At 39.4% G+C, this 266,770-nt stretch overlaps 2 protein-coding genes across 3 annotated transcripts; both read right to left on the bottom strand.

The window, feature by feature from the left end:
• Positions 1 to 1,541: 1,541 nt before the first annotated feature.
• RAB32 (RAB32, member RAS oncogene family) lies at positions 1,542 to 20,180 on the bottom strand. The gene is made up of 3 exons (XM_083348743.1): positions 19,752 to 20,180; positions 5,052 to 5,335; positions 1,542 to 2,907 (listed from the first exon to the last, which is right to left on the bottom strand). Exons 1-3 carry the CDS (start codon positions 19,984 to 19,986, stop codon positions 2,758 to 2,760), a joined length of 669 nt encoding a protein of 222 aa, XP_083204869.1. The 5' UTR covers positions 19,987 to 20,180; the 3' UTR covers positions 1,542 to 2,757.
• A 38,057-nt stretch (positions 20,181 to 58,237) lies between these two features.
• GRM1 (glutamate metabotropic receptor 1) lies at positions 58,238 to 248,324 on the bottom strand (the record flags this gene model as incomplete). Of its 2 annotated transcripts, none has more annotated exons than XM_083348727.1 (8): positions 58,238 to 59,129; positions 79,457 to 80,387; positions 83,064 to 83,190; positions 90,776 to 90,944; positions 101,885 to 102,131; positions 118,830 to 119,065; positions 200,214 to 200,463; positions 247,550 to 248,324. In XM_083348727.1, the coding sequence occupies 8 exons, from the start codon at positions 248,322 to 248,324 to the stop codon at positions 58,238 to 58,240; spliced, it is 3,627 nt and encodes a 1,208-aa protein (XP_083204853.1). The 2 variants fall into 2 exon arrangements, with proteins under 2 accessions (XP_083204853.1, XP_083204854.1); XM_083348728.1 differs by lacking the exon at positions 58,238 to 59,129 and adding an exon at positions 62,934 to 62,994 and having other exon boundaries at positions 247,550 to 248,249.
• Positions 248,325 to 266,770: the final 18,446 nt, after the last annotated feature.

Here is a 266,770-nt window from a genome sequence, read left to right as displayed (position 1 = left end):
TTATAATGCTTGTCTGGAAACAGCATGGTTTTCTCATTGAGAACATTTATTTATTCATTTAGGAAAATTTATATTGCTGCCTACTCATGGCAACTCAAGGCAGCTTACAGGAAATAAAAACAATGTGAAAGTAAGCAAAATAAAAAATAAAAATAAAAAATAACCCCCCAAGTGACAACATACACTCATACCAGCCATTTAATGGGCTCCCCATTTGGTGCTTTTCAAATGAATATATTACATTTCGTAGTATAAACATATAAATGATCTGTTCATTGTTTGATAATGTAACATGCTGCCAACTGCATTGGTTTTGTATAAAAGTATTATAATGTTCAGGACCATATGATATAAAATGGGGAAATGATCCCAGTCATCTGAATGTGGGGAAAAAGCATTCTCTCCCCTTCTAAAATTCTTAACGTATTTTATTTCTTCAATCACAGACCTATTAAACTTTATAATGCAAAACTAAATTGTTCAGCACTTCAATAATTCCACAGTTCTCAGAATATGCTTTGTCAATAATTCAGATACATAAGGTAAGGCAAACATGTTGTTAGAGTTTGAAGAAGGGAAATATGAAATTGTAACTGAAAAATAAACAATCTGGTTTTAAAAAATGTGACATTATTCAAGCAAAGCAACTGATTTCTATATTAGGAAAAGGTGTAATACTTTCTCACTGAAGATGATCTAAAGCAGGGGTGTCAAACTTGCAATGTCACATGACGTGTTGCAACGTATCACGACTTTTCCATTGCCGGCAATGGGGTGGGTGCGGTTTCGGTATGACGCATCTGGCCTATGGGCCAGCAGTTTGACACCCCTAGAAAAGTGAAGGACACAAAATTTTATTATCTTAAGTTAAAAGTAAAGGTAAAGGTTCCAGCACTTGTCCGAGGACGTCTCCGTGGTCATATGGCTGGCATGACTAGACGCCAAAGGTGCACAGAACGCTGTTACCTTCCCACCGTAGTGGTCCCTATTTTTCTACTTGCATTTTTACATGCTTTCGAACTGCTAGGTTGGCAGAAATCTTAAGTTAGCAAGCACTATAAATCTCATATTCAGCATTACTTGAATCCATGCAAGTGCAGGTATTTTTTTGTCCTGAGGGTTATACTTAAAAGTAGCATCTTGAAAGCCTGTTGAAAATAATTCTGTATAAAGTTACCGTATTCGCGTTTTAAGAACAAGGGTTGAGATGAATCAACATGTATTTTCCAAATCAGTTGTACTTTTAGAACTTTTTGTCATTTTATGGTCTATTTATTTTTCTTCATAAAGCACATTGATTTTTTGCTTAAAATGATTTGCTCATTTTAGAATTTGAACTTGATATATTCAAGAACATTCAGCATTTAAGTAGAAAACTATAGGAACATAGACATTTTGACAAACCAAGATTTAAAACATAGCTGACTTTATATAAATTTCCACAAAGCTAGCACAGGCCTGGAATATAAGATTTTCAACCTGAGACATGTTCTTTGTATTCTTCTATTTGTACAAGTGACAATGTACCTGACACTATCGTATAAAAATCCAAGTATTTTTATTATATAGCTTGCATTAATATTAAATACAGCATCAGATACACAAAAATATATGACCCAGTCTAAATCTGAAGTGTGTTACTGTAGTCCAAAATACAGTTTGCAGCAGGTGACAGGTTACATTTGACCAGTATAATATACAGAAAACAGAGTTGAACCCACAGAGTTAAATATTACTTGCAATTGGTGAAAGTATCTCTTTGTAGTCTTTTCTCCAAACATTCATAGATATCACAAATAACAATGAATATTTTTAGGACTTGTGTATATTGTACATTTGCAATTTATTCTTGTGCATGAAAGTACGCCCCCCCCTATCAATTCCGTGTTAAATAGTTAATTGGCAAAATATTTATAAAAAATAGCCTGCGTTTAAAATGACTATTTATAAATTAAATCATCTCTGATTTAAAAGATAGTTTTCTGTTAAAGAGTGGTTTCATAAAAGCCCAGACATCACAAAATCTTTTTTTGGGGGAAAAAACTGTCCTTGTACAGTAAGGTATAACTTATTTTTTCATATTTTAGTTAACATGTGAAAATATAAGAGAGAATGCCTCTTCCAAAACAGTCAGAAATGAGCTGTACTCATTTATTTGATGGATTGCACAAATATATTCTTAGTTCTTTCACACTAGCCAACTACCCTTATATTCCAAGCATTAGATTCTTATATACTTTAAGGCACACTATAAATGAGGAATCCCTGCTCAGCCCTGCCTCAGAATTAGTTATAGCTCCCAAGCACTTTATGGCTAGGGAATCTTTTTGTTTCAGAGTCCTAGTGTTAAACAGAAGATAGGCAATATTGGAGAAAGCAGGTACTTGACGTATATTTTTCAAAAATAAGGAACTGTATCGTCCTTCTCAACATGAGTAATTTCAACTGAACTGCCTTTCCTACTCTAGTTCTGCTATTACAACATGTTAACCAGCAATTGAAGCCAAGTCTTTCAGCTAGATCCTGCCTGTTTTTAGAGGGATGTCAGCTTGTGACTATACTAAATAGCTTACCAATAAGAACATAGTATACGTGAAACTCTTAAGTCTTATTTGATTTTTAAAAAATGTAAACACCTTGGATTGTGAAGAACTTAATACCCCACAAGATAGTTGTGTGATTAAGCACCACAGCAGCTGTCCAACATGAGGAAGACAAACATCCTGCTCTCATGATGTATTGATGCGAGACGTATGTCTAGCAGCACTGGGATTTACTTTCTGCTTTTAAGGAATCCAGGTCCAGTTTCAATTTATCAACATCATTCTCTTCATTTGGGAAGGCTTTCAGATTGGCAAGGATATTTTCCACCAAAAACCGAGCAGCTTCATCAATGTTGATGTTATCCTAAGGAGACCAAGAGACAAGTTAATGCCTTACTGCACACAAGAATCAAGGTGGTCCAAAATGCTTCAGTATAAATACGGTATCTACACCTCTCCTTTTAGAGGTAATTTATTAATAAAATATGTTGCTGTCCTTAGAACTTGTCTTATTTTACATTATAGCTGATTTTTGTAGGAGTGCAACAATTTACAGTGGGAGAAAACTGAATGTATGTTTTCAAGATATAATAACTATTTGGTAGCACCTTTATTAGATTTTCTTCACTGCATGAGCCCTGCCAAATGGTATTAAATAATGTATATGTTCAAACATGACAGTGGGATCCATTAGGTTGGTCTATTTGTGACCCCTTTGAACTGAGAGAAAGAATTGAGAGCTGCTGGGTTATCTCTTTCTTGGTTCACCATGGTAAAAGGCCAAGACATTCATCCTGCTCTATATAACTATATGTAAGAAACTGGGGCAGAATAAAATTGCCTATTTGGATCTGAATGCAGAGTGTATTAATAAATCCAAATCTGAATGCATTGTTTTCAATTAAGAAAGCAACATGAGGTTTCAAGCAAACTCTTCTAGTTTGTTAGCAAACTGTGGCTAAATCAGGGGTGCCCAACTTTGGAAACTTTAAGAGTTGTGCCCCAGCCAGTATAGCTGCCTATGGAATTCTGGGAGTTGAAGACCACATAAAGTTGGAGACCGCTGCGGCTAGATGAAGTAAATATATAGTCATTCCAGAGCAGATTACACAAGTTCTCTTCAATTGAAAAACTACAGAGTTTATGGCCATATTCAGTCAATATATAGTCATAATATACATGGTTTATTAAATAATCACAATGGTCTTCATCCATAAAATATATTAATTAATAATCTACAGTTAATAAAACACAAGTGTTACAGTCATACAACCCACTGAATCACAAAGAAATAAACTCTTATTGCTTCCCAATTTGTGAGAACATAGCCCAAAAGAAAACCCTTCATTATGCTAAGAAGTATTTAGCCACTCAACTTTACATGTTTTTTCTCAAGAACAGATCCAAAGAATTTATATAATTTAATCAAATGTCAGATTTTCCATCTCTGAATTTCTACTTTTTACTTGTTTAACATAAGTAACAGAATCACAAGTTGTTATTTAAATCCTTGTTCAGAGCAAGGAATGGTGGCTACCCCCTTTTTTAGACTATATCCATCCAAGCTTTCTGCCAGGAATCACTGTCCCAGGCTGTGTGTTCTTTTATTAAAAGGCCAGCCTGAGTTTGAGTTTTCTTCTGCTTACTTTCTTCCCATGAGTATTAGAAACCCCAAAATTAAGGACAAGGTCATTTATGTACATCATAAAAGAAATAAATGAACGAATGTAAAGATTAAAATATGACTCAAAGGGATTATTATCCTGCTACGTTCAACAGCTGGTAAGAATTTTCTTTGTATGCATGCCAAGCATCATTAAATAAATACAGGCCATAACAAATCATTTGATGTTGGCAACATTTTTAAACCACTTTGATCCAACCACTGTGACAAACTTGAAGAAAAGAAACGGGGATCATATCACGGTTATCAAGCTCTTAATTATTTATTTTCAATGTAGTTATAGGTCTTATGGAGAATTTATTCTTATTTCATGTTTAGCTATCTGGTTACAAAAGGTAGAAGATGGAAAACATAAATTTCTACAAGATTATCACTTTTAAGTTTACATACTGAAACAAGGCTGAAAAAATAGAATTACAATATATGTGCAGGGCAACATAACTTTGCAAACATTGGGGCTTTTATATTATCAGAAAATGCAGATTTTAAAAAGAATGGAGGAAGGGCTGACACCATTCAAAAACAATGTAGCTGTGTAAGATTTTAGGTCTTTTCTTTATACTTTTGCTGGAAAATAAGAGGAAAGATCCTGGCAATATCCAATTACTTATCTCTGCCTACTGATCCATTTGCCCTAACCATTTTAATTTCCTTCATTAAAGCACCTCTTGCTCCTTTGAGATCAATGGAACTAATAATATCTAGAAATCCAGAAAGCAACAAGTACTGGAATTCTGAATTAGCAGGACCAAACTGCAAGGCTGGGTTAGGTCAGCAGTCCAGTTCTGAAGACAGAGAAGTCCTTCTTTTAGGAATAGCCTTACCTTAGCAGAAGTTTCAAACCATCCAGCAAAGCCTCCCTCTTTGCAGAACTGATTCATCTGAGAAGGAGAAGGATTTTGACTACTGTCTTTCTTCTGGTCACATTTATTGGCAAGTAGAATGGTTGGGATTGGGCTGCCGTTGGGGAGCATTACTTTACTGTCCAAGTCATGTTTCCACTTGGAAACTGCCTCAAATGTTGATCCTCTGGTGACATCGAAAACTACAAAAGCTCCCACAGCTTCTTTATAGTATACTCTGGTCATATTTCCAAAGCGTTCTTGACCTGAAAGATAAATGGGCAAGTATTATAGAATACAGTATTAAATATTGCTTCCTTAAAGAGGCTGAGGGAGAACACTTGAATTTGGGCAGAACACTGGAAATAAATTGCAATAATCAAAATACAGTAGTTGGGAGAAGTGGAAGACACTTCATTGGAGTTTTCCTAAATAACTAGCGAAGTACGGCAAAACAAAGGTTAAATTAAGAGTGGATAGTAGGTAAAATATTTAATGTTTATCAGTTTAAAATATAAATGAGATTTTATTCACATTGACTGAGAAAGGAATAGAATATAATTTATTCTGTCTAAACCTGAGTACGTAGTCCTAGACATACGATGTACAGAGTTATGCAAAGGTAGAGAAATACACAGAAAAAACATCGATATACTCTAGGAACCAGCAGTCCGAGAGATCCATGGGTGAAAAGAAACCCATTTTTGTAGGTGACACTGGCAGAGCCCGGGGCAGAAGTTAAAGAAGGCATCAGTTTATAATTGTTACATAGCCACAAAAGAACAAAGTCCAGCCCCCTTTCAATGCCGTTAATGTTTATCTAGTTCTGTCTAGGTGCTAACAGTCTGAGCAGATTCCTGTGCATAGACTGTAGTAATAAACCAATGAAGTAGAACTTTTATGTGTGAATATGATTTTTCATGCCTGACATTTGAGAAATAAATGGAATTTGGAAAGCCCCTGACAGGCCCAAAATTGGTTCCATTTAAGATCTGCCTTCAACTTAATAATGTAACTGTTTATGGAAAAATCAGTTGTGCATAAATTCAGACAAATATAACCATTCATGACAGAAAATTCATAGTTGCATATAATTTTAATTATATAGCCATGACCTTCATGCAATAGCTCATAAAAAAAGAGTTGGAGTGCTTGAGTTAACAGCCAGATATTAACTAAAATGGTTGAACTCAGTAAATGACCAGAGAAATGAATAAACATCAGATACTTGTCTGATACTTGCCCACATTTCAGAAATCAGTGGTATTTTCCCCAAACAGATAAAATCCATTATTTGATGAACAGGTCTGGACACTGTTTCCCTCAAAAACAGGTCTTCACTAATTCTATATTCTCTCTCTTTCTTTAAAATCCATTGAACTAGGACAGGGGTAGGCAACCTTGGCTCTTTTATGACTCGTGAACTTCAACTCCCAGAATTCCTGAGCCAGCATAGTTGGCTCAGGAATTCTGGGAGTTGAAGTCCACGAGTTATAAAAGAGCCAAGGTTGCCTACCCCTGAACTAGGAGAAAAAAAACCCCAGGACTTCCCCTGACTTAAGATGTAATATATTCTGGGTCAACACTATCAATCTCTGCAGTTTGGGGGAATTATTATAATTATTATGATTAAGTATATTTTCTCACAAATGAATGTTTTGGGGAGCTGAAAAAAGCCATTTGTCATTTAATGGACATTTGATTTTTAACAGACAACCTTCTCCCCATTTGTCTGTTTTACTGAGTGTTGCAATACTATAATATATAGGTCTAGCAACTGTGAAGCAAATTCAGTGAATTCTCAAGATCTCAATGCCTAAACAACCACAGTAGAAACCTATGCAAGGCTGAGAAAACAAATGTGGACTATAATTAAGAGACTATTGAGGCAAAAGGCAAATCTAGACTTGTAAAAAGCCTCCAAGCAACTATCTCTTAACCCAGGGATCCCCAACTCCCGGTCCATAACATGCCAGCAACCGGTCCACACAAACAAGTAAAGCCATATCCATGAGATGCAGGCAGCACACAAAACCATGCCCCCTCCCATCCATGGAAAACCTCTCTCCACAGAACCTGTCCCTGGTGCCCAAAAGGTTGGGGACCTCTGTCTTAACCCTAATTCAGTCAAGGGGAAGTATAGATATAAATAGTTACTGCCAACTTATTCCTTCCTAAATACTGGAACATGCTCTTTGTCCTGTTTAAAAAAAAATAACTACAGGAACAAACCCCAAAGAACCCACAGCTTAATCCTCTATTGAATGATTAAATTGCCACCAGATGACGTAAGAATCGTAAATGATTTTTTTCAAAAAAGCTAAGTGACGCTATAGCGATCAGTCAATACATACAACTGGATGGCTTAATGAAAGTTTATAAACTATAGTACATGTTGTTGTTGTTGTTGTTAGTTGCGAAGTTGTGCCCGACCCATCATGACCCCATGGACAACGTTCCTCCAGGCCTTCCTGTCCTCTACCATCTTCTGGAGTCCATTTAAGCTCACGCCTACTGCTTCAGTGACTCCATCCAGCCACCTCATTCTCTGTTGTCCCCTTCTTCTCTTGCCCTCAATCTTCCCCAGCATTAGGCTCTTCTCCAGTCAGTCCTACCTTCTCATTAGGTGGCCAAAGTATTTGGGTTTCAAATAGTACATGTTGTATGAATTTATTTAATGATCCTCATAATTATATTACTCACATACTTACCTTCCTTTCCTGAAAATATGACCAATTCTAAGTTTTTGGCATGAGGCCCTAGCTTGTGTAAATAATTTAACAGCTAGTTTCACCAGCTATCCCTGTAGCAGTATCTTCTATGCATGTACACAGATGGCTGAAACGTCCTGAAGCATATATGCTCAACCTTCGAACAGTTTCTTTGCTCTATATGTATATTAACACTGATATATGAACATTGTTAATTTTGCCTCTTGTACATCTATGCACTGGTATCAACATCAAATTTTGTGTGGCTTCACATCTCCTTTCTACATACACAGGATTTATGTTTGTAGCAACAATAGCAGTAAGTATGCAAGAACCTTTAAAAACACACAAGCATGCTCCTGAAACACAGAAAATGAACTTTCATTTTGTTTTGTTAAACCTAATTAATGAAATAGTAGTATTTCTTTATCACTTGCTCCAGCTGAACAAGTCTGAAAACAGTTTTGTGAGCCTGGAAAAGAACATGCCAGCTTTAACAATTCCAAAAGGAATGTTTTGTACACGTTTCTGTCTGTTCAAAAGCACATTTTTTCCAAACGATTTGCAGAACTCTAATAGCTAATTCCTAAAAGCATAGTTACAACTCCACACTTACAAAGTCTAGGCAATTCTAGTGTCATTTCCTCCCATTATATTCTTTTTCTCTATCTGCTCTTTCAAAATTTACCTTAGTAAAGACTGCAAACTGAAGTCGACATCTCTACACAATAATGTGGGAGATTTTACAACTCATGATGAAAAAATACTCTTGTTACTCTACTTTATTATAAAGTAGGATTTCCATAAAATATCTGGTGCAATAGATTTAAAAATGTAAGCCTCAAAGTGACATATCTGCCACAGCACTTTTTCTTTTTGCTTAATAAAATGTAAAAAGACATTAAAATTCTTAAGCAATAGCGAAAGAGCAGCTAGAACGGTTAGAGAAATGACCCAATTTATACCAGAGGCAGTTGTAACCTCTAGTGTATGCTTCCTCCTAGTTCCTTTAAAGAGATCGAACAACTTTTTACCCCAATCCAAAAGGTATTTGAATGCCTGTCTGTAACAGGAAAAAGGGGGAAAAACCCTAATTTTCTGCTTCAGAAAATTTGGCAAACTCCATTGTTTGCCAAAGCAGTTTACACAAACATTCACTTTTGCATTCAGTCCATCAGGAAATTGCACAATTATGAGGAAAAACCATATTTTGAGATGCCTCTGTATCAGTTGCAACATGTCAAATTTTAAGGCATTAAGTTATCAGAATAGTTTTTAGATAATACACAGCGCCATTATTATAATTCCTAGATTTAACTATGTTTGCTTGTAAATTATCCCAGGATTGTCTGGAATTCTGGTTTATACTTCCAGCAGCTGCAGAATGCTAAAAATGGTTTTAATAAATCATGCAGATTTGCATACTCACGACACATTTGCATTCAAAAACGTTTAGAACTGAATCAAAACAATGAAGAAATTCTATATGCCACTGTCTAGAGTCTTCAATATATTTATATTTATATGCAGTGCTTTTTTTGTAAAAAAAAAAAAAGGGGGGGGGTGCCGGAACTCACACACGTCATACAACCTGCCTTGCCTACCTTAGAAAGTTCCATCCAAAAAAAGATGCCGGAACTCCATTCTGGGCGTTCAATGAGGAAAAAAAGCCCTGTTTATATGTATCACCAGTGTAATTCAAAAGCATTATTTTTAAATTTTGGGATTGCAGCTTCTCAGGTGTTGGCTTCTGCTGTTTAATTTCTTTCCAAGAACTGAATTATTTTCTAAAGAAGAAAGAACAGCAATAGAGGAAAGAAGTAGCCTTTCGTTGATATTGTGCTGATTTTCTTCCAAAAAGTTAATGGTAATGTACACAATTCATTCCATTCCATTTTATATTCACATCTCTTACATCAATAACTTAAATGGCCAGACAGCCATTATAACCAAGTGGGAGATTGCACCTAAGTGTTTTCAAGCCTGCGTCTGTGTACCTTCCAGTCAGTGTTAACTCTTGAGTGAATGCCTCGAACAGTGCAGTTTTTTTGAGAAAATTTGAGAAGTGGTTTTCATTGACTCCTTCCTAAGGTTGAGAGAAAGAGTGACTGGCCCAAAGCAACCCAGCTGGCTTTGTGTCTAAGGAGGAACTACTGTCCCAGTTTCTAGCCTGGTGCCTTAACCACAACACCAACTGGCTTTTAGCTCAAGCCTGTATTTGCTATTATTGCTGAGCATTTGTGTGATAAATCTTATTTTGAGATCCAAGTGATCTTTCTATTTGCCCAGGCTTTGAGTTCCATTGTAGAGAGTGCTCAGACTTTACATTAAGTTATTTTATTTTGCGTGAGTCTGTTTTTTACATTGCACTATTATGTTATTTTTCCTTATTGTGTTATCAAATCACGCAATTGCTTTACAGACCTGAAAACAAGAAACATGCTTTGTTGTACAACTGAGAAAATAATGACAGATGAACAGATAAAAACACTGCATATCAAGAACTCATTTCTATGGCTTCAATTTTTCGGTAACCATCAAATGTATAATCATGTGAAGCTGAAGAAGCAGAAAAATTCTACTGAACAAACAGCTGGTAACGTACACTGATGCATTTGCAAAGCTGATTGTATGATGGTAAAAAAAGGCAGGATTTTTGTAGAACAGAATTTGTTGCCAGATGTACTGCATTAAAATTCCTGCAGTCACGAGTTAAGATGAACTTTAGAAGTCAAGATGGACAAGGCTGTTATAAAACAGCACACAACTTGGGAGACTAGTCTCCCTATCTGTTCTGTTAAAGCTTCAAACTTAGTTTTAAATCACATACACTGCATTCAGAAAAGCCCTTCTACAGGATGAAGATTTTTGTTGTTGTTAGCTGCGAAGTCGTGTCCGACCCATCGCAACCCTATGGACAATGTTCCTCCAGGCCTTCCTGTCCTCTTCCATCTTCTGGAGACCATTTAAGCTCACACCTACTGCTTCAGTGACTCCATCCAGCCACCTCATTCTCTGTCGTCCCCTTCTTCTATTGCCCTCAACCTTTCCCAGCATTAGGCTCTTCTCCAGTGAGTCCTTCCTTCTCATTAGGTGGCCAAAGTATTTGAGTTTTAGCTTCAGGATCTGGCCTTCTAAAGAGCAGTCAGGGTTGATCTCCTCTAGGACTGACCGGTTTGATCGCCTTGCAGTCCAAGGGACTCGCAGCAGTCTTCTCCAGCACCATAGCTCAAAGGCCTCAATTCTTTGGCACTCGGCCTTTCTTATGGTCCAACTTTCACTGCCATACATTGCAACTGGGAAGACCATAGCCTTGACTATACGCACTTTTGTTGACAGCGTGATGTCTCTGCTTTTTAGTGTGCTGTCTAGATTTGTCATGGCTTTCCTCCCGAGGAGCAAGCGTCTTTTAATTTCTTGGCTACAGTCCCCATCTGCAGTGATCTTGGAGCCCAGGAAAATAAAATCTGTCACTACCTCCATTTCTTCCCCATCTATTTGCCAGGAATTGAGAGGGCCGGATGCCATGATCTTAGTTTTCTTAATGTTTAGTTTCAGCCCAACTTTTGCACTCTCCTTCTTCACCCGCAACAAGAGGCTCTTTAGTTCTTCTTCACTTTAGGATGAAGATTACAGGCTTTTATTATTTATAGTTTCTAGGGTTCATTTTTCCACATATATAATTCACTTTTGAAAATTCCTCTCTACTCATGCATTGAAAGTTTTTTTTCCTTTATTTTAAAGGACTCAGATTTGTAGTACATTAATAAAGAGAAAGGGTTTTTTTATTAAAAGTCTTGCTTCCTTAGAAGCAATCTGAAAATGTGCTAAAATTAAGACTAGAGGATTTCCATTCATAAGGGTTTCCTCATGTGATAATGGAACGAACAGTCACTTCCGTATTCTATCATGTCCTTCCACAACATAAAACTAAAACAATAAGGCCCAGGATCTTCTTCATGCGTCAAGCACTTCTTAGCCATGTATTACTGAGGCCTTCAATAGCACTCACCCCCCATAGGGATAGCAGCTAAAATGCAATCTGCTTTTGCGGAATCCATTAATGTAAGTTAAGCAGGCAAATTATTTGGACCAAGATCAAAAAACTGCTTTAGACATAATTGGGCACTGGCACGGCCCCAGAAATAGCTCAACAGCTGACTCTCAAGTCGTATCAAAGCTCCGGGTGCATAGAACCCAACATGATCTGAACCATGATTCCACTTTAGAAAGGCATTTACTGAATCTTTCTGGGTGAAGGAGGGGAAAAAAAGTGCTTTAGCAAGAGATTGATGAAAAGGTGGCGTTGAACACCATTATCAATCTCCTTCCCAAATAATTTTTTCAGTAAACCAAGATGTATTAATTTTCAAGCCACTGTAAATTTGGGAGTCAAGAGACTGGTTATATCTATTAAAAATAGTAAAATGGGGGAAATGTAGGTCTTTGTTAGCAGAGGAAAAGAAAAAAGACCCTATTCACATAAGAATTAGTAAAAGGTAAAGGTAAAGGTTCCCCCGCACATGCATGCTAGTCGTTTCCAACTCTAGGGGCCGGTGCTCATCTCCGTTTCAAAGCCAAAGAGCCAGCGCTTGTCCGAGGACGTCTCCGTGGTCACGTGGCCGGCATGACTAGACGCCAAAGGCGCACGGAATGCTGTTACCTTCCCACCGGAGCGGTCCCTATTTTTCTACTTGCATTTTTTACGTGCTTTCGAACTGCTAGGTTGGCAGAAGCTGGGATGAGTAACAGGCACTCACTCTGTTACGCGGCACTCGGGATTCGACCTGCCAAACTGCCGACCTTCTGATCGACAAGCTCAGCGTCCTAACCCACTTAGCCACCATGTCCCTTTAAGAATGAGTATATGTCCTTAATTTCAGTACTTTTCCATTTGATGCGGTAGTTGTGTTCTTGGAACTGCAGTGTGAAATCAATTTTCTCCAAACAGTATCTTTCAAACTCTATAATCCCCAGTTAGGATGGTCACTGAGTTTACTGGCCGGGGATTACAAGAATTAGAAATCTAACAGATTTAGAAAACACTAGGTTGGGGAAGGCGGACATTTTTCTATAAAGGTAGGGATCTCCCTACTCCCCTCACCTTTAACTTCTATCTAGGGGTTTATTTAAACATTTTTTTTGCAAATATGACTTTCCTCTTTATATTTAAATGTACACCAACATTTTTTTCTCAAGTAGCTTTAAAATGGAAGATATTGGGTTTGATCACATTACCATTGTTTGGCAGTGCTTTCCACAATCATCTAAAAATAAAGCCACTGGCAGAGTCTGTACATTATGCAAACCATAATATTATTTTATTGTTTTACAAAGGCAACTAGACTTTCTTCGGTTTTGTTTGTTTTTTTAAATCATTTTGTTTCTCATCCAAGAAGTTTCTTCAGTTTAACTTATTTATTTATTTATTTATTTATTTATTTGTTTGTTTGTTTGTTTGTTTGTTTTATATACCGCCCTTCTCCCGGAGGACTCAGGGCGGTGTACAGAGCAATAAAGTAAGAATACAATAAAGCAATAAAGTGAGAAAATTTTAAAACCCAAATCCATCAGGCCAGGCCAGCTTGTTGGAATAGATAAGTTTTTAGATCACGCCGGAAGGAGCGAAGGTCAGGGGCCATCCGGATTTCAGCTGGTAAGCGGTTCCAAAGGATTGGCGCACCCACCGAGAATGCTCTCCCCCTGGGGGTCACCAGCCGACATTGTCTGACCGGTGGCACCCTGAGGAGGCCCTCTCTGTGGGAGCGCACAGGACGGAGGGATGTTGACGCTGGCAGCAGGTGCTCCTGTAGGTAATCCGGACCCATGCCATGTAGGGCTTTGTATGTCATCACTAGCACCTTGGGTGAGAAGTGAAATGTTTTTGAAAAAAACACCCAAGAAAGTCCAGTTGACTTTTGGACAAGCATCTTTGAGACAACCATGACCTGGATGATTGACAATCTCCATAGATATAATATGGTTTCCTTGTCTTTGCCTTGTTCTATATGCAAACCAAGACTTAGGGTTTATAAAACTGGCCTAACACTGTACAAACCTTGGCCACTATGGCTTATTCTACACACTACACACACTGACACACTCATGTGTTACAGTGAAAACGTGTTCTTTCCCCACCTTGGAACAAAATACAAGTATTTCAATTAAGAGAGTTTGATTTATATTGAACAGTAATGTATTTACTAAACTGACACCTTTCATTTCTGCTTATATAAGCACTCAAGTTGGCTAACAAGAATACTGCAATAATGCATACAGTACACTTTTTGAGACCACCAGACAGAATACATACACACTGTATATGCCCAACCTCTTAACCAACCTGAATAAAATCTAGCAGATGAATTTGAGCAGTAGGTACTAGGTTGATATGTGTTAAATTTGGTTGAGCTTTGGGGCACTTGTTTTCCATTTTGTGGCAAGATATTGTGTGATCCAGCCTGTTAGGCTAATTTATGGCTCAGCTGTGCAAATCCAGAAAATCACATAATTAATCAGGTAAAATATGTTTCAGGAATGTAGCCATATCGAACAAGCTCTCTCCTCAATTTGCCTGCTTTGCAGACAAGGAATTCCCAGTCCTAGTCTTTCCCCCTTCCACATAAATCTGTTTACCTAGAATGGCCAATAGTTAGGATGGATTTATAATCCATCCCAGCCAAAGGTCACCAGCAAGGGGTAATTAGACAGAAGGCAGAGGTCTCCTAAAGGAGTAGTATTGCTGCTAGGTTTTATTGGCAGATTGCCTGGATGTACCCAACCTGCTAACAATTTAGTTGTGTTGAAGTTTTGAAAAGGTGCCATTGGTGAGGTTTGAAAAAAGAGTGAAAGGCTTTCAGAAAACTGAATATAAAACCTACTAAACCAGAGGTCTTCAAATGTGGCCCTTTTATGACTTGTGGACTTCAACTCCCACAATTTCTCAGCCAGCGTGCCTGGCTGAGGAATTCTGTGAGTTGAAGTCCACAAGTCATAAAAGGGCCACGTTTGAAGACCCCTGTAGTAAACCTATTGTGGATTGGCTACTCTGTAAGAAGCGAGTAAACTAGAAAAAGCAGTATGAAACAAAGCCTCTACTAGCCGCTGACTAATTTCTTAAATCCTTATATATTCCAGGAAAAATTTGTTGTGCTATGTACCACATAATCTCTACTCCCACTGTACATTTATAAATAGGAAGCATCACTCATGAATAGGAGGGCATTTTTATTTTAATTCCATTTATATCCCGCCCTTCTCCGAAGACTCAGGGTGGCTTACAAGCTTAGCAGTAGCCTTCATTCTATGTATATGCCTGCTTATTAGGGCTTTCACACACCCCCCAAGCGGCATTATTACAAAGTCAGCTTATTGCCCCCAACAATCTGGGTCCTCATTTTACCTACCTCGGAAGGATGGAAGGCTGAGTCAACCTTGAGCCTGGTGGGATGCAAACCTGCACTAATTGCAGGCAGCTGGTGTTACTTAAGGAGGCATTAGCCCACTGCTCCACCAAGCATGTCCTTTTCTTTGCCATACTATTATCCCAGCATGTCAATGGAGAACTAATGTAATTTTCTATCCTAGAGGAAGCAATTCTGACTCTGAAGGTTAGGTGTAACCTCATTTTAACAGTACTATAGGTCAGGGCTTTTCAACCAGTGGTACGGGTACCACCTGTTGTACATGGGCACCTGGCAGGTGCTATGCAACCATCCTAGAAAAGTGGTAGCGGGGGAGGGGAATGAGCTGAACGGGTGGCAGCACTGCACAAGCCTGAGCAAGACACGACTGGAGTTGCAGGGCTGTCAGGGCTCAGCGGAAGCATCAGGATCAGCGCCAGGCTCCAGCTGGAGCTCGGTGCTGATCCTGGTGCTTCCGCTGAGCCCAGAAGAAGCACCGATCAGCTGAAATGTTGCAGCATCTCCAGGGTCTTGTGATTTACATTCAGATGCTTGGCAACTGATTCATATTTATGATGGTCAGAGTCACAGGGTCATGTGAAGTGACCAAAACCTGCTGCAACCACCCAGCAGAGGGGGGGGGGAATAAAAACCAAACACCCCACCCCACCCACCCCCGCTGCCAATCTTCAACAGAAATGCTCACAACAATGAAAACCTAAGACAGGAGGAAGAGGTCCGCCAGGCGGGCAGGCAGGTGTCTGGCTGTGGCTTGGGGGGGCACTTTTTTCAGTGCCATTGTAACTTTGAACAGTCACTAAGTCGAGGACTACCTGTACTTCATTACTTTTTTCCTTTTTTTTTTAGTCATCAAATTTTTGACACCTTGCTAGTGACTGGTGGTACTCGGATGTTGCCATATCCTAACAGTGGTACAATGTGTGAAAAGGTTGAAAAGCCCTGCTATAGGTAGTCCCTGATTAATGACCATAATTGAGACTAGAGCAAAGCGCTCATTAAGCCAGATGGCATGGGACCATTTCACTTAATAACCACACTCAGCATTCCTAGTTGTACTTGTAAAACAATCTGGTGGATCATTAAGTGGGAATCCCAAGTAAGGAATGTGGGATATCCCTCAGGGGATTGGAGGAGCCCCAGCACAGGCCGTACGTGTCTCTCAGGAGCTGAAAATCCAAGCAGGGTTTTCAGCCCAAGAAAGAGACACCTGCATTTGCCCTATGCTGGGTCTTTTATCACTCCCACACAGCTTGCTGTTCCTTTATTATGCTGCCACTCCGCTCAGAAGCTGAAAATCCTCCTTGCTGAAATCCAAGCAGGATTTTCAGTCCCTAAGCAGGGAGACATCACATGGGTCTGCCCTGGGGCTCCCATGCCTTGAGGCACCCTGTACTCTTACCTTTCCTTACTTACTCTTACCTTATTCTTTCCTTACCACATTGCCTCTCTGCTCTGTGAGTTGCAAATCTTTTGTGGCTGAAAATCTTTCTTGGATTTTGAGGCATACCTTTTCAGTCCTGTCAGCTGTTGGCATTGGCTTCCACCACAAATTCCCCACTGGCTTTCTGGGGAAGCTGGCAGGAAAGATTGCAAATGGCAATCACGTGATGACAAGGCACTTGGCAATCAGCCATAAATGCGAATGGGTTGTCAGATGCCCAGATTCCAATCATATGACCATGGGGTGCTGCAATTGCCATAACTTTGGGTATGGGTTGGAAATTCCTTTGTTCAGCACCTTCATAATTTTGGCTGTTGATCATTAAGTGAGGACTACCTGGAGCACTGACTTTAAGACGGCCTTTGGGCTGCAGACTTCATGCTAAAATATTTTTTTCCCTTGTAGTGTCTCATCCTATTTTTAACACCTTACCTAAAGAAAAATTCAGCAAATTCACATGGCCTTTTGTGATGTCCTAAAAAAATTATTAACTACAGTAAAAAGATTTCTCATTATTTGTGCAGAATTTTAAGTTCAAAAGATTTATAGTTTAAGACTGTAAATCAAGCAGACTGTAATTACATGTAGACATATGAAGGGACTTTTTTTTCTACTACTTTTCAGTTTTATTTAGTACCTTCTTGTTGAACTTAGGCAGCTTACACGCTATTATGCTCTTTTGAGTTGATTTAATAAATGTATTGGCCTGCTATGGATTAAAGAGGATTTAAATTAACAATCTAATGTTACTTGACTCCTATAATGGGAATTACAGTGTGAACTAGTTGTTTAGTCAGTCTCTTTCACTGGACAATCGTTTTTTAATGTTTAAGAAATCAGATTTAAACAAAACTTAGACATTCTTCAACATTTAACCATACTCTTCTATATACCTCAAAGATTAACATTTTTTCTTTGTATCCATATATTGCAATACTTGTTTGAGATAACAAAGACAGAAGACTGAGCAGTTGTGGAGAATGACTGTCACATGTTGCAACTGGAGTGTCACACCCTTTTACAAAAAGTTGCATTTTGCGGAGAACTCATACATTTGGCTCATGAGAACATTCAATACAGCTAATTAAAATGCCACTTGTAAGTCCTATGCTACAGCTACAGTCCTTCACAAACAATTGTTATTCACATGAATTAAAGCAATAGCTAAACTCTTAAATATCATTATGTGGCAACTGTTAGCATTCTAATTCCCTTGAAACAGAGGGAGCCTAGCTAGATCATGGGGAAGCAATATCTCACTATTCTGATGATTTTGCAAGCAATTTGGAAACAATACCAAATTTTCCACAGCAATACCATAATATCCAAACACATCTTTAACCAAGGATTTCACAATGTAAAAAACAAATAGAAAATAGTGCCATTTTTATATTTGTCAAAAGTTTATTTCCTGCCTTTAGGATACATTACTTAATAGTTTTATTAAATAGATTTTTAAACTTCAAAAATTAAATCTCAATTGAGAAGATGAATTGTAAAGGTTGCAAAAATGTTTGTTGCATGCTGGCTGGGGAATTCTGGGAGTTGAATTCCTCACATCTTAAAATTGTCAGGGTTGAGAAACACTGGTTTAGCCACTCCACCTATATGATCCGTAGTTCACAAAAGCACATGCCTTTTATAAAATACAGTATTCTAAAAAACTACCAACTCTAATATCTAGCTGTAATCCCTTCATTGCCACTCAGATAGAGACCCCAAACAATTTAGTTACACCCAGTTTCAGAGACAAGGTTAGAGTCATATATCTTGCATTTAGCTGCTCTGTAATTTAATCTTTTTTAAACTTGGTTTTTAACTTTTGTATTTTTGGTTTTTAATTACCCTGTAAACCGCCCTGAGTCCTCCGGGAAAGGGCGGTATATAAATGTAATAAAATAAATAAATAAATAAATAATAAAATGGTTTAAAGGGAGAATTTGATAAATATCTAAGAGAAAGGTGATCTGACTTATCCATAAAATTACACAAAACAGAACAATATAAAACTTCATACCGAAGTTTTCTGCAATTTACCACTTCCAGAATTTTAAACAATGAAAAAACCAAGGGGGGAGGGGGAGTACCAGGAGAGCAAATGTCATAAATTTCACAATTGCTTTAAAGATATTTACTATTTTCAAGTGACCACCAATAAAACACACAGAGAAATCTTCTCAAGTTCTTCTTCAGACTATCTGGAAAATTATAAATGCAACCCCCAAAATATGAGTACTCCCCTAACCCATCCCATAGCTGTCAATATCAAACAGGTGAAGCTTTCTCCGTATCAGCATGAGAAAAAAAAGTTTTAATCTTTTGAAATGCTATCAAGCAGCTGCTGAGAAAACACTTGGCCAGAGGAGAGGAGGGTTGTTTAAAGCTGGAAATGTAACAAAAACCTGATATATTTGCCCATCTTTAAAATTTGTGTAGAGGTTTATTAACCTCTGGTATTTTTCCTGAATGAATATCCCTTCTTCACAGAACAAAAAACAAGTGGATAAATTACTTATTCATGTATTCTTCTACTTATTTATGTATTCCAGGGTACATACACGGTGCAAATCTACACAACATCGAAGCTACTAGTGTATCCAAAACAAATAAGATTCTTCCAAGTTGGAGCAAATATACTCCCAGAATCCTCAACAAGACCTCCCCACTCCTCCCAGGAGCTCAGAATGGTACAATACAACCTAGCACGTTTATTCTCACACCTCCTCTTGAGCTGTATAAAGCCTAAAGGAGAAAAGAGGAGGATTTTAGAAATCGAGTGAGGCACCTGAACTCGCGTCTCCCCGGGTCGTTTGCACTCTAACCCAGGGGGTCTTCAAACTTGGCTCTTTTATGACTCGTGGACTTCAACTCCCAGAATTCCTCAGCCAGCGTGCCTGGCTGAGGAATTCTGGGAGTTGAAGTCCACGAGTCATAAAAGGGCCAAGTTTGAAGACCCCTGCGGTCTAACCCATTGCTTTTATCTTATGAAAGCCAGTTGCAACTTGCTCGTATGCAAAGCAAGGGGATTTCCCCCTCCAGCTGAGGAAATCCGCCCCCCCTGGCCGGATCGGCCATTTTCCAGCCCCAACTTCTCGTGCCCTCTCACCTGCGATGTCCCAGAGCTGCAACCTGACCAGAGTCCTGGTATCCCAGTTGAGGACTTTGAGCGCGAAATCCACCCCGATGGTAGCCCGGTAGTGCTGCGAGAAGAGCTGGTGGACGTAGCGCTTGATGATACTTGTTTTGCCGACACCCAGTTCCCCGATGACTAAAACCTTAAAGAGATGTTCCCGACTCTCAGGTACTCCGGAGCCGCCTTCGCCTCTCTCTACTCCAGCCATTCCGGCTTCGCCGCTCGCCGGCCTCCTCCACGCTCCTCGCCTTGCGCTCGTGCGAAAACCCAGCCCCGGCGGGAGCAAAGGCGGGAAGAAAGGCGGGGAGCGCTTCCTCACGTGCTTCCCTCCCGACTCCGGGAGCTTTCTTTCTTTGTCCAATCCGGGTTCTTTGGCGGGAAGAGATACTACGTCCCGACAGTCGGCAGGGCACGGGAGGAAAAAGAAGGCGGGCACCGCCTGACTTGGAGTCACAGGACACGGAAACCCGGCGAGTTATGAAACTTTTGAAAGGGGGCGGAGGCCCAGCGCCGCCGTCGGCTCCCCGTCGGAGGCGCTTCTTCTTCGCTAGGGAGGAAACTTAGGCCAAAAAAAAAAGTGCATTTCGCTCGGCGGCTTTTATTTTGAAAGGAAAGCAGCGCGGAAGAGGGGAGAGCTGCGTTTTCCGCGCGGAGATGCCTCAGCCAAGCTGGGGAGAGGCCTAGCCGGCTCTCGCGGATGCCCTCTGCGGCGCTGCAGCGGGAAGGGTGGCGCAAGAGACGGCTGGAGGAAAAACAAAAGGAGAGCGGTTCTCTCTAGTACAGGGGTAGGCAACCTCGGCTCTTTTATGACTCGTGGACTTCAACTCCCAGAATTCCTGAGTCAGCTAGGCTGACTCAGGAATTCTGGGAGTTGAAGTCCACGAGTCATAAAAGAGCCGAAGTTGCCTACCCCTGGCCCTATCCAAATGTCTTGCAGAGACATAGAGATAGTAAATGAGAGAGAGAAATGAAGGGAAAAGTTATATTTCAAGTACCCAGTTTCAGCCCTTCGACGTTTTAAAAAAATAATAACTAAAAATAATTTGGAATGACAAACAAAGTGGAAGCAGAGATCTTTTTGGATCCTGACCTTGTCTTCTGAGGTGTTGGCTGTTCCTGCCAGCTTAATGTCATCTGCAAATTTGATGAGTTCCCCTTCTATTCACAATTGATAGCAAAGAATTAAAGGGAGAAGACAATGTTGTTTTCTTGGGCTCAAGTGACCAACAAAATAGACCAGTAAAGTTAAAAGACTGGACTTTCTAGTGCAGGGGTAGGCAACCTCGGCTCTTTTATGACTCATGGACTTCGACTCCCAGAATTCCTGAGTCAGCTATGCTGACTCAGGAATTCTGGGAGTCGAAGTCCATGAGTCATAAAAGAGCCGAGGTTGCCTACCCCTGTTCTAGTAGCTCGGTTACTATGATACTACAGAGTCTGATCGGACCGCGTTAAGAAACGCGCTGTTTGCATGGTCCCAGTTTTAATTGTCACATCCTCCCATTTAAACACCACCCCCCCCAAGCCTTTGATGGGCACTGTGCAAAACCACACACCTCTCCCCGTGGTTTAGAAGGAGACGTTGCGCCGCTGCTGCTGGTGCAGAGCAATGAACAGGCAAGGGGGTCAGCGTGTACTCTTCGTCCAGGAAATAACTTAATCCACACTCCCAAACTGTCCACAAGCATCGCAGCCTTTTCATGCTTGCATTTTTGCACCAGGTGGTAAAGCTGCTTCTGTTACGAAGCTGTTAAGGATCTGCAGGAGACGCCTTTCTGAAGATGCTCTTTGCCGAACAAATGAAAGGCCATCTGTTGTTTAGTTGGCATTCCCTCTGCTTGTGGGAGTGACCAAGACGGTCGTTCTAGTGTCATCCATTTAATTGTTAACCAATGCTCTCAATTCTTCCTTCCCCTCCTTTGGGATTAAATTCAAGTGCAAAGTAACTTACCTGGTGCAGTTCCTTTTCCCCCGTGTTCTGATTCTCCCTTTCCCTTCTTGCATTTATGCCAGATGGCATTGTAGTGCTCTCTCTTTCTCTGGGAAATGTGTGCTTGGAATGCATGTATTCTAAGCCTATGCTTGGATCATATGTATAAATGTAGGACTGAATACAGGCTGCCTGAACTTGTCTTTCAAGAAGAGATTGGACAACCATTTATCTGGGATGGTAGGGGGTCTCCTGCTTTAACAGGTGGTTGGACTAGAACAGAGGTCCCCAACCTGTTGGGCACCAGGGCCCGTTTCCGTGAAGAGAGGTTTTTCTGCGGACCGGAGGGTGCATGGTTTTGTATGCTGTCTGCGTCTCCCTGGTGGGGCTTTGCTTGCTTGTGCAGACTGGTTGCTGGCATGCCATGGCCCAGTACTGGTTCACAGAGCGGGGGGTTGGGGACCCCTGGACTAGAAGACCTCCAAGGACCCCTCCAACCATTATTCTGTGTTCTAGGGTGGTTCTGGGTATGGGGCTAGTCTGTTCATGGAATGTTTTGTACATTCCTAAAAAAAAAGATATAAGTACAGGTAGTCCTCAAATTACAACCAGTCACTAACCAACATTTTGAAGTTACGGCAGACCTCCCCAAAAGGTACTTATGACCCAAATACAAAGTTCTTATGGGTGCCTCCCCCTCCAAGATTACGTGACTGCATTTTGGGTGCTTGGCAATTGGCTGAATTTATGGCCATTTGCAGTGTTCTGCGGTCATATGACCACATTTTTTAATTTTTTTTGCTGGAAACAAAAAACAATACTCATAGTGAGCAATGGGTTTAACTTTGGCAAACAATTGTGTTAGTTTTCCAACTGCTGTAAAAAGAACTTTGTCAAATTCAGTGCAGTGACATGACAACCCATTTAATGACTGTCATGACTTTCAACTGTAATTGCAAGCTCAATTACAGTGGTATGTGGAGGAGTATCTTTGAAATCTTTCGGTTTGCGTTGCGGCGGAATGGGGTGCAGGAAAGCAGGGCTCTGCCTTCCCGCGCCCGATTTTGCCCTGCTGGGAGCCCTAAAAAGGGCCTAAAATTGCCTCGAAGAGGCGATGAAGGAGGGGTGTCTCGTCGATCACAGAGAGATGGCAGTCTTTCCATTCGATCTGAGAAAAGCCATTCAAACAGACAGGGGAAAGACCGGCTACATTCCTGTGGCCGGCCATTAGCTGCTGACAACCGAAGGGGGGAAAAGCACCAATTAATACATTGTAAACAGCATGTTTGGAAGTGGGTGAGAATATTGATCCCTTCTTTACTATTTTACAACTGATTTTCCTGGGAAAGGCTCCCAAGAAGCTAAAAACCTCTGAATGTAAATGGAAGTTTTAATTTTATGGGGGATAGAAACATACAATACTGAAGTGGAAGTAACATAAAGCTACAATTTTGATAAATTTGAGAAACTGAGATAACTGTTAAGATTTTCTCTTTGAAAAAAACCCACTGAGGTGAAATATAAAAAATCAATCCTTTCTTTTAAGAGTGGAAAATGGACTTGGAATGACATTTAGTGATGGATTTGTGTATAGCACTATAATTTGTTTCCTGGCTGCTTGGATGATTCCTAGCTTGGGAGAACAGCTGGCAATAAAGGAAAATATTTTGGCATACTTATCATCCTGACCTTCTTGGATTATAAATACCTACTGAGCTTGGGCTTTTAACTTCAAGAGCTAATAGGAGAGAAAGACAAATTCGACCTTGGACTACACCAGGCTGGGAGAAACTTTTCAGCTGTTTTCAGAGAGGTTGAACATTTTGAACAATTCGAACATTGTGGATTACAACCTTGCCAGATTTGACAATTTTTGAATACTTGAGACAAAGAGTCACTATAAAATACTGCTTTCAGGACTGAACCTATACTTTGGAATTTATTGGATTATAAAGGATACATATAAAGACTAGAAAAGTGGAGGAAACTTTGATCTACACTTACTGAGACTGGTGATACTAGAGGATCTCCAGGAATGATGCCTCAAGGAAAAAAACTAAGCTCAACTTTTGATAGTATTACAGAACTGAAAAAGATTTCGTGGTTTTTTCCCCCTTTTGTCAGGAAGTTTGGGTAGATGATTATTGCTGTTCCCTCCAATTGTTCAGCTGCCTTTGCCTTGTGGAGGTTATATTTGTTGAGCAGCCTGATTTTTTTTCTCATGATGCCATGGGAAGCACTGGATAGACTCATCCAAACAATGTAAAAGATGGATTTTTAAATAAAATATTCTGTCTATACCTGTCACCTAACTCTCTCAATGAGTATCATAGGTGGATGAATGGATGGTGAAATTAATGGAGTCAGTGGAGATGGTGAAACTGACTGCTTTGATTGAAGAAAAGAACTTCATGGCCACTCCACTAAGTGCTAGTCTGTCTGTAAAGAGTAGACATAAAGTAATGCTACAGTATAAGCTGTCTTCGGTCTACCTTCACTATCAAGCATGCAGTCATGAAAGTAAAGAAGATGAGATTGATAGGCCAGACCTGTTACCAAAGGATGAGGGGAACAACATGGCTGAAGTCTAAAACAAGTAGGAAATATGTAGAAGTGTCAATTATTTCAAAATTTGGTCTCTCATTTCTCCTCTACGTGAGGCTTCTGGGGAAGATCATCTACTGGTATGGAGTCATGTACGAATAGTATGTGGATGACACCGTGTTGTACATCCTGACTCCTAGCTGACTGACCAATGCAGCCAAGGTCTTCTCCCAGTTCCTGGAGGTTGTTGGGGCCTGGATGAAGAGGAATAGGCTTAGACTCAACTTTAGCAAAACCAAGTGGTTGTGGGTGCTTGGTCCTCCCAGATTTAAGGATTTTCCACCATGGTCCTGAACAGGGTTGCATTGCCTGACTGAGGATTGGTGCAAACTCTGGGGATCCTCCTGGATTTTCCACAGGTTCAATTTGTTTATTACTTGTACTTGTTCTTGGATTGAGAGGCCCTCCTCGTAGTCATTCATTCCTGGGTCACCTTGCAAGAGGTGCCTTTATTGCTGCCCTTGGAGACACTTGTAGCCCTCAGAAGCTGCAGTTGCTCTGGAATGCAGTGGCAGAAGCAGTGATGCACAAACCTTCCTGTTCCCATATAATACCTCTGCACTGTGAATGATCCTGATAGTTAGTTTTAGATAAATTTCAAGCTGCTGAATTGCTAAATCCCTACATGGCCTAGGGCCTGACTATTAGAGGATCCATCTCTCAAAGTGCTTGCCCATCTTATGTGCTCCTCTGCGGAAGTTGGCTTGCTTTGGGTTCCGTCAATTAAGCAGGGTCATCCCTGGAGGTAGGGCCTCTCTGTTGCTATAATTTCCTTTTGGAACAGCGTAGTTTGGAAATTTGCATGGTCCTCATTTTCTAACCTGGCTTGTTCCACGATCTTGGGTTAGGATGGTTGGATGGGCCCTTTTAAATTGTGGTGGGTATGGTGTGGGAGGGTAGTATGTTGCTCCCTTTTAGACAATGGTTTTTATATATAAAATGCTATTTCTTTTAACTTTATGGCCATCTTTAACCTATAGTTAGATGGTCTTGGAACTAAGAAAGACAGATGAAATATTTGGAGGGGTGCTGGAAATATTTTCAAGCTTCCAAGGACTATGTTTATAAAGTAATTCAACATCCTGAGTCAAAAAGCATCACTTGATTTCAAAAATTAAATGCCGAAATACCCCTATTCCTGTCATATGTAGGCCTTTTTATTTGCCTAGAGAAATTACTGTGGTAATTATTACAGCTGTTTATGTTCCACCTGATGCCAATGTCAGCACGGCACTTTCCAAGCTGTATGACGTCATCACCAGGCAGCAGCAAACTCACCCAGAGGGCGCTCTTGTCATGGCTGGGGACTTCAATCAAGCTTGTCTGAAGACAGTTCTCCCCAAGTTTGTACAGTATGTGCAAGTTCCCACCAGAAGGAAGAACACTTTAGACTACGTGTACTCTAATCTGAAACAGGAATACAGAGCATTCCCTCTCCCCCACCTGGGTACATCCGACCATCTTTCACTCCTGTTGTGCCCAAAGTATGTCCCTCTCAGGAAAAGTACTCAGGCAGTCACGAAAAGGGTCAAAGCCTGGCCAGTGGGCGCTCTCAGTCAGTTGAAGGACTGCTTTGAAACCACTGACTGGAGTATATTCGAAGATCAAGACCTGAATGCATACACAGATGCCGTACTCTCTTATATTAGAACATGCACTGATAGTGTAACAACAGAAAAGTGCATTAGAGTTTACAGGAACTGCAAACCCTGGATGACTGCAGAGATACGAACACTCCTGAGAGCCCTGGATTCCGCCTTTAAGGCAGGGGACAGGGACACATACAGAGAGGCCAGGGCAAATCTCAGAAGAGGCATTAGGATGGCGAAACAGTAATACAAACACAACAATCTGAGGCAAGTGTGGCAGGGACTGCAGCACTTAACCAACCACAAGAAGCAGTACGAGGAGCATGGTTAACACCGATGCCTCGTTGGCTGAGGAGCTGAATATCTTCTTCGCTCGCTATGAGGTAAAAAGACCAGACCCCGTAGCCTCTGCTGGCCGGCCTTCTGATTTTCAGCAACTCACCCTATCTGAAGACCAAGTGAGAACTATATTGAAGGCTGTGAATCCCAGCAAAGCCGCAGGCCCAAATGGGGTGCTGGGAATAGTGGTTAAGAACTGTGCCGACCAATTAGCAGGGGTCCTGACAAGGATTTTTAACATCTCCTTGCAAACGGCATGTGTACCATCATGCTTGAAAGCAGCTACCATTGTCCCAGTCCCCAAGAAAACTGCCGTTGAGTGCCTGAATGACTACAGACCTGTTACATTAACGTCTGTAGTCATGAAATGCCTCGAAAGACTGGTTCTCCAACATCTCAGGACATGCCTCCCACTGGATTTCGATAAACATCAATTTGCCTACAGGGGGAACAGGTCGACAGACAATGCCATAGCTACTGCTTTACACTGTGTAGCAAGTCACCTTGAGAAACCTGGAAGCTATGTCAGGATGCTTTTTGTTGATTATAGCTTGGCTTTCAACATCATTTCGCCAAGCACTCTCATCGAGAAGCTGACTGACTTGAAATTTTCCCCCTCCATCTGCAATTGGATTCAAGACTTTCTCAGGGACCAGTTACTAACAGTGAGGGTCGGGTCTGCTTTGTCCACCCCCCTGAAGCTTTGCACCGGCTCGCCACAGGGCTGTGTGCTTAGCCCCTATCTGTACTCTTTGTACACATATGATTGTGTATCATCTGACCCATCTACTGCGATAATTAAGTTTGTAGATGATCCTACCGCGGTGGGTCTTATTACAGGTGGGGATGAGACAGCATACAGGGCAGAGGGACAAAAACTATCCATATGGTTTTGTAACAACAACTTGCACCTAAACATCGGCAAGACGAAAGAGATGGTGCTAGACTTCCAAAGGAAAAAGGAGGAACCTGCCCCACTTTACATCAGGGAGGACTGTGTAGAGAGAGTTTCCTCCTTTAAATTTCTGGGAGTCTACCTCTGTGAAGATCTTACCTGGAAAGTTAATACAACCCAGGGGGCCAGAAAGGCCCAACATTCACTTTCTCAGGGTCTTGCGGAAGAACAGGGTAGAACAACGGCTAATGACCCTCTTTTACTGGTCTACTATAGAGAGCGTCCTCTCGTACACCATTGTGGTTTGGTATGCTGGTCTGACAGCCGCGGATAGGAAAGCATTACAGAGGGTGGTGAGCACAGCACAAGACATTGTGGGCTGTTCCCTGACACCACTGGATGACATCGCCAGGGCTCGTTGCCTTGGAAGAGTGAGGAAGATTCTCAGGGATGACTCACACCCTGGACGGTATCTCTTTACTCTCCCACCATCAGTTAGGAGATATTGGAGTATAGCCAGCCGTACCAACAGGCTGAAGAACAGCTTTTATCCATGGGCTGTCAGGCTTTTGAACTGGATATAATTTTATAAACTTTATGCATGATTGACTTGTGAGGCCGGTGTGTTGTGCAATTAGCTCACATGGTGTAATAAAATGGAGGGTTTGTGTCACTAAGTTGGGGGTGGGGGCACGAAGGGAGGCTCAGCCAATCTCAATGTATACATGGTTGTACTTTGACAGTAAAGGTTCATTCATTCTATACTTCAGAAGAAATTTTTTAAAAAAACACTTGGTATTCTTAATTAGAGCTATTTTCTTGATAATATAAGGTGAGAGGTATTATTCACTATGGAAATTAACATGCTGCACTCCTAATGCTTAAAAGCTTTGAAGTTCTGTCCTGAAAATCAATATCCCAGGCTCTTAGAATTAATTCTGAACTTCAAAAGGTTCTACCAGGCATACATTTTAGTTTCCTACCCAGGAACATGAAAGTGTCATGAAAGAAAAATAAGTATCCTGAGTTTGAATGATACAAATAAGATAGGGGATAAATAAGAATAAGAAAATAAGCACTATGGATGCTTACTAAGAATAAGAAAATAAGCCCCATGGATGTCATTCTCTGTATATCCTACAAAATAACCCTGTGTAATGTCTATGGAGATTCTCAATCATCCAGGTCATGTTGTCCCTAAGGTGCTTTTTTTCTAAAAGGCAACTGTACTTTCTTGGGTTTTTTTTTCTTTGAAAACATTTCACTTGTCGTCTAAGAAGCTTCTTCAGTTCTAACGGACTGGTAGGGAATGGAAGGATTTGTATTCTTTTCAGTCATCTGGTAATTAGCACCCTGAGCATTAGTCAGGGTGGTGGTGGCGCAGTGGTTAGAATGCAGTGCTGCAGGCTAACTCACTGCTCACTCTAGGAGCCTCCCATCCTTCCAAGGTCAGTAAAATGAGGAGGTAGGTCAGTGATGGCGAACCTTTTAGAGACAGAGTGCCCAAACTGCAACCCCAAACCCACTTATTTATCACCGGGTGCCAGGTGGGACGTGGCTCACTGAGTGGGCGTGGCTGTGGTGGTCATGGCAGACTGAGTGGGTGTGGCCAAAGTGGGTGTGGTCACCTCAATGTTGCTCATGAGGAAGGATGCCTGTGGGGGCTGGGCAGGGTTGGGGGAGATCCAGGGGGTCTCTGGCAGGTGGGGAGGTGGGCAGGAGGCTCGTTCTGCGGGGTGAGGCGAGGCAAGGTGGGGGTGCAATTGCCGCATGGCAAGGTGAGGCAGGGGCTAGGGTAGCTGCTGCCTGACACCATCAGCCCCTGCACACAGAGGCCAGCAACCGCACGGGGGCTGACGGTGTCTGTCAGCAGCCACAGCCTGCCGGCTCCTTGACTGGTGCACTCTGGGGCTCCACAGCCCGCCGCCAGCAGTTCAGAGAAGCCGCCTCTGAGCTGGACAGCTGGCCGACAGCTGAGGAGGCATTGCAGTGGGTCGTGCCTGGGAAAAGGAGAACATGCGAGGCCAGGAGGGACGGGACAGGGGTGGAGGGAAACCAGCCATGCCGGGATGCATCCAGCCACGTGGGACCTGGAGCGGCTGGTTGAAGAGGGACGGCTGCTATCTCCGGGGCATAGCACGCGTGCCCACAAAGAGGGCTCTGAATGCCACCTCTGGCACTCGTGCCATAGGTTTCCCACCACTGACCTAGGTTGTTTGGGGCATTGTACTGACTCTGTAAACTGCTTGGAGAGGGCTGTAAAAGCACTATGAAGTGGTATATACATCTCTATTGCTATTGTTATTAACAGCTGGCTCAGAAACTGTGTAGACCAACTGATAGCCAGTGGGATTAATTTAACATAGGCCAATGTGGCTTAATTTAACATAGGCTCTTACTGGAATAGAAGGTACTGTGTCAAGATTTATGTACATCAGACTAGAGAACTGTTTTGGTTTTGCCCGAATGCTGCACTGCCTCTGCTGGGAATAATGCTCCTGCAGTGGATGATGACACAGTCCAAATAAGAGGCTGGATTTAGGATGTATTCGTTTACCTATTTGCATACAGTCATTCAGATCCATCCAATCTGCAGCTGATTGGACAGGTAAAGGATTGTTCTGTCCCTGACTTGCCATTCCAACTAGCTTCCATACTACATATAAAGGAGAGGTCTTCAATTCTTTGGCTTTACAGAAGCCACTGACGCTATTGAAGAATAAATAGAGTACTGATGTCTGTTCAATCTGCCAACTTTTATGTTGGAGAAATCCCATAGGATAGCCAAGAAAACAAATAAATGGATCCTAGAAGAAATCAGTGTTCTCGTGTGAGACATAAAACATCAAGCTCAAATTATTACATGTTGTATACATTAGACACAGCTCTCTTGAGAAGTCTATAACACTGAGAAAGGTGGAAAGAGAAAGAAGGAAAGTACCATTAGGAGTAAGGAAGATGTACCCAATTATAATGGTGATAACGTATCACTGAACACCTGAACAGCCAGGATGGGAATAGATAATTCTGGAGAAGTCTTACTTGTTGCTAAGAATTTACATTGGCTTGATAGCAAATAATGCGGCAGTGGAGAAGGAGGAGGCAGAAAAATATTTTAACCATTCTGGGATTATGCAGAGAGGCAGGATTTTTCCATCTTTCCTATTTTAAAAAGAAATTATGAAGAATTGTTGTTCCTGTTTTCACTGTAAATTTACTTGATTAATTCTTTGAAATGACTTTAAAACATACTGACAAGCTCGGTGATCATTGATAAATTGCAGATTAGATATGAGCAAATTGAAAGCTTACGATATCTACTTTGTGTTTTAACTAAAGCCGTTGAGCGCAAAATATTGCCTGGGGTGGAGCCAGATGCAAAATGTAGGATGGGAAGGAATCCAATTACAAGTCATGTGTATCAGTCCAGCCAAATGGGAAAAATTGAACGTTGATGATTTGGAAAAGTTTGAAACATATCCAAATTGAATCTGAGCACATCTTAAGCAGATTGAATTAAATGTGAACCCTCTCAAAGTTTTGTCAGCGGCTTAAAGATTTTAAGGGATACAGAAAAGTAATCTGCGTGGTTCCAAAAGTCAGTATTGTCTTGCCCTACAGTAGAAGCTGTAGGGCAAGAATGGAGGTGTGAAAATAATTTGTCACATGAATAAAGCTGACAGTTATTAAAACTGTGAGCAGATGGGAGGCTGCTGTCTTTCACATAAAAGTGAGTGTGAGTATGCATGTGTATGAATGCATACGTCCAGTCCTTTCTGTACAAACAACAGACAAAAATGGACTTGAGTTTCACCACCCTAAACTACCCATATACTGCTAGCCCTCTACTTATAACCATTCATTTAGCAACTATTCAAAATTACAACAGCACTGAAAAATATAACTTATGACTGGCCCTTGCACTTATGAACATTGCAGCGTCCTCACTGTTATGTGATCAGTATTTGGGCTCTGGGAAACCAGCATGCATTTATGACAGTTGCAGTATCCTGGGGTCATGTGTTTGCCATTTGCAACCTTTCCAGCTGGCTTCCGACAAGCAAAGTTAATGGAGAGAGCTGGATTTGTTTAATGACCACATGATTCTCTAAACAACTCTGGGGATTCACTTAAAAGCTGTGACATAAAAAAGGTGGTGAATTGGGCCTCATTCACTTAACGACCACTTTGCTTGGAAGCGGAAATTGTGGTCGCAAGTCGAGGACTACCTGAGGATTTTGAATTACTTTTTAAACATGGTCCTCGGAAGCTTGGAAATATTTCCAACCTTCCTCCAGGATTCAATGGAACATTCTTCCTTCCAATAAAAATCCGAATCCTTATAATCTCATTCTTGGAGTAACTTCTTTCCAGTCCCAATTGCAGTGAAAGAATTCTATAAGGAGATAGGAGGAGCAAGTCTAGTTTCTAAGTACACAGTGAATGAATTTATCAAACTTCTCCAACTTTTGTGCTTTTGGGGAGATATAATAAAGTTTTACTTGAGTAGTTTTTCCATCCTAGCCCTTACATGAATACTTCCCTGTAGCGGTTAAAGACACTGAGCTCGTCAGCTGAAAAGCTGATAAGCCAGGGTTCAAAAACTGAGTGTTGGGTGACAGGGTGAGTTCTGTTCTTGCCCCAGCTCCTTTGCACCTAGCAATTTGAAAGCATCAAATGTGAGTAGATAAATAGGTACCACCTTGGTGGGAAGGTAACCGTATTACGTGCACCTCAGTATATAGTCATGCTGGCCACATGACCAAGGAAGTGTCTTCGAACAATGCTGTCTCTCTCAGCTAAGAAATGGAGATGAGCACCACCTGGTAAAGTTGGACACAACTGGACAGGAAAAACGTTTTAACTTTCAATAGCAAAATGGAAGTACTTTCCCATTGCCCTTCTAGAATTTTTATTTTTTAACTTTCTGACCCTTAGAATGGTGGTCTTTCCTGATAGTTCAGGTGTTAACCAGCCTCAACTTTGCTTAGTCAGCTCAGCACTCTATGTATTCCCATTACTTCTACAATGACAAAGTTAGCAAATGTTTGTTTTAGGGACTTGTAGAAAGACATTGCCATGAGAAAATGAACTAGTGATTATGTGTTGTCACTTAGAATTAAAAGTTCATCTGGAAGGCAACCTAAATCCCAGCATTGGGAGGGGAAAGAGCTGTTTCCAAAATGATTGGGAGAAAACTAATAACACAGGGGTGTCAAACTTGCAACGCCACATGACGTGTTGCGACGTATCGTGACTTTTTTTGCCATTGCCGGCAATGGGGTGGGTGCGGTTTCGCTATGATGCATCCGGCCTACGGGCCGGCAGTTTGACACCCCTGTAATAACATATCTGGCACAAACAATGAATGGCTATCATAGAATCTGCATATATTGGTGGGTAATTACACCTTGTAAATACTTATTTAAACAAAAAACTTGGTTTGGGGGACAAGAGCCTTGGTGGAGCAGTGGGCTAATGCCTCCTTAAGTAACACCAGCTGCCTGCAATTAGTGCAGGTTCGCATCCCACCAGGCTCAAGGTTGACTCAGCCTTCCATCCTTCCGAGGTAGGTAAAATGAGGACCCAGATTGTTGGGGGCAATAAGCTGACTTTGTAATAATGCCGCTGGGGTGTGTGTGAAAGCCCTAATAAGCAGGCATATACATAGAATGAAGGCTACTGTTAAGCTTGTAAGCTGCCCTGAGTCTTTGCAGAAGGGCGGGATATAAACGGAATTAAAATTAAAAAAAATACTTAGTATGGTTAACCTATACAGTCCTACTCCAATGTAATGAAATGGCTCCATTCCAGACGTGCCTGATCTGGTGCAGCCTTCCATCATCTCAAGATATCAGATCTTCCTTTGGAGAACAGTAAGTAATATAGTGTCAGTTAAAACTACTTTGCTTCTCATTTAAGTGTGACTTTAATCTTGGGACCTTTGCAACCAAGTGGAGCCTTCTTGTGCAGAATGAAGCATTCTAAATTTTCCTTGTTGTTTAGAAAATAGTAGGGAGCAAGAATCATTCTGTGCAACTGAACATATTTTGCCCCTTGTGCTAGCTAAAATCAACAGAAACTTAATCTCGCCCTTCATAACTGCCCCCAATACATAGGCGATGCTATCAATTTCTTACTCTATGATACTTTCATAAACATTCCCTCCCCCACAAAAACAAAAGCATGGAAAATTGGAATTGGTGAATCACTTCTTTCTCACTTCTGAAATTGTTCAGGCCTTCTTTAGATGCACTTCTGTGACATGCTTTCTTTAGATGTTCTTCGGGATTTCTTTAGGTTCTCTTCTGTGACATATTGTAAGCCGCCCTGAGTCTTCGGAGAAGGGCGGGATATAAATGGAATTAAAATAAAAAATAAAATAAATATTTCACGAACAATGAAATAATAACAAAATGTGTTTCTTCAGGTTCTCTTCTGTAATGTTTTTCATGAACAATGAAATAATAATAGCAAAATGTGTCCTTTTTCAGAAACCTCCAAATTGTAAAAAAGAAACCCTATAGGTTGAAATATGGTAGACTTGACTGATTAAGAATGAACAAACACATGGATGTTTTTCCATTTCTGCCAAAATATAGAGCAGTTATTATCAATTTTGTGGGGAAAAATGGACTCCAAGACTGAAAAAACAACTCAGTTATATAAAATTTGTCAGGCTTCATATTATCCCAAAGAAATTCCTACAGATCCCCTCAATGCAGCAGTTGAATGTAACACGTCATAATACAGGTGAAACTCGAAAAATTAGAATATCGTGCAAAAGTTCATTTATTTCAGTAATGCAACTTAAAAGGGGAAAGTAATATATGAGACAGACTCATTACATGCAAAGCAAAATAGTTCAAGCTGTGATTTGTCATAATTGTGATGATTATGGCTTACAGCTCATGAAAACCCCAAATCCACAATCTCAGTAAATTAGAATATTGTGAAAAGGTGCAATATTCTAGGCTCAAAGTGTCCCACTCTAATCAGCAAATTAAGCCATAACACCTGCAAATGGTTCCTGAGCCTTTAAATGGTCTCTCAGTCTGGTTCAGTAGGAATCACAATCATGGGGAAGACTGCTGACCTGATAGTTGTGCAGAAAACCATCATTGACACCCTCCATAAGGAGGGAAAGCCTCAAAAGGTAATTGCAAAAGAAGTTGGATGTTCCCAAAGTGCTGTATCAAAGCACATTAATAGAAAGTTATATGGAAGGGAAAAGCATGGAAGAAAAAGGTGCACAAGCAGCAGGGATGACCGCAGCCTGGAGAGGATTGTCAGGAAAAGGCCATTCAAAAGTGTTGGGGACTTTCACAAGGAGTGGACTGAGGCTGGAGTCAGTGCATCAAGAGCCACCACTCACAGACGGATCCTGGACATGGGCTTCAAATGTCGTATTCCTCTTGTCAAGCCGCTCCTGAACAACAAACAACGTCAGGAGCATCTTACCTGGGCTAAAGGAAAACAGACCTGGTCTGTTGCTCAGTGGTCCAAAGTCCTCTTTTCTGATGAGAGCAATTTTTGCATCTAATTTGGAAACCAAGGACCCAGAGTCTGGAGGAAGAATGGAGAGGCACACACTGCAAGATGCTTGAAGTCCAGTGTGAAGTTTCCACAGTCTGTGTTGATTTGGGGAACCATGTCATCTGCTGGTGTTGGTCCACTGTGCTTCATTAAGTCCAGGGTCAACGCAGCCATCTACCAGGAGATTTTGGAGCACTTCATGCTTCCTTCCACAGATGAGCTTTATGGGGATGCTGACTTCATTTTCCAGCAGGACTTGGCACCTGCCCACACTGCCAAAAGCACCAAAGCCTGGTTCAGTGACTGTGGGATTACTGTGCTTGATTGGCCAGCAAACTCACCTGACCTGAACCCCATAGAGAATCTATGGAGCATTGCCAAGAGAAAGATGAGAGACATGAGACCAAACAATGCAGAAGAGCTGAAGGCCGCTATTGAAGCATCGTGGTCTTCCATAACACCTCAGCAGTGTTACAGGCTGATAGCTTCCATGCTATGCCGCATTGAGGCAGTAATTGCTGCAAAAGGGGCCCAAACCAAGTACTGAGTACATATGCATGCTTATACTTTTCAGAGGTCCGATATTGTTCTATGTACACTCCTTGTTTTATTGATTGCATGTAATATTCTAATTTACTGAGATTATGGATTTGGGGTTTTCATGAGCTGTAAGCCATAAACATCACAATTATGACAAATCACAGCTTGAACTATCTTCCTTTGCATGTAATGAGTCTATCTCATATATTAGTTTCCCCTTTTAAGTTGCATTACTGAAATAAATGAACTTTTGCACGATATTCTAATTTTTCGAGTTTCACCTGCAGTTATTACCAGAAAAGATCAATGGGAAACATAATGTTTTGTATTTTTGAATTGTCATTTACTGTTGATAAAACTCATTTGCCATTTTCAGTGACCTCCACATTGGGCACAGTTTCCAACTTCTACCGATGTACATTATAAAAATCGTATAAAAAATATCCCTGATGTTCAAGTTTCCTTTCTCTGCAAGTTTTCTAAAGTTTCCTAAAGCTGTTTTTGTTTTTGTTTGGTAAATAGTACAGACTAAAAAGAATGTGGATTTCATAAATTATAATGAAAACTAAAGTTTGGAATGCCCCAAACAATTTATTTGTTCACGAATAGTTTACTTCTCATGAAATTAATTGTCATAAGCATGGCAGTTTGCCCAATTAATGCTTATATGTTTCAGAACTATAGGACATATTAGAAGAATTGTAGCAAAAACAGTTTGATATGGAATTGGCTTTCAGTTACGTTGTGAACCAGTTTCCATATCCAATTGTTATTGCCACATTTCTGTGGTTATCTTTAGAGAGTACTATCCATGACATATAATCTGTGGGTTGAAGTAATATTTTTAAAAGCAGACTTAGTTGTTTAACTTGAAAAGCATTGCACAAATAAAGGGAATCTGTGGCCTTCAGTTGCATCTCAGCCTTTTCAAGGTGTCTGAAGTTGTTGGGAATTAAACTTTATTGAATACTTGCATTTTTTTTTACGTGCAGTTCGAAAGCACGTAAAAAAAAATGCAAGTAGAAAAATAGGGACCACTACGGTGGGAAGGTAACAGCGTTCCGTGCGCCTTTGGCGTCTAGTCATGCCGGCCACATGACCACGGAGACATCCTCGGACAAGCGCTGGCTCTTCGGCTTTGAAACGGAGATGAGCACCGGCCCCTAGAGTTGGAAACGACTAGCACGCATGTGCAGGGGAACCTTTACCTTTACCTTTAATCTGAAAATAAATGCATTAATTAAGCCACAGTGATATTTTCTCCTCAACATGTTTTACATGTGTGTCAAATATTATTTTTAAAAAATAACTCCACACTGTGCATTAATACATTGCTAAACTTAAGGGGACAGAAGAAATTTTGAACATCCGTTTTCAATACTTCTGTCCAACATGGGATTAATCTATGATGCATTATGTTTTTAATATAACCTCCCTGGATTGAGTTAAAATGAAATCAGAGTATTCCTAACTAAGATTCTGGATTGTTTTCTATTTTTTTTGCCAATGTAATCTCTAGGTGCTGTGTTTGATTGCAACAAGATGGTGCTTCTGATCCAAAAATTGGACCCTGCATCTGCAAGAAAAATGTTAGGAGGATGATGATGATGATGAATGCAATTTCCAGTTCTTTTAAATACCACTATTCCAACTAAAGATGTACCTCAGCTAGTTCATAACAAAAATTGAGTTACTTTTTCCAGTGCACCATTTTATACACCTTGGTGGAAAATGATCAATCCAATCACAACAAAATTGTTATATAAGAAAATGTTTCTATTTTCCTCAAAACCTTTCTAACCTTTCAGTTAATTAAACTGATATTTCCCACCAGATATGCCTTGATTTGATCATGCCACTTCAGTGTAATCTAGCTGAAAAGCTAATGTTTTGTAGTTGTTTTTTTTGGTGTGACACTGTCAGTTTTGTTACTGGGTATTTTGGAAAGAAGCATCTAACAGGCTCTTTTCTTTTACATTTTCATTTAAGACAAAAACAAAATGTATATCTATTGAAAATCTACAAAGATGTCTTTCTGGAGATTTCCTGTAACTCAGTACAGGAAGCCTATCTTGAATGTCAGCGTACAGATAATATCCTATTAAGTTGTTCAGCCTTCATGATGAATGTGATAGAAGGAATGTGTCAAGACTGTCTTATTTGATTAATTCTGATGACAAAAAAGGCACAAATGAACACTGCCAAATCATCCAATTATGAACAATTTCCTTTTCTTAATTCCTATAGGACAATAAATGCTGGCAGACTCATAGACAAATTGAGACATTCCATATAAAGGTCCCTTGATCTGTAATTGAAATTATAAGTGTCTCTTCATAAAAATTGATGAAGAAAAGTGCTTATTGATATCTTAGCAGACAATCTGTTTACAATCTGTTTACTGCCAACAGTTACTCATTTTTTTCTGAGGGAATAATGCTTATACAACATTCAAAATTGCATACTGTTGGTAAGAATATAAACCTTTTTGTGATTTTGAAAGTCACTTTTCTGTTTGTAATGTGACTGCATGAACACCAATTAGACAATGAAATCCCAACATTTTCAAATAAGTAGCCTTATTCAGAATTTTAAAGTCATGTTTTGCAAACATTCACGTAGGCATGGAATACTTATGGCATTGATGAAGCTAAAAGGAAGATAAATGGCCCCCAAACCAAAGTGTCCACACACACAAACATTCCAAATGACACTTTTGTGAATGTTTAATACAATGCAAAGCATTATTCTGGGAGTCCACAATTATAGTTTAAATGTCAATAAGTCTTTTATAAAAACTTTGTATAAATTTGGAATAACTACAGACCTGAAAAATTGTACTGGACCACAAAAGATAATTTCTTAAGTCTGAGTGCATGCTAGGGATCATATCTCAACTTTCATCCCATAAGGATTTTGACTGCTTCATCACATTTTGAAGAAAATAGGGATGGCTGTATTCTATACAGAATGCCACTTAAAGGACTGAACATGAAATCTGAGGACAAAATCTAGACTTGCCTTCCTTCAAAGTCAGGTTTGTTGAAATGATTATGACACATATATATTCATATATATATATATTCATCATCCTATTCCCTTTGGTGTTATGCAGAACACAAAAGACGAGTAATACAAATAATTAAAGACATGAGATGAAAAGAAAATAGTTACAATTTGTTTAGACCATCACCAATCATTAGACTTTTCTAGTGCGTGCAAACCATCCTTTAAACTTCTCACTTTTTTCTTATGAGGAACTCATCCATACATCCAACTATCACTTCTTTGGTCTTTCTCATTTGCTTTGCCACAAGGACAACCAAGTCCAATTCTATCCCCATCATGCCCGCCCTATTGTGTGCAAGCTAAGATCTCTAATCTAGAGACTATTTCGCAAGCCACCATACTGTTGTCTGTATTCCAGAACTAGGAATCATTCTTTTGTATCATCAGTAAGGAAGAGAAAGAAGGAGGAGACAACAAACAATGCCATGTTTCGTACGGTGTGAAGAATGAACAATGTGAGGTGATCCCCTTTCTCTGAGGACCTGGTGACCTGGCATCCTGTCCTCACAGAGATGATCAAGACAATGCACTTAGAGCCATGGTGGCGCAGTGCTTAGAATGCAATATTGCAGGCTAATTCTGCTGACTGCCAGGGGTTTGATTTTCACTGGTTCAAGGATGGCCTATCCTTTCATCCTTCCAAGGTCAGTAAAATGAGAACCCAGATTGTTGGGGGCAATATGTGGACTCTGTAAACCACTTAAAGAGGGCTGTAAAGCACTGTGAAGTAGTATATAATAAGTCTAAGTGCTATTGCTATTGTTCATTCACATTTCTTTTGTGTGACTGTGTGATCCTTTTTATTTTCCTTGCTTGTGGAGATAAAGAAAGAAGCTACTTTTTCTCTAATAGAGGAATGGATTATTATTTTACCCTGAGAGCTAATAAACACTGAATACTATGTGCAACCATATGTCAATGGAAGGTATGGAAGACCTAAGCTCTCTGTCTTACGTATCACAATTAATATCTATCTATAAAGCTATCAAAGCCATTAACATCATTATTAGTATATATTCACGTGCACCATCCACGTGCATGGGGGGGGAGTAGATTTACCTCTTGTTGAGTTTAGGACCTGTCATTCTACACAGAAATAGATTACCTATTTCTCTCTGTATGAGAAAGGGACTAGGTAAATGGCAGACAAATGAAAAAATAAACACTTTTGTGGAGAAAAAGGAATTTTGTCTTCTGTTATTGAGAAAATATGCTGGACAGAATTAAATAATATTTGAAAGAGGGTTGCTAAAACTGGCTTAACTGGTTATTTAATCTGAGGCCTCCCATTAACACACCATATCTTAACTGATAAGGGTGTGCAGAAAAAGCTTGTAGAAAAGTGTTTATTTCAAGCCTTTGGGGTTTTGTCCTTCAGTTAGCAGTTAGCAGATATAGATAGGAAGGGGTTCTTTTTGGCATAGCCATTTAAAAACTGCATCAAATTGTAAACAGATGCACTGCCTTAGAGGTAAATATTGCATTCACACAAGAATCTTATCCATATCACAACTTATTTTTTTCCAATGGGAACGATCAAATGTGATTTTAATCGGTTACTGTCCCTTAGAAGAATTAAAGCAGAGCCTCTCAGAATCTTTCCAAGGGCCAATTGTTAGACAAAGAAGCTGCTCAAGCTTGTTGCAGTTTGTTGATTGCAACTCTCCATATGTTGCAATCTTCCTATGCCTATTTTTATAACCTCTTCCCTTTTTCTGAGCCTTAGTTACATGGCTGGGAGGAAACCCACCAAACGGTGAATCAGCGTCTTGGCACGTGACAGACTCCACTTACCAAATTGAACATATTTTCAGTGATGCAACTTTCAAAAAATTGGTAGAGGTAGAGTAAATATACTACTATTGTGGTCTAACAGAAGAGTGAGAGAGGCACAAGCTAAGGTTTTTTTTGTAAATAAGACAATTCAATCCTCTATTTGAATCATGAATTATTCATTTATTTTCTCTGGTGACTCCTGCCTATGTTTTCCCTGCTGAGCTGTGGATGCAGAACAAGTGGTAGAGTATCTGGGAGCAAATATACACGCAGTTCCAAGTATCAGTCTAGTCCTAAACTGAGCGTCTTCAAACTAGCAAATCTGCTTTTTGATAGCAAGTAGCCCAGTAACAATAGTCTGCCTTGAGGGTTTCACAAATGTCACTAGAGATATTTTGAATGAATGAGCTGCTAAGGTTTTCCCCTACAAGGCATAGGGAGCAAGAAACATGAGCCCGAAGTTTGTGTAAAGCTGGATTAAGAAAAGAAATCTTATCTACAGATTTTTCGCTATATACTATCTCCTGTCATCTGCTTTTAGTATGGATAAGATGTCTTTTCTGTATGGATTCTGGGGGAAGATGTGAAGTGTAAGACAATCTAGCTTTCAGGGAAAATAATTTAATCAATTCTATATTGTACTCAATCTTTCTTCTGGCAGGACTTTATTTTTTTAATAGCAGAGCAGAAAGAAATCCAATAGTGTATCTTCTTTAACCAAATGGTGATATATAGAGTATAGGAAAGGATCACTAGGACATTGCTGAACTTTGATCAGGGAGAACTGAATTCCAAAAGAATTTGGATCCAAAAATTAGGCTCACTAGGTGTCTAAGTCTAAAGTGCTAAGTTTCACCACATGTTAGTGCTATTATGGTACCTTCATATGTTCTCTTGAGGGTGATGTTAATAAGATTTGTTGCTCTGATAAGGGTAATCTACATGAGGACCTAGGAGAATCAATTTGGTATTGTGGGGTTAAACCACAGGCTAGAAATTGGGAATCTATGAATTCTAGTCCCGCCGTAGGCACAAAGCCAGCTGGGTGACCCTAAGTTAGAACTTTTTCCTCAGCCCTTTAAGGAGGCAATGGCAATCATTCTGAAACACCTTGCCACGAAAACTGCAGAGACTTTTCCAAGCAGTCTCCAAGAACTGGACATGACTGAAAAGAAGGGGAAACACCCCCCCGCCCCGAAACATTGCATAACTCTCTTACGCTGTGAGAAATTAAAATGGCAGATTGCTGTCTGCTCTTACCAATGCCCCTGGGAGGGGGCGCTAATAAAAAAAAAGAAGCCTGTCAGAAAGTGCTATGTACTTACATCTCCCAAATCTGGAGCTATCTGTGCATTGGAGAATCTTCAGTATTTTGCAAGGCAAATTTGAGACACAGGGAAGCGTCTTATGCAATGATGTTGTAAATGTTAATTATACAGTAGTCAGTGCAGATGACTCAACAGTTTTACTCAGTATGCAGCCTGTCAGGATCCAGCATAAACCCCAACAGATGTACTTCCATTATCAGAGAAGGGGTGTGTGTGTGTGTGTGTGTGTGTGTGTATGTTGGCTGATTTTTTTCCTGAAGTATCCAACTTGAAATAAATAAACTGAAGGACTGGGGGGGAAAACTGTAAAAGGTCAAAGGAGCTGGCCATAATGGTCCTTCACTCTCCTGCTAGATTCTGTAGAATACAGAATTCTGCTAGATTCTGTATTCAATCCACCATCTAGTTTAGGATAGAAATGTCAGGAACTGCAGTTTCCTTAATGCAAACTCTTTCAGTATGTATAAGTAGAAGGGCTGCAACTCAGTGGGAGAGCAACATAGACATTCATGGGTCCAGGTTCTCTGATGCCTAAAGCAAGCTTTCTCTCTAAAAACTCTAAAGAATCATTGCCAGCCACTATAGACCTGCTTTCCATAATCTGATGCCTTTCAGGTATATATATTGGCATTGCAAATCCGGGTTAGAAATTGTGGACGTTGCCTATGCAACACAGCCGGGGGGGGGCACAGAGAACAGCGCTTAAAGAGATAAATTCTTTTCAAAATGATTTCTAATAGATATAAAATAATGACCCATGGGCGCACTCACGTGTTTCACATAGCCTTCTTTGATTTTCTATACATTGCTGTTTTCGCATATGTTTGAATTCTGTTTCCTTAAAACTAGGATTGTATATGCTTAGATATATATACCTCCCCATTTCAGTGCTTCAGTAAATAATGGTGAAAGAAATTATTTATTTGTTCTTCCTCTGAAGTCTAGTCTGTTTTTGGTAGCATTATGATGGTAAATCAAAACTTGCTAAGGACTGTGGGAACGGCCAGAATTTGGCTTCTCAAGAATTTGGTTTCTCACCCTTCTGCTTTTCTGGCCCCCCCTTAGCTTGGCCTTCACTTGAGTTACAGTGAGAGCACACTCTCCTGGCTCATGGGAGGGCTGGCATGTGGGAGGTTTGGGAAACGCTATGATAAAGCCTTCACATACATCTTATGCTACCTTGTTTTTGTGTGATCTCATAGGCACCTGAGTAATCCAATTATTTCTATGTATACTATTTTGGGTGAGACTGATGTAGTTTTTTGGTAATGATGGAGGTGAATAAAAGTTCAGCAGGCAGTGCTCGGGGGAGTTCTTTTTCTGGAGACGAGGCTGCCTGGCTGGTTCAAAGCTCTCTATCGACTCAGGTCTGAATTCTTTTTCCTTCATCTGAATTCCTGTCCCTACATCTGAATTTCTTTCCTCTTCAAAGGACAAAGTTCTCAAGCCTGAAGGCGGCAGGAAAGCGAAGGAAAGAATAGGCCACGTTTGCAGATCTCTTCTGTTCAGTTCATTCTGTTAGTGCCAGAATGAAGGCGTTACTGCTATGTCTGTGTGTAGTGCCCATGTATCAAAGGACTGTGTTGCCCCACTAACTGAAAGGTCTCTCCAAGTGATTTGTAGTACAGATAGTCCTTGACTTATAACAGTTCATTTAGTGACCATTCGAAACTAGAGTGGCCCTGAAAAAAGTGACTTATGACTGTTTTTACACTTGTGACCATTGCAGCTTCTCCATAGTCATATGATCAAAATTCAGATGCTCAGCAACTGATTCATATTTATGACTGTTGCATTGTCCTGGGGTCATGTGATCACCTTTTGCAAACTTCTGACAAGCAAAGTCAATGGGGAAACCAGGGTCACTTAACAACTGCAGAGATTCACTTAACTATGGCAAGAAAGATTGTAAAATGGGGGAAAGATTAGTAACTGTCTCACTTAGCAACAGAAATTCTGGACTCATTGTGGTCATAAGTGGAGAGCCACCTGTGCTTGCTAGCTTAAAAAGTATACTCAATGTCTACTCCAGCTTTCACCTTACGTAAGCACTCAAGGTGGTTTACAAAATACAGAATGTAAAACACAACACAAAGATCAATATGATTAAAATAAAATAAAAAAATCAGAATGATTACAGATAAATTAACAGTTAACAGCTTGTTGAAGAGATGTAGCTTTGCCAAGTTTGTATTTACTGGAAGAATGGGAGCCAAATGCATCTCATTGTGGAAGGCCTACAGGAGCCTGAGAATCAAACAGAAGGAGAATTTCTCCTAAAACCATATGGTCCAGTTTCAGGCAGTGGAAGAAACATATATTTATTCATATTGCTATCTAGGACAAATATATCCCCGTATTTACTCCAAGCGTGCCTCATTAAATTCACTGGGGGTTATCCCTAGGTAAATAATAAAAGAATTGAATTCTGTGACCAGCTGCCATATGCCAAAGTTTAATGCAGTGTTCTTTCTTCCAGATGAGCACAGCAAACACTGAGCTAAACTTTTCCTCTCCGTCGATTTTGGATTAATACAATACCCAAATGTGCAACTGAATTCTTCTCCCAGAAGAACGTGTAATTCCAAAACAGAACCAAAAGTATGCAGGTAATGGAATAATATTTATACACCAACTTGTCCCTTTCTCCCAGTTAAAGATAAACACCCACAAAGACAACTATGTTTCTCTTTGAATCAACTCACAACATATTTGGGTAGATGGATTCACACGCGGTGTTAGATCCATGGGAGGACAGTAGTTTTATTTAGATAAGATCTGCAACGGTATTTGAGAATGATCTCGAGAGAAGAGGGGAAAGAGATGTTGCCTAATGATCAGAGAAGAGGGGAAGTGCCTGCAGTTGCTTAACAGATAGAGAAAGAAATTTAGGAAAGACCTGGCTTAACTCATAAGGCTGTAAAAAGAGATGGTGGGAGATCTGTACTTTCAGACTTGCAAGATTCTGATAACATAGCCTTACAATAAAGTAGAATAGTTCTACTGTGTTTCCTGTCAGAGGTATGTGGGAGGGCTTATATCGATCTTGCAAGTCTGAAAACACAAATCAACTAAGGTGATAAGACTAAGTCTTTGACCATTAAGCAATTGCAGATTCCTCCCCTTCTTGTCTGATGGTTCTCTTGGGTAGCATCTCTTCCCCTTCAAGTAATAAAGGTAAGGTAAAGGTTCCCCCGCACATGTGTGCTAGTTGTTTCCAACTCTAGGGGCCGGTGCTCATCTCCGTTTCAAAGCCGAAGAACCAGCGCTTGTCCGAGGATGTCTCCATGGTCATGTGGCTGGCATGACTAGATGCCAAAGGCGCACTTAACGCTGTTACCTTCCCACCGTAGTGGTCCCTATTTTTCTACTTAAATTTTTACCTGCTTTCGAACTGCTAGGTTGGCAGAAGCTGGGACGAGTAATAGGCGGTCACTCTGTTATGCGGCACTCGGGATTCGACCCGCCAAACTGCCAACCTTCTGATTGACAAGCTCAGCGTCCTAACCCACTGAACCACCACGTCCCTGTCTTCAAGTGATGTTGCAGGGAATATATAGATGCTGGGAGTAGTTAGCTTAAGTTCAAATCAGCTTCACATCTTCCTTTAATAGCAATAGCAATGGCATTTAGGCTTATATATCTCTCCATAGTACTTTACTGCACTCTGTGGGCAGTTTACAACATTGAAGCATTATTTCCACATTGCCTCCAACAATCTGGATCCTTATATTACTTGGAAGGATGAAGGGCTGAGTAAACCTTGAGTCCTGTCAGGATGAAACTTCAGATTTAGGAAGAGTTTACCTGTAATATTTCACTTTAGCCACTGTGGCACCAGGGCTCTGTAGCAATACGGCAGCTGGGGTTATATGAAGTATTAGCCAGTTTTCCTAAATACTGAGCATGATATACAGGAGATAAAGCAGCTTAAATAGATTTACTGCTATTTGTTAATTTGTAAAATATGAAAAGCCGCATTCTTTTTAGTATTTTATTTGTGAATGCACCTAAGCTCTCAAAGTCTCTGGGCTGTGCTCCAGAAGATGATGATGTAATATAAACATAGATCACTTGCCAATATGACATTCTTGGGATTCCCCCCCCCCCCAAGTGTTGGTTAAATACCCCATTAGGAGAGCTTTGTTGTAAATTGGCTGCTGCTTTCTTGGGATGGATTTGTAGGTTCAGTTGTGCCAAGTACCATTTTACTGATCTATTTCTATAAATATATCCTTTGAGAGACTTTAAAGAAGCTGTTAAGTGACAGCTCCTGGCTGACTTTGTTTCCGCTCAGACACTAAGTGGGTTTGATTGGTATTTGGAGACCTGAAGAGATTTATCAAATGTATAAATGTGAGCAAGAAAACTGAAAACCCTTCCCACCCCAAAACTGTCTTTTCCAACTTGACAACTTTAAGACATGTGCACTTCAACTCCCAGAATTCCACAGTCAGCCATGGGAAATTAAAGCTGCCAGGATTGAGAAACACTGTGCCCCCCCCCTGCCCAAAAAAAGATAATGGCCAACCACTTTCATATTGCTTCCAAGAAAACTGCATCAACATGTCTGTTAAGGCAACAGCCTCTCAGAGAATTGCTACCTAGAAGGGTCAGGGAGCTTAGTGGATTCACTGACCATGAGAAGGATCCTGGTGAGAGTGGGATTCCAGTAAGGATGACACAGGAAGTATAAACCTAACCAATAGTGGATTGTGATTGGCTGTGCAGGTATGAGGAAAGCCAACCTACCTAAGAGAAAGAACTCCCCAAATCATGTAAGTCAATGACAAGAAAACCTCTATAAATTATTTAATCATGCAGATGTAGATGATGAGGCCTCCAGGTGATAAGACCTTCCTTCAAGTACTGAAGAAGAGTGTCGAACTTTTTTATATGAATTTAGGGGTGGTGTTATGGCTAGTCTCAGGAAATCTGATGGTGAATGTTTTAAAAAAGACGCTCCTTGTTTTATGAGGACAAATAATGGTTGAAACAAAGAATATGAGAGGCATCTTCAGGAAAATCTGAAATTGTTGTCATAAAAACGTATATTGAATTAGAAGTTTTAGAGGTAAGAGTACTTAAGGAGATGAGAACTGTCCATTTAAAACAGAGATATTGGACTGCCTTATTTGGAGCATAAGATCAAAGGAAGGAATGGAATTGCCGTCATGCTCAATAGGCATGGCTGAGTATGTGTTTAGCTGTAACCTCAGTGACAAGATCATACTATATTGTTGCTGGAGAACCAGTTTACATCAGTTTCATTTGAATGTATGTCCGGATGTATGTATTTGTAAATGTATATCCAGCCTCCCTTCCATGGCTCAAAGCATTGAGATACTGCACCATCCTCCCATTTTTCTCCCTAACAAGCCAGTGAAATAGTTTTGACTAAGAGAGGGAGGGTGCCCCAAAGTTATTCAGTCAGCTTCCAGGGTGAAGATGAATTTAAATATGGATATTCCCCATGTCAGTCAGTAAAGCACTACATCGTCCTGACCAGACCACCACATTATGGTCTCTTGAAATGCACTGAAGAATTTTACAGTATATTCTAAGACACCTTAAATGAGTGATCAATGAGTGATTAGAATGCAGATAGAGAAATAAAAAAACCTGACATTGAAGTATGATGAGGGTATATGCAATAATGTACTGTAAAAGGTGGATAAGTATTGTTTTTTATTCCCACGCGTGCTTCAGGCAGCATTAATTTAGACCAGACATGTCAAACACAAGACCCGGGGGCCAGATCCAGCCCGCAAAGTGGTTTCATGCAGCCCGAGAAGCCATCCTGGAAACAGTGAGGGAACGGCCCCCTCTGCCTTGGCCCTGGCCCAGAGACCCTCCTTCTGCCAGAGACCCTCAGATCTGTCCCACTCCTGCCCAGGCCCCCATAGGCACCCTTGATGCGAACAATGTAGAGCTGGCCATGCCCACCCAGTAGGCCATACGCACTCTAGCCATGCCCACCCAGTAGGCCACGCCCACCCTGGCCATACCCACCCGGCCCCCTGAGGGCAACTGCAATGCTGATGCGGCCCTCAATGAAATTGAGTTTGACACCCCTGATCTAGACTTTGGGGGGATGTTATTGCAAACTGAAGACAGGTCTGCAAAAGTGGAGCTGAAGATTGCAGCAAAAACCAAGGAACTGGGGAGTAGACAGGTTCCAAGGAGCCTCTCTGAATAAAAGAACGGGAGATCAACCACATGTGCTCTAGATGGATGCCTCTCATGAAGAGACCACAGGACAGCAGTTTTCTCAGGGTTTGTTGAATGCAAAATGCCAGAATCAGACATCATGCTTGCAAGCACTTATTTAGGCAGAGCATCTTAAAGGACACGGAGGTTGCAAGTCTTACTTTCTAATCATTTTCAGAAATTGCCTATTGACCATCCTAAGGCTATTGGAGATCTTTGGAATGATAAATTTGAACCGTCTTCACTGGGTGAGTTGTATTAAACTATCAACAAAAGAAAAATTAATTATAAGTTTAAGGAGTTAAAGAACCTTGAAATAAACAAGGGAAAGCTAAATAAGATTTTGAGCTAAAATTTTATAAATGGGTTTTATAAATAGATAAAATTTGAATATTGACTTTGCTATAATATTTTGGAATTAATTATAAGGAATAAACAGCTTGTTATGGGAAATGGATTTGTTTTGGTTATTGCAAGATATAACAAAGATAAGTAATTTTATTATTTTAAAAACTGAACACTAGAGGGGACTAAAGTTCCTAGGCAGAAAGAAAACAATACAACCCTGCTCTTACTTATTGGGACTTACAAAATGGTGTAAAATGGTGTAAAATTGAAAATATTAAGTGAGACTTTTGAAGAAGGGAGTCAGAAGTTAATAGTCACAATATCATGAGTATCAGTAAAGATGTCTGTACTAGAGATAGGCTATGTCCAAAAGATATTATTGAAGAAATGACAGATGTGGAACAAATTTCATCTGACAAGGTAGCTATGATACCGAAAGTAGATTTACAAATGAAAGACCAACAAAATAACTTGAAAAAAGATGCTTTACTGCAGCGACCCCCAACCTTTTGGGCACCAGGGATTAGTTCCATGGAGAAAGATTTTTCTGTGGATGGGAGAAGATGTGGTTTTACGTGCTGACTGCATCCTGCAGATGGGGCTTTGCCTGTTTGCCTGGCCTGATTGCTGGCATGCCACGGACTGGTGCTGGTCCACACACCGGCGGTTGGGGATGCCTGCTTTACCAGCTATGCAAAAGAAACTGGCTGATGTTTTAAAAAATCGAAAGTGAAATAGAAATGACCAAGATAATGACCTGGATTATTCTTCTTATTGGATTTACAAAAGGCTACAGCCTTGAAGAACTTGTGCCAGGGATAAAGAAGAATTCAAGAGAAATCAAATCCTACAACACTACTTGAACAAATTAAAGAATAAAACTATTATTAAACTAATAAAACTATTAGTTTAGTCCCCCCCCCCAAAAAATGGAGATGGAAGCTTTGTGCAGTAAGAAAGATGTAGTAGGGCTGATTGCAGAATGTCAGTGTCAAATAAGGAAGGATAGGGAAAGATATGTCAATCAAAAATGTCAACAGAGGAAAATAGCAAGGAAAATGAGTGATGTTTTAAGAAGCTTGCAGGAAAATGTATAGCTAATGTAGGAAGAGACTTCACAGAGAATGAGACAAAAGAGATTAAAGGAAAGAGTATCCTGAAGTCCTTTACAAATGGAATTATAGAATGTATGAAATATTTGCAGAAACCAATTCCACTTGAAAGCAAGATATGAAAAGCAATAGCTGCCAAAATAAAAAAGCTCCAGGCATAGATAATAATAATAATAATAATAATAATAATAATAATAATAATAATAATAATAATAATAATAATAATGAAATGTACATTGAAGGCTGCAAGAAAAGAGGCAATTAACTCCCTGCCAACAAATATGGAACAAGACTAGAGAGTGAGAAAGATTGCTATATAATACTGAAGAAGAATGATGCAAATTATCAAAACACTGTACGGGAATATTTGAAAAGATATTTCAAAGACAATATTATATGGAGGCAAAAATCTCAAACAAACAAGCAGAAAAGTCAGAGATTTGATAGTTAATACAAATTGATCCAATCTGGGCTGCTCACCAGAAGCAGAGTTTAGTCTTCTGAGCTTTTGGACTTGTGCTGGAGCCCATCCTCAGAGAACTTCTCTCTCACTAGACTGTGTCTCACCACACATTCAGGTGAGAGAGAAGTTCCCTCAGGATGGGCTCCAGCTGTTCTGTACCAGCCTACTACCGGCCCTGCAGATAAGGCAGGGACAACCCCTTTACAAGAAGGCAAGAGGCTGGAACTAAGCCTGCCAAATTTATGGACACAAAAGCAAACAGAGCAAAACAAGACACGAACCATGAAACAGGAGCTATTCAAATGGTTGCCTTCAGCAAACCAGCCCTCCCACGCATTCCCCTTTTAAACAGTTCAGGGCGTGGCTTCTCTCTGCCTCCTTCCGAGGTGCCCCATTGCCTTCCTCTGTTTACTCCTGATTGACTGCCTCCTGCGTCGGGCGTCCTTGAACAGGGCCAGCTGTGGGTCATCTTCATCCACGCTGTCAGGCTCACACAGCTGGGTCTGCGTCGTAACCAGATGGGAGGGGCCTGGCTGAGGGCTCTCATCAACAAGCTCTCCAAACACCCTCAGCAACCTCTCCAACACCCCCCCTCCTCCTCCTCTGAATCGTCCGACCCAAATGCTGAACCCACAGGCTGACCCTGAATCACAACACCAGCACAGGTCTGAAAGCTCAGAAGACTAAACCTCTAGTTCCAGTGGCCGATCCAGATTGGATCTTGCAATATTATCCTGGGACACAATATATATTTGCCTTTATTCATGAATACAAATTGAATAATGGAGAACAGAAGACAATTCAAGGAGGAGATTTACTTTCTTTCATTGACTACAGCAAGTCTTTAATTATGGAGATCATGCCACAAGGTAGAATCTGTGTGCCAAAATATTGGAGTCTTCTGAGGAATCTTTCTGAAGAAGAAGAAGAAGAAGAAGAAGAAGAAGAAGAAGAAGAAGAAGAAGAAGAAGAAGAAGAAGAAGAAGAAGAAGAAGAAGAAGACTCTGTAAGAACTAAGTCAGAACAAAACAAAGTAGTTCAGACAAAGGAGGATGCAGGTTGTTCTATATCTGTTGAACTTATAGCAAAGGTATTTCAGGAATAGTAGGGTTAGGAGAAATAGAGGGTTCAAATAGGAGGTCAAGACATCAGCAGTTGAGATATGCAGATGATATTTTATTAGCTGAAAGTAGAAATAAGAATGCATTATGAGAATAAAACTGGAAAGTAAAAATATGAGTAATGTTAATCGGTATGCAGAGTGAACTCAATAGAATAGAATAGAATAGAATAGAATAGAATAGAATAGAATAGAATAGAATAGAATAGAATAGAATAGAATAGAATAGAATAGAATAGAAGAATAGAATAGAATAGAATAGAATAGAATAGAATAGAATAGAATAGAATAGAATAGAATAGAATAGAATAGAATAGAATAGAATAGAGCTGGAAGGGAACTTCTAGTCCAGCCCCCTGCTCAAGCAGGAGAACCTATCCTATACCATATACCATTTCAGATAAGTGACTGTCTAGTCTCTTCTTAAAAACCTCCAGTGATGGAGCACCCATGATTTCTGGAGGCAAGCTGTTCCACTGGTTAATTGTCTTCACTGTTAGGAAGTTTCTCCTTAATTCCAGGTTGCTTCTCTCTTTGATCAGTTTCCAACCATTGTTTCCTATCCTGCCATCTGGTGTTTTGGAGAATAATTCTTTGTGGCAGCCTCTTAAATAGTGTAATACTGCTATCATGTCACCCCTATTTCTTCTTTTCTTTAGACTAGCCCAGACGTGTCAAACACAAGGCCCGGGGGCCAGATCCGGCCCGTGAAGTGGTTTCATGCGGCCCACGAAGCCATCCTGGAAACAGTGAGGGAACAGTCCCCACTGCCTTGGCCCTGGCCCAGAGACCCTCCTTCTGCCAGAGACCCTCAGATTTGTCCCACTCCTGCCCAGGCCCCCATAGGCACCCTTGATGCGAACGATGTAGAGCTGGCCATGCCCACCCAGTAGGCCATACACACTCTAGCCACGCCCACCCAGTAGGCCACGCCCACCCTGGCCATACCCACCCGGCCCCCTAAGGGCAACTGCAATGCTGATGCGGCCCTCAATGAAATTGAGTTTGACACCCCTGGACTAGCCAAACCCAAGTCCTGCAGCTGTTCTTCATATGTTTTGGTCTCCAGGTCTTTGATCATCTTAGTTGCTCTTCTTTGAACTTTTCTCAAAGTCTAAACATCTTTTTTGTAGTATGGTGACCAAAATTGGATGCAGTATTCCAGGTGTAGTCTTACTAGGACTTTATAAAGCGATATTAATACTTTGTGTGATCTTGAATCTATACCTCTGTTTATACAACCCAGGACTGTATTAGTTTTTTTGGTTGCTGCTGCACACTGCTGGTTCACAGTCAAGTGATCATCCACTAGGACAGAGGTCACCAACCTTTTGGGCACTAGGGACCAGTTCCATGGAGAAAGATTTTTCCACGGACGAGAGAGTATGTAATTTTGTGTGCTGCCTGCCTCCCACAAATGGGGCTTTGCTTCTTTGTGTGGCCCAGTTGCTGGCATGCTGCGGCCCAGTACTAGTCCACGGCCTGGGGGTTGGGGACCCCTGGACTAGGACTCCAAGGTCACTTTCACAGTTACTGTTTTTGAGTCAGGTCTCACCTAATTTGTACTTACACCTTTGCTTTTTCCTGCCTAAATGTAAAACTTTTCTAATGTGGCTTTTCTCCACATTAAAATTCATTTTGTTGGATAGGGCCCATTGTTCAAGTTTGTCAAGATCTTTTTGGATCCTGAGCTTGTCTTCTGAGGTGTTGGCTATTCCTGCCAGTTTAATGTCATCTGCAAATTTGATGAGTTCCCCTTCTATTCACAACTGATAGCAAAGAATTAAAGGGAGAAGACAATGTTGTTTTCTTGGGCTCAAGTGACCAACAAAATAGACCAGTAAAGTTAAAAGACTGGACTTTCTAGTGCAGGGGTAGGCAACGTCGGATCTTTTACGACTCATGGACTTCAACTCCCAGAATTCCTCAGTCAGCTATGCTGACTGAGGAATTTTGGGAGTTGAAGTCCATGAGTCGTAAAAGAGCCGAGGTTGCCTACCCTTGTTCTAGTGGTAAGGTAAACTACATCTGTAAAAGCTGGACAAGGAGAAAGAGCAAAAGGTAGAAGATTGATGTCTGAAATACGGATCTGAAGACATTTACTAAGAGTATCACATACTGCATGACGAGCCATCCGTCGATATTGGACCCAATAAAGAAGGATCACTCCTTAAGACACAGATCAGTAAGCAGAGCTCCTATATTTTAAGCATGTGATATGAACACATGAAGACTTAAAAGAAATCACTATGTTTGAGAGGGCTGAGGTAAATACAAAAGGGAAAGACAAAGGGTAAGGTGGATGGATGGGATTAAGTGGATCACATGATTGTTCTTGGAAGAACTACAGATTATTGGTGAGATGGCAAGCATTTGCTGATGCAGATACTAGCAGCTGAGCCTCACCCAGTTGTACCTTATTAAAAAAATTCCAAAAATGTCAGTCCCAGTCATTACACTAAGTTTGAACATTTATGTTTCCTTGATCCATATTAAAATGTTTCTTTCCCCTTTTGCCAATTATATAAGTATTCAGTGAAATAATTGTAATTTAATTTGAATTACATTTACATTCCAGGAGGCATCTGGGACCCTTTCAGGTGTGTGGAAATGTAGTTTATATCAGTGTAATTAATGCAGTGCTCAAGTTCTCTATGAAGAATGATGTTTAAAATAATCTATTATGGGGATGGTGCTGTTCATTGCCATTCAAATGCAAGTGGAAGGTGTGAATAATAAATTGCAAATAGGCAGTTGCAATCAAGCACCTGTTTAAGTTTTTATGGTAAGTTAAGCACAACTTACATGCTCAGTAAATGTAGCCCTAATGCAGGGGTGTCAATCTCGCAACATTACGTGACATGTTGCAACGTATCACAACTTTTTTTCCATTGCTGGCAATGGGGTGGGTTCAGTTTCGCTATGATGCATAGTCAAGTAATGTTACTGATTTGAAGAAGAGGCACTATATTCATCTGTAGTTAAAGTAGCCTTCTAAGTAATCTTCTGCAAGTGGTCTTCATAGCAATGTAACTGCAGAGAGGTAATTGTTAAAAATGGTTATGTAGGAGGTAAAGATGGTAGGCACAAACTTGCAAGTTGCAACACACAATTTACTAGTAGCCACAACTTGTTAGCATGTTGGATAATAGCAACCCATATAAACACATTAGGATTGTGCAAAGCTAAAACTTTGGGTTGAGTAAATCATGAATTAGTTAACCACTAATAAGTGTATTGTGCTAACATAACTGTTATCTATGTGTGTATGTCCATTACTATATCTCATCTAACTGCTATAATGACCCAGATGTTCAGTACCATATATGCAGTCACCGGTTTTATCCTGAAAGAGTAGCTGCATGGGACATAAAACAGTGACAAGCAAGTTGAGTCAGCATATGAAATGACAACTCTTTGGAAAATGATTGTGATATAAGGATATGGTTGAATCAGACTGTCAGCATAACAGGGACTATATCTCTGAAATGGTATTTTAGGGATATACAAATTATATTTTGAATTTATGATAACTTCATGAAGTTAAATAATTTTCTATCATAAATATAAAATACATTAGACAATGTTATAAAGATATTTTTAATTAATCATACAATAGACAGCAAAGAAAACTTTTACAGATATCTCAGAAATTTGTGCAATGACATATTTTGTGAGATCTTACCCTTCAGAGAGACAGTTGTATCCAGTAGCTAGGTATTCAGTTCCCAGTTGTGTTACAAATTAAAAGCTAATATATGAAGCATTAATTAAATGTTTCTTGCAGTTATTTTTGTAAAATTAGTGCTTATAGATTCACCAGAACAGAATACAAATTGCCATCTCTAACTAGCATAGAAGTTGTATGACATACTGTTTTTTGTGTGTGTGCTTTGTTGATCTTTTTACATTAGAAATGGGAACAAAACGGTATCATCCACTTTTAAATGATGTTCCAGTTCAGATCAACATTGTAGAACCAGCCTGGCTAAAGAAAATCATATTCTACTAACTATTCTATACTGCAGAGAGATATTTTTTGTTGTTTCTCAAGTTCATTTTAGTTCTCAGGCAGTACTGGATGATTCCCTATTCTATTATTTAAAAATCACAGAAATCTTTTGACAGACATCTAGAATGTTCTCTTTTTGACCAAGATTGTTGAACTCTCAGATGAAATTCCAACAATTTTGGTAGCTGATTTGGTTTGCTTCCAGAATAATTATGTATGTATGTATGTATGTATGTATGTATGTATGTATGTATGTATGTATGTATATAGTGGGTACTGAAACTCACATAATTTAGCTAATGTATTTTTTTTTAATTTTAATTCCATTTATATCCCGCCCTTCTCCGAAGACTCAGGGCGGCTTACAAGCTTAGTAGTAGCCTTCATTCTATGTATATGCCTGCTTATTAGGGCTTTCACACACACACCCCAAGCGGCATTATTACAAAGTCAGCTTAATTGCCCCCAACAATCTGGGTCCTCATTTTACCTACCTCGGAAGTATGGAAGGCTGAGTCAACCTTGAGCCTGGTGGGATGCGAACTTGCAATAATTGCAGGCAGCTGGTGTTACTTAAGGAGGCATTAGCCCACTGCTCCACCAAGGCTCTTCAATGTAGCCAATATTAATGGAATGTTCCTCTGTATTCCTAATGCCTTGTACTGTACTTCACTTTTCTAGCACACTGTGCTTCAGAGAATTTGGAGATCTTATAGGATACAATTTAGAAAGATATGGGGCTCCATAGGAGAGGCAGAATTAAAAATTCGATTGCATATTTGCTTGCATAATCTTGGTTCTTTCCCATTGATAATTAGTTGCTAAATTTCAGAATAAAAATTAACTTAGTTCAGTAAATGTGAAAAATGTTGATTAATGTGTGGTCAAAGCTGCCTTGTTGTCTTCACCTATTTGTTGAATGGATTTTTATTGAATTGCATGGCAAAAGACTATATAAATTGCTTCTCTTATTCATAAAGTACCATTGCTGGAATATTGGAGGTATAACTTAAGATATATGATATAAATACAAATAAGGTAAATGTCTTATCTTTGATTATTATGTTTTTTTCATGTACAGCATTATATTTTATGGTCAAGTTTTTACAATAAGCTGTAAAGTATCCCATAGTAGTTGGGCAGTAAATCAAATTCTCACAGTCATTACAAACATGAAAAATCCACTTGCTTTTGATGGAATATATTTTTCCAAGAACCTTTTGCCCTCTCTGAAAAAAGGAACTTGTGTGCAACTTTGGTGTGGAGGGACACAGAAGCTTTAGATAACCCAAAGAGTAAGTTGTGTTTGAGAGACATACACAGCTTGATTCCTGCTAGCGTACCTCTGAGTCAATTTTATATCTACCTCAGATATTTTCCAGGCATAAAGCCATTGCTGCAAAGCTGTCTTTAGATTATAGGAATGATTGCTCCTGAAGTTTAGGGTGCTTCAGAAAGATACATGAGGAACAGTTGATGTTCTGCTACAGGAATGGAGTTAGTCCTAAAAGAGCAAGTCAGAGCAGTATGTGTAGAGACCAAAAAAGATTACTTCGATGAAGCTCCAGGAAATGTTTGGAAATCTCAGATACTTCCTAATTCACTGAACTATCAAAATGAGGATCAAATATAAGACTTAGACCTGCAAGATTGGTGGCAGCCCCACTAGGTAGACCAGATCAAGAATCAATCCTACAGGAAGGCTAAAACTTACTGAGACTGGCTATAATAGTAGAATTTTACAAGTCTGATTATTGCAACACTGGTGTCCAGAGGAATGATTTTTTAGAAAGATATATAACAGAAAAGAGGAAACATTTATCTTGCAATTGTCCTTCTACTCAGGTTCAGCTAAGTGCAACTTTATGGTTTTCCAAATTCTCCCTGTGTCTGGATTCTGATTTTAGTTTAACTCTACTTTTCTTAGATGACAAAAATAAGAAAGAAGATAAGAAAGAAACAGAGTGGGCACAAATCTAATCAAAGCATCATTATTGTTAGAAAATAAATCTGGAGAAGGTGGGGGAATATCCTGAAACTGGAGGAAATCTACAGAGCAGAAGTAGAAAAATAACAATAGAGGATGGTATCAGGTACATGGGTTTTGCTAAAGCAGGAAAGAAATATATATGTATTTACTATGGCAAAATATAAACTTTACTTTTCCGTAAGAAGCTAAACAAGGTTTAAATATTTTTCTGAAGGTTCTGTTTAAGGTTTAATACTGCCATGTGCAAAATTTCCAAAAGAAATGCATTCTTTATTAATCACATTTCCTTAAATCACATGAAATAACAATTTATTGGAGCACTGATTATTTTCAACAGCATAATTCCACATGGCAAATATATCAGCAAAATCAAGCACCCTGTTATAAGGGGCAGCTTAGCTCTTTAAAAATGTTTCAGCACAACATACAAATCTTCAAAGGTTTGTAATATATTTTTAAATAATGCAATATAAAACATGGTTGATACATAAAAATATTCATAATATATTTCTAGGACAATCCTCCAGTGGCAGTTATTAGATGTTACACATCACATGTTGTATACAGTTACATAGATACACACACATACGCACACACACACACACAAAGACAGAAACATTCATTCTCTTGCATCTACTATGAATATAATAAACCGCTATTAAGAACAACTTTTTGCTTTAAGTAGTAATTGTTGCTGAAAATATATAATTATTTTATATGTAGTTGTTTCCATAGTAACACAAACAAACAATGTAATTACATGGCAATCTCATTGGATTATTAAAGTTGAGTCAATAAATATTGTTTTGCTACAGGGAATGTAGTGTTAACAGTACAGTCAAGTGGCTTGCAGTCTTTTACCACAATGGCAAATCAAATATTTCAAAACTGCAGGGATTTTGGACTTGATTGTATCAATACATTTTTCTATAACTTTCTTATGGTTCACTCCAAATCAGTATACAAGGGGAGGGGGGGAGCGCTAAATTAGTTTTTCTAAACGTTCTTCATGAGCTATATGCTAACATGCTAGGTGGCATCCCCAACATAAATTTCAGGAGATTTCTTACTATTTCCACCTAAAAAAGGTTTAGCAAAAGATATTTTCTCCTTCCAGGCAAATGTTGCTGCATTACAGTACAGTCTGCTGCGTTCAATGGTGGTTCTCATCCTGGAGACACAGCATGGATTCTCCTCTAACTTTAGCATGCAGAGTCATATTCAAGTGTTGTCAAGAGAGTATATGATGTGACTGTGTGTTGGAGAACACTGTGTGTTACTGTTACACTTTCTTTTTGCTATAGAAGTTGTACATGGGATTTGTGCTTTGTCAGAATTCCAATGATCTTCTCAGAACGCACTACTCTTGAACACAATAATTTCCTTTTTTAAAAAAACAAAACAAAACCACACACACAACAAGTAAAGAACTGGAGCCCTCTAATGGATTTAGTGCAGGATATAATTTTTTGCCCCACTCTATACACCATGCTCATTGGCCTTCACTTGCCTCAGGGGGCTTGTGCTATTTCTCCCTGTCCAATTAAAGCTCAGAGAGAAGACATAATCTACTTGCTTTCACCAGAGCAGCTTCTGTTCTACAAAGTGGATGAGCTTTGCTTGTAATCCCTCAAAACAACGGAGGTGTAAGTTGCATTGGGAGGTATGCAAAGCACTGATTCGGACACAGGAGAACTGGTTACAGAACTGCCTGAAGCCACTGAATCTCGAAAAGGAGATGGAGGTGTCAGTGCTGGTGAATCTTCTAGAGTCAGTTTGCTGGTGGCCTGCTCCTCTTCTTCCTCTTCCTCCTCCTCTAAATTTCCTGGCCTCTCATACACATAATCTTGGATAAGCTTAAACTTTTCATTTTCTTCTTCTTCTTCCTCCTCCTCCTCTTCTTCTTCCTCCTCCTCTTCTTCCTCTTCAGATGGGAGTGAAACCGGCTCTTTACTGAAAGTGCCCATTTGTAGTGGCAATATCTGTGGCTGCATTGCTGGAGGGTGATATATGGGCCTCAGTCCATTTCCTGCACCAGACACGGGCATTACCGCATTAAAATCAGGGATGCCAGTGGCAAATTTGTTGGCCACACCCTGCAGCTGCTCCATAATGGATCGCGGTGGTGGAGGCGGTGGTGGGGGTGGCAAGACGTTGGGACTTTGTATGTCCTCTGCTGCTGCCTGTAGTGGAGGCATCACCATCACTCTTCTGTGTACAATCATGGAAGGACTACTCATTTGGCTGAAGTGCACTGACTCACTTCCTTCCTCCTCCACAACATTGTACAAAGTCTTACTGCTGATGTCCGAAAAAGTGAGGCTCTTGCTTGGACCTGGATAACTTTTAGTTAGGGGCTTGATCACTGCTGTCTGATTGCATCCTAGCTCCTTATTCTTCACATGCACTGAGAGCCTGTGCCACATATGTTGTCCCTTGGGAATTTCTCTTCCACCTGGTTCAGACCATGACACAGACTTGCCATTAGAACTAGAAATAAAATAAAGATGTGTTTATTTACATTTCCGTAGGCAACCACAACACATTTATCCTAGAAACTCCCTGTGTGTTTTGCAGTACTAGTTCCTCTGAGAAGCAACTACAGTGGGAAACAGCAACTGTTCTTAAAGGTAGATTTATCTAAATGAAGGCAAATTATTCCCTGTTAAGTTTCAGATGTTGGGGACAGAGCAACATCTTGCAGAACACACATGGCTGCCACCAGACACAGAGAGTAGTGGATCTTCATTCCCTCTCCCTGTAATGTTAATAAGGAATAGCAAATAAGTCCTACGGGAATAGGGCGGTATATAAATTTAATAAAATAAAATAAAATAAAATAAAATATAAAATAAAGTAAAATAAAGTAAAATAAACAAAACAAAATAAAATAAAATAAAATAAAATAAAATAAAATAAAATAAAATAAAATAAAATAAAATAAATAAACTGATTCCAAGATTCTCTACCCCCAGGTTATGCACTTCCTGGGAGGAAATGCAGAGAAACATCAACAGCAGTGACCGTAACAAGCATATTGTTTCTTTATTAAAAGTTGTGAGGGTCTAATGGGGTAAAATGTCATTATTATTAATTATAAACAGCAGCTTTCTTCAACTTGTCTTTCAAAAGTAAGCAGCCTCTACATTTAAGGAGGAGAAGGGAGGGTGAATGGGAAAGCGCTATACCCATCTGATCCTGCTCTCTTGTCAGCCTATGATTCTGAACAAACATAAAATAAGTGCATGCACATCAGGCATAGTTTCCACAAATGGTACAGAGACTCAACTTCAATCTTTGAAAAGCACTCAACTTTATAAGATATAATCTTTAGTCGGTAACATTTGATTTGCATCTCACATGCAACAATTTCCACAACACATAAAAAATTTGTCCGGTCTGGTAAAAACAGCAGCACAAAACGTCCTAGCTCCAATCTGTGGATGAGTGGAATTACAGTCAGAAATATTCTCATTCATCTATTGAACTTTCTCCATTAGAGTCATGGAGGTTTGAGGATTACCTTTCTCAGGGTACATACATTTTGCAGTTGTGCTTGTGTACATACTGTGAAAAATCAGTCTCACAACCTCTATGATGACAAATGTTTTAAAACACAAATGCAGACGTAACTAATTCCTACAAGTCTGTTATATATTTATTAAGTACAAATGACCTTAAATACTTGGGGAAAAGAGATTAAAAGGATGAAACACTGTAGACCATATTAACGCCTCTTTGCTCTAGGAGTCTAGGACAACCCCACTATTTAGAAAGAGGTTATGTTCATGATATGGAAGCACCAAGAAAGTACTGTAGTAAGTAAGAATCAAAGCAACAGTGTAGGAACACAAGACTTTAAGCAAGACTGTTACTCCAAGAATTTCTTGGGGTGTGTGTGTGATGATGATGGCTTACCAGCTGTATCAATTACAGTGGCAGCTTTAGATGGTTAGTAGACTTTTTTTGTAGGTATGTTAGACATTGTGGGAGCATGGTCCTGTAAAATAGCTTAAAAAGGCTGGTGTTTCTGGTGATTTGTTCTATGTTACATGGAAGAAAAATATTCTGAACAATATTTACAGCATGTGGAGAGTAGAAGCATTCTGCTGCAGGCTCTGTGATGCTCAGAGTAGATATTGCAATGATCCTATGCTATATGTTAGATTTATGTGGATGTATTTATTTAGTACCTTCTGATGCAAATCACTTGCTTTGCAATGCACTATAGTTTTGAAGTTATCAGTACATTTCTAATAGCTGATGGACATACTGTTTGGCAATGTAAATGCTGCACTAGATGCATTTATATTTTATCCAGTGCTGTAGTTTTATGGATTAAAGCTGAGTTATTTCTCAGTGAAAGCCTATGTGGGCACTCTCAGATAGGAATAAATCAAGGCACAGAATCCATTTTAGATGGAAATTTGACGCTAGCTGCTTTCATGTATAAGGCTGAAGTCTTTTAAATGGGTGTCACTGGGTTATTTAGTTTTGAAAGCTTGTTGGAAAGCCTCATGTACAGGGTTTATAAATTAGAGCTATTGGAAATTTTTCTGTAGGAGAAAGTGAACCAAATTTAGATGGGCAAGGAGTTGGTTCAAACAAAGTATTTGATGTTCAGAAAACAGGCCAAAGATGCTCTGTAAAATCCATGGGAATGGGTTTTATACTTTCATGTAGGTATAAAATAGAATGTAAAACACACTGCAATACAGAATATGTTGAACAGCAATACGGATTAATGCATATAAAAACAACACATTTAAAATACAACTTATGTTAGTATATACCCACGGACATACATACATACATACATACGTACACGCACGCACGCACACACACACATACAAGTTCCTTTCAGGTCAGTGGGGCTGACTCCCAGGCAAGAATTTATAGAATTGCAGACTTTTATTACTCCATTTCTGCTTTCCCCCCCCCCCCACCTCTTGGCATCATCTTCAGAATTTTATTTTAAATCAATATTGACCCAAACTCAGTTCCTGATTTTTTTTTCATATTATTATATCCCAATAAAAGTTTCAGTGACGACTTCAATCTTGTCCATGCTGATGACTAATAATATACCCATTTCATTGGATTCAGTTTTGTGTGTCATATAATTCCCATTGTCGTCTGACATACAAAATAGAATCCAATGAACTGGGTGCATTATTTGACATATAATACTGAGAACGTTTGATAATTATTTTTAAAATTTCGACTGAAATTCCACTTATACTAGATATTTGGCATATAATCTTATTTTTTCAGCAGCACTTTTTTTCCCTCTGTTATCCTGCCTTACTTTCTTCTCTGTGTTCAATTTATTGATCTTTGTCCCCTTAAACCAGGGTTGTCAAACTCATAATATCACGTGACGTGTTGCAATGTATCATGACTTTTTCCCCATTGCCGGCAATGGGGTGGGCGCGGTTTCGCCATCCGACCCGCGGGCTGGCAGTTTGACACCCCTGCCTTAGACTTTCTAGGGAAAGCAGATTCATTCCATCACCATGATTTGAAATTTATCTTTTACGGCATAATCTATGTGGGCTCCCCATGCAACTATTTTTTTAAAGTTTTTCTTGCTATATTATTGTTCTACTTTAATAAACAGGTTTAACCCAACTCCTATCTGTGACCTTTAAAATGTGCTTAGTTGCAAAACATCTAATGTGGTCGGAAAGAAGAACTACATAATAATGATTACTATTGTTCCATTGATTCATTTTTTTTTTCATCTTCCAAAATTCCAATATGGCCAAATACATGAGGTCATGTTCATCAGTGGGTATTTTTTTGTATTTGGCCTATGACTGAGTATTTCTGAAGCCCTCAGTAGGCAGGAAGAACTGGACACAGCCAGAATGCAGCTGAAACTGCTAGAGAAAATGGACAGCCATCATTGATAGAAGACCGTTTCAGCTCCATGCAAAAACCATGAACAAGAAAAACTGTGGGATAAATTGTGGGAAAGATAAAATGAACAGGTAAACTATTTTTTTTTCCTTTTGCAATTCAGCCAGAAGATGTTGAAGTGACAACCATGAAAAACAGAAAAAAAAAGTTCCTCCAAAAATTATTTGACAATGTCCTTGAAAGAATATATATGGACAAGCAGGTCAAGGCAGTGTGAAAAATGGGACACATACACGACTTTTCTGTCATTAATGGCATGCACCATTATTAGAAATGAGAAAGTCATGAGAAAGAGAAAGCAATGGGTTAAAAAAAATACACCACTGTTTGTCATGCAGCTTTTCTTACACATTCACTGCAGTTTGGGGTTTTTCAAAGCTGCACATGTGCCGACGGACATTGGCTGGTGGGCGAGAATTCTGGCTGCCTCTTCCTGAGGATTGAAAAGAAAAAGATACCCAATGAGTGGTTATCCACATCCACATTCAGGGCAGTTGTACCACTCAGTAGGGTGCTGTGTTCTGCCTTCCTTGGACATCTTGCCATTTCTCCACCATGTCTCCATTACTCAGGATACAACTCTAGGTTGCTTACCTGGGAGAAAGCCCTACTAAACTCAAAGGGACTGATTTGTGCAGGAGTTGCACCGTACATGGTTGGACTGCTTCCTTGGTTCCACACTTACTCCGTGGTTCTTTGCACAACATTCCTCTCTTGATCATCACCTTCCTTATGTGCCTAAAAGCCAATGTGGAAGTGCAAATAACCTTTCAATAGGTTGAAATCTGTGCTCTCTTACGACAAGGCCTCCAGTTGCACCCTTGGCATGATCATGTGCACCCTCACTGTGCTAAAATGGGAGAAAAATATCATTTAACCTACTCAAGCTCCTGTGAAAAATCAGAGATTAAATGAAATACAGCTCTAGCAAATGATTATAGTGTGGTGGGTAGATCGGAACACATTACAGGTCCCCTTAAGCAGTTTGTCTGGCTCCCCATGGTGAGGAAGAATTAATTCCAGGCAAATAAATATTACATTTTTTCTTCTACACTGGGGTCAGTGGTTCTCAACCTTTTCTTCACCACAGATTCCCGTTAAATACCATGGCCACGAATCCCCAAGAGTTAACTCAAGACTTAAACCATAACATTTCTTCAAGCCTTTGTGGATCCTTTGTGATGACACTGCAGTTCCCCCCAGAGGTCTGTGGACCACAGGTTGAGAACTGCTGGCTGGGATTATTGATTCAGCAGAAGGAAATAGCTGGATGGCTAATCCAGAGAGATGTAAGTTGGTTAATAACTTTTGTGGATTTATCTGCATGCAATGCGCCAAATTTATTTAGGGATTGGTATAAAGTAGGGATGCTTCCTTGCCTATGGACTGAATATTTCAAAAGAATGTGCTTACAGTATAATGGTTATTTGAAGAGTTGATAGCTTTACATAGTACCCTGGGTCCTCCTTCATCATTTGCTCTTGCCAAAAGTCCTATTTTGACCCACCTTAATGCATATGCTAATCAATGATTTGTTAGAAAATACATAGTTATACCACTGTCAGAAGGGTCATGAAAATGACAAAAACAGATGAAGCAAACAGAAACTGCCACTTACCTGTTGGTTTGTACCTCCCCACCCAGATAACATACTAATTTGTTGGGTGATATTATAAAATGCTCATACATTTTCTGTGCTCCATATATAATGTTTCCAGAGAGAAACCACTATCTTTCTTCAAGTGGTAGTTTGATTACTGTTTCATCAATTACCATACATAGTCCTTTATTTTTACTACTTTGCTGCAATCACAATTTATACTGTAATAGAAGGAAGCATAAGCTGTGATACGAAAGGCAAAGAGGTGGCAAGCAATACACTGGCTGTGTTCACACAATACATAAAACCTGTTCACTGAATTAACACCTTTTCCCCGGTGTAATATACTGACTTATAAATTAACCAATTGAAGCAAAAAACCCAAACCGAGATTCAAACTAGTCAAAGTTGTGGCATGAATGCAGATGCTAGGGAGATGTTCTATTAGTGTAATAACAGGAAAAAGATGCCTTCTCTGCCATCAGACCAGCGATGGCAAACCTATGATACACATGCCAAAGTTGACATGTTACATAGTTTTGGGTACCACACCAGCCTTCACCAGCACCTGACACTATGTAGCAAGCCCAAAAGATTTGCCATCACTCCATTAGACCTTAGACTTACTTCAGTCTGCCTCAGTAGAGGGCTGGTAATGGGTTGGAGGCCATGTTGTGGACACATCTCCTCAAGAAAAGTGGGATGTAGGACATATAGATGAGCTCTGCAGTTTCCCTGTGGGCTGAAAAAGTTTCCCTCCACTGATGAATGACCCAGAGCCCAGTTCTATAGGGCACACATAGGAAAATTCCTGCTTGAATGTGATCAGAGAAAGTTCTCTTCAGTTTGTCTGACAAATTTCTTCTTTAAGGCTCTTTCTTTCTGGGTAATTCTAGCCTCTTCTGTAGCAAATAAAAGATGGTCTCCAACCTACTTGGAAAGAGACAGCTGCCATTTCCCCATGGGCACATGATGAAATATTACAAGTCTTATTGACTACACAAAACTGAAATGTGAAAACCTTACAGTTGCATAAGATGTACTAATTTGTACACTGTTTCAAATCATTCTGCTGCTTAAGCCACCCTAAGGGTCCACCTGCAGGAAAAAACTGGGATAAGATTGGATCTGAGGAAAACATACATCAGAAGTCTAAGCAATTATTCTTGTATTTTGAAGTATTGATAATTCAAGCAAACATATTCTTTTTGTTGTTTACTGCAGCAATCATCCATATTCATGAACTGGGAGACATTTGCCCTTCTGTAGAAAAGACTCCATAAGAATGCTATTTATATCAAGGATTGATAAAGTGATTTCTACAGACATCAGTGTATCCTCTGACACTTCCTTTGCTTCCATCCAGGTCCTCTACTTTATCTGTTTTTGTTTTAAAATAAAAGTGATGTAGAAGACCAACAAATGGAAGGCAAAACTCCAGCCTCCAAGTGTTGTAGTTGCCTGCCGTGGTATCTTTGGACCAGATATTTAGCTTTAAAACTGGGCTCTGGAAAGATGCGGTCAAAAAAGAAATTAGTTCTAATAGGCATGTGTCATTCTAAATTGGATTATAAATTTTAAGTAAAAGTCTCCAGAGAAATAAACTGGATGCTAGATACAAGCGAAAAGAATTCTCTGTGTAACTCATGTTAAAGACATACATTTCTAAATATCTAGCTTTCTTCCTTTTTGCTTGCTTTATAAATATTTACAGGTCTACCATTGCAAGGGAATGTGATATGATATCCAGTCAAGCAAGAAATTAAATTATGTGTGCCTACACACTCATGCAAAAACAAAGTGAACTTTCTATTCTACTTTTCCATAGTAAGGCATTTACATCCTCTATCTTGGGAAGCACAGAAATGTCAGTTAGTTATAAGCATCATTCATGAGTCCTGGAACGTCTTCACTCTCTCCTAAATGCTCAGCTTCATAATACAATTGTCTCTCATGCTTCAGATTTATACAATAAACTAGATGTTTCAGTAACAAATGATTGCTTCAAGGAATAAGGAAGAAAAAGAGGAGCATATAGCTGCATTTAGGCCTAGTGGGTTTACTCTCTCATTCTAGAGCAATATTTTTCAAATACACAATTTCAGGATGCTTGGACTTCAACTTCTAGAATTCCCCAGCCAACAGCGTGTTAGGAAAAACTCTTCTTAAAAGATCAGTTTGATATTGGACCTAATTTGAGGGTGGGTCCCCTTCACTGAAGGCATTCAAAGTGAGGCTAGACGGTCATCTGTCAAAGGTGCCTTACTTACATTCCTCTTTTGGGTAGGGGATTGGACCTGATGGCCTAAATATAACTAGTTATCATGTGAATAGTAAACACTGAAAACTTTGTCCAAGTCAAGAACTGCCTGGAAGGCCATACTCAATGTATGTTATTTATACGTAGATTCTTGATTTAGTTTCTTTTACAGCCCGTACATTTTAAAAATATTTTTTTATTTATTTATTTATTTATTTATTTATTTATTTATTTATTTATTCATTTATTCATTCATTCATTTATTTATTTACTTACCGTATTTACTTATTTATTTATACTCATTCGTTCATTCATTCATTCATTCAATTTCTATAGCCTCCCTATTCAACAAAGTGATTCTGGTTAATAAAAAATAGAAGAAATATTGGATACACTGAGAAGTACAAGGCAGCTTTTATCTGAGTGAGCTTACCACTTCAATTAATGTAGAAATGTGTTTATAGAAACAGGTGTATCCAAGGAATGCATGGATTAGCATGGTCTTTCCTAAGAAAAGCACTCTAATACATTCATGGATTAGACCAAGAATACTTAACCTTTTTGTGCCATGGACCACTCTGAGAGTCTGGTGAAACCTCCAGATGCCTTCTCAGAAAAATGTATTAAAATTTATATGCATAAAATCAAATAAATTCTTTTGCATTGCAAAAGAAAACCGTTTTACTGAAATACAGGTATCAAATTGTTTAAAATGACAAAGCCAGTAATACAGGTGAAAATGAAGCTGTCATTTCTTTTCCTATCCAAGCTCATGGATCCTGTACTAAACAGTCACTTTTACTGTCAGCCATGCTATAGGTCAGAGGTGGCCCCTTTATGACTTCTGGACTTCAAATACCAGAATTCCTGGCTCAGGAGTTGAAGTCCACAAGAAATAAAAGGGCCATTGTTTCCCACCCCTGCTGTAGGTCAGTGGGAGGCAAAGCTGCAAGTCCTGGCTGTTGAATTAGCGCATTAGTCCTTTTGCAGCCAAAAGCTAATGGGACTTGGCTTTTCTGTAAAGAGGGTTGGTTCTTGCCCTTTCCAAGACAAACTCACATGTACGCACTTGCACACATGCACACAAAGTCTCCATTGATTCCTCCTGTTCCAAACAAATGTTTCACCATGTGTAAAATAAATCTTTGTCCCAAAGGAAATATTTTTTGCTTCTCCACGAGACCACCAATATGACTTTTCAAACCTGTTCATATGCAAGTCCCAGGTGCCTAGCCCTTTTCAAACTTGGCACTAGCAGCTCCTACAAACCTCTAGAGGCATTGCATTTCAGAACAATTGTCTACCCACTCGCAAGATGGGCCATAGTTTTCTATACAACTTGAAACGGTGTGTGGCACATTACCATTGTCAAGCCATTTTATCACTGAAATGAACACTAATTCCTAACTATAAACCTAGAAGAAAATTGTGCCATAGAGAATTTCTGAAGTATATAATGAGTTCTGAAGCATATAAGAAAGTCCATATAAAGCAAACATTATTGGAAGATATTGATTACCTTTTAAAGCCTATGTTCAGGTGGGCCACTTCAGGGACAGATTTACCGTACTCATATACTGTATATCCTTATAGATTATTTGTATAAGAAAGAGAACTAGGGGTAGAGAAAGGAAATATAACTTTCTTATGGATTCTGCTAAAATTCTTCTGGCCAATCTCAATAAACTGGAGATTGGAAAAGTATTTTGGAACGACTCTATGTAATTTGTATAGCCAGTTCCAGAGAGTAAGTAGCTCTGAATGTTAGTACTTTCTTAGAGTGTAATTGAATAGAACTTCAACCAAAATGCTATTTAACAAGTATGTGATGGCATTAGAATGTCAATAGAAATCTGAGGCATGATGTCATTGACATGTAAATGATATCTGGCTTTTCTCTAGTCTAGTGCATTTAAATTGGCTACTTCTCTTGATCAGTGCTTGCACATCTTGATGGATTGGATCACAACAAGTTGTTACACACTGAATGATAGTGAGTGTTTATAGAACTTGGGGAATTTACAGGCCCAGAATCAATCAATCAATCAATCAATCAATCAATCAATCAATCAATCAATCAATCTCTAGATTTACTAAAACTTCCATAGCAGGAAAATACACAGTACTATCCCTTTTAATTGGTGCATCTGGCTTGGAGAGAAATATTTTTACCACAGTAATGCATGGATTAATAAATTCCTGCTATGTGACTCTCCATTTGGATCTGTGCTTGAAGTTGGTACAAACCTGATGCAGAATATAGCAGAAAAGTGATGGACGACGTACCATGCACAGGAAACTGTGTAAAATGCCTATTTTCTACCAGATCACCTTCCATATTTTGTTGTTAAGAATCAATTTTTATTAAAGTTCAGGAAATGAAATATCTTTTCCTGTCTAGATTCTGTTGGATTACTATAGTTGCCAAGGGAGATTTTATTGATGATGTTATATTCTGCAGACTGTGATATGGCAGTCACCCAGAACTGAATGTTTTCAGCTACGGCTTCTATCCCCCAATATATTCTCCACTTGCTATGCACAAAGTAATATCTCTGTTCTCCTTGATATTTGATGCTGCATCGATATTAGTAATATTTATTAAAGAGATGCTCTACTGGTTTTTATATATTCAATTTGTTACGTTTTATATTATGTACCACTTAGGGATAATTTTAATGATAGGAATAAATTTCATGATAATAGTAAAATAACAAATAGGCTTTAGATGGTGCCATACCAATCAAGAAAGATAATTGCATTCAGAGGGATTGTGCATTGTTAACAAATAGAGCCAAGAAAGCTATGAGGAAAGTGGACAAATTCCATTGGAAAGTGGACACCTTGCTCAAGTGTGGAGGGAGAAAAAAGAGAATACAGACTTGCTCACAGTCCAAACAAATGGAAAGTAAAGTGCAAATCAGAGGGAGAGGAAGAAAAAGAATGTGCAGAGATATTGTTTTTACAAAATAAGACCAATGATAAAAACAAAACATATAACCACTTAGAGGAGAATTCAATATCAAAATTATTGGTCTTCTAACCAAACCCTAACACCTTTTTATTGTCTAAGATTGGCCTTGGCAGCCAAAGACTGAAAACAAACAAATGCAACATTAACTTTTTAAAAGGATCTAGGGAATTCAGGAATTTATAGGTCAGTTAGCTTAACAACAGTTCCTGTAGATACAGAGAAGCTTTATTGAGGACAGATTACTAAGCATATTAAGGACATTAAGTCTGCAAAGTTTCAGCTGAGTAATTTCAAGTGATTCACTGTGGTGCATGTTTTAAACTCCCCCTTGGCACCTTTTTTTAAGGCAAGAAATAGCAAGGAAGAGGAATTACTCCAGTACTGCAACCTCCAAATTGTTAAGCAAAAAGCATACAGAGTAGTTGTACTGAACCCGTGCAAAATTTGTTCTCATGGCTCATAGGAAAATTTAGCTTTTTCTGCACATGAGGCAAATTCAGCTTCTTCTGGAAATAATGCATTATATACTGCTTGTACAAACTCTGTTTTAAAAAATATATATGAAAAACTTTATCATCATTTTGTTAGTAATAATACATTGTGATATATACAGTAGTTATATTATAGGCAAATGTTTGACAGCCAAGTATATTATTACACTCATGCAATGAATAAATTCACATCTCTCGTTTGCTGTCCATCTCTTTAAGGAAACCTGCCCAACTCAAACAGGAAACAACATGTCTCCGTAATACAGATTTGAAGAGATTGTTTTTTTTCTATATCCCCCCCCTACAATTTACTTTTCAGATGCCATGGGAAATATAAACATCAAAAGTGATCACATCATGTTAATGGATTTGTTAGTCCTGATCTCTTCCCTAATGATTCACAAAATGGAATATTTTTGTCTTTTTAACAGCCACTGTGTCCTAGGTTAACATAGGACAATAGAACATTTTCACTGAATGATCTATTGACAGCAAGAGTAACTTTTCCTGGTCAGGCACTGCTAGTTTGTTCAGAATACATCAGTGAATTATTGTTTCTTGCCCCAGTATGCATTACACTGCATTTAGACAGAATTGCATTTGCCATTTTGTTGTCCCTTCACCAATTTTGAAGGGATCCTTTTGAGTTGTTAAAATCACTCTACTTCTCTCTCTGCTGAGAAACAAACCATTTTGTGTCCTTGCCAGCTTGACTTGCTAACTGTTTGTCTGTAATTCTAGATCTTTTAGGTCAGCTAGATAACATCACATTTTACATCTCCTGCTGTAAAAAACTGTCCATTTATTTTTTGTTCCATTTTCCCAGCCCAGAACAGAACAATTGCCTCTGATTTTTGACAATCTTTTCAGAAGGCTTTTTGAAACCCTTCACATACAAGGACTATCCATCTATCTATGGGGCTGCTGACATTCTCAAACAAAAGGTTTACTTTTGCAGAAGCCTTATTGATTCTTCTTGAGCAAGGTAAAGATAAAGTCACCTTCAACTCAAGGAAGATTACCGGTGACTTCATGGACAGATTCAGATCTTTTCTAGGCACTAAAATAGAAGAGATTTCCCATTTCAGTCTTCCTTATTATTATTTTAAAAAAATAAAAAATCTCAGTCTAGCTTACATATGTGGTCTTCCCTGGTGGTCTCCCATTGGACCATGATGATGGTGCTTTTCAGGATGCTCATAATATAAGCTCTTCCCCCAAAATAAGCCCAAGTTAAGATTGTCAGCCAGATGGAAGCTTTTAGTATCGTATTTCCCTGAAAATAAGACCTAACCGGAAAATAAGCCCTAATGCGTCTTTGGTGCAAAATTAATATAAGACCCGGTCTTATTTCGGGGAAAACATGGGTGGACCTTTTTTCATACTGGCTGTGGTGGTGATGTGATCTCAATGAAGCATATTGGTATCTGTGGGAACAATTATTTATATATTTGTTTAACTCTTTGACATTTTGCAGGAGGGATCATTGCGGTTTTTAAATTATTGTACATCATTTGGAGCTAGAAGACAATATAAAAATTAAAAGCAGATAAGAATTGTAAGTCTCATGAATGGAAAGAAGGGGAACTTAGAATCATAGAGTCAGCAGTGTTCTGAACCATTGTCAAATCGCATCCTCTGTAGGGTTGTATTTGGAATATTTTCTCCATAGCAGCCCCCCCCCCCACCAAACTCTGGATCAATTTTCAACCTGGCTACTTTTACTGACTTTTTTTTCCTACATTAAATCTGGTCCCATTCTGTCTATTCTTGGAAAGCTGTTCTGCTGATAGATGGATGGACAGACAATTTCCTAAACCCCTTTACATTATTCCTTTCCAACATTCCGTTGAGTGAAAAAGTATAAGAAAAGATAGAAAGAAAAAAATCAAACAAAAATATTTGAAAGTTCATTTTTACTGTTATGTATTGGTGTAAATTACTTGAAAACTGTTATTGATAGTAACTGCTGTGTCTGTTTAAACTCCAGACTGCTTGTCTCCAGAATTGTTACTTGGTTTTTGAGTGGGAAGTACTGCTTTAATTCCATTGGCCGCCGCCTAGCAGTGGTCCACATAAATAGAAGTTAAGCGGCAGTTCGTGCTGCTTCTGTGTTAACTTAATAAACATGTTGCTGCTTTTCACAACTGCCTCGTCAATGCCTCACCGATCCCGATACTTAACAGTGGCGACGAAGGTGGGATGTGCTGTGAGGAAGAGAGAGCCAAAATTCACTAGGGGTAAGACCAGGCATCAGCATCCTGTTAGGAACCATGTTCCCCCCTCTGCCTGCTAGCAAGCCATGCTGGAGGCAACCCCCTCCTAAGGAACCCATCCCTAGGATCAACACAGAAGCCCTTAGCAGCACAAGCCATTTAGAGGTTGGCAACAGCTAACCATGGCCAAGGTTGGCAAGCTGTCAGAGTTTGACATGTTGCATCCTGAGAGGTAGAGTTTGTACATGTCACGAGTCAAGAACTATCTGCAGGCTAACCAAGTTAGCGAAGATGGCTTAAAGGCCACAACGCTGCTGTGCATATGTGGCCAGGCGACTTTCGATATAGCTGAAAACCTGAAAACCTACACTAGAGTCAGTCGCCTACTCTGAGCTCAAGAAAAAGCTCAAGGAACATTTTGAGCTGAAGCTCTCCATCATTGCATGTAAACACGTGTTTGAGCAAAGGGAGCAGCAACCAGGAGAGTCTGCTGCTAAATTTATAGCCATGCTATGACAGGCGTCCCGGCTCTGCAATTTCACAGACCTCGAAGAGAGACTGAGAGACCATTTGGTATGCAGGTTGAGGAACAGGGACCTTCAGCAGAAGCTGTTTGTGAAGGAAACCTTGATGTTCCAAGATGCCCTGAAAGAAATAATGGCCGAAGAAGCTGCCAGGGGAGCTGTCAAAGCCTTGCAGCCCTCCAAGAACACTCCCAGCCCAGAAACCGTCCACCATGAGAACGCCAAAAGAGACAATGACCCTGACATGAACAATGAGATTGACCGGCTGCAGAAGCTGCCAGAAAGAGGGCAGCAGCCATCTGAGAAGGCAGTTCCCTTCACTTGATGTGTGGGCTGTGGAGACAGGCGTTTGGAGTCCAGGTTCTGTACAGCAATATGCCAGGCATGTGGCAAACAAGGCCACATCACCGCCGTCTGTAAAGGTCACCAGAGGGACGTTCCACAAGAAGAATTCCCCAGAAAAGGTACAGGGGCCCCGGGGCAGAACAGAGTTGGCTATTGCTCCAGTAGAAGGAGCGTTTTTAGAACAGGTGCTCATCGCCCCCTTAAAGAAAAGCTTAGGCTTAAGGTCAAGCTTCAAGGAATTCCCTGCCACATAGAACTGGCACAGGGTCAGCCCTGTCCATAATTTCTCAAAGAACTTTTAACAACATTTGCAACTGTGCAGGAGACTAGCGAACCAGTCACTGGCTCATGACTCAGGTGAAAACCAAACCTAGGTCAGCACGACAGCGGCTTGGCATCAGAGTCTTCAAGCACTGTTGAGACTCTCAGAAGAGGGGACGGCAAGTCGCTCCTGAATGCGGAGTCTAAAACCACTGAGCGAAATTGGCAGATGGTCCTGACTTCCAGCTCCGCAGAATCTGTTCCACCAATGGATATTGGCTCAGGTCTACCTGGACAAACCAGCCAAAGAGACTTGGGTCTACCTGCAGTGAATGGGTCCCACAGTTCCGGTCTACTCAGCCTGGCAGGCGAGCTGGTAGACTGGGGACCTCCCGAGGTTCCGAGATGTTCAGAACGGTCACAAAAGCCACGAAAGCTTTTGCAGGACTATGTTCAATACTTGACCTTGTGAACTTTTTAGGGGGAAGGGGTGTTATGTACTGGTGTAAATTACTTGAAAACCGTTATTTATAGTAACTGCTGTGGCTGTTTAAACTCCAGACTGCTTGTCTCCAGAATTGTTACTTGTGTTTTTGAGTGGGAAATACTGCTTTAATTCCATTGGCCGCCGCCTAGCAGTGGTCCATATAAATAGAAGTTAAGCGGCAGTTCGTGCTGCTTCTGTGTTAATAAATGTGTTGTTGCTTTTCACCACTGCCTCGTCAATGCCTTTACTATTATTAAAGCCTGTATCTCCTTCTGCCAAAGCCCAATGGCATGACTGTTGAGCAGAGGGAAAGAACATTCCAATGGAGTTAGTTTCTTAGATTTAGAAGACCACCATCAGCCGAATTGCTATTTATTTGTTTGTTTGTTTGTTTGTTTTGTTATTCTTGAGGGATCAGTGATGGTTTGAACACTTTTTTCCATAAGAATCAACAGCTGGACATGACAAGGAATTAATATTAAGTATTGGCTATCAACTGACAAGGAGATAGATAGAGAAGGGTTTCTTTCTCTCTCTCTCTCTCTCTGGGAACTAAGCTAGATAAACGTCATTCAGAACTGGTTTAGGTAAAGTAGATCTTGCCTCTTTGTTACATATGTTGGTTGAGTTATATATGATGGTTAACCTCTGTGATCATCTTCACAAATATATTTATATCTCCAGTGGAAGAGAATATGTAGCTCAGAGTTAAACCTTGGAGACCATGGTGCTGTCTGAATTTTGGTTATTATGGGGTGGGGGTTGCTATGAAGAAAATATCCCCAATACAACTGTACAGAAGAGATGATAGGACAATGGTTCAGAAAAGTGTTGACTCTATGATTCTAAGCTCCCCTTCTTTCCATTCATGAGATTTATGGTTCTTATTTGTTTTAAGTTTTATATTGTCTCCCAACTCCAAATGATAGACAACAACTAAAAACCCTGCAAAAGCCTCCTTCTTAAAATGCCCAGTGCATAGATGATGTTACCTAGTTGGGTAATAAAACATCTGCAAGCAAACAACCAAGCTCAGACAGCACCAAGGACTTCACATTTACAGCTATTTGGCTTGCTGAGACAGTACTTTAAAGTTAATGTTATTTTCCTGGACACCCATCAGCATGTTAATGATTATGCAGCATACTAAGATGTGCATCTCCACTGATAAACAGATTTGCAGCCACATTTTTGCTTCTGGAAACAAACTTGGGTTAAGGTTTAGGCTTGCATCTATTCTATATGGTCATGGCAGTGTTTTTATTTTTTCATGCAATATTCATACATCCATTCATCCATGCACTGGATATAGTTTAATATTAGTTTCTAATTTCATAAAGTCCCAGCAGAGAAAAATCAAAGGAAAAGTTAAAATATTAAAAATGTTATAAGAAAAAGATTTTTCTCAGAAAGTATCTAACGCCAGTTTTGAGATATTGGACTATTATCAAATATATAAAAATGTGTTCTTATAATGCATAACTCATACAGAGATTATTTACACATTACATGCATATTGCAGATAAATATTTAGGAAAAATATTTTAAATAGCTTAAAAATATAAATATTTTCCCTCATGTTATTCATTTTGCTATTGAAAAATATTATTTGAAAAGGTTAGTAGAGACTCCTTTATATCCTGCTTCAGTGAAGAGTCAAGCAACAAATTAAAGCAATAAAAAGGAAAATAAACTAAGAGCAATCCCCCTCCCCTGTCCACCACCACCAGTCTTCACAACATGGAGATGTATTAGCCCAGGGGTCTTCAAACCTGGCCCTTTTATGACTTGTGGACTTCAACTCCCAGAATTCCTCAGCACCCCTGTATTAGCCAAAAACTTCTTTCATCTCAGAAAAGAAGAATGGATTTGTAATCTTACACATCTGGACTATGTTAGGCTGGAGGATGCTGCTCTAGATGCCATTATAAAGATCTTTCTTTCTCCTGGAAAATGTTAATATATTCTGTCCTATTTTGGCATTATTACATTCAGCGAAAATCAGTAAGCAAGACAGGGAAGCTGCACTGCCATCTTGTGCCATTAAATTTGCAGGCTAATGCAAAGGAATGAATAGGGTACAGCAGAGAGCTCCCTTCCTTGACTGTGTTAATAAAGACTGCTTCTTTGATGGGGAGCTTGGAGGCAGAATTGGCTTGGTCTTGGCCTTGCTCTTCTGGAAGGGTGGGAGACTGACATGGACAGAACAAAAAGAATGGCTAGATTTAATAGGCATGACTTTTGCTACTGATTGGAATACAGAAGAAAAACTTAGGCTAATGGATTGGAAAAGGGCGTAAGGCGAGGACCAGAAGAGATTACAGAGAAAAAAATCAGGGCAGGTGGATGATTATGGAAGATAAAAGAATAAGCATCCAGCCTTCCACCCTGAAGGATGAAATTTTCAGTCAGAATCTGAAAGCCCAGAACAATAGAAATACCTGGACAATGCCCACAATTTCACATTTACAAAGAGAAGTGTCAAAGTTGCATAAATGCAGTGCTTTTTTTATAAAAGAAAAAGGTGCCGGAACTCACACATGGCATACAACCCACCTTGCCTACCCTACAAGGTTCCATCCAAAAAAGGTACCGGAACTCCGTTCTGAGAATTCTACTAGAAAAAAAGCCCTGCATAAATGTACTGGTAATATATATTTTACTATGAGGCAAGGGTACTCCTAGATTATTTCGCCCCTTCTTATAGATGGAAATGAGAATATATTTGAGCAAACAGAACTCCAGGTTAAACTAGAGCTGGATATCAATTAGAATGCAGTTGTGTCTTCTGTTGCAACAGAAGGACACAGTGGGCAGTTTGGCGTTTCATACTGGGTGATTTCAGTCAACACCCTAAGCCAGGATTTTTAAACCATGCTTTACTTCCCAGAGTCCCTGGTTCCAAATAAGGCTAAATTACGCTGAGCCCCAAAATCTCAAACCATATTATGGCTTAACATTATATATAAACTAGATACTATGAACTTTAACTCAGACAGAAGATCATCTGAATGTTTACAAAGGCGAGCATTCATTTAATATAACTATTTCAAATTTCTACTATGGATAAAGACTTGATATTTTTTTTTAGCCGAGAAGAGATGGTATTTTGTTTCTTACAATACCTGAGACTGTAAAATTGCCTCATTCTTTCTTATCCAGTTCCATTTTTGTTCTCTAGCAGCTATTATAAATAAATAGCCAGTTTCTGAGTCATGCCCATGTTGTATTGAAAGGAACGGATAAGGAATTATAATAAAAATCTTTATTTTAAGATGTTTTTATAATAAAATCCTTTTTGAAAGAAATTGTTTGCTCTCTTGACTAATTCTGTTAGCATTTCCTCCCCATGACAGTTCATTAATACATTCTGTTTGTTTCTGCAATAATCTGATTCTTTAAAAATAAAACTCTCCAAAATGTTTATTTTTATATGTATTTTCACACAAAGTAAACAGTCATAAATATTTTTTCTCTCAAAGTCCAGAAGTTGTATGCAAATTCAAATATAAAAATAAATAGCATTTTAGTGCATTTTGGAAGATATTATGAGCCAGAAAAATAGGGGAATGGTTTTCAGTTCTTCCAGATTTTTTATCTGTTTCCATTTTTTTTCTAGAACTAAATTCTCAGGGGAGCTTATGATGTAGGTTTTTTCAATGGCAAATGATTAGGACCTCATTGCTGATTATAAAATGTTCAATATTGTTATCTATTCTCCTGTCTCTAATTCGGCAATATTTATTGATATTCTTTGGACATTTTAATGCTGTTCCTTTGTTTTTAAAACTTAATAAATAAAAAAGATAAGAATTATAAAATTATCAGAGTAATTATTTTAACATTTTATATTGGTCCTCAAAAAAGAACAAAAATGGTATTAAAAAACCTGTGGGAAATATTGTATTCCTCATAACATAACATTCCTCAAAGGACAAAAAATAATTAAGCATAACATTTACCTATTCTTGTACATGTAGTCTTCCTAAACTCATGGTTCTAATAATTGTTCTGCACCACTATCATAACAAAAAACTAAATAAATTTTAAAAGTTGACATGGATTGCTATTTCAGGGCATTTTTTTTATCCTGCTAATCATTCAGAATTGATAGTTGCATACCTGCTGTCTTGAGAAGATCCATTGCAATTACAATATTTCCAGAAGTTCCTGAACTGAGACCTTCAAATTCTTAAACTTTGATGAATATCAAGCATCAACTGAATTTTATTCAAAATAATAAAAAATAGCTTAGCTTACCATTACTTTCTATTCTAGGACGAACCACTTTTGTCTAATAATACCAATCTAGAAATAACACTATGTAGAATCCCATGAAATTAGCCAAGTATGAATATTAAACTAAATTAGTTGGATCATGATAAAGAGGGTAATGATAGTCTCAAATATCATCTCCGTATTATACAGAAGTGTGTGTAAACTTTGTTTTATAAGGTAAGAAATTCATCTAATTGCCCTACAGTTACTTGTGCATATAATTATCATCCCACAACATTCCTTCCTTCTGTTTGAATAAAGGGAAAACCACAGAAAAGTCTCTATTAATTTCTTCTTTCAATGGAGACTGCATGAATAGAAAAACTCCCAAGATTTTTTATCAGGCAGAGAAAAAAAATGATGGAGTGAATGAATCATAAGGTTCTGCCGTATCCACACAAAGTTCAGGGAGAGTTTTTTTAGAGAGTCTTGCACTACAATTCATAAACAATGTGAGGCCTATTTTTTTTTAGGGAAAAGATTCAGTCAGCTGAAAGCTGCTGAAATACAATATTTGTCAATCTGTTGGTTAAAGTGCTGTTCTATGCACAGCCTTCCAACAACTTTGGCAGATTTGCAGGGTAGTTTGGGTGAGTATTTTTGTTAAGCAGAACAAGAGTCAGGGAACCACTGAATTTGAAATGGCTTTAAGAAGCTTTTCCAGGTGACTTACCTGTCATATATTGGACCAAGAAAAAAGCTCATTGAGACAAAAGCACTGTTAGAAGATTGAGAGTGTTCAGTTTTAGTCAACCACTGAGCATAATAGAATCTCAGTTTATTAAAAGGCCCATAATGCACAAAATGAAGTCAATACAGAGCAATGTCTCTCAAGGCTGAGAGAGCAATCAAATATCTGTTGATTCAAAGAAGCAGGAGCAGGCTTAGAATTTAAACACCTGAGATAGCAATTTTTCTTTATGTACAGTATAGTTTCTTTCTTGTCTGTATTAAAGATACCGATCTTGTTGTGCGATGCATGTGAGTTTTCTACTGAGTACCTCATACTGAATAAAGGCTGAGCATCTGGAGAGCTGAGATTTTTAGTTGTCTCTGTGAGAAGCCTAGTGTACAAGTTAGTAAAGGTTTAGTAAATTCTTCATTGTGTGACTGTATTTGCACAGAATGAAAAAATTATTGCAAATGTAAAAACAGCCTTTCCAAGATTTGTTGATAGCTCACTGTGCTGTCTGATTATTTTATATGCACATTATTAGCGAGCAGAAAACAAAAATGAAAGGAAACCAGAAAGGCTTATAAGACTGGAGATGATAACAGCATGTCAGAATATTAGACTGGTTGCAGTTTCAGAGCAGCAAAGAGGAAGAACAAATCCCTATTTCAGATTTTGCTTTGCTTAGCTTCTTTGATGCAAAATATTTTTTTGAACACATAGGTTTTGGGAGAACGAGGAAGAGAAAAAGAGAGTGTTATAGAGGTGCATTGTCTAAGTACTTACTTTGGGTTTCCAGCGCCTGGCTTCTTTCTCCGGAATATGCTGAGGAAAGTGTTGGACCTACAAGGTGTCTTGCCATCCCCGACATGCATACGCACCACATCTGAAGTGGTGAAGGCACTGCGGACATTTCTTTCGGGCTTTGCAATGATGATATACATCTTGGGAGTGAACATGCACCCCAAGGCAACTGTCACACTCAGGCTCACGGCAAAGCAAGTTGTAATGATCTTGTAGTTGCTCCCAAAGTATATAGGTACAAAGGCAAGCCAGATGATGCAAGTTGTGTACATAGTGAAGGCAATATACTTAGCTTCATTGAAATTGGCGGGCACGTTGCGAGTTTTGAAAGCATAGTAAGTGCAACTCATGATGAGGAGTCCATTGTAGCCCACTGGGGCAACCACGCCTAAGTTGCTCGTGTTGCAGATCAGAAAGACTTCCTTGATATTGGGGTAGGAAAGGATGGGGAAAGGGGGCTCCATGATGATCAGTGTAATCACCAATGTCAGCTGTACGCTGATCAAAATGGAGGCAATGACCACTTGGGCCCAAGCACTCATGAAGCGTGGCTTGCGGGTGCAAATTTTTTTCTTGCTCCCTGCCAGAATGCGTGCAATTCGGTTGGTTTTTGTTACAAGGGCAGAATAGCACATGGCAGCGGAAAGCCCCACCAGAAGACGCTGGAGGTAGCATGAAGTGACAGTGGGCTTAGCAATGAGGGTGAAAGGGCATATATAGCCAAGGAAGATCCCCGCAAGTATTATGTAGCACAGTTCCCGGCTAGAGGATTTGACGACGGGAGTGTCCCTGTACAGTGCAAAGATAAGGGTAACAAACATGGTGACGAGGATGCCCAGGCAAGAGAAGACCACAGCTACAATGGACTCTATGTCACTCCACTGCAGATACTTTACAGGGATAGGTATGCAGCCTACAGGATACAAAAAAGAAAAAGAAATGATTGGATGAGCAGACAAATATAGCCAAATAAAAAGCTCCTTTGGGATCATTAAAGAGCAGTTGCATAACAGAAGTGATCCTGCATTCATATCATAACAAGTGATTTTTGCATAAAAGACAGTGAAAAGCTTCATCTAATTATGTCATTTCATTGGCAGAACAAAATCTGCCAACAGAATAGATTATCCTTCCTCCTTCCAGCTCCCTGGGTATTTGCTAAATCTGCTCCACGAATTTGGACAAAAGAAAGAGGAAACACAAAGGAAAGCCTACCGCACAAGTGCAAGTCCTCTTGTGTATCATTGTTGTAATTTCTTACTCCACATAAAAAAGAACAGACTCTTCTTAATTTTTCACGGCAATTTGAAGAAGAGTTTTAGTTCTCAGAATCTGTTTATTTCTAAACTGTATACTTACAACTTCAAGGTCAACGAACATCCCTAGGACAGCAGTCAGACCAAATAGATGTTAGTTACAGTTTCTATTTAGTAACACACAGACAAAATTAATTCTCCTGCCAAGATATTTATTCAGCTTCTGAGACATTTACAGTATATAAGACAGTTAGATAGCAGAGGCATCTTATTTTTAAAGTGGTTGGACATTTTGATTATTGCTAGACAACATTCCTGACTATTAAAAGCAACATTAAGAATGGATTTTTAAAATTCTAAATAGATATCATGCATTTCAGTCCTTATTCTACTTGACAGCATTATCTATATAATTATTTGTCTGCGTAACTTGTAATCTGGACAGCCAGTAATCCAGCAGCTTCAGTTTCATTAACTGTCAAGGTGATGCATTTTTAATTTGTTTGTTTTACCTAAATGAAAAACTCTGCATTCACTTTCTAGAAAAAACAGGGATAAAAGATCTACTAGGTTAAGGGTACATGAGTGGGATGCATCATCCCATTTATGCTGATTGCCCAGTTTAGGTGCTAATTTATTTGGTCAACAGTGATGAGTTTGATAATGTAGGCATGAGTATGTAAAGTTTTAAATGAATTATAAATGCCTGCTGAGCAGAAGAAAAAGCCAAATGAATTTCCAAGAAATATAGGAGTTGGATGGTTTAAAGCAGTTGTTGCCACCTACAGTTTTACTCCCTCACAATGTTCCAATAATCTCAACGCTGCTCTGCAACTATAATGACACATGTGGTGAAAACTAGCAGTAAATTTTAAACTCTTACAAATACACAGCTACTTCAAGTTTTGGAGTGCAGAAGTTGCATAACGTCAATCTCATTTATGATTTGACCACCCAAAATAAACGCCTGCTCTTTTTTTTAAAAAAAGAAAATTATTCATTCAAATTATTTGTAGTTTCCCAGGTGGTATAACTAACAGCAATGTACACACACATAAAATTCCTACTAAGGGTATTGCTAAAAACATTCCTGGATTCCTATCTTTTCTCCAGGAACGCAGTAGCAAGAATAGCAATTCCTCTTCCTCTTTTTTCCTACAAGAATCTTGCACCTGTACCTTGTACCTTGTATATGGCTGACTGGGTTGAGAGAGAGGGGCTGACCCAAAGCCATGCAGTGAACTTTAATGGCGGTGGGAACTTGTCAAGCTGACAAGTTCAGTATTTTTAATCACTGAGCCATCACACTCCTTCAGACTTTCTAGCTGCATATATTAACTTGGAATGATGATGGCTTCTTTTGACTGTTTGAAGAATTTCACTGTTCCTTTTTGCTCTTACTACACAATTTTAACTGATGCCGTCGATTTTTAACCTTGCTTATAAATTATCCTAGTAGCAATCCACATTGTCTTATTGTCAGATGTTTCCCCATGATGTTTAACATTTTGTTAAACTTGAATTGAACTTAAATGCAAAAGCTTATATTCATATGACTCCTATTCTACAGCAGTTGCATTGCTTGCCAATTTACTTTTTGAATGCCAGCTATGATTCACAAAAGTGGTTCAACTAGAATCAGAGGACAATGACAAGGTAGACTAGGAAGGTCCAAACAGAAATTTGACCTACTTTCCTCTGAGATTCTTATAAGAGTTCTGCCACTTGACTAAAGGACCTAAAGTAGATACCATGAGTTGTCTTTAAATAACAAGATTGAGAAACATACAACAGGAGGATTGTGTACCCCTTTTCTCTCCTCTGAGGATCACAGCTGCCCAGAAGAAAATGCCTGAAGTGTACATCCCCCTATTGAAGTATCAATCTACAGATAGTTCTCGTTTAGCAATCCCAGTTGGTAATCTGTGGGACTGGTAATTCAGTTGTTAAAGGAGGCAGTTGCTAAGTGAAACTCTTACTGTGTTTATGATCTTACTTCGGCTTTCTTTTGCTTTACAGATCTATGAATGTCATAAATGTGAGGACTGGTGGCAAAGTTACTTTTTCATCATTGTCATAAATGCGAATGGCCACTAAATAAGGCAGTTGCTAAATGAAGACTACTTTATGGACATTGATATTTTTTGTATGTGATGTGCAATCAGACACATACTTTTGTGACTGTCCAGGTATTGTACTTTTTCTGTCTATTCATTATACACCTTGCTTTGAAATTGAATTTAAGAAGGAAAATGGAAGATAAATAAGTACAATAAGCATTATTATTTTGGAGTAGTTATTGTAATACTATTATTGTAAAGATTTGCTCATACCTGTCAGATCATCATTAGGCCACCATCCCAGTTCACAGGCTTTGCACGTGAACTCATCTGGCACAAATTCATTCTCCTTGCAAGCTGTACAAATCCAGCAGCAGCTCACTTCTCCCTTCCTTATAACCTACAATAAAATTAGATAATTGTTTTTACATGAAAACCTTTTAATGTGGTTTTGGAATACATTGTCCCTCTAGCAATATAGTGTATGACGTTATGAATACAGTCTCATAAAGTAATAGCAATAGACAGATTTTAAAACCTCTATCGTTGACTGAACTTATCTGGACTAAAATAGCTCTTCTGCAAGTAAAAACAAAGTGCTTGAGGCTTTGAAAGATCTGCAGCTCCATAACAGACTCAAGGCTTTCAGTCTAATTGTCCCAGGGCTTCTTACCCTGGTATTCACCAGAAAAAGGAGTCAAAGTAGCAGAGCCAGAGAAGATCTCATCCTAAAACTATTGACAGCGAAGTTGATCTATTACATTCATCTATAAAACAAAGGTTTATCCTGTCTGAATCTAGGGGCTGTTGTTCATCTCTGTTTCTTAGCCAATGGAGCCAACATCATCCAAAGACCCTTTTGTGCTCATGTGGACAGCATGACTATACACCAATGCATAGGTGTTACCTTCTTGTACCTTCCCACTAAAGTGGTACCTATTTATCTACTTGCATTTGAACGCTTTCGAACTGCTAGGTTGGCAGGGGCTGGGGCAAGTAACAAGAGCTCACCCTGTCATGTAGCACTCAGGTCTTGAACCTTGGTTATCAGCTTTCCAGCTGACAAACTCAGTGCTGCTGGGCACTGAGCGCTCCCTACCATCTATAATAATTGCACTCATCTATTACATAGTCAGAAGAAAGCAATATTTTAATTTAATATGATATGCAAATCCAGTTCAAGTAAAGACTGAGCTGCAGAGACTAATTGTCTGTTGCAACATAGGGTCATTTTGTAGGTCAAACGCAGTTGGAAAGTAAAGAAATTGATAACCTGAAAAGTATATCTCGATTGAAACATTAATGAATGAAAGTGAATATACATGTTCCAAGATAATGTTGCAGAATCCAATCTGGGTTGGTCACCATACACTACTTGAGTATTAGTTAGTTTATAAAAATATTAAAAAGATTTTGCACTTGAATCTTCATCGGAGTCCATTTTTTTGGAGTAAAGAAACTCTACTTGAGACCTGCCAACATCTTTAGCTAAAGCAATTTAATTTTAATTTTAATTTATTAATATTTCTATACCGCCCTTCTCCCGAAGGACTCAGGGCGGTGTACAGGGCAAGAATAAAACACAAAGCTACAAAAATTAAAAAGTAATTAAATACATGCCCATAAGGACCCAGATTGCTGGGGGCAATTAAGCTGACTTTGTAATAATGCCGCTTGGGGTGTGTGTGAAAGCCCTAATAAGCAGGCATATACATAGAATGAAGGCTACTGCTAAGCTTGTAAGCCGCCCTGAGTCTTCGGAGAAGGGCGGGATATAAATGGAATTAAAATAAATAAAAATAAAAAAAAAATAAATAAAAAACAATAAATACATTAATAAAACCCCAATAAAATGATAGTAAAAACCCCACCAATCCCCCCTCAGGCCAGGCCGGCTTGTTCGAACAGGTATGTTTTCAGATCGCGGCGAAAGGAGCGAAGATCGGGCGCCGTCCGGAGCTCAACCGGTAACTGGTTCCATAGCTCCGGGGCGCCCACAGAGAAAGACCTCGCCCTGGGGGCCACCAATCTACATTCTCTGACCGGTGGCACCCTGAGGAGGCCCTCTCTGTGGGAACGCACAGGGCGGAGGGAAGTTGACGCCGGCAGCAGGTGTTCCCTAAGGTACTCCGGACCCCTGCCATGTAGGGCTTTAAACACCATGACTAGTACCTTGAATCTCACCCGGAAGACAACTGGCAACCAATGCAGCTCACGGAGCAGAGGTGTGACATGGGAGTATCGGGAAACTCCCAACACAACTCTCGCGGCTGCATTCTGTGCCAGTTGGAGCTTCCGGGTGGTCCTCAAGGGCAGCCCCATGTAGAGAGCGTTGCAGTAGTCTAGTCGAGAGGTCACGAGCGCGTGAGTGACTGTGCATAGATCATCCCGGCTTAGATAGGGCCGCAACTGGCGCACCAGGCGAACCTGGGCGAAAGCCCCCCTAGTCACAGCTCCTATGTGGTCTTCCAGGGTGAGCCGTGAATCTAGGAGGACTCCCAAGTTGCGAGCCCTATCTACGGGGGGTAATAATTCGCCCCCATAACAAGAGGTGGAATGTCCGAATAAACCCAGGATGAAGGTATGCAAAGCCACTCGGTCTTGTCGGGGTTGAGTTGAAGTCTGTTCCTCCCCATCCAGACCCGAACCGCCTCCAGGCAACGGGACATCACGGTGAGGGCATCACTGGGGTGGTTTGGGGTCGAAAAGAAAAGCTGGGTATCATCAGCATACTGATGATACCCAACTCCAAAACCACGAATGATCTCACCCAGCGGTTTCATATAGATGTTGAACAGGAGAGGCGAGAGGACCGACCCCTGAGGAACTCCACAAATAAGAGACCTCGCGGTCGACCTCTGCCCTCCTGCCAACACCGACTGCGAGCGTCCCTGGAGATAGGAGGAGAACCACTGTAAAACCGTGCCTCCCACTCCCAATCCCCCGAGATGCCGCAGCAAGATACCATGGTCGATGGTATCGAAAGCCGCTGAGAGGTCTAATAGGACCAGAACAGAGGAATGCCCCCTGTCCCGGGCCCTCCAGAGATCATTCACCAGCGCGACCAATGCCGTCTCCGTGCTGTACCCGGGCCTGAAACCCGATTGGTACGGGTCTAGATAATCCGCTTCATCCAGGACCAGAGGGAGCTGATGTGCCACCACACTCTCAACAACCTTCGCAAGAAAGCGAAGGTTGGAGACAGGACGAAAGTTGTTCAATACAGCTGGGTCCAAGGCAGGCTTCTTGAGGAGAGGCCTCACCACCGCCTCTTTCAAGACAGCGGGGAAGCTACCCTCACTCAAAGAAGCCGATATAACTGCCTGGAACCAGCTGCGTGTCCTCTCCCAGGCTGCATAGACCAGCCAGGAAGGGCACGGGTCCAATAAACATGTGGTGGTACTCAGCCTCCCCATGATCCTGTCCACTTCCTCCGGAGTCACAGAATCAAACTCCTCCCAGGTGATATCGACAAGACCACCCGTGTCCTGCTCGACAGACTCTGCCCAGTCAGAGTCCAGACCGGTCCGAATCTGAGCGATTTTGTCCGACAGATGCTGGTTAAACTCCTCGGCACGACCCTGCAAGGGATCCTCCCTCACCTCCTGATTCAGGAGGGAGCGAGTCACCCTAAACAGGGCGGCCGGGTGATTATCTGCGGACGCGATAAGGGTGGCGAAGTGGTTAGACCTCGCCTCCCTTATCGCAGCGAGATAAGACCTAGTGTAGGTTCTTAGTTGCAAAAGCAAGGTCAGTATCTTCAATTGTAGCCAGTTTGCTTGTCTAATCTGATGTTATATGAAAGAGCAAATAAAGTATTACTAACAGATATTTCAGTAATAGATATTCCCCTTCTGTAACACTGCAGCTTTTTATCAGCCATCCTCCACCATGTAAATGGAACCATTGTTCTGTCAAGCTAACTTTCTATACATTGTTTGATTCTCACAGTTTTTTTCTTTGTGCTTCATGCCAAATGAACATGGTAGGTAGCAAATTGTTTTTATCAAGATACAAATGAAGTCAGCAGGTAGAAGTTTTGTTTGAACAGAGATTTTGTTTTGCAGCTCAAAGCTGCCTATGATGTGACAACAGGGGAAATGCAGTGTATGCTTTAGTCTCCATGTAAGGGAATTGGAGTTACGTAACATAATTAGCTACCATATCGTTCAGTAAATGTTACATTCTAAAATATGATATAGCAATAGCACTTAGACTTTTTTTATTGAAAAGTTTTACAATACATTTTAAAATACAAATCATCGATAAGTGACTGGTTTAATTTAATTTAACACAAGGGACATTATTAAATCTTGAGGGTCATGATTTGTTATTTGGTTGGCATGCATATTTATTGTATGATAAGAAGGTGGATAATGTGTTTAAGATACATATTTTAAGGTATGCTCTGTTGCGAGTTTGAAAAAAGTATAGACATAAGTTAAATTATAAGATACCAATTTGGGCAATACCTAAACATGCAATAGAAAATATAAATGTGGGATTCAAACAGGATGAGACTACATATAAGGAAATTTTAAGTCTAGAAAGGAATGTATGGCAATTAAAGCCATATAATATTTTAAAAGAAGGAAAGATTGTACAAACTTGGTTCCAGTATGGGCAATTACAGGCAAGATGGAAAGAGGACCAGAAAGCTGGCTTTTCAATGACTGATGAAAATTTGGTAAAACAAATTAGAGATCAAGGTCAAGCACATATTAAAAGGATATATAATGCATTGATAGAAATTGACTCAGAAACGGAACTTGTTAAAGATTGCATGATAAAGTGGGCCCAGAATTTTCAAGAAGTTATAACAATGGACACTTGGGAAAAGATCTGGGTTACAAATGTAAAATTTACACAGGCCCAAAACTTAAGAGAGAATTTTTATAAAATGTTTTATAGGTGGCACTTAGACCCTAAAAAATTAGCAAGTATGTATCCGAACTGCCAGCCTAAATGTTGGAGGTGTGGTTGTGAGGATGCAACATATTTTCATATATGGTGGACTTGTAAAAAGGTTAAAGCTTTTTGGATTAAAATTTGGTGGAATATGCAAAAGATATTTAAGAAAAGGATAAAGTTTTCCCCGCAATTGTTTTTATTGGGTATTATTACAGATACTACTGTAATAAACACTAAGTTGATATTGAATCTAATTACAGCGGCAAGACTTTTAGTTGCGCAATACTGGAAGAAGGAGGAATTGCCGACTATAGAAGAGTGGACTTTGAAAGTTTCCAATTTGGCGGAAATGGCAAAGATTTCGGCATATTTGAAAGATCAACTGCAACAGAGATATATTGTGGAATGGAGAAGATGGATTGAATATATTCAGAATAAATATGGGACTAAAAATTTTCATTTAGCATTTGAATAAGTAGTTGATTTTTATGATGTATGATTAGTCATTTGTTACTTTATTAATATTATGATTATGGAGAGTTAAAGTCTGATAGAACTTAAAGTGTTATTTTTATTGTTAGCATATTTTAGTTTTTGTTTTTATTATTATACCCTATATTCAGCTCTGGGAAGTTGGGGAGGGGGGAGGGGAGAGGAGGGGAGGGTTGGGGAGAGGGGAGGGGGAGGAGGGAGCACTTAGACTTATATACCACTTCATAGTACTTTACAGTACTCTCTAAACAGTTTACAGAATCAACCGATTGCTCCCAACAATCTGGGTCCTCATTTTACTGACCTCAGAAGGATGGAAGGCTGAGTCAATCTTGAGCCAATCAGGATCAAACTCCTGGCAGTGAGCAGAGTTAGCCTGCAATACTGCATTCTAACCACTGTGCCACCAGGGCTCTGCAGTGCCAGATAGGGGAAAAAAAGCCCATGGAAAGTCTTTTTAATAAGGCAGAAGGCTCTGTCTATATTCCTTTATTCAAAAACAGGAATACAAACACTTATTAGAAAATGAAACAGACAATGTTCATGAAACAAATAGGATTTCAGTAGTAGGATATGATAGCAAGCCTAGGGAAACTGGTCAACAATATATTTTAAGGAGAACACCTCATTTTCAACCCAATTTGTAGTTATGACTAAACTAGGTTTGATAAAAGAGCAATTGTGGCAGCACCACCGCTCCTAGTAATGCCATTAAGACAGGACTGCAGGTGGGACAGAATGAACATGAAGGTCCTAACTAACACTTTTTGAAGTAAATAAATCCTGATTTACCATTCAGTAAAGACACCCCTTCCCTCTCTTCATCAGATCACCAGGAGAAACTTTTCAAGCTAAGGAGACAAATATTATCAGCAAGAAATCTAAGAGCGGCTAAAAATGCAGGATTAAGACGGTAGCTATGAGACAAAAGTGTTCTATTTACTAGTGTCTTTAGGGAAGATAAGGGACGCGGTGGCTCAGTGGGTTAGGATGCTGAGCTTGTCGATCAGAAGGTCGGCAGTTTGGCAGGTTGAATCCTGAGTGCCGCATAACAGAGTGAGTGCCTGTTACTCGTCCCAGCTTCTGCCAACCTAGCAGTTTGAAAGCACGTAAAAATGCAAGTAGAAAAATAGGGACCACTACAGTGGGAAGGTAACAGCGGTTCCATGCACCTTTGGCGTCTAGTAATGCTGGTCACATGACCATGAAGACGTCCTCGGACAAGCGCTGGCTCTTCGGCTTTGAAACGGAGATGAGCACCGGCCCCTAGAGTTGGAAACGACTAGCACGCATGTGTGGGGGAATCTTTACCTTTACCTTTACCTTAGGGGAGATAATATTGCTGAATAAAAACATGACAAAAATAAGTGTTTGAAAACACCTTGAAGGAAGGACTTGAATAATGCAAGATTTAGTCCCAAGATCTCTGGGACTAAAAGTCCCTGTTGGTGATGTGATATGATTTAAAGAGAAGAAGCAGAAGACCTTAAAAAATGCCACATATGCTGCATTCCTTAAGGTAAAGTTTACGACATCTAACAGAAAGAAAAATGAGGTCATATATACTCTGCAAAATCTGGCATAACAACAAAAATTGTCCACAAACTACTGGAGTAAAATATTTATTATTTTTTAGGGCTGGGCAATATTCTGGATTTTAAGAAGAAAATGTGAGAGGACCTGAGTTAGTTTAAGAGCCGCCATGGCACAGTGGTTAGAATGCAGTATTGCAGGCTAATTCTGCTGATTGCCAGCTGCCAGCTGCAGTTCAGCAATTCAAATCTCACTGGCTCAAGACTGACTCAGCCTTCCATCCTTCCAAGGTCGGTAAAATAAGGACCCAGATTGTTGGTGGCAATATGCTGACTCTGTAAACTGCTTAGCCTTAGAGAGTTCCGTAAAGCACTGTGAAGCGGTATATAAATCTAAGTGCTATTGCTATTCCTATTAGAGCACCTATTGGGAATACCTTAAACCACTGTGTCTTTTCCCAGGATCAAGTGTCAGCCATGACGGGTCAAAGGCAGGAGCCCAGAAAAAGATGCAGCTTATTTAAGTTATTCCTGGCAGTGCTACGAAGGCACTGACATGCATTCTAAATCACATATTTCCTTTCAAATTTACATCTCTGAATTATTATTTTTATTGAAAAAAGATGCTTTTAAACCTCAAAAATTTGAAGAAGGCTTCAAATGAATACACCGCTATTGCAACGGGGTGGAGGGATTCTCCAAACTATTATTTCAGTCTTCCATACTACAAATTGGTTTCCAAGTATTTGGTTCTAAAGTCCAAAACCTTTTGGATCATATTAAACAATGAACATTGAACATGAGATATTGATATTCATTACCAATCTCTTCCCCAAAAGGTGGACTGTGTGATTCCCAGGAAATTTGCAATAGAAATGTGCTCAATTTGTATTTTTTACCCTGAATGGAGAATTGGTTTTCATAAGGAGGCTTGCTTTGATTAAGAATTTTGCCTTAATCTAACACTGTTACACATAGATTATTTAAGAGTAATTATTTTATGATTACATCTATTTTATTCAACAAAAGTACCTCCATAGGAACAATTACCTTAATTTGACCCTTCAAACATGGATCACTACATACAGACTGGACCATTTCAGTTCTGTTCATTTGAATTCGGTTATCATCGATATTCAAGACTCCTTCATGCCAAGTCCCAATGTGGACATAATCATAATGGTTAGTTTCTATGTGTTGCAGGTTCATGATGTCATATCTAGAGAGCAGAAAGAAAAAATGTCTAATTAAAAAAAACCTGCCCCAGGCATTAACATCTCATTTTCTTCTCCCTCAGTCGAAATAAAACAAACCCCTTTCCTGGCAATACACAATTTAACATCACTTTGGAAATTTAACACTTTGGAAAATTTAACACTTTGAAAAAAAAAAAGTGCAAAGAAGAGCAACTAAGATGATTTGGGGGCCAGAGACAAAAACTAGACTAAGCTGTTGTACATCACCTGTCAGAGACGGTGTAAGTTCTACTGCTTGAGCAGGGGGCTGGACTAGAAGACCTCCAAGGTCCCTTCCAGCTCTCTTCTCTTCTCTTCTCTTCTCTTCTCTTCCCTACCCTTCCGTTCCCTTCCGTTCCCTTCCGTTCCCTTCCCTTCCCTTCCCTTCCCTTCTCTTCTCTTCTCCTCTACTCTACTCTACTCTACTCTACTCTACTCTACTCTACTCTACTCTACTCTATACTCTACTCTACTCTATTCTTCTTTCTCATCTCCTGAAGAAGCAGGTCTGTGACTCAGCATGTAGTCCTCAATGGAACTACAGCAACATGGAGAGAAGTATGCAGTGGGATACCTCAGGGTTCTGTCAGTGCTCTTCAACATCTTCATCCAGGTAGTCCTTGACCTATGGCCACAGTTCAGTCCAACATTTCTACTGCTAAGCAAAATAGTTGTTAAGTGAGTTTTGCCCCATTTGACAACCTCTCTCGCCACACTTGTTAAGTGAATGACTGTAATTGTTAAATTAGTAACACAGATGCAAAGTGAATCTGGCTTCCACATTGACTTTGCTTGTCAGAAGGTCATTAAAGGAGATCACATGACCCCAGGACATTGCAAACATCATAATAGGAACCATTTGCTAAGCATCCAAAGTTTGATAGGGATACTGCACTGGTCGTAAGTGTGAGAAGCAGTGATAAGCCACTTTTTTCAGTACCGTTGTAATTTTGAACGATCACTAAATAAATGGTTGTAAGTCAAGGATTCCTTGTAAATGATCTTGATAGGGAGACAGAAGGAGAGTTCAGCAAGTCTGCAGAAAAACACCAAGCTGGGAGGAATTGCTAATGCTTTGGAAGATAGACTCAAGATTCAGAAGGATCTTGACAGACTTGAGCATTGAGCCCTATCCAACAAGATGCAGTTCAGTTCAGTATGGAAAGTAAGATTCTACACTTGGGCAGGAAAAACAAAATGCAAGAGTATATAATAGGTGGATCCTGGCTCAACAGCAGTTAACTGTGGGAGGATTTAGGAGGATTTAGGATCAACAGTTAAGTATCAGCCAGCAGTGTGGTTTAGCTGCCAAAAAACCCGATGCAGTCCTAGGCTGCATCAAGAGAGGGACAGCATCAAAATCATGAAAAGTGATACTACCACTCTATATCATACTAGTGAGGCTACACTTGGAATACCCCATCCTGTTCTGATCATGAGCAAAGTGTTCCTCTGGATAGGTTCCATTTAATAGCTACTCAAAGTTTCCAGGAATTTCCATGTCTGAGCATCACTACCCTAATTTTAACCAGATACAAAAAAGATGCAAGATTCTTTTATTATAACCAGTTTCAATAAAAATAGTTTTAGTCTTTCTGTAGAGTTGATTCCTGGTGAAATTTACCTGATAGGCCAAGGGAAGGCAACCTTGGCTCTTTTATGACTCGTGGACTTCAACTCCCAGAATTCCTGAGCCAGCTGTCTCAGGAATTCTGGGAGCTGAAGTCCATGAGTCATAAAAGAGCCAAGGTTGCCTACCCCTGTGCCATTCACATAATAATTGTTGGCTTGTATGTAATGATTTATTCCCTTTATCAGTACTTGAAAGGAGAATCTTATTCTATATCAGAGATAGATTTTGAGAGTACATTTAACTTTTGTGGAATTACTGGGAATGTGTACTGTAAAATTGCTATTTCACACCTCTTAGGGCAATCAAAGATGTCTTGTTATAAAATGCCAAGTGAAAAGCAAATGAAAAAATGCTTTATGAGAAATAATTAACAACCTGGGGATGTGAATAAATAAAATATGGTGCTGTATTAAAAAGAGTAAAAAATGTAAAGTAAGTATGTGTTGTCTTCTGGGTAAATTATATAAATTATACAGACAAATTATACAGACCAATTTCTATAAGCAAGAAAATGATAGTGAGGCAAAACCAGTTATCTATTAATCTGTGGGATGCCTGTGAACTTTGTTTTTGGCAAGGAACTGCTTCATTCTAAATAGGTCAATTCATATTGAATTTCCTAAGAAAGATAGTTTAGAATTGTATATCTAACTTATAGTTAATTAGATGCTTGTGAGATAATATTGGCAAGAAAGCTGCATTTTAAAGACCTTCACATTATTGACTAATCCAGGGAACCCTAATGGTTTATAAACAAACCATGAATTAATCCTCCTCCTCCTGCAACTGTCTGATGAATTTTCATAGGACTGGAGGAGATGCTACCCCCTTTTGCTACTGACATGTAGAAGTCCACTTCTGTTTCAATCTTCAAAGATCCTGCCTTCTGTAAATAGAAAGCTAACCTATTCATCTTGTGTTTGCCCCCAGCCTGTCTGTTAAATGGGTGGAAGTCTAAACAATATAGCATTTGCTCTGACTTAAGGAAGTTGCATAGAATGCACACCAAGAATATTGGAACTAAAAAATTAAAAACAAAAACCAACAAACAACAACAACAATAATAATAATGACAAAAAAGTCTGGATAGTGGATGTGGCAGTGCCTGGAGACAGCAGAATAGACAAGAAAGAACTGGAGAAGATAACAAAATACAAAGACCTACAAATAGAAATAGAAAGACTGGCAAAGGCAAGCAAGGGTAGTATCAATAGTAATAGGTGCCTTGGATGCAATCCCAAAACAACTGGAGCACCACTTGAACACCACTGGCATTGACAAATTCGCCATTAGTCAATTGCAAAAGGCGGCCTTACTAAGAATTGCTTCCATCCTGCGACGATATCTATAATACCATCAAACATCCACATCTGCCTATCCCAGGTCCTTGGTAAGGACTCGATAGGTAGACAAAAATGCCAAATCCAGTCTGAACATCTGGCTGACTGTGTGATGATTAATAATAATAATAATAATAATAATAATAATAATAATAATAATAATAATAATAATAATAATAATAGAGTTGGAAGGGACCTTGGAGGTCATCTAGTCCAACCCCTGCTCAGGCAGGAAACCCTATACCAGGGGTGTCAAACTGCCAGCTCGTGGGCCGGATGCATCATGCCGAAACCGCGCCCACCCCCTTGCCAGCAATGGAAAAAAAGTCATGATACATCGTGACACATCACGTGACGTTGCAAATTTGACACCCCTGCCCTCTACCATTTCAGACAAATGGTTGTCCAGTCTCTTTTAAAAACTTCCAGTGTTGGAGCATTCACAGCTTCTGGAGGCAGGCTGTTCCACTGGTTAATTGTTCTAACTGTCAGGAAAGTTCTCCTTAATTCCAGGTTGCTTCTAATAACTGGGCCATGGCTTTCGCAAATAGTTTCAAAAGGAAAGAACCACACAACAGAGCCTGAGGCTTGAGGCATGAGCCAGAGACGCCCTGTTGTCTCTTGGTTTCCATTGCCTGGATGTGTTTGCACAAGACCATCCGAGTCAGCCTCTTTGCTTTTGCAGGCTGTCAGGAAGTGTTTCCTGCTCAAAGACCTCCCTTACAAAAGATTTCGGGAGCTAGCTTGCACTTCTGTTGCCTATCAGTGAGAACAAGACTTATGCAAAAGGAAGTAGTGACAAGATGTTGAAACTAATAGAGCAGAATAGAAAAAGAGAGAGAAGGAATCACTAGCAAGTCTAGACAGACAAGCAGGCATTTGAGAGATAGAGATGAGAAAAAAAATGTTGTGGGTGGCAGACAGAGAAGTGTTTTGATTGAAATTCAGAACGAGGAGAAAACTGCAACCAGAAGCTGTGATTTTTATTTTCTATTTTTTTGGGACTAGATATTGTGAGAGGAGAAGAACAGATCTGTGGCTGCAGCACGCCTGGTGGCAGCAGAGAGAGAAGGAAAAAAGCCTACTTCTTGGCTGCCATCTACTGGTCATCAAGATTGTCACAGTCCAGATCCATTACAAGTAGTCCCCACTTACCGACTGCCTTGTGCAGTGACTGTTCGATGTTACAGCAGTGGAAAAAAACAACACTTTGCAATCAATCATCTTATTTATGGTTGTTGTGGCATTCAGCAGTCACATGATCACGATTCGCACACCCCACAAACATCTTGTGACAAACAGAATTAATGGAGAAGGCAGAAATAAAATCACAAGCCTCGATCACGCGATCTTTTTGCTTAGCAGTCATACCACTTTGCTTAAAAAGTGATGAGGAAGGGGAGGCTGTAAGTACAACATAGTCACGTGATTTTCTGCAAAGTGACTGCGTAGTTGCTTAGATGTGTAGCTGGATAACAACTAAGTTGCCAGTCCCAATTTTTGTTGCTAGGCAAAGACTACCTGCAGTCTTATGCGGGAGACATATTTTCTGAAAAAGTCATACTTTCTTTTGGGTACACACTTTGACTATCAGCCTGAGGGACACAGAACAAGGAGAGGGTTTTCTCTCTCTCTCTCTCTCTTTTTGACACCATGATCAGTGCTTTTTTTTGTAAAAGAAAAAGGTGCTGGAACTCACACACATCATACAACCCGCCTTGCCTATTCTACAAGGTTCCATCCAAAAAAGGTGCCGGAACTCCATTCTGAGCGTTCAATGAGAAAAAAAAGCCCTGACCATGATAAAATGAGACTAAGAACACCCAGGCAGGTAGCTGAGCCTCCGACAGCATACAGAAAGAACAGGTAAAATTCTGTCCAACTAAATTCAAAAAATAAAATGGCGCCCTTAGCAAAGAAACTCCGATTTAATTCTGTGGAGATTCTCAATCATCCAAGTCAACTGAACTTTCATGTTTTTTTTCCCTTGAAAACGTTTCCCTTCTCATCCAAGAAGCTTCCTCAGTTTTGAAGAAGCTTCCTTTAAAAAAACAACAACACCAATACCCCCAAACTGAAGAACCTTCTTGAATGAGAAGTGAAATGTTTTCAAGGAAAAAACCCAAGGAAGTCCAGTTGCTTCTTGAAAAACACCTTTGGGAAGTCTTGTTCAATACATTAAGAAATATTTTGAGGTGAAATTTAACTCGTGTTTTTTCCCCAAGCTACAATAATTATAGTATATACTTTATATTCTTGTGTGATGGTGAGGAATCATGACTTGAAGGCAAACAGAGGAAAAACCATTTCCCTCCCCAGCAAACCCTCCTCCCAAAGGGACTAGGACAAACAAAAGTCTAATCATTGGATCAGCCTTTGAAAATATGTTGATGTTTGTCAATAAATTGATTGTTGTTCCTTTCTGTTGTTTACCAACTGCTACTATTTTTTTTAATGCAGGTGCAAACTGGAGATAATTATCAAAAAACATCTTGGAAGAAGGTCATGGCAAACTCTTCTCTGTTACTGGCAAGAAAACAAGCTGGAGATGGGTATGAAGTCACTAGTAGTCAAGCTCAGCTCAAGAAGACTTTATCTTTAGGTCACCCAAATCATTTAATGAAGTGCTTCCCTCATGAGAAAAGTGCCATTCTGGATCGGTTCCATGTAGGAGTCACTCAAAGATTCCAGGAAGTTGCACAAGCTAAATTTTAACCCGACTGCTGTGGATTATTAATGACAACCAATATTTTCTGGAGTTGTGTGAAGAACCAATTCAGAGATATATTTTTTTTAATTCAGAGATGATTTGACTGAATTACCCTCCAACCTGAATTTTTCATCAGTTCTCCAAATTAATTTTATGCACTAAATTAAATCACTGTTTCCCAACTCAGGTACTTTTGAGCTGAATCAAGCATTTGAACTGAATCAGTTCAATCTGCTGATTCTCTTCAACACAGTAACTCAATTTGTGGGAGGGAATCAATATTTGAATCAAATTCACACAACTCATAAAATCAATTGTTTAAATCAAATCTCCGATGATTCATATACTCCTAATACTTTCACTTGTAAGTGGATTGTAAGCTTTATAACAGACAGGAAGCAGCAGGTGAAGCTAGACACAATCACATCAGATACCTGTACAATTAGCACAGGGGCCCCCCCAGGGCTGTGTGCTCTCTCCACTTCTCTCAGTATACCAACAAGTGCATCTCAAAGTATCCCTCTGTTAAAGTACTGAAGTTTGCAGATGACACAACACTGATCAGTCTCATTCAAGACAATGATGAATCTGCATACAGATGGGAAGTTGAACAACTAGCCTTGTGGTGTGACAGGAACAATCTTGAACTGAATACACACAAAACTGTAGAAATGATAGTAGATTTTAGGAGAAACCTTCCTATTCTACCACCTCTTACAATACTAGACAACACAGTATCAACAGTTGAGACCTTCAAGTTTCTAGGCTCTATAATATCTCAAGACTTAAATGGACACCTGACATCAAAAATGTCATCAAAAAAGCACAACAAAGAATATTCTTCCTGAGCCAACTCAGAAAGCTCAGACTGCCCAAGGAGCTGCTGATATAGTTCTACAAAGGAAAGATGGGTTCTGTCGTTTGCACCTCTGTAACTGTCTGATTTGGCACTGCCACCAAACACAGACACAGACTTCAATGGATAGTTAGAACTGCAGGAAAACAATTGCTACCAGCCTGCCTTCCATTGAGGACCTGTATACTACATGAGCAAGAAAGAGAGCTGTGAAAATATTTTACAGACCCCTCAAATCCTGGACATAAATTGTTTCAACTTCTTCCCTCAAGATGACGCTATAGGGCATTACATTTTTTTATTTTTTTATTTTACTTCCATTTATATCCCGCCCTTCTCCGAAGACTCAGGGCGGCTTACAAGCTTAGCAGTAGCCTTCATTCTATGTATATGCCTGCTTATTAGGGCTTTCACACACACACCCCAAGCGGCATTATTACAAAGTCAGCTTAATTGCCCCCAACAATCTGGGTCCTCATTTTACCTACCTCGGAAGGATGGAAGGCTGAGTCAACTTTGAGCCTGGTGGGACTCAAACCTGCACTAATTGCAGGCAGCTGGTGTTACTTAAGGAGGCATTAGCCCACTGCTCCACCAAGGCACATGCCAGAAAAACTAGAAACAAGGACAGTTCCCGCCCCCCCCATACAATCACTCTGCTAAAAAATTAATTCCTATAACACTCTCAAACTACTTAGCAAGGCTGTACTACTATTATTCTTCTAATCTTTCCTATTACTTATCTCCTTATCTTCTTATGACTATAACTGTTGCTTGTATCTTATGATTTGTATTAATTGTTTTATTTAGTATCCTAGTATGATTTATGTTGTTTGTTTATTTAATATCCTATGACTAAGTTTTGTATCTTATGATTTACGATAAATATATTTTTATGTTGATTATAATCATGATTTATCGCTTGTTGCTTCTATGTACACTGAGAGCGTATGCACCAGAGACAAATTCCTGTGTGTCCAGTCACACTTGGCCAATAAAGAATTCTATTCTATTCTATTCTATTCTATTCTATTCTATTCTATTCTATTCTATTCTATTCTATTCTATTCTATTCTATTCTATTCTATTCTATTCTATTCTATTCTATTCTATTCTATTCTATTCTATTCTATTCTATTCTATTCTATTCTATTCATCTTGTTCAGGGACAGATTTAATAGGCTGCATAGTTCTTAGCTACACATATTGTTGTTCACATCTAAGTTGATTGATTTTTTATTTCTCATCTTTAAGGAATTCCTCTGTGCCATATCCCTACCTGTTCTGGAAGAACAAATTACCATAAAGTAGCTTTTCATGCCAAACCAACAGAAAGCCTTCCCCACCAGTTTCACACAAATGTTTAATTACATCTAGGAAAGGTCCAAAGCCAGAGCAGAGTTCCTAACAACCTACCTACCTCCTCCCTGAGAACTGATTAGAACCACTCAGGTAGAAGTGAAAACATCATAAAACTCCCAGAACTCAATGATGGCCTAGAACAGGGGTCTCCAAATTTTTCACTCTGAGGGCCATAATGGACATTTTGCAAACATTATAAAATCAGTTTTTATAAATGAGTGAATAAAATTTTATTAAACAAATGGGTCTTATTTTGATTCACAACAACAAGAAAAGAGAAGTGAAAAAACAATGCCATGCTTGTATGGACAAATGATAAAAGAAGAATGTCAAACCTTAGCAAACGGGGCATAAAACATAAAAAAACCAGAGAGAAGCTCTGCTGAGTCAGGCCAGTGTCCAACCAGTCCAGATAACTTCCCCCACCCACCCACCCCAGGTAAAGGAAGCAGCCCTCCAGTCAGCTTCCTCTTCCTCGTCTGGCTGGTCCTGAGCCAGTTCAGGTGGGGTTTTCTTTGCACCCCGGAGGGAGGGGACAGAAATGATCCAAGGGAGAACAGCACATGCGAAGAGCTGGTGGACTAGAAAGAACCTTGTGGTGGGCTGGATGTAGCCCATGGGAAGTGGCTTGGAGACCCATGGCCTAGAAGGAGGCTGTGGCTGAGGGTCCTGAATGTTACCGATAGTATCAAACATTGCTCCTTCAAGATTAATGCAAGTAGTTACATTCTAATATTGTCAAGCCACTTTATTTATTCATGCCACATACAGAATTATTCCAAATTCTGTATGTGGCATCTCAATAGCTTTATTTAATAAGGTGTACATATTTTATTAAGAAACATTAATATCACACACACACACACACACACACACACACACACACAGAGAGAGAGAGAGAGAGAGAGAGAGAGAGAGAATTTTAAAATGCAGTGAAAACTTCCAACCTTAGTTTATATTAGTCCTGATGTGCTAGGCAGAGTATTACAGACCCCCTAGTTCAGTAGTCTAATATCGATCCACTTCAGCAAATTAAATGCTCCACTTGTAACTCAGGTCAATTAATTCTGCTGATGCTCCTCAAAACACCAGCAGAATCAGCCGAGCTTCACTCATGCCTCATTCCTCCCCCCCAAAAAAAGACACCCATGAATTAAGTCTTTGATTCTACTGGCACAAAGACGCTATGTTTGAAATACTTCTTAATTGTAAAGTATCAAAGTGGCACTAGACGTATTCACTTACACTGAATACTAGATAGTAAAAAGAGTAGATAACAAAAATGTGGAGTGTAACTATTAGGCACAACAAAAGACAGCCTGAAGGTCTAAGAATGACAAAATGCTGGAGCAAAGGAGAAGTTCTGAGCTTGCCATTGATAAAATTATATTTAGGAAGAGTATTCTGGTGTAATGCATGATATTAATGGGGACTCAGAGGAGAATCTTGACAGTTGTTAAGCTATGAGCATGTAGACAACTAGAAGAGAGCATGTTCCTAAAGATGCTTTTTCAAAAGGCAACTGAACTTTGCTTTTCCCATTCAGGTGACCCTGAGGGCACAACTGTGCCTCCAAGTGGCCTCAATGACTCTCAGAAAGAATGCTAATGACCAGATGACTGCAAGGAATATAAATCCTTCCATCCACCATTCAGTCAGAACTGAAGAAGATTCTTGGATGAGAAGTGAAATGTCTTCAAGGAAAAACAAAGTCCAATTGCCTTTTGAAAAAGAACATTTGGGACAACCATGACTTGGATGACTGAGAATCTCTATAGACATTGAGTATGTTCCTGTAGGGATCTGGGCTTCAGATTATTTCAAGATGAAGACAAGCACCCCTAAACCGAGGGAAGAAGCAAACAGGCATCCAATCTCATTATTTAGAATGAGTGAAAGATGAACAACTCAACCAGAGGAGATTCCAGCAACTAAATTCTTCATTAAAAGAATATTCAGGGTCATCTTTGAAAACAATCTAACATACCACACAGAGCAGTGATCCTTCCCTTCTACTTATGGCTGCAACTGGGGAATTAATCAAAAGTGGTAAAAAAGTATTCAAGGTCACCAAGACCACCTAGGATTTTGCTGACTTGAGACTTTTTCCAAGCCAAAATACAAAGCACTGACTTTTCAAGCCCCTTAGAGATTGGGAACCTGGATATTTTTTTTTTAAAAAAACCTAGTTACTCCTATATGAATCTAGCAGGTGATAAATATTTTCAGAAGACTTTCTCTAAATGTCTTTGAAGTGAAAACAGGCTGTTATCGGGGACCAAGATATGTTTATTTGATGACAGCTTTGCCAAGTTTAGTCACTAATGTAAACCAAATCTCGTTGCTCATGTTTTCAGAAGAAAATTACACTGCATACACTAGTCCCATTTATCATCTGGGCTTTTATTAATTATATCTAAAAGATAACTGTAGGCTCCTTTTGCTATTTTATAGTCAATCCAGATTTGAGGAATGGGGTAAAAGAAGATAACTCTTCTAGCTTCTTTGTGAGTTTTTTCCTCCTTCATTTGAAATATACCTATAGTTTTCTTTAATAACATTGAACCTTAGAGATAATCTAGTCCAGCCCACCGCTCAAGCAGGAGAACCTATACCATCTCAGACAAGTGACTGTCCTGTCTCTTCTTAAAAACCTCCAGTGATGGAGTGCCCATGATTTCTGAAGGCAAGCTCTTGAATTGAAATGAATGAATTTATGAACAAAGCCAAGCCAAGCCACCTTTGTACTTCACTGATATCAGTGAACTGGTATATCTCCACTACCCTGTTTCTTTTCTGAAAGAACATCTCATGCCTTTTAAGGCCACCTTGAATTTGTGAAACAAGAAGAAAATAAATCCTTATGGTCCACAATTATGCTTGTGAGAGATCTTATTTACTCATTTTAATTGCCTTCATGGAATGTTCTTGTGTATACTACAAGTAGTACACAGTAGTAGCAACACAGACATTTATGTTCGGACTTAAGATGAATAAACAATGATGATCTTATAGTGTTGTACCTTCCAGGAGCGTCTCCATTTTCATCAATTCTCACTTCTTCTCCGGAGACTCCAGTGAATGATGAATTTAGGAGAAATTCCAAAAGTTTGCTTCCATCAATTGGCTTCATAGCATCGCACAGTCCAACCTGGCCCTGGCAAAGGGCATGATGCATGTTTTCTAAGCCATGAGCCATAGCATAGATTGCATTGATAACAAATCCCATTTTACTGTCTTGGACATAGTTTTCTTCTAAGCTTTCATTGCCTGTAATCAGAAGACAAAATGTTACTCCTAAAATGAAAATAACTTTTTTTTCCAGAATGTATTTAGACAGCCAGTAGTTTAAGAAAATTAAATAAATTCCACCATTGCTTCAAATACTCCCATCACAAAACCACCAGGTTTTTGGTCCTCAAACTGTAACTGATCTTCAACATCTCTCACCATTGGCTATCCTATTGTTCTAACAGCTTTTGAAATATGGCAAATTTCCCTCCCCTGCTGTAAAACAATGTGGGGCAATGTATTTTCCAAAATAGTTCTGGAGGCTGTTGCATAGTATCAAAATTTATAGGAGTGATGCGGCAGTGAAAATGATATATTTATTTATTTTACATTTTGAATATTGAAAACATTAGTCCAAGCCTTCCTATCTTTAATCATTCTAAAACCACACACAGGGTAACTTGTAGCAATGAAGGTGGAGTGGTTTTATTGATTTCCAGTATGACTTTTGGTGATTTTTTTTAAAAGTAATTCTGGCTCGAAAATAAAAGCAACAACAGGGGAAGGGGTATTGCAAAGCATGGGTGATGTTGATAAATAAGGATTCTTGTCTCTGAGCTGCTTAAAGGCACCATACTAATAAATAGTAAAATATTAAAGCAGAAACACCCCACATCTAGTCTGCCACTGTAAGAAAAAGAACTCATCTACTCATATAATTTAATGGAAAATCCGCAAAGCAGAAGGAATTTCAAAGGTTCAAGATGGGACTACTATATCTGGGATGCAAAAAAATCAAATGTTTATGAGATGGCAATAAAGCATCAACATTTTCTGTATAGGTTACTGCCATCTAGCAGACCTCTGTATTTTTGAAACACAGATACTTTCAAGCTATGAACCCTATTGCCTTTAGGACCACTGTGTGCTTCTAGCTTGCCAACAGATGCAGGGAGGGAGAAGGGGTGAACTTTGAATCCACATGTGTCCTTATCATCATGAGACCAGAGGTTTTGTTTTGGCGAACTAAAGTACCTTCTCATAATAATTACCAGGATATGTATTGGACCCTCTTCATGGATTACTGCCTTGTCGTGGCGAATGGGCTTGCGTAATTCAATGAAGCTATGAGCTATGCCGTGCAGGGCCACCCAAGATGGACAGGTCATAGCAGAGAGTTCTGACAAAATGTGATCCACTGGAGAAGGAAATGGCAACCCACTCCAGTATCTTTGCCATGAAAACCCCATGGACAGTACCAAAAGGAAAAAAGATATGATGCTGGAAGATGAGCCATTCAGGTCAGAAGGCATCCAATATGCTACTGGGGAAGAGCAGAGGGCTAGTACTAGTAGTGCCAGAAAGAATGAAGCGACTGGACCAAAGCCGAAAGGACGCTCAGCTGTGGATGTATCTGGTGGTGAAAGGAAAGTGCGATGCTGTAAAGATTTTTTCTCCATAGGAACCTGGAATGTAAGATCCATGAATCCAGGAAAGCTGGACGTGGTCAAACAAGAGATGACAAGACTGAACATCGACATCTTAGGAATCAGCGAACTAAAATGGACAGGAATGGGTGAATTTAATTCAGATGACCATCAGGTATACTACTGTGGGCAAGATTCCCTCAGAAGAAATGGAGTAGCCTTCATAGTCAATAAAAAAGTAGGAAAAGCAATACTAGGATACAATCCCTCAAATGACAGAATGATCTCAGTTCGAATCCAAGGCAAACCATTCAATATCACAGTAGTCCAAGTCTATGACCAACCACCGGTGCTGAAGAGGATGAAATTGACTGGTTTTAAGAAGCCCTACAGCACCTTATAGAACTAACACTAAAAAATGATGTCCTTGTCATCATGGGGGAATGGAATGCTAAAGTAGGAAGCCAAAAGATAACTGGAATAACAGGCATGTTTGGCCTTGGAGTACAAAATGAAGCAGGGCACAGGCTGATAGAATTTTGTCAAGAGAATACGATGGTCATAGCAAACACGCTTTTCCAACAACCCAAGAGACGGCTCTACACATGGACATCACCAGACGGTCAACACAGAAATCAGATTGACTATGTACTCTGCAGCCAAAGATGGAGAAGCTCTATACAGTCAGTAAAAACAAGACCAGGAGCTGACTGTGGCTCAGACCATGAGCTTTTTGTTGCAAAATTTAGGCTTAAACTGAAGAAAGTAGGGAAAGGCACTAGGCCACTCAGGTATGAATTAAATCATATCCCTGACGAATATACAATAGAGGTGGCAAATAGATTTAAGGAATTAGATCTGATAGACAGAGTGCCTGAAGTACTTTGGACAGAGGTTCACAACATTGTACAAGAAGTAGCAACTAAAGCCATCCCAAAGAAAAAGAAATGCAAGAAAGCAAAATGGCTGTCTGAGGAAACTTTGCAAAAAGCTGAGGACAGGAGGGAAGTGAAAGGCAAGGGAGAAAAAGAAATATACACCCAACTGAATGCAGAATTCCAGAGAACAGCTAGAAGAGATAAGAATGCCTTCTTAAATGAACAGTGCAAAGAAATAGAAGAAAACAATAGAATAGGGAGGACCAGAGATCTCTATAAGAAAATTGAAGAGATGAAGGGAATGTTTCATGCAAAAATAGGCATGATAAAGGACCAAAATGGCAAGGACCTAACAGAGGCAGAAGAGATTAAGAAGAGGTGGCAAAATTACACAGAAGAACTATACAAGAATGAGCTTATTGTCCCTGATAACCACGATGAGGTGGTCACTGACCTCGAGCCAGACATCCTAGAATGTGAAGTGAAATGGGCCTTAGGAAAGCTGAGCAACAACAAAGCTAGTGGAGGTGACAGTATTCCAGCTGAGCTATTCAAAATCTTAAAAGACGATGCAGTAAAAGTGCTACACTCAATTTGCCAGCAAATTTGGAAAACTCAACAGTGGCCACAGGATTGGAAAAGATCAGTTTACATTCCAATTCCAAAGAAAGGCAGTGCCAAAGAATGTTCAAACTATCGCACCATTGCACTCATTTCACATGCTAGTAAAGTTATGCTTAAAATCCTACAAACTTGCCTCCAGAAGTATGTGAATCGAGAACTACCAGAAGTACAGGCAGGATTTTGAAGAGGCAGAGGAACTAGAGATCAAATTGCCAACATACGCTGGATCATGGAGAAAGCTAGGGAGTTCCAGAAAAACATCTACTTCTGCTTCATTGACTATGCTAATTGTGTGGATCGCAACAAATTGTGGCAAGTTCTTAAAGAGATGGGCGTACCAGACCATCTTATTTGTCTCTTGAGAAACCTATATGAGGGTCAAGAAGCAACAGTGAGAACTGGACGTGGAACCACTGATTGGTTCAAAATTGGGAAAGGAGTCCAGCAAGGCTGTATACTGTCACCCTGCCTGTTTAACATATGCAGAGCACATCATGAGAAAGGCAGGGCTAGATGAATCAAAAGTTGAAATTAAGATTGGTGGGAGAAATATCAACAACCTAAGATCTGCAGATGATACCACTCTAATGGCAGAAAGTGAAGAGGAACTAAAGAGCCTCTTGTTGCGAGTGAAGAAGGAGACTGCAAAAGTTGGGTTGAAACTAAACATTAAGAAAACCAAGATCATACCATCCAGCCCTCTCAATTCCTGGCAAATAGATGGGGAAGAAATGGAGGTAGTGACAAATTTTATTTTCCTGGGCTCCAAGATCACCACAGATGGGGACTGCAGCCAAGAAATTAAAAGACGCTTGCTCCTCGGGAGGAAAGCCATGGCAAATCTAGACAGTACACTAAAAAGCAGAGACATCACCCTGCCAACAAAAGTGCGTATAGTCAAGGCTATGGTCTTCCCAGTTTCAATGTATGGCAGTGAAAGTTGGACCATAAGAAAGGCTGAGTGCCAAAGAATTGAAGCCTTTGAACTATGAATGAATGAACCTTTATTGTCAAAGTACAACCATGTATACATTGAGATTTGCTGAGCCTCCCTTCATACCCCCACCCCCCAGCTTACAGTGACACAAACCCTCCATCTTATTACACCATGTGAACTAATTGCACAACACACCGGTCTCGCAAGTCAATCATGCATAAAATTTATAAAAAATTATTTCCCGTTCAAAAGCCTAACAGCCCATGGATAAAAGCTGGTGCAGTTGGCTATACTCCTATATCTCCTACCCAATGGTAGGATAGTAAAGAGATACCGTCCAGGGTGTGAGTTATCCCTGAGAATTTTCCTCACTCTTCCAAGACAGCAAGCCCTGGCGATGTCATCCAGTGGTGTCAGGGGACAGCCCACAATGTCTTGTGCTGTGCTGGAGAAGATTCCTGCGAGTCCCTTGGACGGCAAGGTGATCAAACCGGTCAGTCCTAGAGGAGATCAACCCTGACTGCTCTTTAGAAGGTCAGATCCTGAAGTTGAAATTCAAATACTTTGGCCACCTAATGAGAAGGAAGGATTCACTGGAGAAAAACCTAATGCTGGGAAAGGTTGAGGGCAAGAGAAGAAGGGGATGACAGAGAATGAGATGGCTGGATGGAGTCACTGAAGCAGTAGGCGTGAGCTTAAATGGACTCCAGATGATGGTAGAGGACAGGAAGGCCTGGAGGAACATTTTCTGTGGGGTCGTGATGGACACAACTTCGCAACTAGCAACAACAACAATGTATTGGACAGTGAGACCTGAACTTTCAGAGAGAAGAGGAGGAGATTCAATTCTCAACGTTTCTTCAGAGCTAGCTTTCACTTTAAACCTACCGTAATTATTCTGGTCATTAAAGATTACATTAGAGTAATTAATGGCTCTGGTGTTTTTCTTAGTTGGGTTTTTCAGCCAAAAGTTGACAGATAACAGCATCTGGCACAATTGGCAATTTGGAAAGTAATTCCTGGGGTGAAGAGTTATTAAAAAATTGAAAGTTGCTTCAAAACCTTGTTGGCTTTTCCTTGAAAATATTTCACTTCTCATCCAAGAAACTTCCTCAGTTCTGCTTCTTGGGTGAGAAGCAAAACGTGTTCAACAAAAAAGAAACCCAAGAAAGTTAAAACTGTCTTTTGAAAAAACACCTTTGGGACAACCATGACCTGGATGATGGAGAATCTCCATCACTATTAACAAACTGTGCTCTTTTTGAATGGACCAGCAAATATCCGTTGGTAGCTGGCGAATGTGAAGGGCCTCTGATGATAATCTCGAAATGGGGGCTGGCTAGCACAGGTCAGGATGCTCTAAAAGGTATTTCACGCTCAAAGTTATTTCATCTCCATATGGTTATGTGGATTAAGAGATGAGTAGCCAAGTCCATACTCCTGAAATTTGTCATCAGTTATTTAAATTTGGGGCAGGGCCTGATAGTTCTATATATTTTGGGATTTCCTTTCACCATGAACCTAATGTCTATTGCGCTATTGCAGAAGAAGACCTGTTTGCTGTCTGCACTAGATGTGACATAAAGCTCTTGGCAAACTCTCTGCCTCTATGGTTCAAAGAAGGAACAGCATTTTAAATCCTAAAACTTGCCTTAAGAAAACTGTGGCTATGTTTTGGAGGTTGATATTTTGACAGTCAGTCAAGCATGAAAGCTTGATTAAGCATTTCAGCATTCATAACTATGCCCAAATTATCTTGATCTGATCTTTCTATGAGAAACAAGCTTGCAATGAAGCAGTAGGCACGGTTCATTTGTCATGTTTGCAATTCAGACAGCAGTGGTTCTCCAGTGACCCAAATTGACTCTAGATACTGACTTCCTTACATAGTGCTGCAAAGATTGAGATCAGATGCTGCTATATCTGAGCCATATTGCTTGGGCATTTCCCATGCAAGTAGCATATTTGTTTTTGTCAGAAGGATGCTTAAGTGGGAAATTATATCTAAATGATGGCATTACTCATGAATGTTGAATTGTGAAAAAGCATCCTTAGGACAACTATAACCTGGATGATTAAGAAGCTCCATAGATATCAGGCCTATTAAAGATATATCTGCACTAGGCTTGTACTTTCATTACTAACCCCATTCTTTATTATTAATACAAATCCTACTGAGGGCTGAACAACAATAGAATATCTTTCTTGAGAAACAACAAGCTGTTTTCAAAAGATTCTCAAATATTCAACACCTTAATATATTGAATCCCAAACTATGAATTAGATTCCCTTGAGTGCATCAAGAAACAGAATTCATTAAACAAGAGAAGGATTCTATCAGTCAGATACTGCAATCAGAATTAGCTGACTTTCTAGTGCAAACTTATAAAATGCTGGGGTGTACACAAACACATTTCTTACCTCTTACCTCTTCTTAAAGAAAGATACCCAGATTTGAAGATATAATCCTTAACATGCCTAAAAAAGCTTTGATAGGCAGAATGTTCAAAGAGGTGATAAAACGTAGTGATTGGATATTTAGATCAATATCAAAGGGCCCAGACTGTTCCTCAGAATGTCACTTCATGGTGACAAAGCAAAATTTTAATGAAGGGGGGGGGAAATCTGAATTTTCTTGTGGCTTAAGCCCATCATTTGTCCCTATAATTGCTTTTCTGAAGTTCCATTGTTTCCTATTATCATTCTGATTTCCAGTCCAATTTGTAACACATCCACTGATAGCCATGCTTTCTAACCATCTGGATCAGTTTCTCTTTTAAAGGAAAAAAAGAGATAACTAATTTTTGAAAAGAAGGAATAAGAACAACTGTGACAAGATCACAGTAAGATCAGTGTAGCGTTTTAGTAATCACTCACTGCCTGATGCCAGCCAAGTTTTAACAGATACATGTTTAGACAAGTGAACTAGCTCATGTTTGGAATTAACCAGGAAGGGAGAAGAAAAAGAGAACCTGATTTACACAAACTGATGTCAGGTTCTTAAGCCTATAGAGGAGATGCAGTAAACACGTTTGCTACATTTTGAGAAATTATTATACAAGTGATGAAAAATTAACTAACTGACATGTTCAAAAATCAGTCAGAAAAATTAAAAATCTATTCAGAGCTGAGGTGACAATCAGTTCCCCCTCACATTGTCAGGTACCTCAGAACGTATTTAGCAAAAAAAAAAAAAACCCTGTCCTTTCACTAGCATACTTGGCTTTATATTGTTACCTGTCTAACATGGAGAAAAACAAGCTGATCATCTGATTCTTTTTCAACTTGGTGAAGTTTATATCCACCTGTCAGAATGCTTTGGATCAGCTATGATATAGAACAAAACTTAAACTTAAATAAGTGTTTGGATCAGTGACAACATTTTATTCAAGCAACAACGAAAAGGTTCATGGGTGTTTTAAATTCAGCCAGTCTCACTTGTGTATTTATTTATTTGAATGCTTTTATGCTGTTTCAGTCATTCAACTCTAAGCAGCTTGGAAGTTACTGTACTTTTCAGTTTTTTCATTACTAAGAAGGATTTGGGTAACTCACATTCCACTCACCAAGGGGGGAAAATCTATATAGTCCAGTGGTGGGATTCAGCCAGTTCACACCAGTTCAGCAGAACTGATAGCTAATTTTTTGTTGCCCAGGCCCAGAATGGACTTCCAGAAGCAGCATCCATACAGAGAACCAGTTTTTCACATATTTGAGTCCCACCACTGATATAGTCTCTAACCAAGAAGGTACATTTATTTATTCGGCCATCTTGATATTGTCTTTCTTTTTCCTCTCAGGCTCAGAGTTTGAAATTAGGGAAAGTAGAACATTCAGCTCCCACACTCCTTCAGCTGACAATAACACTGATGTTTTAAAATTTAGACCAGGTTAACATTACAATGACACCCTAGCAATTTCATTTAATTTTCAAGGGATTATATCAGAAGCATTAAATGATCTGTCCTCAGCTGATGAGGTTGCGACAAAGTGACATAAGGAAAAATAAAGGGTAGGTTTAACAAGTGACATGCAGGAATTATCGTAAACAAATTGACCTCATTCCTGAGGTAATACTGAGGAAAACTGCTTAGGCTGATTCAGAAGCAGATCAGCAAAAAGGAAGGCATTTCTCTTTCCCATTGGCATAACTGTGCAACCAATGAATCATACCGTAGAGAAAACTCTCACTTATTACTTACAATTTCATCACATTTAGTATCAAGCTATACATTATATTGAATATGCAGCACAGTGACCTTCCCATCTCCCCTGTGTGCAGATCAGGATCATTATGAAAGGTCAACATAGGTGGAAATCCCCTAAATCTATTTCTTTCTCTCCTCTCCTCCAATGAAATCTAACACTTGTAACATTTCAAATCTTCACACCGCAGGCAGTTCCCAAAAGAAAAGCACTCTCAGTTTTAAGTACCGTGTGCACTGGACAGGTTTTAGGAAGTGGGGAAACTGAGGCCATCATTCTAATCCAGTTTGGAGCATCATACATTTATTTGGGGCAGGGGAAGGATGACCTGAATTTGATTTGATTTGATTTGATTGAATTTATATACGGCCCTTCTCCCGAAGGACTCGGGGCGGTGTACAGGGCAGTTAAAACACAATATACAAGGTTAAAATAAATTAAATTAAATTAGCCCCAACAAGTAAATCACATTCTAAAAATTAAAAATCCTAAACCCTAAACCCTCAGTCCAGGCCGGCAAGCTCAAATAACCAAGTTTTCAGGTCGCGGCGAAAGGAGCGAAGGTCAGGAGCCATCTGGAGCTCAACAGGGAGCTGGTTCTAGAGGGCAGGCGCGCCCACAGAGAACGCTCTCCCCCTGGGGGGCACCAGTCGGCATTCCCTGGCCGATGGCACCCTGAGGAGGCCCTCTCTGTGGGAGCACACAGGACGATGGGAAGTTGACGCCGGCAGAAGGTGCTCCTGTAAATAATCCGGACCCATACCATTTAGGGCTTTATAGGTCATCACCAGCATGGGTATTTGGACCCTTAGTGTAACTGTAGGATTCCCCCAATGTCATCCCTCTTAGGTAAACCAGACAGGAAACAGAACTAGATGAATTAATTCTACTGTATGCATTGATAGAAACTTAAAAGCCTGTAGGTACAAGTTTCCTGTTGCCAGTTTTAACTGCTTTATCCATTGGGATGGGTCCTTCCTAACTTTCTTTCTCTGAACATTAAGTCAGTGTGGGGCTCCTGCTTTTCTTGCCTAATTGTTTTCTAGGCAGCATCTCTTCCCCTCCTTCCCCAAGGTCATCCACACAACCCATTACTCTTAAGAAATAGCTCACTATTGTGGCTGCTATTACAAACATGATATTTATGTGCATTTTTCCTGTATATCTGGCCTCTATTTTTCTTGCTAATACCGTTATATCAAGGATTTTTTTTCTGAAATTCAAAGTCATCATTTTTCCCCCATTGTTCATATGAGATTTTCATTTACAAAATTCAGGCATATTAGAGGCTTTGAGTCATCTTGATGGTACTACTTTTGATATGACAGGAATGAAGTGTCCATTTTCAAGTGCTGTCACATACAAACGCAGCATGTAAACTGCTGAATCTTTCAGGCACCAAATATATCAGCTGTTAGATAAATGAGAGATGCATCTCTAAATGTGGCTTTCTCAGATATTTTGGAGTTTAGATTTAAGCACACTCACCAGTCATAATAAGAGTTATGGGAACTGAAATCCTGCAGATCTGGAGATAATCAGGGTAGGGAAATCTGCCTTGACTCATTTTATTCATTATTTCTTTTTGTTGCAAAATATTCCTACATAAGAATCCTCTCCTCTTGCTTAACACCACCATCTTGACCTATTATTACAAAACATCCTTGCCTAACTAGCCACCTTCTTAGGAGGTCTTGGACACGGCACAGAGGGGAGTAAATATTCCATCAATTTCACCACTAATGCCTCCAGAAAATTAAAGACCTAAAAATAGAAAATATGAAATTATGGTTTCATCTGATGTCACAGCACTCTTGAAGTCCATAGAGTCAGAACTAGTGAAAGAAACCATGGCAGCAGTGTGACACAATACACCCAATCTAACCAAATGCATTAAGAATGAAATACCCAGAATCATGGACCTCATCAATCTTTGTCTCACTACTTATTTCCAGCTTTCTGGACAAATATACCAACAAATCAATAAAACATCCATGGGATCACCAGTCTCAGAATTTATACAGAGACCGTAATGCAGTGTCTAGAAATTATGGATCTAGTATGTAGATAACATCTTTGTCGTGCTAAAAAAGGAACAACTAGAGAAGTCACACAAAACTATCAACATCTTCAAAGGAATAAAATTCACAAGGGAAGAAGAAAACATCACATTCCTCTTCTTTTCAACAAAGGAAATGATGGCAAATTAGAAACGCAAGTCTATTGAAAAACACCTCACACTAAGCAAGTGCTCTGCTATCAAAGTAACCACCCAACCTCCTGCAAGAGTAAGAACATTATTTAGACAAGTACAAATGCACTGTAGAAACCCAGAAGACCAGAAGACCAGAAAAAGGAAACAGATTTTCTATATAACATCTTCCAACAAAATGGATACCCACACAACTTTATAAAAAAGTGGCTGACCACTCAATCTATTAGAGCACAACACAAGCTATGGAAAGGATAACACTACCATACATCAAAAACATCTCCAAACAACACTGTTGTTGACTATCCTAATCACATGGCAGCACACAACTTCTTAAGTAAACCAAAAGACTCAGTAGCCCAAGAAATTAAAAGGAGTCAGCTACTACTTATGAGAATAAGGACTGTAACAGCCATTAAGTAGGACAGACAGGCAGAAGACTAGCAGAGAACATTTAGAGAACAAGTAGCATCAAAAGACACAATGAAAACTCCTTAATCTCATAATACATGGACAGACTCATAGTTTCAGTTGAGAATCTGTGGCAACCTAGATCAAGCTAAATCCAGAAGCTTGAGATTCAGACAAATCATCCATCAGTGTTGTTGTTGTTAGTTGTGAAGTCGTGTCTGACCCATCGCGACCCTATGGACAATGTTCCTCCAGGCCTTCCTGTCCTCTACCATCTTCTGGAGTCCATTTAAGCTCACGCCTACTGTTTCAGTCACTCCATCCAGCCACCTCATTCTCTGTCATCCCCTTCTTCTATTGCCCTCAATCTTTCCCAGCATTAGGCTCTTCTCCAGTGAATCCTTCCTTCTCATTAGGTGGCCAAATTATTTGAGTTTTAGCTTCAGGATTTGGCCTTCTAATGAGCAGTCAGGGTTGATCTCCTCTAGGACTGACCGGTTTGATCGCCTTGTAGTCCAAGGGACTCGCAGGAGTCTTCTCCAGCACCATAGTTCAAAGGCTTCAATTCTTTGGCGCTCAGCCTTTCTTATGGTCCAGGTTTCACTACCATACATTGCATCTGGGAAGACCATAGCCCTGACTATACACACTTTTGTTGACAGGGTGATGTTTCTGCTTTTTAGTGTGCTGTCTAGATTTGCTATGGCTTTCCTCCCCAGGAGCAAGCATCTTTTAATTTCTTGGCTACAGTCCCCATCTGCGGTGATCTTGGAGCCCAGGAAAATAAAATCTGTCACTACCTTCATTTCTTCCCCATCTATTTGCCAGGAATTGAGAGGGCCAGATGCCATGATCTTGGTTTTCTTAATGTTTAGTTTCAACCCAAGTTTTGCACTCTCCTTCTTCACTCGCAAGAAGAGGCTCTTTAGTTCCTCTTCACTTTCTGCCATTAGAGATAGATAGACAGATCAGTAGACAGATAGAAATAAATCATATTTCCATACGAGACAATAAGAGACACTAAAAAAAACTAGGAGGAAACAAAAAGACCAGAACACATCCTCTTCAGCAACCAACACCTACTGTAGATAAGCAGGGATTAGTACTAGGCAAACAAGCAAGCAGAAAAATATACCCTAATCAGGAACTACCAAGAAGAAAGCCACATCCATGCTAAAACTAAGAGGACAAGCTGCTGTATATAAACAAGGAGAAAACCCCATACTTAATTGCACTGATTATGTTACCTAGTTGGATTAATGAAACATCTGCAAGCAAATAACCAAACTCACAGAGTATGATGGACTCCGTAGTTCAATCTGTGCTACATATATTCTCTTTAACTGAAGGATAAACCTCAGCTCTATAAACAGCAAAAAAAAACCAACAACACATGCTAATAAAACAACCAGACCACCTCCTTGTTTTAAACTATCAAATGGAGTATTATTTTTTATCAAGAGGTGCTGTGACTATTCCAGTTATATGCTCAGCTTCTAGTTTAATTCAATACTTCAGTTCTCTATTATTCTTTTCTGTAGAATAGCTATTTCAGTTCCCGTACTATATAAAATAGCCTGTTATTTTCTGCTCCTAAAATTTCACCATCTTTCTTTGAGGTGAGTGCTCACATTACTCACTCTTTTGAATTTCTTCAAATCCCAAGTTTGTGATTCTTAGATATTGTGAGTACAACTCCTGAGATGCAAACAATCCCATGATGCTCTTTTGTCCTTTCCCTTGCTCACCAAATGTTCACTTTGTGATAGTACTAATGGGATGCTCTGCAAAGCAGGTCACTTCCAACTTTGAAATAGTTTTATGAAATTGCACTGTAGATAAAGAGATTTCTCTTGGGCACACTAAAATACAATTGCAGGTTCTTGAAATGTGCCTCTAAAGCAGCTGGTGTTTGAAACACAGATATCCCACTACGACACTGTGCCCTTTATCCAAAAATAAAATCTAATTTAATGAGAAGGCCATTGTATTAGTGATGAGTTCAAATAATGTTTGCATACGAAGCAGGTTGGCCTAATACTGTATGAAAACCATGCTGCGTAGACCAGAGGTATTCTCAAAACACATCTAGAATTCTTGGCAAGTTAAGCCTGAAAAAGAAACAAATTTTTATTCTTGTTCTTTATTGCTGCAAAAGTGTATTGACGCATAGTGAAGCAGAAATGCACACCATTTTTTCCTGATTTTTTTTAAAAAAACATTAAAATAGTGTTTAGAACAATTATCTGCTACAGTAGGCCTTTTCATGGGAGAAAAGTACAAGCACGGGATTTTCATATAATTATTTTGAACAGAACCCCTCCCTTAAACATTTCCCTTTTATTTCTTGCTTCTCACTAAGTTATGAACAATCCACCTTTCTTCCCAACGTATAAAATAGCAGTTGGATAACTTGGTTCAAGTATTAGAATGACATCATGGGGAAAATATTCTTTTCCTCTACTGTGGATTTCAAGGAGAAATGCCACTGCTTACGCAGTCAGCATGGTACCAGCTATGTACAAGAGGAAAATAGCAGGGGATCTGAGACAACCTAAGTATGCAACACTACAAATAGTCTTAGTGGGAAAAAGCCACAAGGTTCATTTATTCTAGTATCTTGTTTCCAGGCAAATGTTTTACAAAGGTCTTGAATAGATATAAAGGCAAGCTGATAATAATTTCCTGTTAAGTTTTTCTCTTTTTGAAACATCTTGCAAAACTGCTGGCAACAGCCTGGAGAGGGAAAAAAAGGCGATCCCTGCTCCCTGTCAGATGAGAGTATCCATAATGGATCTTTGTATTCATGCAAATATCCCAGGAAAATACACTGCCATCTGAACCAGCGGGAAGGATTTCAGAGAGTGTAATCCTGAAAACCCTGTGGAACATCCCCCACCAAGCTTCAGGTCTTCAGTAAATTGCCTATTGGGGCACTCAACTGTATAATTGCATTCCATGAAGAAGGGGTGGAAGTTAGTAGTAGGGTAATTTGTCTTTACCATAATTACAGAACTACTATTTAAACTGCATACGGGACCATATAATAAAATAAATAAAACCAGTGCTATTGAAATAACTTTCAATAATCAATTAGGATTATTGGGTGAAAATCAACTGATGAAATTTCTTGATTTCTTGGATGAGAAGTGAAATGTCTTCTTCTTCCTCAAAAACAGCCCAGTTGCAAGAAGAAGAAGGAGGAGGAGGAGGAGGAGGAGGAAGAAGAAGAAGAAGAAGAAGAAGAAGAAGAAGAAGAAGAAGAAGAAGAAGAAGAAGAAGAAGAAGAAGAAGACATTTGAGGCAACTATTACCTGGATGACTGAGAATCTCCATAGAAACTGAGTGAAATATACTACTGGAACTGTCCTTAGTCCTGAACTTGAAATCCTGCATGTTGCAGTTAGCATTAATGGTTTTAATAATGGGTATATCATCAGCCATTCTACTTCTCTTTTCATCTCCTCTAAGAAAGGGGTTTATTAGACCCCTTTTATTTATTATGTAATTTATTAGAGATCTTCTATTGGACTGTTAGTGGTCTCCCATTCGAGAACTTGGTCTACACTTGCCCAGAGAACTGGAGCTATTCTCACAGGTTAACCTGACTTACTATGTTCTGTATTTATTCATGTATTGTCTGTAGCATCTGCTCTTAAAATACATTTTTTCAGTATTAAATATCTGTACTGTTTCTCTACCAAACTTTGGATGTAAAATATTTCCCACAAATTGTTAGTTTTTTTTAAAAAAAATCTTCAAATACATTTTCATCTAATATTTTGTTGTGCCAGTTATTTTTTCTAAATGCCTATCCCCATTTTTTGTCTGCAACAATAATCTGAGAAGAAACCAGGAACAATATGCAGAAATAATATATAATCAATTATTAGGTCACAATGACACTTATCCAGTCAACTGTGACTACAAGCTGAACTCAGTGAAGTCAAGCAAACTTCAAGAAGGGATGAATTCTTTTTCAATGAAAACTATAACCTCATAACCAAAAATCAGTGTAAGCCACACTGAGCAGTGGGGAGGAAAAATGAAAAATGCCCTTTTCTTCAGGCCTGCATATTTCTTCAACTTCACTTAGTGAAAAGATTGAACAGTAACACTATGATGCTTGATTAGCATGCACACTGAAATTACCGAAATAAAATCTACATCCTTTTTATTTGAGTATTTTTATTATTAATCAATTTAATTTGTATTAGAACATGATGTGAGATATAGACCATGACAGAATTGTAGGAATAGCAAAATGTAAAAATAAAAATAAAAATCAACAAACATTAGAGCAAGCAGAGTAGCTTCCTTTGGAGAAAAGGTTTGAGGCTTTTTAACATAAACAAATGGTATGGGAGAAGAACATGACTTAGGCATATAAACATATGCATGAGAGATTTTAGATAGGGAAAACTCATTTGTATGAAGTTAAATTGTGGAGTATTTGGGACAGATAAAGGAAGTACTTCCCAGCTAGTGATTTTTATCAACATGCTCACCTTTAAGGGGCAATTAGATAAATCCATAGAAGATATGTTTATCAGTATATCTTAGTTGATTTGTTTATATAGCAGCTCTTATTATGAATCATAATCCTGTGCAACTCACAAAATAACAGAACAAAAAACACACAGCCACAACAGAAATTTCCTGTGTGCTGGGATAATAGTCTCTCATACATCTTTGCAGTCTCATTCTTCCCTATTGCTTGGAAACATGATGGATATATATTAATATCATATTTTTAAGCAACATACTGTCAAAATCAGGAAGATGCCATTGCCCTCATGATTTATGTGAATGCATCCCCGAGATGCATTGGTAAATGGGGAAACAGAGTGCCCTTGGCTTATACCTAAATCTTTTATATTCTTATATTCCTGGGTGTACATCCCATTTATTTCCACTTTGCTTTTTCTGCTACACTGACTGTTTAAACAAACTATTAGGTTTGTCTAGGGCAGGAATGGCAACTTAGGCCAAAGCCCCCCTTGTGTTAGGACTTACATGCTGACTGAACCAGCCTAATCCTTATTTACATGCTGATTAAAACACAATTTTCATCACTGTACCACCAAAAATCATGGATTGTAATCCAGGAAGATGCATGTTAAATGCTCTGCAGGAGTTGATGAACATATTAGCTCATTCATGGTATGAAGCTGATGATCTGAAAGAATTCCAGATAATTCCTTTTGATAATCTAAAATGGAGGTATAAATTTCAATTTGCAGCTAATAGAAATAGAAGTTTCTAACTTCAGTGTAAGGAGTAGATTGTGGCATTTCATACAAATTACTTCTAAAGAACAATAATGTTAATACTCATTTATGTTGGTTGCCAGCTACAAAGACTTAGTCTTTAGAATCTTATCACATTGTTGGCATATTACTGCGCCATAGCAACAGTAGTTTTTTTGTTTTCACTTTGTGATGTACCAGTAAAGTCTTGGTCACACTATACAGCTAATTTTTGAATACTTTTATCACTTTCAGTGCTACTTATCAGTGTGAACGCGAACTGCATATAAGATGCTCAAAAGCATTTTAACATCATACGTGAAACTCCAAAAGAAAAGAAAAAAGTCCAAAGCTTTGCTAAGCAATCATACTGAGCCTTTATTCTATTTTTTTGCCACCTACAAATTCAATTCAGAATCAGTCAAAAACCTCTGCTTCAGCACAGCAGAAAGAAAAAAAGCAATTAAGAATTGCTTAAGCACAGAGCCAGGGGACATCTAAATACACCAGGTATTATTATGTACCATCTTTGAACATTCACCCCTAGAATGCAAGGATCTGAACTCATTCATTCACTCACTGACTCATTTATTCATCAAAGTACCAGTGGCAAACTGGAGGCTGTCTAATAACACAGCACCATGCTGACAGCCACAACAACATTGAATTGTGGGGCTTGTTCCATACCTCCATCAATGTTTTTATTCAACTTAGTTGGAAAAGTAAGGCAAGGAAGTTAGCTGATGAAGGTAACAAAAACTTGTTCAGACAAGAAACGTATTTAAATGTTTACCAGTGCAATTCTTTTGAAAGTTGGGGTTCTCTAGAGGATGACCTGGCAGGCGGCACTGGAAACGATGTTGCCAAAACTCAGGGAACCAAGGATTCCTTTTGTTGGTCTCCAGTTTTATTTTCAAAAAGTAATCATCAAATGATAAGACATCTGGAGATTGCAGCTTAATTGTGATGCCTCCACTTGCTTCAGCTTCATAACCTTCAATGACTTCATCTCTATCTGCCCATCCATCACTAGAAGACAAAAAGCTACAGTCAGGTCAAAGCGTATATCCAAATCGTACAGTACGGTATTTAAGTAGAAGCTGTTTAATGCATTAAAAGGCAATATAAAGAAAAACATGATTATACTTTACCACCCCTTTCTCATCGCTGCATTATTTAACATTTATTTCTTCCTCCAATAATATCTTAAGTATTGTATCACTTCAGAGGGTAGAGCTGCTATTGTATCGCTTCAGAGGGTACAGCTACTATAGCTACACATTTGTTCTCCCCCACCCCACTCTAATTTTTCACTGTCCTAGAAAAATAGCATCATCAAAACTAAGGTGGGGGGGGTAATAGAAGACTCTCGACTTGAGGAATCCAAAAATCAGCATTCCCAAATACTCTTTTTACAGAAGCAAACTTTTATACTGGGAAATAGCATTCCGATTACTCAATGGCCGCAGGGTACTGCTGAGTTGTCTTTGTGGGGAGAATAAAAGTTAGTATCAGTGGAATCAGTGGAACAACCTGCCTCCAGAAGTGGTGAATGCTCCAACAAGTTTTTAAGAAGAGACTGGACAACCATTTGTCTGAAATGGTATAGGGTTTCCTGCCTGAGCAGGGGGTTGGACTAGGAGACCTCCAAGGTCCCTTCTAACTCTATTATTATTATTATTATTATTATTATTATTATTATTATTATTATTATTATTATTATTATTGTTGTTGTTGTTGTTGTTGTTGTTGTTGTTATTATTATTAAAAACTAACTGCAGAAGAGAGGGAAAAACAGCAAAAGTTTCTTGTTTCCCCAAATTATCAATATGGTGTCTATTATTATTATTTGTTGTAGCAATAACTGTCTCCCGAATCTTGCTGTGCTATCTTATCAAGGTGGGAACAGGGGTGAGTGAAGAATACTGGAATTGTACACCAAGGATACCTATTCCCAGCAGGGTCACCCAGGAAAATGAAGGTTATCTCAGCTGTCCAGCTAAAGCAAGCAAGTAGTAATATTGAACAGTAGTGACGTACAAGAAGATGCCAGAGACAGTGACAAGGTGGAGGCATCCATTCACACTGTGTGGGAGGAGGCAATGGCAAGCCACTCCTGCGATTTTGTCAGAAAAAATCACATGGATAGTGAATATAAAATGGTTGATAAAGGGTAAGAGAGGAAGAGGATGATCAGCAGCAAGGTGGATGTACTCAGAATGGTGATGAATGCCTTGTTGAAAGATGTAAAGGACCAGTTAGGAACAAATTGTCATGGAGAAAGTCTGTCTATGTGGTTGCTAGCAATTAACACCGACTTGATGCCACATAATCAATAAAAAGATATTAGCAATGTACAGTATTTGTGCCTAGCTAGCACAGTTTCTGAAGCTGATCAGACAATTTAACCCAGAGGACTGTAAATTTGAGTATATCCTAATATGATAGGATGGGGGAAAAACCTAACAAAATTGTTCAGGATAGCCAGCAGGATCGTTGAAAGAAAGCCCACCAGCTATTCATGAACATTGGCACCGGCTTGTCTTAAAAAGACTCATAGCTTGCAGTTTTAAGTGCAAATGCAAGTCAGACTGCATTTAATTTTTAATATGTGTGGTCATGTCACCAGAAAAACAGACTAAGCTGGCATCTAATAAAGTGTCTGCTGCCATCTAGAATGATACCAGCAGCTCTTTCTGCCACAGAAAAAGCTTAATGCACTGGCTTCTCACAAAAGCCAAGCAGGCTACAAAAATCAATGAGACTTAGCATAAAGAATTTACATATCTGACCTGAAGCTGTTTTCAAAGATTGTTCAAGATATTCAAGAAAGAAAAAAAGTACACAGATTCCTTGGAAGGAGTACCTACAGTATTAACCTTAAAGCACAAAAATAATTCCATGTAGGCAGAACATCGGAAAGATATGAACTGTTTCTTAAAGCACAGACAAGGCTGTGGAGATTCTGTGACTCCAGCACCTTGTATCTGCATCACTAGAAAATTATAGTCAAGGATTTAAAGAATACTCATTTAAAGGATTCTGGGAAAATGAAATTTCCTACCAGACTATGGCCCTATAGTCTTTCTTACAGACTTATAGCATACAACAGGGTTTCTCAACCTTTGCAACTTTAAGCTGTGTGGACTTCAGCTCCCAGAAACCCCTGTTGGCTGGGAGAATTCTGGGAGTTGAAATACACTTAGGACTAAATTTTAGTTTGTATGGATTAGCCATAATATGTGGTCTGAGATAGTATTGGTTCTCCTGCTTGAGCCGGGGGGGGCTGGACTAGAAGACCTCCAAGGTCCCTTCCAGCTCTATTGTGTTCTGTTCTGTTATACTCTATTCTACTCTACTCTACTCCATTCCACTCCACTCCGCTCCGCTCCATTCCATGCCATTCCATTCTATAACAGCGTAACATTAAGGCCCTCAGGGTACAATAATCACAGCAATAACATCAAGAAAGAAATATCTTCCTGATTTCCCATACCATTCTAAACTAAACCCAAACAAGCTATGATGATTGCTGTCCAAGATAATGTAATGATACTAAGACATGACTCTGAATCAAGGCTTTCCAAATTCAAGTTCAATTCATGTTGGACCACTTTGCTGAGTGTATTTTTTTTCTAATTTGCTTCTGAAAATCCAAACCTATTGTACCAATGGGGAAATTAACAAAGGGCTATATTGTTTAAGTTCTGGGAGAAAAAAACCTGGGTGAAATCTGCAGACATAGGATCGTCTTATCAGTAAAATAAATATGGCAAATTTTATATAAAATAGATGCGTAGCTTTTTTGTTCAAATAGCCTTCATTTCTTTTATGAGAAGCAGCTTACTACATTTTAGACACATAGTAGACTCATAGTTTAAAAGGGGATATCCATCCCGAAGGCAACTCCTATTATCAGGTACAAGATTCTGAATGATTCCCCAAATAGCAAGTAAAATTATAGATAGTTATTTATCATTAAAATATTTTAAATTCTAAATATTTGCCTTAAGCATGCCAAGTAGAAAAAGTCAGACAGAACTCATTAATCCCCTTTTAACTGATACACTGTTCATTTTGTAGTTTCGCTCTGACTTAGTTAACTTACATGCAACAATGAAAAAAATCTGTTGTTTTATAAGAGAGAGAGAGAGAACTGACTGTTGTGTTTGGGACAATCAGGATGGCTGCTAGTTTTCTCTAAGCAGCTCTAATTTGGTTGCTTAATGTTGCACAACTATGGCAACAGCTGTCTTCTTTTCCTGGAACAGGTCACACAAGGAGAAGCAGTCCAAAAAGAAAAGACTTTTCTCTTCCTTGGGATTCACCTGGGATGTTACCCACTGACATCATTCCTTTGAATTAAAGGCATCCCAAGGGGATTCTTTTTTAGCTTCAAATGCTAAACACAGAACTCCATATCATATTTGGGGGCTTAGTGCTTGCTGTGTAAATTGATTCATTCTAGGTCATAAAACACAATTGGTGACTTAGCATAATGTCCTAATTCTTTACTGCTGTTCATAGTTTAGGGAAGAGTCAATATGAAAGTTGGATCATGACAGACAACTAGGTGGCCGCATCCAGCATCCAGTGGTTGATTTTAGAAACTCTGGGTTATACCTGGCTATTATTTATATGGATAGGGACACCGTGGCTCAGTGGGTTAGGACGCTGAGCTTGTCGATCAGAAGGTCGGCAGTTTGGCGGGTCGAATCCCGAGTGCCGCGTAACAGAGTGAGCGCCAGTTACTCCTCCCAGCTTCTGCCAACCTAGCAGTTCGAAAGCACGTAAAAATGCAAGTAGAAAAATAGGGACCACTACGGTGGGGAGGTAACAGCGTTCCGTGCGCCTTTGGCGTCTAGTCATGCCGGCCACATGACCACGGAGACGTCCTCGGACAAACACTGGCTCTTTGACTTTGAAACGGAGATGAGCACTGGCCCCTAGAGTTGGAAACGACTAGCACACGTGTGCGGGGGAACCTTTACATTTTATATGAGAGACAACATGGGGATTCTATAACTGTAGGCTATTGAAAGTAGAAAAAACTATTCCAGAAGGAGACAATACAGTGTGTTATTGTTGTCAACAAAAGTACAGGAATGGAGAACAGTTCCTTGTCCTTGGCTTGATTAGAAGAGAATTCCCCAAATGTAACAGTTTCTTTGGATTATCAACTACTGCAGCAGATAAATTACCTATGCATAGTTTTTGCACCGTGTAGTATCAAATAAGGATTTGATGTTGCATTTAATTTTATTCCCTAGTTGTTATGTCTGCTCTTTGTTCATAGGGAAGGGTTAATATAGCTACATTTTGCCAATTGCTATTAACTTTTATGAATCCTCGTCTTAATTCCAAATCTTAAATTGATGAACTGATCATGTAACAACCATACACATTTTTGTCTGAAAGACTGTCAGGTGCTGAAATGGAAATTGTGGCACAAGGCAGATTAATAATGTCAAATCACCATAGAATTCAGGCATAATAGTGAAGAGGATTATTAAAGTGTTACAATAAGAGGAGTCAAATGTGTATAGCTCTTAAGAAAAGTGCTCATCCTTGTATATGGGGGCATATTTTCAAGCCCTGTTAAGCATAAGCATATCACATACCTCAATAGCAGTGATGCTTTTATGTAAAGAAGTGGGAAGCAGACAAGACATTACAAAGATCAGAGAGTGAATGCTGAATACATCTAATGATTTGGAAAATGGATTAATCCACGCACACCTGCCTCTTTAAGCTCTCATGGTCAGGGCTTTAAAATAAATATAGTCTTGATAGTAGGCAGTATACACAGCTCAGAATTGGTGTACTTTATTATTAGAATTCTTTGGTTGGGTTTTAGGATTACAAATTTTTCACTGTTGTACAAAGCAACTGTAGAGTGTAAGTGAAATGACCTTGATTGAAATATGCATGAACTATTACTTAGGCATTACTTTAAGCCCCAGTCAGCCATCCAGAGCCACTTTGGAAATGGAGACAGGCAGCATATAAATATAATAAATAAATTCAGAAATAGTTCAGACAAATGCCTCCCTGATTCACTTGAGTATGAGAAAGACAAGAGGTAAAGCACAACCAGCCGTGCAAAAGTCTGCTATTATTGCCTATCTCCATAAAATGTAGTTCTATTTTTTCTGTGGGGTTGATTTTCTGATCTGGTCCGCTAGGCTAACATCAAGGCAGGAGATGTGGGGAGACACAGTTCATTGGTTGACCAAAATTGTGTACATTTTTTTATTGTATTAGTTATGCACATGTTTGGGTGGCAGAGTTTCATGGATAGCCATTAAAGTCCATGCCAACAAACTATTTGGGTTTATCTTTTGATAGATCCATAGATAGAGGGTGACATGTGTTATCATGGTTAACATAGATAAGAGTGCCATTTTTTCAAAAAAAAATCGCTTTGCATTTACCAATCTGACTTCTTGTAAAAATTTTGCTGTTTCACTGTTGAAGTTATATCCTAGATTATTATATGGAGGGATAGTAGTGATATAACATCATGATTTTGGATTACTAGTTGGTGCTTAGGAATGCATTCTTCTAGTCTTCTGCTTTTTTTATTCTCTAAACTAATGTTGACAAACTTTGTGTGTTATTTGGTGTATTATTCCTATTTTGTCTATTTTTGATACATCATGGCTGCTCTACCACATGCTGGTCTGTGACATATTTCTTGATTACTTGTTCCTTCACTGGTTGGTGGTTGATTCAAAAAGATAAAAACTGTCCGTCACTTCAATATTTTCATTGTTAACGCTGAGGCTGGTTGTTATACCTGTTGTCATTACTTTGTTTTCATTGCCAGTTATATTTCATTTTAGTCCCATTTTATCACTGTGCTTCTTGACTTTTATGCTGCGGCTTTGCATTTTCAGCTACAAGAGTGGTGTCATTAGCATTGCACAGGTTATTGATATTTTTTCCTCCAATTTTAAAAACCACATTCATCTTCCTCCAATCCAGCTTCCCTCAATATGAATATATATTAAAGGAAGCCAGACTGAAAGAAGATGAATGCGGTTTTAAAATTGGAGGAAGAAATATACAGGCTGAATAAATATGAGGTTGAATAAATAACTACTTCCCTAACCTGCAGCTGGTCTGCTTCACCATATAATGCTGCAAAAAAGGCAACCCTTACATTTCTCTCTTATTTATAAGCCTTCAGACCAGGTTTCATTTATCACACAGAGAGTGACTATAGCTTAGTTTCAGGTATCATTTTTTAAATTTATGGGATGCCTGAATCTGTAAAACCAAGGCATACTCCGAAAAGGTCATTGTGAAATCAGTAATCTCTATCCATGTGGCTAAATATTTGAATGAACACCTACTGCTGGCATCAAGTTCCCTTTGTCCTGTGCACTTCCACTTGGAGGGCCTTCTCAGGGTGCCGCCTGTAAAAGACTGCCGGCGGATAACACCCTGTGGAACCAGCTGCCCGTGGAGCTTAGGACTGCCCCTGACCTTCGGTCATTCCACCAGGACCTGAAGACCTGGCTCTTTGAGCTTTCAGACCTAGGCTGAGAGGTTTTTTTTCCCCCCTCAGGGATCAAATTTAATTATTTTAACTGTTTTTAACTCTTGTATTGTATTGATGTCTTTAAATACTTTGTAAACCACCCTGAGTCCTACGGGAAAAGGGCGGTATATAAATTCAATAAACTTAAACTTAAATATGGTTTTGTCCTAAAGAAATTACTAGTGAAGAAAGTCAGGCTTGGTGAGAAACTAAGTAGCCTTTTCTACTTAGGTTAAAAACAAGAAAGATTTGTTTAACTGATGGTTTCCTTATTACTTAGTTTACTGAATGACATAGGAAGCCCAATTTGATATTTAGGAAATAGGAATAGTATTGCAGTACTAACTTTTTGTGTAACCAACTACTGTAATTGGCAAAGAACTACTGAAGGAAATGCAATATGCAATATGTCTCCCCCCTCTCTGCAGTATTGTTCACAATGAAAACACAGAGGTAACGTCTTAACACAATTATTGTAAGCCGCAGAACATTAAAATAAATGAAGAATCAAACAAATATGCTTCTGATCTGAGCAATTTATTCTTGTATAGATATGCATAATCTGCTTCCTTGTGCCGCTTAATAAAAGATTACTAACATTCCATAATCTTGCCTTCAAAACATTTCCTGACATATTTTGCAATTAATGGAATTAATCAGGGGGATGAGAAATATGACATCAAAGGTTGGCATTTCAGAGCATTAGTCCTTCTTACAGATTTTTCCTCAAACCCTTAAAAATACAAGATGTAGTCTTATAGGCTATGATAGATAGCCTATTTTGTAAATATCTATTCAGGAATTGTTAAGTACCATATGCGCTGCATATATTTGCATAATGCTTTTTTATCAGCTTATCACACTAGTGTCATTGGGAGTTGTTACCATGAGAATCTATAGCTCAGCTAGCATCTTCAGCGCTTGGTAAAAGTGGCTGTTGCATATTAGTAGGTCTCCAGGGTGTACGCTGAGGCATGTTTGGCATGCCTGAGCTATGACAATATTTTTCCCCCCAACCCAAACTGTATGCAAGTGTGCCCAAGGCAGATAACTCTCCACTTCTATACATTTAATAGAATGTTAATTAGTATAATTTGTTTTCTCATTAATATTTTTTCTGGAAACATGAAGAGGAGTCTGAATGTTCACTTCTGGACTAATAGAAAGGACAGTTCCTTGCAATTTGTTAATATGTACATGCAGTAAGTATCACATCTGTTTGCATTATTGAGAAAGTTTTTTCTCATATGTTATTAATATCTTATAACCACTACCTTACCTTACCTTTCCTTTCCTTTCCTTTCCTTTCCTTTCCTTTCCTTTCCTTTCCTTTCCTTTCCTTTCCTTTCCTTTCCTTTCCTTTCCTTTCCTTTCCTTTCCTTTCCTTTCCTTTCCTTTCCTTTCCTTTCCTTTCCTTTCCTTTCCTTTCCTTTCCTTTCCCCCCTTTGAAAACCAGACAAAGCTCATAAAGAGACATAAGTTTAAATATGTTGAATATATGCCAATAAAATAAGTGTAGAAACTCGTGTATAAATTATTGATTATGTATGTGATACATTTGATCACAATCTTAGTGGTACAGTGAATGAGTTCTTTTATTGCACTAAGCCATGACTTGATCATGATGGAGTACTGAAAAACAACAACACTGGTTTATAAACTACTGTTGGCTGGGTTCATGCAATATGCTAAGCCAAAAGCAAACAAAGCTTTTTTCTGATGTGAGAATCAGGTCCCTGCATCTTGAATCATATACACCACTTTGGAAAGAACACAGCACCACTGAAGAACAAATGGTTCCTGTTTTCCTATTCATATTCTCCTCTCAATCTTCACACATCCTTTCAGAATACTGACTTGGAATTCTCTTTCTTTCTAGAAGCATTGCTGTCTTTGTACTTCGGCAAGTTTGGGAGTTTCTCCAAAAATGTGCATACTGTTCTCTTACGTGAAGTTGGTGCTGTGTGGATTATGTAAGAATGGATATTTACACAATTAATATTTTATTAATGCAGACAGGTGGGAATTCTACAAGGAAATGTTGCACTATATCTTTGCTGCCCAAAGCAAATGTCAAGAGGCCCACGGCTTGCCAAGATTTCATTAAAATAATGAAACAAGCCATGAAACAAACTCTGCTCCTTAGATCCTTGTATGCACTATTGCAACACAGATGTAGAGTTTGAATTGCCACATCACAATACATAATTTGTCATTCCCTTCCCCCCCCCCGAGATGCTCATATTTGTATTTACGCATATGGTTGAAGCCTGAGGAAATTTTTTTTTAAAAAACACATGAAGGATAAATCTTGTTATTCTATCCTTGGGCTTCTCCACATAATAAATTCATATGTTTGTTCATTCATTTGACTGAGTAAGGAAAAGCATTTTAAATATGCAGTCAGTCTGTGTGTAAATCAATGAAACATGAGGATTTTGAATACAACTGAGAATTGCCCTTTTTCTTTGTAGCCATTTTGGGTTTTAATCCTTGTAGTCAAACTCTCATTCTGCTACTGAAAATTTTTTCTTAAAAAATCCCTTCAGAGAAGGATAAATATTTTTTAAAAGGCAGGAACTAAAGAGAAAAGTTTTGTAGCAATTTGGAGGAAAAAATGAGCATTTCCTGATCAACCTGGTACCACATCATGGGTTGTGTGCTGCCAGTGTACGGAAGTGAGTACATTGGCAAATAGGATCTATAAGATATCAGACCAAATGGACGATGCCAGAATGAATTTGCTAATGTATCAGAAAACAAAAACTACATTTTAAACACTAAAGTGTGTTTTGTTTAAAATGTATTTATTTATCTATTTGGAAAATTATATTGTCATCTAGTTGCTCACAATTTACTCCTTTTCCAACTGCTAGGACTACAATTTTAGGCTATTCAAAATAATCTCCTCAGTAGCAGAGCTACAAGCTGTGAGCTGCTCCACAGAAGACATATTTGATAATGGGATTCCATTTAAGATGAGGACACAGCCATGGCTATTCAAAGTTGATTAATTACAAGTTGACTATATATTGACTTTGGGTGACAAATAAGCATAAATAAAAATGTATTATGAATTAATATTCAAACATCCATTTGTATATTAGAGATGTCCACAGGTGGTTGTCAGATTACATCTAAAATGTTGAATTTTATCTTTTCTATGAATATCATAGAAACTCAAAATTATTACAATTATTTGTAAACTACTGCAATGCACTGAATCTCTTGCCAGTCTAAAACTAAGCAGGATAAAACAAGCAAAAATGAGAAATAGGAAGCAATATAGAAAAATGGTAATAGCCACCTAAGGGAATTAAAATCTGTCCATTAAAACTCAGTAGTTACTGGGATCAACTGTCTTTTCATAAGTTGGATCCAATTTATGTAATCCTCTCAATTTTTAAAATTATTAAACAAACCCCTAATAAAATTAATAAAATCTCATGAGATGTTATATGAGAAATCATACATCATGTAGAACTTGGTTACCCCATGAGATTTTAGCTAATTTTAATTCAACCCATTGCTATTATTTTGCTTTATTGTTGTTGTTGTTAGCTGCAAAGTCATGTCCGACCCATCGCGACCCCATGGACAACGTTCCTCCAGGCCTTCCTGTCCTTTACCATCTTCTGGAGTCCATTTAAGCTCATGCCGACTGCTTCAGTGACTCCATCCAGCCACCTCATTCTCTGTCATCCCCTTCTTCTATTGCCCTCAATCTTTCCCAGCATTAGGCTCTTTTCCAGTGAGTCCTTCCTTCTCATTAGGTGGCCAAAGTATTTGAGTTTCAACTTCAGGATCTGGCCTTCTAAAGAGCAGTCAGGGTTGATCTCCTCTAGGACTGACTGGTTTGATCGCCTTGCAGTCCAAGGGACTCACAGGAGTCTTTTCCAGCACCATAGTTCAAAGGCCTCAATTCCTTGACACTCAGCCTTTCTTATGGTCCAACTTTCATTGCCATACATTGCAACTGGGAAGAACCAATCAGTGGTTCCATGTCCAGTTCTCAATGTTGCTTCTTGAAGTGCATATAGGTTTCTCAAGAGACAAATAAGATGGTCTGGTACGCCCATCTCTTTAAGAACTTGCCACAGTTTGTTGTGATCCACACAATCAAAGGCTTTAGCATAGTCAATGAAGCAGAAGTAGATGTTTTTCTGGAACTCCCTAGCTTTCTCCATGATCCAGTGTATGTTGGCAATTTGATCTCTAGTTCCTCTGTCTCTTTGAAATCCTACCTGTACTTCTGGTAGTTCTCGATCCACATACTGCTGGAGTCTAGCTTGTAGGATTTTAAGCATAACTTTACTAGCATGTGAAATGAGTGCAATGGTGCAACAGTTTGAACATTCTTTGGCACTGCCTTACTTTGGAATTGGAATGTAAACTGATCTTTTCCAATCCTGTGGCCACTGCTGAGTTTTCCAAATTTGCTGGCAAATTGAGTGTAGCACTTTTACTGCATCGTCTTTTAAGATTTTGAATATCTCAGCTGGAATGCTGTCACCTCCACTAGCTTTGTTGTTGCTCAGCTTTCCTAAGGCCCATTTCACTTCACATCTAGGATGTCTAGCTCGAGGTCAGTGACCACCTCATCGTGGTTATCAGGGACATTAAGCTCATTCTTGTATAGTTCTTCTGTGTAATTTTGCCACCTCTTCTTAATCTCTTCTGCCTCTGTTAGGTCCCTGCCATTTTGGTCCTTTATCATGCACATTTTTTCATGAAACGTTCCCTTCATCTCTGGTCCTCCCTATTCTATTGTTTTCTTCTATTTCTTTGCACTGTTCATTTAAGAAGGCATTCTTATCTCTTCTAGCTATTCTCTGGAATTCTGCATTCAATTGGGCGCATCTTTCCTTTTTTCCCTTGCCTTTCACTTCCCTCCTTTCCTCAGCTATTTGCAAAGCTTCCTCAGACAGCCATTTTGCTTTCTTGCATTTCTTTTTCTTTGGGATGGTTTTGGTTGCTACCTGTTGTACAATGTTGCAAACCTCTGTCCATAGTTCTTCAGGCACTCTGTCTATCAGATGTAATTCCTTAAATCTATTTGTCACCTCTACTGTATATTCAACAGGGATATGATTTAATTCATACCTGAGTGGCCTAGTGCTTTTCCCTAATTTCTTCAGTTTAAGCCTAAACTTTGCAATGAAAAGCTCATGGTCTGAGCCACAGTCAGCTCCTGGTCTTGTTTTAACAGACTGTATAGAGCTTCTCCATCTTTGGCTGCAGACCACATAGTCAATCTGATTTCTGTGTTGACCGTCTGGTGATGTCCATGTGTAGAGCCGTCTCTTGGGTTGTTGGAAAAGAGTGTTTGCTGTGACCATTGTATTCTCTTGACAGAATTCTATCAGCCTGTGGCCTGCTTCATTTTGTACTCCAAGGCCAAACTTGCCTGTTATTCCAGTTATCTTTTGGCTTCCTACTTTAGCATTCCAATCCCCCATAATGATAAGGACATCATTTTTTGGTGTTAGTTCTATAAGGTGCTGTAGGGCTTCATAGAACCGGTCAATTTTATCCTCTTCAGCACCAGTGGTTGGGGCATAGACTTGGACTACTGTGATATTGAATGGTTTGCCTTGGATTCGAACTGAGATCATTCTGTCATTTTGGAGATTGTATCCTAGTATTGCTTTTCCTACTCTTTTATTGACTATGAAGGCTACTCCATTTCTTCTGAGGGAATCTTGCCCACAGTAGTATACCTGATGGTCATCTGAATTAAAATCACCCATTCCTGTTCATTTTAGTTCGCTGATACCTAAGATGTCGATGTTCAGTCTTGTCATCTCTTGTTTGACAACGTCTAGCTTGGTTCCTATGGAGAAAAAATCTTTACAGCATCGGACTTTCCTTTCACCACCAGACACATCCACAGCTGAGCGTCCTTTCGGCTTTGGCCCAGTCGCTTCATTCTTTCTGGCACTACTAGTGCTAGCCCTCTGCTCTTCCCCAGTAGCATATTGGACGCCTTCCGACCTGAGGGGCTCATCTTCCAGCGTCATATCATTTTGCCTTTTGGTACTGTCCATAGGGTTTTCATGGCAAAGATACTGGAGTGGTTTGCCATTTCCTTCTCCAGTGGATCACGTTTTGTCAGAACTCTCTGCTATGACTTGTCTGTCTTGGGTGGCCCTGCACGGCATACCTCATAGCTTCATTGAATTGCATAAGCCCCTTCACCACGACAAGGCAGTAATCCATGAAGGGGATTTTGCTTTATAAATGAAGATAAATAACCATTAGCTGCTGCTGCTGGTGTTATCACCACCAAGAGAACAATAGGCATTGCATTAATGGTCTAGGCATAAAAGGCCAATAAAGTGTAAAAGATTGGATAAATCAGCACTGTATATGAAACTCTAGAGCAAACTATTTGGATTTCTTGATTCAGAGTTACTAGCCTACAATCATATCAACTTGTAAAATTAGCTGTTAAAGTCCTAGGAGTTGTGAGCTAGACTTTAGCAAGCTCACAACTTTTTGGCTCCACAGTATAAAGCTCTCAGTATTACAACTGTTAAATCTACTGATTTCTTGCCTGACCATCCAGTTGCAGAGACTAAATTTCTGAGGTTTCTTAGTCATATATAACCATAGATCCAGTCCGCCCTTTCCCCTGGAACAATCTTCTCAATTTTTTCTAACTCTATTTCTTTAGTCAGAACTAGTACTGCCTCCATGATATGCTGTTTGTTTAATCTAGCATATCTTTTGTTCATGGATTTAGCACATGTGTGTTATTTAACAGCCACATTTTTGGTTGAAAAGCTTGGCTAAAATTATTGTGCAAATATTATGCAGATACTAGCAAGACAGGCTCAGTAAAGAGCTACAGCATAGTGTAAGTTAGATAAATATACTACAATTATACGATCCAATATAATTCTGCCTTAACAGAGGGATAGAATCAAGATCATGTGAAGTGTTAATACCACTTTACAATGCCTTGGTAAGGCCACACTTGGAATACTGCATCCAGTTTTGGTCACCATAATGTTAAAAAGATGTTGAGACTTTAGAAAGAATACAGAGAAGAGCAACAAAGATGATTAGGGGACTGGAGGCTAAAACATATAAGGAATGGTTGCTGGAATTGGATATGAATAGTTTAATGAAGGAAAGAACGAGGGGTGACATGATAGCAGCGTCCAATATCTCAGGGGCTGCCACAAAGAAGAGAGAGTCAAGCTATTCTCCAAAGCACCTGAAGGCAGAACAAGAAGCAATGGATGGAAAATATTCAAAGAGAAAAATAACCTAGAATTAAGGAGAAATTTCCTGACAGTTAGAACAATTAATCAATGATACAACCTGCCTCCAGAAGTTGTGAATACTCCAACACTGGAAGTTTTTAAGAAGAGACTGGACAGCCATTTGTTTGAAATGGTATAGGGTTTCCTGCCTGAGCAGGGGGTTGGACTAGATGACCTTCAAGATCCCTTCCAACTTTGTTGTTGTTGTTGTTGTTATTATTATTATTATTATTATTATTATTATTATTATTATTATTATTATTATTATTATATACTATAGCAATATAGCCTACACATGTTGGATTAAAACCAAATCTGTTGAAAACAGTGGGATATTTTTTTCTTTTCAACTACATGGAGAAAGGCTGATTTCTAAATCTGTGATAAACGAGTTAGACATGTTCAGTTATAATATCCACATCATTCACAGTATTTATTAATGTATTTGTTCATTGGAGTTAAATGTTCACTTATTAATTTGTGGCTTTCACCAAGTCTCTGCAAAATGGTACTATTCGTACAAGAGTTGCTTCACTCAGGACCCTCGCAGCCCTCTGATTCAAGTGTATCTCCACTCTGAGAGCTGAGCCACTCAGCCCTGGCACTTTGAATCAAAGCAGACACACTTGTTTTAGGCTATTACTACATTCCCATAGAAAGGAGCTTCAGACAGATGCTCTGCTTCAATAAAGTGTCTGGCTTTGAAAGAGGCACTCCTACTGAGCTTCATTAAAGCACCCTCTGAAATTCCGGACAAGGATACTTGTTGCTCTGGCTCTTCTTTCACGCCATGACTGTTTTGTTCACCAATTAAAGCGTAGGACTTGGTTGGCTGCAGAGGATTGCCTTCTTTGCTCTAGCATAAGGGTATCTTATCTACGTCTTTTTCATCTCCGTTCATTGCAGATCTTTGAACATCTTTAGATATGTCCGTTTTTTTTTCATTAGATTCTGCTACTGAAAGAATGGATTCTACTGCCTCATTTAGTACATGTTATTTTTTTTTAATTTTAATTCCATTTATATCCCGCCCTTCTCCGAAGACTCAGGGCGGCTTACAAACATAGCAGTAGCCTTCATTCTATGTATATGCCTGCTTATTAGGGCTTTCACACACACCCCCAAGCGGCATTATTACAAAGTCAGCTTAATTGCCCCCAACAATCTGGGTCCTCATTTTACCTACCTCGGAAGGATGGAAGGCTGAGTCAACCTTGAGCCTGGTGGGATGCGAACCTGCACTAATTGCAGGCAGCTGGTGTTACTTAAGGAGGCATTAGCCCACTGCTCCACCAAGGCTCTTTTATGTCTCTAGTATTGCTGCAGAAAAGCGAGACGTATTCCCTTCCTGAAAAATAACAATGAATTGCAATTCATGAATGCAAATTTTCCCTTTCTCCTGATGCTTTTTCACCAGTATCAGATCTTGAGGGACAGGCTTGGACATTCCAGGAAATGATCTCTGGGATGGACGCTGCTTTGCTTTCTTTCATCCAAATGAAAAAAGGGATAGGATGTTTTCCAGGGTATCATGGAAGGGAACCCTATCAGGACTTCTTTACCTCTTAAATCAACAACAGTTCTTGGTTGATTTTATAAATCACATATTGTTTTATAAGTCAGATCTAAAATTACATCCGTTGAGCTGCAGAGTGTGCTATTAATTTATAACAATAAGGAAATTATTGAGTGGAAGAAGCCTGGAGAGGTTTTAAGCTGTGAATTGTGATATTTTCACACTGCATTTGAGGTCACATCATACAGGGCGTGAACAATTTCTGAGAAGATTAGAGAGAAGAGACTATGTAAGTGCTGAGGTATAATTGCTTTTACAAAAAAAATATGTGCACACTGTGCCTGTGAAAAACTGTAGATAACACTTCAATGTTTGTTCAGAAAGTATCTCTTATCTAAGACTGTATTTGTTTGGGATGAGCTCAAAAGAAAGCAAAAAATTCAGACTTCAAACTCAATTAAGGCTGAGTTATATGAGGAAAGGCAATGTCCCTTCTTATTTTATATAGCAAACCAACTGAACTAAGGAATCATCAAGTGTTGAAGACCCACAAATTCTGGTGAGAGAGAAGTTCCTTGAAGATGGGCCCCAGCATGAGCCCGAAAACATGGAAGACTAAACCTCTTGTCCCAGTGACCGACACAGATTGGATCCTGCAACATTATCCTGGGATGCCTACAGTATATTTGTCTTCATTCATGTTGAAGACTCAACTGTCTCATTGCAACTTGTCAATAGACAAGTATACAGAAGAGAACATTAACCATATTCTGTGCCACAAAATAAACAGCCATACTACCACAATGATGTGCATGCATCAGTTACATCCACCTGTGTTAAGACTTAGAAACCCACAAAGGAAACTTCTAATATAAATTGTAGTTTATTTTTGGATACAAGAAATGTGTATACAAACAGGCCACGTTAGTTCATAAGTAATATACTAAAATTTGAATACATATTATTTCCTCTCAATTGTGAGGAAAATATAATAGCACTGTGGTAGGTAGTGCTTCACTTTCCTTTGTATATTCACCTTACAGTTATGCAAATCTTTGAAAGATGCTTTATCTATTGTGATGAAGCTTTGAAGTGGCACTCTGGATTAAATCCCTGCTTCCCTGTGGATTGCAGCACAGTACAATCAACTGCAGCACCTTCAAAGAAGGACGTGGACCCGTTTCCACTTGAGTGAAGAGACTGGTCAAATTAACCTGGCCTATCTGATTTGAGGCGTCAAGGTGGAGTAATTTGAGATGTCATATTGAAGCAGGTCACTGCAACGTTTTTATTTTAATTTTAATGAGGACTTAGGAGTTAAGATACTGGCTTTCATGAAGCCAGGCACCACATTAAGCCTAGATCTCTTTAATGAGATGAGGGGCCATATAAATCAAAATAATAATAATAATAAGCATCTGGAGCACCACTTGAACTCTAGTCCTAGTGGTAGTCCTAGTGATTATCAGCACACTAGGTGCCATTCCGAAAAATCTTGGATGGCACTTAGAAAAATACATTGACAAAAATTTATACTGTCAATTACAACAATCATACTAATTGGATCCACACATATATTATACCAATACATTATGACACTCTGGGTTCTCAAGATGAAAAAGAATCCAATGCTTATGAAGGCCAACACTAGATAAAAATGGCAACTGGGATTTCACATTTTTGTGTATATAATAATAATAAAATATTGTGTTAAGATCTTATAGGACTTTAAGATCTTAAAAAGATAGCCCTCTTGTTCATAACTTGCCAGATATAATGGTTATTGAAAATAAGGACTGTCTAATACATTGTTCTTGCTATAGTAGATGATGCTAGGCAAAAAACTACAAAATACTGGGAATTAAAGATCAAAGCTGAAATGCTTATGGAAAAAGGAATACATTGTCATACCAGAATGGAACCCCTGGAGCAATACCTAAAGGACTTCCTCAAAATCTGGAAATATTGAATTTATGAAACCCGAATACTCGTAATTTTACAAAAAAATCCCTCACCCTACTTGGAACTGCCTATATTCTTAGATCCTACCTTAGAAATTCTTAGGTATTTGATTAGAACTTGAATAATTTAGCTTCCACCAGTCTTACACTATGAATCTAACTATAGATTACCCACACATAATAATCATCATTTGTTCTGTTTGTCTTTGGATTGATCTATTTTCTGAGACCATCCATTAATTATTTTATATAACAAATCATAGTTAAACCATGGCATCGTGTAACATATGAAGACACCAGTGAGTTTCTTTTCTGCCCAGTATAATTTCCACTGGTGCCACTTAACTGGTAATATGAAAGTAGTGCACCATAAAATTGGTAAACTTCCACCAGCATATTTATTTACCCTCCCACTTGGGTTTAGGAATGTGCCAGACAATAATTGAATAATATAGGTATTCTGACAAAAATGCTTCAGCTTATTCATCTGCAACTCCCTTAAGTACATATATAAATATGGAGTGTCTACAGGGAATTATTCCAGATATAGCCGGAAGATACAATTCTTTCCTGACAATTCATACAGCTTCCTAAGTGCCGTTTTATGTGCTGGTTGTTCCCAATAATAGCTAATCAGCAAACCTCCTCTCCTACCAAATCTGTGCTTTAGATAATTTTATGGATGTTTAGAACGAATGTGTATGTGTTTTGTTGTTGTGGGATACTGAAACTGCCTACCTCAACGTTTACTTAGTTGCTCCAATGTGAACTTTCAGAGTGACGGGTTTTGCTCATTATTGGGAAGACAATGAAACAATGTTAGAATAAATAATAGCAATAGGAAAGAGGCTTTCCTTTCTTTTGAATAAGCCTAATTATTTACTGGAATGAATGAAGATGATTTAGCTGGGCTGAGATGAAGGCAGAAAAAAATTCTTCAATACAATAACAGGAACAGAAGATTTGCCCAGCTGTCTCATGAGAAAACTGCAGTGAATCCTTAATATACAATGTGGATATGAGAATAACTGTGGGCACCAGAGAGTGGATCAATTAATTGAAGGTCTTTCTATTTACCTGGAATCACCCAATCTAATTAACTGGTGCAACGCTATTGTAATGAAACAAAGAATACGTTTATGGCCCACAAGCACATTAAAAAATAATGAGATATGATTTCTGTGGCTGCTTCCACTGAGAAACATTGATTCTCCTCGGGATTGCCATCCTTAGCCTATTACTGCTTCTTCAAGAGATGGATAGGAATAAGTATCTTTACCAAATGTCTCTGATTGGAAAAACAGTTAAAGAAAATAGAGTTGGCAGAGAAAGAAGCCAAGACCTTTCCAGATTCCTCCCTTAATGACAGCCTCCAGAGGATAGTAAAGCACACCACACTTTATCGCAGAATAAACCATATATTCAATCATCATCTAGCATGGAAGTAAAGCCAAAAGACATGGTGGGCGTCTGCTAGATTTATGGCACACTGAATGCATATATTGGGTAAGTAGAATGTATATTAAAAGGGACTCGGTGGCTCAGTGGGTTAGGACGCTGAGCTTGTCGATCAGAAGGTCGGCAGTTTGGCGGGTCGAATCCCGAGTGCCGCGTAGCAGAGTGAGCGCCTGTTACTCGTCCCAGCTTCTGCCAACCTAGCAGTTCGAAAGCACGTAAAAATGCGAGTAGAAAAATAGGGACCACTATGGTGGGAAGGTAACAGCGTTCCGTGCGCCTTTGGCGTCTAGTCATGCCGGCCACATGACCACGGAGACGTCCTTGGACAAGCGCTGGCTCTTCGGCTTTGAAACGGAGATGAGCACCGGCCCCTAGAGTCGGAAACGACTAGCACGCATGTGCGGGGGAACCTTTACCTTTACCTTAGAATGTATATTAGACAAGCAAAACAAAAATGCAAAGCTCTGAAGAGGCCCCCTTCTTTACCAATGTTTCTTGGGAAATCCTCTTGAAAGATGCTTTGTGAAGCAGCATGAAACCTCTAAAAATGAAGCAGAGGAACTGAGGTCTCCTCCCCAGCCTTGGCCAGCACTTTCACTAATTGAAAGATGCTGCAACCAATTAGGCCTCCAATTTTCTAGAAAATTAAAAAAAACTCTCAAAAATGTACCCTTACCCAGCAGAACACCAACAACTGCATCCCTTCAAAACCAGTAACAACAGCAGGCAGACCCTGCTCCCCAAAGTTTTGCCTTGAGTGAACACAACCAATGCATTTAGTAAACCATCATTTACAATGTTGCATGAAATACAGACCCAGCTACTGTGGCTTCTGTTAGCGAGAATGAATATTAAACAAACATGAAAATATTGAATGTGAATGCAGGCACAGACCAATCATGTCAAATTACATATGCATCTTGCTAGAGCAGTCTGTAGCTTTCGCTCATATGGTTGAAGAATATACTGCCACAGCCAATACTAAACAAGAGGAAAACTGGGAAGGAAAAACCTTTAAGCACAGTTAGCCAGAATAGTCCTATCCATTAGTCATTCCAATTAAGCAGTCATGCTTCTCCCTCACTACACAGAAGTGATATAACCAGCGAGGCTGTGCCTATTCCCAATGTTCAACCTCCAAGCAATATGAAACTTACTCATAAGAACATGCCACATTTTCATATTAAATTAGCAGTGATGGAAGAGCGAACTTAAATAGACATAGTCCCGTCCTCTGATACCCATCCTCTGGACAAAAATGGAAATTTGATTGTGACTGACAAATAAAAAAAATCTGTTTTACTAGCAAGAAAGAACTTGGGAGATATACAAAAGTAAAGGGATTAAATTACATTGTGTTAAAAGGAATGAAGTGGGGGGAAAAAACCCAGTTAGGCATAATACGTGGTGAGTGGGTGGGGGGAGAAGGAGTATGAACTTTCAAATAGGTGATTCAGTTTGAAGAGCTTTGATTGAATCACCTTCAAATTGAGCTTTCAAATAAAATATTCAAAGGGTTAATGTTAGGACTCAAATTGAATTGGATGCCTTCGCAGAGATTTTAAAATGATTATGTGAGTACGGTGGCTTTGCAGATTTTCCAACATTGTTCTCTTTCCCTCTATGTAGGGACAGAGCTGAAGAGTTGGGGCTGAATACTGTGATCAGCACTCTGAGACTGATCCAAGTAGCAAACCAAGTAGCTTTGTTACTGTCACATCCAAATCTATCACTGCTTATCATTGCTTGAAGGGTTTGCTTAGGTAGGTTGTTCATAGAGAGACTCCATAAGAGACTTTCAAGTTTCTTCTGTTGCTCTTTTTTTTTAAAAAAAATCTGACTTCTTTTTGTATGTGTTCTACTTTTTCCAGATACGTTATTTCCCTTTATCCTTATCTCTGTTTAACTCTCAAACTGCTTGGCTTGCAGTATAATCTCAGTTAATCTGTTTCCAATTTGCCCGCAATTCTTAGTCTCTTTCCGATCCCACTTTCATTCCTATTCATTCAGTCTTCATTTTCTCACTTCCTTGTTGTTTTCTTTCTCTTTTCCACCAATTTTGTACCTCTTGTACTGAATGAAGAGATTCTCCTTTGCTACACATTGGGATTTGAGACAGTGCCTCATATGCAATCAGCCCTGGTTCGAATCTCAGAAGGGTATGGCTGGCTGAGGACGACTAAAGAGTCAGAAATGCATCCCAGTTTCCCTTTAATTCTTTGTTAGTAATTTACACAAATATATGAATTGTCCGGTGTGACTACTGCCTGTTCGATAGCCTTCAAGATAGGCTGAAAACAGGAAATAAAGATTTGCCCCATGTTTGGGGCCTAGCAAGGTAATCTAAATAGTTAACATTTGAAACATATATATATATATATATATATATATATATATATATATATATATATATATATATATATATATATATATATATATATATATGGGATGCAGTGTCTCAGTGGGTTAGGACGCTGAGCTTGTCGATCAGAAGGTCGGCAGTTTGGCGGGTCGAATCCCGAGTGCCGCGTAACAGAGTGAGCACCTGTTACTCATCCCAGCTTCTGCCAACCTAGCAGTTTGAAAGCTCGTAAAAATGCAAGTAGAAAAATAGGGACCACTATGGTGGGAAGGTAACAGCATTCCGTGCGCCTTTGGCGTCTAGTCATGCCGGCCACATGACCACGGAGACGTCCTTGGACAAGCGTTGGCTCTTCGGCTTTGAAACGGAGATGAGTACCGGCCCCTAGAGTTGGAAATGACTAGCACGCACGTGTGGGGGAACCTTTACCTATATATATATGTGTGTGTGTGTGTGTGTGTGTGTGTGTGTGCGCACACTCAAACACACACACACATATTACCCAGACTATTTCTTTAAAACATAGTCTTATACTGTATACACAATAATTATAATGAGCACATACTCACACTTTTCAACCTTGTTTTTTGTTTACAGAAATTCACAAGTAGTATATAAAATACCATATTTAAAGCAAAGATCTGTACCAACAAATCTGCCAATCAAGAAAAGCAAAGGTGAGAAGGTAACAGAGTAACTAATAGTAGTAACTTTTTAAAAACAGTTTGCTAATTGTAAGACATTTATCCATCAGTTTAGTAAAATTGGTCCTTTGGTTGATAATTTTCTTGCTCTCTCTGTCTTTTAAAAAAATTCAGGAGAAGCATTTAACAACATTACAAATAAATGATTAATGATACCAAGCTGAACTTCCACTAAAGATTCTACCTTCCCTGTAATTTTCATCCCATTTTGTCAAAGAAAGAAAAATAGCTACAAGTACTTTGATAATTCCTCATGATAGTTCATTAATTTATCTTATTGTTTCATAACAATTATGAAAATTATAATTATTTCAGCTGGATCTCAAATTGGTTCAAGCAGACTATTACTGCAACTGAATCTTGAATTGAAGTTGGATCATAGTTGATTCACACATTTCAAATAAATGTACTCTTTCAAATAACACTAATGGCCATAGAAAACAAGAATTCACCAAATGGATCATTTACGGAACAATTTCTCATGACATTTTACAATAGCCACTTCTTAGCATGAAATATTAGTGTGAATCACAGCATCAGTGGGTGCTTTTCACTGGATTTCACTCTTTGCTTTGAATAAACCAGGAAACAGAAGAGATAAATGTCAAGTAGAAATGTAACAGAAGATGTGATACTGCACATTAAAAATATGCACATGATTGTGAGGAATCAGCAAATTCACATTAAACTTTGGAATGGAAGTTTGGAAAGCATTCAAGGTACTGGATATACTTAGACAAGGTATATATAATATGTAATAGCTGACATAATGTACTTTTCCAGTAATAAAAAGACTACCATAGAACTTTGAAGAAGGACAAACATTCATCTTTCTCAATGTGAGGTCTTCTAGGTATATATAATTTCCATCTTCCCTTAGCATTATAACTATGCTAGTTGGGATGTTTGGAACCATTTTTTATTTTTTTTAAATTCCATTTATATCCCACCCTTCTCCGAAGACTCAGGGCGGCTTACAAGCTTAGCAGTAGCCTTCATTCTATGTATATGCCTGCTTATTAGGGCTTTCATACACCCCCCAAGCGGCATTATTACAAAGTCAGCTTATTGCCCCCAACAATCTGGGTCCTCATTTTACCTACCTCGGAAGGATGGAAGGCTGAGTCAACCTTGAGCCTGGTGGGATGCGAACCTGCACTAATTGCAGGCAGCTGGTGTTACTTAAGGAGGCATTAGCCCACTGCTCCACCATGTTGCAATATATCTAGGAAAGGAGGCAGATAAGGGGATATGTCTTTGTGTCTTCATCCCTCTATCCCTGTATAAAATATATTTTTTCTACTTTATTAAATATAATAAATATGGAATAAGGTTTTGTTTGTTTATGAGCCTTAAAGGCTACCCCACTAATGAAATAGATCATAACTGTCTGAATCTCTCCAGTCAACAATAAAATTCTTTGTTTCCCTGAAAATAAGACCGGGTCTTATTATTTTTTTTGCCTCCAAAAGGGGTACCAGGTCTTATTTTCGGGGGATGTCTTTTATACTCACCTCTGGCACTGACAGCCCCACCCAGCCAGTCCACTTCTTCTGACAGAAGGAGAGCTTTATTCTGCAGCTGCTTTCTTTCCAGAAGGCCACTGGAGCTGAGTACTGAGCGAGGGATTCAATCCATAGCTCGGTTCTTGACTGCAGAAGTCTTGCATCACCAAGCTATGAATTGAATCCATAGCTCAGTTCTTGGCTGCAGTGGCCTTCCGGAAAGGCCTGTGACTGAGAAATGCAGGCCTGGCTGCAGAAGACACCGCAGAAGAAGTGGGCCAGCGAGGAGAGGCTTGGCTGCCAGGTAAGTGGGTGTGGGGTGTGTGGGGCAGCTCCACATCCCCACCCCCGCCCTAGCTTGATTTTTAGGTCTGTGCCTTGCCCCAAAACTAAGACCTATTTTTGGGGTAGGCTTATATTAGGCCCACACCACTCCCCAAAATCAAGCTAGGGCTTATTTTCTGGTTAGACCTTACTTTCAGGGAAGCACAGTTATTCTTTTATTCTTTTCTGAAAGTTGTTAGAGGCATCTAACTTGAGCAGACTGATATTCAACCAATTTCTGAATAGACCTTTAGCATTTCACTGCCAAATCTCCACGTTAAAGATACAGGAATAATAATAATAATAATAATAATAATAATAATAATAATAATAATAATAATAATAATAATAATAATAATAATAATAATAATAATAATAATTTTATTTATATACCGCCCTTCTCCCGAAGGACTCATAATTCTCCCGAAGGACTATAATTCTGTATATAGCAATTGCACTTAGACTTATATACTGTATATAGCAATTGCACTTAGACTTATATACTGCTTCATAGTGCTTTTCAGCCCTCTCTAAGCAGTTTACAAAGTCAGCATATTGCCTGCTCAACAATCTGGGTCCTCATTTTACCAACCTTGGAAGGATGGAAGGCTGAGTCAAACTTGAGCTGGTGAGAACTGAACTCCTGGCAGTGAGCAGAGTCAGACAGCAATGTCTATGACAGTATATAAAGAGGTTTATTAAGACAATGGCTTATTTATTTATTTACTTATTTACTTAGTTATTTATTTGTTTGTTTGTTTTCTATGCCTCCCACCTTTCCTACAAGGTGACTCTTGGAGGCTTACAAATTATGAAGAACTCTGATGCTAGAAAAATTATAATGGGCTGTTTCATAAGTTGTACAACCATTGGCACTAATAGTTAGGATCACAATCACTTTAAACCATGAATTATGGTTTAAAAACCATAACAACTAAGTTTGCATATCATATTAAAGAAAGACAATGTTATAAATTATAAATTAATCACTGATGTAAATCCAGGTGTCTGTAATCAACCTCCCCTAAGCTAGCCACTATACTGCTGATCTGAGATTGTTGACAGCTCCTGTCGACCATCTTTGAAAGTCAGAATCTATTAAATTGGTATGAAGAACTCATAGTTCCTTTGAAGTTGAACAGAAGAGAGAATTTTGCCAGGTGCGGTTTAATCTTTCAATGCACCCTGTAAAGATAGAGAAAAATATTTGCAAAAATCTTGCAAATCCGGATGGGTTTTGCTCTCACTGTATACAAATTCCCCGCTATTTAAAAGAATTAGAAGGGGTCTTCTACATGCAGAAAATAATGTTGGACACTGGAAATAAAAATGAACTTAGGCCACAGTTACAAGAACACCTACCCATACATACAAACACTTTCTATTTGAGAGAAGACATGGAATTTTGTCTGATACAAAAGTACTACAACATTCCAAGATTCAAATATTTGAGCATCTCATCTGCCTAGTTCCTTTCTTTGTAAAAAAGAAAGGTGGAGCAGTGGGCTAATGCCTCCTTAAGTAACACCAGCTGCCTGCAATTAGTGCAGGTTCGCATCCCACCAGGCTCAAGGTTGACTCAGCCTTCCATCCTTCCGAGGTAGGTAAAATGAGGACCCAGATTGTTGGGGGCAATAAGCTGACTTTGTAATAATGCCGCTTGGGGTGTATGTGAAAGCCCTAATAAGCAGCATATACATAGAATGAAGGCTACTGCTAAGCTTGTAAGCCACCCTGAGTCTTCGGAGAAGGGCGGGATATAAATGGAATTAAAATAAATAAAAAATAAATAAATATTTTACCTTTGGGGTTTTCTTTTTCTCTTATGGATGTTATGCAGTTTGGTCTACAAATAGCAGCAGTAAAGTATCACAGACTTTAGAAAGGATAGAAATGGAAATCAGCATTTTAAAAAATCTGGGATTTGTTGTTTATTTCCTTCCATTCTTTGTTCCGGGTTTCCTGCAAACTCCACTGATTTCCTTAAATGTCAAACTACTTAAAGTGAGAAACTTGTTGCAGCATACATTCCTGGCAAAAACATTGAAATAGCGCGGCACAAAGAATTGCTTTCTTCTAAGCATCTTTTTCCCTACTGCGAGGCCTGTTTAACTCAGTCTTTCCTTTCAGGAATAAACCCAAGGTCTATTATTAATCCTACAAACAAAATGCCACAAAGTGCACCCCACAATCATTTCAAGAAATTTCTCCAAAGGCTGATAGTAGGCTGCCACAAAACCCAGTAATCCCAATTATAGAGCCAGGAAAATGCACTTCTGTATTTCCCCCCCAGAACAGAAGCAGAAAAGAATCCAAGCACATCTGGAGGGGGACAGCCTGAATTAAAGATCTTGAGTCATTAGCGAATCTGTGTAGATGCGCAGCAGGAAGGCTGAGAAAGGATGCCAAAAATATGCACACTGAGAGAAAAATTATTGGGTATCAATAACTAATCTGTTGTTTTTCAGTTTTAAGAATCTCAACCTTCAGGTACTTCATCATGGACATATTGAATCATATGTAATGGAACCTGATGGAAAGATTATATTCCTGACAGGAACATGAAAATAGATGAAGAATGAATGTGGACATGTGCTTAAATATGTCAGCTAAACGTGGCTAAATTAAGTCAGAACTGCTTCTTTCTGTTCAGGGCACCCAGAGAAAGGTGACTGAGTACTATATAATTACTGATTCACTGGAATTTGTTTATATGTTTGTAGAAAACCCAGAAAAGTGGTGGGATATAAACAAAAGTATTCAACAGCCCTATATCTTGCTTCAATTAAATCTCTTTTCTGTAAGGATGCATACAGCATTGCTCCAAGTTCAGTCTATATCGTTGAGTCACAGTAAATCAGTCTAAAGCAGCAATCAGTGGGCACTCATTTGAGAGTAAACTACCACTGAAAATCTAATATCTTATTACCTAAAACAAAGTTCTTGTCATCTATGTATCCCTCCAAATCTTGCATTATCTGGCATTTTCACAGTAGAAGTAAGGCATTTAGAATCTTCCATTGTCCTGTTTCTTTTTATCTCTGAATTTTAAGTCAGCCGTGGTCATGTTCGTGTCCTATAGGTCTCAGCTCTTTCAACCTATAACTCCCAATCTCATTTCTGAAGATCGTCCTAGCAGAATTCAAGAAAAAGCTGCAAGTCTTGGTGGTTTTCCACTCTTATTTTTTGAGCAATAAGTACAACAATGGAGTATTTTCCCCCTCAAAAAAGCATCACGTTTATTCTGAATTACTCAGTTATCTCCCCCACTCAATCAAAAACCTATATAAATGGTGTAGCCTGCCTGCCTGCCTGCCTGCCTACTGACCGACCAACCGACCTACCTACCTACCTACCTATCTATCTATCTATCTATCTATCTATCTATCTATCTATCTATCTATCTATCCAGTGGTGGGATTCAAATATGTGAAAAACTGGTTCTCTGTGTGGATGCCACTTCCGGAAGTGCATTTTGGGCCTGGGCAACAAAATATTAGCTACCGGTTCTTTTATTTTAATTCCATTTATATCCCGCCCTTCTCCGAAGACTCAGGGTGGCTTACAAGCTTAGCAGTTTGAATCTTACTTTCCTCATATGCATATGCCAGTTGTCATTTTATCATTTTATTAAATCTGGCATCTTATGAATTCTGTTATGCAAATTGCATTAAAAAAAATCTAAGCATTTTGTTTTGTTTTGGGGTAACATATTTTCTGCTCCTTATAGAATTCCCGAAAGAAATTATCTCTAAGAGATACATAAAGATGACCACAACACCTGGATTCATGAATATGTGATCCAGCCTGATAATCAGGGAGTCCCTCACTAAACTGCAGAGATCTGGATCTGGGGGAATAGTGCAACTAAATATTTCCTTTTTGTTTTTAAAGGGTATATAGAACTGGCTAAGATGTTGTTTGAGCAGGCTGAATTTCATCAGTCAGGAAAGTCATAATGGAAAACCATTCTGCTGTAGCAAATGTCTAGTGGGTTTTATGATAATCTTTGGGTCCATGTTCAATTTTTTGCATCACTGAAATGCTTGCTGAAGTATGTTGTTAACATATTGTGAACATTTGGCATATTTTGAATAGCAGTTAATTCAGAACTTGCTAACTGGCATTTCCTTGTCTCCCTTATGTACTGTCAACTCACAGATACAAAGTCCAATGATGAACACATTATGGTTCTCCAGTTAATATTGACCTTTTCTTCATTACAGTAATCTTCCTTGGGGTTCTTATTTTTTTCTAGCAAAAATATGGATTTGGTGTTTGTTTTTTTAAGTCTTGATTGCCATTTCAGATTCCATATGTTCTGTTCTTGGACCTCAAGGTTACGAAAACATAGAGATGCCACCCCTTGTAGCACTTCAGTATCATAGCCGCCTGTGGCCTAACATGCAAAGCCACTTATCCCTCTGCTCTCATGTTGTTAAATGATGTACTTCCATGAAAACGTTTGAGGGATGGAAGGAGAATGGTTCTGAAATCAGGATTGGTCCAGGATTGCTCTCCAGAGCAGAGACAGTGTCTATAAAAGGGGTTTTCAACCAATGGGACACTTTAGTACCTGCCAGGTGGTATGCGTATGATGGGTTGAAAAGCTGTAAAAAAAAAGTGTAAAAGAAGATGAGCTGAAGCAGTGGCAGTGCCAGAGAGGCCTGGGGGAGAATTAGCTGGAGCTGCAGTGTGACTGGGGCTCTGCTAAGAGCCCAGGATTGGCGTGCACACCTCCAGCTTCCAGCACACTTGCAAGAGAAAAGGAGGAGGAGGAGGAGGGGAGAAAGAGGAGAGGATATAAACAGAAGTTTATATAAACAGGAGTTGATATAAACAGAAGTTGGTAACATTTTAATAGATTATAAAATAAAATACAAAAAGCGAATAGTAGTACACAGTGTGGAGGAAAAAGGGGGGGGGAAAGAGCGGGAGAAGGGAAAAGGAAAAGAAAAGGCATTGGCTTCCAACTTCCTCTGATGCAGTAGAATGAAGCATTCATATCGAATCTCAACTTTTTACTTTTCCATAATAGTATAAACTAGCCATTTCTATAACAACAAATCAATCTAATCCAGGGGTGTCAAACTCAATTTCATTGAGGGCCGCATCAGCATTGCGGTTGCCCTCAAGGGGCCGGGTGGGTATGGCCAGGGTGGGCGTGGCCTACTGGGTGGGCATGGCTAGAGTGCGTATGGCCTACTGGGTGGGCGTGGCCAGCTCTACATCGTTCGCATCAAGGGTGCCTGTGGGGGCCTGGGCAGGAGTGGGACAGATCTGAGGGTCTCTGGCAGAAGGAGGGTCTCTGGGCCAGGGCCAAGGCAGCGGGGGCCGTTCCCTCACTGTTTCCAGGATGGCTTCGCGGGTCCACATGAAACTACTTTGCGGGCCAGATCCGGCCCCCAGGCCTTGTGTTTGACATGTCTGATCTAATCAGTAAAATCCAAAATTCTTTCTTCCCCCCCTTCTTTTTAGTCATCAAGTTTTTGACGCCTTGCACTGGTGATATTCGAACACTGTCATGTCCTAAAAGTGGTACAATCTGTGAAAAGGAAGAAAAGCCCTGGTCTATAATAAAACCAATTGGGTCCAATACAGAAAGATTATATACAGGTAGTCCTTGACTTACAACAGTTCATTTAGTGACTGTTCAGAGTTACAATGGCATTGAAAAAAGTGACATGACTATAGGAGAGAGAACAACTAAAGAGGAAATACAAATTACAAGCCAAGAAATTAACCTGTATAAGGACTTTTTACTGGAATTTATTTCTACAGGTGCTTCAACAACATTTTTTTATCATTACTTCTAGCTAATAGATTAGTTGAGCTAGGTGGCTGGAGGATTATATAGCTGTCTTGAACATGTGGACTTTATGCCACTTTATCAGTCCATTTTCTGATATTTTCCAAAATTTCTTCCATTACTTGAATTTTCATATTTTGGTATGTATTCTGTATTAGCAACTGTGTCATCTGTACTTTAATTTCAAGACCATATTCATAAATGTGTCCATTTGATTGATAGTTTTCTTTTATTTATCTCTATATTGATGGACATTAAATACGGAAAATTAAAAATATCATCTGGATTTCTATGGGCCACAGTTTAAAGAGGGAAGCTATTGAATCAAATCTCACTTCCTGCCCTTCTGCCACATTTTAGCCTTTATATTGTCCCTGGGATTAGTTCTTTTCCATTCAGTCAAGTACTGTGTGTATATCATTTGTTCCTGTTAGACCTGGACTATGCACACTAAATAGGAATATGTATACTATGAATATCAACACAACCTCCTGTGCTTCCATTCAGCAGAGCGTGTAGTTCAAGCAAAGATTTTTCTTTCTTTCTTTCTTTCTTTCTTTCTTTCTTTCTTTCTTTCTTTCTTTCTTTCTTTCTTTCTTTCTTTCTTTTTCTTTCTTTCTTTCTTTCTTTCTTTCTTTCTTTCTTTCTTTCTTTCTTTCTTTCTTTCTTTCTTTCTTCCTTCCTTCCTTCCTTCCTTCCTTCCTTCCTTCCTTCCTTCCTTCTATGTAAAAAATACCTTCCTCTACTGCTCTCCTCATATTTTATATTCAGTATGTCTACAAATAGCATACAGAGTTCACAGATTTGGAAATTACTCTTTTTTTCTTCTCTCCAGTTTCACTTTCCATAATAATTGAGAAGTTTTGACCATAGCCAAACACATGGTCTTTGAAAGCTTTGTTTTACGGGAAGCTAAATTTTTAATTTACTCAAATTCATTCAAGAATGTGATTGGTAGTATCTAAATTTGGTAAATAAATAAACAAATAAATAAATAACAGTAGCAAATATATCTTTGCAGAAGAAACCACTGAAGTGCACAATAATGCATTTATGTATGAAAGAATGGGATAGAAAGACATTTTTTATTTATCAAGGAAGCACACATAAGCATCCTTTTTGTTTTTATCATCACTTTCAATAACTGAGAGAGAAAGACTTGTTTTAAGGATACTCTCTGAAATTGACAGAGAAGAGCAAGAAAGATGATTGGGGGACTGGAGGCTAAAACATATAAGGAATGGTTGCTGGAATTGGGTATGTGTAGTTTAACGAAGAGAAGGGTGAGGGGTGACATGATAGCAGTGTTCCAATATCTCAAGGGTTGCCACAAAGAAGAGGGAGTCAAGCTATTCTCCAAAGCACCTGAAGGCAGGAGAGGAAGCAATGGATGGCAACTAACCAAAGAGGGAAACAACCTAGAACTAAGGAGAAATTTCCTGACAGAACAATCAGTCAGTGGAACAACTTGCTTCCAGAAGTTGTGGGCGCTCCAGATCCAACCTCCTGGACTGGAGGATTTTAAGAAGTTGGACAACTATCTGAAATGGTAGGTTTCCTGCTTGAGCAGGGGGTTGGACTAGAAGACCACCAAGGTTCCTTCCAAATCTGTTATTCTGTTATTCATAACTAAGCAAGGACCTGAATTTAGATTTGTCTGATTGCAAGCAGAAATCTACTAAGACATAATTTTGCTAAAAGATCAATAATTAAAATACAGGCTATAGAACATGCAATATTTAAAATATAATTTTATTAGAGATTTTTAAACAAAAGACAAACATTAAAAATACAGAAAATAAAGCTAAGAAATAGAGAAAAGCAGTTACAAACAAACTTCATCTCTTCTTTCATATTTGCATTTATTACATTATTCCTTTAAATGTAATCAAATTTCTCTTAACAGGTTCAATTAATCACTACCACTGTCCAAAAATACCCAACAAAAATAAGAGCTTTTCTTTCTCTTTCTTTCTTTCTCTATCCTAATCTCCATGTCTCTAGATCCTTAGGTCTCCATGAATCTAAACCTCAGTCTGCCTTCCTTCTTCCAATTGTATTTTACAAATGTTCTTTATTTGAACCTTAATATCAGGTGATCTAAGCCCCAAGACCTTACTGTAAGCTCTCATTGCTATTTTCCTGTAAGCTTGAGAGAGAAAAAGAAAACAATGGTAACAGGGGTCCCGGAAGGTAGGATTTAAAGCTATTTTGAATTTAACCGGAGCTTCAAAATATGTAGTTTCCTTAGTGTATAAAGTACTTTCAGTAGTGTAAATAAATTTACATTTACATACAAGGTCTAAATTATTTTCTTTGTGCATCGTTAGCAGTTCCTGTTTATCTTGTAGCTTTCCTCATCTGCTATATGTTTAGATTTGTTTTGTTCTATTTTATAGTGTACTCTGAAGGTATATTCAACCTTGCCTATAAGAGCTGGGTGGCACAGTGGTTAGAATACACTATTGCATGTTGACTCTGCCCACTGCCAGAAGTTCGATTCTCACCGGCTCAAGGTTGACTCAGCCTTCCATCCTTCCAATGTCAGTAAAATGAGGACCTAGACTGTTAGGGGCAATATGCTGACTGTTAACCATTTAGAGAGGGCTGTAAAGCATTGTGAAGCGGGTATATAAGTCTAAGTGCTATTACTATTGCTATATTTCTTAACGCTGAAACTTCTATTAACAAATCTCTATTTTTTCCCTAAGGTCACTGCAAAGTGAATCAAATGTAGTATTTGCACCTGCTATAAAATGCAGTAAATGGAACAACAATCACTTGCTGTCTGGGTGATATATTGCCATATCAAGCTATGCCCAAGTTATCATTCATCAGATGTTTACAAAAACCTAAAAAGAGGACAATATATTTCCGACACCTACTTTTTTATGTGCATTTTAAGAAACAAGTCTTCTTCAGCTACTCCTGGAATATTCACCCTTCATATTCATCAAATCAGAAGGTTTCTCAATAAACCTCATGAAGTTAATAAATTAGTTTGGTGTACAATTCAGTGTATTCATTTGGCTAAATCGTAGTTACAGTAATCCCTGACTGGGAAATTACAAGCAGCCCTGTGATTTCAGACACCCTACTCTGGTGGCTAATCCCTATTGAAAATAACACCATACATTTATAATTCAGAATTTTCCATCAGTTACAGTATTTTCACAGGTTGCCTCACAAATAGTAATGTAGTTGTTATGTTGTGGGCTCTTGGGAGCAGGAATGATGACACGAGGCTGAGTACAGAATAACTCATACTTTTATTCTTGCTGGAACTGTACTGGAACTTGGGCCGCAACCAGCCACAATATATAGTCTAGCCCCTAGGTGGCAGCCAATAGGTTTGAACCCACTCTTGCCACCTGGGGTTAACCAACTGCAGGACTGGAGACGACTTGTCTGGGTTGCTGGAGAGCCGTTAGCTGCTCCAGCAACACACGTGGTATAACACCACAAGCCCAATACATAACAGTAGTCATATTGTATTAGCAGTCTGGCTAATCAGAGCAGAAGTCCCACACTTTTGGAGCACACTGGATTGGGACATTTACTATAAAGTGCAACTAAAAGATATGCATTATTTTAATCGAAAGGAAGACCATTCCATAAAAAGTAAAGACTGTTGATTTATTGTAATAGATAGGCTTTACAACAGTCTCATTTACTTTCACACTTTAAGAGCATATTTTATGGAATAGAAATCATATTTGTCTAAAATATTTATTGTGACTATGCCATAAAAATACAACCATGCCTTTGATATAGGTTTGCTTGTTTGCTTATACAAACATTTCTATACCACTCACTTCAAAGACTCTTACGCTCTGAAATCAAGCTACCCACTGATGCTGGAGCAAATGGCATAGACCAGAATGATTCAGTTGCTGTAATTATTTTCTGTTGTCTGATTAATGGTTGACATGAGAATTTTAAAATGCAGCCATTGTGTTGCTTTCAGTCCACAGAACCGATGAGATTTTTTTTTAAAAAAAAAACTGACTGTTTTCTTTATGGGGCATCCTGTGAGAGATGTTCTTTTTGTTTAATTTTCACATCTGCCATTCACTGTCCTTGCAGAAAACAATTTTTCAAAAGGCTTAGCAATTTTCATAAGCAAATGTGGCATTAATTTAAGAAGGTAGCACATATGAGGTGGGGAGGGAAGGATTTTGAAATCTTATTCATAAAACGTTGATTACCTCCTTTCTGTGGACTATGGAAAATAGAGAGGCTTGAATCTGGGACTCAGTAGGAGAGAAACACTGATGACCTTTCATCTTTCATATCTAAATCTAATAAAGGCCATATAAAACAATAGGCTTTAAGGTACTCCACAGCCACTGACCTGAATAATCAGCACTGAAATTGCTCTTTGTCACACCCATCCAAACATCAGCTAGAATTGCAGTTGACGGTCTCTGGTTGGCAATTGTGATTGGCATTCATAGTACAGTGCATCAAAGATTCTCCTTTATAGACATAAAATCTATATGAGTGAGAAGATCCATTCCCCCCCCCCCCCCGATTAGTAAAGATGCCTCAAAAGTCTATCATATTTAGGTCAAGTTTCCAATGAATACTACATCTCACTTTTTAATAGCTTTATACATTTAACGCTGTCCTTGGCTTAGAAAAAGCAAAGTGCCCTTATCTTTCACATTAAAGGCTGAAAGAGAAATACTAATGAGAATCATTTAATTATTGTGCAATACTGTGTCTTTTCAATGTGATATCTTCTAGAGGTAAAATTTTAAAGTTGCCTCTTGGCAGTTGCATTCTGACACTGACCTAGAGAAACACTGGGAAAGAAACTAGCAATTTTGTAAGATTTTCTGTTGCTATGGATAACTATATCTATACACTCCTAAAAAATTCCCTGTTTGTTTGAAAACTTCAACTGGGCAAAATTGGAAGGGCGGCAATTATTGAACCAAGGTAATTCAAATGGGCTAACCTACAGAATGCTAGGACCCTTAGGAATGATATTTGGTGGCTGCTTCAGCACCACCAGGCTTCCGATTATACTTCCCAGTAACATGTAGGTTGCATGGTGCAAGGAAAGTGTCCCTGCCCTCTTTCCTGGCCCCTGAACTGAATCAGCTGGCAGAAGGGCCCCACAGACAAGTAGCAATTGGCTACTATGGAACAGAGATTGAAATTTTAAATAGCAAGGAAAGAATGAGGAAGCAACTCAGATGCCTGCTTGTGAGATAGGGTTGACTGAAAGGCACTGATGGTCAATGGGTGAACCCTCTTCCTCCATGGAGAGATGAGCCTTTGGGGACATGCCAGAGTGGAGAACAAGGGTGTAGTTTTCCTTGCTGTCCTCCTTTTGTTTCTCCTCCCCTTAGCAAAGTAGCAGGCAGTTCTGCAGGTCAACAAGGAGGTATTATTATTATTATTATTATTTATTGCACTTATATACCGCCCTTTCCCTGAGGACTCAGGGCGGTTTACAGGGAGTTAAAATCAACCATACAAAAGTTAAAACCCAATTTAAAAAAAATTAAATCGACCCTGTACTATTAAAAACCCCAATTAAAATGAATGTCTCCTCAGCCTGGGCCAGAGAGCTCAAAGAGCCAGGTCTTCAGGCCCCGGCGGAATGATCGGAGGTCGGGAGCAGTCCTCAGCTCCACCGGCAGCTGGTTCCAGAGGGCAGGCACCCCCACTGAGAAGGCCCTATCCCTGGGTGTCACCCGCCAGCAGTCTCTTACTGGCGGGACCCTGAGCAGACCCTCCCTGTGGGAGCGCACTGGGCGAAGGGCATTTGATGCCGGCAGCAGGTGTTCCCTCAAATACCCCGGACCCAGGCCATGTAGGGCTTTATAGGTGATAACCAGCACCTTGAATTTTACTCGGAGGGCAACTGGAAGCCAATGCAGCTCGCGGAGTAGAGGTGTTATATGGGAGTATCGGGAGACCCCCATTACAACTCGCGCGGCCGCATTCTGCACCAGTTGAAGCCTCCGAGTGGTCTTCAAGGGCAGCCCCATGTAGAGAGCGTTACAGTAGTCCAAACGGGAGGTCACAAGCGCATGAGTAACTGTGCGTAGGGCGTCTCGGTCCAGATAGGGACGCAACTGGCGCACCAGGCGAACCTGTGCAAAAGCCCCCCTAGTCACGGCTCCTATGTGATCTTCAAAATTGAGCCGTGAGTCCAGGAGGACGCCCAAGTTGCGAGCCCTATCAACGGGGGGTAACACCTCACCCCCCATCGTTAGAGGTGGAATAACTTGGTTAACCCGAGATGCCGATATGCACAGCCACTCAGTCTTGGCAGGATTGAGACGAAGCCTGTTTCTCCCCATCCATACCCGAACCGCCTCCAGGCACCGGGACATCACGGAGAGGGCATCGCTGGGTTGGTTCGGGGTGGAAAGAAAAAGTTGGGTATCATCAGCGTACTGGTGATACCCCACCCCGAAGCCACGAATGATCTCGCCCAGCGGCTTCATATAGATGTTGAACAGGAGAGGCGAGAGAACCGACCCCTGAGGGACTCCACAAATGAGAGGCCTCGGGGCGGATCTCTGCCCTCCCGTCAACACCGACTGCGAGCGGCCCTGGAGGTAGGAGGAGAACCACCGTAAAACGGTGCCTCCCACTCCCAACCCCCTGAGACGCCGCAGCAGGATACCATGGTCGATGGTATCGAAAGCCGCTGAGAGATCTAATAGGACCAGGACAGAGGAGCAACCCCTGTCCCTTGCCCTCCAGAGATCATTCACCAGCGCGACCAATGCCGTCTCCGTGCTGTGTCCGGGCCTGAAACCCGATTGGTACGGGTCCAGGTAGAGGAAGTGTTATTTCCAGTGTTCCCTACCAGCTTCCCACAAGCAATATCAATGGGGAAACCAGCAAGACGTTTGAAGTCACTGCCATTCCCACTGCTTTTTTGCACATCCATGATCATTCTCTTTGTCTCTTTAGGTAAAGGAATTATCTCTGAAATGATGATACAACTCCCAGAATTGAAGTCCATGAGTCACAAAAGGGACGAGGTTGCCTACCCCTGTCCTAGTGTAATATGCTACACCCCAAGTAGCTATTATTCTATGCCTGGGTGCTACAATATTTCTTTTTTGTATCATGCAGAAGGGTTATGAGCCTCTTGCAGAGATGCATTCCAGAGTGAAAAATATGCAATTCATAATATTTTACATTCTACCCTTTGTTATTTATTGGCACTCGAGACTGCAGATCAATTTTACATGATCACATAGCAATAGCACTTATACTTATATACCACTTCACAGTGCTTTACACCCCTTTCTGAGCATTTTACAGAGTCAGCATATTGCCCCCAACAATCTAGGTCCTCATTTTACTGACCCTGACCTTGGAAGGATGGAAGGCTGAGTCAACCTTGAGCCGGTGAGGTTCGAACCCCTGGCAGTGGGCAGAATTAGCCTGCAATACAGCATTCTAACAACTGTGCCACCACATATTTATATAGTAAATATTCAAATTATGTGCATTGACCAGACAATGTTTTTGTTGTCTCTACATCTATTACGCATTGAAAAAATCAGCTAGCAGCTAGCACATATACTATAGACTCTTTGTTTTTATTTGCTTTCCATCTAAGACTGGGTAATTCTTGTTTCCTCCTTCCATGATCACTCCATTCCAAATCAAATATCCTAGTTAAAAGTTCATGCTGTAATGAATGGAATGAATGTTAAGACAAGAAAGAATCCCCAGAGGATTCTGAGGTCATCCATGCCCCTTTACTTTTAAGAAAAAGGCATTTGCCTTGATATAGTCAATTTTAATCATGCATTTATGCAGTACATTTACTCTCATTAGAAACACCTGAATAACTGCACTTGTAATAACCTTCTGTAGGATTTCTGATTGCCATCAGCAGCTTAATAATGTTATGGCTCAAGGCTATTAGTAGTGAAACTGGTGCATTTATGTTGGATGTTTAATAAATCCACTCCAATTGAACCAATTTGCTTTACCATAGAGAATTTTCCTAAGTATTCCACCCAATAAATCATTAGCTTCTCTTCCCTTTTATCCTGACCAAAGAAAATATATAGCAAAAAAATGTTGTTCGATTCAATTTGCCTTCAATAACCCTTTACAGTACGCAGGTTCCTCATCAATATGTGCAAAATCTTTGCCTAACGATGCCTTTAGCACAAGTATGAATTCAAGGTTTATTTTTGCACAATTATGAGTTCAAGTGTCATGTCCCACCCAAGCCGAAAGGTTGCCTTGTAACAGCTTTTAAAGAGTTATATTTGTTCAGCAAGCAACAAGTTCTTCTTCCTTCCTTCCTGAAAATAAAACAAAAAAACAAAAAACAAATAAAGAGTAGTCTCAGCAGAGGAGAACCTAGTGCTTGAGCCCTGGTGGTGCAGTGGTTAGAACGCAGCATTGCAGGAAACTCTGTCCACACCCTAGAGTTCGATCCTGACTGGTTCAAGGTTGACTCAGCCTTCCATTCTTCTGAGGTCACTAAAATGCAGACCCAGATTGTTGGGAGCAATATGCTCTCATTGTAAACTGCTCAGAGAATGCTGTAAAGCACTGTAAAGCAGAATAGACGTCTAAGTGCTATTGCTAGTGCTTGCTACACCAAATAGTGCAAATGGCCCCATTTAACATAAACAGTAGAATGACATACCTGTAGTGACATGATATATGGTCTGTTCCAAGTTGCCTTCACAGGCTTATAAGGAGAAAAACCCAGTCTAAATCATTGGAGCTTTCAGGGGCAAGCCCTAGTTTCACTGAATAAACCAAGCTGGCTTCAGATAACATGCATTACTGTACACGAAGAACAGAATCCAAATGAATAGTTGGGACAGCCCTCCTCCCAGAAAGGAGTCCTGAATCCAGTAAAGTTAATAAAATAGTATGATGATGATTCTTCTAGAAATGTCCTTGATTTTTTGCAACATCATTGAAACATTGAACTACCATGGAATGGGGTGGATTGCTCTGATAACTTTCTCACCAGGAGATAGATGACTTCCTATCTTCCTATTAACAAAGATGGGACAAAGAAGCTGAATGGCACAGTATATTGGTTATTCAACCTAAATTCCACAGTAGTGATTTTATGTTTTTCAAAGCTTTCTACAATTCTTATTTTCATCAAAACCATTCTATAGGTAATTGCAATAGCATGTCCAAAGTAGGGAAGCAGCAAAGTGTGAGGGGGGGGAGGGAAAGGGGGGGAGCCAGCATGGAAAATTGGAAGCAATATTATTATTTTTTTCTCTGATAAAAAATAGGCAATGCTTCCTTATAAAATTATAAAGTCTTAGATTCACTTTATTTGGAGCAGTTAATTGCTCTCTTGTCCACACAAAATGGTCAAAGGAGTGGGAAATAAGTAGCTTTTATCCTATTCTTTCAAAGTGTCTGTTTATGAAGAATGTTGATTGGAATTTGCATTCACTATTGTGAGAAGAAAATGGGAGTGTGGCAGTTCTGCTTAATTCATCAGGAAGATTATGATCATGTAGTGTCTCTCTTTTTTTGCCTTTTAGACACAGCATAAATGGCTTAGCAATTTTATTTTTGCATACACAAAAAATGATCTCTTCCTCTACATGGAAAACAGCCAACAGTTCCTATGGCAGCATCTTCATTATCAAAACAGAGTAAAATAGTGACACTGTGCATACATGAAAACAGGTGTTTCAGGTTACTTGCTTGACTTACAATAGTCAATGGATATGAACCTGTTGCTGCTTTGATGACTGAACTACTGTACCTTAAGAAGGACAGACAGCAGCAGTGGTAACAGCACAGTTAATTTTTACAGAAAGATGCTAATGACTTTGGAATAATCATCATCTCTCAACTAGATATAACATCTTTCTCTGCTTAGTAGGGAAGACTATGTTTAGGTGACCTGTGCACCTGTTTAGGAGCTAATTGTGGCTGGATAATTTTAAGGATTCTGTTCTGCATTCTTATGACTTATCTTTTAGCTAGAAATAGATCAGACAGTAAGGGACGCGGTGGCTCAGTGGGTTAGGATGCTGAGCTTGTCGATCAGATGGTTGGCAGTTTGGCGGGTCGAATCCCGAGTGCCGCATAACAGAGTGAGCGGCTGTTACTTGTCCCAGCTTCTGCCAACCTAGCAGTTCGAAAGCACGTAAAAATGCAAGTAGAAAAATAGGGACCACTACGGTGGGAAGGTAACAGCGTTCTGTGTGCCTTTGGCGTCTAGTCATGCCGGCCACATGACCACGGAGACGTCCTCGGACAAGCGCTGGCTCTTTGGCTTTGAAACAGAGATGAGCACCGGACCCTAGAGTCGGAAACGACTTGCACACATGTACGGGGGAACCTTTACCTTTACCTAGATCAGACAGTCCTACAGAGAAGTTGCCCTTAAACATTGCTTGGAAATCTACTAACAGCGAACTATTCACAGCAATGATCATCTTATTCACAAAGGATGCATTTTCAGACAAAGCTCAAGATGCTGTAAAGTTGCTCTTCTCTTTTGTTAATATAGTCTTATACGAAGGACTCAAGAAAAGAACAGGCTATAGTAATGTTATAGTTATAAAACCTCTATGTACCTATGTTCTAATGAACTTAATCATTTTGTGGTAATAGATTTTTTTTGTTGCTACAATGGAACTTTGCTAATATCAGAGAACTTCCATAATTAACATTTTTCTTGAACAGCCAGTGCTTTTTTTTGTAAAAGAAAAAGGTGCCGGAACTCACACATGTCATACAACCCACCTTGCCCTACCCTACAAGGTTCCATCCAAAAAAGGTGCCGGAACTCCGTTCTGAGCGTTCTATGAGAAAAAAAGCCCTGTAGAACAGCCATTGTTGAAGCAGTACAGTGCCGCGTTTACCCTCTTAATGACATTGGAAGTGGAACCTGTTGAGCCAAAATTATGCCACCACAGAAATGCCAACAATACTTTGCAATATTATTAAATGTTGTAAACATTTAATCCTTTCCAAAGAGAGGATTAATATTTACATCCTTTCAAAAAGAAATAAACGTGACAGGTGGTCAATATATTTCATTCTATTACACTTACAACAGAATCAAAAACAGATTGTTCCTATTCTGCACTGTTCGATTTGTATATGTTTTAATCTCAGAATCTGAAACAGAGGGAGAGGAGATGAAATTCACTCTTGACAGTTTTATCATGCAATTGCCTGAATGTCTTTAGATGAAGCAGATAATTTTCAAGGTTAATAATAAAAATACTAGTAATATTACAGTAGCAGTGTCATTAATATTTATAAGACTCTTGAAACACTGGATGCTATAGAATAATTTTGTTAAAAATAATAAATTGAGCCCGAAGGCTTACAGTTTAAATTGAGACAAGACAATTAAGAAAAGGAAATCAGTTTAAGTAGAAATTAGAGGTTAAAGGATCTGGAGAAGATAATTTCCAGCATATTTTAAACATTCCCAAAGAGAAAGAAAAGAAAACTTCAGGGTGGTGAAGGGCTCAGGGGGAAAAGAGCAGCCATAGAAAAAACAGATACATTAAACTAAATGAAAATGGGTGCCTATTTTTCATAACACAATTGTAGTGTTATAACTTTATACGTTAAACGTCTTTGAATTATTTTATATTGAAAGTAAAATAGTATAATATTATATTGTTATAATATAATATAATATATGGTTCTAAATTGGAACCACAATTTCTAAAGATCACACTCCGGCAAAAAAAAAAAAGGAATTATCATTAAATGAAAAAGCTGGGAAAAGGACACAAATGGAGTTCAGCTAAAAAGGTAGCATTAACAATACTAGCCAGTCTCTTGGGTTGGGTTCATTTTGTATTCCTCAGGTTTTATTTTATTATTTATTTATTATTTTATTTATTCAATTTATATACCGCCCTTCTCCCGTAGGACTCGGGGCGGTTCACAAGGTTTTTTTTTAAAAAAAAACCAGATACAACAATTACAAAACTTAAAATCAATTAAAAAAGGATTATATAAACCTTGCAATAAAACCCCAGTTAAAAAACAGTTAAATCCCAATTAATATGCTCAGACCAGGCCAGAGAGCTCAAAGAGCCAGTGATTGGAACTGGAATTTCTATCACTAACCAATATGGTTGTAAAGTGCAATGTCACATAACTGTGCCACTTAGCAACAGCAATTCCAAAAGTCCTTGTTGTATCATTAAGCAAGGAATGTGTGGGTCATCAAGTCCATGACTTTGAACTTCCTACTGGTTTCCCCATTAACTTTGCTAGTGGGAACATCAGAAATTGCAACTGCATGACCACCACTAGTTTGCTATTGCTATTTTGCTTGTTATTTTTTTGCTGTTTTTTAAAAATTATTAGACCAGCGAAATGCTGTGGACATAGTATACGTAGACTTTGGCAAGGCATTCAAGAAAGTAGACCACAATCTACTTCTTGGTAAACTAGAAAAATATGGGATAGACAGCTTCACCACCAGATGGATTTGTAACTGGCTGACAAACTGTATTCATTGAGTAGTCCTTAATGGTACTATGTCTACATGGAGGAAAGTAAGTAATGGGATACCACAAGGTTGTGTCTTAAGCCCAGTACTCTTCAATATCTTCATAAATGACTTAGATGAGGGAATATAAGGGGAACTCATCAAATTTGCAGATTACACTAAGCTGGCAGGAATAGCCAACACCCCAGAAGACAAGATCTTGACAGACTTGAACAATGGGCCCTACCCAACAACATGAAATTTAATGTGAAGAAAAGCAAGGCTTTACATCTACGCAGCAAAAATCAAAGGTACAAATACAGATTAGGAAAAACCTGGCTCAAAAACGGTAATGGTGAGAGGGACCTTGCAGTCCTAGTAGATGATCACTTAAACATGACCCAGCAGTGTGCAGCAGCAGCCAAAAAAGCTAATACAATCCTTGGTTGTATAAACAGAGGCATAGAATCAAAATCATGTGAAGTATTAGTACCATTTTATAAAGCCTTAGTAAGACCACACCTGGAGTACTGCATTCAGTTTTGGTCACCATATTGCAAAAAGAGATGTTGAAACTATGGAAAAAGTGCAAAGAGGAGCAACTGATTAAAGGCCTGGAGACTAAAACATATGAAAAATGGTTGCAGGAATTGGGTATGGCTAGTCTAGAGAAAAGAAGGATTAGGGGAGGGGGGGGACATGACAGCAGTATTCCAATATTTGATGGGCTGCCACAAAGAGGAGGGGGTCAACTTATTTTCCAAACCACCAGAAGGCAAGACAGGAAACAATGGATGAAAACTAATCAAGGAGAGAAACAACTTGGAATTAAGAAGAAACTTCCTAACCATGAGGACAATTAACCAATGGAACAGCTTGCCTTCAGAAGTTGTAGGTGCTTCATCACTAGAGGTTTTTAAGAAAAGACTGGACAGCTGTCTATCTGAAATGGTATAGGGTCTCTTGCTTGAGCAGGTGGCTGGACTAGAAGACCTCCAAGGTTCCTTCCAGCTCTACAGTATTCTGGTTGATTGATTGATTGATTGATTGATTGATTGAAAATTGTTGTTAGCCATTCAGAATCATTTGTTTGAGGTGGGTGACCATATGAATGAATGAATGAATGAATGAATGAATGAATGAATGAATGAATGAATGGATAACTGTATTGCAGGTTAAATTGGTCTTACTGGCTTTTCAGAATATTATGGATATAAAATCTCCGAATCTATGAATTATCTTCTTGCCCTTCATTTTAAAACATAATGTTATATGAGCATTTCAGTGTAAATATTTAATTGCAAATTTATTTTGTCTTTATATTGTCTCCATCCCAGCCCATTAGAACATGAAAAATAATTCATTCACATTAACTGTCAATGATTTCAGGTAAGGCTATTCCAGCTGATGTCTGTTATATATATAATAGCAGCCCTTGTTTCCATTGTACACATTTTCCTTTGAAAAAGCGTGACAGCCATTTTTTCCTTCCCATTGAACTCAGTCTAACTTATATTTTGACAAGTAACATTTAAGGCTTTGTTGCACTGAACTAAAATATTAAGTAGGATTTTAAAAATGACATTTTTATAACTAGCAATTAGATGAATGCAATGTTTATTTGTATATATTTCCAGCACTGCAAAAAAAAAAGTGGGGAATACTCAGCATTTTATTTCTTTCTAAGTAATAACACTGATAGCGGCCCGATGCTGTTGCTATAGAAATGTCTCTGAATTTTACAGAAGCAAAAGTTTTGGAGACTCAGATAATCTGTTACTATATTCTAGAAAGAATGTACTGGAAGCATTTCTTTCTTTTTTCTTCTTCTACTGAAGCAAGGCAAAATGGTTGTGAATAGCATTTCTGTATATCACAGTGTTACCATATCCATTTTTAAAATATAGCTGTTTTCTCTTACTCAGCAAGCAAGTACAGACTAGACTGAGGAACAAATGGGGTTTGTTGGAATAACACCTTAGTCCTAAGGTGTATGGAATGACAGGCCTTCAATCAGTTCCCACAGACTGCAGTTCCTCTGAAACTTATTTCCAACTATTGCGAAGAATCCTAGAATTTCCAGATTGGGGATTTGGGGATGTAGAGAAAGAATAGGGTAACCCAAACCCTAAAACAATTTGCTAGGAAGAAGGCTTGCATAATTGTACATTCTAGTCTTTCTGTGGAGCTGATTTCCTGATCTAGTCTATCTAGTGAGGTCAACAATATCTCAGAAAAATATTACAACTAGATTCCTGACGGGCCAATTTTACCAGTCCAGAATAACACCTATTTTGAACTCACAGCACTGGGATAAAGCAGGCAATGCCTTGCTGAAGTTAAACTGGCTTGTCTAGTCCAATTATTTTTTTTAAAAAAAGACATGGGATTTGGGCCTAGTGATAGGTCATCTCAGTAGAGATCCCTACTGTTATGGAACAGTCTCTTCCCAGAGCTATGAAAGACCCTTACTCTGTTTCCAACCAAAGCAGTGAGATTACATTACCTCAGGTGCTGGACTCTCAGGTTAGTTTAATATAAAGTTTCAGTCTGCTGTGTGTAAAATTTTATTACTCAAGCTGGTTTTTTTATGCTGCACTGTTGTTTTTGACCCTGTTGAATCCTGCCCAGAGTCTCTCTGAATTAGGGTGGGTTATAAATATTGTAAATAAAATTATTCAACATTCAATATTCCATTCCAAAATTCCATTTTCTCATGCACAAGCTCAGCTTTTCTTTAAAAAAATTGTTCAACTGGTGCTTGTGGTATTTTGAATTATCATTATTATTAACGATTAAGCAAGCCTGTAAATTCATTGCTTGATTGGGCTTCTGTTATATGTTATAATTCTTACAGACTCATTGTAAATAATTCCTCTAGAACAGACATGTCAAACCCGTGACATCACATGACATTGCACAACGTATTGGGACTGTTTTGCCATTGCCGGCAATGGGGTGGGCACGGCTTCTGCATGATGCATCTGGCCCATGGGCAGGCAGTTTGACACCCCTGCTCTAGAAGTTTCTAGAAACAATCCCTGGCTCTGGTTGTTTTGTGTGACCTGTAGAAAAGGCAGCACAAATATTATATTACAAATATATTTTATATGAAATATATCATTTCTGTCTAACTCTTTGGCAGCTGCCTGAACCAAGAGTGATTCATTTTAAACTGGAGTTCTCCTTATCAAGATTTATTGAAATAGAAAAAGCAGAGGTACAAAAACACCACCCTCAGGTGAAGAGCTGGGGATCTTCACTATTAAACAGAAAAGCTTGCAGCTGGTTGTTTCCATAACAATCTCTTCAATCTTTATTAGTGTGGGAATTAAGTCTTACAATTTCTTTCCCTTTTAAGTCTTTTTACCAATGCATCATGTTCTTTCTTACAATTTATTTACATTTTTGGTCATTGTTTGAATCTTTTATTTGTGTCTATCCTGTTAATACTCATATGTTTTATCACAATATCTTATTTGTTTTATCAAGTTATGCTCCATTATTTATTACTTCTCAGATTCAACCAAACTCTTATTGTCATTTCTTCAAGATTGACTAAAAGATTACTTAGAGACTTCAATTTTTGCAAGGTCAAGAAACTCTTTGTCCAAAATGTTTTTGTTTTTTAAAGTAATATATTTTTGAAAACAAGAGCAAGAGAAAATATCTATAATTAGCATGGTAAAAGTGTATAGAGAATTCCCATAATACAAAAATAAAAAAACATAATAGTTCATCTTTAATGGACATTAGAGAATTGGGTAATCATAAAGAAAAAGTGATTTATTGTGGCAAACTTTAAATAGTATTGTTAATTTTTCATAGTAGGACATGAATTTTATAGGAAAGCAAGAAAGATACTTCCTATGTAACTAATCAGATCACATTTACACTCCTGCCTGAAATTTGCCATTTAGGAATTCATGATAGCAAAGATTCTGATGGAAAACAATGTGAATCCAAATTTATATTATTCAAAATTAATATAATATTAATAAAATATAAACTGTAAACATTTTACATAACTCAGTCTCAGCCCAATGGACCCCAGTCTAAGTCTCTGCTGCAGAACATTTAGTAAATATGCAGAAAATCTGATAATTTATGATTTGGGCCCAGTTTCATTGTAACTTGAATGCCTTGAATTAATGGATTTCTTGGAAGTGTTATAGGCAGCCTAATGCTCCCACTAGAGCTATGATTTAATATAGAATCATAAATATTTAGTTTGAATATTTTTCTTGCAATTATTTATCCCTTCAAGTAGTAGTAATCAATCTGTTCAGCGATATGAAACAAACCAGATATTTACATTGGAAATGAAAAGAACAAGTTAAGAATGCATGATAAAGTAGGCTAAGAAGTGAAGCAGCTTTTTGGATGAGAAGTGAAACATTTTCAAAGGAAAAACAAAGAAAGTTGTTGCTTTTTGAAAAGCTTCTTTGGGACAACTATATGCTGGATGATTGAGAATCTCCAGGGTCACTAAGCATTTTAATTACAATATACAAATGGATCAGTGGGAATTATATAATTAAAAGGGGTGGAATTTACACCGTGTTATGATCTCAAACAGAATTTTATTAAAATTATATTTTATTGGTTTTGATGCCAGAGAAATTATCTATAATGTATAAAGATAATGTATAAATGTATGTTGGACATGTGAACAACATGAAAGTAAATTTTATTATGTTTGGTGAACATGTAAAAGAGCTAAAACATTTTGAACTCAAATATATACGTTGATACAGAGGATTTTGAAGATTAATATTCAATTAAATCCAGATTTTTTTCTTTTATGATAATGGATAAAGAGTTAGAAAAAAGCTATGGAAAATTACTTCAATATATAAAAATTGTACATATATCAAACAGATATTTAAAGACTGCTATCATATCATATCTTGTTGGTCTCTTAATTTTCCCCTTCAAGCTTCAGTATTGATCTACCTCAAAAGACTGCTTGTTGTGGAAGCAAAATGAAGGAAGTGAGCTCCCATCTAAATTGGGATACAACCACTAATAAATGCATATAAAATCTTTTTTTAAAAAATCTAGTTCTGAATTTTTGCTAAAGAGGCAAAAGAAGTCATTGATTCCAATATGTAAAAAAGACCCTTCCTAATAATAATGCCAGAAAATATATTAAGCAAGTATTTAACACTGATCCAATTGGTTCTTTTTCAGTATTTCTGATAGCTGTCTCTCATCTTTAACCTAGTTAAGGGGCATTGTCCCTATTAGATATTACTGTAAAACCTGAACGGAAACCAAACAACATTCACCACAGAAAGTCCTTCACGTTCTAGATAATTAAACATGGCACATCTGAACTTTCAAACAAACTGTTGGCATGGCAACAGAAAGCATTTACTGTTAGAAGAAAGTAAAGAATGTGGGATAAGGAATATAACCCCCTCCTCCCCACACACAGTCCTGTATATTTGAAGAAATACTATTGTTTGGGTTTTTTAAAAGGTCTTGTGTGCATAATTCTTCAACCAATTGCCTCAGTTAAAGCTATTCCAAAAAAGAGTGCCCAGGAGCTATAATGCTTCTCATTCTTTACTTTCAATATTTTTAAAATAATTTCTAACAGCTTTTTGCCCTAATAACACTGCTGGTATGTGTCTGTAAAGCAAGTGTGAATATTATCTTCTTTCTCTTAGCTGACATGCCTCCCACAGACAGGTCATTCAAATAACACCAATACTGAAACAGCAAGGAGACTGAAATGGCTCATTAAGAATATACAGTTCTGAGATGTAAGAACCGAAAATCTAGACCATAATACACAGCTGGACTTATATGGTCAGGGGGTTTGGGGACAGAAAAATAGGGTGGCTAAGTGCTCCAAACTTCTCCAAGGGAAGAAAATTTTAAGAAGCCACAAAGACTGATGAAAAGCAGTCCTTCCTCGGATGACTTATAAGTCTGGAAGTTATATTCACAAAGCGAACATTCAGACAAACCACTGGATCACCTCACAACTAAGTGGATGAAACCTGTTTCACTCAGGGGAACCTTGGGGGACACAGTAGTATTTTGAAATATCATGATGAATCTATCTTTTAATCACATGAGAGAACAACATTAATTTATCCTGGCGATTATTACAACATACACTCTGCAGTGATGGTTGTTGCATCCAAGTGGGTAGGAAGACTGACTTGGAAAAGGGATTCCTGGATTATTCCTGATGGCCCTTGGTTGTCTTAAGGCCTCTTCCAGCAGAGTGGCCATGTCACAACCCTCCTCCATCTAAAGATAAGAGGCTTAATCTTTCCAGGGATGTCTGTACTAGTTTTCTGCTCTTGCTTATATACCATTACTGTGATAGCTGTTGTTGGGAATCAGCATTCAAGAGACGAGCACTCCATGAATGCGTATTAAATGAAGTGAGTTAGAGCAACTTTGAGCAGACAAAGGAACCAGCATTTGTCTCTCTATTATTCATTTGTTAGAATTCACCAACTTCCTTTTTCTGATAATTTGTTGTGCTGTGAAAAGCATCTGTATCAAACACTCATGCAGAAGTGTTGCAAACAAAAAAGTGAAAACAACCAATATATTTTATATAACGATGTGCCCCAGATTAAAAATGAGAGCTCAAAGATACTTCATTATGGTTTGTTTTTTTAGGGCCAAGTAGTCTCAAGAGGGAGACTACTTTTCTATTCTTATCTCTTATAGTTTTCTAAAATAATAAAGGTTTAGTTTTGCCTGATTTATTACAGGCCAAATCTTAATTTCATAAATCATGAATTCATTTTCTACCATTTACAGATGGTTCCCTAAGCTGATGGCCACAGACAGGTTTATAATTGCTCATATAATTATCAGAGGATTGAGAATGTGGAAAGTGAAGTATAAAAATGGAAAAGAAAGCCTGCTCCTATGACATTTGAGTATAGCCTCAGGTATAAGAGGAGGAATACCTGAAAATAATAGTGCAAACTGTGGACAAGAAAACTGCAGAGTCTTGCCATGAGTCAACACTGACTGGAAGGAATCCCCTACTTCAAAAACCCCTGTTTATACAGTTTAGGAATTCTTGGTTGCTGAAGGCGCTATTTTGAATGTTGGAAAAATGGTTTCACGAGTTCTCTCTCTCAGTTTTGTCTGACTCTGTGGATGTACCACATTTGTTTCTCTGTGGCAGTCAGCTATCCCTCCTATTAAACTAGTCAAGTCTATGTATACAATATAGAAATTGCACTAAAAAGCTTATGATAAGCTTATAATGAGACAAAAACTATGAGGGCAATTTGCAAATAATCCTCTGTTTGATTATCAATGACAGACACTCGCAGATGCAGAACTTTTATTATACCCATTAGAAAACTACGTTACATTACTTTTCGGCACAATCACCAAATCGAGGCACTTGTCATAACATCTTACAAGGTTTGAAATTCCTTAGTAGTAGTTGGCTCGGCACCAAATCTGGGCTATATTGTGAACCAACACCCAATGCTTGTTATGGATGGCTCGTCTGAGTTTTCATAATGTTTCACAGTAGACTTCTGAATTGATGGTCGAACCACACTCCATGAACTTCACCGGCAGTACTCCTTTGGCATCTTCACATTTGGCAGGATTTTCTATGGCACCACTTCCGGTGTGGTGTTGTTTCATGACATTACTCGTCCGCACACTGCTAGATGCACCCAAGAACTTTTGAAGCAGTTCTGTTGGGATGTTTTTGATCACACACACACCCATAGCCCAGATTTGGCACTAAGCAACTACTACTAAGGAATTTCAAACCTTGTAAGACGTCATGACAAGTGCCTCAATTTGAATGGGGATTATGTCGAAAAGTAGTGTAATGTTGTAGTTTTCTAAAGTGTAAAATAAAAGTTCTGTATCTGCAAGTGTCTGTCATTGATAACCAAATGGAGGTTTATTTCCAAATTGCCCTTGTAATAGCATAAATAAGCTGTTAAAATTTCTAAACCCAGCAGAATTATTTTCCACATGTACATGCACACGAGATCTGAATAAGAAATCAAGATAAGGAAAATGTATTCAATAGGATTCTTTTAAAGTGCATATTCTATGAAATTGATTTAAGGAAACCTCATTAAATATACTGAAAGAAACAGATGCATGACCAACTGTTTTAAGCAATGAATATTATTCCAGAACTAGACAGAAATATCTTAGATTTGTTTCTCAACCTCAGAAATTTAAGATGTGTGGACCTCATGCATATTGAATTGAATGCTGATTGGGCAATTCTGGGAGTTGAAGTCCACATATCTTAAAGTTGCTAAGATTAAGAAACACTGTCTAAACAGTTGTCAAGACAATTCTAACCTGTTTTGGACAGGGACTGTATCTATTAACTAATGAATTAAATTACTAGAAAGTATATAGCAATGAAATACCTCTTAGAAAGGTAAGATCAGATGATTTACATATACATTTACAAGGTAACATTTCCTTCAGATGCAGCAAAATTCCTGGGGCCTTTCAGGATATGTCTTGGGGGTTTCCCTGGAAGCAATATCTAACTGCCTCATTGTCTTCTACTGGATTATTTTTTCTTCTTCTTTCAAACCTACCCTAAATGCACAGAAACACTGGAAGACAAATTTCTAACCAGGTATGACTGTTTAGCTTAGGCAAGATCAGCCGGATGCTGTTATCTGCAGGAACACCCTTAAAACAGAGAACTGCCCTCTGTCGTAAGTGACACATAATCAACCACCTTTACTTGGGTTTTTAATCAAAGAAAGGGAATATCATGTAAACATCGGCTTTATAAAAAAAATACCCCACCCATATAAATAACATGAACACCTGGGCAGTATTTTTAGATTGCTTTCCCATTTTTTCCTTCATGTAATGTATTATCACTGGAATTTTCTTCAAATTTTTGTTCCTGTTCATAGAAATATGTAAATATAAGGTTACTGTCAACCTCTTTTGCAGAACTATAATTGGGTACACGTCAAAAGCAAGTCCACAGGCAGGAAATGGAAATATATTTGAATTTTAAGAGGAATTGATTGTCATGGATTCATTTAATCCAGTGGTTTTTCAAACTTGGCAACTTTAAGAGATATGGATTACAACTCTTAAAATTTTCTAGCCAGCAAACTGGGAGTTGAATTCCACACATCTTAAAGTTGCCAAGTTTGAAAAACACTAGTTTTAATCTGTGTAAGAGGTACTTTTGCCGATCATAAAAATATTTGATTAATGTATATGAGCCCCAACAATGGCATAGCACACGGGTGTCAAACCTGATTGTGTCACGTGACGTATCGCGACGGTTTTTGTCTTTGCAGGGCTGGGGTGGGCGTGGCCTGTGCGTGATGCATCCAGCCCATGGGCCACCAGTTTGACATTCCTGACATAGCGCATAAAACATTATTATTAGTTCTGGGCTTTTTCTTCCCTTTCTTTGTGTCATTTAAGATATAGAAGTTGACAGAGCCGCACATTTCCTAAGCTTCGCATTTGCCATAAAAGCATGTAAAATTTAGACTTTCATTTCTGTGCATGTTTTATTTGTTTAATTTCATTGTCTAAATGCTTTTCTATTTCTGCTATCCCTAGGATTCCAGTATAGAAATCAAGAAGTATAATCTTTTGTATATCATTAACATGCTTTTATATTTGCATAGCTTAATAACTAAATAATTGATTGAAAGGATTTAGTCATCATTTCATAATAATAGCTACAGCTTTAAGATGTGTGGACTTCAATTCCCAGCATTCCCAAATGTTGACAGTTGAAGTCCAAACACATGGGTATAGAATAGGTGGTATCTGGTTCAACAGTAGTAACAGTAGTAACAGTAGAGGGATCTAGATGTCCTAGTTAACTAACTTTTGTGTCGCTGGTTCTGGACAGCGTGGACCGCATGGAAAACGCCAGGCAGAGGAGTGCAGCATGTCAACTCTTTATTGTAGTCAGACTGAATTGGATAATAGGGCTGACTGACCCCCTTATATACCTGGCCAGGTACACCCAAGGCCAATCCCTTTATCTGAATTTCCCGCCGTCCGCAGGCCAACCAATCCTGTCACAGTACAGCGCCACCTGGTGGTGTCAGTGGCCGCTGCTATCATGATCACCCATCTATATACATAACACTAACCACTTAAGTATGAGCCAGCAGTGTTCTGTGGCTGCCAAAAACAACAACAACAATGCAGTCCTAGGCTGCATCAGAGAGGGGCAGCATCAAGACAAAGAGAAATGATACTACCGCTTTACACTATGCTGCTGAGACCACACCTGGAATACTGTATCCAGTTCTGGTCACCATAAAAGATGTTAAGACACTGGAAAGTGTGCAGAGAAGAGCAACAAAGATGATAAAAAGTCTGAGGGCTAAATCATACGGTGAACAGTTGAAGGACCTAGGTATGTTCAGCCTATTGAAGAAAAGGATTAGAGGGATGGAGGTGATATTTGTTGTCTAGAAGTTGAGGAGCTGTTGCAAAAAAGAAGGGATTGATTTATTCTCTAGAGCCCCGGAGGGCAGGACAAGAAATAATGGGAGGAAACTTATTAAAGAGAGATACAACCTAAAAGGATAGTGAGAGCATTGATCAATGTAACAGGTTACCCCCTGGAGTTGTGAGTGCTCCATCAGTGGATGTTTTCAAAAATAGACTGGACAACCATTTAACAGGGATAGTATAAAGACTCCTGAGATTGGACTAGAAGACCTCTGAGGTCCCTTCCAGCACTATGATTCTAAACATTTTAAAGTTGCTAAGATTGAGAAACATCAATATGGCCTATATAGCACTTCCTTTTCAACTTTGTAGTGGAGGGGTCCTCAACCTTGGCAACTTTAAGACTGGCTGAGGAATTCTGCGAGTTGAAGTCCACAAATCTTAAAGTTGCCAAGGTTGAGGACCCCTGCTGTGGTGGGATGGCCTGAGAGAGAACATGACTGGCCCACTATTATCTTATGAGTTATCTTATATGGATGTGGCCTTGAATCTGGACTTCCCCAATGACATTCTACCACCTTCCTCATTATGTACATTGGTTCCTTTACAGCAAACATGTCAAACTCATGAGGTCACCTGATGTATCAGGATGGTTTTGCCGTTGCTGGCAATGGGGTGGGCGTGGCTTCCATGTGACGCATCCAGCCCGTGGGCTAGCAATTTGACACCCTTGCTTTAGAGTTTGCAATTTTCATTTATATTACAAATATTGAGTGGATCTTGGATACACTACTCATACTAAAGAAACCGCCACTGAATCATTTCACCATGTGAAAGAATGCCCACAACTGAAAATTGACCAGTTGTGTTCTTCAGTATTAGCCAAACGAGAAATGCTGTCTCTTTTTTTCCTGGGTTATATTTCCTCTGTATGCTATAAGACTTCTGTGAGAAGCATCATTATTTATATTTAACTATAATATTTATATTGTAAAATTTTATATTATAAAAAAACTCTGATAGATTTTAGAACATGATGGTACAATCCCCATAAACCAGTTTATGTGAAGAAAAATGTAAGTAAATGAAGGAGACAGTCGTATTACTTTTATTTTAGATACAATTTTAATTGCTATCTTTATATCTAGGGTTTCTTTTTTTAGCTGCATTCCCAAGCTAGAGATGAAAATGAAAAAAAAAACACCAATTCACTCTATAAATTAGCACATACACAAAGCTAGATGACTGTCTGCCTTTTTATTGTGTTGACATTGGCAGATAACACTTTAGAAAAATAAATAAATCCTGTAATTGTGTGCAATTAATATTCAATAAATATCTCAATAAATATCTCATATACTGTACACTGTAGCCATGGCTTGGAGAGCACTGCTTCAACTTTGTCATTGTAACCTGCCAGACTTCCTTGTTCGGGCCCATTGCATTGTATAAAAGGAGTATTTATATCAGCTTTGTAACTCTATGCAAGATCAAAAGCATTTACCACAATCACCAAAGATACTCAGAAGTTACAGCTGGCCAGAATGCTGCAGCACAAGTAGTTAAAGCATGGGAACCCCTCAGTACACCCATGTCATGCTACTATGCAAGTTGCATTGATTACCAACGGGATTCAAGGTGCTAGTGTCTACCTATAATCCTACATGTCATAGGGGCTAAATATTTGTGGGACTGCCTGACTTCATCTATTTCTGTTCACCCTGCCAGAGCTAACAGGCTGTTCATACTCTGGGTCACTTCTACTAAGCAATGTCTTCTTTTGGGAACCAGGAGTTGTTGTCACAGTACCAGCCTTGTTAAACAGATCTTCACACCCCAAGATCTGGTGATCTACACCCTTCTGACCTCTAAAAAGGCCTTGAAGACTTAGCTCTTCCCCCAAGCATTGAGTCAGGATGTTGTATCTATCTTTTTTGTATGTTATAGGAGTTACTTTCCCTCAACATGGTGCATTTTTATCAATATATTTTTTCATACTGTGGTGATTTTAGTACTTCAATAGTCACACAGAGTCAACTGGCAATTCATAGCTGGCTTTGAAAATAAAACAAAATAACAATTTGTATACATTTTGCACTCTTCTGGCTAAGAAACAATGGAGAAAGGGGACAAATCTGAACCTACTAAATTGAATTCTGAAGATCCTGCTCTATCCAGGATGATATTCCTGAATAGTCAAGAACTTATTTTAGAATGGCATTGTCATGGTTCTGACAGACAGAGACAAATAAAGTAGAACTCTGAGGCTTGGAAATTTCTCAAAGAACATGTTTATTAGTTACAAAGTACTGGCACGTCAAAAAGTGAAACCAAGTCTGAAGACACACGTAACAATTCCCCAATACAAAGTTAAGAAATACAAAGTTAAGGCTATGCAAACAACTACGTTCCCCAATATATTTTCTTGGCGGGCTTTTCACAAAATGCCCAGGCTGCAGTCTCGGGAGCAGCCGATGACCTTGGTTCCCATGGGACAAAACTTTATTTAGACTAGTGTTCTGTACCAGCCTGCTACCGGCCCTGCAGAAAAGGCAACCCCTTTATAAACGGCAAGAGGCTGGAATGATGTCTGCCAAATTTATTACTACAAAAAACAAACAAGACACGAACCAAGATTCAGGAGCTTTGAAACACTATCTGAGCGGTTGCTTTCAGCAAACCAGCCCTCCCCACACAAGTCCTTTATAAAGAGTTCAGGGCGTGGCTTCTCTCTCCCTCCTTCCGAGAAGCTCCGTTGCCTTCCTCTGTTTACTCCTACTTGACTGCCTCCTGCGTCGGGCGTCCTTGAACAGGGCCAGCTGTGGGTCATCTTCATCCACGCTGTCAGGCTCACACAGCTGGGTCTCCATCAGGTGGGAGGGGCCTGGCTGGGGGCTCTGCGGAGCCTCAAAGCCATCATCAGCAAGTTCTTCAACACCCCCCTCCTCCCCCTCATCTGAGTCATCCGACCCAACTGCCGAACCCACAGGCTGACCCTGAATCACAACAACTAGCAAAGCACCTGGCAACCCGCCCCCCTCCTTTCAACCGAAAATGAATAAGGAAGATGGCCACAGCCATGCTCATTTTTAAAGTTGAGAGGCACATCTACCCATCACAGATCCTTGGAAAGGAGTTAATAGGTGGTCAAAAAATAAATGCCAAAATCCACTCTAAACATTTGGCTGAATGCTGCAGGATCCAGTCTGGGTCAGCCACTGGAACCAGAGGTTTTGTCATGCTGGAGTCCATCTTCACGGAACTTCTCTCTGTGCTCTGGGCTGAAGCCACATACATCGGGCTGAATATGTGATGAACCCTAATAATCCCAAACATCTGAAGCATCACTTGAATACCATCGGCATTGACAAAATCAGTCAATTGCAAAAGGCAGCTTTACTTGGAATAGCTTACTTCTGACAATATCTTTATAACACCATCCACATATCCCTATTATTCCAGATCCTTGAGAAGGACTTGATGCATGGATAAAAATGCCAAATCCAGTCTAAGCATCTGGTTGATTGTGCAACCAACCATAATAATTTCAGTATCTTCCCGAGAACTGTTCTGAAAGAGAAAGAGAGAGAAAAACCCATCTCTTCTGAGCTAAGATTATGCCCTTGTAGAAGAGGATCCCCTGAGTCCATAGCTCATGCCAATTATAGTCAACTTTCTATAACTGTCTATCTGGCAAATTACCCAAACAATTCTGATTTATTTTATGTACAGTTAGCTTTATCAGACTGTATGATTTTGTTTCTTTGAATGTAGCTACATTTTGTTATGCCCTGAATTCCTTGTTGACCTACTTATGACTTTATTTTATTTGAAATAGAAACTGTTTAATTATTGTAATAAATTAAGTCATAGAATTCTGGTCAGTCACCATGATAAAGTAGATTTGATTTGAAGTTATTATTATAAGCCTCTCCCTCCATGTTTATTAACAAATGTCTACAACTACTTAAGGCTGTTCCATGCGTTGCACCGACACACTCCCGCATTTACAACTGAATGGACAATTATTTGAAAAGTTGTAGTCAATTCATGGAGAAAGTTTAATAGTTTAATAGTTTATTTGATTTATATACCACCCTTCTCCTTGGTGGGACTCAGGGCGGTTCACAGGGCATACATAAGAAACACTATACAAAAATTAAAAAGAATTAAATCCATGCCCAATTAAAAACAAAAGTACAGATTAAAAACAATTAAAAGCCCATAATCCCCCATCAGGCCAGACCAGCTAATTCGAACAGATGGGTCTTCAGGCCCCGACGGAAAGTTCGAAGGTCTGGTGCCATCCGGAGCTCCACCGGCAATTGATTCCATAAAGCCGGAGCCCCCACAGAGAAGGCCCTCCCCCTGGGGGCCACCAGTCGACATTCCCTGACTGGCGGCACCCTGAGGAGGCCCTCTCTGTGGGAACGCACAGGGCGGAGGGGAGTCGATGCCGGCAGCAGGTGGTCCCTGAGGTAACCCGGACCCATGCCATGTAGGGCCTTAAAGATCGTAACCAACACCTTGAACCTCACCCGAAAGACAACTGGTAACCAATGCAGCTCGCGGAGCAAAGGTGTAACATGGGAGTACCGGGAAACTCCCAAGACAACTCTCGCGGCCGCATTCTGTACCAGTTGGAGCCTCCGAGTGGTCTTCAAGGGAAGCCCCATGTAGAGAGCATTACAGTAGTCAAGGCGAGAGGTCACGAGCGCATGAGTGACTGTACACAGGGCATCCCGGTTCAGATAGGGCCGCAACTGGCGCACCAGGCGAACCTGGGCGAAAGTCTTTGTATGATATATGCTTGAAAGCCTACATGCAAAGTAATCAACCGCCTTTAATTTCAAAATGAAAAGGGACTAGGGGGAAAAACGCAAAGAGAACCTTAACGTTTTTTTAAAAATGTTATTTTGCATGTGCTTTAAAAAAATAATTTTGGAGATTGGGTGATATTATGAGCCATGGTGGTTAAAATTAAGTATTGCAGGCTAACTCTGCCGACTGCCAGAGGTTTGAGCCTCACCGGCTCAAGGTTGACTCAGCCTTCCATCCTTCTGAGACCAGTAAAATGAGGACCCAGATTGCTGGGGGGAATAGGCTGAGTCTGTCAACCACTAAGAGAGGGTTGTTAAGCAGTGTAAAGTGGCAGGTCTTTTTTTCTCATAGAACCCTCAGAACGGAGTTCTGGCACCTTTTTTGGATGGAACCTTGTAGGGTAGGCAAGGCGGGTTGTATGACATGTGTGAGTTCCGGCACCTTTTTCTTTTACAAAAAAAGCACTGTAAAGCAGTATATAAGTATCTAAGTGCTATTGCTATTAAGTGAATATCCAAATCTGACAGCAGGGTCATGCATGTTTCTTTCTATTGCCTAAAAGCAAAGAAGAGGCTGTTCCAAAGTATTTCAACCAAAGCCTAAGTATATATTCTGCTCCATGTAATATTGCAAGGCTTGGAACGAAGGGAGGGGAATAAGAGAAGCTGTCTGGAAATGGAAAAAGATTTGCTTCTGCTCTCATTTCTCTCTTCCCTTGTGAACCCTCTATCTGAAGATGCCATTACAGGGGAAGAGGTGGGGTGTGGTTTGTTCTCCAAGCAGCCAAGGGAGTCATCCTGCTGTCAGATCACAGAAAAATGAAGGTTACTATACCAGGAACACAGGAGCAGCAAAAATAGCAAGCTTCTCGCTCCACCCCCCAAAAAAAACAAAATCAGATGCTTCTCATTGAAGAGAAAAGCATTCCGTTTATATAACATCCAATAAATGGCAAGCTGGTGTTGTGAGGCACAAAGGCTGATGTTTATAGCAAGAAAACATATCATCAGTGTCACCCTTTCCCTCCATTGAGGAGTGATTCTTTCCGGTTCTTCCTCCAAGAACTACAATTCATTCAAACCAATTGGCTGAGTGTTAAATGAGTTTTTAATTTATCAAGAGGGGAAAAAATGTCGGAGTGATACCTGAAGATTTTTTAAAAAAAAAACCCAAAGAGAAAAATCAGTCCATCAGTAAGGATGGTCAAAAGACTCTAATTTTAGGACAGCACAAAAGACACTAATTTAGGACAGCATATGAAATAGAAAAGTGAATTTGGAAGTGAAAAAAAAACTGCCTACAGAGTTCAACTAAATTCCTTAATTTCTTCATATCTGGTCATCTCCCCTTAGGCTGTACCAACCATTTTCATCATCGCGGCATGGCCAAAATGGGCACTGGCTGCAGATATAAATCCTCTGAGAATTGAATGGATGTGTCATGGTTCTGACAGATGCAATTCTTCAAAGAACCTCAAGGCATTGTTTACCTTAAGGAGTATTATACATTAAACCCTATTATTTTCTAAGGCCTATATTAGAAATATAGGATAAAAGGTCATAAGTGCTTCTCTCCTGCTAAGTCCGAAAACTCAAGTCTTTCTATTTTCCACAGTCCACAGGAGGCAGGTAATCAACATTTTAATCAAGAGCCGTGGTGGCGCAGTGGTTAGAATTAAGTATTGCAGGCTAATTCTGCCCACTGCCTGGGGTTCAATCCTCACCAGCTCAAGGTTGACTCAGCCTTCCATCCTTCTGAGGTAAAATGAGGTCCCAGATTTTGGGGACAATATACTGACTATGTAAAACAGCTATTGCTATTGACAGCTATTGCTATTACTATTTAAGGGCTATTGCCATTGCTATTTAAAAAATTGTTAAATAAATAAAAATAAAGGCTGAGACTGGTGAGGTAAGAACCAGGCCAGGGAGTATCATCATCTAAGTTGCCTCTCCAGGCCATAAAGATGTTAGTCATGAGTTGAAATTCTGAAGCATGTTTAGCCTCTGCCATCTTTCACTCAATGGGGAATGTTTAAGAATCTCAATTTGTCTGAAGTAAAAACTCTCATCTAGCTGAGCTGTGTCTGAGACCTGTGTCAAAGCAAGGTTGGAAAAGGAGTTACTGTAAGTGTCTGAAGAGCTATGATTTATTGCTGAGCTCTTGTATGAAGCCTGACAATGCAGGCTGAGCTGATGGGAATTATAATTCAGATTCATGGTTTTAGCATTTAACAATAAATAAAGTTGTATCACAGTGTCAGGGTGACTGCTGAAACATCAAAATGCAAAACTTTTGGCATCAAGATGCTTTCCTATAAAATAAAGTCTTATTAACCTGCTTAGAAATAATAAGATGTGAAGACCACACTGCAAAAATGGATTGGACCCAGTACGTTAATTTATTTACTTATTATTTATCAGGACTATATCTCGTCTTTTGTAGAGGAGCTCAGGGCAGTATATACAGTATCCCTTTCTCCTGTTTTACCTGACTTCAACAGCTTTGTGAGAGAGGGATTTGCCCAGAGTTACCCAGTGAGCTTTTGGAACCAAGTGTGGATTAGTGCCAATCCAATACCTTCGTCATATGCCAAATTGGTTCTCTCTCTCTCTCTCTCTCTCTCTCTCTCTCGCTTTCTCTCTAACAAATTTGTAGGAAATAAGCGCTTTAAGTATCTGCAAACCTTAAGAAATCCATTTTCTTTCTTAAATCCCCACTATCCTGCTGTTGTGACTCAGGGCCAGCCTGTGGGTCCGACAGCCGGCTCCGACGTATCGGAGGACTCAGATGAGGGGGAGGAGGGAGACGAACCGGCTGATGATGGTTTGGAGGCTTTGCAGAGTCCTCAGCCGGGGACCTCTTCTCAGCTGCGTGAGCCCGAGAGTGCGGAGGATGATGACCCACAGCTGGCCCTGTTCAAGGACGCCCGACGCAGGAGGCAGTCGAGCAGGAACAAACAAAGAAAGGCTATGGGACTCCTCGGGAGGAGGCACAGGGAGACCACGCCCTGAGCTCTCTATAAAAGGAGTGTTTGGGGAGGGGCTGGTTGCTGAAAGCAACTTTTCCGCTTGAGAAGACAAGCTCTAGTGTTTTTGTTAACTGCGTAATTAAATCTTGGCAGAAGCCTTTTAGCCTTGGACGCTCTCCAGTCTCTTCTTTCTGATAAGGGGTTTGTTAGAAGAGGGCTGGTTCAGAACAGTTTGCTTTCAGCCTCCCACCCCTTACAACTACGATGGAGCAGCTTCTTGCCGAGAATGCTCAGCTCACCCAGCAACTCACTTTGCTGGCAGCTCAAGTGGGGCAACTACAAGCCCAGGTACATGCTGCACCCCCACCCAGGAGGAAATGTCAGATAGCTATGCCGGATAAATTTGCTGGCAATCCAGAACTGTTTCCTGCCTTCCTGGGACAATGCCAGCTTTTTATCAGCGTGAGAGCAGCTGATTTCCCCACTGACCGAGATAAGGTGGGTTTCGTGTTGAGCCTTCTGTCGGGAGATGCAGCTCGTTGGGGCACGCCTCTGTTGGCACAGCCTAGCCCTTTGTTGGATAACTTTGGGGGGTTTTGTGACCATATGCGCCTCATGTATGAGGACCCAATTAAGGCGCAGACGGCCACCCGACGCCTGAAAGCTTTGAGGCAGGGTCAGCGCCCCCTACAGGCCTACATCAGCGATTTCCGGCTGCTTAGCCAGGATTCCGCCTGGAATGAGGCTGCGCTCGTGGATGCCTTCCAGGATGGCTTGTCGGAGGAGATGTTGGATGAGCTGGCCCGCGTGGACATTCCCTCAGACCTGAATGGGCTGATCCATCTTTGTCTGCGGATCGATGCCCGGCTGCAGCAGCGAAAGAGTCGCCGTGCCACCCCACAGACCCCTGCCGCTCCTGTTGTGCGTGAGCCCCCAGTCCAGAGGGAGGAGCCAATGGAGCTGGGTGCCGCCAGGTCCCGTCTATCGGAGACGGAAATGGACAGACGACGATCGGGGGGGTTGTGTTTTTACTGTGGGGACCCTGGACATTTGGCTGCTTCTTGCCCGAAGAAGCGTCAGCGGGCGTCAGTGATCAAGCCTGCCCCGAGAAAGTCCCCTGCTTTGCTGTCGGGAAACGGCCCGAGCCCGATCTAGACGGTGTGAAAGATCGGGCGACCCACAACGACCACGCCAAGCGACGCCGTTCCGACGGTGCCTGTGAACCTCCACGGCATTTGATTCTGGAGGCACGTCTGATCCTTCCTGGCAAGCCAGAGGGGATTCCGGTCCATGCCTTAATTGACTCTGGGGCTACCACTAACTTTATGGATTCGGCCTTTGTGGCCAAATGGGCTGTTCCCCAGTGTCCAGTGGATCCGCCCATGCTTGTGGAGACCATCGATGGTCGAGTGCTCCTGTCCGGGCCTATTACGGCCGCCACGCAACCCGTGTGTATGGCCATCAGTACCCATGTGGAGGCCATTCAGTTCTACGTCACTTCGGATCTGCACTTCCCCGTGGTCTTGGGACTGGCGTGGCTCCGGGCGCATGATCCACAGATCTATTGGTCTCAGAACTTGGTCACCTTCCCAAGTTTGCAGTGCGTGGACCACACCCGCCATATCTGTGCCGGCCAGGTGGAGGGTTCCCCAGGGGTTTCCTTGCCTCCCGAACTGTCCGACTTTGCTGACGTGTTCAGCGAGTCAGAGGCGGACCAATTACCCCCGCACAGGCCCTACGACTGCTCCATTGACCTAGTCCCTGATGCGCCTCTCCCAGTGGGGCGTTTGTACTCCATGTCGGAGCCCGAGTTGGCTGCATTGCGGGACTTCCTGACAAAGAATTTGGCTCGTGGTTTCATCCGGCCCTCGTCCTCGCCAGTGTCTGCGCCCGTGCTCTTCGTCAAAAAGAAGTCGGGCGAGTTACGGCTTTGCTGTGACTACCGGAAACTCAACGCCATCACGGTGCGTAACCGCTACCCGCTGCCCCTCATCCCCGAGCTCTTGGACCGACTCCAGGAGGCTAAGATCTTCACGAAACTGGACCTGCGTGGAGCTTACAACCTCGTCAGGGTTCGGCCGGGTGATGAGTGGAAGACGGCGTTTGGTACTCGCTATGGACATTTCGAGTACACGGTGATGCCGTTTGGCTTGACCAACGCCCCCGCTGTGTTTCAGCATTTTATGAACGATATCTTTCGGGATCTGTTGGACCAGTTTGTCGTGATTTACCTGGACGACATCCTGATTTAGTCCCCGTCGCGTGAAGCGCATCATCAGCATCTCCGTCAGGTCCTGCAGCGCCTCCGGGAACATCGGCTGTTTGCCAAGTTGGAGAAGTGCCAGTTCTACCAGGTGACCATCGATTTCCTGGGTCACCGCATTTCTCCTGAGGGCATCGCCATGGAGCCGAGTAAAGTCGAGTCATTGCAGAGTTGGCAACCCCCGCGTCGTGTGAAGGACGTTCAGCGACTCCTTGGATTTGCCAACTACTATCGGACATTCATCCCTGGCTTTGCTGCCTTGACAGCCCCCCTCACCCGGCTCCTGCAGAAGAAGACTCGGTTCCAGTGGAACGCCCCCGAACAACAGGCGTTCCAGGCTTTGAAGGACGCCTTCATGAAGGAGCCCATCTTGAAACATCCCAACCCGCAATGGCCGTTTGTCGTGGAGGCGGACGCCTCCAACATTGCCATTGGGGCCGTGTTACTCCAGGCGACGACGCCCAGCGGTACCCTTTTCCCTTGCGCGTATCACTCTCGGAAATTGAACCCCTCGGAGCGCAACTATACCATCTGGGAGAAGGAGCTGCTGGCCATCAAGGCGGCGTTTGAGGCTTGGAGGCATCATCTGGAGGGGGCGCGGCATCAGATCGAGGTCCGGACGGACCACAAGAATCTGGAAAGCCTGCAGACCGCTCGGAATTTGAATCAACGCCAGATCCGGTGGTCCCTCTTCTTTGCGAGGTTTGACTTCCGGGTGCGGTACATACCAAGCGGGCACAACCAGAGAGCGGATGCTCTGTCCAGAAAGCCCGAATACACCCGAGCGGAAGACAAGCTTCCGCCCAGGACAGTGATCCCCGTCGAGTCTTTTGCTGCGGTGCGGGAGCCGGTGGATATACGGGCTCGGATCCGGGAGGCGCAGCAGCAGGAGGCGTGGGTGGCTCAGCGGAAGGAAGAGGTGGGGCCAGATTCGCCTTGGTCGGTCGCGGATGGACTCCTGTATTATCGTGACCGGCTCTATGTTCCAGGAGGGCCACTCAGGGGACTCGTCCTCAGCCAGTGTCATGATAACCCGGCTGCGGGGCATTTTGGCCTGTTCAAGACTCTGAACTTGGTCTCCCGTACTTTTTGGTGGCCCCGAGTCCGACACGATGTCCAGTCTTATGTCACCTCCTGCATTCCTTGCAGGCAGGCCAAGTCAGCGACAGGGGCCCCGTCTGGTTTACTGCAGCCCTTGCCAACACCCAAGAGACCCTGGGGGGCTGTGTCCATGGACTTTCTGACGGATCTACCCCCATCCTCCGGCTTCACGACAGTGTTTGTGGTGGTGGACATGCTGACCAAGATGGCGCACTTCATCCCTTGTCGCGGCTTACCGTCAGCTCGCGCCACTAGTCGCATGTTCATCCAACAGGTGTTCCGGCTGCACGGCCTTCCCGATAGAGTCGTCTCCGATAGGGGGGCCCAGTTTACAGCCCGCTTCTGGCAGGAGTTGATGCGGGCGTTGGACATTAAGGTTTGCCTCTCGTCCGCGCATCATCCACAAACCGACGGGGGTACCGAGAAGGTCATCGGCATCTTAGAGCAGTATCTGCGCTGCTACGTTAACCTGCAGCAGGACAATTGGGTGGACTATTTGGCCATAGCCGAGTTTGCCTTTAACAACTCGCAGCACACCTCCACGCAGATGACACCGTTCTTGGCCAACGTGGGTTATCACCCCCGGTTTTTCCCCCTTTCTCCCGTGGACTCATCGGAGCCGGCAGCGAACGAATTTATGACGGAGTTACAGGCGATCCATCGGTTGATGCGACGGCAGCTGGAGAAGGCCAAGGCTGACTACAAGAGGTTCGCCGATCGGTCGAGAAGGGATACGCCTCCACTATCGGTGGGGGATCGGGTCTGGCTGTCCACCAGGAACCTACCATCCACTCGGCCGGCGAGGAAGCTGGACCACCGTTACCTTGGACCGTTCCCAGTCGAGGCCGTCATCAATCCGGTCGCCTATCGTTTAACTCTGCCACGTTCCCTGCGCGTGCACCCCGTCTTCCATCGGTCCTTGTTGGTCCCCGAACAACCGGCCTGTCCACTTCGCCAAGCGGAACCTCCCCCATCAGGAACTCGTGATGGAGGCAGCACCCCCGAGTACGAGGTCGCCAGCATCAGGGATTCCCGCTGGCTGAAAGGTCGCTTCCAGTACCTGATCGAGTGGAAAGGGTACGGGCCGGAGGACTTCACATGGGAAGACGCGACCGCCGTTCATGCCCCTGCGTTGGTGACTGCTTTTCACGAACAGTTCCCATCCCGACCGCATCCGGATCGGCAGACCCGGGGGAAGGGCCCTGCGGTGCGGGATAGTGTTGTGACTCAGGGCCAGCCTGTGGGTCCGACAGCCGGCTCCGACATATCGGAGGACTCAGATGAGGGGGAGGAGGGAGACGAACCGGCTGATGATGGTTTGGAGGCTTTGCAGAGTCCTCAGCCGGGGACCTCTTCTCAGCTGCGTGAGCCCGAGAGTGCGGAGGATGATGACCCACAGCTGGCCCTGTTCAAGGACGCCCAACGCAGGAGGCAGTCGAGCAGGAACAAACAAAGAAAGGCTATGGGACTCCTCGGGAGGAGGCACAGGGAGACCACGCCCTGAGCTCTCTATAAAAGGAGTGTTTGGGGAGGGGCTGGTTGCTGAAAGCAACTTTTCCGCTTGAGAAGACAAGCTCTAGTGTTTTTGTTAACTGCGTAATTAAATCTTGGCAGAAGCCTTTTAGCCTTGGACGCTCTCCAGTCTCTTCTTTCTGATAAGGGGTTTGTTAGAAGAGGGCTGGTTCAGAACACCTGCAAAATGCAAAAACAATTACACATTTGACCGTATCACCCTGAGAAAGGAACTCTAGGACTTGAAAATGAGTGCTGCCCTACTTCATAGGACTCCAATGCCTATGTTATAAGACGCGGGCAACAAAAGCCACTTAAGAGCCACTTAAAAGCTTACTATCCCCTCTTCTCTTATTTATTTATTAAATTTACTTGCTGCCCATCTCCTTTTGAAATGACTCTGGATGGCTCACAAGTGGCTGCTTCAGTACCAGCTCCAACTGGATTAGCTCCTATCTTTTAGGGCTATCAGCCACCATATGCTGTCCAGGAAATTTCTTGATGACTCACGAGAAGTTTACTGTGCTTTTGAATGTTGGCATTACTTTTAAACCACCTTGAAATATATGATTTGCCCCCAAAGCCATCCTACATCCTATTTCAAAAAACAGCTTATGAGGCCACAAATATTAAGCACAGTATTTGTTGAATTGGTCGGGTATTTATTAGAGAAAAGCAAAGATGTGTTCTATTCTTATTATAACATAGAAATAACATTGCACCATCTTATGAAGCCCACTTAGTTGATACAATTATAATAACAAGAGGGCACAGTGGCCTAGTGGTTAAAATGCTGGGCTTGTCTACTGGAAGATTGGCAGTTTGAGACCCAAGCATCACGTGACAGGGTGAGTTCCCATTTTTGCCCCCGCTCCTGCCAACCTAGCAGTCTGAAAGAATGCAAATGCGAATAGATAAATAGGTACCACTTGGTAGGAAGGTAACAGCATTCCATGCATCTCAGCATATAGTCATGCCGGCCACATAACCATGGAACGCCTTCAGATAATGCTGGTTCCCTCTGCTAGAAAACAGAGATGAGCACCGCCCCAGTAAAGTGAACCTAACCAGACAAGGGAAAACTTTATCTTTTATAATAACAAGCCATTAGCTTAAAAAAACCCCTGATACTATCAAAACAAGATGGGGTTTCTGATCCATCACACAATGTTTTCTTTTCCATTTGATTTTCATTATGACATCACTGATGAGCAACTGACAAGTCTGGTCTGTTTCTGAATGAGTCCTTTAGATACTGTCTTTTATTTGGAAAGGATCACAGAAATGTCAGTCATTTATTTGAGGGACATTTGGGAGAAAGCGAACAAAAGACTCCACCACTGTTGTAGGCAATCTCTTGTAAGCTTTCATCACATCCAAGGTGCCATTCTTTTGTAAACTCTGCCTATCCAGTAGATAAAAACTGATTGATGATAGCATATAAAACATTCCATGCGTTCTCTACTTAAATGCTGATGACAGAAATAGCAGCAGAAGTGACTGATTGAATTCCAGTGCAATATTTATCCTCTGCTTAGCCTTTGGTAGCACATCTCAATCTAAACAAAATCCAACTGAATATATCCACATTCATGTCGTGATGCTTTTTCCTTCTTCTATTTGTCCTATTTTGTTTTATTCTTATTTTCTCAGTCACATTAGTACTCATTTTTCTGTTACATGCAACACTGTAAAAAAATTAATTTAGATATTCCTTGGAAAATCTTTTATTTATATTAGCCTGTAAAGTGGCACGGTTTTGGGGAGAAAATAATATTAAATCTCTCCTAATATTAATATATAGGGACGCAGTGGCTCAGTGGGTTAGGACGCTGAGCTTGTCGATCAGAAGGTTGGCAGTTTGGCGGGTCGAATCCCGAGTGCCGCGTAGCAGAGTGAGCACCTGTTACTCGTCCCAGCTTCTGCCCACCTAGCAGTTCGAAAGCACGTAAAAATGCAAGTAGGAAAATAGGGACCACTACGGTGGGAAGGTAAAAGCATTCCGTGCGCCTTTGGCGTCTAGTCATGCCGGCCACATGACCACAGAGACGTCCTCGGACAAGCGCTGGCTCTTCGGCTTTGAAACAGAGATGAGCACTGGCCCCTAGAGTCGGAAACGACTAGCACTCGTGTGCGGGGGAACCTTTACCTTTACCTTTAATATTAATATGGTGAGACATAATTAACAGAAATCCATACCAGATTGTTCAGTATGCCTGGGTCAACAAATACCTGGCAGGTATTTTTGATATTTGATAGTCATGGCTATCAGTTATTCAGTTCTGATTAACTTCCATTCCCCACCAGTCATCAGAACTAAAGAAGCTTCTTGGATCAGAAGGGAACCATTTTCAAAGAAAAAAACCAAGAAAGTTCAATTTCCTTTTGGTAAAAAGTATATTGGGACAATGATCTATTATAAAAAGGTAAAGGTAAAGGTTCCCCCACACATGCTTGCTAGTCGTTTCCGACTCTAGGGGCCGGTGCTCATCTCCGTTTCAAAGCCGAAGAGCCAGCGCTTGTCCGAGGACGTCTCCGTGGTCATGTGGCTGGCATGACTAGACACCAAAGGCACACAGAACGCTGTTACCTTCCCACCATAGTGGTCCCTATTTTTCTACTTGCATTTTTACGTGCTTTTGAACTGCTAGGTTGGCAGAAGCTGGGATGACTAACAGGCGCTCACTCTGTTACGCGGCACTCGGGATTCAACCCACCAAACTGCCGACTTTCTGATCGACAAGCTCAGCGTCCTAACCCACAGAGGCATCAAGTCAAACGGGAAGAGAAGTTCTGAAAAGAATCCACCAACATGCAGAATCAGAAATAACAGAACAGAAGACTTATTATTATCATTACTGTTTGTCATTGCATTGATTCCTCTGTCAACAATACTGAACAAGTCAGGCCATGGCTATCAAACATTAAAAATATCTGCAGGCTATCACACTTCCTTTACATACATGATCTGAAACTGTATGGAAAAAACACCATCTGAAATAAAATCACTATTCAAGACTGTCCATACGTACAACTAAGATATTGCAATGGAATTTGGACCAGACAAATGTGCCACTCTTATGATCAACAGGGGAAAAACAGAAAACCGAAGGAATTAAAATGCCCTTTGCAAATCAAGTCTGATGAAGAAATACCTACAAATGCGTGGGCGACCTTCAATCTGACAACATCAGGCACACTGAAGTCAACAGTAGGTTGGAAGTGAATACATTTTGAGAGTGAAGAAGATCTTAAAATCCAAACTCAGTGGCAGAAATATAATCAAGACTACTCACACCTGAGCAATTCCACTCATTAGATACAGAATACTGGACTAAACTCAAGCAGAATTAAAAGGAAGACTAATGAAAAATAATGACAATGAACCATATCTTTCATTTATGCAGTGACATTGACAGAATCTACTTACACAAATATACAAATAAGATTGAATAAGATTGTCCTGATAGGGACCTGAGGACCAACTGCCACATTTCTCCTAAAATAGTCATGTGTGGCTTTCAAGTGAAATATTAACAGTGTGGTTTTCCTCTCATTTTGTGACAGGACTGTATTTATGTTTTCCCTATTCTCCCTATTTCTCTTCCCGGACCTACTAAACTTATTAGAATTGAATTTGCCTTATCCAAACAAACTTTCCTCTCACATCTCCTAGCTTCCCACCAATTGGTCCACGATAATTCACTTTGCCTTTTACAATAAATTCCAAGGCTGAGCTGTTCCCAGGCAAGAAGTCGATTGAACCTGCAGCATACAGCAATAATTTTTCCATTTCCACCATTCCTGTTTCCTGAAATTCATTATGGAGGGGCTTTGGCATTTTAGCTTTTGGAGATGAAACTTTTCCCGCAGAAAACTTTGAAATAAAAGCAGTTGCTTGGCTTTAACATCCTAAAACAAAAACCTTAATTAATTGGATGACTATACAGTAAAAGGTCTTTAACATCTGAAAATATCCTTTCAATGAAAGAGGTAAACAGGCTTATTGCAAAGTCAGTAATTATACAATCAACTTTTCCACAATTAAATGCAAAAACTCTTTTCCTTCCATTTTTGATAGAGAGGGAGACAGAAGATGTTTTTAAAGTTTTCATGTAAACAATGTTCACTATCACCCGAATTCAAAGATTTATTGCAGAACAACCCACACGCCATCCCCAAGTCTGTGTAATAGATTCTTATTAATCATTTTACTGAAATGAAATACAAAGGGCAACTAAATATATCAAAGGAAGCAAGAATCATGGTCTGCTCTTCTCTGGAGTCTTTTGTTTTCCTACTGCTCTTAAAAATTTTTGCTATTCTTTACCATCTGATAGACAGAGTCTTGCATAGAAGCAGCCAGACTAGACTCCAAATTTACAAACTCTCTCTGCATGTGTGAGTCAGGAGCTTGCTATATTAATTCCACTTTGTGATCTGGCTTTGTGTCTTTCTAAGAGTCTTTACAGTGACATCTTTCTCAAATTCTTCATGGCTGAGTGACTCTGTCAATGGACCTTTTTCCTGAAAGTGCGGCAGCAACTAATGTTACAATTATTTCAATATCACCTCAATATTGGAGCATTCTGTTTGTTCCCTTGTATGGCTGCTTTGCATGCTTCATGTATTGTATTTTGAATTTTATTGAATTGCAATAGTGATATTGTGGGATGATATTGTGTATTTATTTTCTAGAACAGTTGTTCCTAGTCTTGGGTCATAAGGCAAAAAAAAATCCAGTGATGTCATAACTGAATTATCGCTATGTGATTCTTTAAAGTAATTGCTAACCTTTTAAAAGCATTTTTTTTCTTGATGCTTCTTTTGGATAGGTTGAGGGAACTCCAATGTGGTCCACATACATGGGCTCCAGATAAAATATAAAATCCTGCTGAATCAGTAATCCTGATTCAGTACGTCAGGCTATTCTGTCAGAACAGAACTACCTTTTGCGCTTTCTCCCTTCTAATGAGAAAATTTTCCATTGAGGGGAATGTGACATAGCAGGAGACAAAAATGGCTGTCTCTCTTTTTTTCCATGTGATTATTATGGACAAACAGAGGTAATAAAAGGAAAAAAGGTGGGAAACAGAGATTGAAATTACAGCTTTGTCTAGCTGGATCTTTGCTTCACATTCTTTGATTGTCTATTTGTAGAAAAAAATATTACATATTATATGTACAATCCTAAGTGAAAATAAATCTGACTGGAAGAGAATGGAGAGTGTAGACGTCATCTAATACTGTGTCATGTTATTTCACAGACATGTAAACTGTCATTGGGGTGAAAACTTGAAAGTGGCAAAGAGCTGAGAGAAAAACAGATGAGGTTTTCACACATGTATAGTCTCACACAGGATGGGGAAACTGAAATGGGTTAAGAAGCTTGTGAGAAATTTTGGAGCATTGGAGATGGATTCAGATCAGGAGAGGAAAAAGAGCTACTAAACAAAGATGGGATTAAGAAGGAATCAGATTCCAAGCTGATTTAAGATTACTGAAGAGGAGTTGGCATAGAAATCACTCTGCAAAGTGAAGGAGAGCATGGCATCTGGGTGAATTCTTAGAGGGACAAAGGGATTCAAAGCTACCAAAAAAGTAGATCAAGGTTGTGCTAGTCACAAGAGATTACCAGCAAAGTTTTAATTGAAAACTTTGATTAATTCATTGGGGAATTTAGAAATAGTTACAGGGGAACCCAAAGGTGCTTTTTCACGAGGCATCTGGATTTTCTTAAATCATTGGAGGAGTTAAGACAAGAAAACATAAGTTACTCTTGGTTTCAATATACCCAATTGAAAGCTAGGTGGAAGTCAGATCAAAAGGTTGGCATCACAATTACAGATCAAAATTTAGTAAAACAAATTAGAGATTTAAATTGTGCACATATAAAGAAGATATATAATGCTTTAATTGAATAGGATTCGGAAACAGAACTGGTTAAAGACTGTATGATAAAGTGGGCACAAAATATTCAGGAACCAATTTCGTTGGACACCTGGGAGATAATTTGGGTCAGAAATGTTAAATTTACTCAGGCTCAAAACTTAAGAGAAAATTTTTATAAAATGTTTTATAGATGGCATCTGGATCCCAAGAAGTTGTCCAACATGTATCCTAATTTACAGTCTAAATGTTGGAGATGTGGTAGTTTAGAAGCTACCTATTTTCACATGTGGTGGACTTGTAGAAATATAAAAGCTTTTTGGATCAAAATTTGGTGGAACATTCAAAAGATTTTTAAGAGAAAGATAAAGTTTTCTCCGCAATTGTTTTTATTGGGTATTGTTGTAGATTGTGATGTTAAAGAAACTAATGGATTTTCTTTTTTCTCTTGGAAGACGTTTCGCTTCTCATCCAAGAAGCTTCTTCACAGAAAGCTTTAGTTTAGGGGAAAAAAACACTAACATATTAGCAGAAACAACACTATAGCAGGAAGGGAGATAGTTAGTTTTGGAATGGTAAATCAATTAGGCCATAAAGAAATTTACATTCCTTTGAAAGACAGAAGAGAGAGAAAAATGAGGAAAATTAAGCTTTGTTGTTATGCACTAACTGAATGCTACTTGCTTAGTTTCTATCCTTGACAGGCTATATATAAACACACATTTGCAAGAAGGGCTGGCTGCACAGTGTCTGCCTGATGAATCCTAAGAACTTATTACAGAGTCCTGGAATTTCTAACTAGTTGGGGAAGGAGGAAATCATATTAATGAAAAGTTTGTCCTTTATTCCCAATTATCTCTTATCTGAAAATTTTCTCCTTCCCAATTTGTTTTTTAATCAAGCTATTTCAAATATTTTAACAGATAAGGTTGGGAGGTTACCCAAGTCCATCAGGTCTGTCTTCTGATAACTCAAGGATTTCTATGAGCAAAAAGTCACAACAATTTTGTCTCAACTATTGCTATTCTCTTAACCAAAGACTTTGCAATTTAAGGTGGCAAATTTTTTGTGAATTCACTTTGAACCCTTCCAGTTATCTGGAGCTCATTTTATATTCACAGTAATTGCACTGATGAGTAGAATTCATTCGATGTTTGTTCATGTCAACACATTTATTTTTGAACTATAGGTGTTCTGTTTTAAATTAACATTAACACTGGATGTGAAGTAGGAATACTTTGGAGTTTGGATGAAGTTTTGTCCTCAATAGATGCATAGAGATATATGTACTGTATATGTGTGGGATATGTGTAATGTGTGTGTGTGTGTGTGTGTAAACATTGGGGAATTGAATGATCATTTGCATCTAAGATTCTTTAGATAGGGAGTTAATAAAAACAAACAGAAGAATCTAGGTGCATTATGGGTATCAGATTTTATAGACACACATGATAGGCATCTTGAATTATAGGAAGGGATGTCATATAAAAGGGCAAAAAAATTTCAGAGCTGTTCCAGAAAAATAGGACAAGAAACAGTGGGTTTAAATTATAAGTAGATTTCAGCTGGAGGTTAGGAAAAATATTCTAACGGTAAGAATGGCTCAACAATGGATTAGATTTTCTCAGGAGACAGTAGATTCTCTTTCCTTGGAGATGTTTAAATGGAGACTGGATGTTGTTACAGGAGTAGATTCCTGCACTAGGTAGGAGGTTGGGCTAGATTATCTCTTGGGACCTTTCCATTTTAGGTTCTTATGATTTTGAAGCTTTATGAATACGGGGAAAAAATAGCATTGCCCCCCCCAATCCGACTCTACACATACAAACACAATGCAGAGCCACTACAACGGGGAAGTCCTATTACTGACTGGAAACTAAAAGTTGTAAGTATCATCCAACCAGTAAGAAATGCTACTGGACAATGCAGTTACCAGCCCAAATTAGTCTCCCTTTTTCTTTCTTTCCTTTTCCTTTTACCCAGGATTGCAATACAGAACATAAGGCAAAAGCTCAGCTACCAAAAAGAAACCACATAGTATTATCCACACAAATACCTCATATGTTGTAATCAATAATTTGCTTTCCAGGAAACAAACAAATGGAAGGAAGGAAGGAAGGAAGGAAGGAAGGAAGGAAGGAAGGAAGGAAGGAAGGAAGGAAGGGAGTCTCAAAGTAACCATGCAAAGAAATTCAGCAGTAGTTTCAGAGGGATGCTTTGCAACATGCCTACAACATGCCCTTCCTGTGAACCGCTGGACTAATGCAGCAGTTTGCATATTTAAAACACTCACAAATCAAATACCAATATGATGGACCTGTTTACCATTTCTGACCAAGAGGCACAAAATCCATTCCCAGTTGAAGATTACCTGCATCCCAATATAACAAAATGCTTCCAATGTATTGTTATCAATCTTATATATGTAGCACTTTTAAATTAAAAATTCAGGAGCTGCACTCTGATGACTGTTGTCCTGAATGATAAACATTTCAGTGAAATGAATGCCAAGTCCATCCCCACACCCTGCCAGCAATGTGTCTCCTTAAACCTCGGTACAGCTGCATCGTGTTGCCCAAGAAGTTGAAACAAATACCTCTGAATATGTCTCTGCTCTAGCAAAAGCTTTTTGCTCTTTGTTTCCATCATGAAAATATGAGGCATGATCACAGTTCTAATAAAATTCTATACTCTTGACAGCTACATGAATATATGCATGACCATGGACATCTTTATATTAATTGCTTTATGAAATTAAAGCCAATCTGGGGGTCTTTCTCTGCTGAATTTTAAGTACTACATGGGAGGTTAGCTTCACACCATTGTTTGACTGGGTTGTATTTTCTATGCCAATGACCCCATCTCCCTTCCATTAACTCTGTTTCTAAACCTGTAATGGTCATCTACACAGACATTTTGCCAAGATTTCCTCCTACTCTGGAGAAAGAAGGAAATCCTGTTAGCCTAAATAGTGTTGCTACAATAGCATGCCTGTTAAATGCATCTGGAACCCGCCATGCTGTTCATACAGTTCCTTTGCATGACACTGTAAGGGGAGTGATTGGCATGGTTTTTTTGGCCAAAATATGAATGTCCCCAACCACAGAAAAGCCATTACCAATTTTCATACTGAACATCAATGAATGATGGTGGCTATAGTAGGACAGCCTCATTTTTTCCCCCCGAAACAATTATTGGCTTATCAGCTGGATGCCCTCAAGGTGGTAGCAAAGAATTAAAGTTGTTGCCTCTCTCTTGCTTGCCACTGTTTGCCCTTCCAGGTAGGCTTTCAAGGATTTCGTGAATGCCACTTTACTGTTGTATGGTATAATAACAGAAAGTTGAAATTCTGTCAGAGTATACTTCTGTGCCCTCTTATATTAAACAGAATCAGATTTATCCACTGATAAATAGACCCATTTGAAAAGGAAATCAAGGATCACAAATCAAAATCAAGGCTGTAGGAACTGAGATTCTGCTCTCCCCCTGCAGCCAAAACAGCACTGCAGAACAAACACTACAACCCAATTGAAGGGGCAACAGATAAGCTAAACTAGTTATAGTTGAACAAATAACCATCTCAGCCTGTGTCAGTTCCTGCCTTTTCTCCATGTGCCATCAATTGACCACAAATAAGCCTTTCTCTGTTTTGGTCAGGGAAAAGGCAGTTTTTATATACTAGAAAGTTTGTGTCAACTCCAGGTTCTTTCAGAACTCGGCTGGTGAGAAGATGGAGCCTGTATTCTTGGGGGAAGAAATGTGCCTTTGCCACTTTCCTAAACACTGAGAAAGTGGAGATGTGGGAAGGAGGAAATGCAGAGGAAACAGAAAATACCCGTGTCTCTGCCTCCCTGTTTAAAGTCAACCCTAGTCTAACCCTTTATGCAGTGGTGGGATTCAGCCGGTTCTCACCAGTTCAGCAGAATCGGTAGCTAATTTTTGGCTGACTTCAGCAAACTGGCTGAAGTCCTAGCCCTTTTTCGCAAGGACCAGAATGGACCACTGGAAGTGTGTGGATGCCGCTTCCAGAAGTCCATTCTGAGCCAGGGAGGCCTCCCAGGCCCAGAAAAACCCACCAGAAGTGTGTGGAAGCCACTTCCGGAAGTCTGTTCTAGGCCTTGGAATGGACTTCCAGAAGCAGTGTCCACACAGAGAAACGGTTGTTCAGGTACTATTTAAATCCCACCTCTGCCTTTATGTAAGGGCACTGTGGTGAGATTCAGCCAGTTTGCACCACTTTGGCAATAGACAAGCTGAAAATATTAATGCCACCAGCAACTAGATTTGATGGAATATTAAAGTGCTGGCCTAGAAATCAGGAGACTGGGACTCTCAATGGTGCTTTTTAAAAAAGCAACTGGACTGTTTTTTCCTTGAGGAAGAAGAAGACAACATTTCTCCTCTCATTCAAAAAGCTTCATCAGTTGTGACTGGATGGTGAGGGAATGGAAGGATAGGATCTAACAGGATGAGGGGAGGGGGGGCAGAACCAGTAGCTAATTTTTTGTTGCCCAGGCCTAGAATGGACTTCCGGAAGCAGCATCTACACAGAGAACCGGTTGTTCACATATTCGAATCCCACCACTGCGCAAAGGGGTAGTGAAGTCTACAACTGAGGGAAAAGTGGAAGTGTGCAGAGCACTGTGGCATGGGCACAAGGATGAAGAAAATGGGGTGTATGAAGAACAGCAAGTGGTTGGAGACCTCTGCTAATGGCTGGGAGAACCCCGGAGACTGGCAACAGCAAATGAAGTCTCAGTGGCAGTGGCTGGGTGAGAATACCTTTGGCTGGAGAGTCCTTGGAGCAGGAGCAATATGACAGCTTGTTGTGAGAGAAGGACAAAGGAATTGAGGATCTTACAAGTTGCCACAGCAACATCTAGAGAAATGAAGTCCGGAATGCTGGCAAGCCTTTGATAGCCGGAAGAGGCAAAACTTGGAATGTAAAGACAGGGAGCTGACAGAGACTACCGAGAAGACGAAAGATCCAACAGGAGGCTTGAAGAAGCAAGTCAGCATAGCAGCAGACCAGAAATGGAGGCTGCGAAACCGCCCCCTCTACCCAGCAACAGAAAGCCAAAGAAAAGCATAGCACCTGCAAGCAATTAACAAGGGCCTTTGTGAGGGCTGGCGGAGGATGGGGAGGCAGGGAATTCGAGCACCAGCAGAAGAATGCAGAAAAACAAGAATATGGCTGAAGTTAAGTCAAGCTACAGCAATAAATAGAAATGTAAATTAAGAATTCATAAGAGACATAGAGACTAGGAAGATGGAAAAAATGAGACATGAATTTACCCAGAGAAGACAGAAAATCAATACAGCAACAAAAGGGGAAAGGAAGAATGTACACTGTAGTCAACTGAGTGAAAGATAAGTAAACTATTCTGTAACAAGCAACCAACTGAAGACACACAAGCTTAGTGTGGGTTCAGTTTCTCAGGAAAAATGTTGAAGGAGTTTGAGGACCCAGATTGTTGGGGGCAATTAAGCTGACTTTGTAATAATGCCGCTTGGGTGTGTGTGTGTGAAAGCCCTAACAAGCAGGCATAGACATAGAATGAAGGCTACTGCTAAGCTTGTAAGCCGCCCTGAGTCTTCGGAGAAGGGCGGGATATAAATGGGATTAAAATAAAAAAAATAAAATAAAATAAATACATATTTTATTTATGTGTATCCCCGATTTATTACTTCAAATATATCCAACACATCTTCCTCCTCCTGTTTTTGCCACAACATCAATCCTGTGAGGTGGGTTGGGCTGAGAGAGAGTGATTGGCCCAAAGTCACCCAGCTGGTTTTCATGGCTAAGGCAGGACTAAAATTCACAGTCTCCCACTTTCTAGCCTTGTAACTTAACCACTAGACCAAGATCTGCACTCTATATTGTGCCCGTAAGATAACTGCCAACCAAGGAGGGAGACTATCATAATAGAAATCATATCTTCCCTGTATCTGGCACTGGCTTATCCACCCATCTTATACTAATGGTAATTTCTGGATACTTTTCAAGGATAACAGTGCAGCACAGAAGTCAAGATTGGTTGGAGGATTGTTGCTGTGTCTAGTCAGCTCAGAAAAAGCTGTAGTTGGGATATTACTGTAATTACAGAAACAGACTTTCTGACACAGTGACATTTCCAAATCAGGTGACATCTGGGATCAAGCAGTCCCCCATCATATTCCTTTGCACCATTGTTTATTTCCCCTTTGTTCAACTTACTGGTAAATCATTCCAAAAGACACAACTCTCACTGTGTGGAAGGTTGCTACTACCAACTTTTATAACTTTTGCTGCTATCCCAGCACAGTTTTGAGATCTTCAATCTGGGCTGAAGTTATGATACTATGAAGAAGGTGTAAAACTTAGGTTCACCTCTTGAGTGGAGTTTTGTCTCCTTTGTTCCACAGACTGCAGATGGAGATGTCAGACCAATGTGTCTTGTGTACGCACCTTCAATCTTTGTCTAAAAGGAATGCAAGCATTATCCCGCACTGAACATAAAAGCATAGCCTAATCTTCTTGGGAAATCAGTATAATGCTAATAAAACTTATTTGTATTGTTCTTGCGTGCAAAACTAGATTTACTGATAGCCAACAAAAGTCAATAACACTCACACATTACTCCCTAGGTGGGAAGCTCTGCATGAATATTTTTGCTGGTGATTGAATAAAAACAATGTTTAAATTAATTTCCTATAGTAGTTTGGATATTTCTTCACAGCTCTTGGTACTATTAAACTGAACGTTTGTGTAATTATTTTTATATGAACTTATTGAAGGTCTCTATTTTTAATGAGGTTCATAGGCCATCCACATTACTCAAATGTGTTTTCAGATCTCATTTGGTTTGGGGCTTCTGTAGTTAGATGGTTCTTTTTATTGTCATTGTATTCATACTTTTTAGATAGTATTGCACTGGCCTTGTTGTTCTCTAAGAATCTATCATGATTGGGGCAGGCAATTAATATTGTCAAATAAAGAAATATAAAAGAAGCTGTCACTAAATATTTCACTGGTTCTTCTATGAAAGATGTCAATGCGTTCCTATGGTCCAAGGAACTCAGTGCATTACATTACAGATTTGTGTACAGTTCAAGGACATCAGAAATGTCATTATTATCTGTCTTCATATCAAGTTTCTGTTTTAGAAAAATAAGGGCTTTTATTAAGATTAGCCAAAATATTATTTCAGTTATTAAAAAAAACAGATTTTGCCAGTGTGAAAAATGACATCATAATTTGTCTTGCTAATATGTTTACTCCTCAGATTTGGTGACTTCTTTCGGTTTGTCAAGCAATTTAAAAAGCAGTTTAAGCTTTACATGACAGCTCCTGTCTGAGCTTGCAGCACAGAGGCAACACTAAGAATCTTGTAAAATTTCAGATGAATACTGGGTGGGTGGGTGAGAGAAAGTTGCTGTCCTTTCTTCCAAGCTGTACATTTTCTTCTTTTTTCTTTTTTTAAATTATCTTACTATAGTTGTGAAAATGATATTGTTACAGATATATCTCTAGGCATGAATCTATACATTTCAAAGGAATTATGTGGAATTAAAAGCAGATGAAGCCTCCTTTTTAATGCTCTTCTTTGCTGACTTATTACATAAAGTGACATGAGGTGGCACAGAACAAGATAAATGAAAGAAAGATATGAGGAAAAAAAGGAAGAAATTGAAACTTAAACAGGTAGATTTTTGAAGTGAACAATCATACACTCTCCCTGGTAGCATGATATCTAGATGCATGTCTTTAATAGACAAGGGAGAGAAAGCTTATAAATGTCACTGAACTGTAAAAGAATTCTTTAACTTCTCTTCCCCGAAGTAGTCACTGGAGAGCCACAGTAATTACAACATTATATACTTCCTTTTTGTCCATAATTCCCAATCTTGGGCCTTTCAAGGATGGCATGTTTGAAGGAAAGAAGATCAGTTTTTTAAGCCATATTGGATGCCTGTACAGATGTCTGAGTGGAAGGAAGGAAGGAAGGAAGGAAGGAAGGAAGGAAGGAAGGAAGGAAGGAAAATATATTTACATAATTCAGCAGTTTTTGCAATTGTTTAGGAAAGGGGGAGAATTAATCTCATGGCATCTGCCACTAGGTGTATGAATTAAATGTGCTGGAGGAAAAAAAGTGTTTACTCAAAATTTCTTCCCCTTATTTTGACAGGCTTCATGATACTTGTACCTGCTGAAATAGGAATACTCTAAGCTTCCTATCATTACTACTCTCTTTTTTGACAGCTCAGTCTACCACTCCTGAGAGACATCATTGGGCCCATAAGGAATGGTAAATTGAAACAGCGACAAGTTAAAACCCTCAGGCAGCTGGAAGAAAAGGAACAGGTATATGTGGATGATGTTTAAAAGACATAAGGTGTTATGTATTAAGCTTTATTGCAACACCTAAAGCTGTGTAGAAGAGTCACCACCAGGAGGCGTTGAACTATAACTGTTTTGGCGGGAAGCATTTCGGCGGGAAACAGAGGTTCAAACCGACTGGTTGGTTGAGTATATATATAAGAGTGCAGGTAGCCCCTATTCCCCAGTACAGTAACTTCCACCAAATAAAGAGCTGTTATGTTGTACTCATTGTCTCGGCGTCCTTCCTGCTCTCCAGAACCCACTACACAACATAAGGTTTAACAAGTTCTACCGTTGACACAGATATTTATTTTTTATTTATTTATTTATTTATTTATTATTTATTTATTTTTATTACATTTATATCCCGCCCTTCTCCGAAGACTCAGGGCGGCTTACAAGCTTAGCAGTAGCCTTTATTCTATGTATATGCCTGCTTGTTAGGGCTTTCACACACACCCCAAGCGGCATTATTACAAAGTCAGCTTATTGCCCCCAACAATCTGGGTCCTGGATTGCCAAATCCATGATATTTGTGATGACTAGCAATAATGACTAGCAATAAGGTTGTTTCACCTGTACCTATTACCTGTGGAAACACCTGAAACAACTACTTTTGCTTCTGATTTTGCCTGAAAAGAGGAATCATCCATATACTTGACTGAAAGTCTTTCTCACCTCTAGCTTAGCCCAAAAAGGAAAATTGCAGAAATGGAGCTTTCCTTGTACTAAAATACATGATTTTTCTCAGACGTATTTGGAGTTTTCCTGCATAAATATAATTCAATTAAATTTCAAGTTGCCAGTGTTATTCAAATAAAGTACGGTGTTCAAGATTAACTGCATGTTGGAAATATTATCAAAATGTTTTCATTTTGCATGTACAAAATTTTTCATTCCCTGGGAAACCTTTTGCTCTCATATTTTCAATACTCAAAAATATAGAAGGATCTCTAATTATGACACATGTTTTCAGTTATCGGATGAAGTAATAAAAGAGCTTCATTTCCAACTGAAAATATTCATTTTATTAATTTTGGAGGGAACAGAGAAATGTAGACCAACGTGGTTATCAAGCACCACACAGCTGGCAAGTTCAATGAAGCAAGAAATGCATAGATTTCAGTTAGTCATGCTAGCCTGGGGTGGATATAGAATTTTGGACATGGCAAAGACAATAAGCCATTGAAAATGAAACATTTGGAGATCTTTCTGTAGGGAGATGTGTAATGAGGAAGAATCAGTACTCAAAACCTGTCAACTCTTCAAGTTAGGCCAGGTCAGGAAGCAGATACCAAAAGAAATAGTGGAACGCTATTAATTTAGGGCAAAATAACAGATTCACGAAAGCCTGCAAAGTACTTTGCCTTCCCTCCCTCTTATACCAAAGAGAATCAAGGTGGGGCAATCTTGAGTTTCTTTCTCCCACTGTCTTGTTTTCCCAGACAAAGCTCATGTTGTCTTAATGGTTGCCATGTATTTTCTCCAAGGTCAACTCTGTCCTCCTCTATTAATCCGCAACATATGTCATAAACTAATAGAAAAGTTCTTACATAAAGTAAGACCGTACTACTAGCTCATGGTGCTTCCTTTTACCAGAAGGTGTTTATATAATCCATCTTTAGTACTGAACTTAGCACATTTTGTTCATTTATGCAACCTGTCCAGAGAACGTTGGTTGGTTTTAAAATTTGCTCTGCTATTTTAAGGGCAAAGTGAAATGGAAATTACCTTCAAAAACTAACGTGAGGTGTTTGTGATACAAGAAATGGAAAATAAGCCTAAACTGTGTTCTTGGTTTTCCAGAAGAGTTCTTAGTTCTAAACTTTAGATTTATAGCAGTAACAAGCTCAATGGTTTTACCTTTCTTCCTCCTCTTTGTCCCGATATGACAGCAAGCAAAGGAACACGACTTACCTCCCAATCAGTAGAAGCTCTCTAAGAACTCCCAAGCGTCTCATAGCCATGAGGATTCCCCTGACAGTCATCCCTTCGCAGAAACAAACCACAACTCTGGCCTTTGGCAACCTCTCCCGGAGCTTCTGTAACAGCTTCTCAAAGCTTTTTTCTCCTGCATTGCTGTAGATCTTATCTGAATGAGCAATGCAAAGGCCTTCCTGTGCAGCCAGTTCCTTGAAAGCTTCCATGCCACTCTCTCCATAGTTTCCTAAAGAAAAGGAGAAAATAAACGAGAATATTTGTAGCTCAGGTTTGACCTGGGGGTTCTTGGTGCTCTCTGAGCTTGCTTGTTTTCTTGCAGACGTTTCATTACCCAAACTGGGTAACATTTTCAGTGCTGGTAAGGAGTACTGTTTACCGACAGTTTACCTTCTAGTGGCTTGCCTGTCAGTGTTGGTGAGGGTGGTCTTGGAGATTCTTTGGTTGGGTTGTTTGCTGTTGGCTTCTTCTGCAGTTTCTTGATTGGGATATTGTTTACTTGATTTTTGTTCTGATGTTAACCTTGGAGTTAATCCATGCTGATCTGAGTGTTGATTACTGGTGGAGAGGTGCTTGGGTCTTTTTGTTCATTTTGGAGCTGACTGATAGTCTCTTTTGCATAGTCTATAGATGTTGTTAATGTCTACGTGTCTATTGAGGGCTGATTTGTCAGTTTGCCAGGTTTCTAGAAATTCCCTGGCATTTTTGAACTTGGTTTGGTGTAGGATGGTCACATTTTCCCAATTGTAACTATGGTTAAATCTATCTATAAGTTGTGAAATTAAAGAATTCTCATCCTGTCTTCTGACTGCTAGTTGATGTTCGTGGACGCATTTTGCCAGTCTTCTGCCTGTTTGTCCTACATAGTGGTTGTTTCTAGAAGCCTGGCATTTTCTAGAAGTCTGGCACTCTGACAACTCAGCCATCAACAGACACATGGACATTAATAACATCTATAGACTATGCAAAAGAGACTGTCACTCAGCTCCAAAACGAACAGAAAGAAGCACCTCTCCACCAGTAATCAGCACTCAGATCAGCATGGATTAACTCCAAGGTTAACATCAGAACAAAATTCAAGTAAACAATACCCCAGTCAAAACTGCCAAAGAAGCCAACATCTAACAGCCCAACCAAAGTATCTCTAAGACCACCCCTACCAATACTGACAGGCAAGCCACTAGAACAGACATGTTAAACTCGCGGCATCACGTGATGTCGCACGATGCATCAGAGCTTTTTCTGCACTGCTTGGCAATGGGGTGGGCGCGGTTTCCTGATGACGCGTCCGGCCCGCAGGCCGGCAGTTTGACACCCCTGCACTAGAAGATAAAGTGACAGAAAACTGCACTCCTTACTAGCACTGATAATGTTACCTACTGTAGTTTGTGTAATGAAATGTCTGTAAGAAAACAAGCAAGCTCAGAGAGCAGCAAGGTCCCCTCAAAGGGGAATAAGGTTGTCACTATTATTTCCAATGACCAAGGTTGTCACCCACTGCATAAATCATAGCTGACTAAAACAATTAAATCAACCAAATAATTCACTCTTCTATAGTTTATTTGAGACCTAGGGGAACAGCACTTTCTAATCCAGAGGTGTCAAACTGCCGGTCCACAGGCCAGTTGCATCATGCAGCGACTGCGCCCACCCCAGCTCCGGCAATGCGAAAAAAAGTCACAATACGTCACAACATGTCACGTGACACGGCGAGTTTGACACCCTTGTTCTAATCTAAATCTTCTTGGCCAGACAGCATTGGTTTCCCTCTTCCATCTCAGATGGATCACAGAGACTGTATTGCTCAAATTATTTCACTACCATTATAAGAACAATGATTGAAAAGCAAAGGAGGCAAACAGGAGGAAAAGGGATTTTTTTTCACCCAGTTAGCATTACTTTATTTTTACTTGTCTGAGACTCCGGCGCTTCCGGTCTACTTGAAAGGAGAGGTTAGCATTCCATTGTTAGCAGACCCTGAAAGCAAGCATTTGGAGAAAAGGACGTGCAGGTTACCCAAAAGCAAGATTTTCACTTATGCTCAGGTCTTGTTAATTCTGTGGAGACAGGAATCAATGGGGCTGGCAGCTCTTGGGGCACTAGGAATACACAGTGAAATGTAAACAAAGACTGCCAATATTCCAACAGGCCCCATTCATCTCTTTCTTTGTAATTGCTGTTTCAACACAGCATTTTTCAAGGTATTGTTTCACCTGGCTTAAAACTTGCAACTTTGCTCAGCTGTGCTTTTAAGCTTTGTTTGGCAATCCTTCAGGCACCTTCAGAAGTCTTTGTTTTGGGAAATTGCCTCTCCCTGGTTTCTTTTGGTGTGAAATTCATAAGAGCCAAAGCAATTTTTATGCTTTCTGTGGGGCTTTATAGAATGAGTGGTGTGGCTTCGAGTCATACTGTTGCTTTTGCATTTTATTTATAAGTGATTTTCTTCCTCTTATGCTCCCAAGACTCGCTGTATACTTGTAGGTAACTTAAGAACACACAAGAGAAGAAAGTGATACCATATGGAAAGTATTCTCCCCTGAAAGACACAGAAGCGTTGCAATTTATCAGAAGAATTTTTGCACTCCTAGTAGTAATGTTCCTCATGTTTCTGTACATGCTCACAGATTAGGAAAAATACCTGTTTCCCTTCTCCCCAATACTTACCTATGGTGCTTACAACTAATAGATAGACTGAGGCAAAGCAACTAGCCCCAATTTTCACCTAGCAAAATTCATAACTGAAGTTCTGAACCAGGACACCAAAATATAACTGACCCTGGAGCTCAGGCTGCCCAACCCATGTCCTCTGTGAGATGTAGCAATAGCAGTGGCACTTAGTCTTATATACTGCCCCATAGTGCTTTACAACACTCTCTGGCAGGTTTAAAATGTCAGCATATTGCCCCCACAATCTTGTTTTACTGACCTTAGAATGATGGAAGGCTGAGTCAACCTTGAGCCCCATCAGGATCAAACACCAGGCTGTGGGCAGAGTTTGCCTGCAATACTGCATTCTAACCACTGTGCCACTAGGGCTCCTACATCCTGAATTTCATTTCTAAGGCCCTATTTCTAGAAATCACTCCACTGAATTCTAGGAACAATTCAGGAAGAAAATTATTTGATTTCCGAATGATTTCTGAATAATCAGAATAATACAGAACAGTTCATTACCCTTATCACACCTGAATAGCAAGATCTTTTTAAAAGCCTTCAACTCTCCACATATGTATCTTATAATCTGAGCCCTAATCTCTTACACACTGCCAGAGTTTCCTTCTTTTAAATCTTGTCATTTTGTGGGAACTAGGAAGTGTACCTTTGCTGTAGTTGCCCCATTCTTTGGAATAATTTCCTCTCCAATGTATGACAGATTCCCCAACTCTTCTCTCCTTCAGAAATCTGTTAAGACCTGACTTTTCCCCATATGTTAAGGGTCATTTGAGTAATAGTCCTCTTTTGATTGTCTTGTTATCTGCTTGGCCACCATTTTATATTTTGTATTTATATGTTATGCTTGTCTATTGTTATATGACTTTTTTTACAGTGTCATTCAGTCATGTGATTGTGATTTGCAGTCTTCCCAGGTGCCTTGTGACAAGCAAAGTTAATCGGAGAAGTGAGATTCACTTTACGCCTATGTGATTCACTTAATGACCTTCTGATTCCCTTAACAACTATGGTGATTCGCTTAATGATTGCCATAAAAAGGTTATAAAATTGGACTTAGCTACATCATGACTTGCTTAATAACTGCATTGCTTAGCAACCAAAATTCTGGTCCCTGTTATGGTTGAAGATTGCCTGTAAACACCATGCAACGATGCTGTTGAACAAATGTAGATTTCCAGTGCTAACATATCTTTGATGATTTGCTAGGAAAAAGGCATTATCTTATTTTTGCCCAGCAACTAAGGCAGAGACTGGGTTGGTTTGCACATTAATTTTGTCAGTATGAATGTTATTCATATAAATCCATATGAGCACCATCTAGTGGGCAAAATATAACCATTAGGTGAGTTTATTAATTAATATTAATATTACTAGAGAAAGATTTATATGACCTGAAGAAAAATCAGAGTATAATTTTATTATTATTGTTTCTTGTACAGTCAGCCAAATATTTATAATAAACTTGGCATTTTTATCCACCTACTAAGTCTTACTTAAGAACCTGGGATAGGCAGATGTGAACGTTCGGTGGTTTAAAGATATTGTCTCAGAATAGAACCTGTTCCAAGTAAAGCTGCTTTTTGCAGTTGACTGATGGTGATTTTGTCAGTGACAATGGTGTTCAAGTGGTGCTCCAGATATTTTGGGATTGCAGTCAAGGTACCACCTTTGCTTTCTTTTGCCACAGTCATTCTGCTTCTGTTTGCAGGTCCAGTATGGTTAAACCTCTGGCATAGCTCCCATTCTTCTCAAACACATTCCACAACCACATCCGAGTAATGCCTCACTGGGAGATTAATATAATTGTGGTTCATTGCACAGTCAACCAGATGTTTAGACTAGATTTGGCATTTTTATCCACCTATCGTTATTATTATATTATCCCACCTTTTTATTTATATTTGTTGAACTCAAGGTGGCGAACATACTTACTATTCTTGCCTCCTATTTTCCCCATCACAACAGAGGTGGGGAGTGGGTTGAGAGAGGTGGATTGGGCTGAGAGAGAGTGACTTTCCCCTAATCAACCAGCTGACTTTCACGCCTAAGGGAAGCCTTTTCTGCCTCTCTTAGATGTGAAAGGAAGAGAGGATCTTTGGGATCTTGGCTTTAATTATTCCTCTCTTTTAGGATTTCCAAGTGGCCTCAATGGCTCCCAGTGGTGGAATTCAAATATGTGAACAACTGGTTCTCTGTCTGGATGCCGCTTCTGGAAGTCCATTCTGGGCCTAGGCAACAAAAAAAATAGCTACTGGTTCTGGCAAACTGGTGTGAACCAACCAGGAAGAAACTCAGAGTAAGACAGAAGAAAATAGAGGTTTTGACTCATTAGATGGGACATTATATTATTAAATAGATGTTTAAACATGGCCAAGGGAATAGATAGGGACGCGGTGGCTCAGTGGGTTAGGACGCTGAGCTTGTCGATCAGAAGGTCGGCAGTTTGGCGGGTCGAATCCCGAGTGCCGCGTAGCAGAGTGAGTGCCTGTTACTCGTCCCAGCTTCTGCCCACCTAGCAGTTCAAAAGCATGTAAAAATGCAAGTAGAAAAATAGGGACCACTACGGTGGGAAGGTAACAGCGTTCCGTGCGCCTTTGGCGTCTAGTCATGCCGGCCACATGACCACGGAGACGTCCTCGGACAAGCGCTGGCTCTTCGGCTATGAAACGGAGATGAGCACCGGCCCCTAGAGTCAGAAACGACTAGCACGCATGTGCGGGGGAACCTTTACCTTTACCTTTAAGGGAATAGATAATTGTTAGAAATAAAAGTATTGCTATAACCAGAAAGATAGGATATGCAACTAGAATACTATATTTTGGTATGACAAGGGAAATATGAAAATGCTAAAAGGGTCTGAATAAGGGAAACTTTTGGTTACCCAAATATAATTTACTATGAGAAAACTATAAGTGATAGAGACAAGATATTATATTAGTAAACAGATGTTTGAATATGGTTAAGAAAATAGATAACTGTTAGAAATAAAAGTATTATTATAACTAGAAGGATAGGATTTCTAACTAGAATATTATATTTTATTATGAGATGGGAAACATGAAATTTCTAAAAGGGTTTGAATAAAGGAAGCTTTTGGTTACCCGAATATAATATATTATATGAAAATTGTAAGCAATAGAGATATTTCGAACATTGATGGGATATTTTTTTTTAAAAAAGCGGGAAAAACAGGATACTGATTGAACAAATGGATTTTACGTGCAAATGCAATTGAGATATGTTTTGGCTAGAAAAGATATTATAAACTCACATCATCGATATTATATATAATACCAGAAAAAAGTGATGAAGATGTCTATACTTAATTGTATATGTATTAATAGTAACAAGAATTGTATTTGCCCAGTGTGGAAAAATGTGTACCACTGGAAGAAGAGAGGATCAAGGAAGCAATGGATAGTGTAGTATTGGAACTAGACTGAGAAAGTTAATATGTACCACTGAATTACAAATGGACCCAGACAACACATTATTTATTAAGTATTTATGATTGCAAAATTAGAAAATTAATGAAATGTTTACAAAAAAAGAAGCAGAAATGGGTGGCAGATAAGCAATATTCTTTTTCTTTCCAATCTGGGAGGAAAAAGACAAAAAGAAAAATAGGGTAGGAAATGACAACTTCCAGCCTTCTCAAAAGAGATTAAGAGCATTATGAAGAAAAAAATAAAAATGTGGCAACGGAGGGACAATCATCTCCAATTAGGTGCAAGTAATATCACCTGCTATTATTTCTGGACAGATGTCACAAATATTGTAATTTGCATTAGTCACATAATGACATGAAGCAAATGACATAAAGAAGAGGGAGTCAAGCTATTCTCCAAAGCACCTGAAGGCAAGACAAGAAGCAATGGATGGAAATTAACCAAAGAGAGAAGCAACCTAGAACTAAGGAGAAACTTCCTGACAGTCAGAACAATTAATCAGTGGAACAACCGGCCTCCAGAAGCTGTGAATGCTCCAACACTGGAAGTTTTTAAAAAGAGACTGGACAGCCATTTGGCTGAAATGGTATAGGGTTTCCTGCCTGAGCATGGGGTTGGACTAGATGAACTGCAAAATCCCTTCCAACTTTATAAAACTTTTATTTATAAAACATGAAACTCAGTCAACTGAACATTCAAATTGACTGGCACTAATGGTTGACCCGGGTTACTGCCAGCATCCTAGGTATCAACCAGGTATCTCCTTAAAATGTAAGATGTTCCAAGTAGCGCAGTTATTTGTAGCTTTGCTGCAGTTATTGCAGAAAGCTGCAATTTCTTGATGTATTTTGCAAAGTTTTTGGACATAGTTCCCAGTGCCCCGATGACAATGGGTATCACTGTTACATGTTTCATCCATAATCGCGCAGTTTCGATGGCCAGGTCGTGGTATTTCATAATTTTTTCCGGTTCTTTTTCTTTGACTCTGGCATCTCCTAGTACAGCGATATCAATCAACTGTACACTTCGGTTCTCTATGACTGCGATATCTGGCATGTTCCAAATGGCGATCAGTCTGTATTCAGAAGTCCCACAAGATCTTCACCTTCTCATTCTCGACAACTTTTTCCACCCTATGTTCCCATGACTTTTTGGACACAAGCAAGTCGTATTTTTTACACAATGCCCAGTGGATTAGTTTAGCAACTCGGTCATGTCTAGCTTTGTAATCAGTTTGCGTGATTTTGCTGCACTCACATATTAAATGTGAAACAGTTTCAACTTTGTCGTTGCAAAGTCGGCAATTTGGATTGTCAGTAGATTTTTGTATCTTCGCTTTCATGGCATTAGTTTGTAGTGCTTGTTCTTGAGCAGCCAGTATTAAGCCTTCTGTTTCTTTCTTGATGGTTCCCATCTTAAGCCATGCCCATGTCAAGTTGTTATCACATTTTCCTTCAATATTATTATTATTATTATTATTGTTGTTGTTGTTGTTGTTATTATTATTATTATTATTATTATTATTATTATTATTATTATTATTACTATTCCATTTGCACAGTAAGCTCATGACATGTGATATCACTTGTCCCTCTTTATTCTCCCCCTCCTGAGATTCACATGTGCAGGTAGCACAGAATGAGTTTATGGATTGAAATAAAAGATGACTGGTAGGGCTGTAAGAGGACTTGGATTTCTTTTCTATGAAGAAAGGAGCATATCACTGCAGCCTCTCTTTTTTCAGATTACCACTATAAAAAGATACAGCTGTATTAAGGAATCAATCATTAAAGTCAAACTGAATCTTAAAACAGCTGTACTTTTTTTTAGGTTGCACAAAAACCTGAAAAGAGGGGCTGCTTCAATAACAAAAAAAAAATAGATAGGTGCTTGCCCAAAGTAAAAATAACTTGTTCCAAATAATATGCAAGGTGTCCACAGCAGCCAGTTCTGGGCTGCAAACATCCAGATGACTGATAAACCCCTACTTCTTGCTGGAGTTTTACTGACCAGCTCTGGTAGCCCTATCTACTACTCCCTTTACAAAATCAGGTGGAGTGAAACTATAGAAAGCACACCAGATCAAAGCCTACCAAGTTTGGGATGAGTAACGGTGAATGAAATTTGGAATCTCTGCCTGATGTTCCACCAAAATTCAGAGAGAGAGAGAGAGAGAGAGAGAGAGAGAGAGAGAGAGAGAGAGAGAGAGAGAGAGAGAGAGAGCCTTCACACTTCTCCTTTTTGAGCTAAGAAGCATACTGCCCCAATCAGAAGTCGCTTGCATAACCCCTCCATTCTAATAAAGTTAAAACAGTAATTCATAGGAACCCAAATTACAAAACAGAAAAATATAATAAACAATTATAATAAGCCTTTATTCCAGACAACTTGACCAAATTCAAAACACAGACCAAGGAGAATATTCACCCAGAATAAAGGCTCTCCCAAATCCTCTAGATATAACCAATTTTTAAAAGGCTTTCTGAGACAACATTGTGAGATCCAGTCTAATCTTGGATGGTAGTGGTGGGGAAATGTTGTTCCCATGTAGGCCACCACAACTGGTCATCTGCAATGCCTGAAGATGACATTCTCTAAGAAGAGACCATTTACTATCCCAGATCTAAGTGGATCGGCAAAAGCTAATGGGCAAAGGCAATCCCAAGGATATTCAGATTCTTAGGCCATGTAGGTTATGAACTAAGAGAACATTAAGGAAAAGCTGTATTGACACTACTCAGTAATTATTATTCTCATTCATTCTTGGGTGTGTGTATGGCCCAATTTATGTAGTCTGTCATCCTGTGCATAGCCAACTACAGGTAGTCCTTGACATATGACCTCAACTGAGCCCAAAATTTCTGGTGTTAAATGACAGTTGTTAAGTGCGTTTTGCCTCATTCTATGATCTTTCTTGTCATAGTTATTAAATGAATCAATTGTTTTAAATTAGTGCCATGATTGTAAAGTGAACCTGACTTCCCCATTGACTTTGCTTGTCAGAAGGTCACAAAAGATGATCACATGCTCCCAGGACACTGCAAATGTCATAAATATGAGCCAGTTGCCAAGCATCCAAATTTGTCACCATGGGGATGCTGCAACAGTGATGAGCATGAAAACAGTCATATGTCATTTTTTTCTGTGCCGTTGTAACTTCAAATGGTCACCAAAAGAATAGTTGTAAATCAAGGATTACCATATTCATACGGTCTAATAGAATAGGTCCCACCCCTTTCTGAACTGCATTTATTTAGAATATTGCACAATATTCCTCAACGCACAATCATAAGTGTCCCATTATCAACATTTACGAGAGTGTATCATGCAACTATCACTGGATAACAAATTCAGATCAAACATTCTGACATAGATTTTAGTCTTTTCATTAAGAATTAAATATACACCCGCCCACTTCCCCATGGATTCCAGTGCAAAAGATTAGATCACCTTCATTCAGATGTATTGTCCTTCCCTTCTTTCTCTTAATTTCACAGACACCCAATATTTCATTTCATTTCATTTCATCCCATCCCATTTCATTTCATTCCCTTTTACCGCTCTTATATTCCAGGTCACCCTATTCATATGAGATGGCCATCCTCCAAATAGGCTTACACTTGTTAATATCTACCATCCATCACAGTGTTGATCTATTGAGGTTTTCACACAATGCTCTTTAATAATGTAGAGAAGGAGTGAACTAGCCGCGTTTGTGCCACATACAGCATCTCCTTCTCATTTTGTCCTATATTTGTTTCTGAACAACTTTAGAAAATATCACAACTATTTCTGAAACTACATTTCACATTTGCATTAATTGCATTAAGTATTTGTGGCAAAAGCTAACAGCATCTCCTAGCCATTTGGGAGAAATTAAAATGTCCATACTAAAAATATAATAAATTATAATAAGATGTCTCAGTCCATTCAAAATATGCACTTGTACACTCTTCAAAGTATATTTACATTTCTCCAGCACAGCAGAATTTAAACAACTCAGCAAAAACCCTCCTGTGGATAAAATTTCTCAATTTTTTCCCAATCATTTACATTACTTTGGCCAAAGATCATGATAAGCACTGCTGCATTAGAAATTAAAGGAATTGACATTTCTGAGATCTAAGCACTTGCAAAATTTGTTCAGCACAGATACTCTTGCCACTGTGAATCATCAAAGTGGGTATATCATTTTTCTATTTTTCACAAAGTGATTTCAGTCAAGAAAATATGAACAGAGAGGGCATTGGTGCATGTGTTAAATAAAAACAGAGGCTGTTTTAATGAACTTTTACTTCAAACTTTTAATTTAATCTAAATTAAGTTAAACTTTAACTTTTGACCAATAAAATGTTTGACATTAAATAACTTTGATCAGAATGGGAAAAAAAACTATGATCTGCTATTTTATAATAGCAAAATCTCTATCTTATTAGACACAGAATATCTTGCCTCATAAACAAACAAATAACTTCTTTGGGGGGTGGAATCTGTCATTCCTATTATCAGCCAAACAGTTATGGGATTAACAATTAAAAACTTACCCTGTCACTATTTATACTTCAGCAAATTTGAAGATCTTGTTGTGTAAGATAGAGAAAAATTGGAACACAAATAAGAGTTATTGAAAATGCTATTGCTGAACTAGTCTAGGCTCCTTTTGAAACCCAACTCCTTGAATTCTAAAATTGGCCAACATCACTTGGTAAATATGTAGATTAATTGGGACATCATTGAAATGAGCATGTCAAGGGCAAACCTTAATTAATTTGGAAACCAGGCTGCTTTAACTAAAAAAGCTACAGCATTGGCAGATGTCATGGGAAACCTGTACATTTTTTCCTGATTTTTGTCAAATTAATCCTCTGTCTTCTACTTTTTGAAAAGTCAGAGAAGTTGTAGAGGTTGTAGAAGTAAAGAATAGCAGCTTTTTTGAAAACATATTCTGAAGTGTCCAAAACAGCAATAAAACATCAACTAACTTCAATCTGCTTCATTAAATATCTTCCTCACTTACAGTATTTTCTTCAGAGTATTAATCTGAGGACATGAATATTTCATGGCTATGACCGTATAAATAGATATGTTTGAAATGGAATCTTCTATTGTTAAAGTCCTTGGTATTACTTCAGTTTTTTAAATGGGTTATCAAAATAAATGTTAATAATTTTAATGTTGAAATGCTTTAGAAATTAGTAATTTAAATATTTCTGAAATTATTTAATCAAGATTTGTTGACTGACACTTGTTTCTACATATAGGAAAATGTTGATTTATGAGCAGCAAGCTTTTAAACTGGGAACAAAGGTTTGCCTACTTTATCCATTTGGGCCTTCCCCAACTTGATGCCATACACATATGTTACTACTATTGTATTCCCACTATCCAGAGATTGGCAGGCGCAAGAAACCAGGAGCTGGAATAGAGTTCAAAATTATTATGAATTTATTCTTTGCTTCCTATACACAGGAATCTACGAAAGGCCAAGACAAATTGGCGCTAGATAAGAGTCAGTGGAATTCATGGGGATCTGGACTTAGGTCTCTTGTGGAAGTGTAGCAACTCCAAACTGCTGATGCATTTGGCCCTGCCCTCGGGCTTAGCCTGGTCATCTCCTACACTGACACTGGATAAGCCAGCAGTGTGCAACAGCAGCTTAAAAAGCTAATATAATCCTGGGTTATATAAAACAGAGGCATAGAATCGAGATCACGCAAAATATTACTACCACTTTATAAAACCCTAGTAAGACTACACCTGGAATACTGCAACCCATTTTGGTCACAATACTACAAAAAAGATGTTGAGACCTTGGAAAAAGCTCAGAGAAGAGCAACTAAAATGATCAAAGGCCTGGAGACTAAAACATATGAAGAATGGCTGCAGGACTTGAGTTTGGCTAGTCTAAAGAAAAGAAGAAATAGGGGTGACATAATAGCAATATTCCAGTATTTGAGAGGCTGCCACAAAGAAGAGGGCATCAAACCATTCTCCAAAGCACCAGAGGGCAAGACAAGAAACAATTGAAAACTGATCAAAGAGAGAAGCAACCTGGAATTAAGGAGAAACTTCCTGACAGTGAGGACAATTAATTAGTGGAACAGCTTGCCTTCACAAATCATGGGTGCTCCATCACTGGAGGTTTTTAAGAAGAAACTAGGCAATCACTTGTCTGAAAGCATATAGGTTCTCCTGCTTGAACAGGGGGCTGGACTAGAAGACCTCCAAGGTCCCTTCCAGCTCTATTCTATTCTAAAACATTGGGGAAGATGAGGATATTAGCCCAATCATTTGTAAGTCCATCTTTCATCCAGAAATCTAGATCACAAGACCTGCTGTGCAAACAGCCTAAATAAATGAATTAATTAAGACTAATTTCAGTCTTTGTCAACAAAGCAAATTGGGCCAAGACTTACAGAGCTGACATATACACAGAATTGAGCAAGGCAATGAAGGAGCATTCCAAAATAACCCTTGAACAAATTGAAGTCTATGTGTGTTCAGGAGGGCTGTCTTCTAGATAGTTGATGATGTCATTGTCCAAATCTTATATTGTGTATCTATTGGTAACAAAAGCCAATGCTCACGTTCCAGTTTAACAAACAAAAATACTGCACATCTCTAATCCAATCTGCATTCTTACACTGTCATTCAGAAGCTAGTGGCAGGTTACCCAAGTGGAGCTAATTACCTCCATAAAGTTTGCTCACCAAAGATCCAACAAATCAGATTCTAAACTCATAAACAGCTTGACCCAAATCATATTTCTAGCTCATCCCAGTCCTCAATAGAATAAGCTGAATTAACATTGTGGGCCCATGAGAATATTTCCAATCCAGATCTAGGTCACAATGAGATTCTGGGGTGGGGGAGAGGGGAAAGTACAATAAACCATGCAAATGGGGTCAAGGAAGGTAATGCAATAAGGTCTTACATTTAGGCAGGAAAAACCAAAGGTGCAAATACAGATTGGGCAAGACCTGGCTTAAAAACAGTAACTGTGAGAGGGAGTCCTAGTGGACGATCACTTGACTATGAGCCAGCAGTGTGCAGCAGCAACCAAAGAAACCTAATAAATCCTGGGTTGTATAAACAGAGGCATAGAATCAAGATCACGCAAAGTATTAGTACTGCTTTATAAAACCCTAGTAAGACCACACCTGGAATACTGCAGCCAATTTTCGTCACCATATCACTAAAAAGATGTTGAGAGTTTGGAAAAAAGTCAGAGAAGAGCAACTAAGATGATCAAAGGCCTGGAGACTAAAACATAAGAAGAACGACTACGGGACTTGGGTTTGGCTAGTCTAAAGAAAAGAAGAAATAGGGGAGAGATGATAGCTGTATTCCAGTATTTGAGGGGCTGCCACAAGGCAGAGGGGGCCAGGTTGTTCACAAAAGCACCAGAGGTCAGGACAAGAAACAATGGTTGGAAACTGATCAAAGAGAGAAGCAACCTGGAATTAAGGAGAAACTTGCTGACAGTGAGAACAATCAACCAGTGGAACAGCTTGTCCTTCAGAAATCATGGGTGCTCCATCACTGGAGATTTTAAAGAAGAGACTAGACATTCACCGGTCTGAGACAGTATAGGTTCTCCTGCTTGAGCAGGGGGTTGGACTAGAACAGACATGTCAAAAACAAGGCCCGGGGCCCGGATCCGGCCCGCAAAGTGGTTTTATGTGGCCCGCGAAGCCATCCTGGAAACAGTGAGGGAACGGCCCCCACTGCCTTGGCCCTGGCCCAGAGACCCTCCTTCTGCCAGAGACCCCCAGATCTGTCCCACTCCTGCCCAGGCCCCCATAGGCACCCTTCATGCGAACGTTGTAGAGCTGGCCATGCCCACCCAGTATGCACTCTAGCCACGCCCACCCATTAGGCCACGCCCACCCTGGCCATACCCACCCAGCCCCTTGAGGGCAACCGCAATGCTGATGCGGCCCTCAATGAAATTGAGTTTGACACCCCTGGACTAGAAGATCTCCAAAGTCCCTTCCAGCTCCATTCTATTCATTTTCCTATTCATATAAAGTGGGGAGGACATTTAGGCATAAGCTAAACAAGCTATACTTTAGAGCCTCACATTCCACAGAGCCTTACAGAATTTGAGAATATCACGTTTCTGATTTTGCAGATGTTCATTATTAGTTTAAAAATGATTCTGATTACTTGTTGTTTGTTTGTGTGAGTGTAATGATCTCTCGAAGAGAGATCAGGCCAGTCAAATGACAAATCTCTTAATCACTAAATGCATTTCTATGAAAATAATTTGTATTTTTCACTTTAAAAACCTTGCTTTTAAATAATTAAAAGGCACATACATGTTTTCTATTTTTTTGTGTGGGGTGACCCAACATCTTGTTTTGGTATGCACCTTCTGGCATAACTCTCTAACAAGGCTTTAGGGACTCACCAGATCTAAATCCAGCACTGGAGAAAGGAGAAAAATTAGAAGAGAGGAAGGAATGCAGCATAATTTAGTTAATCTTCATAATAGCCAATGCTGGTATCTTTTTGTTAGCTGTTTTAATAAATAATTAAGGTCAAGTTTTGAAACATACCCCTTTCCAAAGCAAATACTGTATATCTATTTATAAATTAAAAAAAGAGTTCTTAAAAATTGTAGACAAGTTAACATGATTAGGTAAAGGTAAAGGTTCCCCCGCACATGCGTGCTAGTCGTTTCCGACTCTAGGGGCCGGTGCTCATCTCCATTTCAAAGCCGAAGAGCCAGCGCTTGTCCGAGGACATCTCCGTGGTCATGTGGCCGGCATGACTAGACACCAAAGGCACACAGAACGCTGTTACCTTCCCACCGTAGTGGTCCCTATTTTTCTACTTGCATTTTTACATGCTTTCGAACTGCTAGGTTGGCAGAAGCTGGGACAAGTAACAGGCGCTCACTCTGTTACGCGGCACTCGGGATTCAACCCGCCAAACTGCCAACCTTCTGATCGACAAGCTCAGCGTCCTAACCCACTGAGCCACTGCGTCCCTTTAACATGATTATTTCACCATAAAAATAGCGGAGCAAATAATAAAACAGTCACTGGTTAACTTATAGACAAAAAGTGCTTGATTATTACCAATCAGCATGGCTTTATTGAAGATAGGCTCTTTTCTCTTTTTGATAAAGTGATTCTGTAAACAAAGGGAACATACTTTATGTCTCTCAATTTCTGAAAAACCTGTCACCAAAGTCATATGGCTTTTTCTTTGCCAGCCTCTTCCTCTCAATTAATCTCAGATCAGAATCCTAAGAATTTTATATGAAGTTATACAAATGACTAAAAATGAAACATGCAAGGCTCTCTATATTCATATAATTAGGAAATAAAAAAAGATCTAGCACCTGGTTGACTTTGACTATGATCTCAAGAAACATCAAGGTTGGATTGGATAATACTTAGATGTAAGGGGGGGGGGAACCAGAACTAGAAATTAGCATGGGAAGTTGAAAACACATCCTGGAAGAAGACAATGGCAACCCACCATATACTATTGCTAAGAAAATGGCATAAAAATGGACGCAAAGTCACCAACAGTCGAAGGACATTGACCTTTCTTCTATTAACCCTATTTCAAATAAATGCACTCATTATAGTCAGCATAGTTTGGAAGGAGCCATCAAACAGTATTCTGTAAGAATGAGGATATGATTAAGTAATGATCTGAGAAGTAGATGAAGTCAAAAGGCCATAGTCACCCAATGTGTATCTTTCTGCTAAATGAACTATTATTTCAATCAACCAATTTTCTGAACTACTGAACCTAATGGGTTGGGTTCACATACAATGCTAAACTAAAATATAGTTGGCTGGTTTCTGGTTCAGTTCTTACATATTCATTGACCCAGAATATTGACATATAAGAAAGAAAACTTCAAAGCCTGCTTTTAGAGTGTGCACCAGATTTGGTCCAAATCTTCTTCCTAAGGAGAAAGGAAAGTTAGACACCTCCTCACCCTGCCCACTGGAATTATAAGGCTTGGCTACCGTAGGTGATCCTCCAAGTCTTTGGAACCCTAATCTGTTATCCACAGGGGAAGGTAGCTTTATGATTTTGCATCTCAACTAGTCAAATTGTTTTTCATGTAAGCAGACAAAAGAATGCAACAAAATGACACAAAAGGCTGTAAGGCAGGCTAATACCAATTAGTTTTATTTCCCTCTTGAGTGAAGGAGGATCAGGTATTTCTTTTAAATAAAGCTGGGATTGCAGTTGTGTGTCCTTAACATTCATTGCTTTCTAGAGAGGCAGCAAGAAAGGTAAACATAGTCTGGCTTCAATGCTATTTTTGAGAATTTGGAGTACAAAAAGAGTGAAGGAGTAGAAGGGATAATACTGAAGGAAGGTCCTTCAGTCTATAGTAGGCATGTCAAACTCGCGACGTCACGTGATGTCGCGCGACGTATCGGAACTTTTTCCCATTGCCGAAAATGGGATGGGCGCGGTTTCTCCATGACGCTCCGGCCTGCGGGCCGGCAGTTTGACACCCCTGGTCTATAGCTAGTAGAGTTGGTTCAGTGATCCATTTCAGCCCTAGTTAGGAAACTTTGAATAAACATGCAATCATAAAATGGGAAGAGAAATCCATGGGATATATACTGGGGGAAGGAGTGGATCAAATGAGAAAATGTGTGTTGGGATGACATGATGTGAACTGTACTCTTATGGATTTAAAGCAGATGCCATGGTGCATATCAGTGTGTACAGGACTGAAGCCAAAAAATCTTCCCTCCACTGCTAGGGGAATTGTAATGTTGTTAAACATGAATACCTAGCATTTGAGTTTTGTTTTAAATTAATTGCTTAATTATGTTTGCAATGAGAGAAACAGTCTGCGCAAATATCAGTTTCTTTTCAGGGAGGCTATTAGTATAAACTAATAGTCCTATTGTTCTCTAAAGGCAAATATTGCAACTCAAAGAGGTTTCATTTTAAAGGCAACTGGCTAATACATTTAGCAAAGTATTGGTTTTCCTTGCTTTTTTCTTTTTTTCTTTTACCTCTATACTGATTGCATCTGCTAAAGCATCAATCTGTTAGACCTTTCCTCGCTTCCACTCCCATCCTCATTTCACCCTTATGCTGATTGCATCTGCTAAAACATCAATACCATCAAATCTACATTTGTTGGAAGGGCAGAAGAGGCTGTAGCTTAAACCTTGTCTTTAATATCAGCCAGCCACTGATGCTGAAGTTGTGAGAACTCAGCCAAAATGTTAATTTTTAGTGTTTGTGGAACAAGCAAGAATCTCCCGTGGAACAGCTTCACAATCAAAAGACTTTTCCTGGTTTTCATCTAAGTCATGAAAGTGAAATAGTTCCCAGCTCAGACTGAACAATATTAAGCCCCTTAAGAGCAGATTTTGAGAAATCCGAGAGTTAACCTGTTTGCCTGTTATATTAGAAACCGCTTTCTTCTGCTGTGATCCCAAAAATAGAGCAGAGAGGAAAGACTAAAGCTTCTTCAAAGACCAGGCCTATTATATGGGTGCAAGTGAAGCAGCAGCCTAAGATAAAGGCAGCTTGAAAATAGCAGGAAAGGTAGGGCTGTCGAGATGATTCCTGCACTGGTGTGATCAAAACCTCAGCTGTTTTTTATGGGCATTACATATATACACAAAAAAGAATCAGAGCTTAATCCTACCATTGCAATAGGTATCTTAACTTTTTCTTTTACCATATTTTGTATATAGCAATGAGTAAAGTGCCACATGTGATGGATACCTAATCCACATTCCATATATGGCAAGGATGTGGCTGCCATCTCACTGCCAATACTTGTTGTGTCCCAGCCTATGTGACTCCTTGTTATGCTCACAAGGAGAAACCCCTCTTCCAAGAAACAGACAGGAACCGCAAGAAAAAAAAGCAACCCCATTTATTCCCACAGACCTGAGTCAATGTCCAAGGCAAACAAACACAATCCACAGAAACTCAATCCTCAACACAAATGGTTGCCTTTGACAACCAGCACCTCCCACATCTTCCCTTGTATAATTCAGCCAAGGCATGGCTTCCTAATGCCTTCTCCTTCGCCTTTGGAGACACCCCATTGCATTCCTCTGTCCTACTCATTTCTCTTGCCTGTGCTTTCACGCATCTTGGATTTGTCCCAACTGTTCTTCATCACTGTTCAACTCAGGCTCCCAGCACAGCTGTGTCTCAGCCTGAGCGTGAGTAGAGGGGCCAGGCTGCTCATCTGACTGTAAGTCTTGGAGCTCCTCAGAGCCTTCCTGTGACTCTAAGGTCACTCCAGGTCCCTCCTCCTCATCTGATTCCTCAGACTCAGCTGCCGGATACACTCACTAATGAGGAATCACAACAATATTAAAAGAAAGACTTAGTTGCCATGCTGAATGATTTCTAGGCAAGTAAAGAGGTTATTTTATTTTTCAAACCATTAAAGCACCTGCATCTTTTTCTAGGATGATGTGGCTGCTTTGGAAGTGATTCTGGACTGGTTGTTGTGTTGTTTTTTTTTGCCTGACTCTATTGCCCAGTCACTTTGGTTCTCTAACAGTTGGAAAAGATGATCTTGATGCATATGCTCATGTATTCTAAAGAACCTCTTTAGAAGAATGACATTTCTACCTAAATGGCTGTATCAGGTCATGATAATTCATTTACATTGAATTTCAATGAAAATATCTATTACATTTCCCCAAATCTGGAAAAAAAACCCATCTGCCAATGCATATAGGAAAGGTATATATTCATTAAAAGAATGCCCAAAAAAGTATTATTTCAGGCAAAATTGTTTGCAAAAACAAATTACAAATGAAATTGCATAGGATAGGAAAAAATACACGCAACATTTCATGCAGATTTTTTAAAAAAAAACATTTTAATATGGGATAATCAGTCAGAAACTTTAATATCAATTTTCCTATAAATCTGTCTGTAGAATTGTTCTGCACCTCTCCAAACAAAAACAGACCAACCCCAGATTCTAGTGTAGCACTGCTATAAAGCCTGTTGGCATGAAATAATGTAATACCTAGAGACAGGATGCAAGAAAAATACAATGAAAAGTTAATGAGTTTTTCAGATGCACAAAATGTTTCTAGGCCAAATATCATACCTTTCCTGTGTAGACCAAACACAATTAACCAAACAAAAACAAACAATAACTATTTCAGCTGCAGTCTGTTAGGGCAGCAGACTTCAACTTTTCTGGTACCAGGGACAAGACAATTCTTCCACGGACCAGGTGTGTATCTGTTCACACAGATCCTAGATCCCGTGCATGCACAAATGAAGTGTAACTCACTCATTTGCTGCTTGCACAGCCTAGTTCCTAACTGGCCAAAGACTGGTACTGGTCCACAGCCCAAGGGTTGGGGACTCCTATGTTAGAGTATAAAATGTATTCTCCTCAATACTGTAGGTAGAAGAGCAAACTGCCAGAACTAATACCTTCATCAAAATGACAAAAATATTGTGACCTCATGAAGCAAGTCCCACCCCTTTTGTACATGTGATATCCATGTGTTTGTGAGCCAGGAACTCTACAGTTAATCAAAGAGTAGTTTGTCAGCCTGAAATTGCTAGTTTGTTTAGTTCACACTTTCACACCATCTAGGTGCACCACAGGGGCGAAGTAGCTCTACACAAGGTGATTGATGATGTTTGCAGGGGTTGTGGCCATGATCCAGTCGCCTGGTGTCTCGAGGGCAGCGGCTCCCAACCTGTTCTATACCCCGCACCCCTAGAACGCTTCTGGTATATTCTCGCACCCCTTACAAAAGTTTGAAATAACAGCAATGAATTATGCATATACACTATAATTTTGAAAATCAAGTTTTCGCACCACCTGGAATATTGTCTCGCACCCCCGGTTGGGAACCCCTGCTCTAGGAGTAACAGCTGTATCCTCCCCCAATTATGATTGTGGGAGAAAACAGATCAAAGTGAGGAAGACTTTACTGAAGCTATAGAGTATACTGCTATCTTATGAATCTCTTTCACAATTTGCAGAATGACTACATGGTCTAGTTGTACCTTTTCTAATAAATTCAAATAATTAGGGAGTGATTCTCAGCACATTTACCTAAAAGTAAGTTTATGTACAGTACATCAAAGGATCATCAGTCCATAAACTTACATTGGAACAAAACCTTTTTATAAAAGAATTATGCCATACCATCTGTTTCCCCCATCCATCTTATCTCTACCACTCACAGATAGAAGGAGGCAAGCAAAAAGGAAGGGCTCAATTTGGATATTTCATACTGCAGTGTGCCATGAAATACAGAATATGGGGCATCAGTATAGATAGAGGCTTCCCTGATCCAGAGCAACAATCTACATATGGATTGTCCAGCTGTGTTTGGAAAAAGAATTCCATTCTGTTAAGAGGTAAAAAGTCTTCTTCCTAATTTGGATCCATCACTTCCTCCTAGACCAGGTCCCCAGGACCAATCCTATTATGTTTATGCCACCATGTTACTTATGAGGCAGCATCAACTGTATTTGTATGTCACTCAAAGCCCAAGAAAAAAATGAAATAATTGCACAAGAATCCTCCAGAGAATCTCAAGGTTTGCAGAAGTACAAGTAGATAAATGGTACCCAAAAATGGCACAATGAGCACTGAGTCCGTTTTGGGACAAAAATGGAGATTTTAGAAAAGTATGACTAGGAAAATAGGAAGCACTTCAAACTGCAGTATTTTACGGCATTTCCTATGTGTAGCTGTCTCTTATTTAACTTCCTTCAGTTTACATTGCAGAATAAAACTGTGTTACATGCAAAATGGAAAGATAATTTGAATAGTAAATTTCAATCCTTCTACTGGAGCACATTTTAATATCTGCAAAATGCGGTTGAAAGCCACAAGGCTTGGAATATTCCAAATACTCATTATTTTCCAGGATGGGAGAAAAGACTCCAGAAGCAATGGCATATCAAAAGCCTGAAGGATTAAGAAAAGCCACAGAGGCCATTCTGTCTTTATTTTCTTACATTTCCTCACCTGTTTTTCCACTATATTTTAAAGCTACGCTGTTTGCAATTTCAGTTTTCATGGTGTAGCTAGTAAGTAGTTTTAGAAATCTTCAGTTTAGTAGTCTTATAAGGATTGTCATATATTTTACTCAGAGAAGTACGCAAATAATATATACTGTATTTAAATAAAATTAAACATAAGAGCAAGAAAAGGTTTTGGGGGCATAGATTTCAGCTGGCTCTTTGAATCCTTTTCTGGGTATGCATTGATGGGCATGTTCTTTCTTGCTGCCTCAATCTGAGTGATACTCTGGCTGTGTGGCTTTGGATTGGAACCCTAAAGTCCAGTCCAGACTGTATCATAGCCTAGTTCATTTTCAAAACCTTGAGAGGCCAATTAGGCCAGGAGAGAATAATAGGTCAAAAGTCCACCAAACATCTTCATGTTAACCTTGGTCTTCCAGGCCTTAATCTGACACCTTAATCACCACACCAAGTTTAACTAGTTGTAGAGATTGCTTTTGGGTGGCATTGTGGAGAAGTTTTAGGTTTTTTTGGCCTCACTGATCTTGTGAATTAGTTAGGTTCATTATGAATTCTGAAGCAGAGAACTCCGGCAGCCCTACATTTTCCTGGCATCCTCACTATTGTCAATATTTCAAGTGATCTGAGCTATATATCATCAGGAGTGAGGAGAACTTCATTAGGTACTCAGAGGAGTAAGAATCTATGTTAGGTCCCAGAGGACTTATGAAGGGATGAGCACTCACACAAGAGTCAGAACAAAACATTTAAATTGCACCATGTCAAAACACCTTTGAGAAAGAGCTTTTCCAAAGCAGATCGATCACAACCAGCCACGCATATCTAACTTGGCCATGTGCAGCATTTGCCACAATGACTAGTTCACCTAGAGCAAATGAGAGTCCTCTTTCACTTTTTTGTGCCATTCCAGCCATCATAGAATGAGTTTCCTCAGCCACCAGTAAAATGTAAAATGAGTACAGGAAAATTTACTCCATGGAGTGGAAAACTCTCCAACAAATGTAGTGGTGCAGATGTACAGTACTGCTTAGAACAATGAGATTCTTACCATCTAAAGCAAGGTTGGAGAATCTTTGATGATTGGAGATCACACTTAGTTTTTGTGGAGGGAGGACTGCAGTAGGTGAGATAATGGTGCAAAGCAGGTGTGACACATTGCATTTGTGGTAAGATATGGATTTACATATTGTGTCCCCCCCCCCCGTCCCCCAACGCTACTGTTGCTTTTAGGGTTTTTTCCCCTTAAACTTTTAAAGGCATTTTAATGTCTATTTCCTCCAAAGAAAAATGATGGAAAATCTGCCACCAGTGTTTGATAATTATAGCTTGAGGGTCTCTTAGGAGGAAACCAAGAAAAGAGGGCCATAACTTGTTGACTACCAGGGTACAAATGCAGGTGCTTAAAAAAGGAGGAGGAGGAGGAGGAGGAGGAGGAGGAGTCACTGGAAGTTCTGCTATATAGCCAATTCATGAAAAGTCTGCAGGAGAAAAGTACAAAGAAATGTTATCCATTGTTTAAATTCTGTGAATATTGTAGGGTTAGTAATATACTTAAGAAAAACATCTAAAGTTTGTAACCACAGGAGAGAAGCTTCTTGATCACAAAGAAATAAATACTGGGGACATCTGTAAGTCCAGAAAAGATTTATTTTTTTTAAGATAAAGAAGCCTTTCATTTTCCATCCGTCTCTTCCTGTTAGTTATGAACCCGCAGCCAGCATTCCTGGATAAAAGTAATCCATTACTAGGAAAGAGTTTCTTCGTAATGAATTACTTTCTTTACTGCCTTTGTAATGTGAGCAGAAAAAGAATGTCTTAATTTTCATTTCCCAAAGTACTTCTCCTGAGTCACATTTTGTTATAGGTGCTGGGCAGATCGTCTGTCAAAATGAATGAGTGGGAAATCTAGTGCCTTCCTTCTGCAAACAATAAGGTTGTGGTGACATTTCAGATGCTCTCCTCAATACCTGATTTATGACATCTTCCAGAGCGGTTGCTCCTGGTCTATTTCCTAGCAAACCTTCCCAATTACATGAGCAGAGATGAACAGCTCTTTTTGTTCTGCATCGCTTTGGGCTTTTCATAGGTAGAGCGCAGAACTGACTTTGCTGTTCTAATCTATTCCTTTTCTCTCAGGAGTTGGTATACTGGAGACTAAAGCTAACATAGCTAATGTAAAAACTCCCCAAAACAAACATGTTGATTTGTTGTAGCAAAAATACAGAGCCCTATTGCACCATAACAAAGAATTAACCTGTTATTCTTTTAATGTGCAACATAATTCTTTCCTTTTTTTTTGTTCCAAGTCTATTTTTTTCCTTTTTTCTATGCTTCAATGGATCATAGAATGTATGATATTTATACTTGTGGTGACAGTTAATAAATAATAAAGCAGAATTGCTAACTTACTAGTTTTTGATTCTGAGACATTAAAACAGCTTTAAATTGTGGCTTACCTACGAAATTCACTAGTTGGCTTATGAAAATTGTTGTCTTTAAGTCTAACTTTACAGGTTTAAGATGAAGTAAAATACGTGGAAGAAGTTCTGCAATTTGTGGAATTTGCCACCATGGATTTGATATGTAGATCACATTAAGCCAAGAATCATGATTTATCAAGCAAAATGTACATTCATTCACTGAACCTACAACAATCCAAATGGACTTGAATGAGCCCAGCAATTTTAGCAGGAACTAAAATTGTTTTTAATGTGCACTTTTGAAGGTTACTCAGTTAAGTAATTTAATACTGAGAAAAGAATTTATTTTAATTTTAGTTTCCTTTTTTTCTTTCTGGTGACTATTGAACAACATTTTTCAAATTTCTGAAATTCCATCAAAAAAATCTTACCAAATAGAATCGTTTTTCTAGACTGTTCCTAGATGGTGGTTTGTTCTGTTCAAGTATACTGGATTATCATGTACATTAAGAGAATTATAGAAATCCTATTGATACAATTTAAAAGGGGATGCAAGAAATAATACGTATGCATACATCCCTTTCAGCAAAAGAAGCATCGCTGAAGTTCAGGTACTTCAGGTGTGCATGGGATCTCCTGTGTATGTCTCTAAGAAATCATTATATTTTAGTTGCCAAATACTTTTCCAAACCAATGTTGGAGCCATTAAACACTGTTTGAAGAAATCATAATTCTTATTTTCTTTAAATGCAAATAATGCCTTGCGCGTCTTATTTTATGAGACTACCATTGAACTGAAGGCTTCTTCCTGAAAGAGTAATACTGGTATTATTCTTTGAGAACAAGACTTTCATAGTCACAGGATGGAAGGGGAAGCCAGAGTGTCCATACCTGAGGATGGCTTAACTACCAACTATATGTATTTTGCCTTTACATATGAATCAACATGAAGATGAAGGATATCTTGGTGGAGCAGTGGGCTAATGCCTCCTTAAGTAACACCAGCTGCCTGCAATTAGTGCAGGTTCTCATCCCACCAGGCTCAAGGTTGACTCAGCCTTCCATCCTTCCGAGGTAGGTAAAACGAGGACCCAGATTGTTGGGGGCAATAAGCTGACTTTGTAATAATGCCGCTTGGGGGGTGTATGAAAGCCCTAATAAGCAGGCATATACATAGAATGAAGGCTACTGTTAAGCTTGTAAGACGCCCTGAGTCTTCGGAGAAGGGCGGGATATAAATGGAATTAAAATAAAATAAAAATAAATAAATAAATAAATAAAATATCTCAAATGGATAATGAATGTGCATGGGTATAATAGCTTTGAGAGAAAAAGAATTGAGTGCTGTATAGTTCTTTGACCTTAGGTGGGAACTGTTTCTTCAGCCTTGAGTCATTGTGTGCCCTTGTTAAGAAGATAAGAAGGCCTGGGGATTGAAAGCTAGATCAGCATTTGACCCTCATATTCTTTTATCCCAGGCTGACTATGAAACCGGTTGCTGAGCTTTGTTATACATTAGTATTTCATGGTAAGTGAAACAATAATAGGTGTAATAACACAACCCTCCTAGGAAATCTAGATGTTCTCTATGTTTCATTTTAAAAAATGAGGGCATAGTTAAAAAGTATGGACAACCGAGCAACCACATTCTCACACATGGTACACTTGGATCTCCCTCTGCTTTTTCATTCCACACATAAGTTAGTTACAAGCATGTGAGCTTCTCGATAGTGTGAGAACAAGTCTCCTGCAAAAAGCAGAAAAACATATTAGAGTATGTAAAGTGGAAGAAAGGGTATTATTGTGCTGGTTTCAGCCCATGTGTCTTTAAAAGTGTTTTCTCATGCTCAAAACTGTTATGCCTTCCTGGCCTCAATGTATCCATGATGCAATTTTTTTCCCTTTTACTTTAAAGTCCTTTCCTGAATGGAACATTATCATACTTCTTTTTCATTTCTAAGTTTCCTCAGCCAATGCCCTTAATAGCATTATTCAATTGCTCTTCTATATTAGGTATATCAGCTCAAGTGGAATAAAATATTCATAGCCAGGTTGATGTCTAGAATTTTTTTTTCTCATTTGAAAGGATTACAAAGTAAGTGAAGCATGAGCTATTGGTCTAACAGAAATATTTAATGTGACAGAACTCCTGTCCAGATATGACACAACACTTTCAAATAATGGAGCAATAGTTCTTCCTACTGCAGAGGAGGGAGCAGATGGATTATAAGTCTCAGTCTCCATCTTAATACCTGGACCTGTGCATGTGATTTGCATTCATGTCACCTGGAGGATATATAAAGGAAAGGGAAATCAGATGAAAAAGGACATCTGGTCTCACATTACCTGCACAATTGGATTTTCACTCTTTTTGTCTTATGAGGTACTCTCTCTGCCCCTTATTATTTCCTGTCCATTTATCTTACTTTGATTTGTTTAAGGAGGAAACCTTTACCAAACATTAAGGACTTATTCACACAAGGTGCTTCACCCAGTCAACCCATGAATCAAGTCTATCTCCTTTCTGGTGATTCTGGCATTATGTAATCATAAGTCAAGAATTGCCATTTAAGGTTATAAAGGCCAACTGCACACTTTCCTACGTTTTGTTTGATATCCCATCAACCTTTCTTGGCAAGGCAATAATTGACTGCTGATCAGTCAAGAGGCAGGTTTTCTGGTTTGGGCGCTGTAGTATTTCTAAGGTCTGTTGTTTTCTTCAAGACTTGATAGTGACCTCTATAAGAGAGAGGCTTGTTGTTTCATCTATTCTGCTCCCCACACACTTTATTTTTCCTCATAGAGAACTGCCTGGGCACGGCTTGGAAACTGACTAAGTGTTGGAATCTGCACAACTTTGACGACCAATGTAGGGTATTTAATTCAAAGCCCTTTTCAGAGTGTTGTGTGAAAACTGACTATCCTCTGCCCTGTTGCGGACTAGATTTGAGTGTTTATACAGTACTTGAAGTAGCCTAACTATAAGAATATTGAATATAAAGCCAATATATGTCTTTGCATCTAGTCTACGTTTAACACTGAGAACACAATTAGTAATGATAATTGTTAGGATCTTTTCCTTCAAAGTTGGGGTTCAGAAGAAAACATTCCTTCAAAATTGTTCTTCACAATCTAACTTGGTAGTATAATGAAGGGCTAATATGGATGGATGAAAATTTCTCCCCAGTGCTGAGGATCTTTTGCTTGGACTACAAAAGAAATAAAAGTTAAGATCCCTATTTTATTTACTGTGATTCTGAAAACTTCTGCCACTCTAAAGTGAGAATTCCTAACCTGTTACGAAATAAAGTGCTAATGCTATCTACATTTTAAAAAGACAAAACAAAACCTGCCAGCCAAAATTCATAGCTGGAAGGAAGCTTGCCTTAGTAGGTCACTAGTTCTTTAGCCTGCTCTACTTTTTCAGCTCTTCTTATTTAGAACTTAGAAGTAAATTTTAAAAGGGAATTTATTTATTTTTATGGTAACAATTCTGGGTACTAGAATTTTAATATATGAGATGATGGATTACTGATTTTGATTGATTAGACTTTCTATTGTTTTAAATTGCATGTGAAGGATTACTCATCTGCCAAAAGGATTTTTTAAAGGAAGTGAGATATGATTCAACGTTGTCTGTTTTTCTATGCCATTGAACTAAGATGCAATTTTACACCTCTGAGACTCCAGCAAGGTGCCCATTGACAGCAGTGGGCCTGCCGACATCTCCCTTGGAGCTTGCAGGTCTGCTGCTCCACACAACTTTTTTTTTAAAAAAAAAAAAGTTTAAAGTATTCTTTTGGTTAAAAGAAATGGGTAACAAAGTTCCACTATGAGTAGCCTCTTTTATTCCAAGAATTCCATAATTTCCCCAGCAGAAGGTTCAGGCATTGTTTGAAAATATAAATAGGGAGCAGGTTCAAGTCACCACAAATTTCCTCCTTCCCCTCTTAGACACTGTTCATTGTAACATTGTTCCACAGTAGTCATCTGCTTTTTGCGAGTGGTGTTGTAAAAAAGCAAAACCAGACTGTTGCAGACTATTGGGGGCATCTTTGCACAGTACTCACTAATCCAGCTGTATTATTGCTCCCTTGCATCTGCTGCTCAGGTGGATAAACACACACACATACACACACACACACACACACACATACACAGAGGGCTTTTTTTCCTCATAGAACGCTCAGAACGGAGTTCCGGCACCTTTTCTGGATGGAACCTTGTAAGGTAGGGTAAGGCGGGTTGTATGACATGTGTGAGTTCCGGCACCTTTTTCTTTTACAAAAAAAGCACTGCACACACCAGTTTTTTTAAAAAAAAGGAGTTAGGGTGGGCAAAACCCTTGCTAAGAATTGGGCCATGGGGGATTCCTTACCTTCGTATTGACGTGATTGCCATTTGTTTCCTCTGCCAGGAAGGCAGAGTCACCACACTGAAGGTGAGCCATTGTTTTCTCAACGTGCTATCTTCTTCTCAGCTGAGACGCTGAGTGAAGCACTCCTCTACTCATTAATATTTCCTCACACCCTGAGTCAAGAGTTCTGTCAATTGTTTTAAACAAGCCAGTAGACTGAAAAGCAGCTTGAGGTGGTTAGGGATCTGTTGACATATTGTCTACCCCCAGTTGGGGGATTTCTGATGTCAAAAGGTGGTTAGTTTTTCCGTGAAGCAGTAGAAGTTCTGAGTACACCTCCAACTGTGCTATTTTTCTCTTTATCCTGGGGAAAATGACCCCCACCTGCTGGTAGTACAAGATTAGAGATGGGCTTCTCAGCTGTTACTTTCTTTCTTTTTTTTAACGTTTATGGGTATGGGCAGGATTTGGTGGCTGGGGACAGATAAAAAAAGTCAATACATGGACTGTATTAATAAATAGGATCTATACTGCTGAGACCAATATTTTCTACAAGTCAAGAAGAGAAGCATGAAAAGCTTAATATACTCTTGTGCATGATAAATTGTCCATTTTTAAAAAAAAATGAAGATAAACTGTTTGAATGTGTAAACATACTCCATCCATTTTGTCACTGTGACATGTTTTTAAAAAGGCAAAAGGTGTAGCTTAAAAGCTGAAATAATACAAATATATATAAGCTTTAATTTTAGGCAAGCCTCATCCTGCAAATCATCTTGATTTTTTTAAAAATTAGTCTTGATGTTTTGCCACATAACTCAAAGCTTATAAAGATTATTTCAGAGCACTTCGCCACCACATTCAGCAGACGGTCCATTGCATTTTGGGGTTTGTGGGAAGGAAACTTTGGAAATGGCATCAGAATGTACAGGAACTGACAGGTGTGTAGGGGTTTCCATAACATCAAGGCAACTACATTTTTAGGTATTTTACACTCCACCTTTGAATTCTGAAACTGAATAATTTTCCTTTCCTAGCTAAGCTTCTTTACAATCTCCTATCTGCTCTATGAACAACAGATGTCCAATACAAAACAGTGTGGCATCGTGGTTAAAATATTGGATTAAGACCAGGTAATTCCAGGTTTTTGTCTTTCCTCTTTGGGGAGGTCACTCTATCTCAACCTGAAAAAAATTGGAGGAGACAGATCCTGTTATACTACCTTTAACTTCAAAAGGAAGACAAGAATGAATGAATGAATGAAACAAACTCTGGGGAAGATGATATTCAATGGTGCCTAGGCAGGCTGGATTGTTGACTTTCCTATCTGTAACACTCCATGGAGATGCGAGAATGGCCATCCTGAGTTTCAAAGTAGGGATGATGTATCAGGAAGCCATTGGTTTTCTGCATAGTGAAGCAAGTAAATGGCAACTGCTTTAACTTGGTTTACATTTCTTTTTTTTAAGCCTTTCATTTGTATCACATAATCCCTCCCTTTAGTATTATAACACTTTAGATCTCAAATGTACAGCTTCCTGAAATCTTACTTAGCATTGTTACAATATGCAAACATGCAGATACACTTTACAAGGCTATTTTATCTGTCAGAGAAATATAAGTATTAACGTACATACTGCATATTCAAATTTTCCCTTCAAGTAATTTATTAATCATTGTTTCTCAAAGAGAACAAATTTAATATGCATAAATACAAAGATGGAAAATAGTTCTTAACTAATGAATGGGGAAAACAATCAGACAAATTTGCAAATCCATGTGCTGGCTGCTATGAGATTAATAGGAAATAACTTATTATTTCTGACAAGCTGCATTCAAAATTTCAAATATAAAGATGGATTTCATCTTTACATTTGTGCATATTTAACTTGATTTAATAACATTAGTTAATAACATTAATAACATAAATAACATTACTCATTTCCAAAATAAGAACTTTATTAGTACCAATCAGAATGAATCACAAAGTGTATAAGGATTTTAAAATGGAACAAGATAAAGATGGGGGAAAGAAATTTCCAAAACAACTTAATTAAAGCAAGGGACCCAATAGTCCAGGGGTTTTCGAACCTGGCCCTGAGGAATTCTTGGAGTTGAAATCCACAAGTCATAAAAGGGCAAAGTTTGAAGACCCCTGCAATAGTCCAAAAACGGACAATATTTGAAAGCTTCTCAGTTGTTACTTTCCTTTTTCTTTTGACAACAAAAAGCCCAGGAGTCATCTACCACATACAGTGTAAGGATTGTAACAGCCATGATAAAGGACAGGTAGATAGAACATATTTATGAAAACCGACTAGCCATTGAAGGCCTGATGAAAACTCCTTAATTTCACATGGACAGATTAACCGTAGTTTCAACTGGGAATCTATGTGCACCCTAGACCAAGCTAAACAAAATATGCTAGGGAAACCCTGAAGCTTAACATTCAGACAAATCAGCCATCAATGGAGACATAATCATATTTGCACCATTTAAAAAAACCAATACAAAAGCTAAGAAGGAAACAAAAGATTAGAATATATCCTTTTCAGCAGCCTATAAACAAGGATTAACATGAGACAAATAATGATGCAGAAAACAATAGCTTAATCAAAGAACTAGCAAGGGGAAAAAACCATATCCCCACCAACACTGGCAGGGCAAGCTACTGTATAGAAGCAGGAAGCAAACATCGCACTCACTCACACTGATGAGATTACCTAGCTGGGTAATGAAACATCTGCAAGCAAACAACCAAGCTCAGAGAGCACCAAGTTCTCCAAAATTCAACCCTACATATTTTTCTTCTTTTGGTGCTGATTTAATTTGGGGATTCGTATGATGAATGTTTCTGGAGAATGTGACAGCTTGCACACTCCTTTGAATTGTCTTGGCTAGTCCGTCTCAACAGTACAGTTCTCACTATTCTTTAGAAGAGCTCTACAATGTGTGTCCAAACTGCTTTGCTCTACTTTGATGAAGCAGCTCCAAAGAACCAGTTTCCACTAAAAGACAAGTCATGTGCATATTGCTTTCCAAAAACACTGCATGTGGGACTCGCATGTGCTAATTAACACTGTGGAAAAGTGCGAAAAGTGTTGAAATGCAATAAGTTTTTTGACAAACACTTCAAAGCATTTGTAAAGTGTGGTTTACATTTTAAAAAAACCCAAAGGGATGTACACATCTGTCTATTCCTTTATTTATAGACAAAATCAGAAAGATTAGATTTTACTGCTATATTGCTTAACAAGTGGAAAATGATCCAAATATGTGCTACCTTGTCCGTCAAATTGTTTAAAGATGATGTATATGTGGCCTCTATAGAGCTAAAATCCTAATAAGCACCAATAATATTGGAAGGGGGGAATTTATGTTAGGTTGTAAAGGAAAAATCAATTGCTATAGTACAGCAGAACCCCAAAGGGTAGACTTTACTAATATCAAGAAATTCACTATCCTATGACTACTTATTTTACTGGGTTTATGGGGTTGTTTTCATGTTTCATTCGCAAAGTTAGCCCCTCTTGGAAATAATACATTACGTTCTGCTTTTAAAAGCCCTACAAGGATATATTGGTGGTACTATTATTGTATTGTGGTATTGTCAGATCTTCCATCTTCAGCTTCTTCATTTCGCTTCACTGGCATCCTGTCATAAACCACTTTGGGGAAGCTTGGGATGGGAAAGAGAAGATCAATGGAAGGGTGTGTGTGTGTGTGGGGGGGGGGTGACAGGAACCAGAGGTGTCAAACTGGAATGAGCCAGCAGCCAAGGACACTTGGCCTGGGATCAGAATGTGAAACTACATCGGGGGGAAAAAATCTGGCATCAAAGCAGTGCCCAAAACATCAAAACGGGATGCTATTGGACACTGTTGAACTGGTCAAGGAGGAAGGGCCAGGGAAAGGGTGGAAATGTAACCTTTTCTGTGGGAATACTCAGATCTAGCTTTACTTTTGCTGCAACTTTAGTAAAAGAAACTAGCACTTCAACCAAATGGAGTCAAGGGTCTTTCTTTCCTAAGGATCTAAGTTGGGGCAGGTCTTTTGCTCTCCGTCTCCACCTCAGCTACCCGCCCAGCCCCTCCATCCTTAAGAACTTCTATTAAAAGAATGAGGGAAATAAATGGCAAAGCCACATTTCCTGAAGTGCTCAGATTTCCAGGATTTACCAATCTAATAAAACTCATTGGCTGACCACTCAGTAATCAAAGAGCTTATCACATGACTCAAACCCATCTCCATTTAGCTTTATCCAATATGAAAAGATAGATACAAGAATGTTGTACAATTTTGAAACACACAAAAAAAGCTCTGGATGTGTGTAACACCTCTATCATTGGATATTTTGATGTATCTGGATTTATGGCTGTAGTAAACAATCTGATTTCATCTGATCTGATCTGATCTGATCTGATTTGATTTGATTACAACAACTTTTAAACCTCAGCATATCCAAAAGTCCCTCATATCTCTAAATTGCCTTTAACATCTTCCCCAAAACATAAAGGCACCTGTTTGCATTCAGCACTTCAAATCAATTAAAACATTGAGTATTGTTTTATAACATCGGAATTTCACAAATAAAGCCACCCATTTAAACCAATTTTTCTGTTACAACAGATACCCTTTTCAAAGAAAAGAAAATTTGTGAGGATAAACAGGTTCAAAAAAGATGGGAAGAAACTGTAAGCTGATGTTTTTCTGTACAGGATTTATAAGACTAGAAAGAAACTATGTGTGTGTGTGCATGTGCGCACGCACACACACACACACACACATTGCTCTCTGTTCTGGACGTGTAATTTTATTACTTTTTATACAAGTCAATATCAAATGTTAATAACCACATTTAGAACCAATATATGGAATTAGAATTGGTGCTTTCTGAAAAAAATATTGCTGCTGACTGTCGAATGTCATCCAGTTAGACCTGTTTCAATATTAGCTAAAATAATTGCACTCTCTGCAGTGAATTTAAAGCAAGCTAATGTGTAGTAAGCAGTGCTTAAATCTATAGCCTTAAAAAATTGCTGCGTACCAGCATTTAGGATCAGTACTTATTATGTTGCCTTCACAAGAACTAAAAACCAAAAGATACAGGAAGAGTCTTTTATTAAGACATAAGAATTTCTGTGCTGCAGGTAATATCCCCTCTATATATTATTCAGTACATTTGAAAAACAACCAGAGTGATGCTTCCTTCCTTAGTTTGCCATGTGCTCCTGGATTGCCAGATTGGAAAATATGGAAAATATGAGGATTGTCTTGAAAGGAAATGAATGAAATGCCATTTCTTTCTTTCTTTTTCAGCTGAAGCAAATCATCCAAACAAGGGCAAGCTACAGATGAAAAGACAGACTGTAAGATCCAGGACATTTCATTTCACTAAAAGTCATCCCACATCACAGTATGTTACAAAAACAGAGAGGATTGGTATTTATTATGATTGGATATGATGCTGTCTGTGTTTAGAATAGCCATCAACAACAACAAGAAATAAAATAACAAAACCTCACTTTCTCACTCTTTTCTACCTGTACTTTAAGTTTTCTCATTATTTTTTTTAGCGTAGCTTGAAGGAGGTTTCTTTCTTGTATTCAGAAACTCTAATCCTCTTAGTCTAGTTAAAAATGTATTTTCAGTACCAAAATACTTTTCTGATGTTGATTAGGCAGAGATTGAAATAGTTAAAGCTGTAGAACTTTACAGTGTTGAAATACAAAAACTCCCTTTAAATAGAAGCAATACTGGTTTTCCAAACATGTTGGCACATTAGATATAATATCTAGTATGACCCTATATGGGTAAAATATATTTACCTATATATATATATATATATATATATATATATATATATATATATATATATATATATATATATATGGAATATTAGATTCTATTGTTCATCTCTAACTCCACACGAAGTTTTTGTGCTCTTCTTCCTTGAATTTGTGAGTTCACGAAGACATTGGTTCTTTGGCTAATATATGGTCTAGTCCAAACAACGTATGGTATTATTTCATATAAAGGTAAAGGTAAAGGTTCCCCGGCACATGCGTGCTAGTCGTTTCCGACTCTAGGGGCCAGTGCTCATCTCCGTTTCAAAGCCGAAGAGCCAGCGCTTGTCCGAGGACGTCTCCGTGGTCATGTGGCCGGCATGACTAGACCCCAAAGGCACATGGAACGCTGTTACCTTCCCACCGTAGTGGTCCCTATTTTTCTACTTGCATTTTTACGTGCTTTCACACTGCTAGGTTGGCAGAAGCTGGGACGACTAATAGGCACTCACTCTGTTACGCAGTACTCGGGATTCGACCCACCAAACTGCCGACCTTCTGATCGACAAGCTCAGCGTCCTAACCCACTGAGCCACCGCGTCCCTATTATTATTTCATATACTGGTGCATAAAGACTGAAAGGCCATCAAAAAAAACCAATGCACAGAATTCCCAATGCTGTACATGCCAGTTCCATCTGGCATTTTTCATCTGCACAGATGAGGCACCCTCCCATATTTTAATCCCCAGGTAGATAGATAACCTTTATTGTCATTTTTACTGTGGGCACAATGGCACACATTAAAAATGAAATTTAGTTGATTGCTCTCAAAGTGTACACATACATAACACACGTTTAAACATACTATATACAACGTAAGTATAGGCCTACACCCTTACATGTTATAAGGTCAAGCCAGGTTTGGGCCATTCTATGGGTACTATCATTCTTAGTTTGAATTGATACCTTTTAGGATGGTGGCCTCTGAGAGACACATGCCAGGACTCACATAATGCTCTAGCTCAGAGGTCCCCAACCTTTTGAGCACCAGGGACTAGTTCCATGGAGAGAGGTTTTTCCGCAGACCGCAGGGTGCGTGGTTTTGTGTGCTGCCTGCATCCTGCAGATGGGGCTTTGCTTGTTTGTGCAGACCAGTTGCTGGCATGCTGCGGCACTACTGGTACTGGTCCATGGACCGGGGCTTGGGGACCTCTGCTCTAGCTCATATTGTACTGTCAGTCATAAATCTATTGATTAGCATAGCATTCATTCACCTGCACTGTTGTATAGTCAGCAGGAACTAAACCACTAACAACAAAATAGAAACTAGTAATCAATAAACTGATATAGTATAGTTTTGTACTGCAAAGATGGCACTTAAAGTATATTCACAAAAGATAAGGCCTATTGAATAAGGCCTATTTCTGAATCATTTACATTTTTTTTTATTGAAAAGTTTTACAAAAACAAAATTTTACAATATATCCCCAAATCCCTCCCACCCCAAACCCACCCACTTCCCCCCCCCACTTCCCAGAGCTAAATACAGGATTATAGTTACAATAATCATATTCTAAATAAAAATTGTGCATAATATACAATTAACCAAATTCATAATGCGCTTTAACTCTCTTTTAACATAACTACAAACAACGTACCAATAACAATATCCCACTAAAATCTACTCATAAGCTAAATGGAACTTTTTAGTCCCATATTTGTTTTGAATATAATTTATCCATCTCCTCCAAACTGAAATATATCTTTCCTGTGAATGATCCTTCAAATAAGCAGAAATCTTAGACATTTCTGCAAGATTCGAAACTTTAAACACCCATTCTTCTACAGTGGGCAAACTATCCTTCCAATATTGTCCCACCAGTAACCGTGCTGCCGGCAGCACAGAATCATTTACATTTTTGATCAATTCCCCTTATCAAGCAAGACACTAGCTCTGTACAAGTGTTATTTAAATTACTTAATTCAGTACACTTGTAGAGATAGGTTTACACTGAATATCTCATCTGCCTGCCTGCCTGCCTATCTATCTATCTATCTATCTATCTATCTATCTATCTATCTATCTATCTATCTATCACAAATGTCTGTCAGACATTGCCCATAGAACTGCAGAGACTTTGTGACCAGAAACCCTGTTCTTTGCAACTCCCATAGAAACTTCCTGTCTTGACCAAGTCCCTAAATGTTAGCAAAAGGGCTGATCTGTGCAAATTTGAAGCTTGGAGCTACTTGATGGCTTTTCATTGAGCATATAGATGTGGAAATTAAATAATACTTGAATCAGACAATCAACAGTTCCTCAATCCATCACTTCTTGGGATTAACATACAGTAGTTTTGGAAAACGTCATGCTGATCTAGTCAAAGGCTTAATTTCAAATATGCATTTAACGGCTGTGACGTTCCTGTTGGTTTTGCAGTTTCTTTCTTTCAGTATCTGCACAACCTCTCCCTGCATCAACCAGCTGATTACAAATTCAAATTTTATACACACACACACACACACACACACACACACCATGTACCCAGCTGCGTATGATATATGCACATAGATATGTAAATGGGCATGCTATATGTGCTTCCTTAAGTGTAAAATACAGACCAAAACATAAAAAGTTGTGCTAACAGCTGAGCAAGGTGGCCTTTTCCATGCAGAGACATTTCATGCTGCAAAGGTGATGCAATTCATTTCATTAAAGCAAAGAGGCAATGCAGTTTGCTTCAGCAAGGTCCTTTTAGCACTTAGGAAAGTTGGAAGATGCTTTGGAGTGTAAAATGCACTGGCAGACGGTTCTGCTTAGGTGCAGCGCCTGAGCAGAAGACTCTTCTAAGTGTTATATATGTCAGACAAGAGGAAAATGAAATGAAGCAATGAGGCTGCTTCACTTCGCTTGTTCATAGAAGCTAAAGGATTGCATGGACTACATAACTACACTAACGAGTTTTAGGGAATGCTTCGTTTCACACTCTATCAAAAGAAAGACATCTTTCAAAGCTTTGCACAGTCCTGCTAACTGCAACATACTTACTCTTACTTTCTATGTATGATCATCTGTTCTCAACTCCTTTTCTTCTTTCCCACTAACTCTTTTGCCACAAACCATCAGAAAGCCCCAAAGGCAAATGTTTGACTTAGTGAGATCAGAGAATTGGTCCAGCCATCTCCAGTTTTCCAAAGAACCAATGGGCATTCTAGGAGAGTTCAGAAATTCATCTGAGTTTTCATACAACCATTGATTCTGCTACTAGTGCAAAGCAGTTACATTGGATCCACGTGAAAGACAGTGCCAGCCAAAGACATTTTCATGCCCAGAGCAGAAAATTAAATCTAACAAGGATTGACGGTTGAATAAGTCTTCAAAACTAATAGGGACAATGTCTCCTACAACATCTGAAGAAAGCAGGGAAGTTTGGGCCTTAAACCTTGGGAGATACAGAACATGTTGCAGAGCCTCAAAAATCATACTTGTAACCTAGCAATACCCACCTCCTCAGAGGAAGTCTAGAGGAGTGCAGTGGCTCACGTAGTTAGGACCCTGGACTGATGATCAGCAGGCCCATGTTTGAAACCCAGTTGCCGCGTGATGGGGTGAGCTACCTTCACTTGCTCCAGCTCCTGCTGACCCAAAAGTTCAAAAGTGGGTGTCCACAAGTAGATAGATGGGTACCACTTTGGTGGGCAATTTAAAGGGACATGAAAGGAGCTCCCAACTGGGCGTCGCTGGGCAACGGTGATATCATTGGCTAATCCTCTCAACCTGGAAGTGCTTCGGTGCTCCAAACATGAATGTAGTAGTACCAAAGGCTGCCACATTTTGCAGCAAGGTGGGGCCAGCTAGCCCTTTAAGGAAATCAAAAGTGTTTATTATATGCCTGCGTTAAAAAGATAAACTCACTATGCAGTTCTTGTTAACTCATAGGGACAATTCCATGGTGCAGTATTAATTGATATCATGTGGTTGTGTGCTATAGTAACTCCCTTTGAGACAGAATTTATTTCACATATTTATTTTGGAGCGCTCTTTGATTTTGTAGATGTTTCTGTTCTTTTGATTTCCAAATCAGTGGTTTAGCTAAGAATTGTTTGAAGCTGCAGTTCTGCAGCTACGACCAAAGAGCAGAAGGATGAAAAATTCTAGTCTTATAAAACTTGACATACCAGTAGTTGTCCCACTGATTTCTTGCTGTTATCCCCCACTTATTTACCAATGAACTTTACTAATAGCTATATTAATAGTTGTAGCACCTGCACTGTGGAATTATCCCTCTCCCCACTTCTCAGTTTTGACTGACCCTAATCCTGTTAGCCTTCAAGATACCTGGATACCTGGATATTCCTGCAGACACTGGGCCAAGGATGTTAGATGGAAAGCAGAAAATGTAGAGCTATGTCTCCATTCCATTATTGCTGTCATTAGGGTTGTGTTGTTCTTCTTGATTTTATTTTATTATTGTATGCTACCTGGAGCTGCATTTTTGGGCAGTTACCTAAATATTGAAATAAATAAAGAATTCCAGTTGCGTTATATTAAGCAGGCAGAGCATGAAAAAGATCATTTACAAGGCACAGCTTTCTTCCCATTCTTGTTTTTTGGTGTAAATCAGTGGTTCTTAATGCTATATTTGTTCTGGACGGAGCAAGTTTCTGTGGGGGCTATTTGGATTTATGATCATCTGACATAATTGTCAAGCCTTATTCTTTGTGCTCATTTCAGCAGCAATAAATATTGAAAATTATCGTATTTATCATTAATATCTTTCGTCTAATAGTGGTGAATGAAACGAAGAAATAAATGAGGCTCAAAAGGGGGGCATGAGCAAAAAAAAATAGATTGAGAACACCTAGGTGACAAAACCATTTGCATGATGCTCAGACGTGAAAGGCAACTGTGATAGATAACCTACTGCAGGGGTGTCAAACTTGCAATGTCACGTGACGTGTCGCGACGTATCGCAGCTTTTTTTCCATTGCCGGCAATGGGGTGGCCATGGTTTCGCTATGATGCATCCGGCCCGCGGCCCAGCAGTTTGACACCCCTTAGCTAAGTGTCACCAGCTGCCAGAATATATTCCATTGTGAAAACAACTGCTGCTTAATAAAGAAGCTGCATATACATCGCTAATGCCAAATACTGCTTTTGCACAATATGCTAAGGTCACTTAATGATAACCATAGGTAAGGTATGTGTCTATTAAAAACATGCAGATTGCAGCTAACTTCAGTTGGCTGCAGTTTTGGCAGTTCTTCTCCACTTCATCTGGTCCCTCAACCACCAGTCTTCTTGGCTGATCAACTAGGACTATCTGAAACAAAAGGCAGTTGGTGGCCCACCTGAAGTCACAGATAGTATGTGCATAATGAGGGAACGCTGTTTCCTCCCTATCCTTTCTGTGTTCTTGGAAACGTACTGAAAACCGATTCAGAGCAGCAGAGATTTGCTTTGCTGTCATTCTTGTTACCTGATTTCATGCCATGGAAGTTTTTTTTTTTTAAATTTTTAATTCCATTTATATCCCGCCCTTCTCCGAAGACTCAGGGCGGCTTACAAGCTAAGCAGTAGCCTTCATTCTATGTATATGCCTGCTTATTAGGGCTTTTCACACACACACCCCAAGCGGCATTATTACAAAGTCAGCTTAATTGCCCCCAACAATCTGGGTCCTCATTTTACCTACCTCGGAAGGATGGAAGGCTGAGTCAACCTTGAGCCTGGTGGGACGCGAACCTACACTAATTGCAGGCAGCTGGTGTTACTTAAGGAGGCATCAGCCCACTGCTCCACCAAGGGAGAATTTGGATATGAACTAATTCTCCATCCAGGTTTGAATGACATCCACCCTGTGCTTTAGGTTAAAGTAATCCAAACCGATCCATGGTTACAGACTGCAGTTAAGGTAGTGACAAAATTACCATCGGGGCCCTGGTCCAGGTACAGATGACACACTAGGCCAGATTACAATATAGTTTAGTGAGTTGTCAGAATATGGTCACAAGCTTACTAACATCAGTAATGGGATGGATTCTACAGGCATTTTATAGAGGTTCAAATATCAGGCTTTTTCATCTTCCAGATCCCTCTGCTTCTGGCTGTGACAAACAGATTGCAGCTTGGTAAGCATTACTAGGTCTAATATTCTTGTGCTGTGAAAAAGAACAGAAGCTTTGGGACAGTAGAGTTGACAGCTTCCAGAAGAATGGATATCTTCTCATTAATTGCAATTGCTGCTCTTTCTCATGTCGCTTTCCTCATTCTCCATCTGGCACAAAATTGGCAGCTGCCTGTTAAGTGACAAGGAAAATCAAAGAAGTGTAAAGTATGATAGCTGGTACAAAGAGTTGCTCTAAATGAAAGTTCACCCACTAATGGACTAAGAGCAGATTCTTTTATCTAGATGCCTCTCCATTCTCCATGTCCCAAACAAGTTCCTCATTTTTCCAGTGACCCTCCACATGATGTCTACATTTGAGGATAAGCCTACCTTAAGAGATAATACAGTAATAAGGTCAATACTCTTAGTCACTTGACAGTGAGATGGGCAGCATATAGATTTAATAAATAAATATTTTTTTTAAAAAAAAAACTTACCCCAGGCATTTGTATTGGCATTCCACCACTATTCATTCTGCTCCACAGACTTTTGTTCTGACCCTACAAATTAAAAGGAATCATGAATAAGTGTTCTAGTTGTTCCATTTTAATACCAGAGAGGTTGGTGCTTACTAGCCAGAGTAGCTGTGTTCCCTCACTACTTTCAGTGATGCATAGAGAAAGCTTACCTAACAACGGGGATTTATCATTAATGAGCCATATCCATACTCCCCATGCTGCTGTGTGGATTAATGGGGAACTGCTGCCTTTGGATGAATTTGCTGCCAGTTGCTAAGCTAACACACTGTCTTTCTTCCTCAGTGACATAATGATACAGTCCATGACTATGCAGATAGCTGTTTCGCTGACTTACCTATTTGGGGCATGCTTCAATGCTGTCCATTTGCATCAGTGGAGTTAGGATTCCAGTTGGATGGATGTATTTGGAGCCCTGAAGAAAGCACCTGAAAAGATCCTGAGGAGACAAGTATTAGCAATGCGCATTTCTTGACTTTCTTATAAGCCTTTTTTTTTTGTATGTGTGAAATTTCCATTTGTGCATTTTAAATGTGTTGGACACGGGACCATAGTATTTAATGTACATATAAGCTTAGAGTTGCCTGGTTGAGACTAAGATATCTCTGATGATTGGTAGACAATTTATGGCCAAGGCATATGTTTGCCTTAACTCTCTGAACATTTGGAAACCTACCTTTTGATTAAAGCAGGACATTTGTCAGAATATTTACCCAAATGTCATTTCAACCCTTTTTCAGATCTTTGTACTAAACACGAGGTGAAAAGCTGGGCATGTGAGAAAGGTGTGTGTGTGTGTGTGTGTCAATGTTTTCATACACGCCAGGTACTGTGCATTTTTAGGCATTATTCCAAAGCAGAATTATAGAATTCCTCCTACATTGTGCTGCTCCAGTAATATAGTTCCACCCTGTCTGCTTTTTGATTCTTGTGCTGCTCAGTACCAGGACATCTGCTGCCCCAATAGTAATGCCTCACAAATGTACAGAACTTAAGAGCAATTCCATAGGTTCACACAGAGTTTATGGGGATGAGATTGTTCTTTTGCACATATGGATAAATAGAACGTATTCCTGTCTAAGCATCTATTGAAATGTAATACAATTCTAATGCAATATACAGTAGTTCTGCTTTTCAGCCTCTCGTGGTTTAGGATTCTTTGTTTTAGGGCATGAGATGTTTCAGAGGAAATCTCCACAACCTGTGACCCAACAAGCTAAATGCAACCTCCAGCCATTTCTTTTAACATAACAGCATGTGATAAATATCCTGATTTTACTGCTTGGTTGGAACTGGGAGTTGTCAAGCATCTGACAAGCCAGAACACATGCCTGGGGAGTTGTGTTCGCTTTGGCTGGTTGTGGTTATGCAAGGTTGATTTAATATATTTCTGCCCTTTTGGAAGAAGTAGACTAATACAATTAAAAAACACACACATCTTTCAGAATGTAGAAATATTTACCTCATGAGCAATGCTAAAAGATATATTTTCCTTGGAAATGAGCTCATGCATACATATAGACACATTCCATAATTTTCCCATACGCATTAATTTAGGCACTTTTTTTGTTTCTGTACATCGATATGTACATTAATAGTCCTTCACGCCTGGGTATTCAGACAGCAATGGAGAGAGACTGTGAGGGCAGACAATGCATTAGATCTATTTCCTCAAATAAAATAGTAGCATGAAAAACTGGGGAGAAGATGGAATCTAATGCAAACGACAAGACAATATAAAAGCCACAAGGAAAGGTAATAATTCAAACCTTTTTCCTACTGAATCTACATAAATATTCTCTGTCATGCAAATTGATATTAACAGAATTTAATTAATGATTGAGTGCGAACATTCTCTGTGCTCAGTAGTTATATCTCCACACCTAAATATGTGTCTTATGGACAAAGAGAAAGTATGAACTACCAACAGAAGAGAACATTTGTAACTTAAAGTTGAACTGTGGGGTGCTTGGTGCTCTCTGAGCTTGGTGGTTTTGGGGAGATATTTAATTCAGTACACTGAAGATGCTACCTAGTTAGATAATGAAATGTCTGCAAGAAAACCACCAAGCTCAGAGAGTACCAAAAACATGACCTGTAGGATTGGTTCTCTGATTAGAGAGAGGTACCTGGGATGGTCAATGCTATATCTAGATGTAGACTTAGATTTAAAAATGTCTGGGCCAAAAGGTAGGTTTTAGGTTCTGTCTTCTATTATAATAAACATTAGTTCTGCCTCAATTCCAATGGCGATGTTTCCACAAGTAAAGACTCTATCTGCAAATAAACAGATCCTCCTATATATGCTAGACATATCCATGACAGAACCTGGATAAAATGTTTGGGAGGAAACAGTAATGAGCTTAAACCAGTTAAAATTTGCACGTGAAAGTGAGCATCTTGAATTTGACTCAGAAAGCAACCAGCAGTCTGTATGGCTGTGTCAACACTGGGACGACTCTGAGAGGTGTTATTCACCAATTATGCCACTGTTTTCTGAGGCAGCTACAATTTCTGTGTCATTTTCCAGTGCCACTTTATGAAGAGCACATTTGCAGTAATCCAACCTTGATTGTGTCTCTCCTCCAAGAAAGGTCACAACTGATTTACTAGCTCAGTCGGATAACAAGCTACCTTTCCATTGATTTTACATGGTTGTCTATGTCAAAGCTAGATCCAAGGAAGATCCTTAGTCAATGAATTTGTGCCTGAAGGGGGAATGCAGCCACATCCAAGATAAGTTACCAAATGAAATGTTCAAGTGCAGAATCAAAATAAAATTATCTCTTGTCTGAATTCAGCATCAGCATATTCTCTTCTTACCTTTAGTCAATGTCTAAAGGCATCTGAAGGTTTTTAAAAAGTCTAACCCTTGCAGCATTCCGCCCTACTGAAAGTCAGAGCTATGTATTTTAACCTGCTGCCTATACTACTTAAGCTTATTTGCTGATCTTGGCTGAGATGGAGAACAGTTCCCCATCATCTATGCTGAAATAAAATGTGGTTTTTGCCAACCAGTTTCTATAAGTGGAATTTGGGTGGATAATGAAGAAACAATGTAATATCCTGCTACTCAACAGCTACTATAAATACCCTAAGCTAAGCCTGGCTGGTTAATATTTCTATTAGATAAGATCCTTTGAATAACATGAGACATGATGTTATTAATAGGAGCTATCCTATAATTTGGGGGGGAAAGCCCTTTGATTTTTGGCTACAAGCAACAGATTTTGCTCTACACAAAATCTGGCTTCAAATATCATGTTAAACAAATGACCATAGTTTATTAAATAAATCACAATGGCTGAATTCAACAATAAACAAATTCAGAGTCACTGAATTCACATGATATCTTAAGCCAAAACCAAATGAACCACATTAACACTTAGCACGATGTAAAGTATTAATCCAGAAATATTCTGCTTTCTGCAACTTAAGTCAGAATCATCAATAGAAGACACAGCTTCTGGGACGTCTGAAGGTATCTTTTTAGTCTTTAGTCCAGCAGAGGTCCAGAATTAAAATAATCGCAGAACCTCAGACAGAAGGACATCATGACTCTAGATACATTCCTCAAATGTCTTACAAGTTAAAAAAAAGGACCTAATCCTCCATCAGCACTATACATAGAACATTATTCCTTTTGTTAAAATGGAAAATAATGATTAAAATGTAGCAGTAATGTAAATATCTTCATTAAAGAGAAAGTAGTAGAGTATAGAGCATCATTACTGGGATGTTCAAAAGTACTGCAGATATGACCTCTCTATATTGCCAAGTTGAGCCATCTGGCAATGATCTGCTCTGTAAAAATGTGGCTGTAATATATTAGGTACTTGAAACATTTCAGGTGCAGATTCTAAAACTCCAATCATGAATAATCTAATATAGCACTCAAAGAAACTATAGCTGTGCTATAAATGTAACAAGCCTCAGTCTTATCTCTAGCCAAATATTCTTTCCTAACAGCAGAGGAATGGCAGGAGTTAATTATTATAACAATGATGAATTGTGTTATTATGAGTCCTATCATCTGGAAAGTGGTCTAAAATATGAAATGTGACTTCTTCCTATACTTTCTCACTGTCAGCTATATAAATTACTAATATATTTTGACACAGGAATTTCTTATAAACATAATTTCACCAGAAAATTCTTAGGTAGACCCCCCATGACTTCCAATCTTTCATAGCCTGTTTTAAAATGATCATATCAAGATTATGAGGCAAGCCAAGTCATCTTTTTCTTTTGCTAAATTGGAGTTAGCACTAATAAACCACTAAGAATAGAATGGCATTCCTCACCACCACCACCTCATCTGGAAAGGTCCTGATATTAAGGTTTTAATTCAGATGTTATAGAGGTGTCATATTGCACGATTTCTTTATGGCAGAGCAATTTCATAAGGAAATCATTTTTTAAAAAAATAAAATTAACTACCAGTCTCCTCGGCAAACTGATGAATATTTGGCGTGGATAATTAACTTGTGTTTCAGAGATGACTAATACTTGAATGTTTTCTTACATTATATAAAATAAAAAGGTGCTGAGATTTGTCTCACACTTTGTGTGAAGTCAGCATATCGGGGAGGGGAATATTGGATTTGCAAAACAAGCATTCAGACCCTACATTACAAGCCGCTGAAATGAGAATCACTTCATCAGGGCAATTCTGCATTAATTTATCTGGGAAGCCCCCTTGACTGCAAAAGGGTTCCTTCCTTTATAATGCTTTACATCATCTTCATTTGTGAAAACACCATGCATTTGTATCAAATTCACTGAGGTAGAACTCAAAGGGGGGGGGAGCACTTGTACTATCTCTAGCTTGCATTATGCCAACTTTAGATTGTACTCCACCCCCTTTCTCTCTGCAGAGATACAACATAACTTAATTTTGTATTCTGTGTTATGTAAACAGTAATACTCTAAGGGTAAAAATGGAATTACATAGCAGAGATCTGTGATCGGGATCTTCCGCTCTTGAAAATATTGAAAGTCTTTGATGGGGACTTCTATGAGCTGCAGTCCTGACACATCTAGAGAATTCCAGGTTAGAGAAGGTACAGGAAATCAAAACTTGACACTTAGTTCATACAGACTGAATTTGATTAAAGAATGATGAAAAAAACAACCATAACTGCATTGTGGACATTGTGAAACTGAATACAAAATGAAATCCAAAATTATTTGACTAAGACCAGTCCTAAATTTTGCAAACAAATCATCATCTTGAGCAGACATCACAATAAACTGCATTATTTTTTATCTTTTCTACCATGACATGGCTATAGACAAATGCTTCCAAGTTCTTATCAGTTTCTTCTATGAATCTTCATGCTAGTAATCATTAGAAAATTCATTCTCTAATTAGAATATATCATTAAACCATCTCTATTAAACCTTCTCTGAGAATCTAGCTCCATGTTATTTTCTTCTACATAAATACCATAGTAGTATACTATACTATTTATTTTACATAAATATACCATAGTAGCACACTATATATAATATATGCTATATACTATTTGTATAAGAGAATAATGTAAGTATAATAATAGTATACTATAGAATAATAGCTTTTTTGGCATTAATATTTACAACATTGTAATGTCCAATGAAAAGAAATTTTCTGGGGTCATACTGCATCCTTTAGTTTTTGAAAGCTTTAGCCTCATTGGGGAAAAAATTGAATTGACATAATAGACATTGGGAGGTATTTTTATTCATACAAACAAATAAAACATATTCATGGAGAATCTATACGCTTCAGTTCTGACTTGGGAACTTTAAAAATAATGATTTGTCTATGTCACTTGTAACTTTGTAGAATTCCACACCTTTTATCTATTTAATAAGAAATGAAACTTGAGGTTGTTCAACTTCTCTGAAAGGAAATGGTATCTCAAGTAAAATACAATAATCAAAGATACATGGGTATTTCTTTTTCTACTATAAACTTAGGATCACAACTTATTTTTAGATTCAATACTTTAGTGTAAAGAACATGGAGAATAAGAAACAGTAGCTGTCAATTTACACCAGAAACTCAAACTTTGTTGTGTTTTTCTTTGATAAATACAAATTAGTTCCATAGATATCTAAGGATAAAATTAATTACTATTTTGTAAAAAAAAAAAACAACCACTTTTCTGCTTCATATGAAAGTGTCCCCAAAAAGAATTTTAAACAAAACCAAAGCTAAAATTTCAAAGATAATGTCTTATATTCATTCTAAAATGAAAAGATCTGAAACAATGAATGAATTTTATGTAAAAGAAAAGTTTTTGATTTGTTATCCAAAGCAAAAAAAAAAGATTTAAGATTCAATTCTAAAATATACTAAATTCCTTTTGAATTGCTTGTTCTTTTTTTAAGAAAAAGAAACAGCTTTACAAAGGAAAAGTGGGAAGGAGAAGGTTTAAACCTCTCTGTCTTCAATATTCTTGGTTAGCAACTCTCAGTTGTTTACAATAACATAAAAAAAGAGGATTTGTATATGGTTTATATATCATGTGATTTATTTTTGGCTCAAACTAAGCAGTCAACAAAACAACATTATTTAAAAAAAGCTGTATTTATCTAATCTGGTCAAAGAGTTGGAAGTTCAGTCTTGGAAGTTCAAGTACAAATCCATCCAGGCACTTGTTATGGTTCATGCATACTGTTGAACCATGGCTTGTTTTGATAATGGTTCCCTAATAAGGTAAAGTGTTTGATTCACATTAAGCTACAAGTCATGGTTTAAAAACCACAATGGCTGGCTCTTACAACTTATTAAGCCAAAATTAAGCCAATTGCGTTATGATTTAACACAATCTATGATTCAAGTCATGGTATTTAATACTAAGTATGTATTTCATAGCCATTGCTTCTTAAAATGTAAATTACTTGTAGTGGCCCTGAGAATAAAAGTTAGATAAAGATTTGGAAGGGCATTCTAGACAACAGCTCAATACAATTAAATCAAATGCCTTACCCACCTTCAGTGTGCACAGCAGATACATATGTCCAGTTGTAACGTTTGACGATGTCAAGCATGGCTCTAGCTTGCAGGATATCAGATGGAACCACCCTCAAGAAATATTTGTACAAAGTTTTGTCACTCAGGTCAATACTGGTTGCAGAATAAGCAATCTGAGGAATATCAAAAAGTTGAAGCAGATTTTGCACTTGGATGGCTACAGAACTCGAACCTGGACCAATGACACCAGCAATGGGTTTTTTAGCCCTGATATTGGGGTGATATAAAGGATCTGGCAGGCAACGACCCAGGGCATCTTTTTCATCTCTGATAGAGATCAAAGAATCCCTTATGAATTCAATACTCTGTTCCAAGGCTACTGAAGAATGCCAGCAGGAATCTCGAATTTCACTGCCTAGAGTGATGTTGGGCAGCAGAAATGGATCTGCATTTATCTTATCCAAAGTGTGAAACATGGCCTCAACTCTCTGGATGCCATATTGCTCTCGGATCTCACCACACTTCCTTTCTGGTACCTTCTCAGCTGGGGGTTGGTGATGGACTGAAAAGAGGGCTCCTATAATGACATCCCCATCCATTCTGGCTACTGATCTCTGGGCGGAAGCGGCTGAAATCAAAACCTTTCTGCCAGTATTCCTGGGGAGAAAGTCCATCTCCAAGAGGATAGCAGGAAAAAAGACAAGCAGGACCCCTATCATCTTGTTGCAGGAGACCATCCAGATCCAAGCGACCAGTTTCATGGGATCTTCCTGTCTACACATGGTTAAAAGCATAAAGAAGACCACAGACTTTCTTCACTATTTCACTTCTTAAGAATCTCCAAGGTGATTTTAAAGCAAAAGCTTAAAGGGGCAACAGAAGTCACTGTAGGCGTGAATTGTAGCCTGTTGACATGAGAAGAAAGAACAGAACACATTCATCAGCTAAAAGTATGGCACAGCCAAACACTGTAAAGGTCATTTCCTTTATAAGTATCCCTCTCCACCTGCCTAGACTATTAGTAGACATCATAATCAATTGGCTGTAAAGAGCAAGCTGTCCTTAAATACAATTTCCAAAAAATATCTATCTATCTATCTATGAAGATAACAAAGAATTCATTCCACATATTTTAATAGTGATACATTTATGGGCAGATATTTGCATGAGCAGATGAATTGATTCATACTTGACAACCTGCATATATATAATTGAGAATATATTTTATGTAATAGGAGAAGTGGCTTTACCGGTAATCTGATGTTTGAATGAGACTGAGGAACCCTTATAAGTTACAAAACTTCCATAGGTCACGTAATTTTTTAAAAAGAAGAAAACAAATTGTTTACTTAAGGACCAGAAAGCTATGCGCGTTCCAAACATCACCCAAAAGAAGAAGGGAAAATCAAAGCAGAAAGAAAATGTCATTTAAAGGTCAAGCTCGAATTGTTAAACAACCAAACAAGGTACAGCCTCTTGTGGCAAGATTATTAATGTTTGGAATTTCGACAGGAAAATCGGTGGTTCTGTATGAGCTACAACTATGCAAGCCGTGGGAAAAACATATTAGTTACTAAGGCAACCACAGACAAAGTCCTGATGTGCTTTTCTGGCACCTCTTGGTTTTCATGCAGACTTTGGGGCAGGAGAGGTGGCAAGTCAGGCGGCTAGAGTTTAAGTAGTTTAATGTAATTTAAAAGGCGATCGGCCAGGGTTCGAGATAATTGCTAATAGGAAAGAGATATTTCGCTGAGCTCGCCTGTCAGGGCTTCCTGTTGCATAGGCTAGGCGACTTATTGATTTCAGGACCCTGGACAGCGATTTCCGCAACCCAAATCCTAAGGAGTTGTTCCTCCGGTCCTGGAAATGGAGATTCAAGGGCGATGCTAAGCATTTTGTGCCCGAAACTTCTTTTATATCTATCAAATTCACTCAGACAAACACACGCACGCACCTCTTTCACTAGCATCATCCCTCCTCCCGCCAATGCCTGACAACAGAATGAAATACATACAGAGAATTCCAGTTGCAGCAGCTTCTGCTTCCCATTCTTCCCGGAATGGCTTTGAATGCCTACAGAATTAAGCAGTGGAGGTGGGTTTTTCTATCGCAAGGCAGATTTCAAATTGCACCGTACTCTCTTCACACACCCCTCCCTCTTTCTTCTCCCTGAAGGACAGGAAGCCCAAAGCACCACGAAGGAGAGGGAGGAATGAAAGGGGTGGAAGAAAGATACTCCCAGGAGGGAATCAAGTCCCATTTTTCCCTGCGCACACGCACGCTGGATACAGCCGAGGGTCTCAAATTGGTCGGGAAATCCACCCTATCTGTCATACATCGGCATTTATGATGAAGTCTTGGGTTGGGCTCTTTTGCCTACGATCTTAAGCTCGCTCTGATTAAACTTAAGACAGACCTACCTTCGCCCGAATCCAGGACGCAATTCACTCCTTCCTTGGTCAGAACGTTTATTGCCAATTCTTCTTTTTGCCAGAAGCTGGTACAGGCAGATGGAAGGAGATGGGCTGTACGCGACTGCCCTCTTTCTTCAACGTGCTTTTACCGCATGAAGCAAGAAGAGGGGGCGGCAGCAGTGGGGGGGGGGAGCTCAGGTCATCCAAGGCTCTTTGGGTATACAAAGATTTGCCATCCTTCCCATCGCCCTTCCCCGGATTTCCCCACTTTCCTCCAGCTCTTTTCTGATAATCAGTTCCCTATATTGTATATCTCAACGGGCGGGGGGGGGGGAGAGCTTGGCTTTTCAAGTACCAGCAGTTCATTACTTGCCTATCAAATAAGCAAGCGTCAATATAGGAAGAAGAAAATAAGAGGGGAGGAAAGAATTGGATTCAGAAGTGTACATAGAGATTTGCTTTTCTTTTTACGTTTGTACTTTTATTTGCAATTGAAAATTTAGCTTTTCAAGTACTGGAAGTAAATATTACTCAGAGGAAGAGGGGGGGGAAGAAGAGGGAGAGGGAAAGAGAGGGAGAGACCCTGTTGAATTTTTCAAACATTTGAATGAATCAAAATGGCATCCAAATAAGTAGAAGGTGTATTCTTTAAAAATCAGTCTGATAATGTATGTTGGGAGTATGTCTGGTTAAAATAACGCCAAGTTGGATTATACAATTGAAGAGTTTGCTATGCTGATAACATTAGTAGTTTTGGACCCTAGTATTTTCAGTTTAAGGGACGCGGTGGCTCAGTGGGTTAGGACGCTGAGCTTGTCGATCAGATGGTCGGCAGTTTGGCGGGTCGAATCCCGAGTGCCGCGTAGCAGAGTGAGCGCCTGTTACTCGTCCCAGCTTCTGCCAACCTAGCAGTTCAAAAGCACGTAAAAATGCAAGTAGAAAAATAGGGACCACTACAGTGGGAAGGTAACAGCATTCTGTGTGCCTTTGGCGTCTAGTCATGCCGGCCACATGACCATGGAGACGTCCTCGGACAAGTGCTGGCTCTTCAGCTTTGAAACAGAGATGAGCACCGGCTCCTAGAGTTGGAAACGACTAGCACACATATGCAGGGGAACTTTTACCTTTACCTTTATTTTCAGTTTATTATAGGGAAGTTGAAGTTAAAGTGGCATCTTGCTGGAAAGAGCAGACACAGCAAGGTGTCCTACTTCAAAAGAGGCAAACACATTTCATGGGGTGTAGAACTGTGGTACTATACTGTTTTACAAGGGTTATCTTCCAGGTTTTTTTTAACCTTTGTGATTTTACATTACCTTCTTATAATTGGGATGCATCTATTAAAATCTTCATTTAAAATCAATAGAAAATGCATGCATTTATGTCTCTTTCTGTGTGCATGTATGTGTGTATATATGTGTTTGTGTGTATGTATGTGTGCATATTGCTGAGGGGAAAAAAAGAGTTTTTCTCTTGCCTAAAAGGCACCCATGGAGATGTGCATTTCATAGAAGACCTTTAAACAGCCAAACCTACCATATTTTTTTTAAAGCATCATTGTTGATATTAAATAATATGAGCCAGATTGGCTGAAATACCCACACAACATTCTATGCCTGGAAGACTTACCAACTGTCTATTTTACATCTTCATTTCAATCACTCTGTTCACCTAACATGTCCCTCTGGGTAACTGGTTCCAAAACTTGTTCAGTACCAAGGGAACAGCCTACACATAAGCCTCACAAGTTCTATTGCAGAAAAGGGAGGAATCATATGTACCCTCCACTGATATGAAAACCGTCTAAAAGCATATTAGATCATGAAGTTAGTTAGGAAAACTGTTTGAAAACCAGTTATCAAAGGGTTCAGATGGCATCAAACCATTGATTTCAATTAATTATGCATTCATTCATAAAATTTTTATCCTCCATTTCACTATTTAACAACCTCAGATTGTTGATCCAATTGCACTAATTTTTTAAAAATCACTAATTAAAAGAATTAGAAGGAGACAATGAATAATTCAATCAAACATTTGTCTTGGAAATTATTTCTGAATTTTTATATAGTTGTTCCTACAATATGTTTTAAACTTGATTATCAATCCATCAGTTTTTTAGCCGAATTACAAATTTGAGGAGTCATATACCACCCAGTTGATTGGAGTAGGATATAAGCTGCATAAATAAATATAAATAAACAATTTCCCCCCTCTATCAGTGTGTATGTATAGAATAGTAATACAGGTAATTTTTATTTAGTGACCTTTGCAGTTACAATTAATGAAAAAAGTAATGTTGTGACCAATCCTCGCATTTGCAACTTTTGCAAGTCTATAAAGCAAAGGAAAGCTGAAGTAAGATCATAATCACAGTCTCAGTTTCATTTAGCAATCGCTTTGCTTACTGACCGAGTTACCAGTCGCAATTGTGCTTAATTAAACAAGGACTTTCTGTACCATCAAAATGGAAATATGTTGCATTATTCCTTAAAGAACTGGATGGATATGTAGATACATATTAAGATAGCACTGGAATCTGTTCACTCAAACTAAGAATACCATCTTTTGGGTCATACAAAAATTATTGCAAGCAGATGTAGCACCCTCTAGAGGGCTTTTCTACTAGATTTTTAGTTAATCAGGTAAATAATAGAGCTGATGCTTCACCATATATTTAAATCCTAATAATTTGGGGTTTTTCTATAACCAGTATAAGCATTTGGTATAATATATTTGTGGCACATTTCCCCTTTCAGCAATCTAATTGAAGAATTTGCACTCTCTCCAACTTCCAGTCTTTATAGCACATTGCAATATTCTAAACCTGAAGCTGCCAAATGCATAAATTTCAGGGCATCACTTATTCCACAACTGAGGAATCAACCAGTTCTAGAAAAAGGCCGAAAACTATTTGGGCCAATAAATAATTAATAATGCTGATAAATGCTTTGGTGCACATTGGAGTACCTGTTGATAATACAACCTCATCCAAACCAGGTAATTTCCCTAAATTCTGGACAGGAGAACTGCCTGTCCACAGTTCACATTTCATCAGATTGGTATTATATTATTATTTGATTAATAATATATAGTCAAGGAGAGAAACATCCTAGAACTAAGGAGAAATTTCCTGACAGTTAGAACAATTAATCAGTGGAACAACCTGCCTCCAGAAGTGGTGAATGCTCCAACACTGGAAGTTTTTAAGAAGAGACTGGACAGCCACTTGTCTGAAATGGTATAGGGTTTCCTGCCTTAGCAGGGGGTTGGACTAGATGACCTCCAAGGTACCTTCCAACTTATTATTACTATTATTATTATTATTATTATTGTTGTTGTTGTTGTTGTTGTTGTTGTTGTTGTTGTTGTTATAATATTATTATATTATTTATGGAACCATCTTCCGGTCGAGCTCCTGATGGCACCTGACCTCCGCTCCTTCCGGCGCGATCTCAAAACCTACCTTTTTGAACAAGCTGGCCTGGCCTGATGGGATGGGGTTGGGTTTTATTAATGTGTTTTAACCTACTTTTAATGTGTTTTAACTTATTCGTGGGCATTTTATTTAATCGTTTTTAATTTTTGTATCTTGTTTTTGATATGTATTGCCCTGTTCACCGCCCTGAGTCCTTCGGGAGAAGGGCGGTATACAAATTTAATAAATAAATAAATAAATAAATAAATAAATAAATAAATAAATAAATAAATAAATAAATAAATAAATAAATAAATTATTATTGGTCCCTTTTCAGAATACCACTATATCCAGATACTTACGCAGGAACTGCATAGGTTCTTCTGACTCCGTGACATAGAGAAATAGAATTGGGAGTCATCACTAGTTTCATCAAATTCTATTCCAAATTTCTTGATCACTGTTACCAAGGGCTTTATGTGGCTTTCTGAGAGATTTGGGGCAAAAAGGAACACTGTGGAATACAATAATTTAACTGCCATACATCTGAGGAATGATCACCTCAGTGCTATCCTCAAAAAGTAGCTTTGTAGGTAGGGAGTCACTATATTACGTTTCCTCCAGCTCGGTCCAGAGTCAGTCCAGGAAAATATCACTGTCAAAACCAAGGCAAATCAACTTGCATTCCAACTGCTCATCCTGTAAAAGCCCCATATGTCATGGTTCTGACAGATGAAAATCTTCAAAAGAACTTCGAGGCATTGTTTACGTTTAAGAATCTTTATTTGAGTAGCATAATATCGGCACTTACATAATTGAAGCCAAAAACTGAATTTCCCTCCCCTGGGAACATAGTATCAAAGCACAATTCCCTCCTCCATTTAACAGTCATAAATCACATTCCCCAATTAGCTTGAAGCGCGGGCTTCCTCTCCAGCTCTCCAGCCCAATTCTTTATCAGCTCTGGGCTCAATAACCTTGATTCTCATGGTAAGTTTAGTGTTGTTATGTCTAGCTGGACTCTCATTCACATCCCTCCTCACAGCATCATCTAATTCTAAAAGCGAAAGGGAAAAAATGGCTACATTTCCATCTGCTGTCAATGCAAAAACATCCGACGTTAGCAGCATTGACACCATAATCACATATGTTCTGATATAGCATGGGTCCAAATCAATCTTTATTTTTCCCCAGGATCATATGCAGCTTGTGGCCACCACCCTTTTGAGCACCTTCCCTACAAAAAAAATATAAGCCAATGAATGACAATTATTTTGAGAATTTATTTTTAAGTGTTATTTTAAAAATTTAAAGACTGAATATCCCAAGTTCTTTTATCTAAACCATTGCTATTCATTTGTAGATATTCTCTGCATCTGTGTTAAAAAAAAAGTTATTTCATCATTCCCCCACTAGTCAATAAGTTTTCAAGTAAACTGTGGAATTTGGGGAAGAGCCATATATAATTTATCTGTACTGAATTGTCAAAGTGCAACCAAATGAACTTAATAAGATTCAGAAGTCCTAACACTGTAATGCTGTTAACAAGCATAAATACACAGCATAATAATTTTTTGTATATGTTGAGCATTCCTGATCTTCTAGCATAAGCTGGAAAGACGTAACATACACATATAAAAATATTTTTCTGAGATGAAAAGAATAAAATATAAGAATGGTCTCCTAGTTTTGATACGCATAAATTTTAAATCAACACAAGATTACAGTACTAATGTGTTTGCAAGCAATGTTACATATCACTTGCATGATGATTTCATTCATATAATGAAATCCATGTTTTACTTAATGTAAAAAGCCCTCAGACTTTTTCAGAAAATCAGTAAAGAGCAGGTTTTCATCTGGTTTTTAGCATGCGTAAAATACAATAGTGCATGGTTTACAACTGTGAGACTTACTGCAGATTTTTAATACATTTTAGGGAGTCAAACGTCCCCACCTAATCTATACTTCATGTTATACGCGTGTGATTTTGTTCATGTATGTGTATACAGTATATGTTTTCATATGCATGTATATATTTCAAGCATTCCAGAGGTTAAAAAAAACTAGATAAAAAGGTGCGCAGAAATGCTTTTGAGGAGAAAGGAAAAAATACTATTCTTAAGAGCAAAAAATATAATAAAGGTTAAAAGTGGAGTGAACTTACACCCCAGTGTTGCCCCTGAGTATATTATAAACCTCTTTACTATTTGAACTTTGTTTTATGTATTTTACATCCTGGCATTATTTCTAAGTTAAAAAAATCACCCAGGCTCCTGACCTTTAAACTCTGATAGTCTGAAAACTTCATATAATAGGAAATTCAGCAGAGAACTAGACTTATTGAGAGGAATTAGTACTTAATTTTGGCTGTACCTGCTATTGTGCCTGGGGGATCTAGCGATAGTGGGGAGCTTTTATAATGGCTGTGTTGAGGGTAAGAATGGATTCTGCTGATGATCATGATTTTTTATTTTAAATTGATCGTGAATGTTTTTTTATGTTTGCATTTTTTTAACTTGGAAGTTTTTTCGAGAAACTTCTCTTAATATATTGGCTCTAATTTAAGCCCTCATTTCATTATAGCTCTGGGAGTATCTTTTCTAACAGATAAAATGATAATTAGTCCTTGATATTAAATTAACCACCAGTATCTAATCAAAGATAGATTCTGTTTTTTCTTTAAATTATGCTTCTCATTCACAGCTTTATTTTATTCATTGATTGATTTTATTTGTATCCATCTTTTCATTAATGGGTGGTTTAGCATTTGTTTTCAATTATGAAAAGTTAACTACCAGAATTTTATCAGTTAACCACCAGAATTTTTTTTATCCCGGTATTGAACAAAATAGGACCTCTAGCAGTTATGGTAATAGATATGAAAAAATGGGTTTAATTCTGATTCTGATTTTGAATACTGTATTCTTACTTTCATGTAAGAATTTCACCTTATAATTATTTGTGGTTTTAAAAGTGTAAAAATGCAAGTCTTCCCAATAGTCCTGGAGTTGTTGAATAAAAAAGTGAGAGTCGTCACCCATCATCAGATGCTTCTTTTCTTGGGTAACAAATATTCAAAGTGAAGAAAGGAGTAAGAAACCATAATGAAAAGAAATTAAAGCCAAGAAAGACAGTTAAATCTAATTTATGCCAACACAATTCATTACATCTCCTTATATCTTTCTATCCCTACAAACTATCCTTTCTTTCCATGTCCATATATTAGATTTTTTTTAGAATCCCAACTTTATTACTTTATAAGTAACTCAAGGTGGTACACAAACATACTACTTCTTCCTCATCCTATTTTGGGTTGGGCTGAAAGAATAACTGGCCCAATTATCCAGCCAGTCTCCATGCCTAAGGTGGGACTAGAACTTAGTCTCCTGATTTCTAGGCCAGAGCCTTAACTACTACACAAAGCTTCATGGCACTTCTTTAAGATCTCAATTCCATTCAACCACAACCCTAACCCTATAACTGACCTGGTTTAACATGTCATGTAAATGTTGCCCATGTATTATTTGAATATAATGAATGAACCTTTATTGTCAAAGTACAACCATGTATAGTATACATTGAGATTGGCTGAGCCTCCCTTCGTGCCCCCACCCCCAACTCACAGTGACACAAACCCTCCATCTTATTACACCATGTGAGCTAATTGCACAACACACCGGCCTCGCAAGTCAATCATGCATAAAGTTTATAAAATTATTTCCTGTTCAAGAGCCTAACAGCCCATGGATAAAAGCTGTTCTTCAGCCTGTTGTTACGGCTGGCTATACTCCTATATCTCCTACCCAATGGTAGGAGAGTAAAGAGATACCGTCCAGGATGTGAGTCATCCCTGAGAATCTTCCTCACTCTTCCAAGGCAACGAGCCCTGGCGATGTCATCCAGTGGTGTCAGGGGACAGCCCACAATGTCTTGTGCTGTGCTCACCACCCTCTGTAATGCTTTCCTATCCGCGGCTGTCAGACCAGCATACCAAACCACAATACAGTACGAGAGGACGCTCTCTATAGTAGACCGGTAAAAGAGGGTCATTAGCCGTTGTTCTGCCCTGTTCTTCTGCAAGACCCTGAGAAAGTGAAGTCTCTGTTGGGCCTTTCTGGCCACCTGGGTTGTATTAACTTTCCAGGTAAGATCTTCACAGAGGTAGACTCCCAGAAATTTAAAGGAGGAAACTCTCTCCACACTGTTCCCCCCCCCATGTAAAGTACCGGTATAGTCCTTGTGCTTTAATAATCACATGCAAATTCAGGCTTAGAATTATGCATAATGTGTGAATCCAGTATTTGACTGAATTAATTTTTTATTTTAAATGAATTTTTAAAATATGTTTAGATTATTATTTATTATTATTATTATTATTATTATTATTATTATTATTATTATTATTATTATTATTATTAAAAAAACCTCCATCCAAGTACAGAGAAAGGCTATCTAGAACCCAGCGAAATGTCATACTGGCATGGGCTGTGTTTGGCAATGACTCAAAAGAAACATTCATACCTATAAAGCTTTCCATTATTTAACATAAAGTTGTAGGATTCATCTCCATTCTAAACATGAAGATGGGAATAAGCTTTTCATAAATTTACTCAGTAAACATCTGCTGCAGTGCAAACATGTTCATCTTTTGCATGTTCATACCTTTGTAGTTATTTTTGTATGAGTTTAAATTTTACTTCATGTGTTACGGTTTTGCAATCAAGAGTCCAAGAACTCCCTTTTAAATTTCATTTCATTTTTTAAATTAAACAAGATAAACTGATTTGCATGACATTGTATTATAGATTTTGTTTCTGCTACGGCCTTTTGAGATTCTAAAATATTGTGTAATGTAGAAAAGTGAAAAATTATGTAAGTTAGGCCTGAGAGATACAGAGTGGCTTGTAAATATTTGATGGAGACATCATTTCTGGGCTATGTTGACTCTTTGTGCAAAACCATCAGAAAAATGCCCTAACCATTGCAGAAAGTGGCTTCATTTTTCATAAATTTTATTGGAAGATGCCCAAGAACCTTGAATGAAAGACCACAATTTCTAATGCCAGGTATTTTTCTAGGCACTTTACCAAACAGCAGATGCTGGCATCTGGCCTGTTCTTTGTTGCCATTTGGGTGCCACTTTGCCAATGCACAAAAGACAGTTTTGTCTTCAGTAGCTGCTAAATAAAATAGAGGGAAAGTGAATGGACAAATGGGTTCTACTAGCATCAAAACTCTTTAGCGTCTGCCTTGGCTTTATGGATGAAATCCAACCAACTTTCTGCAGCCTTTCCACCAGCATTGCTGATTTCTCCTCATCAACCTCCCTGTTAAATTAGATAATAGTTTATTATATCACCACTTGCTATATTTATCTGCTTTACTGCCGTTCCTTCAGAGTGACAGTGGATGATCACAAGCTGTGGAGGCTTTTTCCTGCATCTTCTGGAAGAATCTTCTGCTATCAGAATATTTGCTGTGATTTGAATATTTTTGGTACTTTTTGTTTAGCTCAATACCATTTCCCCTCATTATTTACTGTATGTACTGTAGATATTTACTATATTTTGATTTTTGTGCTGCCCGACTGTTGAACCTCCTAGGGAAGATGGACAAAATTCTTCCTATATATGAGTATTTGGGGGGGGGGTTATGGCTCCTTAGCAGACAAATATTTTACTATGTAGTTATCTGCTTTGTTTCAGAAAACTACCCAAGCTTTTTTTTAAAATATTAATCTTTACAAGGAGAAAATGTGCTAAAACCACTAGCCATTGAGTCTCTCTTCAATAAGTTCACCGAGTTAAGGACCATATTACTTCAAGTACTGTATCTAATCCTGCTGTTGCTTATTATTGAATTCAGTGAGACTTACCTTTGGATTGACATGGGCAAGACTGTGCTAACAAATTTTCAACACTATGCTTCCAAGTTGCTTTACAGATTTTGGGAAAGTCTTTGCTGTGCTCAACTCTATGCATGATTAAACTTTTGTAACACGCAGTGACACTGCCAGTTCAGATTGTTAAAGGTAAAGGTAAAGGTTCCCCCGCACATGCGTGCTAGTCGTTTCCGACTCTAGGGGCCGGTGCCCATCTCCGTTTCAAAGCTGAAGAGCCAGTGCTTGTCCGAGGACGTCTCCGTGGTCATGTGGCCGGCATGACTAGATGCCAAAGGCACACGGAACGCTGTTACCTTCCCACCGTAGTGGTCCCTATTTTTCTACTTGCATTTTTACGTGCTTTCAAACTGCTAGGTTGGCAGAAGCTGGGATGAGTAACAGGTGCTCACTCTGTTATGCGGCACTCGGGATTTGACCCGCCAAACTGCCGACCATCTGGTCGACAAGCTCAGTGTCCTAACCCACTGAGCCACCACATCCCTTCAGATTGTTAGAGGGGTGGCATATAAACAAATGGATAACTAATATATCAGTGTTGCTTGTGTTGATGGCTATTCAATCTCTTCTCAATCAGGCAGCATACTGTACCTAAATAGCAGCCATTAGGGAGCGACAGAAAAAATCTATGACTTACATTCAGGTAAGAAGCCCCCCACCCTAAGTACAATTTAATAATTTAAATAATCAACTGGAAAGCTGTTTTCATTCAAGACAGCCAAAATGACATGAAAATATAATGGCAAAAGTTTATTTTTGATTTCTCCATAAAGGGTCAGTTCCTGGACTATTAGCTTTAATAGACAAAAAATAATAATAATGGGGAAAAACGGTGATATAGCATATTTTAGATTATGTTTGTTTGTATTTTTATACCCTGTATTTAGCTCTGGGAAGTCGGGGAGGGGGGAAGGGAGGGGAGGGGAGAGTTGGGGAGGTTTGGGAGAGGGGAGGGGGAGGGGTTTTGTATTCAAAAATGTACTGTAAAACTTTTCAATAAAAAAAAGAAAGAAAAAAAAAGACTGGTGAGTGTTCGGATGAAAATTCCACCTCTGACCAAATCTTTAAAAAGTGGACTGCTTCTATTAAGCATTTTCCTTATAAATGCTTAAGATTCAACATTTATGAAAGGAAATCATTTTAATTTGGTTCTGAACAGAGCCCAGATTTCTGAAACAACAATTATAATGATTACAGGTATCAAAGCTGTTGTAATAATATAGCATTACAGCATCATTAAGACTCATTTAAAGAAATGTTTATATTGCGGGTGATGGTTATTAATCAGTTGCTTGAATTGTAGTTATGTAACTTCTTCCATTGGGATTTCCATAAATCCATCCACGTGTACGCATGAAAAAGGAATGGATAGTGAAGGATTTAAAGGTGTTTGTGGTTCTGGATGTGGAACAGGCCACCTTGGAGAAAAACTGAACATAGAAGAAATGGATTTAAGAGGTGAAAAGTAAAATAATTGCAGAAAATACAAGTACCGTATGGAAAAAAGTATTGGAAGATAAATTTCCTCAGAAAATGAATGAAAAGTGCAAATAAAGAATGCATGAGAGCTAATTAGAACTGAATGAAAAGAATTATGAATTATGAGTTTGAGTGCAACAAAAGGTTGAATTGCAACAACGGGAAGGATGAAAAAGGATGCTTAGTGATGTAGTGAAAGAGACTATGGCTGAGAAAATAATGCATATAAAAGCATTGGAAAAAAGTGAAGATGCAAGAAAGCCGTTGTAGAATGTTTTATGTATAGAAAATATTAGTTGCAAAGAATGTAGTCCAGGAGAGTAAGAAACAGGTAAGATTAAAATATGTAAGAGCATAGTTATCAAATAAAAACAGCTATGGAAGTAGATAATATTTCTTATTTTGCTTTTTGAGGTAATAGATGTCTTTAGTAATAAATACTTATTACAGATAGTCCTTGGGTTACAATGGCAATTGAGACTGGAATTGATGTTGCTAAGCAGTGTGCTCAGAGCTCAACATCATGAACACCAACATTGATTATTGTTTTAAGATAACTATTTGTGCATGCTGTTATTTATGTTCACTGTTCACCGCCCTGAGTCCTTAGGGAGAAGGGCGGTATACAAATCAAATAAATAAATAAATAAAATAAATTTAACAATGGCAGTCCTGGCAGTCCCAGTTGCTATGATTAAGTGAGGATTGGGTGGGTTATTAAGAGGGGACCACAAGTGACTTCCAACTTCCTGTTGGCTTCCCAATTGACTTTGCTTGTAGGAAATCAGCAGGGAACATTGGAAATTGTGACCACATGATCATAACTTGCCACAATGTCATATTCATGAGCAAGGCACTGAGTGCCTGAATCATAATCATGTCACCCCAGGGACCCTGAGATTGCTGGAATTCTGGGGATCAGTCCTAAGTCCCCATCAATCAACACTGTCTCAATTTGGAATGGTCACTGTGTGGTCATAACTCAAGGATCACTATACTTTCAATAGAGCATAAATGGCGCCTATCTAGACCAGCATTTGAACACCAGGACAATTAGCTTACTCCCATTTTGGTGGTACATCTTTGTTGTAGTGAACCATGAGGGTTTTTCTTATTTTTCTGATATTAAATTGATATAAAAAACTCAGAATTTAGCAGGGTAGTAAATAAATGAATTGTATAAACAGTCACCTAACTATTGAAAAACAGGACACAACTCATTGGACTGGCTCTAGGTTTCTTCAGAGGTTCGTCATGATGTCAACTGTGCTCACAGGTGGAAAAAAAAACCACACTTGGGAAGCAGACTATTTTGATTCTAAGCACATTGATTTGTGCTTTAGATTGTAAGACGCCCTGAGTCTTCGGAGAAGGGCAGGATATAAATGGGATTAAAAAAAAAACTTTAAGAGTATGCTATGAGCCTGAGGCTGCTAAAGGTTTTGTTTTTGAAAATAATTGTAGAAAAAAGCCCAGCTCAATCCTTTGATAAGAACTGAATCCTCTAAATCAGACATGTCAAACTCGCGACGTCATGTGACATTGCACAATGTATCGGGACAGTTTTGCCATTGCTGGCAATGGGATGGGCACGGCTTCCGCATGACGCATCTGGCTCGCGGGCTAGCAGTTTGACACCCCTGCCCTAAATCCTGGGAAGTGTATTATTATTCAAAGTTACCTGTGGGTGAGAAGATTAAATCCTTAATGCATCAAAATATCTTGGTAATTACCAATATAAATTTAAAGAATAAACAAGTTCAACAAACCATGGCTTAGACTGAGTTATTAACTTAATTATAGGAACTTAATAGTTGTTGTTATTATGAAGGACAAAGTCTTTGTGAGGGAAGGGGATTATCACCCCATATGTGGAGCAGTCTATTTAAAACTATGATTCAATAATTCAAGTGATCATATAGACCTATGCTATAAGATTAATGCACTTTTATCAGTTAAAATGTAATTTCTAAGCTCTGACAGTATTTGAGATTTTCTTACACACATCATTAAGGCATTAAACCAACAGAAGATGCTATAAGATTCACTAGCACCAATACGTATCTATGTAATGTAATGTATGGATGACCCTGGGGAAAGGTGGCAAGAGATGCTACCTAAAACACAGTCAAAAAGACTTAATGGTCAGAGAATGAAATTTATAAGGACCTACCATATTGGATCAAGCAGTGAAAAGTGGCAGTAGGAAGCCTGTATCTTCAGACTTGCAAGGTTCTGTTAATGTTGCTTTACAAGGTAGAATTAGTTCACCCACTCCTGTTCCCCTCTGGTTTACCTGGGAGGGTTGACTTTGTGTATGTGTTTATTTCTCATTATTTGATATTTCTTTTTTTGTTATTACAAGTTTCAAAACATAGTTTTATCCTATTTCCATATCTGTAGTCTGCCTGGAGTCAATATGGACCAAGATGCAGGTTATTTATTCATTTATTTGTATCCTGCTATCATTGTCACAAATAACTCAAGGCAGCAAACATATCCAACATATCTTCCTACTCCTATTTTACCCACAACCCTGTGAATGGGTTGGGCTGAGAGAGAGTGATTGGTCCAAAAATCATCTAGCTGGCTTTCATGTCTAAGGCGAGACTTGAACTCACAGTCTCCTGCTTACTTGCCTGGTGTCTTAATCACTAGACCAAACTGGAATAAGTGCAACTAAAGATAGAAGAAAAGGAACACAAATTATATTATTTTGCCCTCAGTCTTTAGGAATCATCAAGGATTCTGATGAATATGTGGCAGGGGAGAACAAATCTTCAACTGGTGAAGTTAATTGTGATTGCAGAAAGGTATCTTTGATGGTCCACAATTTGTCTCAAAACTGTGCTTAATAGCTTCAATTAAGCCATGGTTTAACCTTGCTCTGGTGACTACATGGAAATGTCCATTCGCTTCTCTTGGCAAAAATACAGTAGTGGTTTGTTACGGTTTTCTTCCAGGCCTTTCTTTTTCAACTGCCCAGTCTAGGCACAATGTAAATTTGGGTGGCAAAACAACTTGTCATGATTCAAATTCTGGTCTCTGTCCTTAACATATTCTCAGTAGATAGCAAGAAAACTCCATCTCAGATCTTAGTGGGTTGCTATCAGTCAGAGATGCCATGGGCTAAATAGAAAAACAATCTGTCCTGGATTACAATAGCTCCCTTTGTTGCTTTTAGGATTGACAATGATGCCATATGGACAGTTGACAGGGTTATCAATTCATTCTACTTCTAGCATTGTTCAGTATAGAAAGTCAGAATCTATTTGCTTTCCAGTAACAATTTAGTAAAATATATTTCTTACTCTTATCACGCTTAATTTCTCATTTTTTAAGCTGTCATACAGGATTTACTGGTAAGTGAAAAGAGCTCTGCAAATTCAATATTATCTCCTATCAACAACTGTCTGAAGAATTAAAGGAACATTTTAAAATATAGCTAAATGAATCATTTCCATCTTAACTTTGGGAATAAGCATAAACTTGTGATGTTTTCATGGCATGTTCTTGAGGGAAAAATGGCAGGATGGCATTGCGGAGGAAGTGTTTTGGATATTAACACAGGATGTACAGTGCTGTGTTGACAGGCGAAGAGAAACTCAGTCTGTTCACGTTCTCATCGTACATGTAAAATATGTTAAGACACCTGTGTGGTTCAGAGCTGCATGTACTAAGTTGATAAGAGACTCTGTGAGGAAAGGAAATTGGCATCACACTACCAATGGAAAAATCTGAGCTTACCTCAACTTCTCACAACGATTTCCAGAAATAATGTGGACAAAATCAATTCACCAAATCAACATGATGTAACCATTAGAGGATTGGGTTCAGTGCCACTGCCAGCTACTAAAACCATTCTTTCACTAAACTTGCACTTGCCTTATCTATCTCACAACATTTTTGTAAGGATCAAAGGTGAGTATGTGTAGTTTTCTGAGTTTGCACTAAAAGAATTGGCAGGATGGAAATGAACGTACCAACGTAACACAAACATCATTCAGACAAGCCACGGTTGAAGTCAAGGTTTTTCTCTAGTCCAGTGTTTTTCAATCTCAAGACACGTAAGAGATCGGTACTTCAACTCCCAGAGTTCTCCAACCAACAATTAAAACACCTTACCAACATCCAACACCTTTCAAGTTACTGAGGTTGAGAAACACCGCTTAAAATCGAGCTAGCTTAATCTATGCTCGCGCGCAGTGGCGTAGCGTGGGGGGTGCAGGGGGGGCCGGCCGCACCGGGCGCAACATCTGGGGGGGCGCCCATTAAGCTCGCCGGAGTGGGACGATTCTGCTTCGCCGAGGGTCGGAGGAGCGAGCGAGTGGGCGGAGCATAGAAAGCAACCGCATTCGCTGCGCCCAGCCAGAGCGGGATCCCGTCCTCTTGCGGCTGCGGATCGCCTCCTTTCTCGGGTGGGGGTGGGGAGGCTTGGCGGCATCTCGCCTCCCTCTCTTTCTCCCGCCGCGGCTCTCCTCCGCTTGGCTCTCAACCTGCAAGCCCGGCCCCCCCCGACCCAGCTCCCGCCCCCGTCTCCTCCTTTCCCGGAGGTAAAGGTAACAACTGCAGCCGCCGCACCTGCAGCTGCTTGCTGCTGCTCCTCCTCCTCCTCCTCCTGCCGTATTGACTCTCTGTGGCCACTCGGTTCCCCCTGCAGGAGGCGATCGGGACGCCCCCCCCCCCGACACACGTCGCCAACAGCGAGAGTTTCCAGCCAGTCCGGCGAATCTTTGGGGCGAGGTGCCAAAGAGAAGGAGGCGGCTTGGCTTGGATAAGCAGCGTCTGGGCAGAAAATAGGTCAGGCGCCACAGCAAGTATGAACTCCTGGGGTTCAGCCTAAGCAGGCAAAGCTGCAGGGTGGGTTGGTTGGCTTTTCCGGCTTTGGAATAACCTTGGGAAGCTGAGGCATTGTAAGTTGGAAGTCATTGTTTGTTGCCTAACATGTTGGGTCACCCCACACCACATGCTAAGCCATAAACCGTAGTTGGTATCCAGGGTTTAGGACAAGATGGAGAAAACTAGCCAATTGTGGGATCATAAATCTTGCCTCCTTTCTCAGGTGGGGGTGGGGAGGCTTGGCGGCATCTCGCCTCCCTCTCTTTCTCCCGCCGCGGCTCTCCTCTGCTTGGCTCTCAACCTGCAAGCCCGCCCCCCCCCCCGACCCAGCTCCCGCCCCCGTCTCCTCCTTTCCCGGAGGTAAAGGTAACAACTGCAGCCGCCGCACCTACGGCTGCTTGCTGCTCCTCCTCCTCCTCCTCCTGCCGTATTGGAGAAAACTAGCCAATTGTGGGATCATAAATCTTGATGAAGCCCATCATCACTCCATGTGATGTATGCACTCAATCTACAAACGTAGTCCAAGCCTATTCACATCTGTTGTAAGGTCATTCTCTCGTGGGGTTTATCCTGACGTCCACTAAGAGTGGAACAAACATGCCCCATTAACCATTTTCAACGCCATGTCCTCTCTTTGTCTCATCCTAAATCACAGCTGAGGCACCTTAAAGTTGCCTTGTTTCAGTTTTAAACTAGCATTTTCCCTCTTCTCCAGAGACCCTTTTTTGCCTTGAACCTAACTCAAGGGTAGGCAACCTTGGCTCTTTTATGACTCATGGACTTCAACTCCCAGAATTCCTGAGCTAGTGGAAGAGACTCGAGTGCTAAAATCCACGGGTTAGGGGGCGCAAATTACTTGCCTTGCCCCGGGTGCTGACAACCCACGCTACGCCACTGCTCGCGCGTTGGGTTTGTTTTTTTTTGTGTGTGTGTGTTATTTTGGCAACGGCTTGGAACTAATGAATTTCTCAAGACGCTTGTCTCATTTCTCCTCCTGGATTTTCCCACCGCCTCCCATTCAACTATTAAAACAAGTCCGGCCACGCTTCGGTTTTTCTTTTTTCTTTCCCCAGATCGGCCAAACCTACAACAGCATTTTTGGTACATTTCGCCCTGTAAGGTACACCCAGGGCGCAATCGCGCGGAACGAGCGGCTTGATCCCGGAGACGCCTCCATCTTTTAGCTGG

This window comes from Vipera ursinii (assembly GCF_947247035.1).
Source record: "Vipera ursinii genome assembly, chromosome: 1".
NCBI classification, from domain to species: domain Eukaryota; kingdom Metazoa; phylum Chordata; class Lepidosauria; order Squamata; family Viperidae; genus Vipera; species Vipera ursinii.
Note: the sequence above shows the minus strand (reverse complement) of the source record. Positions and strands in the feature narration are given on the sequence as shown.

Bases quoted from the DNA above. Each gene is read 5' to 3' on its own strand.
- RAB32 (XM_083348743.1), bottom strand. From the start codon at position 19,986: ATGGCTGGAGTAGAGAGAGGCGAAGGCGGCTCCGGAGTACCTGAGAGT. The intron at 5,336-19,751 runs GTGAGAGGGCAC...TTTATCTTTCAG, and splicing joins GCAGCTCTGGGACATCGCAG to GTCAAGAACGCTTTGGAAAT. The intron at 2,908-5,051 runs GTAAGGCTATTC...TGGTCTCCTTAG, and splicing joins GGTTTGAAACTTCTGCTAAG to GATAACATCAACATTGATGA.